This window comes from Amblyomma mixtum, chromosome 1 (genome assembly GCF_055824585.1).
Source record: "Amblyomma mixtum isolate Tamu chromosome 1, ASM5582458v1, whole genome shotgun sequence".
Taxonomy (NCBI): domain Eukaryota; kingdom Metazoa; phylum Arthropoda; class Arachnida; order Ixodida; family Ixodidae; genus Amblyomma; species Amblyomma mixtum.
Genome location: NC_143012.1, coordinates 318,969,254 through 319,211,096, shown reverse-complemented (window position 1 = coordinate 319,211,096; position 241,843 = coordinate 318,969,254). Strand labels below are relative to the sequence as shown.

Sequence of the window (241,843 nt, the reverse complement as noted above, 5' to 3'; positions counted from 1 at the left end):
ATTTGTGCATTCAACTTCCCAAGTACCCAATTTCCCACTTACCCACGCGCAGGAAAAATGAAAGAGGGAAACAAGGCTGCTTCAAAAGAGAACCTGAACTATCCTTACTGAGGAAGCGAATGTTTGCCTCGACACATCACTACGTACTACGGGGCGATAAGCACGAGTGAAAACTTGCAAAGGAGAGGGATAAAAAGCGGGGCCCTAAGTTCCAGAATAAAATTTCCTTCATAAACCCCAGCGGTAAACTGATTTTGTTTCATTTGTTCAATATCGCATTTCGAACTATTTGCTGCCACGTCGTGCGACTCACAAAAACGAATTTTTCGTCGCGATTCATTTCAGAGTACGGTAAAAAAGACAAAACATTCAATGTCCACACATGACTAGCTTTCAAGTAGAACTAACCGCTTTAAACAAAAGTTATTTGAGTGCGCCTACCACAGAAAGTTGTTCAAACGAGAAGAAAAGAATTCTGTTTATGCTGAGGCTATTCAGAAGGCCAGACAAGAGCATCCAACTGGCACTCATTTCGTGGGCCCAGGAAGTCGCCCCCACCTGGGGGCCACACCAAGCCCACCTTCCGTAAATCCCGCCAATCTATGGCAATAAAGTTGTTTCTCTCTCTATATGCTGAGGCTATGTTACGTACACGTTTACATAAAAGTGAAAAATTTTGCTTTGTTATTACATCACGATTTTGACGTCAAAGATCTGATATTTATTGCATACGGACATATCAAAATAGATTTTTATTTAACATTTAGGCAGCGACAAGGCACCCCCAATGCTAAGTTCAAGAGTATGTGCAAAGACCAGCGCTACCTAAATCAGATACCAAATCGCAGAACCCTCAGATGCCAGGCGAACGTTTTAGTGAATAATTCCGACGAATTAAGACCAGCGAGTCTATTATGAAGCTCGAAGCTTTGCAGCGTTCAGCCACGCACTGTTCAGTATGCCGCCACCTGCACTTTGAGCTTGCCAGCAAGGCGACAAAAAAACAAACCAAAACAATAATGTAATCATTTGAAAAATCTAGAATGTCCATAGGATGTCCAGCAAACGTCGAGTGTGCATCGAACATACATCAAATGTCCATAAAATGCGTATACAATCAGGTAGCTTCTTACGTGCCGTTCAGAGTCGATGCTCGAGCTAAATATGGGGAACAGAGTACGCCCTCCTCCTGGTGTAAAGAAAAAAAAAAGCGCACACATAATCCAGCCTAGCGCCTCGGTGTGAGCGCACAGCCAAATTAGATTACTCTCTATACACGCAATGTACACATGATGTCCTGCTTTTCGACGTGCCATTCGGCCGCCGAGATCCAGATAGTGAGACAGAGCGCGACACAGAAAGACACGCACAGCTACGCTAATGTACACTATTTACACCAGAGTGTTCTACGTCCACATATGCTGAGCGTTACACAGAGTCAGGCTAGTGTTTAGGCACGGTCTACATATTCGCGAGTCTCACGTCGGTGCAGTGAAGTGGTACGGGCAGATATCACCTGAAAGTGCAGACGCCACAGGGAGCACGCCTGTTTCATTCATTCGTACGCCAAATACAGCGGCTGGTTTAAAATTAAACAGGAAGAATGAGAAAAGTGTAGCAGAGTGCCCAGAGATCAATTTTTCTCAGCTACTTTTAGGATACTCGGTCGTGAAGAAGAAACTTATCGGCTAGGATTTGAGTGATAAGGTTTTGATCTCACGATCCAAGGCTCTAGCGAGAGACGCGATAACTTCTGTTTTCACAAGTTCGTTCCGCCACTTCACCCTAAGAGCTCAGGCTGAGAAATGCTCTTAGCGTGCCTCTCAGTAGTCGCAAGATCACTGAAGCTTGCAGGGCGTTGAGTTACGAGAGAGAGTGGCAGAGAAATGTGATAATTACACATCAATCCTTTTACCCCTCCTGGTAGAATAGTAACAAGCGCCGTGTTCCACTCACTAACCACAAACTAGGTTCAGTTACAGCAGACCTAATATATAAAAAAAAACCTGGAAAATGCGAAGAATACTGACGAATTACGAGGCAGGCGCTAAATTTCGCACACCAATCTATATGATGGACGTTATGGAACAAAAATGATTTGTCAGCAAAGACAATCACTGCGGCAAGACAGCAAAAAAAAGCAAATAACTGACTCGCAGAGTCTACGCGCGTCGCGTGCAATAGAACATTGAACATTTACATGGAATGACTAACACAAGTAGCTCGTACAGCTAGCAGAATGCAGTTAGCAACGCAACCCGTACGCATAAAATGTCGCGCTATAGTTCTGCCGTTAGCGAGCGGCAGACTTTTCGTGCATGATCAACACCAGAGACCGCTAGGCGTGCAACGGCGCACTTCGCATTTGGAACTTATGCACTATGCTCTACAAAAATGGGACTATGCAAAATAACTTCTTATCTGAATATACAATGTCAAGCACTTCATCAGTTTTGAAAGTGTCCTTTTTTTTTTTAAACAAAGCTATATATGACTCGGAAGCTACACTACGCTTCAATGACTCAAGGAATCACACTTCATGACAAAGACTCGTCACAAGGGTTCTGCGATCACAATCTAGCCACCAGTTAATCGAAACAGCACAACATTGTCGGTATAGACTACACGTAATACATGTCTAATGGAACACCAACTAAGCGGTTCAGCGCACGACTTCACTATGTCTAATGGTATCTCGGTGAGTATTTGTCCCCGCTTAGCGAAAAAAAAAAGGAGCTAACGTGTAAGCACAGGCTCATTTGTTCACGCCAGCAAAACATTGTCTCGGGCAAGAAAATAAACGACACGTACACGACACAGTGCCCTTTTAGTTAAGGAGCGTCACGTAAACTTCTTTAGACTCAACTGTTAAGACCCAACGAGAGCGGCAGCGAACAGATAGGTATAAGTCGGCTAACAATAATATATCATTTTGTACAAGCAGTGCTGTGTTGGGAGAAACGAACTGTCATGTCACTCTTGACGATGCTATATGTTACAACGATCTCCTATGAGTTTTTGGATCACATGCAGACGCCGCTGGCGGCGATAGGCTCGCAGTGGTTGCTGACGTCGCGTTCTCTGGAATGTGCATGCTGTGGTTGAACTCAAACCTAGCGTCGCTTCACCATAGCTTTCTTTAATGCGCCAACCAACAATGTAGCACGCTTTGTCAGTTAGTATGTCTCAGTGTGGCAGCCTGCACGTGCTTGGCAGGCTAAGGGATGTCTCTCGCAGCTCTGGAGCGTTAGGTCAGAGATACGCTGAGTCAGCAAGAAAATGCCCGTTACGGGGTGAGCGCTGCTTCGCCAGGAAACAACGTCACACCAAAGCAGCATGAAAGAAATGAACAAGAAATGCACATATGTACAGGACACAGTCGAGGTATAAAACCATAAAAGGATAAAACCATGTCAATCAACAATCAACAACGAGAAAAGGTGAGGAAATGCCGCGTCTGAAAAAATGCGAACGTACACGTTTCCAATACACGTAACAATTTCGGCTACGTTTGAACCTCAGCCGAGGACGCCACAGCAATAGAAAGCTGAAGTATGAACAACCTCGCTGACCAAAACCCTGGCGTACATAAGTGAAGGAACATACTCCCGGCTCGTTGGCGTTTTGTCGCCTAAAACGCTACAAGGATATCCCGTACCCAGGCCTTCTTTGTGTGCTAATGACTGTTCACATTTCAGCGTTCCCTGCATCAATGAGGGAACGTCATAGAAATACGCCGGAAAAGTTTCACCGCTGCCCGTTCGCCTGTCCCGGGTTGCCTTTCGGATGGCCGCCGTTCGTCACCAGGGGTGGAGCCTTCGCTAACAAAGGCAGAGGGCATCACGTCTTGTGAACGACACGCAGTGAGTTCGTAATCGACGAAGCCGGCAGGCACTCGTCCTCGGGTGACGCCTCCACATTGGCGGCGAACGGGCACGAAGAAGGACTGGTGGACGCCGTCGGCCGAGGTCTCGACGCTCCAGGGTTGAGTGGTGGCAGAGCGTGACGCCGCCCTTCTGCACCTCCGCCGCCGAGTCCCGGGGACTCAGTCGCTGGTCCTGCTGCTGCTCTTGCTGCGCAGGGAGGTGCAGAGGTCCTGCAGTCATCAGATGGTCGTCTCGAACGTGTACGTCACGTTGAAGGATGGGTTGTCGAAGGAGTTCTCGCGTCCGATACCGCCATTGATGCTACCATTCTCGTCCGCGATGTCGGGCCGCAGAGACTGCTGCGTCTGCGCCGGGCCCCAGCCCTCAGTTGGCCGCATGGTGACGGCCACACGCTGCAAAGAATAAAGAAGAGGAGGAAATAAGGGGAAGGATAGGAGCGATAACTTGATACCAATTACAAATCTATTCGACCTTAAGTGGTTAAAGCAGCAACATTGATAGTTGTGCCTCCTGATTCTAATGAGGACGCACTTTCTCAGGGCCACTCAGGGCACTGACATCAGGTGGCACATTCTCGAGAGTAGGCACACTTTACACAGTTAAGACGTATTACCTTTCGTGGGAGTAAACGATCTATAAAGTACTCCCTTCAAGAGGCAGGATATGGTTCGCAAGTCCCGGGGTAAACTTCGTCACCAACTCTTCCGATCATACATGCTCGGTTGGCGGCGAGGCCTCTCTGCTGAAGATGATTTCATCCTTCTCAAACATCATGTCCTCAAGGGCATCCCCCAAAGATGGGGAATCCCCTCCCACGCCATATGTCCCACGAACTCCAGGCTACCCGATGTTGGGCCCGCTTTCACTACCTCCGCAGACAGTACTGTAATGATACGACGGTAGTATATGTCGACATGGCCTCCTACCAACAACCCTCCAAATATGTTTCCAGGCGGTCGACCACGCCTTCTCCCTCTACCTTGCTGCGTAGTTTGAGGCCCCTGATCCTGCAGCGGAGGATACTACTGCCACCGCACTCACCACCCAATGACAGTACAAAGAAATGGGCAGCTCCCACACTATCATCGACTCGCAGGTTGCGTGCTGGACCGTCACCAACGGTGGAGTTCCCAAACTTTCCCTCCGCATCTTGGGTGCCACCCTCTATCGAGATCATGTCATCACCTGGGCCACCGGACACAAAGGCCTAGAAGGAAACCTCAAGGTCGAAACCCTAGCTCGTGATTGCACCAATCGAGCGGGGACACACATCCCAGACATGTACAGGGTCGGCCAAAAGTTCCCAGGCCACATAGTCTGCTTTTATAGTCAGGCAGCTACGACACCCGCAAAGCTCAAAATATATTTAGAAGGTAAAAGAAAAATCGTTCTAACCTCTTACAAACTTTAAAGCTTCATCGGTGTCTGAAGTGCCAAGATACACCGAAGAAGTTCTAGGATATACCTGTGGCCTGGGAACTTCCGACCTACCCGTACCTCCTTTCAATCCACTACTCTGCGCGCATGCGACTCAATCGACACATCTACTGGCCCTGTGAGCAAGCGTACTTCGAGGTACAGCATAGATGATGTTCTTCGCTGAGGGCAAGGAATATAGTCTGGGACTTTTTTGCATGCAGTTAACCGCATAACGCCCGCATATAATATATGCTACATAGTGCACGAAGTTCACAGCTTACTTTAACTTCAGCTAGTTTTGACCTCCTCTGAGCTGCGGATGTAAGCTGAGCTAAAGGGCTGTAGATATCAGAGAAATAAAAAAAAAATGATGACAATCTTTTGAGTGCAGCGCCAGTAGAAAATGCTAAGACTCGCCAGCAGCGTGACAACGGTTGACGAGCTGAGGACAGAAGACTACGACCCGCACCATAGCCGAAAAACTGTTTTGCACCCAAAAATCAGGCACCAAGACTACTCATATGTCAGCCGCTGCCTAGCATTGCAGAATGCCTGACGGGGTGCCAAGAAACCGCCTGCGGGAACGGATGACCGGTTTTGATAGAAGGACTCTTGGCAATGACGAGGGAACAAGGAGCCTATTTATAAACGACGACATGCTGCCAGGAAATTCTGTTTGTTTTATTACAGTCTCAAAGCAGTGCCTTGTTTTCGCAATCAACATTTTTTCTCATTTGTAATGAAGAACCCGCTAAGAAGCAAAAGGTCAAGGCAAACACTTTCGGCCTCTGGTCATAGCGATAACACCACGATCACATCACCCCCAAATCACGGAAATAGTAGTAAGGTAACCATCCAACATGACATCATACTGACGTGAAGGAGTGCGAGTATTTGCTGCATATTACGGTGTGTATTTCATTGACGAGAAATTCTTTTGACTTCTGTGACGTGAAAGGGATCCAGCTGGAAGTGACGGTCTCTTGCCCTGAATGAAATGTAAATAAGAACGTACTCGAGGCTTTGTCTGAGTGCTGGAAGGATAGAAAAGCGAGCCACCTGGAATAAAGTTCATTATCGTGATCGCTTCATGACGATTACGTGTCACCGGCTTTAGGCAGCTACAGTGAATGCGGAACGGCGTTACCGACACAATATTTAGTCAACATCTGAAATAACAATTATTCTATATAATTTTGTTGTGCACGGTTACGGGAAAACAACATTAAGGACGGAGTGTGAACAATTCTGTTAGAGATCAGGCACTGAGTGTGCTAGACGTATGTCACCTGTTTAGAATAGCGAGTCGAAATGCGAGAAGCGCGGTAAGTTTGCAAGGGTTTATGCAACGGATCGACATTGATCTTGTTTCTTGTGTCCTATTTGTTCCTGATTATTCAAACCACAGAAAAATGCGTAGCAGGAATAGAAAATTAGCTATTTCGAGCTAAGCGACAGGACGAGAAAAACCAACGTCTCCAAATACGCGAACTCATTATACTAGTTAACCGCAAGTAGTGCTAATGGTATCATTTCTGTACATAACCTTTGAAAAACACCACCAGGTCGGATGGCTCAGCTGAACAGCGCGGGAGAGTAATCTGCGATTTCCTTTAAAGAATAACTCCTGTGGGTAGGGTATATTAGCTAAAGGACCAATTGCTCAATCACGAAGTTGAGCAGTAGTAACTACTCAGTAGTTGTTCCTTCAGTGCCGTACGCTGTTGTTTGTGGAATCTGTATCGCTTACAATACACGCAAAAAAATGACTTACGTGTCCCAGGCTACCCTTGGGCACTGAGCAGAGCTTGATGATCATAAGAACGAGAATGGTGGCGAGTGGTATGAACACAATAGTCCAGCCGACGCCGATGGCCCATGGTGGGTAGTTGGTGCCTTTCGCTTGAGAGTGCTCCACGATGTTGAAGATGAGAATAAACTGGGAGATAAGACGTTGAAATGAACGATAAGGGATGCAATGACTGATGCTACATAAGTTCAGGGTAGTATACTTATTTAGTAGAAAGACATATTCAGGAATAAATACTTGCGAGATCATTCACGCAGCACAGGAGTAGAAGTTTAATCTTACCCCTCACAGAAAGCTGTTGGTACGACTAAAAAGCTCGGCGACGAAGTTCTGATAGTTTAAGTAATATTCGCCTGCTAGTTCTCTTGTCAGCATCAAGCGATTCCGGGTGCCGCGGCGCACATTCACGCTTCACTCTTCAGGCACACAGTTGCAAACACCGTAAAGAATAGGTGCTAAGAAGATTTAAATCATTGAGGAAGGCTTGAAACACTACCTCACGGAAGTTGCTCAGCACAGTGGATATGCTCAGACTGAGTAATCGGAAACGTGAGAATGTACCGGCAACACGTTGATTAGCTTTAGTATGCTAATTGTGTTTTCCTGATTAGAAACCAACGTTCCACGTAAGGGCTCACACGGCGCATCGTAAGGGCACTTTATTCACAAGGGTAAACTCACCACAAGCGTGGCTGGTGTGAAGTATTTCCACATGATAGTCCAGAACATTGTCCACGAGTAGGAGCGAGATCCGATCATTTTCTCGATGTCGCATAAGAACTTTTCCGCTCCTGAAACATAGATAAAAAAAAAAGAGAAAGATGAAACGCTTAGGACAGAATCTAAATCGCGCGAATGGAAGGAAGGCATGCGCGAACCTGGAATGTGCGCGCATTCGAAACTTCGCTCTTCCTAAAAAAGTTTGGTTTATTGGGGTTTAACGTCCCAAAGCGACTCAGGCTATGAGGCACGCCGTAGCGAAGGGCTCCGGAACTTTCGACCACCTGGGGTTGTTTAACATTCACTGACATCGCACAGTATACGGGCCTCTAGAATTTCGCCTCCATAGAAATTCGACCGCCGCGGCCGGGATCGAACCCACGTCTAAAAAGTATAGATATCAAATTTTTGCTCGCGTGATTTCTTGTTTGAAATCATGCTTTTGACAGTAGTGTGCGACGGAACACCCTCACAACCTTAGATGATCTATAAATGAATTTCTTCTCGATACTTTTTCGGTTTCGTTTTCAGCAACCGAACGATGGTCGTGACGTATACGGTGCTTTTAGGTGACATGAGGCATGGGGAAAAAAAACTCTCAATATGATCGCTAATACGCTGTTTGAATTAACTACAACGCTTAAACCAGCCTACTTTAAGAGCCGGAATAACAACAAACGATGTATCGGTGGTTATATCGCTTCTTTTTTTCATGCCTCATGTGAACGTAAGTCACCTAACATCACAGCCAACGTTCAGTTGATGAAACTGAGACAGCAGGAGGAGGAGAAATTCAGTCAAGTTATTTAGCGGTTGCAGGGCGAATACTGCCTTGTGATTCAGGTATTTTAATGTTTTATGCATTATTACAATGAACAAAACATTCAAGTAAAGCAAGGTGTATGCTCTATTATGTAATTTGCGATTCGGAGCACCCTCGTTTGACTACAGATGTGGAACATAAACACTAAAAAAAGAGCATTAGACACGCACAGTGCAGCTGCGCTGTCCGTTCTTTGCTGCGCTTTTGCAGCATCCGACGCTCAGAGGAAAAAGAAAAGGGGTGCCGAAAACCTTCCGCTGATATATATAACGCAATCCTTTAGCTTATAAAACGCACAGCTATGCTGGACGCTGCGTTTAACTTTAAGCTATTAGAGAGTTTTAGTATTGCGGGAATTTCATGCATAGCGGAATAGCGGGTCCAGAGTGCGCCTGCGCAGAACGCGAACGGTAAAATAGCGTTAGCGGACAAGTTAGCGTTTGCGCTTTTGCGCGCTTAGCGTGACAACATGGCGGCGTCCTTCCAAGCGAGAGCCGCCCGCTTTAGCCGATTCAGCAGTCCTTGCGATTCCAGTCGGCATGTTTATCGGCAACTATTGGTGTTTTTTGCTTTTCGCTTCGAGTTACCTTGCTTCGACAATGCAGTTTAAGCTGCAATTCAGCCCAGTTTTTGAGATACGCTCTCGATTCTGGAGGGCTAAAGCCTAATGGAATCTCAAGCTGCACTACTACCGTCTGCAACTGCCCGGAACGTAACAGAGACGTCCGGAACGAAACAAAAATAGATTTCGAGCTTTGTTGCGGAGTTTTATGTACTTAAATGATGTAACACAACAATTTTTTTTACAAATTTACGTAAGTTTTTCGAACATTAGACGCCATGTGATGGAAAATATTCTTACCCGAACGGTTTGCAGTTAACATTGCCTTGACTAGATGGCGCCATTGTTGTACGTTTGTATTTCATTTTATTTCAATTTCGAGGTCATTTTGCAGACGAAAATAAGCGCTGCTGTAATAATTGGCTTAAAGGACTCTGAAATGTTATATTTTGCCAAGTTAGCGGCAGTGGCGACCATTTTAGAAGGACCTTTCGCCTCCATATCAAGCAGATCGCGTTTAACGTTTTCAGAACGCTATACTAAAACTGTCTTTGGGAATAAGTTGCTTGCGGCACGCTAACGTAACTTCCCTTAGGTCCGCTATCACGCTAATGCTATACTAAAACTCTCTAAATTTTGGTACAGCGCCGCAGACACAGCCGAGGTGAATGCGTGCGTTAAAACATAGCCTAGTTCGCAGTACGCACGCGCTGAAGACTATCTGAGGCAAATATGTTGTGTGCGCTTAGGATTAAAACGCTCCTTTCCGATTTTAGCATATCGTGTCGTTTATGTTCGCAGGGATTGCGTCACTAACAGGGCGACGCTCTTTGAAACAAGGGTCACCCACTCTAGAGCGAATTCACCATTGTCACAAAATTTTTGGTATGGTCACTACCTAAATGGGCGCATCGGGCGTTCACTTTGTCTCATCTCACTTTTAATGAAAAAATGGGCGACACTTTTATTCTGTATCTTTGGCACCTCTTCTGCACCTAATCACAGCCCAGGCATGTGGTTTTCTTGAGAAGAAAGAATTGAAATCATTGACAGCAGTGAAAGAACGACCGACAAGAGTGAAAAAAAAATAGGCTGACATAGGTGGCTGACTCCTCTATATCAGCCATTGTTTAGCGCTAGTTTCGTCGCACCTTCGGCCTCAAAAGTCCTTCCTGGAAGACTAACCACCATTGTCTAAACACTGGTGTCGGGTTGAGACATCAGCACTCTTGTTCATATCTAGTTTCCCTTAGTCTGTTTTTCTGCGTTGTATTCGATGCACTAGCTTGTTTTTCATCAAAAGGGCCCTAAAACAATAGTTTTGACAACTTGCTTACGTCTCTTTCTTTTCCATGGTTTTCTTCATTCTTTTTGTTGTCTCAAAACTGCATCTCAAGTTCAGCTTTCCTGTGTTTCAGCAGCTGGCACCATCTGTTGGCCGCCAGTAGCAAACACCGCACAGCTCAATGGGAATATTTTAAACATAAAATTTATACAAAAGTAGAGAGTCCTCAGAGAATCTGCGCTAACAATTTGATTATCATGGCCGACTCTTCGCTGCAATATCTGACCTGTAAACAGAATCCTGCGCTCACAAACTATTTAACACGGCCATTGAAAATAAATGGGGTATACCGAACATTAAAAATTCCCGTGGTTATTCTGAGTGTTCAACGCCACGCGGCACGGGGTGGCAGCCGTCTTTACCCGAGCAGTCTTTACCCGAACGGGCAACGACTTTACCCGAACGGGCAACGACTTTACCCGAACGGGCAACGACACTACCCGAACGGGCAACGACACTACCCGAACGGGCAACGACACTACCCGAACGGGCAACGACACTACCCGAACGGGCAACGACTTTACCCGAACGGACAACGACTTTACCCGAACGGAGAACGACTTTACCCGAACGGAGAACGACTTTACCCGAACGGGCAACGGCTTTATCCGAGCTGAGCCTTGCCTGCTTCATGCACCTTTCGGCAGGCTAGCTGTGTCAAGTGCAGATAGCAGGCCTCATAGACACTGTATGTAACGCATGCGTCAGGAATAATTGCGTACTTACCATAGTACCAAGATATAATTGTGCATTCTCCTATGGCAATGATTAGCACGGACAAGCTTGCAGCATATTTGTCGAAGAGTTCCAGCCAGTGCACTCCGGCCTGCGAGTAAGAGATGAAAGGCGTCGATACCCTTTTAGTTGAAACAGCAGACAAGAAAATAATTACTGACTATGACGCGCGTAAGCACAGCCATACGGCTAAAAATGAAAACTACACAGCTGAAGAAAAAATTTGTGCTAGCCAGTGGCTCAAACCATGTGAGCTGCCAGCAGGATAACAGAAAACCGTTAGTGAAAACTGTGGTAAGGGCTGAAGCACTGTCGAAGTTGTGGACAGAAAAACGTTACCGTCAGCAACAGCGAATGCGAATAGCGCACTTATTAACATGGCTTACAATCGAACCAATATATGAAAGTAAACACGAACAGTACAACAACCATCAGAAATGTGAAAAGATGTGCCAGGGTGGCTTACCCGTGTTGTGAAAATGAGCCCTCCGAAGTAGCCAAAGACCGATATTGCGAGAACCACGAGGGTCTTCTTTTCTCTGAGGTTCGGAAACCGGTCAAAAATAGCAGTAGAGACGGTCTCCAGGAGGGCGAACTGAAACAGGAAATGGTGAACGTAGTTGTTTCATTGCAGTACAAAAGGATAAAAAAAAAATCAGGCGAAGAAATACGGCGCTGTAGAAAGGTGTCCACAAGCATTGAAATGGTAAATTTTAACTACTGTTTGCAAAATCTGTATGAAGTGAAGGAAATTAAACATAACTACGCGATAAGCTGAAAGTTGCGTATGCCACTCAAAGGCCTTTGCCTATCGACCTTATGCAAAATTGCTGCCATCTATCGGAGAAAAGAAGAACCAGCGGAAAACCGCCATGTTGGAGGATGACTGAAGCTCGTTCCGCCTCTGCTCTCTGGATTTAGGCGTGCCCTGCGTTAGCTTCCTTACTGCTGTGCTGGCTCGAAAATCTTATTTCCTGTCACTTGAGCCTGTAAACATGACTGAATGGTGAGTCGACCTGTTTCTGCTGCCCAAGTTTCCAAGTGACTTCTCAGACGCTTACTACGCGACCAAAACACTTTCCAAACGCCACCGGGTACGACGCTACAAGTTTTTCACTGAGTCCTTCGTCAGTTTGCCGACGCTGAACACCAAGAAATGTACGAAGCAAGTGTAATTTTCGTTTACGGCTAAAAATGTGCGCATTTCGGTCTAGTTTGAGTCAGTTTTTATTTGGTTGGATACTTTGAACGGGCGTGCCGCTTGAATTGCTACTGTTGCGGTAGCGTTCTCTGTGTGTTGCGTCGACACCGAAAGCAAACGATAATAAACTTCACGCTCATGTTGGCAGTGTCGAAAGAAGTGGCCTCTCAACATGCGACCCTTTTCATTTTCCTTCAAATGTTCTACCGCATTTGTTTGTTTGCCCTAGTGCTCTAGTGCCCAGAGCCCCTAGTTTGCCCTAGTGCCCTAGACAGAGAAAGAAAACGTTATTATTATTACCGAGCACATAGACCCCTAGGTCCCCGCACGACCCCACTACACAATTGTTTACCATTCTTGGACTATCGCAGTTAAAAACACGTAGCCCGTGAATGCAGCAGTGTCTATGGTCTTACCACTACGAGCAAGCAGTTGTGCGCTGATATTTTTGGAGGATTCTACACGCGTTATTCATTCCCGCTACTAGTTTAAACTATGGTACCGCTTGAGCGGCTTCCCTTACGGTCCTTTCTTTTTTTTTACACAACACACGGTTTCGTGGAAACCGGTCGGTTAAGTGAAATCGCTACATGCAAACAAGCCGTCGCTCCACAGCATAGGCACCTTTCCCTGGTGAACGATTGACTGACTTGCAGTGCACAAACGTTCCGTGCCACGGGCACTTGACCCTTGCTGGTTTTTCCGTCGAAACAAATATTCGCACCAAAAGCTAATGCGTGTAACCGCTGCGGCGGATAACGCTAGGAGCGACGGTTCTCACAAAGCGCGACCCGTACCACTGAACAGCTGATCACGATTACCCTCTTGCGAGGCCGATAATCGCAGCACTTCACGGGCAATCGCAGGAGAAAAACTACTTTTGTGTGATATTTTCTTCGTGCCTACAAAGCTTATTTCTAATTTCATTTGCTACATGGCGATAACGAAATGCGTTTCGCGACGTCTCGGCATGTAGCGACGGTACTGCAACATTTGTGTCGCGGATGTCGGGGATCGCAGTCCAAAAATAGAAATGCGCTCAAATCAAGCGCTCTTGCCTTTTTTCCCTACGGTGAAACTCGAGCGCGCGCGACTAGCGTGCACCAGTACGTGCTGTGAATCCGGCGGCTATCCTCCAACATGGCGGATCGCGCGCGGCGACCGCTAGATGGCAGTGCATTTCGCATAAGGTCTATATCTTAAGGGTGTAAATAGAATGCAGATAGAATACTGAAATGTCTTGCAATACTCTCCAGTAATGCCCCACTTACTTGCGTTTCCTACTGCGTAATTAATCCGATTTCTATAAGGGGGCGATCAGCTATAAATGCCTGCTGAGTCGGTTCACCTGAACTGTTATCGTGTCTGCTTTTGAACCATGTGTTAGCTGTTGCGCGCTGTTAGCTTTTCATGCCTTCTTGAGAGACACCTGCAGGACTAACAGCATTACCAGGAATTCTGGACACCGCCCGGTCGGTGCTGCTAAGCCTAACGACCGCTTCAACGGCCGCTTTCTTTCTTGCGTCAAGGACAATGTCTACTCGCTACCTTCGAACGTTCAAAGCCATACACCCCGTGATGGCCGCCAATAGAACTAGAAGCGCTTGTCCCAAATTCCACGTAATGGTGTGTATAACATGGCGACGCCTAACTGCCATACTCGAATAGAACGCAAATCCCCGTTCTAATTTACAAACGCTAGCGCTCGGGTGTACAGACTCAGTAACATTCTTAAACTGATTCACTCTGAATGATCGGGCCAGTAAGTCTAGTTTAGAGAAGCAGTTCTGTGTGTGCCAGACGAATTCTCAAGTGTGCAAACTGCGATCTTAGGGAGGGCGCGATTGCGTTCATATTCCCCTGTTCGCCAACAAAAGGTCATTACAAACCTTTAAACATGCATAGGTTCTCGTATTTGAATGAAAAACGGTAGTTGCGTTCCTTCCATAGAAGTATATACAAGCCGCGAAGATTTCCGGCTTTCGTGAAATAGTGAAGACCCGTCATCGGGATAGTGGCGTACAAGCAGAGAAAAACGTTCTAGTTAGAAGCAGGTATTAGGCGTCAGCTACAGAGTTTTGTAATTGGCAACGACGAAGGGATGCTTTGTGTCCAAGGGTTATAACGAGGCTTTGTATTGATGCCCTTACCATGAACGAGGCAGACTTCCCACAAGGTAACAAGGGACGGTTCTGATGTTTATGAACTCTACGCTTTGACAGTAACACGCAGAAGGTATCCCGCGGTCAAATAGGCAGGAAATAAGAACGTGTGAAGTCACACACTAATTGCACTAAAGTGCACCATTTCACAACTGGGCTAACTAGCCCTTGGCTTAAAACCCCTTTTCTGCATTTTGTTAGTTGCGTGCGTAGAAATCTATTCAGAGCTCTGCAAACTGCACAACGGCGTTGTTTCTAGGCTGTGGTCCTGGAGGTGCAGACAGAAGTGGATGTGAGCAGTGATGCATGTTATAGCCCACCTGACTGTCCAGGCCGAGCGTGAGCAGCATGAAGAAGAAGAGGAAAGCCCACAGGGGTGACACCGGCAGCCGAGCCACCACTTCGGGGTAGACGATGAAGGCAAGGCCCGCGCCCTGGTCCACCACGTGCTCCACTTCGACGTTCAACTCATGCGCCAGGTAGCCGATCACCGAGAAGATCACGAAACCGGCGAAGATGCTCGTCAGCGCGTTGCTCACGGACACGATGAGGGAGTCCCTGCGTGAGCGGCGAAAAATGAACGTTGAGCCTTCCTTCACTAGCACAGTTGCACATATACACTGTGGCAATCTGTTTAACAAGCGATTTGTCTTCTCTGGAGTTTCCCCTTTTATAGGGTTGGACACGGCAGGTGGGCGAGAAACGGATCCGTTTCCCGCTATATATATATCCTTTCCCCGTACAGGCCCTAGCGCAGGCAACTTCGAAATTCAGTCAAGACATTAACGTTCTTGGGCTCTCATGAGAAGGTTGCAAAATATTAAACAAGCCTGCATCAGTTATTCTGCCTGTCATCGGCTCATATTATCGATTTTACGTTTCATGAAAGGCAGTTCCAGAGGCAGAGTTCTTTCCATAGTGCGCCGTAATGTTTGCTAAGCAAAACTTGCCGCTACCCTGAGGGACATGCGTGTCATTTTCCACATCCGTGCCCTCTTTTTCCCATAATTTTCCGCTCCAATTCCCAGTTTCCCGTTTAGAATTCCCATTTTCAAAATATCCATTTCTACCGTTATTTCCCGGAAACATTGAGAAGCACCGTTAGCCCTCGGTGTACGTAGCCACCACTGAGGAGAAAAGATGTTCTGTTCATTTTAACTGGTTTCAAAAAGTGCTGTATCGGCGCACAGAGAGACACGAAATCACGCTTGCGCATAGCACTTCCGTGTATATACTAATGGATTTCAAATTCTACGTCGTCCCGAGAGATCTACCGGCCGCCGGATGCTATCAAAGCAGAGTAACAACGAATGAGGAGAACAGCCCATTTTTTTGCACTCCATGGGAAGAGCGAAACTCACTTGTAGCAGTCGTTATGAAACTTGTTGTAAGACGAAAGTGTGATGAGTCCGCCCCAGGCTGGACTCAGAGCGAAAAATATCTGCACCGCTGCATCTCCCCAGACCTGAGAAAAGAGAAGAACCGCGGCGAATTATCATTTTGTTTTCACAAGACACTGAACAGGAAGCAGGCTCTAGTAGTCATTATGTACCCCCGGAAAAAATGTTTAAATAAAACGAACGTTGAGATGTGGTTTAAGGAATATGACGTTTCGCCGAGCAGCTTCTGAGAATATATAGCAAATGGTACAGGAAACACTTATGCTTGCACAAGTAGAGGTTTGGACTACTTTTAACAAGAGAGATTGCATTACTGGTTAGGCAGTGTTAAGATCGGCGTCGACAGGAAGCCGCTAGCGCCCACGTTTCTCCGGGATGGTTCCGAGAAACCCCTGCCTACCCGTCAACGTGTTTGCCTCAAGTCTGAACGCGAGATTTCCAACACTGGGACGCTCCCTGGGATGCCCGTCCAGCCCTGCGTCTCTCCGAGCCTGCGCATCGTCATCGTGGAGCGTGTTGCGCGTTCGGACCGGTCAGCCACCGGGGCGCTCTCAAGGAAGGCGTCCTGGCATGCGTCTCTCGTCGTCGTGGAACGTGTTGTGCGTTCGGGCCGGTCAGCTACACGCCATCTTTGAAACGCCATCTTTTGTTTCCATCGAAATGAAATATTTGGGGAAAATTGGCGAAAATAGCAGTACTGAACTGCCACGATTTATGATGTGAACACTCGAAGGATCACGGATATAGTTTTTATTTCGAAGAGACACATTACGCTTGAAACTACGAAAAAAAAGCTAATACAGATGGCAGAAAAATGTGTGCATATAAATGACGGACGACGTGATACGCAGCTGACTGATCCGCGAAATATAATTTACTGCGTTCGCTATGTGACATAAAAAGCAGCTGATTTGTGAGATGAAGGATGAGAAATTCACTTAAAACAAAGAAATCACTGCTAGGTGCGGTCCACTTTCAGAAAAGCCGAGAGTTAGCTTAGTACACAATTGTGTACAGTCGGTGGCAAAAGTCTTTGGACCGCATGCTCCGTAAAAGAAGCCGATAGCTCTCTTATTAGCCGCCGGCTGGAGACCACACTTGTGGTGGTGAAAGAAAAGAACGTTTGACTTTCACCGCCACAAGCGAAGTCGACAGTCAGGAGCTGTCAGCTTCGTTTAGGGAGCACACGGTCCAGACTTTTAAGGCGAAAGCCTTTAATGCCTCATACTGTCGTTAGCAGACGCGTCGGCAGCCGTGTCGACAGACGCGTCGGCAGGAATGTGGACAGACACGTCGGCAGCCGTGTAGACAGACGCATCGGCAGATTTGTCCGCCTTTCGGCGTCACTGCTTAAAAAGAAACTGCTCCGAGCGTGGGAATCGAACCAGGGCCTTTGGCATTTGAAGAGGAGACGCTACCACTCCGCCACGAAGGCTCAAGGTTCCAGCATGAATAAAGGCGCATCTAGTGAATGCATAGGTTTCATAAATAAAATAAAAGGAATAAAGTAAAGAAAAGGAAAATAAAAATAAGAAAATAAGCAAAAATAACAACAAAATAAAATAGGATACAAAAATAAAAATAAAAAACAATAAAAACAAGATAGGAGCAAAAATAAAAAAAAATATGAAAAATAAAAAAGTAAATAAAAACAAACAGTGCGCCAGGAAACGCTTTCGCCTTGCAGCACTTTAGAGAGCCAAAGTGCCCCCTGAATTTTTATTGTCCCCAACTTTATACACTTTTCGAAGGGTTAATTCGCTCTGGCGATCTTCGAGAACTCATTGACGTCAAAATCATTGTACTCGCCTGCGGGGTGAGCAGTAGCCTCCAATTGGGCGTGACGTAGAACATGATGCCCTCGTAGGCACCGGGTAAGGTGACTCCACGGAAAAATAATATCACCAGCACCACGTAGGGAAACAGGGCAGTGAAGTACACCACCTGCGACAGAGGGCGCAAGGAAGCGGTTTGTCTTCAGTCTGTTGGTGCTAAATACTAGAAGAACGACAGAGTGTGAGAATCATCCAGGTCTGATGCGCACTGTTTCTTTTTTTATTACGAAGAAACTCTTTTTTGCAGAGAGGGTATCTGTAAGTGTATTATTTTCGTTCAGCGAAGATCCTATCATGCCAACACCGTTCCAAGCATGTGAAGTCTTGGCCAAAAGTCCTAAGGCCACAGCGTTCACCTGCAGCGACATGAATGTCCATAGAATGTAATCGAGGGTTTGACGGAATCCCGTCTGGCGAGGGGGGAACATAGCAGCAGAAAATAGGAACACTCGCCAAAAAAGAACAAAGGAAAAAACAAACTGACGGTTCGGGGCCCGTACGGGTCTCTTGTTCACAGTGCAGCGGATGGACGAAGGTACATAAGTCACCATCTTCGTCCATCCGCTGCATTGTGAACAAAGGACCAGTACGGGCTCCGAAACGTCAGTTTGTTTTTTCCTTTGTTCTTTTTTGGCGAGTGTTCCTATTTTCTGCTGCTAATGCTCTGTGTAGTGGATAATTCAAAACAGAAGTCAAGCACGAAGCTTCTCCACATCCAGAAGAAATCTTCTGCTAGCTTTTCAAGGTTCCTCGGTCTTTAATAGTGCCGTAATGGCCTTACTATGGGGGCTGAAGCGAAAAGCCTTAGGCCTTAAGACTTTTGACCAAGACTGTACTTTGTCGATTAGTCGCGTGACACACTGCTTGATGTATTGCAAAGCGGAAAATTATAGGAGGAGAAGGCACGAATGTACACTCACTTTTCCCGAGGACTGGACGCCTTTGCAGAGGCATAGGAAGACAATGATCCAGGCAAGCAGCAAGCACAATGCCAAAGGCCACCGAATTTCTCCCGTCTCTCGTATACTTGGCGACTCGCCTAACACGAAGAACCTGCACAGCACACAAGACAAGCGTTACCACGTTGCTGTAATAACAGTGGGCAGCCCTCCATATGGGAGCTCAGCAGTAGCTTCTTAGGGAAAGAAGTTGGGCGCTTAAGAAATACTGCGGAGTCTTTGAAACCAGGTTTCTTGCTCCTAATAGCGTAAAGATCAAAATAATTCTAAAGTAATATTTACATGAAGGTATTTCGTAGCTCATCTGATACTCTGGAGTTTTTACAACTCGTTCTGGACTCTCCGTAAGGTAAGAACAAAACTGCACAGGTTTTCAGCACTGACCATGAACGCACGAAACACAGTCATCTGAATTAGTTACAATATGAGGAAGTTACCTGAAAAACGAAAATATGCTGTCAGGCTACCTCTTTAATACATACACTGCTCAGTCAAAGCTCTGAGGCAATCAACATCGCATTAAAAAAAAATGTTTACGTTCTGTGCATCAGGCATCAGAATAGAATATCACACGGTTCAACGTGTTCGGCATTACCTGAAGTATTCAGCCGAAGGAGTCCGTTTTGCCATGTTCTTTACAAGGGCTGATATATTCAGCTCTTGCGCCATACTTTGGTTGAAGCATGTCTGGTTGTAGTAGGACCCGTTGGTCCTAAAGCACGCGTCCGCGTCTTCGTACTGATAACAAGCTGGAAAATAAAGATACCCAGAGATAATCGCAATAAGGCAATGTGTCTCCGTATTTGTATATGCAATGTGATGACAGTGGCCGCCGTCATTGTTGCAATCCGCCATCATGTTAAGCCGAGAAAGGCGCCAGAACAGAAAAGTTTAGCCAATGCCTGGCCTCAAAACTTTAGAATCATGACGGGCACTTGAACAATGTAATACCGACCTCGGCATGCAAGCGCTCGATTCTGTCGTGCTAGAATTTCGATCTTGATTGCAATCGGATTAAAAGTGAAGCAACATACGTCAAGTAAATGTAAACCGAAGAGCAAGCGAATTTATGATAGCGAGTCTTGCTGTGCTCTACAAGTTTGGGTCAAATGTTGAAGAAGATGTAAAGGAGAAAAAGCTTTTGAAAAATATAAATTATCTTGAAGTTAGGCTCCTTAGCTACGTGCAACAAGTAAATTTTAGAAATAAGCAACGCTTTCGAAATTAAAGCCGTGTTGACTCAGCCTCAAATGAAGCCTTCTTCGGGGCAATGCGCACTATTTCGTGAGGGCCAAAGATGCAGTTTTTTTTTTCCGGATTGTTGGCTTAAGGCAAAGAAATCTCGGAAGGCAAACGAAAAATACTGGAACGTTGCCTCACCTGGAGTGCACCACTCCGGGTCGCACTTTTCCCACGGCAGCGTCTTCGACCACGAGGCGAACATATAGAACAACGTCCAAGCGATGATCAGGTTGTAGTAGAGCATTACGATGCCGGACACAATCACCATACCGTAGCCTAGACCTGTAGGAAGAATTCAGGAGCAGTCCTGAAAGCTTCTCCTAGAAACCCACAGAGACTGAAAATGACGCAGGTATTTGCTGCGACCGATGCCATATCAGTTCTGTACTTTCAGCAGATATATAAATCGAATTCGTCGCTTTTACAATGGACATCTGTGATGCTACGAAAGGAAGGCGTGCATAGGCACGTATAACCCACCAATCAGGAGCGCGTAATATCCATGTGCAAACCTCACTCCTACTGCCCCCTTGACCTCCCCTTCCTTCCCCTCTTATAAAAATTTGCACCTTTCTTAAGCAAGCCACGCGAGGCCATGCTTCATGCGTTTGCGCGTGAGAGTGAGAATTTAGGAATATTTAAAAAAAAAATGTCTTTCACTTTCCTGAACTTTAATTGAACTTGACCCGCGGTACAGTTTTTGCAGTTGAACTCATTTGTCTATTTCCTATCATTTTTTTTTAATTGACTCATTTATATATATGGCTCGGACCGCGCACATAGAATAATACGCATTAGGCAAGAAGGAAAATTTGCGTTATGAGCATTCCGGAATAAAGTAAACGGAAAGCATATGTAAACTTCAAGTTGGCAATCTAAACCTAACCAAGCCTATTAAGAACCGCCTCTTGTAAGCCGCAAGGCTCGGAAAAGTCGGTTAGTGCTAGTTTTTCTGACCTCTTTCAACCTCTCGTTGCTCTTTCTGCATTCTGATGTGAGATAAAACTGTATGCAATGCTGGGCAGCGTGTTGAGTGTCAAGATTGCTTGCATACGGGCAACACAAGTGGGGAAACACAAGACGCCCCGTCCCCCATAATCCGAAGCCCACAAGGGGACAGGGCTGGCGTCTGCGGGAGGAAGTAAAAGGGAAACACGTACCGTGGAAGAGAGGGCAGAAGCGCTCAAAGATGGCGATGGGCCCCAGACTAGAGTACTGCCCGAAGGACAGCTCCATGAACATGAGCGGAAGTCCCGCAAGGATCATCATCACGAAGAACGGGATCAGGAAGGCTCCTGCGAGGCACAGAAGAGGTGGGGAGTTTGAGAGCAACTCCACCGTTTTATTTTCTCTCGCTTTCTCTGGGGACGCGGGGACGCAGGAAGAAAACGCGTGCATAAACGACCGGATCCGCGCCTGAGCTTCTGGCCCCATCAGAATAACGCGGGCAGGACGAGATAAGTATCTCCACGTGGCACGCGAAGGCAATGAATCCAAGGACGTTGTCGTGAAGGGCGCGCGGAGCAGGGCGGCGCAAGCAGTACTCGAGATATTCTGAGGGATGAAAGACAACAAAAACCGGTATCTGAGTTGAACAATGGTAGAAAAGTTGACACACTTTGTGTTATGCTGAATTTCCTACTGATTTAGGGGGAAACAGACGCGACACTAGCGTGAACGGTCATCAAAAGCCCAAGGCCTATTAAGGGAGGTGTTAGGACAGCATGAGTGCATTCGGGGCGCGAGATGTCCTTCGCAGAGAAACCAGCTGCTGTTTTCGTTGTGCCCTCTGTTGATCGGCCAGCTCATCGACTCAGGCTACCTTTCTTTATTGCGCTGTTTTGGTCATTATTGGGGACGGACAATATGCACTTAACTGCGGCGGTTCTGAAAGATGTGTTTTTCTGTTTTTATGTGATTTCACAAATTCAGGTTCTCTAAAAAATGATACTTAGAGATACCGAACAGTTCATTTTACTGTGTACTTGTGCGTCCAGAGGTAATATTGGGCATTAATAAATATTTTTATAACAGTGAAAGAAGTCTGTTAAGAAATGCCCTAGGAATGCATCTTAAACAAAGCGCCCTTCACTGAGAACCTGGCATTAGAGTGCTAAATCACGCAGGATAGGGACACATTAATTGACAATGTGAACATCAAATTAAATACGAAGCAATACGAGAAAGCCGCCACACAAGTAAAAAAAAAAACAATATTTTTCTGATCTTTATGACATGTGTGGCTGATACGCCAATCATCGAACCATGCACGTTCAATCGGCTAATATGCAAAGCTATATTACAATTTACTGCTTTATATGCATGTTTAACTATACCAGGTGTTTCAAATTATTCAATAGAAGTTTTTCGTTGAAAAGGCATGAGAGATACGACAGTGCAGTTTGTGCTGGTGAATTCTATTTCATGGCGGACATTATTTTTTTGCTAGAGCTCTATACATAACGATTAATCAACTAAACTATTCTAATCAACTTTTTTTAAAAAAGCGTTTATTTGCGAAACTGAAGGCAGGGAACATCGCAGACGAGCCAAGTTTTTATATTCCTCAATCGGCAATGGGCTTCGAAATATCGAGCGTCAAAAATACGCATCTGAAGGCTAGTTCAGTTGGCTTTCTGGTATTGCACATTTATAAACTGGTGTCGCTGCGCGTAGTATCGCTGCGAAAATCATTTTAAATACGTTTACGCCGCAAAATAAACAATCCGTGCTTGTATTTTCTGCAATAGAAATGCGAACGACGCCATTTTATGAATGTGCAACGCTAGAAGGCCTACTCAGCGACCTCTAATATGCCTAATTTCGGCGTTCTGTATTTTGAACCACAATGCCTATTAAGAAAATTGAAAAATTGGGCGCACCTCTGATGTTGACGGCCTTTAATTTGGCAATATAATGCTGCTCCATAGAATAAAAAATACATTACTAGTTAAATTTAGGTAATTCTTTATTTAATAACGGAACTCTATGAGTTACGTAATGTCCGCCATGCTGTAGAACACACCTCCACAAACCGCGTTGTAGCATCTCTCATAGCTTCCCAAAGAAAACTTGTTTTGAATAGTTTGAAACACACGGCAGTTTTTATATTCTCGCTTGTTTTAACAAGTAAACCTCAACTTCATTTCAGTGTTCTCCAAAAGTTTACTATATCTAGAATGTATAGAAGTTTATTTCAAACTCTAGGAGACGCAAGCAGCCTGTAATCCATGTCGTCCTAGCCAATACCAAAACTAATGAGAATCCGAATTTTAACACGCGATCGCACAGACAAGCCCGAGGGCCTGCACGAGTTAGCAGAAAAAGGCAAGAGCTAACTAATCTTTTTACAAGGACAAACTAATGTTTACATGCTATGGCTTCAGTTTGTAAACGCGCCGGTTGCCAATTTTCATTCACCCTAAAGATTCCCTACTGCTTTACCATCGTAATGCTGACAGTTGCGAACGCATTCACGATGCCAATATCTATACGGCTGGCCCTAAATTCCCTCTGATTTAATTTTTACTAAGGCACTAAGACGTTGTCATAACTTTCCTTCCTCCCTTTCTTTTCTTTCTTAGGCTTGCAACTGATATACTATTTTTACTACCACAGTTTTTAAGATTTCAGCTACATAATTTCGGCTACACTTTCTCACTCGGAGACGAACATTCTTCTTCGGCGGGCTTCTGCGCTTACTTGTTCGCAGTCAGCGTGCCCAGGCAACCTATGACCGGATGTCTAAGTCTCAGCTATATCGTAAGCTGGCAACCGCAGGTCCGCTCACTTATTAGTCTTATTCCAATGACAAACTGAGCTGTTACTCCAACTCGCTTTGTTGAGATCACTAGCTCAAACTCTTAAGACTTGCTCAAAGATTTCTTTAATATTTGTCATTCCCAGGTCACGCAATGTGCGCTAAGTAAGAAAAAAATAATGCTTGTTCAATCATTAAATGATATACCTATTTAATTTCCTGCACTTCAAAACAAGCTTGTTGAAATGGAAATCACACGCTTAGAATAATGAACTACAAGTTCAAAAGGGCCATTTGCCGTGCTCTAGCTCGCGCAATAGTTATTAAAAAAAAAATGATATCTACTGTTCTTCGCTGGCGCACCTGAAATCTGTCCAGGTGGAATGGCAGGGTTAGGACGCGCTCGACACCTGTTACGCCTTCATACGCACCGCCCCCGTTGCTGTAGACGAGGTAGGGGAACCGCCAGACGTTCCCCAGTCCCACGGAGTATCCCAGAAGTGAGAGGATGAAGTCGAAGCGGCCGGTCCACGTGCCGCGTTCGACGTACTCGCCGTCCGAGCCCCGCTCCTCGTCCTCGCCTCCCCGAGGGGAGAGCGGCACCTGGGAGCTGACCCGTGGAAACTCCTGCTCCATGTCATTCTGCGAAGGCAGCGAGAGAAAGGGCTCAGGGTCGCCGGCTCGGCAGAAGCGCAGCCGGCCGGCCTAACGCTGGCTCCTCAGATCACTCTCCACGAGGGCCAAAATCGCTGCGCACTGGCCTCATCGATCAATGGAACACAAAGCCAGTTTTTATGCTCTTCTTGAGGCCAGAGGCCAGAGACACCGCTTACACACACTGTTCCCTGTAAGCGCGCACTCTTTTGTGAGCGTGATATATGTCCTCTACTCTCTACTTCCCTCCTTTTGATCTCTTCTCCTTTCCCAAGTGGAGAACAGCAAACGGCACCGCCACAGTCCGGTTAACCTCCTTGCATTCCTTTTATAGGCTGTCGCTCTCTCCCTGCCTGAGAATATGCACCAACACGATCAGCGTCATTTCTTAAGCTCAAACGCCTTGGATTTTAGACGTCGCGCGATGAAAACGGTCCCTTAGGATCACACACTAAAGAGCACAGCAAAGCTGATCCGAGGGCACTAGCAGGAGCAAATATTGGCTTGGATTCTTCGCAGTGTCGTAAAATACAGGCCGTCCTAACGTTGCATAACTTTGAGAAGCGCAAACGCACCAAAGCGTCTCCAGGATAAAAGCTCCGTAATGGCTTTGCTTGATCGAACTAGGCATTCGCTGATGGGGGCACTGCGCGCAGAGTATGGCGGCAAAGATCGTTGCCTCTGATCATCACCATCGGTCATCGAGAGCATTAGCTGAAGGCACCAGCGGCAAAAAGCCGCATCCCGCCTGGTGCCCTTGTAAAAGGCTCTTGCCCCTGGTTTGATAGTTACGATTTGGGCAAGCGATGCAGGATCAATGCGTGACGCTTTGATTTAAATTGGAGAAAACTACAATCAATGTCGGATATGCAACCTATGAATAGATCGAATCGAAACTGCGCATGTCGTTTTTGCCGTCTCTAAAAGCGGCAGAGCGTGATAAGAGGGATTACGGGGGACAATCTAGCCTGGACTGTGTTCGCGCCTGCGGCGCCCCAGAGGCTCAAAAGTGAAGGTTTTAGCAATAAAATCTCGCAGATTTCTCTTCTCGTTTTCAATCAATCCCTCAGTCACAAAACCTGAAGGAGTTGAACGCGGCCACTTGTGGCCCGAAATGGGCCCCACGAAATTCTAAAAAAACGCGACTGGAAACTTTTATAACATTTCCGCACGTTATACGTGACTTCTATACTTCGCTAGGCCGTGTTGCTCAGTCATCTTGAGGATATTTTCTATCAAAGCTTCTCGTGCTAAGGTAGCCAGATCTAGCCTCGAACGTCAGAGTACTGTCCTTTAAGTTTTCTTAAAACCTTGCTCTTTAATATAAGTGCATGGCTTCTTTTGCTTATATATTATTTTTAAAGATTTCTATTGGAAGCTATGCAGCGCCATCCCGCGGAAAGAATTCATCAAGGCAGAGCACGTAACGCTGCAGTGCATTCAGACTGCATACTTCGGCCTCAGACCGGCTGTCTATTTTACCGCACTTTGTATGCACTCCATTCATGCATCTACAGGGAGACGACTGAACCAGCGTCTAGTTAACGACAAACCGTCGCGTTTACGTACTGGGCTTGCTCATCCTTTAGTCTTGCCTTTAGTCTCTGGTTTAGCTATTTTAGCTCCACTCAGTCAGCGTTGATGGTTTAACGCCTGTCATCTTCGCTGTTACACTCGTTTCATAGGTCCATTAGCCGTCGTCTTTAAATAAAGCACAGGCGCGCCTTTGACGCATCTTCGTCCTTTGAGGTTAGCGATGCTGAGAGGTTATCATTCAGGTACCTGCCCACTCCTTGCTTCGTTAAGCGTCAATACTTCCGTGAAGAGAAACAACGGCTTTAGTAGTCCTTAAATGAGACTCTTGTTAAAATGCAAATAAGGGTGAAGAATTCAATGGCTTTCAGAGATGCCAAACGCACTACTGTTCGTGACCTTTCTCCGAATTAAATCTATCTTTAAAGTCAACCTTTGATTAGAGAAAGAAAAAATAAGTATCGGTGAAAAGAAACTATTCTTAGAGGTACATGAAAATGCGTTGTCAGGTACGAGCTTAAGACTCCATTAGCGTAGCGGAAATCTGAAATATTATTTTCTTCGTATTTTTATTAATAAGTGCACTTAGAACTTTGTATTGATTACGCAGAGAAAAAGCTTGCAACACGATCGAGAAAATGTCGGTAGCATATGCAAAAGAAAATGCCGACATGGCGTTTCTCTTTATCTCCATCCTAATTGGATGGAGATAAAGAGAAAAAGAACATCAGCCGAAATCCGAGTAACTTATTACTCTCCAAACCGGGGTACCAGTACGACGACAGCAGTCCTCGAGAATCCAACATCGAATCGTTCGAGAGCAACCCGTCGCCAGCAAGAAAGCCACCGACGAGCTAAATTTCTGCCGCGCATCGTCCCTCCCACGCCTCCTCTAATCGTGACAGATACGTCGCGCGTAGAAACCATTATTCCTACACAGCCGGAGGAGGTGTCGAGGGACGCAACTTCGCGGGACGTCCTGTTTCATGGCAAAAGCAAACCAAGTGAGACCATGAGTGCGGAGGGAGACACGGTACAATGCGTCGTTAAAAGCTTTTTAATGTTAACGCTGTTCAACTCGCGCGACAGCTTTCTCAATCTTTTTTTCCTTTTCTTCTTCCCTGTCCTCGTAGCTCGCCCTCTATAAATCATCAAATCATTGACGTCGAACTCGGCGACGAGGCGTTGCGCGGGCGGCGACGGCCCCTAACCGTGCATACGGACAAGGACACTCTTCCCCATTTTGAGCGTTGCCTACCAGTTCCTCCACTCCCCACGTACTCCTTACGCTCCCTCTACGCCGACGTACATCGTCTGCTTTATTTTGCTTTTTCTTTTCGTCTGAGTATCTAGCTCACCCTTTAACGCTCCGGGCTTTCCTCTTCAGACACACCCCACGGTGTGTCGAAACGGGAAGGAAGAAAAGAAACACAGCTCACTGGGAAGAACAAAACGAAAGGTAAAAAGGGCGGGAGTGTTCTCGGTGACACGAGGAAGAAGCGGGTCACAAAGGAAAACGAGGGTACGGCCGCAGTCACGCTTTTGTGCCCGGGAAGAACTGGGTCAGCCGCCGACGGGGAGAAGCGCCACGATGACGCTCAGGCGGCCTTTAGCCGACTGGGGAGCGGAGTCCCTTTTCTCCCCCGAGCTCTTCGCTTCGTTCGTTCTCTGGCGACCGTTCGCGGCCGTATGGCGACGTTCTCCCTCTCGGACAAGAAGGATTTTAGGGAGAGGCACGAGGCAGAGCTCTTTATCTTTTTTTTTTTTCCAAGAAGGAACGTTAGAAGGATTATCGGTTGTAATGCCGTGAAAACCATCTTTGTTTCGCGCTCTCGATTTTTTTCATGGCTGAAGGACGTCATGCATATTGACGGCTACTTAGCTTCAGTATAGTAGCCTGACCATAGCGTAAGATTCAGTTGACCCGTTTTGTGATAGAGAACAAAGGGCACGTGTGGAATTGCTCTGAGTGACAATCGGTCGATGTCATTAGCTGGAGGGTTTCATTTGAGAGGCATTTACCGCTGCTTTCTTGAGTTTCATTCTACTAGAGTAGTGTATCGGCTCGTAATGAGTTCATCCAGGAATATATACATCTCGACGGCTGAGAAAACTAGGTAAACATAGTTGATTTTTGCCTAATTTACTTACAGTGAAAATGCGAAGAGAAGTCAAGACGCCATTTTGGCCTGCTCTGTTAAACCTGTCGAGCATTTTCGCCTTCTTGTAAAGTTTATTTCTTTTTCAAAAGAAGTAAAGGGGATGAAGTGCGGCCGAAATAGCCCTTATGATAGAATTCACACATTCAATGAAGAGGAGAAGCCGAGAGATAGCCTTGACGAAAACCTCCCCGCGGCAAAAGCTTAAACGTGAAAGAAAAAAAAACGAATTGAAGAAATATTGCCGAAAAGGGATAAAACCGCTCTTAGTCGGTCACGTAGGACGAGAAATACACCTACTCGAAAATATTACAACAAAAAACGGGAGTTCCTCCACAGATGAAAAATAGGTCATTTCTCCTTGCAATCGCATCGAACAGTACGTATAACAAAACAAAAATAAAAAGAAAACCACGCAGCAGCCCGTTTTTCTTGAACTGCGATTGCAGCATTCGATTGCACCGTTGAGAAAGATGGAGTGAAAACGGTCTCAGCGGCAAAATAACGACCAGCAAAAAGGAACATCGTGCCCACGCCGAATCGTCCGTTTTCTCGAAAGTCTACTCGGGCAGGCCCTTAGGAACTAGGAAGGGCGGGTCGGTCGAGAAGGTGGCGACGAGACACGTCGACACCGCTGCTTCGCAATACGAAGATGCGCCGCGAAATAAAAAAAAAAAAAACCGCTTGGCACGGGCACAAGGGACGCGCCTGGCGTTGGAGATCAACGCGGTCACGTATATAGCGAAGCGCGCTGCTACTGCCATTTGCGCAGGCACGCAACGACGTTCGCTCAATATGCAACTCGCGCGGAGAATCGGCTCGCCTGTTCGTTCGTCCGTCCCTCCGCATGCCCGCGGGGCTCGTAAAAGCGATAGCGCTTTATGGCGTCAGCGGTCACCGTGCGCGAACGCTGTATGGGCTTTCGGAGCGGCTCGTTTTTGCTCTTGACGTTCGCCGCGCCTTTTCTTTTTGCCATTGGTGCGTTTCTTTCGCCCCCCCTTTACCACTCTTTGATTTCTTTTCTTGATGCCTGGTGCGGCGCGGACCGGACAAGCGTTTATAGCGTCATCCGCTGGTTAGCGAGTGTCGGGTGTCCATCCACAGGTGGACAGGTTGACTTACGAAACAGAAAGATGGGTGCGCACGTACGACGATTTTGGGACGCTGAAGCTAGATCACGCAGGTTTATGCTTGGCTGGAAGTGTAAATTGCAAGCGAGCATCATAGGCTGGCTATACCGGCGACACTTGGTATGCCATGGTGGATGGCAGGCTGCAGGTAGGCCAATCGAGCGGATCAAATAGAAACTACCACAGCATCCCTGCATATCTGCACTTCATTTCTTGAGCCTCGTGACAGGGTATAAGCCGCTTGAGCGCAAAGAAGCTGAATAGGCGAGCACACATAAGGGGATTTTCTCAGGAAGCGTCATACAGACCTCGGCAATACAAGTCTTTCCCGAATTTCTCACTACCAGAATGTAAAATATTTAGCGCAAACAAAACTACTACGGTCGCGCAGAAAACTTAGGCGTCTAGGAGGACCAGCTTTGGAGGTATACGGAAAACGGAGAAAATGAAGCGGTCACAAAGGATTCTATTTTCGGCGGCTTATAGTAAGGCTCACGAAAGAGGATTATAAAGCTTTTCCGGGCGTAGAGACTTATTTAGCCGCTCGTATTATTTTCTTGCTCTCTAAACAAAGATGGAACCTTTGAAGAAAATGTGGGGGATTTAAGCGACAAAAAAACATTTCTTAGCGCTCCAGCGTACGCTCATGGCTATCACTACTCAGTAGAGCTCTTGTATTATCGAATCATAATGAAAATATGTGCGTACGAGCATCGACGCAGCATTGAAATATTTGAGGCTTCGCCGAGATAAGCGTTTTTGGAAGTATCTTGTTGAAACAGATCGACGTGTTCTCTGTACATTTTTTTTATTTGATTACTCATGCCAATGAAGGGAGAGCAGTATGCCATATGCTAAAATTTGTTCAGCTCTTCGCACCGCAAGTACCGCAATTTCCAGTGCACTGTCCACGTCCGGTGAATTCAAGGCAGAATTCTGGCTGAAAAAAAAAAGTACTCTTTTTTTTTTTTTAAATTGCCCGTACCTGGGACCGGGTGTACTACTAGCGCATTAAAATGCATGCGAACGTGCTAATGAGCGTGATCTGACTTGTGGGAGATGAAGGAAGTCCGTCGTTTTTAAGTCGGAAGACTCGTCATTGTCATCGGAATATTCGCTGCTACTCTCTTCATATGGAGCACACTCAACAGACCAAGTTTAGCGAATCGTTCGAAGATATCATGGAAAGGAATCGCCTTCCAGGATTTCGCCGTCCACTTGCACAGTTCTGCGTAGGTTCATAAGATAGGAACTTATGCAGGCAAGCACTCGTAGAACCATCCAGCTACTAGGTAGTAAAAGAAGCACCAAAACTTGGTAATAGAATCGCTTTGGACATATGATGCTATATTGGATGATACTGAAGAAAATATTCAGTAGAAACTGCACTTACAGATAGTCCGCAAAAAGCATGTATAGCCCGCAGGATTTATACCCGAGGTTACGGTAGTACAAGCCGCAGCACTACTGGATTCTGCGCCGAAAATAACACGCAGAGTATAACTTGAATATTCAAAGGAATTCTCGCCCTTGTGCACAGAAGCCGCTCAGGAGCAGCTCAACACTCACGAGATGTCCCTCAGTAAGTCGTAGCATTTAAGGTGAAGGAGGTCTGGATATATGGTTTCTCCCTAACCTCTTTTTTTTTCCCTAAATAAATTCACTTTCTTAGTCTTGTTCTTCCTGCAACGTTGGAACTCTGTGGTCTGCACCTGAAACAACCCGCTAAACCTGTCCTTCACACCTGAAAAAAGCTTTCAATACATCCGCCAGCTCGTCACCTCTAAAGTAGATATAACCTTTAGAATATTCAGCAGACCAGGATTAACAATAGATTAAAATGTCGGACGACCTAATTTTTCCATTCTGATTAATTTCTAGGTGGATGTGTGAGAAAAGAACCCTTGGTTCTAACAGTACGTAGATTCCACCCTTCTGCCTGTCTCACCTCAAAGCCTCACCTCATGAGAGCCAAATGGAGCGCAGACGCAGCGCTGCGTGGAGCCACTTGCTTGCGTTGTGCCTCTAAAAGCACTTCGTGGCTCTTTGCTGCAACTCAGCACTGCTATGCAGTGAAACACCCGCTCGCACAGGTATGCAAATACGGTTTAGTAACGACACGTAAGTACCGCTGGCTGGGCAACTTAAGGCGAGTTAGAGGCGCAGAATTTAAACGGAGAGTTCGTCGCTCATCGACAGCGTGGAATCGAGCAGGATGATTAAACCGCGCCCGCCCGCCGCCAGCCTCAATCGATACAAACTCGGCGCCTTCCCGCAACGTCGCAGATTCTGCACATATGAGAAGTACAGCGGTGACTCGGGCAACTACAGAATTGCACCTACAAGCAACTCTCATGCGCGCGGGAGCGCGGCATAAAAATATTGGACCAAATGGTTTCGTTGATACAGTGTTGGCACGTTTCAGCATCTTTCACGTACATACTCGTATTTGCTGTCAAGGCGCATTCCCATAATATACGTACAGTCATGCACAAAAGTTTTCGGGATGCGGATGAGCGGGGAAAAAAAAACCCTTTTTGCGTTGCTTCGATAGCCCGTCAGATGGTGTTAGAGAGTAGAGTTAGAGAGTAAGCTTGCATCAAAGAGAGTGCGCTAGGGAACAGTTTGCTCCCTTTTTACTCTTTTCTGTAACTGTAGCAAATAGAGAACGCATGTCTTTTCGCGTTTCTGCGCATTTAATTGACTTGCTGTGCCTAATCGCACCACAATAAATTTATTTTTCCCGAACCCACATCCTGCAAACGTTTGTCTCATACGCATGCATGCGTATACGTTTAAAGGTATGTATACCTACATCGGTATTTGTATACATATGAAAGAAGCCAGCACTCATTGAATGCAAATAAAGCATTGAAATTTTTTTTATTTTATAATTCGTGGTGTTGATTAATGGGAAATTAGTGGTGTAATTCGTTGACACCTGAAAGATGATTGATTAGAAACTTTGTATGTCGAAGTAAGCAGATAGAAGCTTTAATAAGACGTAGAAGCTTTAATGCTTGCACGTAGTTATATTTACACTTCAACTGTCGGCGTATAACCGTGCCTAAGCTGGTAGAAACCGTCCTACTGCAGTGGAGCTGCGGTGGGCTCCATCATTCAGTTGTTAAGTTTAAAATCAAGAGCACCGTCCATGTGTTAAACATCACTCAGACATGAATAAAAAAACAAAGAGCAGCTAAAAGCATAATAGCACAGTGGTCATTACAAGGTTTAAGGGGAGTGATGTTGCTGATATTCAAACCTTTTTCTATTGGCGCAGCGAGTATGCAGCACTGGTGGCTTTTCGGGGCGCTCTACACGAAATAGGCTGTGAGAAAAAAAAAGAAATTACCACACCAGGACGAGAGACGTGCTGTAAAAAGACAGCTATACTTGGAGGAAAGGAACACGGTTTGAAAATCTGAATTCGCGGTTCGACGCTGCAAGCAAGGCACAGGTAGAACTTAGGTGTAAAGACAATGGATAAAGACCATCTACACCACTGAACATATATCCCGATGTTCTATGGCATTGAGGAATCGGAGGTAGCAACAGAACGTCACACATCACAAGTGCGGCGCGCTTTGAGTTTGAAAAAGAGACGTGATCACTGAAGCCAATATCTGACTTTTGTATGAAGGGTAAATACTTAACGTGAGTCTTTCTTACGCCGCTTCTCCTAACTAGCGTACCGGATATTCACGCGCACGCACTCGTTTTCATAGTCCCCAAATAACCTTCATCGCCTAACGTGACAAGGAGGAACTGCTCAATCGACTCATCATCATTCATCATCATCAGCCTGACTGTGCAGGGCAAAGGCCTCTCCCATGTCTCTCCAATTTAACCCTGTCCTTCGCCAGTTGTGGCCCCGTATCCTCGCAACCGATTGAACCGTATCCCGCACTCAATCGACTATGGCACCATTAATTTGTTCCTTTCCTGCATGTATTTACTGCTCAGTTTATTTAGCAAGGTACGCTCCACCCTAACTGATTAAGCATGCGGAAAATGGCAGGCGTTCCGTGCATTCGCAGGGCACTGCTCTGTGGGCCCCGCTCAGCAACGCACAGGAAAGGCTCAGCGACAGGCTAAATGCGGAATATTGACTCGAACCCGTATCGATTGCTCTCGGAAGATGAGATTGTGTACATGGCCCGTTTTTTTCCGCCTTTTTTGCCGGGAGCCCGACAGCCTGGCATTCGTGCAAACGCACTCACGCCCGTTCAAAGGCGCCATCAGGACAGCAAACTTAGTTGACGGCGGGCAGGCACTAACGGGAGATCCAAAGAAATTGCGCGCTTTCGAAAAAAAAAAAAAAGCTGAAGTGGTACCTAACCGAAATAAAGAAAAAGAATACGAATAACGTCTGCAGTCACAAAACAGGGACGTAAGTTGTACAAGGGGTCAGTTTTGTACAATCGTACTGGGAACCGAAGGACAAGCACCGGAGACGAAACACTGTTTGCAGGCGCGAAAAAGAAAACAGCGAAGATAAACCTCTACTAAAGGTTGTTTTATTCTCAGACAGCATCAAAGAAACAGTTGGTCTATAGAGAGGAGTTTATGGCACGGCAGGCAACATATAGAAATAAAAAATCTGGAGCAGCTCGCACGTATATATAAACAGATACACTCGTTCGGTGCGTTTTTTTTTTTTTTTTGAGAGCTGAGTGGAGAGCTTGGCAGACCAATGAAGTGGCGGAGCTCTTTTTGAGAGCGTCAACACACACGCACGAGTCGGCGTCAGCGGGGAGTCCGCGACTCAACAGTGGAGGGCTCTAGGGGGAGGGACGCGAGGAGAGCCGACTCTGCGAAGCGTGAGAAAAAAAAAAAAGTGAAGGCAGGAAGGAAGGCTTCTGCGCCGCGCTTCGGCGCGCGCCCGCGGGCTGCCCGCTGCGAGAGACGCCGCGGAGCCTCGCGTCGCTGCCCGCAGCGGCGCGCCGACCTCCGCAACTAGCTGATGACGTTGCTGGCGTCGCCACCGACGTGGCTTCGTTTCTGCGTGTGTCTGTGTGCTCTGCACTGCCGCTACCACCGGATATGAAACGAGAGACGTGGGAGCGCGGCTTGTCTGTACTGTGTGTACACGGCGCGCGACGCAGTGACCACCTCGTGACGCGGTCTACGGTTTCGCGCGGCGGGCCGCTACCCTTTCCATCCTCCTCCTCTTCGGTGCGAAAACTGAGCGGGTCGTAGTCATCGACGTCTAACAGTTGCGGCCGAAAAAAATAAACGTATAAAAGTTTGGTCCTTCTCAAACGAAACGCCGGCACACAGCGTCGTTGTGCCTACTGACAGGGGCGTGCATGCTAAACCTGACTACCCTATCGACGTTAATGAATCCTCACTGCAGTAGCAGGCCAGGGCCATGTTACCACCGGCCGACCTCTCCTTTTCCTCTCATTAAAATTCCTCTCTCTCTCTCCCATTTGGACTGGGGAAGACGACCTGCACTTTCTTTTGCAGACAGAAGCGAAAAGCTGTGGGGAAACACAGCTGAAGAAAGTAGACAAAGCACACAATTTCTTCCAGCTGATTTAGCTGTCAAAACTAGCCCAGCTCCTCACCATGCGCGTTGGAGATTTACTTGCGAAACCTTTCTTTCGCATGAGCGTGGTAGAGCACGCTTTATAAAATAAAATGGGAGATCTAAGGCATATTGTGGCAAAGAAGGAGGCAGCTTTTAAGCCTTTCATAATAGTAGCAGCGATACTTTAATGAAATACATTAAAAATTCCGAATGTAGCCTTACTAACCGCTAGGTTACGGAGATCAATCGGAGCAGAAATCATACAATAAAGAAATGCATGGAATAAGACCCTAGTATTGGCTGACGAAAGCTCTGCTACATGACTGTGTAGTTCTGCTGGTGCTGTTTTTTCCTTAAAAGATCACCTGCGGTTTAGCAAGAGTGTTTATGTAACTACTTCTGGTTCTGGAAAAACAAACCAGCTACTGTTTACGAGTGCACTTGTGGGGCCGCTGTTTCGAAGGTCTCGAATGTAACGTGAATCTACATATTAAACGAAGTTTCAGCCCCTCTAGTTTTTGTTGTTGTTGGAAAGAAGACAAGAAAGTAAAAATCAGCTGTCTATACCGCGAGGCGGCCATATCAAAAGTTGGGCAATGGTGCAGTCGACTTTCAGCGTCGCTTTGTTAGCCGCTCAGGAGAGCAAAATAAATGCAGCCGAACGCTTTTACATTACATAACGCCTTTTCGCGTTGAAACCCGAAAACATGATGATTCTACTTGGCTCAGTGGTCTGCTCAGAGATGAGGACATCGTTCTTGCGCAAGAGGAATGCCACATCAAGAGAAATGGGGTAAAAAGAAAAAAAAAACATGGACAATGGGCTATGCGCGCGGCCTAAGGTTGGTTGCCTGTAGCGAAAACAAGCAAATTTATGAAAATGGCAATCAAATTACTTCTTATATAGTTATTTCTATTGAGAAATATCAGTCTCTCCGTAAGCCTACTATGATACTGACAGATCTATTCTTCTGTCAATGGTGTCTTACGAAAGACACTAAAGCGATGCAAAACCTTTCACAGACAAACGGCCTTCAGTACCGAAGATCGGTCATATCTTGCAGCTTTTGTGTACCTTTTTTTTTTCACTGCACCGAACTTTTCAGCAGAGGATTCTTTTCTTTATTAGAGTACACGTGGGCATTACGAGAGCCCTATACGGAGATCAGGACGCTTGACTGATTTTAGCTACTCATCATTATCATCGGCAGCAGCATGACTATGCTCACTGCAGGGGCATAGCCATGTTCCCATATCTCACCAATTAGCCTTGTCCTTCCCCGCAAACTTATCAGTCTTATCCTTAAACCTAACTTTCTGCCACCCCTTGCTACGCTTGCCTTTTCTTTAAAACCAGCCCGTTATCCTTAACGACTGTCGGTTATTCTTTTCTTCCATTTGCATGCCCTGTTCAAGGCCATTTCTTCCTTTCCACTTCGACTGGGATGCCATCAACCAGCGTTTGTTCCCTGGCAAACTCTGCCCTCCTCTATCTCTTAACCTTACTCCGATCATTTTTCTTTCCATAGCTCGTTGCGTTGTCCTTAAAGGGCAACTGAAGAGTTTTTAGAATTCGATGATTTTAGCCGAGCCAAATGCTTGAAACTTGCAGGTAAAGCATGCGAAATTTTTTTGGGCTACGATTTGAAATGGTGATGTAATCGCCGATTAAAGGGACATCGGTGTTCAGGCTTCTCTGCAGTGCACAGCGACAGGCAGAGGCTCCAGTGATGACGTCACGTGCGGCGGCGCTAAGTTTCTAGCGAAGAAGCCGTTGCTTCAAGGATGAAAAAGAATGTCGTCGAAGGTGAAGCTCATGAAGCATTGCTTGGCGGCATCGGAAGACGCATGGCAGCATGTAGACGAAGGCAGTGGATATCTAAAATGTAAACAGTTATGACATCACCTCGAGTTTCCCCGCACTCCGCCAAAGCAGTGAGGAGAAGCCTGAAAATCGTCGTGGTTTTAATCGGAGATCGCGTCGCCATTTTAAATGCTAGCGCAAAACTACTCAGCATGCATTGCCAACAAGCTTCATAGATTCGAATTCTCGAATAACCTCGAATTGTCAAAAAACCATTTCACCCTCCCTTTAACATAAGTTGAACCCTTTTCGTTAGCCTCCCCGCTTCCGCCCCAAAGGTGAGTTCCGTTAAGATACAGCTGTTGTGTACTTTTCTCTTGAGGGATATTGGTAAACTGCCATTCATGACCTGAGAGAACCTGCCAAATTCGCTCCGCCCTTTGATTTAATGAAATGCTTTCTTGTAACCTATGAAGGCTACATATAGGCGTTGGTTGTATTCTTAATTAAGGGGTTCATTGATAGCGTGAATTATTTGCTATGGCGGTTTCATTTTTTCACGTGCTAATTGCAGACAAAAATATTTGATATTAGCACGAGCAAGAAATAAAACCATAACATGTTGAACTGATATAAAGCTGCCTACAACCAAACCCAGCCCCGCTGTTCCTTTGGCGTGTTCAGTTGATGAATTTCTTACACACCGTTCAAAAGAAAAACTGTCAGAATTTGAAAGAAAACAAAAACAAATAACAATATATTTCTTTCGCTAATATTGATATTGCAGCCTACTTTCTCTTACATCTGCCTTTCTGTGCACAAGCTCATACTGTGTCAAGGTAAAAAAGATAATTTCTTTAATAAACTGAACATGAAATCTTAGTGGAAATGATCACACCAAATAAATATGTTCGCAGTGGCTATCTTTCCTCAGCCCCAAATTTAATTTTGACCTCAACTACATGATCACTATATAAAATGATTTGCGCCGAAGTCTTAAATGCCTCCTAGCTCTGGACACGACGGTTTCGGAATGGCCTCCAACGAAATTAAACCTCTTCATATCAGACGGAAAACTGCTCGATTAATGTTTCTTCATTCACTCATCCAGGGAAAGTTTGGAATTTCTTCTTCACCTTATGTTACACCTTCGACTACACGAAAAACCCGTCACCAACATTCCCATGCCCTAACACCATATTTTGCAAAAACAAACTCGTTTAAATACTCTTACTTTCCGCGCACAATAAACGATTGGAATGCACTGCCCAAACAGATTGTATCAAGTGATAATTTTGAAAATAATCTTAATGAATTCTTGCGTGCAGATTGATGTGTAATGTATTTCCTTTGAATTGTGTATTTCCTCATTTGTGTCATGTGTAAACCTTTTGCCTATGTAATAACTTATGGCGCTTGTAATTATGTCTTATCTGCCCTTCCTGCTTGGACCACATGAGGTCTGCAGTATTATGTAAATAAATAAAAAAAAAGTGAACGAGGAATAACTTGATGAGCGATTTTATTCGGTGATTTTCTATTCGGGAACTTTTTCCCTTTCTCAGGGAATCTAAGGAGTAAAACAAATATTTACGGAGTTTCTGAATATTTTTAAAGTAAAATTTCCCCTTTTTTCTACATCGTTGGTGGAATTTTCCGGCTGCTGCAGGAAAATGCCCACAATTACGCCATGATTTCTAGGGTTTACCGTCCCAAAGCCACTCAGGCTATGATGGACGCCTTAGTGAAGGGCTGCGGATAGTTTCGACCACCTGGGGTTCCTTAATGTGTACTGCCATCGCTCAGTACAGGGGCCTCTCAGTAGCAGAAATCCGGGAAAGCGCCCAGCAAGTTCCACTAAGCCTAGCCTATAGCGCTTCAGTAGAAGCCACACAGTCCTTCCTTTATTTTTTTTATTTTTTAGATGTATAGATAGATGATTATTAGCCTCCCCTTTGCATCGGGATGGTGACAGGTGTCATTTAGCCATTAGTTCTTAGGGTGCTCAATATCTTCGGATTAATTGCCAATTTTCTTCCTATTACTAAAATACTCTTTTGACTTTCTCCACTAATCCCTTAGTCGTCTTTAATTAAGTAGTCTTAATTAAGCACGGCCTGGCTTCCTAGTGCTTCGCGGATTTCTGGGGCGACATCATGCATTGACGGTTAGAGGGTCTTAAATTGGATAAGAACATGTTCTATCATTTCCCTGTCTCGCATGCAGCCGCAGCAAACGTCATTCGTGGTGTCAAATTTTTGCCGGTAAAACTTCATCCAGATCTGGCCTCGAAAAGTAAACCTTTCCGTTTGGAATTGTCAATAAAGTTTTCACTTTTAATCTTCGATTTAGCCGTCCTACAGGGAACCAACGTCGGTTTATCCAGCATTTTCTTTCGACAGTGTTTCTGTTTCAAGGTTTTCTTACCACCTGTTTCTTCCCTTTGACGTTTGTATTTATTAGCAAGCCATCTAGTTCTTCGCCTGTATGCAGCATCGATAATGCATTGGTATAAGTACCTGAAAATTCTTGCCACCCATCGTGCCTCATTTATATGCCTCAACCGTTTTTCATACTGCACCCTACTTCGTTCAAAGCTAAGCGCCACGTGGTGGAAGTTTAAGGAACTAGGAAAGCTTGTCTCGAATTGCTGGTGAGAGTATTTCGCATCCATCGAAATGCGACCCCCGCGGCTGGGATCGAACCCGCGTCTTTCGGGTTAGCAGCCGAGCACCATAACCACTGAGCCACCGCGGCGGCCCACAAAAGCCGACTGTTTCGGGACTGAGGGAATTCAAGGTTCCAGAATGGGACATCACTCATTTTCTTAAGTTTTTCACAAACAAATGACGTAATACTAAAGAGGCTTAAACAATTCGACAGTTGTCCTAGGAAGGCTGTCTCGCTACAGAAATAATTGTTAGGCTTTTCAATTTCAATTATTTTTAATATCAATTATTCTGTTTGGATATAACACAAAGAAACGAACGTGAAAAAAAATTGAACGGTTTTGCCCTTAAAAAGAAAGAACCCCAAAGCCACCAAGCCCTCCTCCCTGTTGTGAACTCAGAGAAACTTCAGTGTTGCTATATGTACACTTAATTATCACCCCAATTCACGAGCGGCGGTTTAGGGAGTATGTTACGGTGCGTCACATGCAAGCAGGACTCATGAAAGTTTACACTATACTCAGTTTTGTTAGCTGGATTGGCGTGAAACATGTTGAAATACATCAAGTTCGGTGTTGGGCTTCGGAATTACGAAACTAGAATGCTAGCTTCTACTACAGGAAAAAAAAAAAACAAATACTAGGTAATCAGGCTTTGACACAGAGTAAGGAAAACGTTCGACAACTTGCCAGGCTTCGTCGCACATGTAGCAGAACAAGGAAGTCGACAGAGCAAGGAATAGACTGAAGGGATTCAGCGGAGGCGTGCCTTTCGAGACATTCGTTTCAAACACGAAGATGAAAAGCCTCTCGTTTCCGAGAGTGAGTTCACCAAAGAAATGTAGCCGTTAAACATTGCGACAGGAAGCACTTCTCAAAGCTTTTTTACGGCGGGCTGAGGAGGGACGTGCCGTTACTCTGGTCATGGCGTTGCAGTCCCTGTACAGCCTTGCAGTCACCGCTCTACTGGGGCTGCTGAATCGACGAAGCATGGAGTAAAGGCGCAACGAATTTACGTAGCAGAAATATTATCCACGTTGTTGGCATTGCGTAAAAAAACAGAAGAAAAAAACAAACAGCTCCATGGCTTCGAGGCTGTTTAAGCCTGTTGTGCTCCTAGGAGTGGTACAGGCAAGCACTATGTACGTGTACGTCCTTCCTTGTTTCTTGTGTCCCGTCCTTTGCGCTGCTCCACCACGAAGCACTATGGTTTCAATTTCTTTTTATCTTGCCAAATCTAGCCAATGTATACTGCTTGCTCCTTTCCTGGACGTTTTTTTTTTCTTTTGTCCTGCTATAGGGCTGAAACTTTTTTTCTTCTTATGGTAGGCGAACAAAAAGGAACAGCGTGTCACAAGGAACCCGAACGATTCGAGAAAGCCATATGCGTTCAGTGGAGATTTGTAATATGGGCCATAAAGGCGATTGTAAGCAATTCACTTCGGCGCATTTTTACTGTTATACGTTTCTTATCAGCGCTAAAAGCTGTAACTTCGTACCGCTTTCGTACTGCTTACTCGTAGTAATGCAACTGAGAATTTGCTTCCATCCAGTCAGAAAGCCTACCTTTCTTGCCCCTGGTTTTATCTTCTTGGCTTATCCAGTCGCATGGTCCTCTGAATGTTTTTCTACCGGAGACCTCGCACAGACTAAATGACCGAGCTGTATGGTCGGATAGTCGTCTCTTGTGTACAACCCCATGTGCTAAACGAAAGCGGGTGGTAGTGTATGCCAGTGTTCCAGTACATATAGGCAGCAGTAAAAGGCTGTAGCAGCGCTACCTTTATTCAAGTAAATACTCAAAATGGCCACCGCGTTGGCTCAGTGGTTAAGGTGCTCTGCTGCTGACTTGAAAGATGCAGATTCGATCTCGGCCACTGCGGTCGAATTTCGATGGAGGCGAAATTCTGGTTTGGTTTGGTTTATGGGGTTTAACGTCCCAAAGCGACTAAGGCTATGAGAGACGCCGTAGTGGAGGGCTCCGGAAATTTCGACCACCTGGGGTTCTTTAACGTGCACTGACATCGCACAGTACACGGGCCTCTAGAATTTCTCCTCCAAAGAAATTCCAGCCGCCGCGGCCGGGATCGAACCCACGTCTTTCGGGTCAGTAGCCGAGCACCATAGCCACTGAGCCACCGCGGCGGCGGAGGCGAAATTCTAGAGGATCGTGTACTGTGCGATGTCAGTGCACGTTAAAGGACCTCAGGTGGTCGAAATTTCCGGACCCCTTCACTACGGCGCCTCTCATAGCCTGAGTCGCTTTGGGACGTTAAATCCCCATAAACCAAACCAAACCAAACGAAACATATACAAGGCTACAATTTGGGCCATAGTCAACCAGGATTCACATATGCATGCATTCCCTGTGGATGCATTCCTTATAGGGGATGCCAAGGAGCGCTGAAGAAGCTTGGGACGCAAGAAGGCGAAGGCTTCCTCTTCTAAGCGTTATCGAACACAATTGGAGAACCTGCGTTTCTGAATTGCGTTACCACCAGCCATTCCAGCTAAATGAAACGAAAAGGAACGTTGCTCTTCATATAGCTTCGTTGATTTGATCCTGGAGTGAAATTTGGGAAGCAGCATGGGCGTAGCATCTATTTAGAGACTAATTCGTCTTACGCATGTCACTTTTCTTGGCACTGCACCATGCTGCGGCGGCTTAAAAACATCCCATCCGTTGTTGACTTCAGGTTCATCACAACGTTTAGCCCAAACATAAGGAACAGCATTTGGAGAAGCTAATAAACTAAGCTCATTTACTCACTCCTTCTTCAACCTGGCGCCCGCCGGTCACCCTAAAAATGTGTCCGTCTTTAGTCACTCCTCTCGCTCCACCCCCCCGCTCGCTAAATAGTGGCAGTGACAGCTAAATCGAGGCATTAGGCGCAATTTACCACGTATTCACCGCGGTCAGCGAGGAAATTCTGCGAGGTCCATGCGTGGAGAAAGAGCAGCGCGGAGCCGTGTGCAATCGTTACTCCCGTGTGCTGCCTCCAGTCTGGGCTCCGTAAATAACAACCCGCGCACCGATCTGTGTTTGCACTGTGTGTTGGGGCGTGCGCTCGCGTTTGACTGTGTGTGCGCTCGCATTTGGGTGTGCGTGCGTTCGTGTAGGCTACACGTGCGCGTTTCTTCTTTGGGGCTTACAGCGGTCGTTTCGATTTGTGCTCGTTGCCGTGGCTTCTTGCCTGACCAGCAAGATGCCACCTGCGGCCCTCAGTAGCTCGCTGCAGCCAAATTTGTCGCTGCAGCCCCTCACGCAGCAAGTGCGATGGGTGCACCCCTTACAAATATTTCAATAGACTGCATATTAACAATCACCATGAAGAGCCCTGTGAAACAGCGAGAACACTCCCCATCCCCTTTATCTGTGAACGTTCACCATGAGTCGCCCACAATTCGTCCACTAACCGCAATGTTTACGGAGTGCCTGCGAAATTTATTTGTTTGGGTGCTCAACGAGTGCCTCAATGGGGGAATGAAGGCCCAGCATTCGTTATATCCTGAGAGTTGAAGCGAAAGTGCCCTCTTAGAGAAAATTCTTGCCCAGAAAAATAAGGAAAAAATCTGAGGTGGGAAAAATTTACAATTAATTGACCTTCAGAAAGCTCCTGCATACATTCGTAAGTAGAATTGTTGAAAAAAGGATTTTGTGTTTTATATGGAAATAAGTGCAGTTTTGAGGCCCGAATAAACACTCTGGGTGCGTTACCAATGTACTATACGTGCTTAAATAGAACACGAAGTGAAATTTTAGTGGGTAATGCACGCAGATTTGCGATTTCAAGGCTGCCTTTGGAGGTGCGGTGGTTTGAAGGAAATGACTGCAGGTTTCTTGATTAGGGCAGTTCAGAGATTGAAAAATCGTAGAATGAAAGAAAAAATCAAATCGAAATTAAAAAAAAACACATACGCAGATTACAGCGGGTGTTACCCAAGGCATTCTGAAAGGTGTCATCTAAAAAGCAGGAAGACGGGGCGAAATGCAACGAAACGTTGATAAGTGCAAGTGGTGCTCGTGTGACGACGAGGATAAAGAAGAACAAGGGTTTAAGCTGGCTTCAACAGCATTTGAATACAACTTGACCTGGGACTCAAAATTTCTGAATTTGGAAGCCGGATCCTCAGCAGGGGCCACTGGAATCTTGCGCGGAATGTCTGACCACAAGTATTAATAAGTAACGCAGTTTGCCCACGTACAGACGCGCTTATTGTTTCACAAGAAGCCCACAACGCTCCTCAGAGTACATATACACGTCCAACTATTGTGCTCGCCTAGTAAACCACTCCCCTTATATGGATTTCATAATTTGCGCCAACAAACAGTAACACGGCAATGATTTTCGGTCTGCCACTTCCCCGAGCTTCTCTTTCTTCAACTTCATTTGATTCACAGAAGTCTTCGTGTTGCTCCAAGCTTCATAAGAATAAAATCTAACAAAATTTATCTGAGTGGTTGTAGCTGAAACAAATTACGAACGTACCGAAATATGCTTCATGTCAGAGCATTAGTTTGTCAGCCTGTAAGTCAGATGCTTGTATCTGAGTATCGTCCCAACCGTAGGTTTCTGTGAGCTGCTGTAAACTTCGATTACAAGGTGTAACAAGTGTCACCCACACATGATCGACGGTAGTGTAATAAAGATTAAAATAATTTATGCGCTCCAATGCACAAAAAATAATAGCATTGAGCATAAGACATTCTCCTAGGGGCATGACATGGCAGCTGCATATCGAGCGCATGGTCGAAAAGCGAGATTTGTTCAGTTCGCTTTCAAGTGTTTCACAGATGAGCACTGTCAGCTACGTAAATGAGGCCTAGCGTAATCCAGGCGACCCAGTGGGTAACATTTTATGGCAAGTCACACCTTCCTGTCGAAGACAGGGTTGTGATAAAACATGAAAAGCTTTTATGCTTCACCCATCACCGAAGAACAAATAACCCTGTCTGCGCGGACATGCTATGAAGCAATCAGTTATCATCGCTGCATTCCGGGAACTATTTTCTTTATGCGCTAGTTCATTCTTGCCGGGTAAAGAAAAAATATTTACGAAAGCAGGTTTACTGTTATGAACTTTTCCGCTTAAGTACTGTAAGAGAATGCTGGAGCATAAGGGCATGACCTTTACATCCATTAATGGGTGCACTGATCTGAAATGCCTCGTTCCTCTATATCGATTTTCTAGACCGTGCTTACGCTTTATGTCACAGTTCTGCATTTCGTTCAGCAAATGCTTACACTTGTGAACTGAAGGCTCTTAAACACATAGTGATGTTTAACAGCGTGTCATTGTTTTAATTGACATTAAGGTCTCCAAGAGGCGAATACTGGGCTGTTTCAAGTGTTCTTAAGAAGAACCGGGCCATTAGTGGATAGCAAATAGGCCTACCCAGACCGTGTTATGATGATGGCAAAAACATGATGATTCCCAGCGTTTCAAAAGTCGTGCAAGAAAGCAAAAACGCGAAGCAGGCAAGTTGAGCAGAAAGTTAACAGAACTGGACTTAAAGGTGGTACAAAGACAGGACTCAGTATCATTGCGCATGCGAGAATCAGCGATAATTTTATTTTAACTTTGCTAATTTCAAGTAATATACTCGGGACGGACGACCCACGCGTGCAGCCATCGTATCACTCAAGAGGTTAGCAGTTGACACTTCGGTGTAGAACGATAATCCGCACAAAAGAGGCTTGCAGTTTCCCGAGAACAGCTTTTACGCTCTTAATATGTAGGAGCATTCCATGCATTTAAACCGCAACCTCGATGCCTCAAAACTTCAGTCTAAGCACTAAAATGGGAGAAATGTCAAGAAAAAGAAGCGTTCTATACACTCGTTGCTTTGAAAAAAAAAAAAAAATCGTTAAGTTAACGCAACCAAAATTAGGTTCCTGGTCGCACCAGGACCAAGAATATAAGCTGTCACACTTTAATTAAAGGGTTCTCTATTTCTGCGAGGATATAGCGAGAAGAAAGAAAAAAAGGCAGAGCGGAAATGAGGTGAGCATCTTAAGTTCTGACGAAAACGCCGCGACCGCTAAGCCAACACACATCGCCGACCACGTGGAAAAAAGAGCGCCTCATTTCAACTGTCGCCGAAAACAGTGGCCGCAGCCGGCATCAAAACGAAGAAGCAGGCTTGAAGAGCTGAAGGCACTTTGTAATCTAGAGATTAAAAAGTAGAGGAGCAAAAAAAAAAAGCGAAGAAATCGAAAGCATCATCTCACCCTCCAGTCGAGAAAGGGTCGCAGCCTGATCGTCTCGCCAGCCTCTTCCCCAGACAGGCTATCATCGTCGAAGTTTGCGTTCGGGTTGTCCATCGTAGTAAGCTCCTGTCGATCGCCCCGCTTGCTGGGACCGGCCGAGCTCTGACGTGTGCGCGGTGCGATGCAGTGGTGGGGTGGCGAAGAAGCGCACAAGAGGAGGCAAAAAACGCGCTGACCCGACTCACATTAGGCTTAACGGCGGCGACGATAGCGGGCACCCGTACCGCGCGAAGTTTCCACCGCGACTCCTAGGCTTAGTGGCGGCGATGCTGGTGGCGGGACGGACGGCAGCGAAGCCAAGCATCACAGAAAGGAGAGCCCCCCGCTTCTTCACTGGTGTGAGAAGCCGCGTCGCCACCACTGCGGCCGCAGCGTGCACTGTAAACGCACCGCGCACACGGTGGCTCGACCGCGTCACGCGCGATCATTAGAAAGGGAGAATGCAGGCTCTGGTGTCCTTTTTTCTTTCTTCCGTTCTTTCTTCGTCCGTTGCTGCGTCCGCTTTGTTCTCCGCTGGCACACTGTGTCCTCGTGTACAGCGCGCGTCTCAATGCACATGAATTTCGGAGCGTCGTCTCGGGGCGCGCGCGGCGTCGGCGCAGACGCGAAGCGCGACGTTTGCCGTCTCCGCCGTGCGGCGCGCAGCGGCGGCCCAAAACAAACCAGAACCTGAGATCCGCCACGGTCGCTTCCGGTGACACCAGTGCGCATGCGCCGCCCAGAGGGAGGAGGGGCCGCCAACGTCACGGCTGGATCAATGATGCGCAGGGGATACGTACACCAACATATAGGAACCTTCATATTTTTCTTCCCTCCCGCTATCTTTGTTTATTTATTTACTTCCTTCCCAGTCCTCGCAGCAGCGGCGGAGTGTAAATCAATAAGCGGGGAGCCGAAGCAACGCGGCAAAAAACAAAGACGAAACAGAGAAACCATGCTTTCCTTCTTTCCACTAATTGACCACTGAGTGCCGTAGGGATGACAGAGCCGTTGAAAAAGTCGGCGAGAGAAAAATGAGGCGTGACAAAGTCTCCCGCGTTAAGGATGTCGATGGACGGCACCTGAGTGCTGCTCGAATCGCTTCGCACATGTACGGGCTGCAAGCGGGAGGAATGGAGAGACCGAGAGCGTAGGCAAGACATCCGGACGTCCAGCATTGTTACTTACTTTACAGGTTACCAGCGAAGAGACGCAAAAAGAGACGTCTTTGCACATGCTGTTTCCTTCAGGCATGGTGTATTAGTATTGGTAAAAAAAAAATAATGAAGCTCTTTCGTTTTCGCTCCATCGCTGCATCATTTTATCTGCGCAATAGCTTACTGAGCCGGCAATACAGGACTGTTTGCAGACCAACGCTTACGATACTGCTGTCCTAGAATGCGTTACGCTTTTCTTGCAATCGATATCATGGTTACCGTACTCCCGACTGCGAGATAGACATCAATTTTTTTTTTCATGTGTCCAGGAATGCATGGAGGCCTTCCAAGAATAAACAAGAAGAAAAACCATGATACCCCTGCCCGGCTTGGGTTTCAGATATAGATAGCAGGCGCGGCCGCCTACTCCCCCTTAATGTGCATTATTTTACAATCGATCAGATACAGGTATAGACTTCAGAGGCATCTGTCATCTTTTCCTCGGATGACATACACGTTTTGTACATTTCGCAGGTGCGGCTCTGGCGATAACGTTGCAGCACGTGTATTGTCATGACCAGGCTACTGCCTGTGCCGGAATCGAGTGAATTCTATTGTCCCCGCAAACTATGCGTTGATGCACCGCCTTCGTTGTGTTCTTCTGAGCGTTTCACCACGCAACGCTCCATGATACCTTCACTGAAGCAATGTTGACCATGTCGTGCGCAAATGACGGCATGGTTGCATCCCATTCACGCAACTAACATAGGGCATCTTGACCGCTTGAGGTCAGCGGGCTACCCTGACGAAGTCCTCGTTTCTATTGCTGAGACCTTGACTAGTAAGTTTAAGTCAGTATAAAAAAGATGAAACCCCTTGTGAAGAATCCAGACCTGCTGTAATGCCATACCTGCATAAGTCTCACACAACGTTAAGAAGGTAGCCATGATATATGATATTAAGGTTGTCTTTTCTGCGCCCACCAAACTGTCGTCACTTTGTTCCCGTATCTCTAAAATTAGCACAAAAAAGAAATATAATTTCAAGCACCAGAGAATGTTCACCAAATGCACAACCGATGTTGTTTACTCGCTTCCACTGTCCTGTGGCAAGGCCTACATTGGTCAAACAGGTCATGTGTCAGCGAGCGTACGAGGCAGCACCGCACTTCGCTGCAGTCAGACAACACAGCAAATCTGCCAAGACATTGCAACCACTGCAAAGACTGCACCACTCTGTTCCATAATGCCAGAATCATCGGCCACGGTAAAACGCAGATAGAACGAGCCTTCAGAACCAAGCAGTTAGGAACTGAATGCGTCAGCGACAGCTCTGTCAGGTTCACGGCAAAAGAGTACAGTTTCATGAATGGGACATAGGTTGCCACATGCAATCTTCGGTCGCTTAATCATCTTGTTGTTTCGATAACGTTTGTGGTTGCTCTCGCGCATCTGCGCCCTGTTCTGTAGTTGGCAATTCACCAAGTAAAGAATATTTCAGTCGTGTTTCCAGCGTTGTCCTGTGTACTTCTCCTGCTTGTGAACGCGTCTTTTCCGCTGGTTTTCTACTTATCAAGCACCAACTGGCCCAACAAGCTCCGCTTCTACAATCACTTAACTCATTTCCTTTTTTCTTCTCTTTCGCTCCTCGTACATTATCCAAAAGTTAAAAGTATATTAAGAAAGATAATAGCTGAACTGATACACTTCTGAGATCTACTTGATCGCCATCGAACCATTATATTATGCTCTGATGAATCCGTTGATTTAAAAGGTACAGAAAACGCTGAAACTGTTCTGTTCGGTGTGACTGTTGAACCACATGACACATGGTCATGCAAGTATTCCTTTGGTACCCTACGTTTGCACTGAGTTAATGTAAAAAGCTTTCAAGTGAGACCATGTGGCCTGGTTTGCAATCAAAATGACCGCTAGTGCAGTACTGTCATGAACACGCAAGCTTCTGTGTTCTTAGAAGTGAATTCTGGTAGCCCCAATAACCACGAAGTTCTAATTGCATAAACTCGTTCATACACGTGGGGGAAGGTAAAAATCACAGGAGGATGAAAAAAGCTTCCAGTGCTCACGTTAATTAGAACTAAGCGTTGAGTTTTTAGTTTGGTTTCATGGAGTTTAACGTCCCAAAGTGACTCAGGCTGTGAGGGATGCCCTAGTGAAGGGCTCCGGATAATTCCGACCACCAGGGGCTCTTTAACGTGCACCGACACAGCGCAGTATACATGGGTCTCTAGCATTTCGCTTCCATCGAAATGCGACCGCCGAGGCCGGTATCAAACCCGCGTCTTTCGGGCTAGCAGCCGAGCACCACAACCACTCAGCCACCGCGGCGACTCCTTAATAGAATTAGCCGCAGTGAATGCGAAACTTGATTAATGTTCTCACCCCCCCCCCCCCCCCCCCCCCTATCTTAAAATGCGCCCGTTAGTTATCCCTGCCCAGCAATGTTTGCAAGGAAAAGGCGCCTGGTATTAGAACGGGCCCTTCTATTTCGGAAAAATCACTTTTTGAAATGAGCTTGCTCCCTGACAAGAAATGCGCAATCATGGTGCATGCCAGTACAAAATTAATTTTTGCTTCCCAAAGGCAAAGCCTAACTGTCAAAAATTTAAACCACACGGGGTTTCCTTCTATGCCGGGCGCGCGGCTTGTTATATTCGAAATCTCTTGAAGTAAAAAAATGACTCTGTTAAAAAATGACTCTGTTAATTCCTCCTTAGCCGGTTATGAAACTTCCATGGATGCTACGAGACCCACCTTCAAGCTTTAGAAGCCAACCGCCTGGGCTGTTAAACATTACCAGGGATTCAGAACAGAACGCATAGTGCCGCAAAACCCATCGTCCTATTACGTTCTGTTCTGTAGCCATTCAATCATTTTCTATGTCCCTATGTTTCTTACGTCACGGTTGATGCCAAACGCGCTATCTTTGAAAGTTCAGAGTCATGCGCCACGTGGTGGCTGCCAAGGAAACTGACAGTTCTTCTCTCGAATTCCTGGTACCCCTTTTGACAAAGGAACTGCACGAGGATGCTCAATTGGGCGAGTTGGAGTGGATGAGCGCGAGAAAGACAAGGACGAAAAGCAAGATAACTAGTGTGTTATCTTGCTTTTCGTCCTTGCCGTTTTCGCGCTGTTTTTGATATACATGCTTTCGACAAAAGGTGCACATAATGGCTGTCCAGATGCTGTACTGGGAGGCTTCGGGCTGATACTGAGCTCCCAAGACTTTTTGCTAGGTAAGTGGGGTGGGCGATATTCTTTCAAAACTGTAGCGTGAGAAGCTTCCAGTCTCCCCCGGCCCGTCAAGCATCGGCGAGAGAAATTTTCACCCTCCAAATGTGCTGTAGAGCGGCATCTATTTTGTGAAAAGTGCCAATACACTATCGCGCACTGCACAAGAACATATTCAGAGGACTAATCACACACAGGGCAAGTACAGACAGACTCTAGACAAAATTATCATAGTAACATATAGCAATATATAGCAAAACATTAAGCATATACACGTGCGCACTAAGGCCTATGCTCGGTGTGACTGTCAAATAAATACCACGGGCTACATCGCGTCCAAATATTGAAGGTCTTTATCGGCAAGTTTATTGGTTTATTGGGGTTTAACGTCCCGAAGCAACTCAGGCTATGAGGGACGCAGTAGTGAAGGGCTCCGGAAATTTCGACCACCTGGGGTTCTTTAACGTGCACTGACATTGCACAGCAAACGGGCCTCTAGAATTTCGCCTTCATCGAAATTCAGCCGCCGCGGCCGGGATCGAACCCGCGTCTTTCGGGTCAGCAGCCGAGCGCCGTAACCACTGAGCCACCGCGGCGGGGCCGAAATGGAAGGAATACTGACAACACGACCTAAGTTACCTTTTTTGGGAGCCAAACATATTTCACACGGCGATCATGAAACCGGATGCGAGAAAGCTGCTATTTCGTATGTGTGGTTTTGTAAGGCGGCTGCTGAGTGATGCTTCTTCAAGGCAGCTGGCCTTCGCATTGCGTCTTTCAGTTCAATGCCGTCGCTTTTTCGCTCCGTTCCTGTGTGAGCTTGTAGTGGGTCGAGGAGTTGTGGTTGGTGGGTGGCGCTGGGTAGTACTATTGGAGAGTCGAGCTGGCTGTAACTCCTGGAGAGAGCCGCTTGGGTGGAGAGGAGGCGCATGGCAAAGGATGGTGGAAGGTGGGTGGGCATCCTCCTCGCTGGGCTGGATTTGGGTGGGTGACTGGTGGGCGTTGCTCCTGGAGGGCGGAGGCTTCACTACACGTGGCTCCACACAGATAGCACCGGGATTTTCACCAGGTGCCACTGTTACTGCTATATCATCAAGTAATCGCTTATATTATTTCACGTCCTTACTTATTGCTGTGACAAAAGAGTCTTAAGGTTGCAGTAAAAACAAGCTGGCGTCCGCACGAGCTGCACTGGACAGCCACTACATCTCGTGCGGATGTGGAGCCTCAACTGTTCCACGAGAATATCGACAGACTGGCAGTGACCATCTTTATTCTGTTTGGTTGAAGCTCGAGACATGTGCGTCCCTGTCAGATTCATCCACATTAGCTCATTACAAGTGATAATCCTGTCACTGGCGTAAAAATATAACCCCAATGACATACTTTCCATAGCTGTTGATTGTAACCAATTCTATAACCAATTTTGTAACCAAAAGATACCTACCCTTTTGGGCCTTTGCGCCTACCTGGCTATTCTTGAGAGTACCTGTATCCCAGGTCATACAAGATCGCTCTATGGCCTAAACTCCTGGTGAAGAACCTGGTTATGACCTGGTGTGTCACAACGAACACCTCTTTCCAAAATATGGCAGTCTTGATGCTTCAGGTAGCATAACAGGGTTCTCGCGCAGCTTCCACCCTCACCGTTCGACCACGTTCTTGCGTGTCAACCGCGGTAATACAGGACGTACTACTTACGCCGCTATGAACGAGGGTGGCGCTGGTGAACACTCTCAAGGTTCGGTTACACTACAGATAAATACCCCTGAAAGCAGACGATTGGACAGCCGTCACCGTAACTTAGTTGGTAGAGCACCGGACGCGAAATTGGAGGTCGTTGGTTGGATGCCACCGGTGGCTGTATGGTTGATTTTATTCTGTTTTAATTATCCTCTCAAGAATAAAAAACTACAGTATTATAAAAACAATAAAAAAAGACATCCCCCACGCTCCTTGGTTTCGGTAACTGTTGGCTTCCGTCATATGTGTCATAACGAGCAACTCTTTCCATTCTCTTGTCTGCTGATACAAAGGTAATAGGTCTGCTTCTGTGTTTTCGTTGTTTTTTTAGCTGGATGTACAAAGAGGACTCAGTACGAACTTAAGCAATATAATATGGAAAAGACATGGGAGACAAACTGGCAGACTCTGCAACCGCGGCCCCTGGAGTTATGAAGTCAGTTTGTTCTCTCGCCGTGACATCAACCTAACGAAACCCCGTAGCTGGGCCTATACCTCTAGGTCACGTTTGGTGGAGGTGTGGCCCTTCGGGGACAGCCATGAAAGCCCGGCTCCCTGCTCTAAGAAGCACGTGCTCGGCTACTCCCTGTTTTTCCGCGAAACATTTACAGCTCTGTCCACCCAGGCCAGACAAGCTGCGCGCGTGACATCAAGGTTAAACGGAACTCGTAGGCGGAGACGGGACGTACCTGTTTGTTCAACCCAGTATTCATTTTGTATAGCCCACAATATGCTCGAACCAATTATGTTAAAACGCCTCATTTGCACATGCAATCTAATTTCTGAATATAAAGCTGGCGACTTTGTGCCAAGTATATTGCCGGTATACAGGCGGTACAAGGACGAACAAAACTGAATTTCGAAAGCGGTTGCGTTTTGGATAAAAATTTGCATAAATCACTTTTGAGCTTCTAAGGCGTACTCTTCAGCTTTGTGTTCTTTATGCTACTCAGAAGTAAAGAAAACTTCTAGTGGCTCTATTAGCAGTAGCACTAAATACTGTGCGTCACGTAATGATATTGTTCGAGCAATGTTGCCTACGTTGGCTTGACTACCCAAGCCTTACCAGCATCTTTTGCTATCGAATAAGCCAATGCGAATCAGCTCAGTCGTGCTGATGGCGACGAACGCAGTTTACTAATCAAAATCCGCTTATAAAATTTTCAGTTGACGCTCTAAGTTATTTCGCAGCTCAAGAGAGGCAAACTAAAGCACTCGAGGCTCTGAAGGTGCCTCTAAAACCCCATCAAACGTGGTAAGACCTGTATGCCACGAACGTGAGGCAAACACGTTTCACGAGCAGCTCGATGCCCGAAGTGGTTGGCACACAACAAATTCCACAAGCCTTGAGGGTCAGCCAGATGTGACCAAAACCTCACATGCAGCCAATATGTCAAAATATAATATTCCATTGTGCATAAATATTTGTGCGCACTCGGCATTTGGCAACTTGTGTGTTTCATTTTTTATTTCAATTCCTATTCTTAAGCAAAAATACCTCTGCCAGCTTTCTTCGCCGCCCTTTGGGTTGAAGTCCGTAGGTCAGCATCCAGTCGGTTGCACGTCAGTGTCACCGCTGAACATATTTGTAGACTATTCCCAGAAACAAAATTTAAATTGAATTCCTCCTTCTACGCAATTGCGGCTCAGAATTCTGTAGCCGCACAGTGACTATTGCGTCACAAGACAGGCTAAGATGACATGCCGTATGCAAAAACCACAATCGAATGACTGCTTCATCATTTTAATTCACTGGAATTCTTACACCATCCAACACAAACAGTCGAAACGGAGAACTATTATATCGCAAACGCTGATGTCTTGCGCAATCCGCGATATTTTTCCTTCTTTGCTGTAGCACTGAAACCTTTAGATTGCTCCTGGACACAATAAATCCAGGTTAAGTTAATTGATTGGTTAATATCCTTGATGTTCCTGGCAGATCGGGACAACCTTGCAGTAATTTTGGACATCGAAGAAATCGGGAAAGGCGTGAAATTACTATTTATTTCCCCTCAACGGATAACAGCTGAGGGGTTGCAGCGGCACACTACAGTATACCCACACTGCTCCAATGCTATTTTATGAGTCCACTAGCATTTGATTTCATAAAAAGAAACAAGTAATCTCCTGAGAGCATTTTACGCCAGTATTAGATATGATGCTGCCGCGCGGTCTGTGTGGTAATGACATGCGCATGCATTAATCTGTATATATGACTGCATAAAACCTTCCTTTGTGAACAAGTCTAAAGACATATTTTGATAGAACGGGTTGATGAACTAAAAAATTAGAGGACGCTTAAGCTTCGCCTTTAAGAGTGGAACGGGACACCGTGTTGCAGGTGGTGGTGGAACAAATGAATTTTAAATTTTTTGCTGAATTGTTTCAATGAATTAACTGATCAATTACACACTCTGAATTATCTAATTATCATTAGCAGCCATTGGCTTTTCATTATGAGCATTTTAATACCTTTGAACCCCCTTTTTCAAACTTTTCATTTCTTTAATTACTCAGTCAATTACAATGATTTCATTAAATCGTCAGTGCCCATCACACACCAGTCAATCATCAATTACTAGAACCACTAGTTACCATGATACGATTTTTTTTTACGCATCTCGCGATTATTTCCGACACGAGGAGCCCACTACTACTATGCCGATGGCTTTTCGACCGAATGAGCTGCATACGCTGTCGCGTAGAAGCTTTTTTTTCATTCCGTTCAGTGCTGCGCTGAACACTACCCTGGGAGAGGAAGGATGAAGGCCATTCTGTTGCGCTGTGCTTTCATTCCTGCTAACCATTGTATACAGTTTGAACCACAAAGGAGTTCTCGGTAACATAGCTGCACATGTTCTTTGTACACGCAGCGTAATTGAATAACCATGATTACAATGATAAGATTTTAAGCATGACATGCTTTTACCTCGTGTTCTCGGCAAACTGAAGTAATTATAGTGAATATATGAAAAATATCACGAATCAGTAGAGTGGAGAGCTGGGCGAGTCGGTACATGATTGCTGAAAGAAAAACATCGCAAAGGACGGAGACACAGCGTCATCCTGTGTTCCCGTTCTATGTCTCCGTCCTGTGCGCTGCATTTCTTTCTGAGAACACGAAACCGAATTTATCCAAAAATATTCCGAACCTTTCCGTCAAAATGGAAGCGCACATAAAGAAATCTTTTATCACCTGAACGAGGTTTGAACCAGTGCCGGGACAAACAAATGTTTTGATTTCCCATGCCCCAGGCCACTCGGCCATTGCTACAGCTTCTCGAGCAACGTCTTGCAATTGGTTTCCTCTCGGGCTCCGTGTTGTAGGCCGTCGTGTTCGTCATTTTCCTCCGTTCGTTCTGCGTCTCCAAGTGCTGGTTCCTAGCAGCTTTGACGCCGTGCCGTGCAATGCAGCGAAGCCGGTTGAGTCAATTGACACGACGGTTTTATATAGCTTTGTCTACTCTAACTTAGCTGCACAAGAAGATGAGAGGGCTCCCAGGGAGGCGAAACTCGTCGTTAAGGTCGACGAATAGGAAGCGAGAGACGCTGAGCGCGCTGTCCAAAAGGAAGATCAGAAGTGACTGAACACGGCGACCCATGAAGCACAGGAAGCAGCGAAGGAGGTCGAGGGAGCTGTCGAGCTAAGGAAAACGGTTTATCTTGGAGGCTCCTACAACCGCTAAAGCGACCAGGGAGTCAATGCGCTCTGCCTAGTTCGAGGAACAGAAGCCGGCGAAGAAGGGGCCCGTTCAGCAGTCAGAGAACCTGGCTGATACTCGTGTGCGGCTACCGCCATCTATTAGGCGTGCTCAATGCGCGAGGCATTTCCTGCAATATGTACTTTTCCCACCAAGCAAGCACCAAGAAGACATTTAAAATTTTGTCGTCCAGCACCGTTCTTAAGTCTTTAAATTCTCGTTGTCATTTTCAGCGAGCTACAGGCGGCTCGGAAACAGCACAATGGCACCAAACTCCCAGTGTCAACTTTTTCTTGATTGTCAGTATACTAAGCCCTTTCTGATTCCAATAATGTTCGTTTTACAAGTGGAGCTTCAAGTTGATTCTTCAGGCAGCAACTTTAGGTGTGCAGTGGGTTCACTGCTGTGACGAACATACGCAAGTATTTTCGACTTGAATTTCAGGTGAAAGTACTGGCAGACATGAATTTAAAACCTATGATGAGTAAAATAAGAAAACGCGTCCATGCACACAAGCATCATCATCCCATATACACGTGACCTCGAACTGCGCGTTGAGTCCAGAGGCCACTTTAGCTGCTGGATTTTCGTGGTAAACAATCTTGCAGCTGCTCGTTGGTGTGCGTCGTCCAGAAGGGCCATGTTATCACTGCGGTCTTGACTCACATGGTCCTTAGAATCGCTGCTAATAGAATTACTGAAGAGAGCGGGCTTTACAAAGACTTTCACAAATAGTTTTCTGACGGTATATCTGTACAGTTCCATACAGAGGCTAAAGATTATGCATTGGTTGTCTATGCCTTGTCTGTACAGTGTGGGGGGTGGCAGCACGGCTATCTTTGCCACCCCTCCACCCGGGGAACGCTCGAAGTCTCTGAATATCTGTTCCGTACTCAAGCTGGTCAGACTGTGTCCCAGCATATCTTGCGATCAGAAGAGTCTTAATGTGGAAACAAGTAAGCAGAATAGTTGTAAACAGCGCCATCGAAATAATGAGAGATACCGTTAACGGACCTCACTCACTGGGCTTCATGATATGTTTCGCGCAAGCCACTGTTACAGTGTGTACTGAGACCTCTGTCGATAGGAGACCTTTGTCGATAAGACGATAGGACTTTTTTTCTCGAAAAAAAAAAAGCGCCAGATTTCTTCGTGCTTGAGCGCTCTTGAGAACGACTTCTTCTTCATTTCAAAGATGACACGGCATCGTCTTGTCAGTGGCTGCGAATTTGCCATTGCCAACAACCCTCCCTCCTCCCCTCACACACACACTGTCAAGTAGTAATACGTAGTTAACAAGATAGTGAATCAGTAACAGAATCCTTCAATACAGTCCAGTCGCCGTGGTGGCTCAGCGATTATGGTGCTTGCTGACCCGAGATACACGGGTTTGATCCCGGCCGTGGCGGTCACTTTCCATGGAGGCGGTGTCAGTGCGATGTCAGTGCGTGTGAAAAGCCCCCAGGTAAGCGAAATTTTCCGGAGCCCTCCACTGCAGCGTCCCTCATAATCTGAGTCGCGTTGGGACGTTAACTTCATAAAACAAAATAGAACCAAGCCTAACCTTCACTTATCCTGCTTGTCACTAAGCTTCTCCGTAACGCGATGAAGTAACTTCATATGCTGCTCAAAGCTGGTTCGATCCGGTGTTCTTTGTGCAAAAGAGCACCATCCGAGGAGCAGTGCTTTGTCGCGACCCCCGCGGACTATTTGATGGCGCAATTCGTCGTTTTTCGTTCTTTTGTGTGCTTATAACGTAACCTGTGTGCGTTCTAGGCACAGAGGCGTGATCGAGACGGTCTCCTTGTTTCCCTGACTCGGTGGCACAAAGCTGAAAGCGAAAGGAACTGCGGCAAGAAACATGTGCTTCACCTCCGGCTCTAAACGTGCTTGCTTGTGAAAAGCCTTTTCATCCCACGGAAATTATTTGTCCCGATTAATTACTACAAATCACGACTCAATATCGCTGAGTCGGAAGACGATACTGGCGCCAGAAATTATCACAAGAATTTTGAAATGCCTCCTGGCTATTTAACAAAACCACACTCGAGAAGGTGGTCGTCGGAAATAAGACAACCGCTGAGGTGGTGTGCGTTGTGTTCCTGTTAGCCTCGAGGTGCTGTTGAATAATGTTAGAGTGCATCTCGGGCTGCATCCGAAAACGAAGGGTAAGTATTGTATAGCCTGTCCGATAGTGTCAAGCCTTGTTTTTCGTTTACGGATTGCGTCTGCAACTCGCTACCTTCCTATCGCTAGTCAGGATGTAGTTTTAAACAGTGCTTGTAGTCAATGAGCAGCGACGGGACTGAGGAGCAACGCCGGGCCGGACAGAACTTCGGATTCGTTCAGCATGAAAAGCTTGCGATTGCCGCGCATTTTGCATTGTTTGCTTGTTCAGGCTGAAAGGCGCCGGCATGCGACTTTATTATTTTGTTAGTGACGCGAGATGCCAGCGAACTTATTTCGATTGATCGCGGCTACGCGCGACTGCTCCCACATCGTTCCAGATTATTGTAGTTTCATTTGCTGTCGCCGAGTCATTCAGTTCTTTGTGGGCACAAGCCGGCCCAATAAGCAGCTTCTTTTCGAAGGCCTTTTTGGTGTCTTCCTGACTATCGGACTGCCGTCGACAAGACGTGATAGCACAAAGATTCCTGGCACTATTTCAAAAGCCCCATTTTTAAGGAACTCGCGCAGCCCACGCTGAAACAACCATTATATGAAAAGACCGGCACACCTTGGAACGTGACATGCCTTTACTAATTTTTAGGATTTAAGAGCGCTTTTTTTTATTCCTTGTTGCGAATACTGCGCGCATCAGGAAACGTGCCTGTAATCACTGCGTTACGGCCGAATAGCAAGTCGTTCGGCAGTGTCACCCGTCCTTTTTTTTTCTTCCGTGTGCGCAATTACGCGGAACATCGCTTTCTTTCGACCTCAACCAATTAGCCAAGCCACAAGTCTCATTAAGACCCATTGTCTTCCGTCCAACCCTCTAGCATAGTGAACAGACGAGTCACAAACTCTGATTCCTTTTGACTTCACTGGCTTCCCTTGGATTCCACTGCAATGTGGATGCCCCGCTGAAACCCCTCATAATGCAGCCAAGAAGCACCGCACGCTTATCACAGGGCACACCGCCGGCGAGATCGTCGCGACATCAATCGGAGCCGGCGAAAAACAGATTGCTCCTCGCTAACTAAACTCCTTCCTTACGAATCCCACAAAACACCAGTGGCACGCGCAGGGCGCGCAGATCTCCATCGACCTCCCTCCTACAGGGTTAAACAAGCAAATGCGAGGCGCACACCGCCACTGCCGCCGCCGCAGCAGCTTTCGTCGGCTCGCATCGAACGCGAGCGCGCGCCCGACGGCGCCCCTCAAAACACGCCGACCCCTCCGCCCCCTTTCCCCATTACCTCTGTGCCTGTGGCGCAGCGCAACTCTCGTACTCGAGGGGAATGACGTCAAACGTGACGTCAAAAAGGGGGTGTTTCCCTCGTTTCTCTTCTCTCAGGGATCTCCCCTTCCCTCGTTGCCTTCGTGTCCTCTGTTTCCCTCTGGTTTTCTTTTTCCGATCGAAGCATGAAAGAAGGAGGACGGGGAGGAAGTTGTCGGTTGAAGCACGGCGGACCGAAGAGAGGGTCGAGGGAGGATGTCTCTCTGGGGACCCGAGAGGGGAAAAAAAGGCCGGTGAGGAGGAGAGCGGTCACCGCTTCGAGTCGCGCAGCGAAGCAGACCGCGTAGGAGCAGCCAATGAGGTGGCCTGCGTCTGCTAGCGTCGCCGCTGACCTTCCCGTCGGAGGAAAAAGTCGGTCGCGAGGGAGCGCTCCAGACGCTCGCCTTGTGGAGCGACCGCACGCCGCTTACAGTGCGGTGGTGCGGAGTGGCGCTACGTCTTAACCACGTGCTGTTGTTGTCTGGCATAATATATGAAATAATATTAGCGGCCATATTTTATCTCGTTCTCCACATATGACACGTGCAGCACCTCACATCTTTCGCCCGCGAAACGTTCTTACCGCACCAAATGTGTTGCCTGCATGGGCACGCGCAAGCATTGAAAAGAACATTAAAGTGACGACCGCTCCATCCAATTTTTGTTCGTAGTAAAGTCAATTCTACAAATCTTTCTGCATATACTGATGTTTGTTCGGAAGCAAGACAGACATTTGTTGCCCAAAAATTGTATTTAATAAAGTAACATACTTTTTTTTTTCCGCCGCTCGATTCAAACTTGTGGCGTCAAGTCGGAATAGGTATCCATGATCAGCGATTGGAAGTGAATATTGGTTTAGCTTAGCCTCAGTGATCTGCGCGAAAGAAAGTTTTTTGCTGTCATAGCGGCTTACGACGGTGGCAAAATGTTAAATTTCGTTTTTTTTTTATTTTACTGGCTTATACAAGCTCCGTTCTTACTTGGTATAGTGTCTGTAATTAAAATGCGGTAATCAGTCGATATAGGGCAACTTTTGTTTTATCCTGAGTGTCCCTATAACAGATAAGTTTAGGTTTGGTTTGGTTTATGAGGGTTTAACGTCCCAAAGCGACCTAGGGACGCCGTAGTGAAGGGCTCTGAAAATTTCGACCACCTGGAGTTCCTAAACGTTCGCTGACATCGCACAGTACACGGGCCTCTAGAATTTCGCCTCCATCGAAATTCGACCGCCGCGGCCGGGATCGAACTCGCGTCTTTCGGTTCAGCAGCCGAACACCATAACCACTGAGCCACAGCGGCGGCCGTCGACGCGTTTAATCTCCAATTAGTCTGGTTTCCACTTGAAAGAATGTTTTCCCCTTGTTAGCTTCAGGCGCACTTCAAGTTCGGTGGTACTGTGTGGAGTAGCAGGCCAGGGCCTTGTTACCACCGGCCGACCTCTCCACCTTTCCCTCATTAAAATTCCTTTCTCTCTCTCTCTCCGATAGAGCCTGGCTGTAATTAATGTCGGAAACGCAGAAATGCAGCATTCAAAACTATTAACGTCAGAACCGGCTTGTGAGTGGTGTGGTTTAATGATGGGTGTCATCTCAGTGTTAGAAAACTCAAATAAGTCTTCTATGTTAGCCTGAAGCTGAGAGTGTATTTTCGCCATCCAGCAGCAAGTATTATTCTATCTTTTACAGCTTTGATTCCGCAAACAATACTTTAAAAAATTTCATGTTGATCTGTATATTAGTAAAATGGTAAAACGCTCCTAGTAATCCTCGCAAAGGCGGTGTTAGCATTATTTATTTCCATTTTCCATCTGGAACACCATTCTTGGATACTATTTGAAACCCCGTTCGACAAGACCTCGCCTTCATGACTTGAAACTATTAAAAAAATGAGACAATGTTATGAATATACAGGAAACGTAATTTTGTTGTTCAGACTTTCCGCAACGTCTCAAGATCTCTGTGCAGTGAGAAACGAGCATTTTCTATACATTTGATTTTACTTCTGCAGACAATGCATGCCTGTATGAAAACATGATTTTCATTACGCAGTTTTGTTTTGTCACTGCGGATATTGACGCTCTGCATGACCATATCCGAAACCAACTGTACTTTTTATTACCGAAGAAGTAAATCTAAGAGTCTAACGGAACAAAATAAATCTACGAATGAAGCGATAGAAAGCCTCAGACATGCTCTTTGTCTTGGATATGATATTCATTGATAAGAGCTCTTGCAGAGCCTGACAACTATTGTGATAGCATGAAACAAGTATCTCAACGCAAAGAAATGCCAGAGTGTACAGAGACGACCGACGAGTAAGGTATATTACCGGGCTAACATCTGAAGTATTCATTCAATAGCGTCTCCTCTTTCTACGACAGCGAGACGCACGTGTAACCTTGACATTTCCTTGCCCTCAGAAGAGCATGAAACACACAAAAATAAAAGATAGGAGGGAACGAACAGGCATAATGCATTGCTGCCACAATGAATCGTTTCAAGTGCGCTCCAGCGAAACTGTCTATACAGTACGGCATTAAATCAGTTAACAGACGTTGCAGGGCGCTGGACAATGCAGAGCTATTGTGCATAAAAGGAAGAACTTTTAGGCAGAGCGAAAAGTTTTTGTGACTAAATGCACTCGCATACTCTGTGAAACATTAAATGAAACTCGTCCTTTAATGGCCATAGTATATCGAGTTGATTAGTGCCGTAAAAAAAAGGAATAAATCAATATCGTCGATATAAAATGTGAGTATTGTGAAATTAGCGATTTGAGAGAACTTGGTGCTAGAGCAAGGTTGCGCCGAAGATACCCAAGGACACTGTTTGCGGAGTTATGTTGGTTATGTAGTTATACCTAATTCACCTAATTCGTTTAGAATCGGTTTTGTGAGTGTTACAATGAGTAAGTAAAACGGTCTGAAAATTGCAGCACAAATGCTAACTGTCTATTTATTAAACCTTCTTAAAACCGTAAATTCTAGAAAACGTTGCTGGTTTTTATATATAATCGACTTGGTCTGCCAAAAGATAAACTGATGCCAATTACTTCCTGCTTTCAACATTAATCGGTCAGTCATGTTTATGCCATATGTGCGCAAGCACACTTGCAAAGTTATATGGGAACACCTATATTACGTTGTCAAATCAGCACGACTCGCTATCCTAGTGGCAGTACCACAAAACTTCAAAACTCAAACCGGCTGGGGATATCTAAGTAGTCACGACCCCACTGACAAGTTATAAGAAGAGAATATTACATCCCTAATCAATGCTGTCGTACAGCTTGAGGGAATTTTATTCTTAAAGATGTTTAGATATTTATTTGTGACAAATTGCACGCACATTGTTAAAGGTGTGTTTATTAGGGGCAACCCGAGACACGTACCCGCTTTATACAGATATAAGTTTCAAAAATTTGCTTTCAAACAATAGTTCGTACACATGTTTGCTACGCGTTGCAGTGACTTTGCCGCAATCGATTGCAAACAAGTCATCATTTATTGGTTTATCTATGAGCTATATGGAAGACGTGTTTAAGCTTTGCAAAAGCAAGCATATAAGGCAGCAAAAACTACAATGAGTGCTATAAGTGTAAAGTTATTTTTATAGCCAAGATTATGCGCTCTGAATCGTCTTCGGCTTTATGTGCAGGTTTCGATTTGTGTGATTCTTAAATCGTACAAGTTTAGGGGCTAATTGGCCGCCGTATGTGAAACGCGTTCACAGCGGATGACTGCCAGGTAGACTCCTTTCGAAATCAATCACTCGGCCAGGCAGAGCAGGTAATAAGGAGGGGTTGATGTGGGAGGGTGCCGGAGAAACACGCCGAAACAAATATTCTCAAGAATGCTTCCTGACGCAGTATACGCATCGGTTCGTTTGCCGGGAATGAAACCACGCGCTTCTAGGCCCACCGCGATTGCTGGCGAAAAAATCAATGGCGAGGATTTTGAACACGTGGATATAGAAAGTAAGAGATACAGTACTCGCGCCTGAATGCGAACTCACGTATGACGGCGAGATGTCGATCTGGTTGGCGAACGACTTGAGGAGGACAAAGCCGCGTACAGTGGCCGGCGACGACAGGGAGCAACGGGCGACCATGTGCTTCGGCGTTGTCATCGTGCGCGAGCTTTACTGAGCGACTGGCCCCAGCCGGGATACACAGACAGACTCACGTAGGCTTCAAGATGGCGGGCGACAACGTTAACCTAACCCAACCAAACCTCCTCACTCGCGGAGGCCCCCGCAGACGGCGCGAAAGAACCGAGCAGCGCCTTGACGAAATCTCGGCGCCGCCGGCATTGGCGTGCAGGCGCGGGCCCATTGGTATTTACAAACAAAATGAGCGCGTCACTCTTGCGTCACCGCTGATAGTGTACCACGTGACTGTCGGGCGCCGCGAAGAGGGACCAGCCACAGCCGCTGCCGCCAACGCCATCTATGTCGGCGGGAAAGAAAACTGGGGAGCAAAGGGAAAGGGTCCGAAAGGCGGGGGCTGAAGGGATAGCGAAAAAGAAGAGGGGAGAGAGAAGCGGCTGGGAGAACGAAGCTGTGGCGAGTGCGATGTTCGGGGCGAGATGTAGCTGGCGCTGCGGCGACAGCGTGGAGCGTACGTATCGACCTGATTGATCTTGAAGGGAGAAACGAACCGGGCGTGATAAAGAAACAATCCATGGATTCGTTGGGATAGACGGAGAGGGTGGTGGAACGAATGAGAGAAACGAAAGAAGCGCAAAAGGTCGGTGCTTACGCCTACTCAGTTCTCTGAGTGGCCGTGCCGTTAGAATGACGAGCGTGATACGAAGGACTTGGAGGAATGTATACGTATGAGTGCCTTGAAGTCATACGAGACATGGAACCAAATATGTAAAGAAGTAGAAACCTCCGGATAAAGAAAACATGACCAAGACAAGTTATACCCCAGCTCGGAATGAATGAAAAGCGTTGATCGGTGAGGAGAAAGTCCCCAGACATCCTGGCGATCGATGACGTAAATGAAACGGCAAATGTGAGCGTAGCGTCAAGAGTCTGGTGCTTGCGTCTGAGCGGCCCGCTAGTCTCGTTCGAAAGAGCATGAAGAGGAGAAAAACTGCCGAACATCTACCTTCACTGCTCGGCCACTTCCCTGCATTCTCTAAGGCGCTGTTAGGTTGATTAGGTATCAGCAAGGCGCGTCAATGCAGGCCGTAGGAGAAGGAAGGAAAATCAGCTATGTTGTCTATCGATGAACACATGTCTCGGGTGCTCCCTTACACACGCAAAATAAAAATGTTTTTGCTTGGCTTCGTGTTCAGTTTTAGTTGTGAATGATGTGATACGCGAGGACGATGTAGCGAGCGCGTGCGTTTTTACGGTGGCTTTAGCGTTCAGTAGTACCGGGAGCTTTCAGGAAAGTAGAGAACTGAGAGGAACAGCGAGTGTTCAAGAAACAAGAGAATGCAGAAAATTCGAGAATTCTGGAAAGGAAATCTGCGATCATATTTTAATTCTCTAGTTTCGCTTGGTCAAATGTTTAGGGGAAACCCCCAAGGTGGAGTAGATTTGTAATAAGGGAGTAATTACTCATTGACATCCACCCGAGCGCAGCCATATGGCTACAAAGGAAAGCTATACAGCTTTCTCAGAAACTTCGTAGTTAAAGAAAAATTCGTCCTGGTCCGGGGTTCGAACCCCGCTTGAAACGAACAGTTTCGCTTGAAACGAACAGCGTTGATCAGGTTAGAAGTCGTCCGGTAATCAGATGACGTCTTCGTGAAGCCATTCGCACCGGTGACCATTAACGAGCGCCGGATGACAGCCGTTCATGAATCGTTATCGCAGGAAAAGCACTCGGAGAATATAATTATTCTAATTCGCGATTGCACACTTACAACAATCATATTAATGAAAATTTCCAATAACAAACTAAGGAGAGACAGATATAGATTTCTCAACAAATTGCCGCATGCGTCAGGAGATCGACACAATCTCAAGAAGTAAAAGTAGATTTTTTAATCTTCCTGTCGACTCAACAACACAGGCCAGGACAGACAGTTGAAGTAAGTCTCGCCCATCAACTTTGTTGTTGTACACACTACAGTAAACGAGCCGTACGCCGGGATGATGGTAAAAAAGGGCAACACAGTCAAGGTATATTAGAACATTCCAATTGACAGGTACCGTAGTTCAATCCAATACTTCGCCAGCATAAGAAAAACCTCTGCCCTACATCACTGCAGTTGCAACGAACCGATGTTAAATTCTCATAGATGCGGCGTTCTGAGTATGTACTACCATGTGTTCTTACTACAGTATGTACTAAGGTTCTAGAAAGAAAAAAATATTAGTGCAGTCAAGTGTATTAAATAAAGATGTGGCAATAAAGTGTTCATTACGTACTTTGTGGCACATCCCAAAACAAAACACAAGATTTTTTAAAATCTATACAGCATCCAAGGTATATCAAGAGACACTTAAGAACGAACATCTTTCAGTGAAAATAAAACCTCTACTCTCGCGCTATACTTTTGAACACTCTGAAATGTACGCTACTCTACAAAAAGTTCATCGAAACAAACTTGGGTGTGCTTCCAAACTGTACAAGAGAGAAAAATATGTAAAATTTATGGGAAGGAAAGTTATCAGCAATAGTCGATTATGCTATCGTTGATTCGCATATCATGCCGAACTCCCGGCAGTTAAAAATTACTTTAGCCATAGTTGTTTATTATAGATGAACTTAAATATCGAACTCAATTTTTTTTTATTAAGAATTTTCCTGCGAATCTTGTTGAATAAGTAAGCTCTTTTCTCGTTCGGTTTGAGTAATTCTGCAGTTGTAATTGTTTTATTACCACCCATTTCCATTTGCAGGTTCCTATGACGCTGAAGCCCTTTGCGTTTTTGTGCGACACGCGAGGCAGTAACAACGCACACGCTGTGGTCCCTCTCATCAAGCAAGTTATAATTACTGTTTCCTATTGCTACTTTAAATACCTTGCTAAACTGCTATCGATGAAGTTTATTTATTCAAACGCCCTGAAGGCGCGAAACAAGGCCGCACTTGGTGAACACGACTCGTTGTAAACGTTACAAACACTTCTTTCTCTGTAACACAGGGTTCCCTACCTCGATATAAGCATCGCTAGAAGGCGACGTACACAGGAACGCCGTGTAGAGTGAAATATTGCGGTAATCCTGAAAATCAAAGACAGTAAATCCGACGCCATCAAAACATCAAATTATTTGAAATATCGCCGCGGATAGAGCTATTGCAACCTACAATTCCATTAATATGACGCATGCTAAATAGGAAATATACGTGGTATTTCCCATGATTATGGATAAATATTCCTTTCAGACGTTTAAAGGGATCTACAATTTATATTGTATTGGTGCCTTGTCGAGATAACAGCTTCATGCAAATAAACTTACGTATCATGTGGTCTGAAGACTACTTACAGCTTTTGTGTTCTTTTCACTTATCCCCATTGAATTCACTGTCGAACAATTGTTAAATGTTTTGCTCGCGCTTTAACAGCACCAATTTATTCTTGAATATTAAACACAAAAAGACCACACGAATATGTTCACGTTTAATTTCGCCGAAGCGGCAAAATATTCAAACGCTTTAAATGAACTCAACATTGCTTACACTATAATTCTGTTCGCTGCTATAAGGCGCATTCACGACCACCTTTCTAATTATGGCGCCAAGGCCTGCCGTGGCCTCTCTTGTGGATTAATTTCACATTCCACAGATTCTCTAACAGATGTTGACGCTAGCAGAACTATCAGAGGCCATTTCACTTTCGCGTAGTTGCGAGTGTCCTCAGATAGCTTCCGCCGTAGGTTGCTAGAAATATACCGCCTTGGTTAGAAGTCCTCAGACCATAAGTTTGACTTTCCTGTCCTAAATTGGAGTTCTTACAGACCCCAATAGACACAGAAATAGACGACTCCAAGCAATTCATTGTGTTATGACATCACCATACTCCTTTCCCACTCTCGCCCTCCTTTTACTTTCCCTTTCCCCCTTCCCCAGGGGGGGGGGGGGGGGGGGGGTAGCAGGCCAGGGTCACCTTACCGCCGACCAACCTCTCCAGCTTTCATTTCCTTAAATTACTTTCTCGGTCTTGAAGAGTAAATACGAGGCTTTTCTTCTCACGGTACAAAGATTTATAGCTCGAGGCGAGTCATACGTGAAAAGTAACCCATGTGCATGAAGGCTTTTGACCAAGGTTGTACGTGTTTGATATGTCGTAGTGAATATTTGATGCAGCACTGCGCAACGAAATCTGGACCCATCAGCGATAAAAAACAGCGGTGTATTAATCTCACCACAGAGTAGCAGTTGAAATGAAAAAGTTTGGAACGCTCTTTTTGAAACGTGCCCACCCAGCTGAAGAAAAGAACAGAACTGTGTCAAAAATTCGACAGAATGTTTGTTGTTTTGGCGTACCGACATATTTCTCTGTTGCTCTGTAGCATTTTTCTGTAGCGCTCTAGTTTTTCTTTAATACTTTTCAGTAGCAACTACACAATGTCCTGCCGTCATTACAAGATTTCCTACAGTTACTGCAAGTTCATTGGCAAAAAAAGAAAATCTGCTGTGGCGATAAAAACCTTTCTCTCGTGTTTTTCGACCGGGCGTGAAACTGCAGTGTGTGTCATCTTATGAAACAGTTGCCGAATCCTTGCTTAGCAACTAACGCGAAAGACTGCGCGAGCGATGCTTTTTAGGACCTCGGTTAAGTTAAGAAAAGACACTGCTGCGGGAAACCTGTCGGATGATCTGTCTGAAACGCCCGATATCGACTATGCAACAGTATCTGGAAAAGGTCTGAAACAAATTAAAGAAATAAAGAACGCATTGGAATGTGGTAGTGCCCAACAATGCACCATGAAAAGTGCACATGTTTTCATAGCATACGCGATAGCCAATGACATGGCTTCCCTATGCAAAGTCCTCACTTCCTGTACGTAACACATAAATAATCATCTCTCTTTTCTCCTTTCTAAAAGCTTCTATCCCCCCCCCCCCCCCCCCCATCTCCTTTTTTACTTTCCCCCAGGACCGGGCAGCAAACCGGTGCCTTCCGCTGGTTAACCTCTCCACCTGCCCCCTCCCTCTTGACTATCAGCTATTAGCTATGAAGAACGGCCAGAAATGCGTGGCACTTTCTTCATATCTTCTGATGCATTTTATTTGCTCTTTTTTGTTTCAGAACAGGACAAGACGCTTCTTAGGCGGAAGAAGAGCAGAACTCAGCATTTTCAGTGATGACGCCCCACGCAGCAACACGCGCGAAGCAACACTTGCTTCACGGTTTCCCGAACTAAGCCAACGTTCTTGGCTAGAGCTTGGATAGTTTGAGTTTGAGCGATGGAGACACTTTGTGGAGCAAACAACGGCGGCTGCAGCTTGCGAGACTAGGACGGTTTGCGACCTATATGCCATGCAACCAAAACCAGCAAAATCATAATTAACAACAAAAAGTATAAATCAGACGCGCCTCCCCCCCTCCCCCCCCCAAAGGCCTGACGATGACTGAAACGGTGCTGACAAAGGCCTGAGAAAGGAGGAAGGGGAGAGGGAAAGGCGGAGCTCGAAATAACGGATGGAAGCTTCAGCGACCCTACTTATTCGTAGCTCGGGATCTGAATATAGTAACACAGTCTCTACAAGAAAGAGGCACTGGATCCATTAGGGAATGAAAAGTCGCACCGACTGGCTTAATTTTAGAAGTCCATGTTTTCTTTCCAAGTTCGTCATGCGCAGAGTGCCATCGACCAAGCCGATATCGAGCCAGACGGCCTGGAAGCACTGGCCTAAGGCACCACGTCAACCGAATATCCATGCTTGAATCGACCAGCGGCCATGCTAATTTTACCTCTCCGACAGGCAGGCTTTTAGAGAGATGCCGTCAAGGGGGAAAAAAAGGAGCAATAGGCAGGAATGCTCAAAAAAAAAAAAAACTGCACTGTCTAGAATAGGAGAAGCGGTTAAGTTATCTCGGGCTTGGATAAACAGACATTCGTAACACAGGTCTGAAGGCAGGGCGTTTAACCTAGGTCAGCGACTGCAATCGAAGAATGATTGCACAAAGTGGCGCCAGTTACATCTTCCATACTAAATCGGCGCCGGCGGTGGATTAAAAAAAATAAAATAAACTACGCATCACTAAAGACAGTTCGTTTAAGCACGCGCTGAGGAACGTGTATTGGTCGTACGTCAAGAATCGCGCTGTATACCTGCCAAAATATGCAAGCGTTTAACGAACGGCTAGGATACAATGAGCTCCCTACCATCAACATCTACCTTTGTTTTTCTGTCTCTATGTTTCGCGTAAAGGGATGAAACACTTTCTACTGAGTACAAGGACGCATCTTTCTTTTTTTTTTTTTACAGAATATAGAAAATTTGGATGCCTACATTCGTAGCTTGTACGCATTCCAAATATCAGCACTGCGGTGGCAGCATGAGTAAAAGCGCATCCTACGTACTCAAACAGGAGCCGGAACTGCGTTCACAACACACGATGTCAACTCAAGCCGATTTTTCATATTTTCGTGTGTCGGGAGCGGCATGATCAGCTCGTGTAGTAAAGCGCCGCCTAAGCCGCTACGCCTATGTAATCCGCATTTTACCGACCGGCTCGCTTAGGATGAAGTGTAGGAGTTAAGCTCCCTGGCTTGTGTCGCATGAAATGACCAGCACACATGATACACAAGTTTTAGGCTACATCTGCTGGCCGAACTGGCAAAATTTTTGCAATATTCGTTGACGTAGGTTGTCAGACATACATAAAATAGTAGAATGAAGTCGCAGAGACCGATGGTGCTAAACCTGTATTACCCGTTGATTCCTATTCGCCGATTCGATGATGGGCATGAAGCGCACCTCAAGGTGTTTGCAGAACTAGTGTGACGCTGCTCGCAAATGTCATTACCTAAACTATACTTCTGCTGCAAACGTAAGGAATCGACAACTTCGGCAACGCAGCAAGTCAACACCGAACACTTTGTTTTCAGCACTTTCGAGAGAGGGCGCCGCACAAGTGGACGAGTAAGGGGGTGTAATACTTAGGTCTTGGAAATTCCACGTGGTAGCGTCGTTTGTTTGGCTAACAGCATCACATTGTTTAAATGCCTTAGCCTCAGGCGAATGTGTTCCTTGAGAACGGAGAGTTCAGATATTTCACCCAATTTTCCCAAGCAGGTAGAATAATATGCACTTGAAATCAACGTTTAATCGATTATCCATAAAGGCCTCCTTCTCAAAGCATGAAGGGCGTCATACTTCCATTTGTATGATTACCGCTACGAATACGACAGAGTTGACTAATACGATTTTAAGCATGAAATGCTTTTAGCCCCCGTTGTCGGCAGTATGGTGACGTCACGCCGAGACCGAGAGCCATCATCCGGGCACTGAAATCCACTCATCCGGGCATTGAAATCCACTCATCCGGGCATTGAAATCCAGTCATCCGGGCATTGAAATCCAGTCATCCGGGCACTGAATTCCAGTCATCCGGGCACTGAATTCCAGTCATCCGGGCACTGAAATCCACTCATCCGGGCACTGAATTCCAGTCATCCGGGCTCTGAAACGAGAACATCCGGGCACCGTACGAGACTTAACGAGATTTAACGAGACTCTCTAAGCCCTCCTACGCGACCGGCATGCAAGCGCCGGTTGGTCTCCAAACGAGACAAAAAATAACTGCTGCCAGTGCCTTCTCAATGTTTATCACGATATCAGTGGAGCTGTGGGTTTGATAATGCACGGAATTATAATTTCCGATTTCTAATAACGCGTGCAAAAAGCACATAAATGCCACGTTACACTTCGTTCTCATACGTGATCCGGGGGAGAAGCGCTGCGTTCAAAGGGCAAGGCATCGCGCCGAACGGGTGGTGGCGTTCCTCCCTTCCTGTACGGTGCGGTTCGGGTGTCCACCGAGATGACATTAGGCCCGTAAACATTTCATGCTTACTCTACTCTCGTTTACGGGAGAGGCAGAGATATTTTTCGAATAGTTTTACAACCGAAATGATGCGTTTAATCATATTTCTCATTCCGGCTGTCACAGGTTAATAACTGAATGAAAAAAAAAAATATCCTAGAGACGCCAGAGACACGACCCCGGACCTTACGTTCGCCCGAAATACCGGGACGACGGCCACCACGTGGAAAAACACGTCGACCGACCTTGGGAGCGACCACATGATCGTCGAAATATACGTCCAGACGCCAGACAAGGCGCAGGGCAGTAAGCGAAAGTTCCAATGGACCGACTGGGAAGACTTCAGAAAGAAACGAGACCAAAAAGAATCTGCAGGTGATACAATCACGGACATCGAAGCCTGGACCCGCTCGCTGGTTGCAGACGCCAAAGCGTCAACCAAGACCGTCGAAACTGAGGTTGAAACTGACAAGATGGACAGCCGCCTGGCGCATCTCATCGAGGCGAAGAATTCGATCCTGGCCAGGTGGAAGGGCCAGAGACTCAATCGGAGACTTAGAAAGAAAATAGCTGAGATCAACCGCAACATCGAGGAGCACTGCCGAACGCTCAACCGCCAGCAATGGGACGAGTTATGCAATGCAGTCGATGGACAACTGCACAACGGGAAATCGTGGAACCTGCTCAGGTATCTGTTGGACGAAACGAAGACCAAATCCCACCAGACTGACTGCCTCGCACGTCTATTACACAGGGAGCTCGAGAAGTACGGTGAAGATGCAGTGACCGACCAGTTACTAGCCAAGTACTTGCCGCACACGTCGACTGCACAACACGGCCCTTATGATGGGGATCCGAATGTAGAATTGGATAAGGACTTTAGTGCAGAAGAGATCAGGACGGCGCTGCACAACCTACACAGCAGATCGGCGCCAGGCCCTGACGGTGTGTCGAATCGCGCCCTGAAGAATCTTGACGACAAATCCGTGGAACAGTTAACGGCATTTATCAATGACTGCTGGCAGCGCGGCACCCTCCCGCAACAATGGAAAACTGCGAAAATGATACTAATCCCGAAACCCGGAAAAGCACCGAGCCTCGAAAACCTTCGCCCCATATCGCTGACGTCCTGCGTCGGCAAGACCATGGAGCACGCATTGCTTAACCGCTGGCAAGCCCACTTAGAGCACAAAGGGGCATACCCACCATCCATCATAGGATTTCGCCCACAATTGTCCACGCAGGACGCAATGATACAACTGAAGCACCACGTTCTTGATGGCAAGACGAGAGGCACCAAAGCAATTCTCGGCCTCGACCTTGAAAGCGCGTTCGATAGAATCGCGCACTCGGCGATCTTACACCAGATATCGCGGCATAACCTTGGTGTACGCACGTACAACTACGTTAAAGATTTCTTGACAGACAGGCGAGCTGTTTTAGTGGCAGGGGACCTCCAGCTAGAAGAGCAAACGCTGGGGAGCACCGGCACCCCGCAGGGCTCCGTCATCTCGCCCACGCTCTTCAACCTGGTCATGATCGGCCTAGCAGAAAAGCTACAAGAACTGAAAGACGTCCGGCACACAATATACGCCGACGATATAACCCTTTGGGTGCACAAAGGCAGCGACGGTCACATCGAAACGGCACTGCAACTAGCAATCGAGACAATAGAGGAATACCTAGAGGGTACGGGTTTACGATGTTCGCCGAAAAAGTCAGAACTCCTACTCTACCGCCCCACGCAGAGGGGCAGACCACCCGGGAGTGGTCGGAATGCGGCAACGACAAAGCGCGAGTACGAAGAGATCAGACTACGTACGAGAAACGGAGCAACCATCCCGATAGTACACACAATTAGGGTCCTCGGCATGATAATCGAGGCCAACGGCGTCAACGGCGAAACGATCACTAAATTAAAGCACAAGACAGCTAACGCCATGCGAATCCTCAAGAGGGTCACTAGCAGAAGAAACGGAATGAGGGAGGAGAGTCTCACACGACTCATACACTCTTTCGTCATTAGCCATATTGCGTACGTTGCGGCATTCCACAACTGGTACAAGGGAGAAGAAGCCAAGATCAATGTCCTCATTCGCAGGGTGTACAAGATAGCACTGGGTCTACCCGAGTCTACCAGCACGCATCGCTTGCTCCAGCTCGGACTTCACAACACGCTTAGCGAAATCGCCGAGGCGCAGCGCACTTCACAACTGGAAAGATTAACGGGAACGACAGCAGGCCGCCAGATCATGGAAAGTCTCGGCATCCGTTACCACGTACAACAAGGCCAGAAAGTCGCCATTCCAAACGCGATCAGACAAACGCTAAGAGTCGACCCGATTCCACGAAACGTCCACCCGGAACACAACCGGGGAAGAAGAGTGGCCAGGGCCAGAGCTCTCCTGCACAGCCATGGAGACGATACGGGGACAAGGTTTGTTGACGCCGCGGAATACGCAGAACGCTCGCGATTCGCGGTTGCGGTCGTCGATTCGTGCGGCAAAACGCGCATAACGTCAAGTGTAGCGTGCGAACGCGCAGAAGAGGCGGAGGAAGCGGCGGTGGCACTCGCCCTCACGGATCCGACGTGCACCGTGGTTCTCTGCGACTCGCGTCAGACGGTTAGAAACTTCGCCAAAGGATGGATCTCACAGAGAGCGGCCCAAGTCCTGAGGAACCGGCAAGTCCAGCAGGAGGTAGAATTCCAAACCAGAATTCAATGGTTCCCGGCGCACATGGGAGAAGTATCGAGGACGTATCGCAACCGCAACGAGACGGCACACGCCAAGGCGCGCGAGCTCGCGAACCGCGCCGGCAACCGTCGTCCGTGGAATAGCACCAAAGACTGCTTGACCAGCTACAACGAAATTACCAAGGCCCTCTGCCTGGCCCGCCGAACCTTCCCTCCGCCCAGCGACAAGCTGGACAGGGCGCACGCGGTGACCCTCAGACAACTGCAGACGCTCACGTACCCCAACCCGGAACTATACCACAGGCTTTACCCCGGTACATACCCGACAAATATATGCAAGGTCTGCAACGCCAATGTAGCCACTTTAACTCACATGCTCTGGGACTGTACCAAAAACCTTCACGGTGCTAATTCCGGAACCCTCCCGCCGCGGTTGGCCGCTGCCTTGCGCAGCCCCAGCCTCGGGGACCAACTCTGGGCCGTCCAGCAGGCCCGCGAGGCGACGGCGAGGCAGCGCCTCGACGTCCCCACGTGGGAGACCTAAGGCCCCGTCGGCAAAAGCTCTGCAGGACTATGAATAAAGTTGTTACCAACCAAACGCTGAGCACCCGGCCCACCGCATATTCCGATAGTATAGAAAGCACACGAATGAGAATTTAATTTGGTGGTCCATGCGAGCCGCAGATCCTTGATGCTTGACTTGGACGCAGTGGAAGCGTAAAAGGGAGCATGAAAGTATCCCCCTTGTTACCGTCCTCCATTTCTTCTTGCATTCTGTACATATTACAGGATATTCAAATATGGCGGCACAGATATTTTCCGGAACTGTGTTTCGCACACGGCCATTAAAATTTCTGCCTAAAATGCCTAGAGCTTGACTTCGAAATATTCTGTGGATCTACAGTCTGAGGTGGTAGAACACCCAATAGGTGTGGAGAGGACAAAATGTGCACTGCGCAGATATCCTTTGTATATGAACTATTTTGGAGGCACGTTCTATGCATATCACCTGGACGTAATATTGTTTTATATTTTTCATAACTCCGCCTTCTGAGACACTTAGATCTCGCTTCAAACAGTGGGGAACACTCTCTTGAATGATCTTAAATGGATCCTTTCTGGCTTCGCGTTTTCACGCTCTACGCAATTCAATAGTCGGCTTCCTTCTCTTCGAATTTATCCAGTTAACGCCATCCGCCATCTAGGGAAAAGGTTCAACATTACAAATTAAGTAGAAGACTCTGCCCACATTGCACAGGAAACAAACAAAGAAGCAGTATTTAGGCAATTGGAGGTCGACGCCTTTAAACATCCAAGCACGTTGCACAAGATCCACCCAACCACTTATGAAAATTGAGTACCAAAATCCACCTAACCACTTATAAAAATTAACTGACAATACTGCGACGAAATTTCAAATCTACAGGGTGTTTCAGTTATTCAATGCAAATTTTTTTGTCAAAAGACGTGAAACATACATCGGTGTGCTGTTTTTAGTTTACGCGATTAAGTGGTGACGCGATTTTACGCGAATGCGGAAATTATGTGGTAGAGTGCAATAAAAAGTGTAAAAACTGACTAAAATTAACAGACTAAGTTTTATTTCCAGTTTAGGGCCCCAGTCTCTATTGCAACATTGAAGGCCGTCAAAACCGAAGGCTAGCGCAGTTTTGACATTTCTGAATTGGCATCATCCCTCGATATATCGAACGTGATAAAAAAAAAAAAAGTAACGCTTTTGAGGTCTCTTCAGGTTAGCTTTCCCCTAACGCGTATTGATAAAATGGGTATTCCTTGAATCAAATGCAGACACAGTAAACGTTTTTAGGACGTAGATTATGTTGACATAGTTCCCGTGATGATATCACGTGCGCCAACGACATTTTATCTACAGGTAACACGGAAAAGCCAACTTAACCAGCTGCCAAACCCGTTACGCTCTGTATCTCGAAGTACGGTGCTGATTCAGAAACTTTATAAACTGAGTTTGCCTTCTGTGTCGAAGCCCTTCAATTTCTCAAGGTTATCTTGTGTCCTAAAACCAAAAATTATGAAGTCTTTTTCGTTGCATAATTACGTAAATAATGTCCGCCTTGCCGTATAATAAACCTGCACAGACCTCCCAGACGTATATGTAAAGACTTTTTAAAGAAAAATGTGCACTGAATAATTTGAAGCACCTGTATAACATATGGTTTGGGCATGCCAAAAGAACGAACACGTCGTCAGAATAGAAAACCAAACGCTAGAGCTGTGGAAGGGGAAGCTGCCAAGCCCGCAACACGCAAACCATTAATGGCTGGGTCAGTCGGGCACTGCTGTAGCCAAGTCCAATTGGATCGTAGACTGAGGGACTGCATCCACCAATATTTCGTTCTCAATAAATTGTTTTGTCCTCCTTCGCCTACCCTGTGTATTTTATGACCTTTCACCGTGGGCGCCTGTTCAGATTTACCGTTCGATACTTCGTCGATATACTTAGTTCAAGATACTTCGTCGAGATACTTCGTTGGAGTATAAAAATGCAGAAAAAAAAACGAGGTAAATAAAAGACTGACACATGGGGAGCGCGTTCGCGCATGCGCTTTATGCACAAGTGTAGCTGGCGGCAGCAGTATACGTCAGGGGTGTACGATCACATTATGCTAATACTTTCCCACTTGAAGCCGTTCCAAGCTAAGAGCCACTGCATGCTCCCGTGCGAGTAAGCGTCGAAAGTAAAAACGGAGGCGGCCACTGCATTGGAGAGCAACGCCATCTAGGGAGCGCACTAGCAATCGACCAGCTACGTCGCTCATCGCTCGCTATCCCCGCCTACCGAGGTCGCTTTCATGGACTGGAATGGGCCTGGGCGAATGCAGCGCGGAAAAAGGCAAATTCCAGCTAAATGAATTTGCTTGCCAGCATGAAGCATTCAGATCCACCCGACCGTTGTCTATCCCACATATTGCTTCAATGTGGTGGTGTATCTAGCGTGTTTCCAGCTCGACCGTATCGGCACACGTCACGGTGAACAATGCAAACCTATCTCCTCTTCGGCGTCTGGAAAGAAATAATATGGAGTGTAAAGTATTCCAGTTCATCGGAAGCTGCTTAACAATGACAGGAAGGCAAGAAAGCAAGAAACAGGCCTTATGGATGTCCATTGAGTGTCGCGGATGGTCACAAGTTTTTTGCATTATGCTGCGGAAAACAGCACAATGTTGCAATTTTTTAAAACCGATCGCAAAGAACTTGCAAGATGAAAGTACAGCAGGCTTCGGTTTCTTAAGTCGTTGCTGGATGGCGCAGAGCTTCGGAAAAGGAAGTGTTTTCGTTCACCTAAGCACAGTTATATTAATATCTTCAATTCCATAATAATGTGGAACTGTCATCTGCATAAGACAAAATCCCGGCGAATTATGTCAACGTGTTAGAAAAATACAAAAGTGCTACTAATATCCAAGAAGTACGCAGAACATTCTGTGCGGATAATAACTGCTGTGTTTATTTTAGTGTGTGTGTGTGTGTGTGGGGGGGGGGGGGGGGGGGGAGAACTTCTTGTCGCAAAGAAGTCGCGAATTTGCTGCTTCTATAAGCCCTGGCTCAAGAAAAAAAAATCTTCCGTGAACCTTGTTTTCGGGCAGTAGAAGAACCTGCCTGGCGAAGACGAGGAAGGACAATGCGTTCAGCAAGCCCGGAGAAAGCTCACTTGTCCAGCCTCTGAGTACGGCAATGTAAAATGAGTCGCGCCTCTACTGAGCGTACTTTCTACGGGCTGGAAAGATAGCAGGGGTTTTACAGCTACTGTCTGGAACAGAAGCAACTTATCAGAGAAGAGGGAAGCTGTGAAAAAAACGCACCGATGGTGTCCGAAGTAGATGGAAAGGACAACAGTCTGATCACGCATAAGGCTTCTCCATCTCAGACCCCCTTCCTTCCCTTGCGGTGTTCTAATAGATTTATATACATTTGAATATTGTTATAACGTTTAATGTCACGAAGCGAGACATCGGTGACAATTTCTTCGTTATAGCCGTTGCTTCGTTGTAGCGGTACACGATCTAGATGGCAACGGTCGCATGGCAACGGGCTTACCTGCTGCACTGTGTACGGAAGGCACCATAAAGGCCAATTCACACGACGGTCCGTTCACCCGCGGCCCGCGCATCGCGTGCTCATGCGTCACCACACTGAGAGCCGTGCGGTCGGCCCGCGGACTGGTCAAGCAAGGAAGCTCGGGTGCCTCTTCCCTCGCGTGAAGTAGCGGCGGCCCACGAAGAAGAGGGATGGGCTAGCTCTGGCAACTGGGCTAGCAAGACTGCCCAGGCCATTGAGGTACTGGACAAAGGGCTGCACCCGCTTTTCTTTCATTCAATCACAGTCATGGGTCTGGAGGAAAAATCAGTTCGACCAGCGTTGCCAAACAGTTAAAAAAATATGGAAACTGTGGTACACCCAGCGCGTCGACTGCTCTTTTGGTCCAAGATCCCGCTTGACGTCACCGGATCGCAGGCCAGTTTTTAGTGGCGTATGAACACGTGATGCGCAGGCCGCTGGAGAACGGACCGTCGTGTGAATCGGCCTAACTGGTGCTCTGTGTGCCGCCGCTGGGGGCTGCAGGAGCCATCAATAAGCGCAACGAGTGTCCACCGCACGCCTGAATATACGTGCCCAGGCCGAATATGACAGTCTTGTTGACGCTCGGCCATTTTTTCCGTGGCTTTTCACGCGCTTCAGCGTCTTGAAATTGAATAATTTCTGAGAACACAAGGAGAGACCTGTTAAGAGTATATAATTCCGTTTTCTAGCTTCTTAAGCCGGTACAGGCCGCTTTCAAAGAGGGCTAATTCTCTTTACCACTGTGTTTTATGAAGACAGGCCTCTTTAAAGATCCATCTAAAAGTGGGCAACTTACTCGCAAGTACCCGTTTTGGTTGGCTTTTCCGTACAGCTCACGAGTACGCGAGAGACAACAGTTCGCCGCATGACAGAATTGTCTTGTGGCGATCGAATTACACGTCATATTGAAAGCTTTGATGTCGACCGCCTTCTCATCAACGGAAATTGTTTTGCGCTTTTCTTAATTCAGCCGCTTAGCTTTGTGGAACCAGCTGGGCGTCGATATGGTCAAGAACAGGAAGCGCACTGCCAAACGATTCTAACTATGAGACCACAGTGCGAAAACACAAATTAAAATATCTCCACACCCTTCATCCGCCCATGCCTTTATGCTGAGCTGGCCCTGATCTTTTCAGTTTTGCAGATCAACCGGTTAATCCTCTTTAGTAATCTTCACGCCAGGTCGAGAGTTTCCCTTCCCAGAATCACCATCCCTCTTCACGCTCTCCTCCCCTTCAGCGGGCCCTTACTCGGAATGAAGGTCCTATTAAAACTCCGCCAATGATGAACATTTTGCCTAGACAAAGACAAGCCCTCTTGTTGAAACGTTGGCAAGAACCCTGGGGCTTTCCCCTTCCTTGTTGACTTTGTGAGTGTCAAGAAACCATCTGCCAACACATCGTTCGACCATGAAGCCAGAGAAGCAGAGTGCGCTCGAAGGGGCTGTGTGCCGCAAAGAGGTTCGGGAACGGAGAACTCCAGTGACCTTAGAAACTATCCAGGCACCGCGGGCCGGGCGCACGGCGCGGCCTGGCATTGATCTGCGGGCTGCATGAACGTCATTCAACTAAGAAAGTGGGGGTGTGAAGGGGGACATGCATAAACTCGGCGAACTGTCCAGACAAACTCTCCACGCAAGGCCGATTTGAGGTGGCATAAGTTTTCCTAGTGTTTTGTTCAGTGTTCGACAAAGCATGTCATGCACAGGGGTTTTTGGTTTTGCACATCGAAGCGGTACGGAAGTGCTGGGTAGCGTTACAAATCTACATACTGAGAACGAAATGGCCAATGGTGTTCGTCGGAGGGTCGTTATATCCCACTCTAGGAATGTTTTACTTTGTAAAAACCAGGTAATAATACATGACTTTTTAAGAAAACTACCAAGAGGAAAGGCGATTCTCTCGTTATATACAATATTTCGCTATAAAACGTTTGGTTGTAGCGAGGTTCGAGTGCATACAATTCCTTGTGCGAATTAGAAAAAAAAAAGATACGTCCTTGACGGCAGTGTCTTATTTTTTTAATTCCTTCCGCCAGCGAAGCAAGAAAAGAAGTGCCCCGCGTGTTGACAGGAACAAACAGAACAGTAAAGGCAGAGAAGGCTGGCACTGTGCCGAGATTACTTCCGAGATATTTTGGCGCAGAAAGGTAACAAAGAGAGATCGTAGCTGCAGAGAAAAATGTGGAAAAAATTCGCTAATGGAACTATTTTCCATGAAGTTGAAAGGACTGCCCACAGTCAGTAGGCACGGCATAACTCTCGAAGCCAGATTTCATTCATCAAAAAAGAAACAGAAAATTGGGAGGGAGCGAGTGAAGGAGGGGGCGCACTTGATCATCTACGCAGACTCTTCAAGCAGCTTGCTTCGTTCACCTACACGTTATGCTCACGTGCGTCAAAAATGGTGGTGATAAAAATCATCAGCCATAAAGCAAATCAAGTGTCAAATAAATGACCGTAATGAGATGGTTCTCTTGCAAGATGCAAACGGGAAATTTTTTTCTTTTGCTCCTCCTCACAGGGAAGGTTATCAGTCAAGTTGGAACGACGGAGCTTCACCGGGACATTGCCACGTTGTACCACTTCTGCCCGCCGCTAGACATGTATTCCGAACCTAATACTCCCAGTGACTGCGCTCCCCTGTTTTGTTTGGCACACACATTGAATACCGCGTTTCCCCACAAATCGCATCGGCAGTGGTCGTCGTCGGCGTTTCAAGCCTCTCGCAGAGACCAGAGGCAGCATATGCCACGCTGAAATGTCGGACATCACAAGAGAGGCTTATCGCCACGCGCTACCGGTCGCGCAGAGTCAGCCGCCCGTATCAGCTCCCCGCAAACAAGCTCTTGCGCCAGGGGCTGCCTGCCGACACGCAGGCCGGTTCGCTTGAGCACAGGCGTGAGCGACATGTAATGGCCGCGCCATTCACTCTAGATGGAGGCCTAAGCGTCCATAACTACGCAAGGGAGCAAAAAAAAAAAAAAGAAATGAACACTCGCACGCATAGACGCAGAGAAAAAGAATGATGCTCAGATCACGGGTCCACCTTGCTTCCTCTTCGCGTCCTTTGCCTTCGCATTACCGCTCCACTATTATGCGCGGATAAAACGACGCGAGTCGCCCCCCCCCCCCCCTCCCTCCCCCTTCCCTACCCACATCTCTCCCCCATCTTTCGTTTCCACTGCCGGACTTCCAGCGTCACAGGCTTCCTGTTCGTCAGAACCTCCTCCACCTCTCCCCCCCATCTAGAGAGACGAGACCCACAACTAAAGCGAGTTTGAAAATTGTATTTCGCCGGCGTCGGCGCCGCTGCTGCGGCCGCTAGGGCAGCGACAGACGTTAGGGAAGGGCGAAGAGAGAAGCATTGACGGAGCAGTCGTGCCAGGAGGGGGGGAAGGGGGATGAAGAGGGAGAGGGGCAGAAGAGGCGGTCGCCATGGCAACGGTTCTCGCTCCGGAGGAGGGGCGGGATGCGGGACACGTGACACCGTGGAATTTTTCCCTCAAGGCCGGGCCTCGAACGAAGAGCGGGACGCCCGGGGGCTCCGACTCCACCACTGTTCAGGGGAGGATGCGGAGGAAACGGGAAGAGCGAGGCCGCCGTGGTATACTCGCACGCACAGGACGGAAAGAAGAAAATGTGAAAAGAAGAAACAAAAAAGCGGTACAGGGCGGAGAAGCCGAAATCCGAGGAAGGAAAAGGAAGAAAAAAATGGCGGTGGCGGCAGCAGCAGCAGGGAACAAATAGGAAGAAAATGAATTTTATTTTTTTTTATTTCTATCTCCCGTTCACCTCACCGTTCACAAACGCCGCTCTTTCTTTCGGAGTAGCCTTTCTTTCTATCGTTTCGGCTCCATAGCGGAGCCCGCCGGACTCCGCCGCGTCTGGTCGGTTTGATGTCGTTCCTCCCTAGAGCCTGGCTGCTCCTCCCGTTGATGAAAGACACTCGACCCCGAAGCGACGGCGGTGGCGGACACTTACTTCGCGGCGTTTGAGTCTTCTTCTTTCTCTCCTTCTTTCTTTCCTTGCCATTTTTTTCCCATCTTCTCTATGTTTCTACGCGCACGCAAGGGAAAAAGCTGCTCCTTTCATTTAAAGCAGCGTTCATGGCGTCCACATCTCTCTTTCTCTCATCCGTGTCTTTTTAGCGCAGGTAGTGTGTCTCGCCGCATTACAACGGTCATTTTAAACGCGGGCGCCGTTAGAAGTAAGGAAAAAAAAGGGGGGGAAGCGGAAATACCTAGCGGTTTGTCCTTTCCGACACTTATGAAGCCGTGGCCAGGAGGAAATAATTTGCGGTGACTCCCTTCCTCGGCTCATGCCCCATCCATTCCTTTCTTTGCGTATGAAAACGCGGGCTTCTTTAGAAGAGCTCTATGCGAATTATAAAAGCGGACGTGCGGCGATTTTCTACCTAAAGGATGAAATACATAGAACTGGAGTTCCATGCGCTGGTTGAGGACTCGGTTTCTCCCCAGGAAACTCGACACAAAATAGGGCCTCTAAGCTGTAAAAAACTCATCGTCCATACTTCCATAAAACATTTTATCTCTGGCCTCCAAATTCAACCTTTGCAACACTTCTCTCGTTTGTGAAAACATAAGGTGTGCTGAAATGTATGCACCTTGAATACAGACCAGGCTAAAGTAAAGCCTGTTTTATTAAAGATTAAGAATAATTTAACGTTGACAAACAGTGATATTTTATGGTAAGGAAGGAGAGCGTGGGGTTAGCTTCCGCTAATAACGGGTACTGGCTATCATGAATAACCATTCTCGTAGCAGAGTGGAAAAAACAACCTCAGACAATATAAGTGCAGTATAACAGCAAGAAATAACACGTGCACACTTGCTATAGACAGAACAAAAATACAAAAAAAAAATCACGAGCGTCTTTCTTCAGAACCAACAGCTGGGTATACAAATATGGCCTGCCATTGTACTTTCTGTCGCTGTCGCCTCCCATAATTAATTATAGCTTTATCCCTGCGCATTTGTACTAGCGTTTACGTATACTGCAGGAGCCGCGGTTTACTGGGCGTGTGCAGTGGCGGGTCAGCGTCTCCGTCTGGCCTTTCGCGGCAGCTTATCTGTATACGCGGACGGTAATGCTAAAGCTTCCTAATAGCAAACCCTTGCTCGACTTCACTAGGTGCGACAGGTGCAAAACAGGAAACGCCACTCCGTCTCCGACGTGACGAAGCTCTCTTCTCAAGCCAGTCTGAGTTAGGCCCCTTTAAATAGACGCTCGTACTATGATTTGTCTCCCAGCCAAATTCACTGTCAAGGTCACAAGATACAAGAAAAAAAGGAAGCTGTGACGCGGGAGGTAGACAAAGCGTCCTTGCCTCACAAAGCGCGTGTGGTACGTGAGGCAAAGAAAACGTGCTGGACCGGAGTGCTTAACCGCACGGAGATCAGTCAGATCAGAACCGGTTGCCAGAAGCGCAGGTCCGGGGCTTAAGCTCCGAGCGCGAAGAAAAAAAAAACACACAACGAACATTAAAGCGCATTCCTGGAGTAATAAGCGCACAGGTAAAAAAAAGATAAAGCCATGGGCAGAATTTAGAATTAGAAACATGGCCGGGCGCCAGGCGACGAATTGGCGACAGGAGAAGAAGAAGGGGGGCGTGGTTCTAAATTAGGTACGGCCCGGTGCATCACACCGCCGGTGCAAAGATAAGAACAACCGTGGTTGCTGGTTGAATCAAGGTTGCAGCACGCAGAAGAGTGTCGCCTCTGTTGGCAGCGGGGACTGATTTTCCATCTGGCACACATGACGAAGTCGCGTGCTGGACAGAAATGATCGACAAACACAAGTCACGCGCCGGGATCCCCAGCATGAACCGACGTGTGCCCGCTTCGATCGAAGATCCTTGTCAAGGGCGGGTGGAAAAGCCCATTGCGTGGCGGCCATCCTTCACAGGGGAGCTCAATTCTTCGGCTGCGCTGGTAGACACTTTTTACGACCTACGCGAGCTGCGCCCTCTTTTAAATGAGAAGTTTTTCTTTCCGACGTGTTTCCTTGATCTTTAACCTGCGCTACGGGACGCTGTGCCGATCTCTAGAAGCGTTCTTTCACCCACAGAAAGAAGCAGGCTCACGGAAAGGATGCCCGTCTACCTTTATCAAAACTGCCAAAACGATTAATACAGAGCATCAATGAATATTTATATGTTCCGAAGGAGAGGAAAAATATATACGGCGGTCTCTCAGACGACTAACCACCCGCTGTCAGCAGCTGTGAGGTCAAAAGGCTGCACCGGAGTCACTTAGTATTGTGATCACCTTAAAGTAGGTTTCTCTTTGTAGACGCTGGCTTGACCGAGGCCCATCTGTGAATAACATCGCTCGAGCTCTGTCATATAGGCGATCTTTCCAAGCGCAGTCTAGAGAATGAAAATGACAGCGAAGAAGTCCTAAGTGATGTCTACGTTGCCTGGCCAAGTAACGCCGGGGATATCTGCGACGCTAAGAATGAAGCCACGAATTTAAGCGCTTTGGCAGGAAATAAAAATTTGTTAATTCCGCTAAGAGTTTTTCAAGTGGTGAACACTGTTTCACGCCGATCACAGGGAAATGTAACAGTCAGGTACTTAACTACTGAGCTGCAGAAGGGAAGGCGATTGCACGGGGCTTGAGTTCAAAGTTCTTTTACCACAGAACCCTGCATGCATTCGCTGCGCACGGAAAATGGCTGAAAGTGATGAATATACGTGCTTATCGCAGTGAAGTAACAGAAAAGCAAGACCTTGCTCATACCTTTTGGCGCCATGATAGTACCATGGCTGCACGCAGATATGTAGTTTATAATTTTAAGAAATACTGCACCATTTACCCGAGAATTTTCCCCAAAATAGAAGGTTTCAAAGTGGGTGAGACGCGAGTAGTCCAAATATAGAAATAGCCCTCTATGCTCTGTGTATTCTAACCTTAATGCAAAGGTTTGAACTTGAACGAAAAAAAAAAATACGGAACAAGGCTAACGTCCGTAGGTTTCAGCATCACAAATTTGGCAGGTAGCGTGCACAAAAGTATGTGCTACTAGCACTGGACTTAGTTTGAAGCTTACCAGTAACTACCGTGAACCGCATTATGGTGACTGTAACTACGGTTTCTTGAACAGTGACGGGCTAGTTAGTGTTGTTTAGTGACATAGTGGCGATTGAGAAAATATCAGGTAGGCCTGCGAATTTGCTACCATTTCAGAGAATCAGCTCTACGAAAAAAATTGCCTACAGCAGGCAATGAGGTAGAGATAAGAAATCTAACTGAAATGAAAACAATAATGATTATCCTGTCTGCTGCAGACGGCACGGTCAGAAAAGCAAACAGGAATTTAAAAATGCGAGACCAAGCTCGAACATAACTTTTCTTAATGAGGTTTACGAGCTTTTGTGCAGTGGGGGTATCTGTGGCCAAAGAGCGCCATGGCACAAGTGTTTTCGTCTACTCAAGGCCAGGGTCAAAGACCCGTTTTCCAAGCATTTCACCCTTAAGTAACCGCGCACCAGGACAGGGGAAAGCTTGTACCCCTTGCATCACTGGTGGGTAGGTGGTGGCACTCGGTATTTATATCCGAACTTCCCGCATACGAGGCCGACGCAGAAACCACTAGATTACCGATGCGCTCCGTATATAATCTCTTTTAGCAGTTCTGTGCAGTAAGAACAAGTTTTTCTGAAGTTTGCAGTATTTCATGTCACTGTTCGTCGTTATTTATATCGCTTGCAGAATTTTATTTATTTATTTATTTATTTACATATACTGTAAATAAATAAAATTTCATTGCAGTATTATCCCACAGACATTATAAAAAGTGGTCACCATGCAATGAGGTCACCATAAGACCTCTGTCTGTACGATTGTGTCGGCACGATGCATTTAAGCAATGTAGTAAACAAAATGAAAACTACTCGGCCTGGCTCTCGTGCCAGCTTCAAAGAAAGGGTCCGAACCAGGTTTCAGCGCCGCTATTTTCCCGCCCACTGCCAAGCGACGGCTTCCAGACAGCTTTTTTCTGCCGTTTTTTAAGCGGGTGGCAGGTGTTGCGATGTATGACAATTGTGCATGTTGTGTCGTGGTGTTGTCGTTGCTAGATTTGTTGGAGAACCTCCAATAAACATACATAAATTGTTGAGAAAATTACCCAATGGTACGAAGTGACCTAGCATACGGGTTTTCATGAATCGGCCAAGCGATTTCGGGCTCTCTTCGAAGCCATAGTGCACTCGTCGGAAGTGTCAAAGCGACTGCAAGGACATTTTTCTTACCTTGAGTTGTTTCTAATAAAGCCAACAATACTCTCAGAAAAATTAAGCTATTTTCATCTTCTGTTGACTTTACTGACGCTACGCAACTTCCTAAAGAATCCTCTAGCGAGTGTGGTTCAAAGGCAAATTAATCAGTCGTTTTAACTGCAAGCTTTTTCTTTAGAATTATCAGTACCCATAGGCGCAGTTGGCAGCAACTGACAGGGCCGATTTGGTTTCATTCTTAAGAAATATTGCAGTGCCATTTTTTTTTTTTCAATTTCATTTTATAGTACATATGAGACTTGTTATAGCTTGTGGCATGCTTTATTCACAAAGAATGCCGGAAGTAACCGCTGCAGCCCAGGCCACCACCGGTTTTTCCCCTTATTTTCTTTTATACGGCCGTGAACCTTCCTGTCTTCTGAACACTATCCTTCTTTACAACACCGACAGTTCTGAATGCACCTTCTTCTCCGACGCTGCCCGTTATGCCGAGCAGTGCCGCAGACTGGCTCGCTCGTTGACATCCACCCCTCAAGGCCTCCGCAAATATGACATTGATCAAGGCAATGCCACCCATGACTTTCCCACTGACTCGCTCGTCTGGCTGTCTGTGCCGGCTGCATCCAAGTTTGCGGCTAACTCGGTCCCTACCGTGTCATGCAGCGCACTTCACCTGTGAACTACACAGTCGAACCGGTCACGCCCTCCTCTGACCACCGCCGTCGCGGCCGCGAAATTGTTCACGTGAGCCGGCTACAACCGTACTACGACCCTATCGTCATCTGCTCGCCCTGAGTAGCCAGGATGGCTCCCTGTTTTCGCTGGGGCAGTTGCAATGAAGAAGACAGTGCGCCAGTACCAACGACGACGAAGCGATTTGTGCGTCCTCCGATACCGGCAGCCGCGCGCGCGGAGAGCTCGAGCTCGCTCTTGGTTCTGTTCTGGTGCCGCCGCTACTCGATCAGCCTGTGCCACCGTTTGGCTGCCAGCACCTCCAGCTTTCCAATAAACCCCTCTTTACCGCGATGCTTTTCGCGCTTCTGTCTATGGAATCTGCACGTACAGCTTGTGCACATCTTTCGCCCACGTTACTAGACACTCACTGTTTTCGATGGCAATAAGAAAGAGAATGCTGTTATCACATAAATGCAGCTATACCTCAGAAGAACTTCTTTGTTTCGTTTTTCTTTCGTGATATCACTCTGAACAGAGATAGCGTGCGGGCATGGTTACAACTATGATACAAGCAAAGTTCGTTGTCGCGTACGGTAAAAGACACTCTCGAAGGGATCTTGACGCATTTCTTACGGTCCCGATGTAAATGTCTGCTGCTGTTGGGCACCAGACACGAAACTGATGTCCTAAGAAATAAACAAATACTAGACATGAACATGACCAAAAGTTACAAAGTGATGTAACAAGTTGAATCGATTGAGAAAGCTTAAACAAGATGAGCGAAACAAACAAGCTTAGGCAATTATCTTATTCCTTACTGTGAAGTTTCTTAACGCAGAACTAAATTGCTTAAAGCCCATACGAAACATTCCGAAGTGAAATGCGCATTCCAATGCAGCGCGAGCGTATGTAAGCCTAAAAATGTAGAAAAATAAACACTTCGCTGTCACCTGAACAGCTTGGATAGTTGGTGAACTGTGCAGAACGTGCGTACTACATGCTATATGATTCCCCTTGTGCCCATCTTGTGATGTAGTAAGGAGAAGCTCTTTCTTCTGTTGTTGCGGCGGTCTTCAAGTCCTCCTCTTGATGAGTGGCAGTTCCGGTGGGCGGCAGTTACGAAGCGTTGGCCCTGGCTGTCAACATAACACGATGAGAGTGCTGCCGCGACAGCTTTTTCACACTACGACGCAAATGGTTCTCTGTGTCAAAAAACAAACAAACAAAAAACAAATCTTTCTGCTGGCTCTATCTTCTCGGTTGTAGCGTGTGTAGGTAATGGTAAAAATTACAACTGACGAGGCGTAGTTCTCAGAAGCGCTCCAAAGCTTTGATGAAGTGACGCGGACGCTGAAACAGAAGGCACGTCCACGACAACTTGGGAGCCTTCCCATGCTCTTTAATAAACTAAACCCTTTAATATCGCAGCACGAGAAATGAATAAGAACAGCATTTACGATTTGCACGCGTAGGAGCAGTGGTTCCAAAATCATTTTGCTTCTCCGGTCATACCAGAGAGCAGATGAAGAACTGCTCTTTCATGAAACTCAAGAGAGGGTTGATGCAGAAATTCCCAAAACAAATTGAAGATACCTTCAGCTTTCGTTAAGTTTGTAGCTGAGCATGAGTTATACTGAACAGTTCTTTTTTTCTTAAAAAGAGAGGAAATTGAAAAATCGACAAAGATACTGCAGAAATACTACCTTCAAAGAAAGCAGAAGGTCATTCGGATGACTCCGATGCCTAGTTTGGTAACTAGAAGGGCACAGACATCAGTAATCTGGCAGAAATATTAATAATTACGTAGCAGTGCGGCTTCGAAAAGGAGTGCGAAATGTTCAGAGAGTAAGTAGGACAACGAGTTAACGTAAAGAGCCGGCTCGATCGAACACAAATTAAAAGAAACGTGCTCATAGTTGAAACAATGAGTTTAACCACCCTAGAAGTGGCGAAATTGTAACCAATGATGCAATTACATGACAGGTTTTCGTGTATTATTATTTCAGGTTAGTGACACGCCCCAGCGGGTTGCTGACTTTGGCGTTTAGGTGCTCATACCAAAGGCCTGGTGGACGCACTTCGAAGTAGACCAATTGCAAGAAACCCGGGTGCTGTGCGCTATAAGCGCACGCTAGAGAAGCACACATCATCTAAATTCGTCCAAAGCCTGCCAAACTGGCGTCACTCATAGACTATGTGCCTCTTTGGTGCGTTCAACCCCACATTTTGCAACTTTTTTGATTTCCCGCCAATAAAAAAAAAGTTCTAGAGGTACAACTGTTAAGCGTAGAAAGCTGGGCCAGTTGTTCCCGAGGGAACAACTGTTCCCGAGCCGACAACGCAACCTGGAGTGCTTTAACGTCAACGACATATAAAAAAAAGCTTAAAATTTTATGCCCTTTACAGAATCGGTTTTAACGCGGCAGATAATATGCAATATAACAAATAAAAAAACTTCACGCGAATCAAAACTGTATGTGGGATGCATAAACTTCTTTGATGCGAGATAAAATCGGCGACGAGACATTCAGGCAATGTTAGCTGGAAAGATATTTAACTAAATGCCTCCAGGGAACACAGAGCGCCTGAGAGTTTTTTCGTACGAGAAGTTTTTCTCAGTTGTTCATCCTAGGTCTTCGGTCGCCTTAACCAGACTTGCCTAGAAATTCCGAATGATCTACATAAGTGCAGCGTATAGCTACCACTGTCGCTACGAAGCCAGCCACTCACGAGGAGACGTTATCAGACTGCAGGCATTTGTTATTGTGGCCTCTGCTCCATAAAAAGTATGGGCCTTGAATTTATGCTATTTGCGAATGCTCATAGCTTTGATAATTTAGCCGATTCTTTTGAGAAAATGCAGTCACACAAACTATTAACATGCAGTTGTATCGCTTCGTTAGTCTCCAGAGATAACAGAAAAATCAACTTCGATTGCGATTAAGTTTTTTTTTTCCTCGTCTGTTGAAGCAGACATCCGAGGAAATGAGGGCACTTTTGACACGCAGACTTAGCCGCGACAAAAGAGCTACTGATGGCAATGTGGAAGAAGTGGAACGGTTTCCCTATTGTAGCTTGTTGCAACTATAGTGAACTTACAGTACCCACCGCGATACAGCAACCACTATATGCAAAAATAAAGTGGGATTTATATAGAAAAAACAGCACCGGAAACTCCGATATGTTGGACATAATTTTCTGGAAAAAGCGTCCCGCAACAAATACTACAATAAACGCCATAATTTTGATTGAAGACCAATGCGACACATTTAGACAAATCACGAGTGACTGCGCTGTGACCATATATGTACACATTAGGTGCTCCTGATATCAATTGATTTTATTTATTTATTTCAGGAAAGCATTTGATAAGCTCATATTCAATGAAAGAGTACTTATAAAACGTACACATTACGACAGACACCTTATTAAAGCTAGTTTTGAAAGAAATCTGGCATTATTAAGTTTTTTGTGCCTGCATTTATTAGATGTACTGCTGCAACAAAAAAAAAAAAACAGTGACATGGTCCATGCTGCGTTCATTGGTGTAGCAAAGCGAAATAAATAATTGCCCTCGGCAAAGTCCTAAAAGGAGTTCTTTTAGGAAAAAGCGGTGCCAATATCAAAATAAAAGTTTTAGAATACTGTCATCACGGAACCATGTGACAAAATCGACATGAAAATACAAATGCAAGCGAAGAAGAAAGAAAGTGATAGTGGAATCAGCAAACAGATAAGATCAGTAAAGTTGTAGTTACCAGAGTAATTATTAACGATACGAAGGAGCGTTGAGGAAAATTCTGAAGCCAGCAGGGAGTTATAATGCATTTGGTGATAATCATAGTACATCGACATATGTCAGGTACCATAAGAAGTTATATCTGATTTAGTGCAAGCACTAGCACTCACATGTTCTGTCATTCGCAGGCTATCACGCACACACACAAAAAAAAATCACTGAGCACCTCTCAAGTCGACTGCCATCAAGGCTTACAAGGCACTGTTTTATTTTTTGAGAGAGACTGCCTTGATTGACAGATTGTGACTATTCCCCGTTCCTTCTCTCTTCCCTTTTTAATCACCTCATTCCCTTCCCCAGTGCAGAGTAGCCAACCGGAAACCCTTCTGGTTAACATCCCTGCCTTTCCCCTGTCTCTGTATCTATCTACAACATCAAACATTTTTGTTCTACATTCACATTCTAGTGAATATGACTTGCATGGACACAGCAACCTCGACACTTTTGTGAGCAAGGAGAGAGATTGCGTGCGACACGGTTCGCTTTTTTTTCTTTTTGATCCTGGGCTATTTAGCACCGGACAAAAATCTAAGAACTGTAGTCTAATTTCTTAGAACGGGATTGCTTGGCCGCAGCACTGGTGGCATGGACAGAAGGCTTAGTTTCATGAACGAACATGCCATTTTACAATAAAAATCGAGTATTTAATAAACCGGCTGGGAGAAAAGCAATTCTCTTGAAATTGAACTGTCAAAGCAAACAGCGCAGCCTAATTAATTTTTTTTTTGTCTTCTCTGAGAAGGCTTGCTGGTTGAGAGCAGCCAAGGTGCTCGTGGTAAAAATTAAGGTTACCTGCGTTTGATCATCAAAAAGAAAACAGATGGAGTGGAGATAAGCAGAGACGGAATTGTGCTCAGGAAACGGCACAGCAGATCGGGCGACTCACCGTGGGGACGCCAGCGGACAAGATGTAGACGCTGCTGCTGGCAGATACGCTTCTCGGGAATTGTTGCTTGTGCGGCTTGAGCTGTGACGGTAGGGTTACCTTCTTAGCCATGGTGGTTGTTGATGGCCCGGAGCCGTCGGCTCCTCTGACAGAGTTGCGCAGAGTAGTCAAGACTTGAGCAATTTCCTGATGCCTCCGGTAAGTACGCACTTTCGGATGATACCCAGCCGAGAAGAAAGGGCTAAACTCACGCGAAGGAACAGTACAGAGGATTCAAAACAGTCAGCAAGGGCCACAATATCAACAGGACAAGACGACTAGGCAAAGATTAGAGCATCAAGTATTTGCGAACCCGAAGAACGAAGCGCATGCGCTAGCGAATATGCAAATATCCGAGAGTGTACTTCACTGAAATACAAGACTACGGCGACCTCTAGAAATTAATCCAGTGAAACACGCACTGACGACATTGATAAGAAGACGACGACGACGGCGATTAGTTGGTTGTCACTGTACACAATTCTCGTCTACAATACACGTGACTACAGAAACCCGCTGGTAATGAATACGAGCGATTACGAGAAGGTGCGGCTTCTAAGCTAGTGATGTCACGTGATTGGAAGACCCGTTCGAGGGAGAAGGTCCAGCCTTCGGTGGGGAACGCGCCCGACTAGTGACGAGCTTTACGAATGATGAGTGACCATATAACTCTGCCAGCAGACAAAGATGGGGAGATGACGGAGAAGAATACAACGTACCACGCAACACGACTCACACGACAATGTAAAAGATATATCGACCCTGATGACACCGAGCGGGCAAAGGTTAGATGCTAAGACTTATGCAAGAGCGGCGAGCGCTTAGCCGAGCATCAACTTAGATGGGACGCCAGGTGGATTGGCATTAAAGTGACCTCACTCTTGCGTAACATCTCCAGAGTCGGGTTGCGCGCGGGCGTACCTATCACGACGCGCCTGGGGGACCACCCGGGAAATCGGCACGCACTGTCCCAACCGAGGCTGTTGAAGCCGAGGTCGACAACTAGCTGAGGACTCAAACAGGTGGCGCCGGTCTCTGACAGCCAGACGCAGGAGCCATCACTGAGGGACACATTGTCGGCGAGAGACAGCGCGTGCCGGCTCCTTCCCTCGACGGTGCGGCGAAAGTGGCTCGCGCGCGCTGACTGCTCGACACCGGGATGAATGGGATTTAACTCTGGCGCCAGACCACGCCGTAAGAACTACGATGACGACGTCGACAACGACGAACGGGCGGCGATGGAGGCGAGACGCTTTGCGGAACACGGTGAGCGGTTTTTCTTTCGGTGTTTACACGGAGCGGGCTACCGGCGGCACTGAAACCTCCCGCGTGGCGGCGCGGTCGTCGGAGCGCAGCTCTTCGCGCCGGGCAGCCTTGGCGGCGCTTGCGTCGGCCGCCCTCCTCCTTCTTCACCTCCTCTCCTGCTCTTGGTGATCTTTTCCTCTCACGCGTCACATACTTGGCGCCACGCGTCCTCTCCCGCTTACCCCTCCGACCCTCCCGCATCCTCCTACCCCACCACCACTGGATTCTCATCTCTCCATCTCTTTTGCCCTTATGTATTCGAGGATCAGCGGTGAGGCGCAGTTGGCAGAGGGAGAACACCAAGTACACAATAAATAAATGCACACCAAAAAAACACAGCCGACGGGCGAGGGAGAAGCTGGATCCTCATGATTCGGGATGCTGTCTCGGGAAAGTGAGGGTGCACTTAGGAGAGGGAGGGGAGGAAACTGGGGCGCGACTGTGCTGGCTACAGCGAAACGGAGGATGTAGATGGTGGGGCCAGCGAGTGCGGCGTCATCGCAGGTGTGATCTTGGCCCGCTTTCAATTTATGCCGTAGCTCCCGGGACGAGGCGAAGAATAAAATAAGCGATGTGCGTTGCTCCCGCGCAGGAGGAGGAGTGCGAGATAATTTCTGTTGATATTTTCTGAAGACGTTGTCGTGGAGGGAAATCGCAAAAGTGCTCATCAGGCAGCACGCTGTGAGAACAGTACCACTAGGAAGCAATGATTTGCTGCTATCACGTGACAAATGCAACATAGGTGACCGAAACGAAACAACCGACGGGCGAACCAAGAATGAACAGCAGGTAAATAAGTAAACAATGGTGATTCATGACTTACATTCCAGCCCTGCCGTCTCTGAGGGCCATTGATGGTACGCGAAAGCAATGAAGCGACCGTGTGGGGATCTCTCTGTTTGATGCTTCGTATCAAATTGCTGCCTTGTAAGGTATCACAGAATAGAGCAAATTGAAGCGATTCTTGAATGTTTATGTAGCTTCAGGCACGGCCACTCCTGAAGGAAATTGCGACTGAAGATGCCAATCGACGAAACTTAACGGCATGATCCCTAACACAAACAGCAAAGATATTCTATGTGGAGCAAAATCCTAAACTGCTGATGTAATTGCTGGGTGTCGACAAGCGGCAAGTACTAATAGCGAGATTTTTGCGCATGTTTGTTTGTTGCGTACAGGTAAATTCCATTTTTCGAAATGTTAAAACTTGGCACCGACTTGATGGTACTTGTGTTTTGTTTGTTGTGTTCCGCCTTTGTAATCTGTACTACCCTTGTGTCACTCCTATCTTGGTCCAGACCGGACTGATAATATCTCTAATAAATAAATAAATAATAATAATAATAATAATAGGGACGAAATGCCTCCTTATACTCTCGACCATGTCATTATGTTTACAGAGAAATTACAAGGATCTTTCGTTTTGGTACACTGAAAAGAAATACATATGCATGCACGTCTTAACATCGGATTCTAATTGCGCGGTTATTAGATGCACAGGCCAGTGAAAAGGTGAAAACTACCAAATACAGTCATACTTCTTGATATGGACGCTGCTCATGTAAACCGACAGCAGGCCATCTTCCTGTCTTTGTGTTGTATTTCCTGGTCGGTCCAAACTCCACAGTCAAGAAAAAAGAACAACATTGAGACGGTGTGTACCCGAGGCCATTCGAAAGCTGGAAGCATAAAAAAAAAATGATAGGAAGCCAAGATAGCGAGCAGCCAGCTAGCGTTTCGGAGCAATGCAGAGGATGCGAACAGAACGCTGCACCGCACAGCGTCCTGTGGTCTTCGCAGACGTGCTCAGCACGTGAGATTTGTTTACGGATGTTGGAGCCGCACGGACCGCGCTTTGTGCGGCGAGTATGTGCTACCTAGGTATGAAGGACGCCACCAGTAGCTTTATTCGCGTATCCTCCTTATTTTTTTACAAAGAGAGTTACTGAGCAAAGGGCTTTTCACTCTAATATAAAAAGGCAATTAAACAACGAGATCTTTTGATTCTTGCTTACTGATTCGCATCGCGACAGCCTCTTCTCTCGGTATTCTTTCAGCTGCACTGCTCCCGCCTACCTCACCGCCTCGAGGACATGTTGTGCTCTGCGCGCTTCTGTAATCTTCATCGTTTTTGGTCGTGTATTTAATTTAATTAAGTTACTGCCCCAAGACGGCTAGCGAACCAGAAGTCTCCTTCGGGCGAACCACCAAGGTGGCTCCTGTAAAGCTGTGTCTGTTACAAAGATATAACGCGTGTGAGGAAGCCTACGGTAAGAAAAAAAAAAGCAGCCTAAATATGAGTCATTATTCCTGTAAAGCTGTCTCCGTTGCAGACATATGATTCATGTGAGGAAGCCTGGAGTAGGAAAACAGAAGAATGTCCAGAAAACAAGTCGAAAACAAAAGACAAAGCGAGTAGAATCTTCAAAGCTTAAATTTTATATACGCTTACAACAGTGAATATTATCAAGATGATGATAAAAATTTAAACGGAGATAAATAAAATAAAGTATGTGGTTTATTGCACGCATAGCTGGCGCTCACTGTACGTGCCCGATGACGGTCTGAGTGCTTTGTTGACATCTTATAAAGGCGTGCGAAATTCAGGAAGTTGAAATATTTTGAGCTCAAAACCAGGTGATAAGTTAGAAGGAAACATGGCTTTTGCACAACATGTGGCTTGGTGCAGCCGAAATGGGACACCGATAAAACTGCGTCTTTAAAAAGAATGAAAAGGCACTTTTATTTCCTATCAAAATGAGTTGAACAAGAGAACGTTGAAGTAGCGGCTAAAACGCAAGTTGTCCAAAATCATCGAACAGAGAATCAAGGAAGCGGCCGATGAGCCGAACACTGAAGCTTCCAAGGTATTCACTGCTAGTGCAGAGTGCTGTACTGTGTGCTTTACTTGATGACTGCTTTTCCCTACTAAAGAACCGCCGAAACGTCCCCGAGAAATATACGCGTCTTCCAACACACTAATGACGCAGCAAAAACCATACCAAACGCCAAAAGTGTGTAAAGCTAAACATATCAACATGTGACAAAACATGTTTTTTTATAATGTATTCATGTGCACCCTTTGTCAACAATTCAGAGCTCTGGAGGCTTTGCACTGGAGCGTGCCGTGTGGCACGTTATGCATTCCCGGTGTTCATAATGTACAGAAGGTAAAAGGAGTTCTGGTCCTTCCTCGTCTGAATGTTAAGACTTCCGCGAATACTACAGGAGCGCCACTACACGGCTTAGAAGCAAACAACCTCGGCTATAAACTTTGACAAAGGCTGTACATGCTGCCGTGATATCGTTAAGATGGCGCTCACTGTTCACGCGACGATTATGTAATTATATGGCTGGGCAAAGAAAGAAAAGAAACTTAAACGAAACTACAATCAGTGTACCCCAACTTGCAGAGTACAATAGCGCAATGGCCTCGGGGTCTCGTTTCAAATTAGTATTTTGGAGCCATGCCACTTAAATCTTTGCATCACCGTTAGCTGACGTTAGCAAGAAAAAAAAAACTTAACGGGATGATAGTTTAGGTGCGGTGTGTTGATTATTACGCACTTCATAACAGTTACCAAACAGGTTCGGCACAGTCATTAGAAGAAACTGCTGTCATTACATTCTACTTAGCTTGTCCAAAAACATGACGCGATCTCGCAAACGAGCTTCTAGAATACCTTTCTCTCTCAAGAAAGAGAAAGTATGTTCTATAACTGCATCCAATTCCCTGCAGCAGCGGTTCCGGATGTCTCCGCTCCATGCTGAGACAAGCAGAAAGCCTGCGATAGCCCATATGTTCACGACGGCTTTGATGCAGAATCAGTTTCAAGGAGTGCTATTCGCATTACGGTAGTGATAGCGCTAGGGAGAGCAGTTATTCAAAAAATGAAAAAGAAGGAAAATTTGAAATGAACCTAGGGAAGAAGCAGAAAACAAGGGGGCGGGAAAGGAACCAGGGAGGCCCCGAATGACCTCTGGGCCAAGAGCTACCCCGTGACCCAGCACAGGCGACCTAGTTTCGCGGAAATACTCCCTGCTCCTACATGCGACCTGGGCCGCAGACGATGGCTGAGAGGCAGTAGCTCTCCATCTTCTCTCAAAGCGCGGCTCCCCCTCCCCCATCATCTCCCCTTGCTGTTATTTGCCTTTCAATTTTTTTCCCTCAGTCTCTCTCATCCACTTACAGCTCTCGCCCTCTTTCAAGCGTCCTCCCTCTCCCTGCTAGCGCTTGTATTCACTGCGCGTGCGCGGAAGAGGAGTCGAGCGCTGTGAGTGAGAAGGGGTCCAGCTACAGGATCGGCCGGGGAAGGACCCGGTTCGGAGAAAGCGAGCCGCCAACCGATCGATATCCTGGCCGGGGGAGCATAGAGGGGGGTGAGTGCGACATCGCACAGACAGTGGCCGCACCTATCACGGAGTCCGCGCACGTGCCAGACGCCGCGAACCGGTGTTTAGCACGCCGGGATGACATCACGCGGCCATAGACGCGCGTCTCCCTGCACGCGCCTTGCGGAAACAAAACATGTACGACAACCGCCAGAGATCATCACGCAAGAGTCTTCTTTCGTGTAATGCGATCGGATGCGTTGCTTGGAGTTGTTGCGCGTTCGTAACATTACGAGTAGAGCGGTGGGCTGTCCTCGTGTAGCGAAGTTTTTTCGAAGGTTAACACCGTGCGTGGAGGTTCACGAGCCTTGTCACATGTACATTTCGTAATATCCAGCTATTTAACAATCCAGCAGCGAAGTAGCTTCTGTGCAGCTTTTCGCTTCCTTTGTTGTGTAGAGCTGTCAGCCATTGCATTTGAAATGAGAATCAGTCATGCAAGCTCTGTAAGGTTGCACCACTCCGCTGTGATAAGGGCATTGCCGTTCCCTGAAGTGCGGAAAACAATGACCTCTTGTCCATGCTTTAGCCCTTTGTACGAGACAACGATGCAAGGAAAATAATGTCTCTACTAGCAGAGCTACGCTACCCTAAAGCCAGCCGTGGCTGCCTGATGAACTTGTTGGGAATAAACTAGGCTGATTTTGCTTCGCTGCGTCTCAAGATTCGCGCACCCGCACATTCATTGCTCAAGCTCGTCACCGATTTCCCATTCGTGACAGTATCACAGTCATGAATCTACCTTACCTAGAATGCGGGGAGCTCCCTCTGCGGAACCTTCCCCAGCGGGACCCAGAGATTATCAAGACATGAGAGGACTGGGGGATCCTGCTGCGCTAGGAAGACCCGGCTTTGCAGTGCTGCTTGTGTTATGGACTCTAGGAACATAAACACTTGAGTGCAGTGCGGTGGTGCGGAGACCCAGGGGCGTGCCCCCGAATTCCTTTGTAATAATAAAGTTTCTTCTCTCTCTCTTTGAGCATGTGCGTCAACAAGACAATGATCTGCGGAGTCATGTGCAACTGGCATCGACTTGACACGCGACTGGTTTCAGGACCGGACCCCTGGCTTCAATTCGTTGGCGGTGCGAATGAATGGCGGACCTAACCGCTTTGCAATCGGTGCAGAAATAGTAACTTTCGTGGCATTTGTACAAATAAGTGTCCCTCTTGGTGTACTGTCCACGAACACAGCAGTAATCAGACCTGCTTCGTTGATAATATTGCCACACTGCTGACACTCGGCAGGCGCCGCCTGGTGGCCGCACCTTGTCTCCCAGCGCGTAGCCAAGCGTCTTCTTTGTCTTGCGGCTGTGCTTCCCGCTTCCTGCTGCGGTTGTCGGTGACAATATATATAATTCATAAGATTTCAGTTGCCACTGAGTACTTTGTGTCCTGTGATCTAATTAGCGTCAGTAAAGAAATAAACGATCTCGCAAAGTATGTGGAAAATCTGAAATACGAACTCAGAGCTGTCCTAAGGAAAATAAAAGAAAGTATCAAACATTGTTGCGTCATTGCGATTGCGTTAAAGAAGTCCCGAATGAAATGAAAGAGAGCTTCACTTCAATAATTATAGAAGAACGGAACCAATAATTATACATGGCCGCCGCGGTGGCTCAGTGGTTAAGGTGCTCGGCTGCTGACCCAAAAGACGCGGGTTCGATCCCGGCCGCGGCGGCTGGAATTTGTTTGGAGGAGAAATTCTAGAGGCCCGTGTACTGTGCGATGTCAGTGCACGTTAAAGAACCCCAGGTGGTCGAGATTTCCGGAGCCCCTCACTACGGCGTCTCTCATAGCCTTAGTTGCTTTGGGACGTTAAACCCCATAAACAAACCAATAATTATACAAGAACTGAACCTAAACTACCGCCGGCAAAGTGAGAAGGTAGGAAAAATAGAAAAGTAGGAAAATAGTAGGTAGGAAAATAGAAGGTCAAACAATTTCGGGATACGAGGTGTCCTAGAAGAAAGTTACGTAGTTACGTGCTTGACGTTGTTAAAACAATTGGGAGAGTGCTTAACGGGCCAATCGCAGATTCAGACATATGCGTATGCCATCAAGTGCGGATATTAAAGTCAGAGGGGAGGAATATGGTTCTTCGTTTTGTACAACGTACAAAGAAAGACAAAATCCTACAGAGAGCAAAAGTACAACAGAAATTGATCATTGAAGGTTTCGAATACAGTAGAGACAGAAAGCCAGTGCTCGTAAACGACCATCTGACTACATTTATCAAGGAACATACTGAATAGTTCTGTGATTGCTTAAGAGTAGAAATTAAGCTAGAAGTTTCTGTGGTATGTTGTAATGCGGCTGTCCCATTGATATAAAGTGGGCCAAGGGAAAAAACATAATGAAACCGTGATTCACTGGTGATTCGCAAAAGAGAATAGGCCAAAGGAAAAGAAAATTTCAGGAAAATTCTCACGCTGTACAAATTCCAGTATAGTCCAAAAGTACGAGAAGTTTGGCATTTGCTCCGTCTTAAGAAAGACGAAGAAAAATGTTATCATAATATATTCAGAAACGTTCAAAATCATCCTAGGAAATTAAGGGACATCATAAAGGACGAGTAGGAGCCAGGAGCCAAAAAATATTTTTAAAGATGACATTCGTGTTCCTGGAACTGGAGTCTCCGATAAAATGAATACACAGTTTTTTTAAAGATAGGCTAGCATGAAGAGGAGCACGCAGAATATGTAGTTAAACAGTAAAATATTTGAACCATCATGCTTGTTCCACTGCGTCCTGAAATGTACAACGTAATTCAAAGACAACTGAAATTGTCGCTGCCGAAGGGAATGGCATAAAAGTTGTGCTGATAAAGTACGCTGCAAATATAAATAGCACAATATCATGCGGCATAATGCACAGGATGCTTCAGCTAGCAAAATTTCTTGGTGATCTAAAAACTGCTTAAATCTCCCCTGTCGATCCCTCTATCAGACAGATGATAGAGAAATAAAAACATATATAGAATACATAGATTACGAGAACGCATTTGACTCGGTTGAAGCCTCAGCAGTTATTCAGATATTATGGAACCAGGATGTAGAAGAAGCATACAAAAAACTACTGGAAAATATTTGTACTGGATTCACAGTCATTACAGTCCTTCATATTAAAAACTGCGCAAACAAAAACAAGGACCGAGCAAGAACACAGTAACACACACAAGCGCAGACTTCCCACTTTTATTCGAAAAGATTGCCGTAGTCTTTTTATATCCTCTGTGGATACTATCAACATACCCCAAAACCTTCCTAACATTTGAAACACGTGCGCTTATCTCCTCTGAACGTCCCAAACAATTCACGGTAATGGCCAGGCGCCTAGCGGCACACAAGTGACTCAGAAACATGCGCAAATTTTACCTAAAAAAAGACGAAGATCGTGAGTCACGTGCCTTGTCCACGACATGTCGAACACGCCAAGAAGCACAGATAAAACAACGAAATGAAAACATAAACATGGTAAAAGGCAAAGGAGAGATCACTAAAACCTGAGCAAAAAATGCGAAACCAACAGGAACGCGGAAAAACAACTCTGAGGCCACTACATTGGAGCTAAAAAAATAAAAAATAAAAAGGAGCTAAAATTTTGTTTCATTTTTTTTTAATCTCATACCTCAATGAACAAAAGCCATCTAAAACATGAAACAAGTCTAAAGTGAGAACCTAACCATAGAAAGCTAAAAGGGTGACATGAAACAAGTGTAAAGTGAGAACCTAACCATATAAAGCTAAAAGGATGACGCATGAACCTTACAGGACTAAGAGGAAGGCGAACATTTAACCATGACGGTATGCATTGCTCCCTTCTAGAAACTCAATTATCAGACAGGTGAATTGACGGCGTGCTCACACATCGATATGCGCTCTTGGCAATAAAAAAGGCCTCAATTGATTTATTCCCAAATGAAAATTGGGTCATTGACCAAGTCAAAAGATGAAAAATGACGTTTCGGGTCCCATACGGGGCCCTTGTTCACAATAAGGCTGTCACAGAAGAAGGGATGGTTAAATACGCTTCAGAATCTTCTGCAATATTTTCACGTAAATATGATGTAGCGTGCCCTGATTCTTGTTTAGCGTGTTGGCCGTTGTCTGGATGATTAGGGATTCCAGATGCAGTCTTGCAGATAGGTTTATTTCCGTCGCCAAGATTTCCACCTCATCCCAGCCTATCTCGTGACCAGTGGACAGCACGTGCTCTGCAACTGCATTTATTGCTGCGCGCTTGTTTCTGACGTCGCACTGGTGCTCCTTCATGCGCCGCTGGAAGTTCCCGGTTTCCCCAATGTAGACGGAGGGGCAGTCGCTGCAAGGTATCCGATAAACAACGCCAGGGAACTTGGCACGTGGTAGCGGATCCTTCACGTTGACCAGATCGGCTCGCAGCTTGCTGGTTGGCACGTGTGCAATGTGCACTCCGTGTTTACGGAAAATCCTAAAAAGGGCCTCGCTGATCTGACGCACGTAGGGAATCGCAGCACGTTTTATCTTTTTTTGTCAGCTGTTGTGCTCCTCGTGTGTAGGTGGCTTTCTTGGTGACTTTGCTGGTAAAATTTCTAGGGTAGCCGTTTCGCTCAAGATCGTGATGTATAAGCTTCATCTCGTCGCCAAGGCTGACCGGGTCGGAACAGATGTTTTTAGCACGGTTGACAAGTGACGCAACCACTGAACGCTTGTGAGCCGTAGGATGAGCGGAATCAAAATCCAGGTATCTCCCCGTGTGCGTTGCTTTACGGAAGACGCTGAAGGCTAAGCGATGCGCATCACGTTTGACGAGCACATCCAAGAACGAGATCATGCCGTTCGCTTCCTCTTCCAAAGTGAAATTTATGGATGGCTCTACGGTATTCAGGTGTTAAAGGAAGCTGTGAATATGCTGCTTGTTTAAAATGCAAAAGCAGTCATCAACATACCTCAGAAACACCTTTGGACGATGTGTGAACGAGTTCAGGGCTTTCTGTTCAATAGACTCCATTGTCAGGTCGGCAGCCGTGACTGAAATTGACGCTCCCATTGCGGTTCCGAAGATCTGCTTGTACACTGTGCCGTTGTAAGTAAAATACGTATTGGCTAAGCAGAAATTAAGCAATTCGCTGATCTCGCTGACGGTCAACGGCGTGCGATCGGGAAATGAGGGGTCGCTTTTTAGGAGCTCCTTGCAGGTTTCCACAGCAAGATCGACCGGGACACTTGTGAACAGGGAACATACATCAAAGGACACGAGCACATCGCTTTCTTCGATGACGATATCCTTGACTTTTTCAATAAAGTCTTGCGAATTCTTGATGTGCGTCCTGTTTGTCCCACCAACGGAGCCAACACTTTGTGCAGATAACCGGACAGACGGAAAAGAGGCGACCAGGTGAAATCCACGATTGGCCTTAGCGGAGTTCCACTTTTGTGAATTTTCGGCAAGCCATACATTGCCGGAGCGGATCCATTAGTGCAAAGAAGCCTGTAGTACAGCTTTCTTTGAGAAGGCGGAAGACCACTGAATATGTCAGACAGGACCACTTGCAAGCGGGACTGTATTTTCGACGCAGGGTCCTTAATGAGCTTACAGTAGGTTGTCGCGTCCTCGAGCATCTCTGACATTTTTGAGTGGTACGCAGACCGGTCAAGCACAACAGTCACATTTTCTTTGTCTGCGGGCAGAATTGCAATATCTTCCTTCTTTCTCAGCGACTCGAGGGCCTTCCGTTCACCTTCGGAAAGAATGTGCTCACGGTGCTGTTTTCGCATGCCTTTAAGAACACCGACCGCATTCATTCTGACATCTTCTTGTACGTCTTTATCAAGAAGACTAATGGCTCTTTCCACAGCGCAAATCATCTTCCGCGTATCCGGCGGTTTCCCCTGATTGAAATTCAAGCCTCGGCTTAGCACCATTTCTTCGGTGGCACTGATGGTGTACGATGACAAGTTTTTAACCTTGAAGACTGGTCCTCTAGACTCGTTCCTTTTTTCCCCCAGCAAAGTGCATAGTTTGCTTCTTTGCGAAACTTCGTGCTTTTCTGTTATGCGCCTCGCTTCTTGGTTGGCAGCTAGTTGTACCTCCGCGTAGATTTCTGGCATGCGGAACTCTAGTTGCCGCTTCGCAAAGAAAGCCTCCTGGCTCCGTATGGGACCCGAAACGTCATTTTTCATCTTTCGACTTGGTCAGTGACCCTCCCGCTTTCGCAAGGAATTCAGCATCTTCTAAAAACGCTCCACAGTCGCGTTTTGCGCTCTTCGCGCAGTGAATGGCCATATTGCTTCCTGATTTGCTTGACAAATTGCGCTCATGCTCACTCGCCCTTTCATTAAAGCAACGCCCTGTTTGGCCGATGTACAGTCTTTGTCAAACGTTTAGAGCCCAGGGGGTTCACTTTCAAGCTTTATATTGGGACTCCAGGAGCATTCATGGAAGTCCTACCTATTGCAGGAGGCAGTACCAGAAATCTTCTTATGTCTAGGAAATTTGGAGCGCTAGAGATTCATTAAGAACGATACAGTGTGGCTCAAAAGAAACCCCCTGGGCTCCAAACTTTTGACAAAGCCTGTACGTCTGGCCACACGATAAGGGAACTTGGTAAACGACTTCAGAGGCGCATTGTGTGTACATTGTGCTGCGGCTTACTCTGCACTCTTGTCACCTACCTTCACTATTCATCATGGCGCACACCCTAGACAGCTTACACGGTGCCGAAAGCACAAGCCGGACACCATATCTGCCTGCAATTTTCTTTAGATTATGCGACACGCGATGAATGTATGGTATAACGCATACTGGTTTCTGTTCCTCTTCTCTGAGTCTACGGTTCCCTTGTTTAATCCTTTGTAGCAGGTCTTCGCAAACACTAGAAACTAATCGCCGCGGATAACCTGCGGCATACAGTCTCTCTATCTGCATATTAAGGCTGAATTGCTGATTATGCAAGCATGACTTTTCAAGCGCAGAACGGCAAGCTAGGTGAACAATTGCCCTCTTCACTAACTTCTAATGAGCACTGTCATACGGAAGGAACTGCTTTTTCAATCGCGGATTGTAGGATCCACAGATATTTGAGCTTGTGAAGTGCAAGCTTACATCTAGAAACTGAATCCGACGGTCCTTAGGCAATTCATACGTGAAGCTAAGTCCTGTTCATTCTGCTTTGAAAACATTAAGGACGTTGCTAACAGATTCGGAGAGGCCAGACGTGGAAGGGAGGTTAAGGACTAGGAAATCATCGACATGTCTAAACGACATATCTTAAAGGCAAAGTTCTGGCCAAGTAATCAGAAGAAGTGAAGACTGTTATCCGCATTGAGAAGATGTCTGACCTGGATAAGATCTGCTGAGCATGGGCGATCTCGAATTCCTTGCACGTACCACATTTTCCGAAGTAACAAAATTTTTCACAAGTGACGCACAACCTGCTTTTCGCGCGACGCACGTTAATATCCGCAGTATCCGAAAGCACTGGGATGAATTCATGGCACTAACTTCACCTTTTCTTTCTACGTTTGACGTTTTTGTACTAACGGAAATTAATATTTCAGCCGATATTTTCAATCAGTATGCAATACCAGTTTACCAAGCAATTTCTTGTACCCGACCTGCAATAAAAGGGGGTGGCGTCGCAGTTTTTGTGAGAGACAGTTGGACTGTCACAGAGCTAAATTTTGACTTGCAGCAAGCAGAAGTAGTAGCATTGCGTATGAGCACGCCAGACCTATCTCTGATACCCTTTTCAGTATACCGGCCACCCTGCTTCAACGGCAGGCTCTTTTTGGCCGAACTTGACAACGCCCTCTCAGCCCACTCGCATGAAGATTATATCTGTGTTATAGGCGATGTTAACATAGACACCTTTCGCCCTTCTAGGGCTCTGGTCTCAGATTATCTTGATCTGTTATCAAAATGGGGACTGCAACCAACTTTCCAGAAAGCTACGCGAGAAGAATTTCTGTCGGGGCAACTTGTCGTCTCTTGCATCGACCACATAAATATAAGAGCTCCGAATTCTGCCCGACAATCTGCTATCGTCGAAGCAAAACTGTCAGACCACTACTTTGTCTGTTGTTCTTTAGCCCGGAAATCGAACCCTCCAACAGTAGATAGCGGTAAAAAAGAAATATCCATCTGTGATCCGAAAATCTTTTACCGACTGGCATCGGAATACGATTGGGAATTGTTCTTGGAAAACGTGCCCCGGAAAGACATTTATGATAAGCTTGTTGAACTACTACAAGAGTTTAAGAAAGCGGCTACTCGCGTGGTTGAAATCAGGCAGCGCAATAAAGAAAACTCATGGATGACCTTAAAAATACTATCAGCTATAAAAGAAAAAGATTTGCTCTGGGCCCAGTCGAAAAGGGCACCTGCATCTATCCTGCTACGGTCCAATTTTAAGGTTGTAAGAAATAAAGTAAACGCAATGATTCGTCAGGCTAAAATAGTACATTTTCGTAACAAGTTCAAGAATGCAGGCTCTGATACTAGAAAAACGTGGTCTTTGATTAACAATCTACGAGGTGTCAAAAGGCGCGGCAATGATGGTAAAGATTTTGTGTCGTATTTCGGCACTGATGAAGAAGAAATAGCTAATGAATTCAACGGGTTCTTCTCGCAAGTTTCGGGCAGTGCGCAACGGAATCCCTTATTTTGTACTCTGAAGAACAGCACAGTTGAATCTGCACACGTACCTTTGCTAAGTGAGGATGAGCTCTGTTCAATTATTTTTGGTCTTAAACGCAATAGATCTGTGGGAATAGATGGCATTTCAGTTGATGATTTGCGAACCTTGTTCGACATACTTAAAGGCGTGTTGCTGTCGCTATTCAACAGCATTATGTCAAGTGGCGTGATCCCGGTGAACATGAAAGCGGCTATAGTTAGCCCAATTCACAAAGGTGGTGCACGTAATAGGTATGAGAATTATCGTCCTATTTCAGTCTTGCCCTGTTTGACTCAGATATTAGAAAAATATCTGCTGTTTGCAATGACAAGTTTTTTAGATAAGCACAAAATCCTGTCACCGTGTCAGTATGGTTTTGTACAAGGTAAAGGGACGGAAATGCTTTTGGAGGATTTTTCTGACATGTTAAATCGTTCTTTTGAACGTAACCAAGTGGTGTGTGCACTGTTTCTGGATGTCAGCAAGGCTTTTGACAGCGTGTGTCACAGTGTGTTATTGTGTAAACTGTCCAGGTTAGGCTTCCGTGGAGTGTTTCTTTCGCTTTTGGAAATTTTTTTTTTACTGCAGCGAACGCAATACGTTTCCATTGGGCGGGCAGAGAGCGCTCCTTTGTTAATTAAAGCTGGTGTTCCTCAAGGTTCCATAATTAGTCCCCTGTTATTTAACGTCTACGTGAATGACCTTTCAAACTTTGTTCCTGTAGGCCTGTATCAGTACGTTGACGATACTGTACTCGTAACCCAGTCACCGAACTACTCTGACTCAATTTCTTCTCTTCAAGCTGCAGCAACAATTTCTATGGACTGGTTTTCAAACAGCCTAATTAAATTTCTAAGACTCAGCTTATATGCTTTCACAGCCTGATGAAGAAGGTAGATTTAAACCATCACCTGTTCTTGCACGGATCTGATTGTTCCCAATGTCAATGTGTACCCTTGAGCTATACAAATACTGTGAAATACCTAGGATTATACTTTGACAGTGCTCTTTCACGGAATGATCACTTGTCCCACGTTTGTAAAAAGCTCCGAACCGTCTCCTGTGTGCTTTACAACATCAGGTACTACATGCCGCTTTTAATACGCAAAGTTATGGTAAACACCCTTGGTTATAGCGCACTGCGCTATAGCATAACGATTTATGGTCACTGTGCAGTTCGCTGGAAGTGCAGGATTAATTCTATCCTACGATCTTTGTTAAAAAATATCGGCTATGATTTAGGCCTTCCCTCCAATTCTGATCTCTTTAAGGTATTTTATCTACCTAATTTTGATCGCCTTTTGATGGAAACGATCGTCCTGAGACATTTTTGGCTTAGTGACTATAAGATTCCGTATGTTCCCACACGGTCTCTTCGACCGAAGGAACCTTTTTGTATTCCCCAACGGTCTACAAGATATGGAAGGCGTGTAAGAGATTATTACGTTCCCTTTCACTTTAACAGGTTACCTCCAAGTGTTCGCCGGGCAAAAACTAAATATAAAATAAAAAAGATGCTGCGATACATTATTTAGAGGGTTTACGGCATCATACTCATGTGCTCTACCACCTGCCAAGTAAATCCCGTGATTTCATTGGTTACTTCTTTATTTATTGCATTGATCTGAGGTATTGTCTTATCACTTTGCTTTTTCTTCCTTGCAATTTAATCTGATGAGGATTTTTTTTTCTACATGTGACATGAGTCTTGTGTCTATTTTGTTCTCACCACCATACTAATTTGATGTCCGTTATTTTTAATGTGCTTTTTTTTTTGCCTGTGTGTATGTCTGCGCGATTCCGCTGCCTGTCGGGCTCTGCCACTCAAGCCCTATGAGGCTTTGGCAGGCCGGATTTCTGTACATTTTTTTAATATTTGGCGCAATAAAGTATTATTGTTATTATTATTATTATTATTAAACACGCGCACAACATGAAGGTCACCAAGGCGATGTTTCATGCGTCGGTCAAAGCAAGAAAAGAATATACTACACAAAACAGGTGCCACGGAGGATCCTATGCAGATGCCACTTTTCTGCACGTAAAACTGCCCTTGATGGCATATCGCAGTCGAGCTTAGGTAAAAAACATAAGCTCGACTGCGATATGCCATCAAGGGCAGTTTTACGTGCAGAAAAGTGGCATCTGCATAGGATCCTCCGTGGCACCTGTTTTGTGTAGTATATTACTTTCTTGCTTTGACCGAGGCATGGAACATCGCCTTGGTGACCTTCATGTTGTGCGCGTGTTTAGATATGTCGATGATTTCCTAGTAGTCCTTAACCTCCCTTCCACGTCTGGCCTCTCTGAAACTGTTAGCACTGTTAGCAACGCCCTTAATGTTTTCAAAGCAGAAGGAACAGGACTTAACTTCACGTATGAATTGCCTAAGGACCGTCGGGTTGAGTTTCTAGATGTAAGCTTGCACTTCACAAGCTCACATATCTATGGATCCTACAATCCGCGATTGAAAAAGCAGTTCCTTCCGTATGACAGTGCTCATTAGAAGTTAGTGAAGAGGGCAATTGTTCACCTAGCTTGCCGTTCTGCGCTTGAAAAGTCATGCTTGCATAGTCAGCAATTCAGCCTTAATATGCAGATAGAGAGACTGTATGCCGCAGGTTATCCGCGGCGATTAGTTTCTAGTGTTTGCGAAGACCTGCTACAAAGGATTAAACAAGGGAACCGTAGACTCAGAGAAGAGGAACAGAAACAAGTATGCGTTATACCATACATTCATCGCGTGTCGCATAATCTAAAGAAAATTGCAGGCAGATATGGTGTCCGGCTTGTGTTTTCGGCACCGTGTAAGTTGTCTAGGGTGTGCGCCATGATGAATAGTGAAGGTAGGCGACAAGAGTGCAGAGTAAGCCACAGCACCATGTACACACAATGCGCCTCTGAAGTCGTTTATCAAGTTCCCTTATCGTGTGGCCAGACGTACATAGGCCAAACAGGGCGTTGCTTTAATGAAAGGGTGAGTGAGCATGAGCGCAATTTGTCAAGCAAATCAGGAAGCAATATGGCCATTCACTGCGCGAAGTGCGCAAAACGCGACGGTGGAGCGTTTTTAGAAGATGCCGAATTCCTTGCGAAAGCGGGAGGAAAGACAGAACGAGAAATAATTGAGGCCTTTGTTATTGCCAAGAGCGCAGATCGATGTGTGAGCACGCCGTCAATTCACCTGTCTGATAAAGAAATCGAGTCTCTAGAAGGGAGCAATGCATACCGTCATGGTTAGATGTTCGCCCTCCTCTTAGTCCTGTAAGGTTCATGCGTCACCCTTTTAGCTTTATATGGTTAGGTTCTCACTTTACACTTGTTTCATGTTTTAGATGGCTTTTGTTCATGAGGTATGAGATCAAAAAAAAAAGAAAAAAAAAATTTAGCTCCTTTTTATTTTTTAGCTCCAATGTAGTGGCCTCAGAGTTGTTTTTCCGCGTTCCTGTTGGTTTCGCATTTTTTGCTCAGGTTTTAGGGATCTACCATGTTTATGTCTTCATTTTGTTGTTTTATCTGTGCTTCTTGGCGTGTTCGACATGTAGTGGACAAGGCACGTGGCTCACGATCTTCGTCTTTTTGAGGTAAAATTTGCGCGTGTTTCTGAGTCACTTGTGTGCCGCTAGGCGCCTGGTCATTACCGTGGATTGTTTGGGACGTTCAGAGGAGATAAGCGCACGTGTTGCAAATGTTACGGATGGTTTTGGGGCATGTTGATAGTATCCACAGAGGGTATAAAAACACTGCGGCAATCTTTTCGAATAAAAGTTGGAAGTCTGCGCTTGTGTGTGTTACTGTGTTCTTGCTCGGTCCTTGTTTTTGTTCGCGCAGTTTTAAATATGAACGATTCAGACCAACTAGCCCGCCTGAAGATACTTTTGAATTACAGTCCTCCATATAAAAATAAAATCCTAATAAGTAAGGGTATCATGAAGGGAGACGCATTGCTTCGAGTGCTATTCACCGCGTGCATACGAGAGGTATTCAGAGCTCTGTATTGGGAACAGTTGGAGATAACAGTTAGTGGGGACTACCTTAGTATCTGTGATTCGCTTCCAACATTCATGGTGATGACATTTTTGTTTTCATCGTACAAGGTCATCTATGGTCAAAGAGCGCCTTGGCACAAGGAGTTTTCGTCCGCTCAAAATGGTGTCAAAGACCAGTTTCTAATAATTTCATCACAAAGAAGCGGAGCACAAGGCTGGAGAAAAGGATAGGCCTATTGAATCACCGGTGGTTGCCCGGCGGCACTGGGAATCGAACCTCACACCTCCCGCTTACGAGATGGATGCTCAAACCACCAAGCCATCAATACGGTATTCGTTGGTGACAAATTTTGCTAGGTAATTGAAGGGACGATTCGCAAGAATTTCTTAGACAGAGGAAACATAACAGTGAACATAAAAACTGCTACTATAAAAGCTAAAACAATGTTCGACAGTCATTGAAGGAAACAGCAGTTGACGAGAAGCAGCGAAGCATTGAAAGTGGCATGGGAAGAGATCTACTTAGGGCAGCGAGTGACCGCAGGTCCGGAAAACGAGAGTGAAATAAATAGGAGAATAAGAATGTGATCGAGTGCATTTGGCAGGTACTCTTAGGTTACGAACGGCATTTCACCAGCATCCGTCAAGAGAAAACTATATCACAGCTGGATCTCACCGGCGCTCTCCATAGATATGGTGCAGAAGTCTGGAGGCTTAAAAAAAGGCTTGAACTTAAATCGAGAACAACGCAGCGAGCTATCGAAATGAAAATGATAAGTTACGAGCTATTTTCAATTGCGCTACACAGCAGGACATAGAACAAGAAAATGCAAACAAGGCGCTGATTCGTACACGTGGAGGACAGGTGTCATAACGGCAATGCCACGAAGCGGCGCGAGCTCGGCAGACACACATGGCGATTAGCGGAGAGTGTATACAGCTGGGTTTGACAGATCGAGGTTTTGGCAGAAAAAAAAAGTGCAAGAAATAAACTGCAGAATAACGGTAGACTGGGCGAGTTGGTAATTCATGACGAGCTATTTTCAATGGCGGTAGAAAGCAGGACGTAGACCAAGAAGAGGCCGTCAAATAATAGGAGTAACGTTAAGGGACAGGAACAGGGCAGAGTGGGTCAGGAAACAAACGCGGGTTCACGACATACTGGTCGAAATAGTGTAGTAGAAATGGGCGGGGGTAGGTAGGGCATGCCAGAAAGTCTGGTGGGCGAATGAATGAGATTAGGAAGTTTGCGAGGATAAGGTAGCCGCTGATGGCGCAGAAGAGGGTTAGTTGGAGAGATACGGAAGCGGCCTTTGTTCTGCAGGGGGCGTTGTTAAGCTGAAGAAGATGATGAAAGTATCAGCGGCGTTTAATGAATTCGGACTAACTTATTTCAGTAACTATGGGCCCTTTTCGGTCCTACCGGCGTTTTCAAACATATTCGAACGTGTTATGTATGTCAGACTATTAGAGTTCTTTGATAAGCATCGAATGATTAGTAGTTCTCAGATAAAATAATGGAAAATAAGTTCCTCGCAGAGGGTAAAATTATAGATACTAGGAAAGCGTTTGATAAGGTACAGAACGATATACGGTGTAGTAAACTGTAGATATTTTCAATAAGCGGAGTTGCACTACGGATGATAGAAACGCATCTTATGAACTGCCCTGAATGAGTTATTTATCAAGTATATATTTTATAGCAGACTGAGAGGTCTAAAATGCAGTTCCCGGGGCTCTGTCATAAGCCTTTACTATTCCTGGGCTACATCAATGATATTACAATATTATCAGATTCTCCGAAATTAGTAATATACATAGGAGATATATATTCCATTCCAGGGCAAGACAAATGAATCACTAGAAAAGCAGTTGCCGCATACCTTGCGCATGAGTGGGCACTAATTCTAATGAATCTTTTATTATTGAACACTGGTAGAACTAAATATGTAACTTTTAAGGCAATAAAAAAAGAGTCTTACGCCATGAACATTAAACCTGAAAACACCGTACTCAGCCAAATAACTAAGCAAACATTTTTGGGAATTTTGATCACTCCTGATCCTTAATGAAAACGTCATGACAAAAGCTGAGTAGTAATCTGTCCCGAGTGGCTAGCAGCATGTGTAAAATACAGCAGTTACTATCAAACTGTTTATAAATGAGTTTGTACTATTCTTTATTCTAGTCACCGCTATGTTACGGCGTCTTAGAATGGGGAACAACGACAAGCTCAAATTAAAACCATTCTTCATTTTATAAAGAATGTTACGTATTTACAAAACTTATCATGGGTACATCAGGAACTTGCGTATACAACTGCTTTTTGTAAACTATGGCATGCTAAATGCCGACCAAGTTACTACCAAGTTACCAACCAAGTTAGCAAGTTACTACTTTGGGTTCACTAATATAGACTCTGAGCACATCTCCGCACATTTCATGTATACAGGTCTGTTCTGAAAGTAGTAGGACTGGATTTTTCCTGGGCGAACGGGCGGACGAGAGGTGGTCTGCGTGTGCAGGATCGTTGAAGGGGGATATTGGAAATGCTGGGGAAAATCGGCAGTCGGCTCTCGGCCGTTGAAGAGAGCAGGTCGCTTGTACTGTGAACCCCTGTCGAAACGTCTCGTCACGTAGAATCGTCGAGCGTTTACTGGATCAGCGATACGCGATCAAATTTTGAGTAAATCTTGGTAAAACGGGCAAAGAGACTCACAACATGATTAAAGAGGCCTACGGTGACGCTTCCATGGGTAGGTCAGGTGTTTTTTGAGTGGCACAAGCTTTTCCGAGAAGGTAAGGAAAGAGCGGAGGAAGACGACCGCTTCAGACGCCCTTTGGCCAGCAAGACCAACGAAAATGTGTAGCGAGGGAAGCATTTACAGAACAGTGATCGTATAATGAATATCAGAATGATTGCTGATGACTTGAGCGTTCCTGAAACCCAAGTTTTTGAGATCCTGACAGAAAACTTATCCATGAGGAAAGCGTGCGCGAAGTTGGCTCCGGGAGTGTTGTCAGATGAGGAAAAGGCCAACCGGTAGGATCTTCTTCATCATCTGAATGAGGACACCGATTTTTTGCCCAGCACAAGGCGGCAACGCTGCCTCAGCCCCCCTACAGCCTCGACTTGGCCCCGCCAGACTTTTTTCTATTCCCGAGAATAAAATCGCCGCTCGAGGGGAAACATCACGGATCGGCAGAGGTGGTTCAACAGGCCGTGACGAGGGAGCTAAACAGCATTCCGGTTCAGGCGTTCCTGGAGGCGTACGAAAACTGTAAAACACATTGGCAGCAGCGTGTAGGTGCGGAAGGGTGCTACCTTGAAAAATTGTAGTCGTTTGTACTATTGTCTTGCATAAATTTTGTTTAAAAAAATGAGTCCTACTACTTTCAGAACAGACCATGTATATACATGAATTAGGAAGCCATGTATAAGAACCAAGTACGTACATCAAACCTTGCGTCGTAAAATATTTGATATTATACACAGCAGACGCAAGCGTTCATTTTAAACAAGTCTGCTATTTCCCAAAAAGAGGGCAAAAATTGAATAATTTCGTGCAGTATTTAGTTCGCATTGTGATCTGTCATTCTTCTCTACTACTTTCTCAAAGGTAGCTACGTGGCCTACCTGCGCCCTAGGTTGATCCTATGGGAATTTCGCGTGGGTTTTTCGCTCACAGCCGGCGACTCCGACGCCGACGCTGGCTTTTATGCGGCACAGGGCGCTTAACGGTGTCGCGTTAGAAATGGCTGACAATCGGTGGGAAGCCAAACTGTTCAGGTATTTGTAGACTAAAAATGTGGACTCAGGGGGGAGGAAAACCAGTAAAAAGCAAATGACACGGTGCACAGGAAACAACAAGGAAAAGAAAGTTACCGCGAACATCAAAAGAAAAGTGCGTGAAACCGAGACTGCTGACGGACACAAAAAAAAAAAGCAGAACAAATGAATCACTGTGTGAGCGCTGTATCATAATCCAAGGGGCAATGTCCTTCTCTTCGAGGCAAGGTCAGGTTGCCTTAGAACCATGCAATATAGAAGTAAATATGATGCTTGTGTAGCACGCTGGATAGGGGTCAAATCTTTAAATATGCTCGGGCAGACTGTAAAGTTATTTATCTAAATATGAAAGATGACATGGTCAGCTTACCCCAAGCTTTGGGGTAGAATGATAGTGAAAGGAAAATTAACACATCAGCAGTAGAGACGAGCAAAAGGTGACTAAAGTACTGGTGGCCTAAAAGCAGAGTGAAGAAATTGCACGAATCATCCGAGAAATATTAACAGTAAACCTTGGAACCCAGGGTATTGATTAGGAGCAGAAAAGCCGCAATAGACTAAAAAATAAACAAAATAAGAAAAACACCCAATTTCAATTTTCAGGTAAGTTGGCGCTACCCACCACCCCGATTCCAATGAGATATGAATAAGGTCTACTTAAGTACAGCTACATTTTTTGGTAAAGCAATTACACGGCGGAACCAAGGCTCGATCTGGGAAACTCTTTGTATATGCTCTGTAAAGTTAAACCACTCGTCTACGGTGTGACGTACCCGTGTGAGTGGACACATGGGGTTATGGCTATCTAATCAGAGGTTGGGTATTATTAGTTGTGAAGAGGTCAGTACTGGACAGTTTTCCTGTTAGTTTGTTAAGTGTTAGTTTAAAGACCAGTCCCGGCACTATTTGAAGCAGCTAGAAAAAAGCAATCGGAGCAGTAGATGGATCAGAAATCATATTTTTGTCATGAAAAGAGGGCAATAAATTTTCGTAGCTTTCATAAACGTCCATTGTATATAACTTGAATAGACTTCAGCAAATGTCAGCTGCAGCATCGAGAAGTCGCTGCCTCTGACATGTGAGAAATCATCTACATCCTAAACCCTATGGAGAAACACAGTCCGTTATTTGTAAGGATTAGTCGTATATATATATATATATATATATATATATATATATATATATATATATATATATATATATATATATATATAGCGGTAGAGCACCGGACGCGTAATTCGGAGGTCGTGGGTTCGGATCCCACCGGCGGCATGTGGTTGTTTTTCTTCTGCTTTTCTAATCAATTAGCTTTAAGCGATAACTTATTGAGTAATATTCTAAATCGAACAACAGCACAAAATAAATAAAGAAATTAAAAAAAAAAATCCCCTGTGCCCCTTGGTTTCTGTGGCTGTTGGCTTCTCTCATATATATATATATATATATATATATATAAGCACGACTGCTCCCATTCAAAGCTGAGGAAAGCGAAATGCCAACAATGGTTTCAAATTGTAGACTTCATCTATTTACAGTGTTCTTTAACTATTGCTGTTGGTAAACCTTGCCGGCAGTTGTGGAGATTTCCCGAATGCTAACGGACATCAGCGTCGGTGACGACACACGGAGTAAACTGTCGACGGTGTACTATAACTATTTAGCAGCTCTGAGCAGCCATTTCATGCGTCCAACGTAGCGCTATAGTTCACAAATCTCCATATCCAAAATGGACTGGTCGGCGTGTCGGATTTTGAATCGTAGAGCAGATGTGCCGTTTACCGAACTGCTAATGCGTAAAGTAGTCATGAAGAGCGAAGAAAATTGTTTCCCGGCTTCAGAGAAACGATATTATGATGCTGTTTGTGAAACTATTTGAGTGGACTACTTGAGTGGACGGGACTGGAGCCCTTTAAAGAAATTTGAGATAAATGAAATCAATAACATTAAATGTTCTAAGCATATCTCGTCTTACTTTTCATTTGCGCTCTTGCAAGAAACGAGCTTACCTTACTGTGGGAGGAGAGAGAAATTCCGTACGTAGACCTCTAGGAGTTCTACGTACGTCTTGAAGCAAGATATAGACTATTTCGTTCGGTAAGGACGGTCAAAAATTTGTACGTTTTGTGGTACGCACTGTCTATTGCAATATCAAAGGAATTACTCAAATCATTGCATTTTGAGACCACTCTATATATTTCAGATAAGAAATTGATGGTGACAAATGGTGGCCATAAAATGTTTCTTCACAGCTGGAGAAAGCTTCTGTTTCTATTTAATATTATTTCTTATTTAAAAACATATTTTTTATTGCTGTTTTGTTGTGTGTGCAAGTTTTTTGTTCATTGATCTGCAGCACTGTATTTTCAATTATTAATACCTGACACAGAAATGACAGCGAATGTTTACTACATGCCGATCAGTGCGAAAGCACGGATTTGTTCTACGTAGAAGTCGACGATGAGCGTGCAGTGCCGCTGTACGGAGCGCTCGCGTTTCTCGGGCATACATTCTGCAAGAGACGATTTTGCTCGGGTCAGAACCACCGGATTAGTGCTTTCGCACCAAAATGCTTCTGGCTGCGTGTTTTCTTTAGTGCCTAACAGCAAATTACTTCGCGGTAGCGTCTAGTTAATGAACGTGCATACGTTCTCCTCAAGATATGGATAGAAAAGAAACAAATCACGCTGAACTGCAACATGAGGGCGAGTGATGGAACGAGTTTACTCGTTGACATGCACGGACGCTGTTTGTACAAGACGTGTGTATGTACTGTTACAAGTAGACACACAGGGCTCCATGTGAGTCTAAAAAAAGCGCTCGCTATGAGTGTCGCATACAGACCCGTGTCGCCATCTGTCGCTGCCAAACGCAACTGGCACGCTTACCGCTTTTTGTTCCTTCATTTACTGTTCTTAGTAATTCGAACGTGGGGTAGGTGGAGCTCATAACTGCAGAGCAGTAAAGTTCCAGTGACTTTACAGAGCAGTAGAGTGTCTCGATGCAGCATTCCTACTGCTGAATGGAACAAAAAAGCAAGCTCTGGACATGTATATCAAATAGACATGGCAAATAACTAAAGAATCGTTAGATACAAATTCACGAGAAAAATTGCTATAGTGTTTGAAGCGAGATTAAGGTGCCTTAAAACGCGAAGCTATAGAGAGGAATTAAACCAAGATGATGGCACATGTGCGTCGTAATTCTGTCAGAACAAATCAGAATGCTTTCCTAAAATGAGGCAACATCCATCGAGATGTCGATGCAGGCAAGGTCACTATCCCCGATCCTAATGTTCAGAGAAAACGACGCTAATGTGAATGCAACAGTCCGCCGTGGTGGCTCAGTGGTTATGGTGCTCGGCTGCTGACCCGAAAGTCGCGGGTTCGATCCCGGCCGCGGCGGTTGAATTTCTTTGTGGGAGAAATTCTAGAGGCCCGTGTACTGTGTGATGTCAGTGCACGTTAAAGAACCCCAGGTGGTCGAAATTTCCGGAGCCCTCCACTACGGCGTCTCCATAGCCTTAGTCGCTTTGGGACGTTAAACCCCATAAACCAAACCAAACCACCAGTAGTGAAGGTTAATATATATGTACCCAGCATGGTGGGGGCCGTCATGCTTCGCCGTTAAAAAGGGGACGTTCCTAACATCTGTCCTTCCAAGATACCTCCATGGAACGAATGAACGAAAGGGCTGACGAAGATGCAACAAACTAGCGTTTGTACTCCATGGAAGGAGGAAAACAAAAAAAAAAAGCAGTAACTCGTCATAGAACTCCTGTGTCATTGAAGATAACAAGAGAGATCAACTTTATGACGCTGTTACGTTTTGAAATATTCCGAGCTTCGAGACAGTGGGTTTCAGATGCACATCCGCTTGTCTGCGCAAATTCCTTCCGGCTGATCCCACGGGCTCGCGGTGCTCTTACGTTCCGAATTCCTCTGTGCATCGCGACCGCGGTGTGGAGATGGCCGTCCCCTGCCTGGGAAGTTTCATCACGGCCATCTACTTGGGCCACAGCAGCATGGTGTCGTGTGCGTCGGCGGCGACGGCGGTGGTCTGCGTGATTCACGGCGGATGCGACAGAAGCTGTTTACAACGAGCAACGACGCCTGTGTACTCGCGCTTCTGAAGAGACTTCTCCTCTTGCCTTGTGCGGTACCCTGGGCGCGAGGGAAGCTTCGGCAGTCCATCACGGCGGAGGCGGCAGAGGTTTTTACAGCGAGCAACGACGGTTGTATGCTCGCGCTTCCGAAGAGACTTTTCCTCTTGCCTTGTGCGGAACCCCAAGCGCGAGTGAGGCTTCGGCATTCCGTCCACACGGAGAGCTGTGCAGTTCAGGTGTCTGGTCTTGGCCCCCACTTGAATCTCCTTCCGTGCTTGTCCTCACTGCTGCAAGAACGGCCGGGACAACATTTTGCCGGATGTGGTGAGAGTGTGTCGGGGACGTCCTGGTGGGCGGTTCCCGAAGACTGTACACGTGACCTAAACTACAATAATTGGACGCTTTTAATCGAGCTAAATTCCCCAACCAGGGACCTAGGGACAAGGGATCCCTTTAAAAGGAGCCGCAGTGCTCATTTTCAGTACCGAAATATCCTTGATCGCTATGTAAATAAATCTTTGCTAAGTTTCTCTCTTCCTTGACCCGTCTCTGCATCGGCGTCAACCCCGATGCCCTAGTGCATGCAGCCCGACTTCTGACTTGGTTTTTCGCTACCCGTTGAGTCCGCTACCGGAGCAGACACAACGCAACAACGCCAAGTGTGGGTGACATCACAGGCAAACGGTATGCAATGGAGGCCATCTGTCGCTGTATACAAGGCCGGAGAATGGTCAATCGCACTTGAACCGTGCCTAGCTGCGGTGGAAACTCTGAAAGCTGCGGGGTTTAGGAAGCGTGCAGACATGGTTATGTTTTACGGAGTAGAAATATGCAAACATGGGCGTCCGCAGAACTTTTTCCAGGGGGGGGGGGGGGGGGGGGGCGGCCCTTCCGGACGCCCATGTAGGCAAAAAAAAGCAAAGATAGAGAAGTGTCAGTCAGATTAACTGGAGAACGGCTTCTCGGATTAGCGCACATCTCCTACTCAAAACCGGGCAGAGGGAAAGAAAGACAAACTGGGGAAATGACAAACGAGATAGTGGAGTAGTCGCTGACGTAGAGAGAAAAACAAACACAACGATTTCAAAAGTGGAAATCTTATAAATTTTACTGGCTTCCAGGATTGCTACTGTCACCATTACCGCTCAGACATCGACGAGATGCTAGAAAATTTTTGATTGATACATAATTACGGAGTTGCTCATATACACGGTTGGAAAAGTTTAAGGGATAGCGGGTAAAACTGACCAATAAAATTTGGGGGACACTTAATCTCCCCTTTAAAGGCTATATCTGACCCGATGACATTAATGGGTCCCATAGAGGGCTTTTCTTGCGTACGCAGACACGGACACTGTTTCTTCTTTCACAGACACAATCATTATGTGAAAGACCCACGACGCAGACATAAAGCCTCGCTTTAACCACACCGCATGAGCGTGACTGCGCCGCCTGGGGATAGCATGCCTGCCTCGCAACCCAAGGGTCAGGGCTTCGATTCCAGACTAATGACATCAATTTTATTTCAGCGCAAATTACTTCACATACTTGAATGTCCTAATGACGTTTGAGTGATGTTGCAACTCCTTAATCAGCAGTTTTCTAATATTTTAATCACCTTTAAAATTCCGCTGCTCCACCTGTGATGTATCCACCTTTTTGACCAATCCGGAGCATCTCAACACAACGTCGACGGACTACGCTGAGGTTTCCCTTAACAGGAACCTAATTATTATTGCCGGGAGTACTGACGAACATTCCCCTCTAAACGTTGGCAACGTTTAGAAGATGCAAACGACAGGTATTGACGGCAGGTTTGTCTTGGTTCGAAAGGAAAGGAAAGCGTCTCAGAACGGTTTAGTTTAACGTCCCAAAGTGAGGCTATAGGAGGGACGCCGTAGTGGAGGGCTCCGGAAATTTCGATCGCCTGGGGTTATGATGATTGTAGTTGATCTGTCATGGTGGAAGCCACCACATTCTGGAAAACATGCTCTAAACCTGTCTTTATGAAATCCATCTCCGCGATCATAAGATGTATTATTCGCGTTACAACTTTGTAACCGTCCTGTGATTTTTTCTGCATGCCCTTACAGCCTGAAAACAAAAAGATACAAAAATTGGATGAGGCAAAAACCTTTCCCGCAACGCTTTCCAGCCTCCTTACGCTAGACAAGGAGAACTGCCTATGCGTTTGCAGGAAGTCGGCGTAGCTTTTGGTCTTCCAAATTTGAGCCCATGCGGCGTGATAACCTTTTCAGGCCTGTTTGTGCAGGAGGACTGGGCCTAGAGCATCTGTATGTGAGACAGTTGGTTGCCAGTTTCTCTTTTTTTCGTGATTGTTCACATCCGATTATTCGAGCATTCTTGCAGGTCAACTTCATGACTCTACTTCCGAACTTAGTAGTTTCTTCCAATTTTACTGAACGCTCCCGTTTACTAGGCTTTATGCAGGAAGTTTGTGCCTCCGTGCGTTTTTTGACACTTCGGTTTTCAAATGAGTACTTATATCCTGTTTCACGCAAAATTCTGTACAGGGATTTTATATCGACGCTCTTCCCGCCCCCACTGTATCGTTCTGTCTACATTGGGCTCATGGGTCCTGATGTTTTAAAGCGAGTGCGTGAAATGCCAATTTTTCCTTGCACCAAAACATTTTTCTATAAATTACACACCGAAACTCTACCTGTCAACACGTGGCTCGATAGGAAAAACATTTTTTCATCTTCGGTAAACTGCCGCTTGCGCAATGCGACGGAAACAATTGAACATTGTTTTATAGACTGCAAAGAGGCGATTTTGTTTTCAGATGTGTTGCAGAGGACGCTACAGAAAGGTTTTCTCCTAAATTCCTACAGTGTGCGCTACCTTGTTGTTTCCCAACGTGACTCTAAACCCTATGATATGATTCTTCTGATTGGACTTCATAGCTTTTGGAAAACGCGCATGCAAGACCGCAACATTGAACCTGTTGTTTCGCCCAGAATTAATTTTAGCTGAATGTTTCTGCAGGTAACGGACATTTACAAAGAATTTGACTTTTTAACGAATTGGTTTCCTCTCCTGATGCTCTGTATATCCTTGCCGGCCTTTTAGTTCTGTTATGTTTTGCCCCATGTTTGTGCCACGTAGCGCCTACCTAGGTTTTCCACACACACACACACACACACACACACACACACACACACACACACACACACACACACACACACACACACACACACACACACACACACACACACACACACACACACACACACACACACGTTAGCAAGAAGTGGCCGGATTCTTTTCGAATTATGAAAACAGGTTTAATTTAAGACTTAAGGATACAAGAATGAGATAACTGGATTATTGATACGTAGGAGGTTCGGCGGATCTGCAGAGTCGGGAGGGCCTCGCCGACGCGTCTCGTATCGTCGGCGCCTCTCGGTCGTCTCTCTCATGCTGCAGCGGTGGGGCTTTTATAGCCTGAGGAACGGTGGCCGCTCCGAACTGGCCAATCCAAAGGCGGCACTCCGAAAGGACCAACCAGCGACCGCGCGGCCAACCGCTTCAAATCTTGCCGCGCGCGCTGGCGTCCGGGGGAGGAGGAAACGGCGCCTCGCTGTCTGGCCTCTTGTGACAAGTCCAGACGTGTTGGTTGAAGATACTTCTCCTTACGACTCCGCTGCCGTAAGGAGCAGCATCGTGGCTTGTCAAGGGGGACGCTCGTAGGAGAATGTTAGGATGCGGGGCGCCTCGTGGTCGCTGAGCAGGAGCGTTAAATGTCGTGTGCTGGCGTGTTGGGACCGCATGGCTCGTCAGAAATGTGAATGCTGACACGGCCTTTCCAAAATTTGCGCCTGTCCTCAGGCGCACGTTGTCGACAGCAATTCTTGGGCGTGCTGGGCGTTCTTCCCCGCGTATCTTGTGGCTTGCGTCCAGCTCGTTCGAATATTCAAATTCAAATTCAAATTCTTTATTTCTGCCTTGTAAACATACAGACAGCGGAGGCGCAGAAAAAGCTGAGAAACAGCTTGACTAAGCCGCAGCCCCCTTTCGCTTGGCAGCAGCTTGACAGCAAGACTTTTAATACAGAAGGTGATAACAAGTATACAATACAAGAGAAAACGAAAGAACATTATACAATATTGACACAATATTCACATTGGGTAGACACAGGTAATGAAAGCAAAGGAGAGAAAAAAAAAACACAAAACAAAAATTCTACATGCTAGCATACAAAGCACGCAAAGACCTGTTTGACGAACTGAAAAGGTCAAAATTATTATAAATATACGCGTTTAGCAGGGACGGAAGAGTGAACTGCAGGCGTTCTCTACCCGAGTTTAACCGTGGGGTCGGGACTATCCACGTCTCCGCATGCCTTGTTGTGTAGCTTGCATCTCGGGTATGCAGTTCAGCTAGTTTACGTATGTGGTTTACGTTTCTACGTGTTTCGAGTTTAAACCGGACACTCAAGCGATATTTATACAAGTTGTGTATTTTTAGCACACCACTTTGTAGAAAGAGATCTTTGCTTGGCGAGTCCCAGGGGACATTGTAAACATGACGAAGGAACTTTTTCTGAAAAATGTAGATACGCTGAAGACAGCTAACCGTAGCTGTGCCCCACACTAGATGGCAGTAGTTTAAATAGGAGTAGAAAAGTGAATTGTAGAGGAGTAACTTTACTGTTCTTGGAATGACGTATCTGAGCCGACTTATGACTCCGGTTATTTGAGCCAGTTTCGTGACAATATGGTCCGTGTGGTGTTCCCAAGACATGCTGGAAGAAAAAACTACTCCAAGGCATTTAAATTGTTCAACTATGTCTATACGTCGTGAGTTTAGTTTAATCTCGATGGGGGAAGGAAGTACTTTGTTTTTAGGACGAAATATGACAGCTTTTGTTTTCTTCTCATTTATACGCATGTATCTGGATTCGGACCACTTTTGTAATTCACTCAAGGTGTCATTGCATTCCCGAACAAGGAGATCAAGATCATTTCCAGTAAAAAAGATGCTAGTGTCGTCAGCGTAGATAATAAATTTTGCGGCGGAGTTAATGTTGGAGATATCATTTAGGTACATATTAAAAAGTAATGGTCCCAATATACTACCCTGGGGAACGCCAGAAGTAACAAGTTTTAGTTCAGATGTCACATTGTCTATGCTTACAGCCTGTTTTCTATGCGAAAGATATGATTTCAGGATCATTTGAGCCAGTCCACGAATACCACAACGCTCCAAGTTTTTCAGGAGTACACTGTGGTTTACTAAATCGAATGCCTTCGAGAAGTCCACGAAGACACCAATAACAAAGGCCTTATTTTCAAACTGTGTTAGTATATATTCCTTTTGTTCGAGTAGTGCTAACTCGGCGGATTTATTTTTACAAAACCCAAATTGATTAGGTGACAAAAGGTCATGTTTATCAATAAAATCAGACAACCGTGTATAGAGAACTTTTTCAAAAGCTTTCGAGAATATTGGGAGTATCGATACTGGTCTATAATTTCCTAAATCATTGCGGTCTCCTTTCTTATACAAAACCGTTACTTTGGCTATTTGCATTTTTTTAGGAAATGTGCCCGTAGTAAAGCATAAGTTAAATATATCTGCAAGAACAGGGGCAATAACTCTTATAACATGCTTGACAGGCCTCACTTGAATGCCGTCAATGTCACAGCTATGGCTGTTATTTAGGCTTTGTACGACTGATATAACCTCCTCTGTCGTAACTGGGTTCAGAAATATTGTGTCCCTATTGTAAGAGCTAAAATAGGTGTGGAAATCACTTGACGGGGTGTTATGGGCAAGAGTGGTAAAAAAGTTGTTGAAGGCATCTGCCAACTCTCTGCCGGATACATCTTTGTTATCAAGCTTTAAAGCCCGCGGGGCAGCCTGTGGTTGCTCACGCCTCAGTAAGAAATTCAACCTTGACCACAACAGATCGTGGCGACCATTTTTAATTTCAAGAAATGTCGCGAAGTATTCCGCACGAGCGAGACGTAGCTTTTTTGTTAATCTATTTCTGTATTTCTTAAAAATGCTTAGGTCATCTGTTGAACGTGTGTTTAAAAAGATTTTGTACAGTTTGTCTTTCGTTTTAATTTCTTGGCGCAACTCAGAAGATATCCAAGGTTTGCGAGTTTTACGCTTTATTGCACGCACTTTTAGCGGGAAAGAGGAATGGTAGAGCTGTTTAAATACTCGGAGGAACTCATCGTAAGCCTCATTTGCGTCACTGGTAACGTCAATACTATCCCACTCAACTTGTTCTAGTGAACTGTGAAATGAATTGAGGGTAGCATTGGTTATACTTTGGTACTTCGCTTTCTCCTGTCGGTACTTTACCAGTCTAGTCTTATTTATGCATGCAAACACTGGAAGGTGGTCACTGATCGCACATGATATTACGCCCGACTCAACTATCGGTTGGGAAGTGTTCGTAATCAGCAGATCAAGAAGTGACTCACTTTCTTGTGTTACCCTTGTTGGGTCGTTAATAAGATTGATAAATCCGTTCGAGGCCAAGACTGCGTTAAAGTCTCTAGTAGAGGAGTTATCCTTCAACATATCGATATTAAAATCACCTCCAGCTATTAGAGTGTATTTGTTATCTGTTATAAATGAAAGAAAACAGTCGTAAAATTCCAAAAACCTAACCATATTTCCCTTCGGTGGACGATAGCAAACCGAAAACACGAACCTGCCAGTACAGGCTGATAGCACTTCAAAATCTTCAGTAATAAGACTGTACGAGTCCAACTTGTCGCATTCAATGTCATCTGACACCAGTAAAGCCACTCCACCCCCCCGGAGGCCGGAGCGGTTCAAGTAATAAGTTTTGTAATTGGTCATCCTGAAAACGTCGGAATCATCTGTGCTCCAAGTCTCACTGAGCATGATCAAAGAAAAAGGAAATGAAAATTCGCCAAAGAACTCCTCTAAACACAATATCTTGTTTTTTACAGAGCGTGCGTTCAGGTGAATAGCGTTAAGCGTTGTCAGCGCAACACACGAAGCAGTGCGGTTCAAGTCACTCGGCAGATAATACATCTGCTGCATTTCGATTATGTTTCAAGAAGAAACTCGAAAGATACCATGCTGAGTGCTATAGCCGATCCAAATCGCTCTTTCCCTTCACATGAATGGCACTCATTCCCTCACTTCGCCTAACGAAAACCTTTCCATTGACATACCAAGTGAACTTATAGCCTTTTTCTTTGGCACAGACTTTAGTTGCCTGAAGCAGTTCTCTATTTCGGCGTGTTAAATTTTCTTGCATGAAAATGGGCGGGTCGCTATCTTTTAAGTTCTTCTTATTCTTCAACCAGTTTTCTCTTGTAGCTTGCTTCGCAAAACGCACAATGATGCCTGGCGTCTTATCACGTTTAGCGGGAAGTCGATGAACAGTTGCTATCTCCGATTCCATCAAGCGAGGCACTCGAAGTTTATCAGCCACGTTATTCAATATGACTGTTAGATCCTCATCCTGCACTTCTTGTATGCCATGCAGTTCCAAGTTCAGCTGCCTGCTTCGGAATTCAAGATCGTGTATCTCCTTTTCAAACTGATCTTGTGCTGCCTGATTTGAGTCATCCTTTTTCTCAAGCTCCGATATCCTCTTCTTTAGGTCCATGATATCAGCCTCTTGATGGCCGACCTTTTGCTCAAATTCATCAAACTTCGAAGATATGAAGCTAAGAGACTCCTCCATGCTTTCAATTTTTTCTGCCAGGGGCATCAGCCGCTCTAGCTTTTGGTTAATTGAGAAGAGCGCAAGTTTGATATCTGTTTCAGAGCCACTACTCTCTTTACTACATGTATTGCTACTTCCTGCACTTCTGCATGATGGGCACTGCCACGCTTTCTTTGTGGCCTCATACTTCGATTTGAAGGTCTTTTCAGTAAGACCAGCACATTTTCCAAAGTGATAGTTGCTCTCGCATTTGGAACATTCCACAAATGGCTCATCCTCAGAGATGATCACATCACACGTGCTACAGGAATCAGACATTGCTTGAAGTGTACAGAAGTACTCGCAAAAGGAATCTCAGTAATGCAAAAAGCATAGCAAATGTCAACAAATGGCAGCAAATGGCAGCAGCAGCAGCAGCAGCATAAATACTATTAAAATAGATATTATGGAAACATACGCTTACTAACCTGCAAAAGAGCAGTTTTTCAAATGGTGTTCACGGCTTGCTGCCGCTGCTGCCAAGTGACGGGCGGCCGAAGATGCTCCGCTTTTTGTTGGGTCGAGCTGGCTGGGTGCGCATGTGCAGATGACTTCTTGCCAGGAAATCCCTCGTCACTGGGGCGGATCCGTGAAATGTAGAGCCAGAAGTCGACGCAGCGCTTCGAATGCACGTTCGGTGGGGCCTCGAAGTAGACGGCACTGCAAAAGAGCAGTTTTTCAAATGGTGTTCACGGCTTGCTGCCGCTGCTGCCAAGTGACGGGCGGCCGAAGATGCTCCGCTTTTTGTTGGGTCGAGCTGGCTGGGTGCGCATGTGCAGATGACTTCTTGCCAGGAAATCCCTCGTCACTGGGGCGGATCCGTGAAATGTAGAGCCAGAAGTCGACGCAGCGCTTCGAATGCACGTTCGGTGGGGCCTCGAAGTAGACGGCACTGCAAAAGAGCAGTTTTTCAAATGGTGTTCACGGCTTGCTGCCGCTGCTGCCAAGTCGCCTTCGCCTTCGCTACCATACGCCTTCGCTTCCATCTAGGGAGACGATGCGACTTGTGCGAAGTGCCGTGTTTGTCTCGTTCGTTTCGTTTCTTGGTACTGGGAGTCGGGCTTGTACCGTGATGCTCACCGATACCACTGCGTCGTCGTTTCCACCTGGGGACGTGATACGACTTATGCGGACTGCCGTGTTTGTCTCGTTCGTAACGTTTCGTGGTCCAGGGAGTCGGGCTTGTTGGATCATTCTGCATCCTGCCGCGCTTTCGTCGAGGTGCTGGTTTTATGGATGATCCAGCTCGTCTTGGCAATGGCTTCTGCATTGTAGTAACTGCAGCAGATGCGAAAGGTGCGCCGTGTCGTTGGAGGCACGTCTCGTGGCCAACTCGTGTCGGTAGTGGCTGCTGCACCGTAATATCCGTAGCTGGGGCGCGGGGCCCGTCGTGTCGTAGGGAGCCCGTTCCGTGGCTCGATCTCGGTGACACCGGCTGCTGTACCGTAGTGTCCGTGGCAGGGGCGCGGGGTCCGTTGTGTCGTTGGGAGCCCGTTTCGTTATCTGCTTGCGGTGACACCGGCTGCTGCACCGTAGTGTCCGTGGCAGGGGCTCGGGGTCCGTCGTGTCGTTGGGAGCCCGTTTCGTGGCCCGCTTGCGGCGACACCGTGTGCTGCACCGTAGTGTCCGTGGCAGGGGCGCGGGGTCCGTCGTGTCGTTGGGAGCCCTTTTCGTGGCCCGCTTGCGGCGACACCGTGTGCTGCACCGTAGTGCCCGTGGCAGGGGCGCGGGGTCCGTCGTGTCGTTCGGAGCCCTTTTCGTGGCCCGCTGGCGGCGACACCGTGTGCTGCACCGTAGTGTCCGTGGCAGGGGCGCGGGGTCCGTCGTGTCGTTGGGAGCCCTTTTCGTGGCCCGCTTGCGGCGACACCGTGTGCTGCACCGTAGTGTCCGTGGCAGGGGCGCGGGGTCCGTCGTGTCGTAGGGAGCCCGTTTCGTTGCTGACCTGTGTCGACAGTGGCTGCTGGTCCGTGCTGTCACTCGTATCGTGTGACACTTGTCGTTGAGCAAGAAGCCTCCGCAGATGATCTCTCTCGGCCAGCAGTCTTTCGAATTCCGCCCTCTCGGCTTGGCGGCGAGCGTTGTCGTCCATGATCCGCGTCACGAGGTCGTCCTTGCGGCCGCTGCACGAAAGTCCTCGGCATCGGAGCTCTTCCACCAGTTGCCGTTTCTTCAAGGTGGTCAGTGCGTTGCGTGCTGCCGATGCCAGAAGGGACAGAATGAGCGGGGACTCCAAGCTCACCGTCGGCGTTCTGCTGGGCTCCACGTTGTCGGCTCGGTCTTCGTTCACGGGTGACGCCTCTGCAGATCCTGTCGGCTGCGCCATGTTAGCAAGAAGTGGCCGGATTCTTTTCGAATTAAGAAAACAGGTTTAATTTAAAACTTAAGGATACAAGAATGAGATAACTGGATTATTGAAACGTAGGAGGTTCGGCGGATCTGCAGAGTCGGGAGGGCCTCGCCGACGCGTCTCGTATCGTCGGCGCCTCCCGGTCGTCTCTCCCTCATGCTGCAGCGGTGGGGCTTTTATAGCCTGAGGAACGGTGGCCGCTCCGAACTGGCCAATCCAAAGGCGGCACTCCGAAAGGACCAACCAGCGACCGCGCGGCCAACCGCTTCAAATCTTGCCGCGCGCGCTGGCGTCCGGGGGAGGAGGAAACGGCGCCTCGCTGTCTGGCCTCTTGTGACAAGTCCAGACGTGTTGGTTGAAGATACTTCTCCTTACGACTCCGCTGCCGTAAGGAGCAGCATCGTGGCTTGTCAAGGGGGACGCTCGTAGGAGAATGTTAGGATGCGGGGCGCCTCGTGGTCGCTGAGCAGGAGCGTTAAATGTCGTGTGCTGGCGTGTTGGGACCGCATGGCTCGTCAGAAATGTGAATGCTGACACACACACACACACACACACACACACACACACACACACACACACACACACACACACACACACACACACACACACACACACACACACACACACACACACACACACACACACACACACACACACACACACACACACACACACACACACACACACACACACACACACACACACACACACACACACACACACACACACACACACACACACACACACACACACACACACACACACACACACACACACACACACACACACACACACACACACACACACACACACACACACACACACACACACACACACACACACACACACACACACACACACACACACACACACACACACACACACACACACACACACACACACACACACACACACACACACACACACACACACACACACACACACACACACACACACACACACACACACACACACACACACACACACACACACACACACACACACACACACACACACACACACACACACACACACACACACACACACACACACACACACACACACACACACACACACACACACACACACACACACACACACACACACACACACACACACACACACACACACACACACACACACACACACACACACACACACACACACACACACACACACACACACACACACACACACACACACACACACACACACACACACACACACACACACACACACACACACACACACACACACACACACACACACACACACACACACACACACACACACACACACACACACACACACACACACACACACACACACACACACACACACACACACACACACACACACACACACACACACACACACACACACACACACACACACACACACACACACACACACACACACACACACACACACACACACACACACACACACACACACACACACACACACACACACACACACACACACACACACACACACACACACACACACACACACACACACACACACACACACACACACACACACACACACACACACACACACACACACACACACACACACACACACACACACACACACACACACACACACACACACACACACACACACACACACACACACACACACACACACACACACACACACACACACACACACACACACACACACACACACACACACACACACACACACACACACACACACACACACACACACACACACACACACACACACACACACACACACACACACACACACACACACACACACACACACACACACACACACACACACACACACACACACACACACACACACACACACACACACACACACACACACACACACACACACACACACACACACACACACACACACACACACACACACACACACACACACACACACACACACACACACACACACACACACACACACACACACACACACACACACACACACACACACACACACACACACACACACACACACACACACACACACACACACACACACACACACACACACACACACACACACACACACACACACACACACACACACACACACACACACACACACACACACACACACACACACACACACACACACACACACACACACACACACACACACACACACACACACACACACACACACACACACACACACACACACACACACACACACACACACACACACACACACACACACACACACACACACACACACACACACACACACACACACACACACACACACACACACACACACACACACACACACACACACACACACACACACACACACACACACACACACACACACACACACACACACACACACACACACACACACACACACACACACACACACACACACACACACACACACACACACACACACACACACACACACACACACACACACACACACACACACACACACACACACACACACACACACACACACACACACACACACACACACACACACACACACACACACACACACACACACACACACACACACACACACACACACACACACACACACACACACACACACACACACACACACACACACACACACACACACACACACACACACACACACACACACACACACACACACACACACACACACACACACACACACACACACACACACACACACACACACACACACACACACACATAAACACACACACACACGTATATACATCCTTTCTGTACATAACTTTGTAGAATAAATACCATGAAAGAAAGAAGAAAAAGTCGGCATAGCATAGTGGTTAGCACGCTCGGCTATGGAACGGAAGGATGGTCGCTCGGTTCTCGTCGTGCACAAGATTTTAGTATTTTTTCTGGTTAATGACTAGCTAAATTATGACTTGTGACTAGTAATGACTAGTTATGACTTTCACTTCAGATGTAACGGACGGACGGACAGAGCCATGGCCGCAAGTACGAGCCATTAATGTCTTTCGCCTTAAAACGTAGACAGTGGACAACATGAGGTGGTGCGAAAACACAAGGCCGCATTGTGTTGTCCACAGCCCCTTTGCCCGCGTCTTATGCGGTTTCGCGTCCCTATTTACCAATTGGCCTACAACTGTACCGTCCCGAGATGCATGATGCCGTACAAAACGAACTTAGAAGTAAACACAATCGAATTAGAAGAAATGATTTGGTTATTTCAACGCATAAGTGTCCTACAGTGTTCCCACTCAAAATTTCCTCTCACTTCTGCATGCGTACTTTGTCGCGGCAACGCTTCCACGTGCCCAAGACCGAGCTCACTACAATAAGAGGACATACCTCCTATGCCTTTAATACCGTGCACCGCACACACGACAACGTCGAGGGGGAGCATAGGTTATCAGTGTTATCCAAGTAATCTTGGAAGATGAAGAGGATGAAGCGGTAGTAGTAGACAAAGATTTAGGCAGATATCTTTTGGTGCGAGCGCCAAAGGATTTGCATTGGGTTCAATTTGTGGGAATCTCCATGATAACATAATTGAAACTGGTAGGTTGATTTGCTAACTCCTTTAAAAGTCTTGAAGTTTTCTTTTTTTTTCACCAAAATGTTCTTTATTTCACTTCAAATATTCTCCTGTCGTTTTTCATGAATACATTTTTCAAAATTCACGTTTGTCTCCGATATTTTGTCGTAATCCTATGAAAATTTCCTTATACCACTATACCTTGGCGAATTCCCACACGTGGGTATGTGCCATTATAAAGAGGATGAAGAAGAAGAAAAAAATATGTCCTGATAAAACACATGGCTGTGGCGGGGGGGGGGGGGGGCATGTTTGCAGCAGTTGCGCACAGCGCTTCGAGTCTGTAGCTGCGAAGTTTAACACAGAAAAGGAATGAAGGATTTCTTATTCTCTCAGACAGCTTGTCTCAAAGACGTTGTCTCCGAACGGATGAGAAAAGGAAACACTAAATGAGACAGCGCTTACAGAAAATGGGAAGAACGGAGCACGGGAGGTACTCTCCCATCCCTCAATATCCCGAGCTTTGGTTGTAGGCTCGGGGGGGGGGGGGGGGGGGATTTTCCCCTTTCTCGTCCCGAACATACGCCGTGCGATGCCTCGCGACCATGTCTTTTTTTTCTTTTATTTACTCTTTCCTGCGCCGTTATGACCTGTAGCACGCGAGCGCGCCTCCATCCAGTATACGACACCTCTGCTCATGGCGTGAGTAGTAGCCATCGGCTCCTCCCGGCGACATGTCGAGATACTGTGCGGAGCCACTTACACGAGCTGTGCTCATTCCACTCTCGTCCGGCAGCAGCCGCAGCGCTCCGCGAGCGATCTTTCAGGGTAGTGGTCAGAAATCCTAACATGGTTAGTAATCTTAGATTTGGAGCGCTTAAAAATGTATACTTGTCAATCTCTCTGCGACAGAAATGAAAGCTAGCCGGGAGCACACTGCGGTTGCGCTTGGCAGTTTTTTAATGCGCAACTTTATATTGGTTTCTTGCTGCCAAAAATTGGAGGGGACACTTAAGCTCCGCCTTAAGGGCATGACGTCATACATGCAGTGCCCATATATGCAGAATTAATCATTCTCTACCTTCCATATATAGATCCCTAGGAGTCCTCATAGCACTCCTGCTGCAGTGGTGCAGTGGTTAAGCGATGCGCCACTGCTCTGCGATGGCAGGGGCTGCCCCCAGTGGGACTTGCGAAACCCAAGTTGCTCTTCCCGAGCAACCACTCGCGACCAGTCATTAACTGCCACGGTGGTCAGTTTGCTCACAATACGGTGGGCAGCGGAGATGACACAAGAAGGTCCCATGGTCTAGGTGGGCCACCTATGTTGCTTCTCTGGGGATTTCTCGCTTACAACGCCGACTACGCTCACGACGCAGAATTTACTGCATGAAGGGAACCTTAAATGCATCAAGTAAAAATTGTTTGCGTACTCGAGCGTCGTCGTATAAAAACATGGGATGGGATAACAACATAAAAACAATACCACTAATAACTAGAGTGGTAAAAAATTAAGAGCTCCTATATTTGCGAAAGTGCTGCTGAAATTTGGGCTGCCGTTTTTGACATCAAATACAAAAAAAAAAACTATGCAAACATTGTGCGTATGAATCGGACATAACACTGAGTGAAAGGCATTTTGCATTGTGGGACGAGACAGCGGCTGGAATGCCTGCGCCCTTCTTTTTCTTCTTTCCTCGTCTTCACACTCCGCGATCGAACTAGATAGTTCTAGATTCCGGACGCAACGATCATACCCTTAAAACACGCAAGGCCTCCACGCAACCCGTGTTGCAACTTCTCTGCCGCGTATCCTCCCTGCACAAAGGTTTAGACGAAGCGGACAGCATGAAAGTAGTGCATGCTTTTACACTTAGCCGCATTTTATACCCCCCCCCCCCCCTCCCCATATCTTAAGCTGAACCGCATGGAAATAGATCGAGTGAATGCCATGATTCGTCTTGCAACCAAGGCAGCCTTAAACCTACCTCGCAGCACTAGCACAGCCAAACTCCTTGAATTAGGCATGCATAACACCTTTCAGGAACTAGTAGACACGCACCTTCAGACACAGTATCTAAGACTTGCCGCGAGCGCAATTGGCAGGCATATCCTCGCTTCCCTTCGCATCAACATTCCCGTTAATCAGTCGTCCCTTACAGCCATTCCTCGACACATTCATACCCCCCTCGTTGTTAAACCCCTTCCTCGGAATGTTCGTCCCCAGTACCACATAGGTCGCCGCACTGCTCGCGCTAAGGCCCTTCACAAGTATTACGGACAAGCCCAGGACGCCACTTGGGTAGACGCCGCATGCACAACGCATGAAGCTGTAGCAGTTGGTTACCAGCCAGCCCTAGCACAGCCCCTCAAACACCGCCTTCCCTCGGGCTCTACGTCTGAGGAGGCAGAGGAAACCGCCATGAGCCTAGCCCTTGTACATTCCAATGCAAACTACTTCTTTAGCGACTCCAAAACGGCTCTGTTCAACTTCGCGAGAGGCAGGATTCACGCCCCTGCTTGGGAGTTATTGAACACCCCCACCAAAAACTTACCACGCAGGGTAGAGCTCCAGTGGGTGCCGGCTTACCCTGGGAATCCAGGAAACGAGGCTGCCTATAAATTGGCCCGAGGTTTGATTTGCCGGGCCTAGGACGGCCTCGGTCCAGGCTTATCGAGAGAACGGGCGCACACCTTTGCAGAGCTCACGCAAATGCCCCGCTTGGACCGTCGGACTTATCCTCCTCCACACCCCTCCCTTACCCACTCCCAACAGATCATCTGGAGACGCCTCCAGACCCGCTCTCTCTCATCCCCTCAGCTGCTATCTCACTACTGTGGCACCTCCCCTGCATGCTCCTTGTGTGGCGACCCTCACGCCACACTATCCCACATCCTTTTCGGCTGCCCTGCTGATCCTCCCCCTCAGGGACAGCCCGCGCTATCAAGTTGAGAGGACTGGGAGGTCGTGCTCTCGTCTGTGGACCCGCCATCGCAGCTTGCTGCGGTGTTTCGGGGTGCCGACGTCATGAACAAACACCACATGAACGTTCAGACGTAGTGTGGGACCGAGCGATGGTCCAGGGACCCAAGGGGGGTCTAAACACACTTGCCGTAATGAAGTTTTTTTCTCTCTCCCTCAACAGGAAACTGGCGCAAAAGACGTGGACAAAAGAGACAAACACGACAGGACCAGCGCCATTCCTGTCGTGTTTGTCTCTTTTGTCCACGTCTTTTGCGCCATTTTCCTGTTGAATCATGAACCAGCTAGCCCAAACTAGAGTTCTTCTTGAGTTTTTTTTCTCTCTTTCTCTCTCGTTCTACAACGCCTTTCCTTACAACCTTCCTCCCTTTACTTGAGGCGCGGTTCATTGCCTGCCGAGAAATGAGACAGCCACTGCGCCATTTCCTATCCTCAAAAATCACCATAGCTTGCCTAGCCACAACTTGCCTAGCGCGGCAGGTGGCAATTAATGATCGGTCCAGAGAGGTCACCTCACCTTATAACGTCATCCCAACCTGCCCACTGAGTTGTGAGTAACCTAGTTTTTAGACAGCAGCCTAGATAGAGAATCGAAATAAAAAATCAGAAAATAAACTGCGACATATGCAAATGTCGGCACCGTAACGGCATAGCGGATACCTGCTGGTGCAGCTAGCGGTCCGAGTACGGTGTTTGATGGACCGAGAATTGCAAAGAAACTGACGTAAACAGACAGAACTTGCTACAGAGCTGCGACAAATGTGAAATGTAAAACTATCGTTCCACTCTTAAGGTGTTCACCACTTAAGAATGACTCAATCGTCCCCACAATTTTTTCATCGCTGTCAAGTTTATATCGCTCAGTCAAAAGCCCAAGAGCTTTCTCGCCTTTCCACATCTTACACATACACCTCACTCACCGCTAGCCGTCCAACCCGCAGTCTACTCCGTACTCTGTAGCACTGACGGACTCGAGACTCAGTGAAGCACGCGGTCTAGAATAGAGATGATGGCTGTCATGAGCACTGGACATTAGCATTGACAACAGCGAATAGGTGCGCTCACGGAATGAGCTCCAAGTCACTTTGCTCGGGTGCAGCCTCTCGACTGACGGATAAGTTTAATGTGCACTACAGAGATTCAGTGCCTCATTTGCAAAGCGATCTTTGTCTTGTTGGGTCTGCGTCGGGAAAAAGAAAGGTGTCCGAGTCGAGATGGTACTCGACGCCTGCAGTGTCCGGCAGGCGAACCTGTCGCTTCAGTGTCGGCTGGCCACTTCACAGCTCGGCTGACATCCGCTCGGCAAAGACTGACATTCTGCTTGCTTTCATCGGGCTGTTAAAATCCCAAGCATGAAATCCTTTTAGTTTATTTATTTTTTTCTCTGTACTCATCAAGGCCATCTATCTAGGTTCTTGCACACGGGGTAATCATTGGCAAATCGGGAGCATTATATAGGGGACAATTAGCTGTTTTTCACGAAAATCTTACTCGTATATTAAAAACAAAAATCGCCGCAGGGTTTACGCCGACGGCTGAGGAATTCCAAAATTTCAGTAAAATATGCCTTATAGTGAAAAAACAAACAAGAAACCTTTTAGAGCGCACCAAGCCATATTCGAACCACGCTAGAGAGGCGCGGAGCGAGCAGGAGCCTTCTGCCCTAGACAACTGAGTCCTTTTTCTGTTTTTCTTTATTGTGCACTCGGTAATCGACACAACGACCCTTGTATTAGTAGCCCCGACCGTGCTACTCACTGCGCGGACAAGAGATTGTAATGTTAAAAATACGGTAAGTATTTAATGCGTGAATGTCCAGTTGCGGCTGCGGCTTTCCCCATTCACCGAGAAGGGAAACAGCACATATAATCACCATCAGCATGATCATCATCACCACCACCATTACCACTGCTATCATCGCCACCATCATCATCCGCCACTTTTCATGCCGGCTACATTCGTACTGCGGCTAAACGTGCTGATCAGCTGTGGATGGTGAAGCACCTGCGCACAGCAGGTGGACGAGTCTCAATGCGAGGTTCCGGATCTGGAACGTCACCTGCGTGTCTTGTCACAGCAGAGGAACCCTCTAGTAAGCGCTAACCGCTGGCAGCTCTATGCGAGCGCATGTGCCGCTGCGGCCGAACAAGAACAACGCGCGAACTACGGCCTAAGCACGTATGAGACTTTACCGATGTCTGTTCACAGAGTCCAGCTAACAGGCTCTGCGATTCGTCTTATAGTCACGAGGTCCGTGCTTCAAAGCATTCCATGCTAGCGCCTACTATCGGCGACGGACCAAACTGTAAGTTTCTTTGTTCAGGTGTGCAGGCTTAGCCATTCGAACATTTGCAACGGCGGTTGGATGCCTTCGACACGGGAATATGCTAACTTTTAAATAAGCTTTTACAGCGAATGCTGTTATTGATGATTTTCATGAAATCAACGCCACGCTTTGGCGGCGCAGTGAACTAATCCAAGAAGGACTTGCGCGCATTGAACCGCATCGTTTGCTACGTTGTCTGAGTGACTCGCTGGTACTTTCAGAGGTGGTTGCCAGAATTTCGCTGTAAAGATATACCTCAGGAATGCTGTTGTATGAATGTTTGCGTGAAAACGAGACAGAAGAGTAGCTAAGCGCTAATGAGCGAGTTCGTATAATTCTGCTTTCCGTACAGGAATATGTGAGACCGTACATGACCTAACGGCTTTCGCTGCGATATAAAGTTTTAAGCCATAAGGATAACCGGTTTTGTTCGGCGCTTTCTAGGCTCGGTGTGCGGCTGGGCTCTGTCGTCTTGCCGGAAAGAAAACGCAAAGCAGTCGCGTTCGTCTCCGCGGTGGATATACAAATGGCTCACAATACAATGTCCACGCAGACTTCTGGTAACAGGATGCTGCGGGAAATTAATAAGCCCCTTTCACCTTTGTGCACTACTTGATGCCAGTGCTGTTTTTCTCTAGCGCACAGTGCGTACTTATTTGCTGCCTTATCGACAATTCTGAAGCAGTCGACTGATCGCATATATACATACCCCCCCCCCCCCCCCCCCCCTTCCTTCCACCTATGCGCACACACAGAAGCACGCCAATGTTTTCAACCTCCGGTTATTGCTGCTGGACGGCAAAATCAGAGAGAGCAATTAAACAAAAACAACCGCAACATGACCAATCCTACGAAGTAACGGCCACTGGCGTTGCAGCCGAAAGCAATTATGTAAAAGAAAGGACCCCAGAAAAAATGCTACCAAGAGTACCGTCTATACGGAGGACAGCAAACGGTGTTGTGCGGCGCTCAAGTAAACCCACGAGCCCGTTATCACGCATCATTCAGCGCTGCGCCCTCAGCAAGAAGGGATACACGAACCCAGGTAGAAAAGAGAAAACGGGTCAGACCGTCTTCTCCCGCGATGGTTTGGGAAACGAGAGCGCCTGTGTCGAATGGACGCCGATCGTAGGTGGGCCGCCTAAGTTTCGTTCATCGATCTGGACAGGAATAGAGAACACGGAGTCAACGACTCTCTCTCGATACCGTAATGAACCGCGACAACACTGTGAGCACAAAAGACGTGCTCTGTCTGGGAGTGTATGGTTAGGGTCCGACGCCAGTTGAAAAAAAAAATATAATAGAAGGAACGATATAAAGAAACCATACTTTTCGTTGCTGGTGGAAGATGGCCTACTTTGTTACACTTTTCCGCAGTAAAAAAAAAAAAAAGAATCAGCGAAGAGATGTCCGTGTAGGGAAACACAGCAGCGTAAAGCTGACCATTCAGCGGTCGATGGTGCAAAAGTGGACGCTTCAAGAGTCGACAGTGCTCTTATTTTTAGCTGAATATTTTGAGTGTTCTATACATTCAATTATTTTTGTTTGTTTGCAGACTGTGGAGCTGTGAACTTTGCTTCAGGTATAACGCGCTAAGGCAACGAAGGCCAACATGAGCGTCCGATTATTGAGGCGAACACATCTTTTTTCCTTATGAGTGGCGAGGACAGGATTTCTCACCACGGCTTGTGGACAGGAACTGTGGACCAAGCGTGTCCTTATAAACTTTCGATAAGGGTGTCATTACAATTTGTAATGATTAATAATGAATGAATGCAAAGATGAGACGACATAATTACTAAACAAGAGACTTAATTAAATAATAAGGCATATATATCGCTAATCACTTCGAGTAATTCATGAAATTGCTGAATTGCTACGAATTCATCCAGAATTGCACAAACAACAAAATATTAATGTTCATTGATTAATAATTAACAAAAGGCTAATGACTAGATATCGATAGGTATTAATAATTAAAAAATATTGCTTAATTAGCTACTAACTTGGAGCGTAACGGTGTGAAGAAACAGAGGCGGCAACGGAACTTGAAATGCTTTCGCACTTCTGCACGTAAGGAGACGTAAGTGCCGCTTTAATTTTTGAAGCCAGAATTCAGAAACGAGTTTTCATGCATACTGGATGACTTCTTCCCAAACGTGGCATAGATCTAGAAAGATAGTAAATGATACCACAGACAAGAGGCCAGGCAAATAAAAAAAAAACTGCTGCGTTAATCCACAGCGACTTCGTATTCGGGCTTTTCTTGTGGTCATCTCATGTCCGCTTTGGCACCCGCTCCACTTCTGGACAAAAATGAAGAATCGACTGTAAAAAAAGTTCCACTATTCTCGGAACGATGCTCTTTTGGTGAACAGTGTAAAATGAAGCAATCTCGGTAGGAAATACAACGCAACAACTTTAGCTTATTGAATGGGCACTTGATGCCGTAAGATAAAGCGCGTATGCCGCCCGGTTTCCGGTTTTCTTATTAGCTGCGCGTAATCAGAGACTACTGCAGTCTTAATAAACTACACTGAATAATAGAGTGTATATATGCGTGCATATGGGTTATCTTTAGTACGAACCGGTAAAAGAGAAATACAATTTTGCGCACAACGGCTAATTAAAAAAAAGAAAAGAAATGATCGACGCCCTAACTTTCGTATCATCTCTCATTCATAAAGATTTCTGCTTTGCTACATGCGGCTGTATTTTGTATTCAGGAATTCCCTCACGTAACACCTCTCCATGGTTAATCTGCGTTCAAGCGCACGCCATCAGGCTATATGGGGTACAAATGGTTTCGAACTCACAAAAAATAACAAAAAAAACTCAAATCTGTGATAGGTTATCACAGAAATGTTACGAATTCTCTCCCTGGGTTCCTAGTTTTATGCAATGTACTCAGAGCCCGCACGTATTATTAATTCATCCCCGTTTCCTTTGGGCTATTTAAAGACGTGCGAATGAATGCACAACGCGCCCTCTCACTGCGTCCCTGACAATGAACGGCTTCACCCATACTCCTTTAAAGATATTGATATGCTCAGGCGCAAAATTAAGCTACAAATAAGAGAGCCCTCTCTCGCGTACACGTGTGGAAACGCACGCACGCACACGCTTCCGCACGCACTCTTAATGATGTCCGGTCCGAATCGGGACAAGCGCTCTGAAAATGTCCGTGATGTCATGTATCGAGCGGGAAACCTACGACGGCGGCCCCTCGCTGAGGCCCTCCCGTCGTCTAGCCGGCGGCGGCGGCGGCGGTCGGCCCAAATCCCTTCGCGGGGGATTGTTGCAAGCCCCGTCGGCGTTGCCCTTCCACCCCTCCTTGCTTACCACTTTGATCCCGTTCGCGTGCAAGAATAAAAACGGCTAGACAGCGCCGCACGCTCATTTGCCGAGCGGGTCGATCCGGCCACGCAATGACGATGCCGCACACGCACCGAGGAGTCTGCCGACGGTGCGACCGACGCCGATGGGCTTGTGCGTCGCCGCAGAAAGAAGGCCAGAGGGCCCACACGGACGCGCCTGGCCTAAAGCTCCAGGTTTGGACGCCTAGGAGTGGCAAGTGAAAAGTGGCTGCTTGGGGCGCAACTCTCAAAGGCCAACATATTTTTGTTCTCTATGCAAAGCGTCCAAGTTTGTATAGTTATAGACTTAGTAAATGGTTCTCAGCTTCCACCTCCCCCTCTCCACCTTTTGCCATTGTTCGTCTTTTGGAAGGGTTAAGGTCGCAGACCTGGTGAACGCAAAAAGGTGGTGAAGACACCACACCTGGTGCCCTGGTGCCTGTCGACACGAGTAGAAATTTAGATTACATTCTTTAGCGTGAGATACTTGGGTGATGCTCTACGAATTCGTGCAGTTAAATTAAGATTGCAACTTAATGAAAATTGCTAGAGCTGTGCTGCTAGAAACCACTTGCACATTGCTATCAATGGCCCACAGCCAGACGGAGAGGAACGCAATGCAATTAAAAATAGGCACTTTTAAAATCTGAAAAAAAAGGAACCTTCGGAATTTTGCATTGCTAAAAAAGATAATTCGATTTATAAAGATGAAGCGTTTTTATTTCCCATTCACGGCTAACGTCTGACGTCTAACGTGTCGCCGAACCAGAGGCCGAACTTGGGACCAAACAACTTAGAAACATTCCGAAAATTTCCGTGCGTACGTTTTACAGAAGAAAGAATTTGCCCATACGATATATTCATGACTGTAATTCCAACCATTACCAGCAGAAACAGTGTACCTTCGTTTCCGTATGCCTTAGAACCCTAGGTCATCGCCGTTGCCTGCTACTGGTTGTGTTCTAATCGGCAGTTTCTGGCACTGCATATACAAAACCGTCGACGTCATCTATCATTCGTTACTTCCGCATTTCCAAACGCTTTGCGGTCGGGACGCGGAGAGCGCTATTCATCTGGATGAGCAATGGTTGAGGACGGCGCCTGAAACCATGAAAGTGGCCGAGGAGACGATGTGCACTGACTAGGTCGACGAATAGCAGCGGCTGAAGGCTCATCCAGGTGCCAAAAGACTTTTCCAATACCCGAGCGCGGATAGAACGCCTTTCCTACAATGCAACGCATTTATGCTTACATCTGCTCTTGAACACGAGAGAGACTATGTTTATATTTCTATGTATAAATAGGCCGCACGAATCTCGACATAGAAGTTTTAAAGACATCGAAGACATCGAAGACATGATGGACGTGCAGTAACTGCGATTCGTTGACGACTAAGCGTTGTTCGAAGACACATTCAAATTATAATGAATTAGTAACGAAACAAAAGCCTTCTAAAAGAACGGTGAGACAAAAATGTTGTTGAGATGCAGAATCTTCTCCTTACAACGACATTTTCTGCGCTTTAAAAACAATACGATACCAGGTTATGCGTTTCCCATCTGATTTAAAGGCACAGAAAATTATCACAGCTAAGGTTAAATAGAAAATACAGATTTGCGCTTGAATACGCTAAACCGTGAAAGGCGGAAAAAGGCGGCCACTAAGGCTTGAAACTCACAAGCGCATTTCGAAATTTAACTCCATGATCTGCTTATGCCCTATGTAGGCACCCCTCGTAGACTGTTGTGCTCCGAGCGAAAATTTTTTTATTAAGGTAGCTAAGAACCAAGTTAGGCTACAAAAATAAATGTCGATTTATTTCGTGTGTTTTAGAAACGAGATCAGGTAAGAGACACCATGGAATAGGCAGTCTTTCCCAGTGTTCTATGAGGCAATTAATTTAAGCTGTGTGGTCTCAGGTACGTACAGCAATATGCTAGCCCGGACTATTTTGACTGCTTGATAGTTCCGCTAATATACTGACTGCTTGAATAATACGCTAATTGGAGTGAGGTCAAGGGATCAACACTCATTGTTGTCGTTCGGACAACGGTGATTTCTATATCATGCAGCCAGTAAGCGAAGACCGGAAGAGTGTAAACAAGTGCGTGGAACTATCCTGCTAATTCTTTCTGATGGAGACAATGGTACATAATACAAGTAAGCACCATAGAAATGCGAGTTAGTATTTATATTAATAGTACATACTTTCCGTATACTCCCGAAGCGCTTTTAGTGGATCTTGATGCCAGTTTCCGATTCTTGTGTCCTTCCACATTTTCTTCAGTAGTGAGGGCGCTTCAAGTGAGCCGTTTATAATTTACCCTGAAATCCGCTCTTTGCAGCTTTCAGCGAGTGAGGAATCCATTATGTCTTTGTCGTGCTGCAAGACGTCACCTTATCGCCAGAAGCTTTTCGTAAAGACACGACGAGTGCAAGACGCCAGTGTACTGTGTGATGCACGGTGGCATAATTTCACTGACATTAGTAAAGTTATGTTGCTAAAGTACCTAGTCGGCTGGTTTGTTCGAACAGTGTTATGCAGTTCACCTCTCGCGTAACATTAAACCCTCGTATACGCGAATACGAGCTGGTTCGCTAAATTTTCACCACAATAATGGCATAACGAAATCTCTCAGTAAACTCAAATTAAAGCAACTTTTCGTGCTCGTTGCTAAATATCACAGCTTATCGTCCCGTGCCACACCATTATGCAGCACGCTGTTCGTGAATACGAACACGGTTGCAGTGTTTTGTGCCTTTCTTTTTCGTTTTTTACAAAGCTGGCAAAAAATATGATCACTTAGAAGTGAGTTCCTAATTTTGAACAATTTGATAATCTCCGCGGTCGACAGGTCTTCGTGAAAGTAAAGTTTCCATTTTGTTTTTCTTGCAAAAATCAATTATAAATGATTTTACTAAACCCATGATTGTGGTTGCATGTTTTGAAAGGGACATGTCGTATCATTTAATTTGCATTTATTTACAGCAATCTTTTATGACTTGCCCTTAACGATGTGTGAACAGAGAGCACTGAGTCGTCAGTGAGCTGCGACGGAATGAAAGAAAGGAAGAGAGAAAGAATGAAACAATGAAATAACAAGGGATAAAATGAACGAACAAGCTAATGAACAAACGAATGAATTAGTGAATGAAGTAATGGAATTAGGAATGAATGAAAGAAAGAAAGATAGAAAAAAAACAAAAGGTGGTAATAAACAAGTAAATAAAGAAAGAAGGAACGATAGAAAGAACGAATGAACAAACGAAAGGTCCACCTGGAAATATTCCAGTTTTCTTAAAAGAGGTTCTCTTTCGAAAGGGGCAGGCCAGAGTCGATGCTATAAGAAAATGCGATGGTAAATATAGTAACAGTGGTTAGATTGGGCCGAATAAATGAAGTGTCACCTTACGTTAGAGACGACATTCACTACCTGAACTTTGCTTCAAGTGCAGGACAGTGAAGTACTGTGTATTAGCTTCTGCGTAGCGTAGACCTAAATTGTCAAGTAATAAAAACAAATACAATAATATTTTACATTTTAATTTCAACGAGGGTTTACTCAGATGCCTGGGCCAGCCAGAGTCCAGTGCACAACAGTCCATAAAGTACAACTCCTGTGCGATTCACTATGCTCTATTAAGTGAAATTTAACTGAATTGGCAGCTTTGATGAGAACTCCGCCAATAAAGTGTGATTTGCTTCGTAATAGTACATTTAATTTCTTGTTTGCTTGTATTCGCGTATTCATTTTGCTGGCTCAGTGGTTCCATACATCTTATTTGCTTACAGATGTTGCTATTCTTCAGAAGCCTACATTGCGCCTGCACATCCGCTTCAATACCGCCCCTTCAACCTGAAATGCTTGTTCATCGCCACGAGATGTACTTTTATCTCGGTGACCCTCTGTGAAGAACAGAATTTATGTGCGCTATCTGTATAGACTGGCCCACCCTCTTCCACTCCTTATTACCGTTCTCGTAGTACTGGACAAGAAAGCAGTTTCTCACATATGCTTCGTTAACATCGCCTACCTACGCTTGTTCTGCTTCCTAACCCCCCTTTTCTTTTCGTATTTTTTAGACTCAGGACATGAGCGGAACGTTGCATGCATAGTTCTTGAAAAGAATCTCCGTAGAAGACAGAAAACAAAAGAGTTCTGGCGGTCTAGTTCTGAGCTTGCGACACTATTGCGGGGCTAGCAGTGCCAAGTAGCATAATGTAAACAAACGCTAGAAGCGCAATCAGAAGTCGGAAATAGTGACCAGTGTTCCTCCAGTTTTGCGCCTCTGTGTTTGCATCCCTCTCATAAAAAGAACACAGCATCACGCACCCACCTCTTTAAACTTTGAAAAGCTGGAACCGGAGCGCCGCAAACAAACAAAAAAAAAAGCCAGAAAAACCACTTCTCACTCACCACAATTCGGAATTGGACGGCCAGCTCCCTGCCGCTCCGAGTCATCGTGTTGTCAGTGCTGCCTAGATGCCGACAACAACGGTGCTAATCGCCGGTCAGCGCAGCAGAGGAGTCGGAGGCCCGTCTGTCGGGGGAGCGGGAGGGGGGGGGGGGGTAAAGCGCCGAGCAGACCCCGGGGAGTTTTAAGTATTCAGCAGGGGCGCGCGAACGGAGCAGCGTCGCGGCCTGCACACCACCGGCGTCGGAGCGACTGGTACGAGCGCTTGTCTGCCGGAGCGAGGGGGGACACGTGGTCGACGGCGTCGGCCACCCCGTCCACCACCAAACCACCACCGGCGGCAGCGTGGGCACCAAGACGACCCTATTGATTCCACTCAGCAGCAGCGGGCGCCGCTCGACGGGAACCGGAAGCCAGAAACGTACCGCGGGAGAAGGGGCTCGCACGTTGCTCTTTCGACTGCCACATTCTTCCCCGGTGTACGCGCGTTTATAACCTTTCTGGGACGGGCGGGCGCGCGTCGCGTTGTTCGTACGCGTCAGGGTCAGTGGCACAGGACGTACACACTCTTCCCTGGCTGCACAGAGCGTGTTGTGTTTATGCACAGAGCGGCATAAGGAAGTCGCTGCGAAGAGGAGAAAGCGATGTCTTGGTTAGGGACATTTAGCAAAGCGGATGCGTGTTGGATAGACGTATAGACAGTATTAGCGATGCCTGCTACTCGCTTTACTTGGTCGCGCACCTGCCATTACACTTGATCAGCAGGAGCGCTGGCAGGCGTGCAGCCACTGCACCTGACACGCGGCAGATCGGATGCGAATTATTCAGAATGTAACCTTACAATACATTTTATGTAATAATAAAAGGAAGCAATTGAGTCCTTACGTCCTCACTGAATGTGAAAGGTTTTTTTTTCTATATATGTGTGCGCTCGTATGGCCTGTTGTCGGCTGCCCAACCGAGTGCTCCAAGAAGCGTTCAGACACTGTTCGTTGAGAATAATATAATTTTGTCTGTAGCCACAGGCTTATCTGTTTTTTCAGCCAGCGCCCGCTTCGGCGGACGCGGTTGTTGCGCCGCGCGTCTTTTCTCTCTCTCTGTTAGTCTTTCCTCTTATCTTTCAACTCTTCTTCTATCTGCACGTGGCAGCGGTGGTGGCTCAGCTTGAGCCAGTCGGCAGGCCCGTGCACTTTTCTTTTCATCCTTCTCTCAGTCGCAACAACAACAGGCAGAACTGATAAATGAACAGTGCATGACACCAATTTTTCTACTACCGGACACTTTGTAGAGAGAAAACACACTGATCGTGGAAATAAACGGGTTGTCATTGTTACTGTTCGGTAAATTGTTATTGCTTGGGAATGTAACGATGGTCAGTCTTCTCTGCTAATATCTTCAGAGCCATTTGCGGCTGTATTGACAAGATGCGGACTACTTAATCACGCCAATGCCAACGCGCATCTCTCGTGCCTCGAGAGAGCCATTCCTCTGGACTGCGGCTAACGGGAATGTTCCCATAACAACCGAAGCTCACGATGTCGTACCACGCGTCTATATGCAGCCAGCGTTCAGTTAAGTAGATGCTTAGGGAGGAGAAATAAGTATATTCGGACATGGACCCAAGATCCGCAGCGTTATCCGGATCCTCTCTCCGGATAGCTCTGCGGATATTGGGAGCCTTTGCCTCCGCGGCCTGGCTTCAACTATCCACATTGGCAAATGATGCCTTCAAAATACTGTTTCTGAATTAAGAAATACCTTTTTACAAGTTCTTTCTCATTACTCTCCCCTGGGGTCGTCCTGTCCATGTCTGAATATACTTATTCCTCCTCCCTCAGCATCTACTCGCTGGGCATGGATGACCAGTTCTCTCTGGTCATCCATGCCCAGCGAGCAGCCAAGCTCAGCGGTGCCCTGGAATAGGGGCGCCGACCTTTGTCGACCGTAATAACTTGTAAAATAGAGCAAATAAAGTTTATCCTATCCTATCCTATCCTATCCTATCCTATCCTATCCTATCCTATCCTATCCTATCCTATCCTATCCTATCCTATCCTATCCTATCCTATCCTATCCTATCCTATCCTATCCTATCCTATCCTATCCTATCCTATCCTATCCTATCCTATCCTATCCTATCCTATCCTATCCTATCCTATCCTATCCTATCCTGATCCTGACTTGATCACACCCATTTGCCAGAAGCGACGGGTAAATACCAAAAGTGGCCTTTTCGTCGAGCAAGCTTCAGGAATTTCTGACGTCAAAGGCAATTTAACTTTCGGCTATATGTCACTCTCGGCTACTTTCGGCTAACCTCTTAACCTCGTTACAGAGCCGTCACTTAACCGTGAAAGACGGAAAGGGGAACACATCTGTCGAATCTGTTGACTCATACCAGAGATTGCGTCAACTAATGGCGGGACATCTACTGACTCATTATCTAACAACCTTATCCTTCTTTTTCTGCTTTCGTTTTTTACCAGGATGGAAGTCATGAGAAGTACTTTGATCAAAAATTGCTCTAGTATTAATGTAATACTTTATTGAATTCAGGAAAGCTTCTTACGGGTAAAAAAAAAGTCCAAACCTGGCTCTCATAAACAGGGTTGCCAGGTCCTAAATTTTAAAAGTAGCCACAAAAAGCAGAAAAGTAGCCAAAAAGTAGCCAACCAGCTGCCGAAGTGTCAAAAGTAGCCAAAAATAGCGCCAAGGTTACCAGGGTTGCAGAAAAGCGTCACCAGAAACATAAAGGGTGCAAAAAATATATTAATTTTCGTAGGACGCAGGGTAACTGTGAATGCGAATAACTGAAGTACAAAAGTATCGCGAATCAAATGAAAGGAAATAGAATCACGGAAATGCAAGAGGGTGTGGGAAAAGTAATCAGAACAGATTTTCTTTGTTTCAGAGGAGAAATAATTGCTGTTTCTAAGCCACAGCCATGACAATTTTAATTCCTATATACCGGGTGTCCCAGCTAAATGTAACCAAACTTTTAAAAAAGGCGAAGTGTCCTAGTCCAGTGAAACCAACTCAGGGTTGTTCATAGTCGCGTGGCCTAGTCTTGAGTATTTTTTCCGCTCTTCAAACTTCATTAATTAGTTAAGTTTAGTTAGCTAACTTTTTAATTATTGACTTCAAGAAGAAAGTGTCAATGCAAAAGTTTTAGATCACCTCGAAAAACCGCTAGTAGTGCTCTTCGGTCAAGTTACGATTTACGTAGCTTCATTTATTGGCCTTAAAAGAAAGTTGTCACGTGACCAGCTGCTCACTCACTTCTCTGCCCCAATGTGCACCCAAAGTCTCATCGAGGAGAGGACTTCAGAAAAAAAACGAATTTTATTCTTTAAGGCGCATCTTGGGACGTTGAAGTGGCACAGTTGTCATGTGGAAGCTTTTTCTTATTGTGCAGGTTATGGTTAAAAGCCAGTAAAAAACTACTTTACGTAATTATTACTTTGCTGCAAATGTTTCCGTAAGCTGTTTCTCAAAGCGATCTACTACTTTTCCATTGACACTTTGTTCCTCAAGTCAATAATTAAAAAGTTAGTTAATTAAGCTTGACTAATTAGTCAACCTTGAAGAACGAAAAAAATACTGCAGGCTAGGTCGCGGGACTCTAAACAACCCTCATTTGGTTTCAGATGGCTAGGACACGCCGTGTTTTTTAAAAGCTTGGTTACATATTTAGCTGGGACACCTAGTATATGTATACATGTATATATGGCATGTGTGGCGTTGTTTTTTGCATGAAATTTCTTCGCTGCTTATAAACAAGGGTTTGATTTGATGCGCCTGTTTCTTTTTCCGTTTCTCTCATGAGACCTTTTTTCAGCTTTATATTGCAAAAACAGACTGATCGCCACATGCAGTTCACATGTTCTAACCGCATAGAAAGCACAGCCTTGGTCAAGTTTTTTTCAGGTCACATGGCTTCCTTTTCAGCCGTATACTGGGAAACTTATGGCTCTCGGGATATCGCTGTACGATACGAAGAGCCCTCGTCATCGCATTTCAAAACCTTTTGCTCTTCCCCGTTCCCCACTAATCGACTAAAGTTTTAAGTACGACTGCAATTCTCAGCATCATCCAATTGGATGTCGGGCTAGCATGTGCAGCCGATCAACGCGATTTGAACCAGTATCCAACTGAGAAAACAAGGTATATCAGCTAAGCAGCAATTCACATCCTTATTTAGCTGAAGCGCATTGAGTGAATGGAGATGAGACATTGCTTATTGCTGGTTCTAAGGAAACCTACATATCAGCATTGCATAGCGGAGGCGGAATCTCGCCTGGGAGAACAAAGGAGCCAGTGGACACAGGTGCGAGAAAGAGAGAGAAATGGACGGAAAGGCAAAGGGGAAGAAAGGAAAAAGAGCGGCAATGAAATGAGTTTTCTAAGTGTCCAGCGACCACCGTGTCACGGGGACAGAGGGCGCGCACTCGCGCAGGAAGTTTAGGACATGATTACAGGTAAAATTTCTACAAAAGGGCTCGCACCGCAGTATAATGGTGTTCACCTGCGACATTCTGACACACTCATGCAAAGATGCATGGACCACTGGCGGAAAAAGAGGTCCATTATACAGTCCTAACTTCGATTTCAAAAGTAGCCAAAAAGTAGCCAAGTAGCCAAGTTAAAATTTTTGTCGCCACGCTGTCCTAAAAGTAGCCAATTTGGCGCAAAGTAGCCAAACCTGGCAACCCTGCTCATAAACTAATTTTGCTTTCATTTTCCGGTGTGTAGTAGCTTCGCATTTACTTTTATTCAATGGCAGCTTACTCTGACAGCTTTCTAGCTATACGTGTATCATTACTGAACACGCGAACGATAGAATCCATGTGAAATGTACTCTAAGGTTGTCACAGGATAAACATTGTGCTTGTAATGGATATGCAGAAAAAGAAGAAAAAGGGAGTTAAATATTGCGAGCTTGGGATACTTTATGCTTTGTTATTAATCTTCTCAAATTTAATTCACCGCCTCTCTATCGGCGCCTTAACTTGCCTTATTCTGCTGAACCCCTGACCGCGATAGCCTAGACGTGACCAACGTTACTGAAGAATACCTGATTTAGAAGAGGAGGCCCTAGCGCGTCATTTTTTCGCGTGTCCGAATAACGAATAAAGCTGCCCAAAGCAGGCCACGTAGGAGTCGGGGCAGCACCAAACAACCAGGAAGTTTTCATAGCCACTTGCAAATTTACTGCATTTGTATAGTTTTCAGTAATATCACAATCGCTGCAGTTATACATGGGAGTGAAGGCGGCGTCACCTCCGTTCATGCTGCTTGTAGCGTGAATGCATTCCCTGGCTCGTTGCAAGGTAGAAAAAAGCAATTCCCATGGGACTTACTTCATGTGCTTAAGGACTAACCATCGTTTCCTTACATTATAGTAGTTTTGATGGGATACATTTAATCCACTGATTTTGTGCACTTGATCTTTCTGTAATAACGGCAAGCTGTCTGCCACCAAGCATGCGGTTTCTTTTAGGGTTATGAGAACTTTTGCACTCTTCGTGCTCGCTTCTCTTGTGCATAGTTTTGTAAAATCAGGCGTTCTCTGCTGCAAAACTGTTGATGTTGTAAAGAACACCATTCCTTTCTTTTTTTTTTTTGCATCCAAAGAGTATATTGTGCGGTGGTGCGGGTTGTAATGCGACATAAGAGGTCGTTACAGTCACATTGAGATCTTCAGATAAACTGAGCGATTTTAGCCCTATGCGGCGCCGCTGACAATTTGTTTGCAAAAAACAAAAAAATATATTTCAGAAATAATGTATAGACGTCTAAAGAAAGCTGTTAAGCTTGTTTTCGAAGGAGAAACCTCCACTGCTTATCTTTTATGGGTTTATGCACAATTGTCTACAAAGCGTCTTGGTCTTCGCAGACACGTGACAAGAGGAGTGCAATATAACTTCATTTATTGGATTCCATTTTATTCTTATCACGCTCTGAAATAACAGGATAACCTGGGTCATAACGACGGCATAGCGGACTTGTGCCGTTGGATAACCACAAATAGAGTAATTTGAATAAAATCGCTAAATATTCTGGCCACGTTTTTGACGAGGGAAGGGGCGGGAAACAGCTGCTTGTTGTTTCATCGGGCAACCTAACTCATTCCCCCGAAAACGATCAAATTGCCTTTCGGAGATTAAAGGCATCGACAAGTAGCCTACTAAGCATTGAGACATGCGTTAGTTCCAGGCCGTGGCACGTGGTACTTCCCCTGAAGGTGGAGTGGATACTAGCGGCGAGTACAATTCATTCAGCTATCTCTTACTTTCTGGTTTGGCAGCATTGCCTGAACATGCCTCTTCCTTCGTTTCTTCACTTACATGTTGAAAGGCGGCTGAAGAAAAATAGCGGTGTCTTCATCCGGAGTTAACGTGCTGGATGGTTCGCAGTGGGGCATAAAACTGGTTTCGGGCATGCTTTTCTCTCCCAAACATGCATTTCTTCGTTTGCAAAATAATAAACAAGGCACTTTTCGAGAAAATATTCGCAGGTGACCACGCGATGTCATATGCGATGCGACAAATCTGAGTTAAGCGTAATGGTTGTACACTTCGTTTTGCCACGGTGTCTTTGAATTTGATTTCGCCGTCACTTTTTCTTTCCGATTCAGCGTGGGCGTCGAGTGGGTAAAGAAAAAAATCCCAAGGGAAGCAGCCTAGGAGGAAGGTGCGCCACCTAGGTCGCGTAACCTTGTGGCCTCATCACAACCTGCCTACCATGAAAAGTGGCTGTTAGATTAATTATTGGTCATGAGGACTTGTTCGGCAAGGGCAACCTCGGTCGCACAAGCCCCACCGATGGCAGCACCTGCCATCCCAGAACAGGGGCACATCCCTTAACCGCTGCATCACTGCACCAGGAGTGGTATAAAGACTCCCAGGGTTCTACGAATGTTTGATGGAGAATGACCACTTCATATATGGGCATTAACTACTAAAGCTATCGCGTCATACCCTTAAAGGGAAGCTTAAGTGTCGCCTTCAATTCTTTTTTTAATTGAGCGCGGCCGAAGGCGGCGATGATTCTACTGTCCGTCGAACGCCGAGCGCACTTGCGGTGATCGCCGCTGCCTAGTTGATTCGGGTTACGGGTAAAATATCGCCCAATAAACAATGTAAAATTCTGACACAGCTGCCATGCAGCCTCCTTTCTTGACTGCTTGCCGTCGCCTCTGCGTGACAATATAGCAGCTGTATGTTGGCACTGCTCAACTGTGGGGCAGAACGGAAAGACTAACGAAATGGGTTGAAATTAAGTTGAGGAGTGCAGCCTGGTACGAAAGAAAAAGTATAGGTGTCACGTTGCTAGACAGGAAGCCATCATAACTTTTCAGGGTACAAACGGGAGTTCGTGATATTCTCGTGAAATTCAAGAACAAAAGATATGTAGATGGGCAGGGCATGCAATGCAAAGTCAAGATAACAGTTTGTCTGAAAGGGTATGGAAGAGGATTCCTAGAGAAGGCAGGCACAACAGGGGGCGACAGCATGTCAGGCTGGCGGATGTGATTAATAAGTTTGCAATAGTTTGGTTTGGTTTGGTTTTGGGGGGTTTAACGTCCCAAAGCGACTAAGGCTATGAGAGACGCCGTAGTGAAGGGCTCCGGAAATTTCGACCACCTGGGGTTCTTTAACGTGCACTGACATCGCACAGTACACGGACCTCTAGAATTTCTCCTCCAAAGAAATTCCAGCCGCCGCGGCCGGGATCGAACCCGCGTCTTTTGGGTCAGCAGCCGAGCACCTTAGCCACTGAGCCACCGCGGCGGCTTTTGCAATAGTAAGGTGGCTAGTGCTAGCACAGGACGCGATTAATTAGAGGGATATGGGAGAGGCCTCTGAGCTGCAGTGAATCTAGATAGGCTAATGATGACGATTTTCCGAAGCTACACTTAGCGCCATAACCTAAAATGAATGAATGAATGAATGAATGAATGAATGAATGAATGAATGAATGAATGAATGAATGAATGAATGAATGAATGAAGCCTTTATTTCAAGGGAAGGATGCACCTCGGCCGCTGTTGGGGAGGGATGGAGGTGTAGGTACAGAGGCAACTTCTTGCAAGGCATTACTTGCAGCGCACACTCGGCAAAATACTTCGTGAGCACCGCAAAGGCATGCTTGTAGCGAGCGAGTGCACGGGCGCTTTAGACCTCAATAGTGGCCCAGAAAAGCCGTAAGCGCGAAGCTATGCTCAACAGCGTCGATCGAATGGGGAAGGTTTCACATAAGTACCTGGCTGCTTAATCTGATCGATTCAGTTCTACAAGTAAACTGGGGCGATGTGAAAACTTTAAATCAAGTTTTCCCGTGTTTAATTTTTTTCCTGCCAATTTATTTTCTTAAGAAAGCAAACGCTTCCATATTACATAAGAAGCATGTTTACTGGAGCCCTTCTGCGGCAAACTTATATAAGGAATGAGTCTGCGTGCTTGTTTTCTTATATTCGTATTCGCTCTCCCTAAAAATTTGTTTAGAGTTTGTAATGAGCGGTGAGAGGAAAAAGAGGTATTTTCTTCCCCGTGGTTCCGGAGATTATAACAAGGACACAGGAAGGAGCGAGCAAATAGACGTGAGAAGACGTGGACAAAGTCACACTGTCAACTAAATTCTCATTGGAAATCCCGCGAATTTTATTTCGTCACAAGTATATCTTCTTTTTATCTTCCAGGGGCTCAGCGCAAAAAAGCAGCTTCCTATCATGACAAGAAGACTGACGGTGTACTACACTTTGCTTTCCTTTCTGATGAATCGCTCATGTTTCAAGGATCTTCAGAGTTAGCTTATTGCCATTCTTCTTCAGAACTGCCATTTCATGCAATTCAGGGGTGCTTACTTGGCTCCTTTTGCCTTTATGTGCAGTTTAGATCCTTTGTAATGCAATGCTTAATCGCTGCCAGAGTATGCGTGCTATCTTGTGCGCCTATACGTTGCATTCCACACGACAGGGGGATACTACGCGCTACTCCATGAACGCAGTCTCGGTATCTTGTCTGGTGTTGCGGTTTGGCATTGTGGTTTTTTACGCTGATACGAATTTTTAGTGACAACGTGAGGCAGAAAAAATAAAAGTACCTCCACAGTTATGTGGAGTAGGTATGCCTAGTACCATAACAGAAAAAAAAAACCATTTAAAAATATCGGTCCATTTTCAAACGATAGTTTTCCCAAGTAACAATAGTCACTTTCATTTTCACTTTGGAGACCTTCCGATGCAATCAACACAGCAATGATATTTGGTTGAGATGGTCCCAGTTGGACCTCTACTGCACCCTACAACTTCACCCCCTACTCCAGCCTCAGGAAACAGCCACGTTCGGTGAAAACGCGCCCTTCCTCAGCAGTGGCTATCCGAGCTTGGCGCTCGGCCGCTCACTACGAGAGCGCGGATTCGAGTCCCAGTTGTGGCGATCGACCTTATACCGATGAGCGAAATACAAAAACGCACGTCTGCTTAGCGATCTCAGTGGGCGTTAAAGAATTTGCAGGTGTTCGAAATAATCCAGATCCTTCTTGTATGGCGTCTCTCAGTGACACAGTAAAACCTCAGGTAGTTAAGCGTTATTTTAAATATCATTTCTAAATGTGCACTGCAAGTTTCTGGTAGCACGAACAATACTGACCTAAAGATTCGGAAATCTGTCGCGTCGTTCTGCAGATCAACCTACCTCTATACAAAGCACTAGCGATATAACAATGGAAAGAAAATGCAGATAGCGGAGAGGTCGTTCAGCCGAGCATTTTTCTTTTAGCACTCCAGGTGGCGCCACTAAGCTTGTGGCCAATGTTAAAGCGGCGTCAAAGTTGCGTTCCCATTCCGTTTCTCTTGGCTTTGTTCATTCGTCTCAAGAAAAAGTAAAAGGCATATGCCAGCTGAACAGTTTCGTTTCCTTGCGTCCAGGTAGCGCCACTTGTACCGTGCCACGAAATCCAGGCTTCAAGCCACTTGGAAGCAAGCGTTGCTGTCCTCCTTTCTCCGTTTCTCTTTCCCCATATTTTTGCTTTGTCTTCGTCTAGGGCTGCATCGTGTGCTTGTGGGTGCGCTACCCGCGGTGCACACGGAGGCACGCGGGTGCAGGGCGCTGCGAAGCGGGCACCGGCGGCGGCGGCCAAACATAGCTGCTCTATTTTGGCATTCGCCGCCGGTTTACAGCGAGGCGAAAAAGAGGCGGAGGGGTGCCCGAGCCGTAGCGGCGCGGTGGCCCCGCGGTCGAGACCGGGACCTGAACATGCAGTTGCCGCGGTGTCTTCTTGGAGGGAACGTGATAGGCTGGGCGAGAGCAAGGAGAAAGTAACGGTGAACGGCGACGCTGAACTCGCCTCCCCTCCGCGGGAGCCTGGTAGCTGGGCGAGCTCCCCACCACTGCTCTAGTCTTGTTTTTGTTCCTTCTGGTTGTTTGCGTGAGTGTCGGGACGGTGCTGGGGCTGAGGTCTTTGCTTGCTGCGCACCCGGTGCGCACGTCTTGACCCACTAAGCAGAAAGAAGGACGCGCAGTTGCGCACTACCACGTCTGATGCGGTGTTACTGCGAATGGCATGACGAATGGCAAGTGTCTATGTATGATGTCATGAGCAGACAAGACTAAGGAAGATGAGGGGCTTTTCAGGACATGCTTACCAAAGCAACCATCAGTTTTTGTTTGAAACCAAGGAAAGCATACATCAACGTAAATAAAGGACGGAAAGTATAGGGTAATGCTATTTTTGTGTAGTTTTTTGGAAGCACTCTTCTCTGATGTGTTTCAGTGGCCTGGAAAAACCCATCTACATGATGCGCTACGCTTTCTACATGATAGTCTTATGGAAACCATCGTAATGGCTTTCGCAGTGATGGACTGGGCTCAACGGATGAACATGACTAGGTCGGTCTGTAAGTTTGCCACATAGGCACGACCGGGTGGCAGTGAGAGGACTTCGTTGTTCCAAACTGAAAGAATAGAGAACTCATGAAGGAAACGAGCAAACAAAAGACCAATGCATCAACTGTTCAAGTAAAAAGTTTTGTCAGTATGAGCACCAGCCGAATGTGACACTTTTTCAAACCTGCTCAGGTTTTAGGGTTTCAAACAAATTAACGTTAACAGTATGTTTACTGGCATCGAAAATGGATTATAACACTGGGACAAAGGCTCTATGTATGCCTCAGGGGATACGTGCTCTCAGTAAGAAACAACGATAGGCTTCAAGTAATTGTACACAAGAAGATGTGCAGAACGCAGCGAAAAGCAGCTGTCCCGACACATGTAGCCTCAACTCTCATGGATCCCCAGTCATCCTTTTTTTTTATACCAGCTCTTTATCCTTAATGTTTTTCCACTTCTTCCTCCCATACGAACATCTTCTTTAAGAGAAAGCGCTTGTGCCCTCATTCCCCAGCGCCCTTTCCCTCATAACTTAACAAGATCGGCGTAAGTAGGGTAAGGGCTGCGGTGGCCCTTAACCTCATCGGTGACGTGTCAATGGGGCTCTCAAGAAGGCGCAGAACCCAGCAAATGCACGAAATTTTCCACGACTGCCGCTGATGAGGACGTTCGCCACCTGCTATGGAAGCATGTAGGGGGAATGGCCTCAAAGACAATAAATAATATTGCAGGATGTTTGATTTACGGCCGCTAGGGCGGAAAAGATTTCTCTGCATTTTTGACCGACAAAAAGCCGAAACCTGCTGAGGTTCCTGCATGACAGTATATAGCCTCCCCTACTATCCCTAATATGCCACCAGCTCTAGCTTTTGCCATGCGGCAAGTGCTCGACAAAAAACAAAAACAAAAAAAAACAAAGTTCGTTAAAGATTTATTAGAATGGCAAATACGGGTTCCTTGTTTATTAATAATGCAGAAGAAAGACTGAAGAATACTGGGAGAGAGAGAGACGAGATCACCGGTGCTCACTTGCAACAAACCTGTCCGAGTAGCAGCACGCCCTAAAAGTGAAAACCTGGTTGGAAACGCAAACAACACTAAATATAGGCGATCTAGAAAACAAAATTCAGAGCACACAGACGAAGGACACAGTAACAGTAGACACTACAAGAGCTGTCTCGGAAATAAGCTTTTATTGTGGAGGGATGGTAATATAAACACGCAAAGAAAATCGGCGCATATGCGAAAGGCATGCAAGCCGGACAAGGCATGAACAAGCAAACAAAAACAAAAGCCAGCATAGCCACACTCACGCCGCTACCTCCATAAGTGACACATCGTGAATTATCGAAAAAGGCTATCTCTTTTTCGCACAAGATCGACGGTTTATTAACACGTATATAATTTTTTCTTTTCAATAAAATACGTTTCCACCATCTCTCGCCTGCGCTTATCCGATGCCGGTAAAGAACCTTAGTCTTTATGAACAGTGCTTTGCACAATTTTTTACTTTTACTTTTATGCTGAGCAATGTTCAGCAATGCCTGAATGAACGGTATACGATGACAAGTTATTGTGCTCCATGATACGAACTTTCAGGCATCGCTCCGTTTGGCCGATGTACACTTTATTTCATGAAAGAGGTACCTCACAGACGACGCCACACACCCATTCTACGAACGGTGACCTGCGACACACTGTGAACATAAGTGGGCTCTCCTTACGTCTGTAGTCTACTCTAATTTTATCCATTGCACATAGACGTCGCACATTCAACAGTGCTGTGCACACGACATGGGCGTCAAATCTTCAACCAACGGACTTTGGACTGCGCATCGTGCGGTGCACATAAGGAATAGCCACAGTTTTTTATTCTTCCTAATCTCTCACGGATCACCGCCCTTGGCGTTTCCGAAACAATAAGCCCTTACCCAGGAAATAGGCTTCTGACAGGCTCTTGAAATCACTGAGCCCAGAAACCCAGCGGCTGAAAGTTTACGTACTTGAAAGGGAACCCCTTCTGCGATGCGATCTTCACGAGTGCCAAACGCAAACAGCAGAGAGGAACATTATACTTAACCAGTTTTAACAAAAATTTCAAAATAGGCTTTCTTTGGTCTTGGTTTGTTCACCCCACAAACATGCCCTTCCTTGAACCGTAGCCTGATATCCAGAAATTGGAGCTCGCTATTCACATGCACTTAAAATATGACCTCTAGACCCATGGCATTCTCTTTAAACGCTTTCAAGACGTCGACAATGCGTCTTGCCTGTCCGTCATTTTCCCCCTCTACCAATTGTCCACGTGCCTTCGAATTCATAACGCCAGATCATTAAGCTTTCGGGACATAGCCTCATCCACTTTTCCAAAGAAAATGTTGCTGAGAGCCGGAGCTACACGGGATACAATGCACATGACCTGCTTTTGAAGGAAGATTTTTCCACGCCATTCCGCAATGGTTTGATTCTGGTAGAAAGAAAGTACCTCTAAAACTCTGCAACGAAATCCCGTTCCTACCACTGAACAGCACTCTGTTGTTTCTCTTGGGTGATGCCTTCTCTTGCGGTAATCATGGTGATCAGCATCAATGCTAAACCCTAAATACTTCCTGTGCTACAATCTAGAAAGTGCTGCATCACTGTTTCCGAATTCCGAACAATTAAACGGTAGGCAATGGTTAAGAAGTTAAGTGCTTTTTCACATACCCCGGCACTGCGTGTTGCCAAGTGTTACGGTGCCAAATTATGGCGCGAAAAGGAATTTCTGGCGTACGTGCCTTTGCCGCAAGAAATACCTCTAAATGTGACACCTGAGACTTGTTAACATTGGAGGCAAGCGCCACATGTTTAATCTGGTTAACATTTCCACAGCACGCTCCCCTACTTCGTAACATTTGACTGTAACCTGCTTGGAATTTTTATCAGGGGCTACGGGTGCCTTGTCCGAGAGCGCAGCCTTCGGATTACCAAGAAAAAGCACTCTTGATCCGATGCTACTAGGCGTGGGTTAATTTTTTCTAGAAAGTGTGCTGTTGGACTGCGGCCTACCTGCACACCTTCTCAACGCTCCGTTACACTCCGCATTACAATTACATTACAGCGCGTTACAGCGCGTGTTCGTGTCTCTCTTTTTCTGGTCCTTCGTTTTAGTTGCGCTGTTTCGTTCCTTAAAGATGCAATACCAACTCGCCCACTATGCTATGTTATTACAATGGTGCCGGTCTTCCTCAACTACCGGACTCGTAATGCTTTTCACCAGGACTAACTTCTCGGGCGGTGACATTGATGCTCCCAGCAAAACTCTGGACCCAACTACAGCACGTCCCTACGCTACTGTAGAACCTGGGAATATCCTGGCACCGGAAAGTCCTGGCTGCGTTTCACATTTGCCTTCTTCTTTGGTAGGTGCGGACGCACTGAAGACCATAGGAAGTCGGTGGTTTCGTCGGCTGTAGCTGTCTTCTACTTGCAACGACTCGTCTGTTGATGCCTGTCTCCATCCTTGCCACAGGCGACCCGTAGGCGGTCCTTCAGGAAGCGAGCTTGTCACCACCACTCTGAACGAAGCATGCGGCACATCCTCTTTCTTGTACCGTATGCTTTGTATGTAAGGATGTATATAAAGATGCCATATGCAAGGATCCCATGTGCAACGTTAAGAGGGTGGAAGCGGTTCAGAGAGGGTGAGAGAACAAATGCGGATTAATGACACCCTATTCGAAATCAAGAGGAAGAAATGGGCTTGGGCAAGACATGTAATACGAAGGCAGGATAGCAGATTGTCCTTACGAGTAACGGAGTGGGTTCCAAGACAATACGAGCTTAGCAGACGGCGGCAGAAAGTTAGGTGGGTGGATGAGATTAAAAAGTTTGCGGGGATACGGTTGCCGCAGCTAGCAAATGACAGGGTTAATTGGCGAAACACGGGAGAGGCCTATGCCCTGCAGTGGACGTAGTGAGGCTGATGATGATGATGATGTATGTGCAGTATGATTCATTCCAAGAGCTGGCGACATTGCAGGCTGCGTGTTTGTCTTAATTGCCTTGCGTGCCTTGCACATGCGCCGATTCTCATTGTGTGTATGTATATCCATCCCTCCACAATAAAAGCTTAGTTGCGAGACAGCGCTTGTAGTGTCTGCTCTATTGTGTCAGTAAAGTTTCACAGGTTCTTTCGTCTTCCTTATTGCACCAGCGGTGCCCCGCCAGAGACGGTTTGTTCCGACTGTAAGACTGAAGCTCTTCGCACCAGGGGTGCCCGTCAGAGACGGTCTTGTGTTCAGTTGAGACGCAGGGATAAGGCGAACACTTCAAATTTTATGTACAGTATTTACAATAGATACAAGTAAAGGCACTAGACACATTAAGCAGCAAAAAGGACAAACAACAAAAAGGTGGATCTGGCTAATACTAGGGGAGGCCCCTACTCGGCGTTGCCGAAGATGCGTAGCATCTCACCTTAGCGCAGAACCTCGCTTCCAGCTCCGGGGCCCGGTTTTAAAGCCCTAAAGGCCCGGCCCACATTTCGTGGCTTCCAATCATGTTACGATGTTCACATGATTGGTTTATCGAGAGCCTGGCCAGCCCTCCAGCTTCCGTAGGGCAAAACGCCCTTTCCACAAACCCAAACGCACGGTCGTGTCAAATGAAAATAAACACAAATATACATTCGTGCTCGGTACCGCGTGTCGGGTGGACACCCGTACTTCCCGGTGCGTTCGCGAGCGGCCGCGTTCCAAGAAAGGAGACGCTCCGCTTTGAGTGCCCCCAGCCGCGTTCCGATGACCCCCCCGAACGCTACCGATACCTTACACGCCCTTCCCAAGATTCTACAAAGGGCTCAAATGGCACTTATAGAATTACAAACAAAAGGGATCGGTGTCTGACACGAAACCACCCTTCGGGTGACGTAACATAAACAAAACGTACACATTCAAATGCGCGTTTCACACCTTTAAATCCAGCGCATTGACCGAAGTCCAAGCTGTCGCGCTGCGACCAGTTGCACGAACAAAACCAAAAACAACAAAATGCACACGGGCACCAACACAACATCACGCAAAATGCACACTTAAATACACACAGTGGCATGCCTGCCGTGCGCCGTAACACAGCGTCCAAGTTGGTGCGTTGCACCCAGTTCGCCTGCATGCACGCCGTCGTCCTGCTCGCGAATGAGCACACAGACACACACTCGCGACTGGAGCGTTCACAGCACTCGCCCAATGCCCACGTGAGCCTCCTTAGTCGCACCGAGCGTCCCTGTGTACATTCGAGCCACCACGTGTTGTCAGTAACACAATTAACGCCTAAACGGTAACTCACTCATTAGGCTGGCGCCACAACGGGGCGCGAACTGAAAAGATGGTGCCCTCCAGGATCAAAAACGTCCCGGGTTTTGATGGGTCCAAACCCCTCACTACACGACGCACCTGAGGGCCCGCTCTCTCTGGCGCGCCGGTACGAACCGCGTGCTGCGTAAGGAACATCTCTCTTGCCGAGTTCAGCTGTAACAGTGCGGCCGGCTTTGCTGAACATAATTTGGCGTACCGCAGCACGGGACGTACTGTTCCACGCGCCGACATTCACTGTGAAGGCTATGCGCCTGTCCCCTGGTACTTTGGAGCGTTTGGAGCTATTTGCACCGTTCCTGCACGGGCAAACCTTTAAATCACCGCTCCCTGCTTGATAGACGCTGGCCGGCATCGTGGCATCGTCTGCTGCACGAGCTGACACGCCGTCGCTTGACCCGAGCTTGCCTTGCGGCAAGTCGCCACTCATTTCCGGGTACTCAAATGACCTGGCCAGACACACATCGGGTGCGTTCCACAACTGTGTGGCGCTCTGCCCGGTCGGCCTAGCAAGCCCGCCTCCGTTCCCTGGCTCGCATGGAACGCTCTTTCCATCAATGACGCTACGGGGCCCTTCATGCCCTATGACCGACACAGTGTGCGGTTCCAGCAACGCTAGACTTTCTCCTGTCACTAGGTCCGCGATCTGACATCTGTCGTCGCTGGTCGTTCCCTGCTGAGCTAAATGCTCTTTTCCGCAGCTTGCTTGAGACTGCGTTTTTGGAATTGTGAGACTCACTTCCAACAATCCTGAGCACGCGTCCGCGTCCCTGGTGTCATTTGGGATTGAGCTAACCTGGGCGGCCGTGTCGTCGGTGTGCGCGTTCACCGCCTCTGATACCGCGACGCTGCGTTCCGTCAGGCTGCTTTCTTGAACTGCGACTCCAGCTTCGCAGAAATCTGGCTCACCCTTTACCTCTGCCCGGCTGTCCTCTTGACCTGCGCCCGTCAGGCATATGCCGTTGCCTTCCCGCACTGGCGACCTCTCTGCTCGTGACTCGGAGCAGTTCTCCCTGGCTAGTTGGCTAGCTCTCCTAGACTCCTTGATCTTAGAAATCTCGAGCTCTACCTGCTGGCGTCTCGCTTCTAATACCCCCAAGACATACTTAACATCCTGAGGTTCTTCCTCGCGAAGCAGCGCCTTTCCGCCATTTACTTTCGCAAGTTGAGCCTGAAGGTCCGCTAAGCGCGCCTTCGCTAACTCAACTTGGTACCTCACATCGAGTGAGGGCCGGCATGGATAGCCCTCCATACCGCCGTCTGTACTCCTCAACTGTCCTACCAGCTCGAATACATGCACAGGGACGCTAACAATGCGACGAAGGAAACTCACAGTTTCGATGCGTCGATCCGCATTGCCAGCTCCTTGGCGTCGCAGTCCACCGCCACTTTCATCGGACGCTGCGATGAGCTGTCGCACGCCGCTGGTCCTGTGCACGTTGTCACTTGCTGCGACCCGCCGGTGACCGTCGAGTTCTCGACGCTCTGCCTTCCTTGACCGGACGCAGTCCCGCGTCGCTGGTCCGCTGCAGTGGCCCTTGCCGTTGTCTCTCCGCAGGTTCTTTTTCGAACGCTGCTGTTGCCTGATCGTCGCCTTTCTCCCTGCCGTCAGCCTTCTTCCTGCGCCGTCTTCCGATGGCCGCAGGATCCTCGTCGACTGCGCCAGTAAATTTCAGGTTCTTCTTCTTCTTCTTCTTTGCACCACAGGTGCACCGCCAGAGACGGTTGGTAACTCGAACTGAAGCTTCATCTCTGCACCAGCGGTGCCCCGTCAGAGACGGTCTCAAGATGTGTTGACACGCAGGGATAAAGAAAAAACTTATGTACAGTTTATGTACAGCAATTTACAATAGATACAAGTTCAGGCACTCGAGACAAATTAACGGCACAAAGGACAAACAACAAAAAGGTGGATCTGGCTAATACTAGGGGAGGCCCCTACTCGGCGTTGCCGAAGATGCGTAGCATCTCACCTTAGCGCAGAACCTCGCTTCCAGCTCCGGGGCCCGGTTTTAAAGCCCTAAAGGCCCGGCCCACATTTCGTGGCTTCCAATCATGTTACGATGTTCACATGATTGGTTTATCGAGAGCCTGGCCAGCCCTCCAGCTTCCGTAGGGCAAAACGCCCTTTCCACAAACCCAAACGCACGGTCGTGTCAAATGAAAATAAACACAAATATACATTCGTGCTCGGTACCGCGTGTCGGGTGGACACCCGTACTTCCCGGTGCGTTCGCGAGCGGCCGCGTTCCAAGAAAGGAGACGCTCCGCTTTGAGTGCCCCCAGCCGCGTTCCGATGACCCCCCCAAACGCTACCGATACCTTACAGTGTCCTTCATCCGTGTGCTCTAAATTTTGTTTTCAAGATGAACTACATACGACTAGCCAAACTCGCCATGCTTCTGTAAATATAGGTGACAGTTAATTTTAATAGCAGTCTTCAAGTAAAGGTTATCCAGAAAAGAACATGACCGTTTCGATGCTTGCGCTCGACTCCTCTTTTTTAGTTATAGCGATCAGCTGAGCTATGAACGATCGAATCCGGAGCCTAGCTGTACCTCCTCTAAAATTACAAGTACTAATTTTCGATTAGGCTTGTGTGCGACTTTTCCTCAACTGAATGGTGCGGCTAACCGGTATTTTCAATGTATCTCTGGTTGGCCTCTACCCTGAACTTATTTGGGCGCACTCCTCGAATCTGTCGTTCACATACCTTTCTCTGCCAACGCAGCTTCGCCAAACAGAATAAGATACTCTCTTCACCAAAATCGACAAACCGCTTTCTATAGTTTTCCTTCGGCACTTTAGTTTCTTCAGCTCAGAAACCATCGCGCAGGCCAGACTGGCTGGTAGGTGATTCAAAGAATGCAATGACAACATGCACAAGGCGCTTGTAACTAGGGGTCACCTGAGGCGCAATTCCGAGTTTATAGTTATTGTGCGAAATTAAGCGTAGATAAACTTGTACGTCAACAAAACTGGTACAGGAGTTGTCAAGAGGGAGCAGAGAAAATGAGGTTCGAGGATCAATGTTTTAGCGTAACGTCCACCGCAATTTCAGCGAGAGAGAAGAGCGTGTTAGAAGTGGCGAAATACTGATGTTGCATTGCTTCTTGATTTCCATTTTGACAGTTATGCTGAAGTTTGCTTGCGTAATCATCTTTTTGTGCTTTTTGCTTGTTTCACTAATACCTCAACTTATTTGGAGTGTTACTACTCTCACATACTCGAATGTTAGCGCGTGCAAACCCGTGTTTCTGCCGACCGGTCTTCGCCTGTTTTTTATGGTATCTGCACTACCATAGAAATGTAAGTTGAAATAAAGCTATAAGAGCAGCAAGTTAGGACTTACCACTGACACTCAGGCGCCATGTTTCTAAGACTCTTCGAACGCTTAAGGCCTGAAGAGACATAAGCCTACGAGGTACATATATAGCAGAAGAGTACGGAATAATTTCGACCTCATGGCACACACAAATGAAAAAGGGAGGGGATAGCCTAAAGGCGCTTGCTATGCCTGCCATGCCATGACAGGGTGCTTGCCAGGGTGCTTGATCTCATAGGGCAGACATAGATAGGGGAATGAGGGGCTCGTTATGACATAATGACGATGCCAACAGGCACCAAAGCCAAGGAAAGAATGGGGAGAAGGTTTTTTTTTTTTACTTTGTGGTGTTGAATAATTGCAATTATTTGATTACAAGTGCAGTCGTGATTTATGTGAAATATAATTGATTAGAAAGCAGAAGAAAAGACAACCCCGTGTTGGATCCGAACCCGCAAACATCGGGTTATTTAGGAAGCCCGAAATCCTAGCACAAAGGTGATTTCGCAGTTCACCTTCATGGAAGCTCGACGTCCGGACTGCGAAAACTATCCGCCGACAGAGCGTCATAGCCACTGAACAGGCGTCACGTTTGCGCACGGTGCAGCCTCGAACATATCGGAAAGAACGCCCGTTAAGCATAATACACGCGCTTCCAAGGCAGACACACAAATGCCAAAAACTTTCCGCTTAGTTTCAGAGAGCCGACGTGGGCACGGCGCCAAGACGCATTAAACGAAAAAGCGAGCTCGAAAATTTGGAGCCCGGCGCGACGCGCAATGAAACGACGCGCGCGCCAAGTGGGGGGAACGCCCACCTCCGCTCGAGTCTTGCGCGACGTCATTTCCGGCGCCTGCTCTACGTCACAGCCAGCGCCCTGCACTTGGATGGGAAGATCTCGCACAGCGCTTCCCCTCTCCCGGCCGCAGACGTCGTCCTCTCCCTCGGGTGTTGCGTTTCCCGACTTCCGGCGGAGTCGGTGTCGAGACCCAGGGGGCTTGCGGCCAGGATCTCCGTCTCCGTAGTCCCAGGGTTGCGCCGCATCCGAGGAGATCCTTCGCGCCGCATCTCCAGGCTCCCTCAACATCAGGTAAACTACGTGGCTTTCTCGTGCTTCACCGCAGGATCAGGCTTATGGTGTGGTACGGCTGTTTTTCTCGGCACAGTCGAGCACTGTAAATTTCTTTTCACTCCAATAATGTTCTATGCTTTAATGCATGGACTCGGTGGTCCAGATGGTATAGGCAGTCGCTCCTTGCGACCAGCTGATGCTGAACCACTTGCACCTTGTGCGAAGATTAGGCGTATTTAAGCATCATCGGTTTCCCCCCAAAATAATCAGGACAACCTTTATTTCATTAAATAGTGGATATCAATCTCCGTGGGACAATAGATCAGCGTTTGCATGCAGCTTGATGAAGCGTATAGTGTCCCGAAATATTCGTTAAGAAAATTTCACCATTAGAGGTGGAATAAGCTTTAACAAGAGCAACGGGATGCAGCAGAACATGACTGTGAACGTGTTTCCCATTCCATCGGGCACTTAACTCTGCTAACCGATACATTAATTGAGCTGGATTTCATCTTCGCGTCGCCACGTGTGTTCTCGAAAACCCAGGTAGATTATTCGTTGGTGCGGAGAAATTTCACGCAATAATTTAGCTCCTACGCGAAAGAACGATTTTTCTACAACCATGATGCTTTGACCATGTTTTCGCGAGGACATAACCAACGTTGCAGCCGTACCGTTCCTACAAAGGAGTGTTGGGCAACGTTGTTTCCGATTTTTATCAGCTTTTTTTTTGTAGCTTTAAAACGGTTTCGTTAGCGACACTGCAAAGAGGACAGAACTGTTTGTTCACGGCTGTTACATTTAATCTTCATTATGATGATATCACAGGGATATCGTCAGAGTGATGTCATTGACCTTGAGAAATTCAGTAGCTACTCGAGAAAGAAGGAATGACAGTCCCGTCCCGTACGGCAGAAAACGATTGCTGTTTACAGCGGAAAGAAATTTCTGTGAGGGAGACGCCCCTTGCTGAACTTCTAAAAGCACCTACTAGCATTTTATCCTCGTTGAAGATAACATGCGTGATCAAGCGACGCTTCAGAGAAAGCGCGTTTTAAGAATGCAATGCAGCCCAGCAGAACATACACAACTTGGTTAAGATTTCAGTCAAATCATTTGCTCATGATACATTAGTGGTGCAAGCGAGGTGTTTTTCTTTCGACCTCTACCTACGGTCTATGAAATCATTTGGTGCTCGGTTAGCTGCGCTTGCATGTTTACAAAGTTTACAGCTTTGTTTATATGTTTGTTAAAAACGTTTGCTGAAGTATATATGCCTGTTCCTTTTTAAATTCCAGCGCTTTAAATAGTACTCTCTTTAATTAACTGGTATGACACTATTAGGTTGCGCCTGTTAGGTTTGCAACGCCATATTCACCATGGGAAAGAACTAAGCTCGGACAGAAATGCACTGCTGGTACGGAATGCTCTGAAAACCTATAACTATATTCGGTAGTTTGCCCTAATTTTGGCAGACTACTGTGAGACTGAAAAAACAAATTTTCTTGCGTAATGGCTACCGGAATTCTCCAGGGCCATCACGAATTCCAAACTGTCTGCGTTACAGAATCGTTTTTACCACGTGAAAGATTTCCAGTGGAATACACGAACGAATATAGCTTTGCAGCGCAAGCCTAGATTTTCAGACGTGGCACGAGTGTCTCTGGCAATTAGATGCAATAGCTATGCAGGTATGCCCTGAAGCATACTCTACTTTTGTCTTTTAAGCCTAAGCAGACTCCACATTTTTCACGCAAGCCAAAAATTACAATTCTGTTCCAAATGCCGGTCGTCAGGCATATCCAATGCTATTCTAGTCCAAGAGGTAAACATAAAAAAAAAATTATGCCCTATTATGATTCTTTTTCATGTACCGACAATAACACTTAGACGTTTGCCATGAATAATCAACTAACGAGACACACCACCACAATTATAGTTTTTGTAAAGCGAACAAGCAGAAGTGTTATGTGCATTACTGATAATAACTTCCCCTGAGCATCACATATTTTCCAGAGAGGAGGAGTGCTCCTCAGTGGGTCTCACAGCAGAGTGAACATTGTGAAAAGTAGTCGTCGCCTCTTTTGCATAGGCTTGAAGGTCAGTGACGTGACCTCCTACAAAGAGCGGATAGATAAAGCAAACAACTCAAACTTTAGGGTGGACACCTCAGATCAGTTATTTTCTGCGCGCCATGACGTGGAAAGCAGGGCAGATTGCTAGAGTATGAAAGTCGAATTCCCACCTATCGTTCAGTGGCTAGCGCTGTTCTTCCACGAGGAGCTTCCGAAAAGCTCTAATCCAGATGACTTTACTCCTTTCTTTATTTATCATTAACAGTCGCTGCTCCAGTTAGTCCGAAAACAATTTGTGCTAGTGTTAGCAAACCATATTGTGTTTACGATCTGAAGTTAGACGCGTTATGGCTTTAGTTGCTCCATTTCCACTAAAATCCACATATTAGCGTTATTACTAAGATCAAGGGCTGTGGGACGGGATGCTGTGTAAGCAGAGTGGTTCTTACCGCGACGAGTGAAAATAAAAGAAAGAAAGAAAGACAGGAAAAGCAAAGCTTGGCCAACCACCCAACCGCCACGACCAGCGCGTGTTTCCGCAACGCTGACAGATCTGACGCAACACGGCAGGAGCCACGCAACGCGCGCCAGTCGCGTTCGGAGTCCGATGTTCCTCTGAGGGCGAGCACAGGAGGCTCACCATCCGTGTGCCGTCCCCGAAGCACTGGCACCATATTTAGTGCTGCGGCGGTGGGCGCTGCGGGAGCGGCCGTTCGTCGGCCCTCGCCACGGGCGTATTTTTAGACCGGCTGGGCCCGGCTCCGGACTCGCACGTACGCACACGCCTCTGCACTTGGGGACGTAAGAGAATGCACATTCAGGCAGGAATTTAAAACAAGTAACCTTACACACACAATGGACAAACGATCCGGCCGAGGCTAGTATGAAGCAAAAAGAGTGTGAGGAAAGGAAAATGATCCGCGTTACCTGAGAGCGCGTGGATTGCCACAATGCGAAACTGGGGCTTACAAAAGGTTGATTTTCAAGTGAACAATTACGCTTACAAAATAAAAAAAGAATAGTGGTCACAGTTTGGTTAAGAAAATATTTGAAAAAGGAAAAGAAAGAGGCGGAGTTAACTGATCCTTGGACCAACAAGATGCGAATGAACAATACAAAAATGAGCAAAAGGGATTTCTTGGAACAATCTGGCCGATTGTTTCATGCTCTAAGAAGCAGTGTATAGCTAGAGTAATGGCTGAAGCTAACGGGTAACGGATCGAAGCATTCTCTGAGGACTTAGCACTGTTGACTAGAAAGATTAGCGCTCTTTTCAGTCATGGAAGTTGTAAACATTATGTAATTTGAAAGACACGAGAGAATCTGAATTGAATATTTTTCTTTATCCTACTAAAGCACACAGGGCTCAGCTAGGCGTGTGAGTTAACTACACTGAATCGACCAGGTAGCGGGGAGTGGCTTTTATTACGGAAAGGATTAGAAGAAATCAGTTTTTCGATGCATCAAATCGCGATAATAATGTATATGGAAGCATATTTAGGTAGGCTACAGAAATTTCAGGCAAAAAGTTCACTGAACCCGTCCGTACTGAAATGTGCGCCAGCAAAAAATAACGTGCTGTTTACACAATGGCTAATATATTATTCCTCCAGCGCGGAAATACATGCACCTCTTTTCAGAGAGCCAAACATGTGCACATAATGTACTATAGTCAGTAGCGAAACGAAATGCTTATATATGTCATAATTTATATTGCAGAACTAGTCAACACCACTAAGGAAACAAAGCTAGCAACATGGGAGACGTAAGGTGAGTGCTCAGACATGGTTTTTGTGCTGACGTCACGCGAGGAAAAAAAATGATTCTTCAGTTTAAAGCTACGCAAGAAATGACTCGCCCTTGCGTGCATGGCATTAATTTTCAACTGCTGATTTAAACATTGAGGTTTGTCTTTCACTTCGTATTGACATCTGTCTTACTTTCACTAGAATAAATTTGTTAAGGTACACTTTAACTCGTTTCGACCAAACCAAAAACGGTTTTGCACCAAAAGAACAAAGATTACTTGCAACAATAGAGCCTCCGAACAAAAAGAAAAAAAGTTGTAATACGTTGCCGAAATTGTAAAGCTTAAGATACCTCCACGAATGCGTACAGACGATAACAAAAACAAACCTTTGCACAAATAAAACGTTGAAAATTCCCGGCTCCTTTATGCTATCCCTTGCGAGATCACTTGCGGCAGAATGAAGCGCTATCGCTTAATCTTTTCTACATAATCAGAGAAAATCTCAAGTTGCTAATCAACGTCATTTTTTTTCTTGTTTTTCCGTGCTTGCATTTGATCTTGCGTCACGTCTTTACCATGGCAGTATATCAAATCATTGGATAGGAACTACCTGAAATACAAACGTAAAGAGAACCTTTAGAATTAATATTTAAGCAAAACTTAGCATTTACTTTAGCAAGCGAAAGTAAACAAAACATCGCAAGCGCTGCCTATGTCAGCACAAAAAAAAAAGAACAATAGTGAATTCAAATTCAAGAAATATTGGCATAAGCTACTGTTAAAGGTAAGGAAGGACGCAAAACCAAATGGCAGTGGCACTCGGCTATAGAACGAAGCACCGGCGGAGAAGACGTCACCTGGGATGTGCTTTTAAAAGGTAAGAATTAAGCTGCTGACTTCGTTCAACTTCTGCGCATGGCGCTGTAGTAGCCTCGGGTGTTTGAAATTGTCTGATGGAGGTCTAGCAAAGATAATAGTGAAAAGATTTAAGGCTTTCAAAGAGACCAAAAATATTCCTAAGCAAGTGTTTTAGGAAATACGCATTTGGCCACCTATCCTCCTCCTAGATTACCAATCGATTATGTACATTAGAAGAAGTTAGAAGGGTTAGAAGAAGTATGCAGGGTTAGAATCTGCGATGTAAACGAGCGAATTGTTTGCAGTTAGCCATGCCTTATAACAGCAGTTTACATGCGTATTGAGTTGTGACACAAAATGGGAAAGCTTAACGAAATGTCTAACAATGAGTTTTTTTTTTACTTTTCCAGCTAAAATACAACGCCGGTGGAAACCCTAAGAGTAAGTGCATGAATACTTTAAGGCACACTTCAGTCCTGATGGAGGCCTCCGCGTAAGTGACTCTCTGTGAACGTGTCCTACTCGTTGTCTTTTCTCTGAGTAGGGCCGGTCAGTAGCCGTGTTCATTAGAATGTGTCCCTTTGTACGTAACCCCCCGATTCACAAAGTTGGCGTGTTTCACATGACTGGCTTGTAGTTGGCGAGTTTTAAAACATGACTAAAACAAGTTAACATCGCTGTTCAAGGAAAGAAGAAATGCAGGGAGCAAAAATTATGAAGAAACTTCTTTTCACTTCTAAAACATTCGGTTCTTGCATCGTATTTAGTTTGCTCTTCGAGCTATGACTGCAGTTGACGTTCGTTTAGGTACTGAGTGTTTACATATTTTAAAAAATGCGTTTAAAGCGTCGTAAATTGAGTCGCTGTTGACTTTTTGGCGTTAGCATTCAGAAGTCTTCATACACGTTACCTCATAGGGTACATTAAGTTGAAAAAAAAAAGAAGTTATCAAGAAGCGCCATTTCCATTTAAACAGAGCATTTGGCATAACTGTTCGAATGCCCCATGAGGGCTTTCAAGAGCTAACGCTGTACAGTAATTATCTGCTGCTCTCTGCATTACTGAAAGCGTGCTTTATTAAATAAAAAAGAAACTTTAAAGGGTCTATGAACATTTCAGGAGACACTAAATTAATGAATACTTCTGCGCGTCTCTAACTAATATTCGGAATCTCGTATACGTGTTACATGTTAATTTGTCGGTGTGTTTCCTGTGCCTTCTAGGGAAGTTCGAATCCCCCAACCTGTTATCCTTTGTTGTCTTTCACCCTGCACCTCTACTGGAAGTTCGAAGTTTGCAAAGAATTCAGAAGAACGGAAAAAGAACTTTCTCCCTCCCTCCTCGTGCTCCTCCCCCTCTTGTAGTTCGCGTGTGTGAAGTAGATATCCCTAGTTGTGATGTGAATAACCTCTCCGGCCTGGCACTGTGTTACTGCCGGCCGGACACGGGAGTCGGGCGGGCGGAGCTGAGTAGATCCAGTTCCGAGTCCTGCCCGCCCACAGTGTTGACGTGACTAATCCCTTTGTGTTCCATGTCAGACCGACGCCGAGCGCAGGAGGAGGGACGCCGAGGATGCCCACAGGCGGCTCAAGGAAGTACGTTGCGCCTGACAGGCTGTGTACTGCATTGCGTTCTAGCACAGTGTAACTCAAGGGACAGATTAATAATCGCCTTTTTTTAGGTCTGAACACGCTAGAAGACAATTTCTGTATAGGTCTTGTCATCAAGTGTACTCATGGCTGGTCAAATGTATTTAGGGGAATCCCCCAAGATGGAGTAAATTTGTAATAAGGGAGTAATTACTCATTGGCATCCACCCAAGCGCAGCCATAAGGCTACAAAGGAAAGCTATACAGCTTTCTCTGAAACTTTATAGTTAAAGAAAAAATTCGTCCTGGTCCGGGGTTCGAACCTGGGATCACCGCTTCACCGGAGCAGTCGCTCTACCAATTGAGCTAACCGGGACGGTAAGCGTTTGGTAGGGCGAGAGCGAATTGATCAATAACTTGAAGTGGGAACAGTGTTGGTCAAATGTTTTTAGGGGAATCCCCCAAGGTGGAGTAAATTTGTAATAAGGGAGTAATTACTCATTGGCATCCACCCAAGCGCAGCCATACGGCTACAAAGGAAAGCTATACAGCTTTCTCAGAAACTTCATAGTTAAAGAAAAAATTCGTCCTGGTCCAGGGTGTACTCACGGCTAAAATAGAAGGTCATTAATGATTTAGCTTTAGAGTTGTGAGTATAGCCTTTAGTGTGTAGACACCAAGAAAATATATTCATATTACAGAGCTCTGCCTATCGACGAAATGGCTTCAAAAGTTATAAACTCGAAGAAGTAATAGTGTATTTGGCGCGTTGTATAATAGAGATTATTGAAAAGCAAATTAAAATACCTGTTTACTCAGTTCAAATGCTCAATAATATTTGCCTCGCTGATACTATGCAAAAGCTGAATGCGTGTGGATATTTAAAGTTTTTGCAGTTACGCCATATCAGCTGCAACGATTTATTTCTTGTGCGCAGCGATGTTCGTGCTAGTGATGTATAAATTTACGCAAACGTTCTTAAGCTGACACAAAATTTATGGCATTGAACGAAACGAAAGTTGAATGAAGGAAAGGTGTTATATTAAATGCAATGTCTCCACTCCAATCGTGCATTTAGTCGGTGTTGATGAAAAGAGGGCTTAGAAAAAATGTCAAGTTGTCATCGTGCTGCCAGTATGCCGGGAAAATCTGAAAACGAACGCATATTTGATGCGTATAACATGTCGTTTAACATGCTGCACTTTGATGAAGCCGGCTGGAACAAGCAACACGGAGAAGCCGGAATGCTGCCGCCAGACTAGGCTCTGCGTTTGCTGCTCATTGCTAACCCTGCGCCAGTCAAGGTGAACCTTGTCCGCATGCTGAAACGCTGCTTGTTTTGCTATGGAGTAGAGCCATCTGCATGTGAAATTGTTTCGTTACATTTTATCTCATTTTACATTTCATTTTATAATATATGTTATTATATTTTCTGTTCGCACAAAACCAAAAGATAAGGATTTTATTAATCACAAATCGTTCCTGGGGAAATCAAAAGGTTCTCTTTACGTTTCGGTTGCTTTTTTATTTGCTGCTTTGCTGCTTTGCAATTATTTTGTTTGTTTTCATGCTACCTTTTTAAACTTCGCGATTGCTTTAGTGAGGTATCCAGAGAGGTATTCGAGAATTACCTGCAAAGTATTCAAAATAGCAGTTTTTTCATTCTGCAATTTCTTAAAGAGATCTAGATTTCTTGGAAGCTTCGCTTTAAGTGCCAGAAATTATTTCTCTTATTTCCATAACAACAGAGAACTATAGTGCCATAAAATGTGAGACAAAGTAGGTTCGACACAAAATTTTACTGAACAGCATGCAGTAATGCCTGCCGCATTAATTTATAGCTGCCCAGAAAGTCTCGCTGAACAGCTTTTCCATTTGCATACGCGCTCCTACTAAGGACATTTGTCACCATAGTGCATTACACAAGAGTACTAAAAATTGCCATTGCTTGTGCTTTTCTTACTATATTACATTTAAAATCCAGCTTAGAATTATCCCAACAAGGAAGAGGCGCACAAATTGAAGGCGTCGCATTTTAATGCGCTTTTTCTTTCATGAATGGTTTACATATTTATTTATATCAACTTGTTTTAATCAATAGGAGTCTGCTTTGCACGAATCAGTGTGGAGTACATTGACCCTTTTCGCTGAAAGTACTATTGCCTCCATGATGGCCGCAGGAGGAGAGGAGAAAGATGGAGGAGAAGGAGAGGAAAAAGGCCGAGGTGCGCAAGCGCCTGGAGGAGGCCGCAAAGGCGAAGAAGGCTGGAGGAAAGCGCGGCTTCATGACTCCCGAGCGTAAGAAGAAGCTGAGGGTAAGTGGCCCTGTCTCTTTCTCGAGAGGTACCATTGCGTGCTCCATGCCTCAGGGCAACCAGCCCTCATTGTTAATCGAAGATATCTGCAGGATTGATAAATACAAATGTGTGAAATGAATCGGTAGTTTCGAAGACGACCTTATTACGAAGGAGGCCTTGGGTCCAGGTGATGCACTGATGACGTTTTTGATGTTTAAACTCAAACCTCGCCTCCATGGTAAATTAAAAAGATTACGAGAAACGCTCCATTAATGCTCAAGCATTCAAGCAAAAATGCGAAACACGTATGCAGCCTCATATATGTTGCTGTTTTGTTGCCAGAAATGTCAAGTTTATACAGTAACGCACGCAATAATAGTGAACACAATAAAACCAGTACAGAAGAGGACTCTACTGTTTGCGATCAAAGAAACCTGCAGTCTGAAGTCCTTTTTCAGTACCAAACTTGTTCAAATAATCTTTGACATGAAAGCTATGCTTTTAAGACAAGCAAGCACCGCCGCGTTACTGTTAGTGTTTTTTTTTTACTTTCTGTACAGTGCGAATTACAAATAATTAATTTTAAAGAGCAAACATGCCTGCAAACTTGTATGCTGAATTAATTTGGGAATTAACAACTATATTTAAGTATTAAATAGTGCACGTTTCGTTAGAAACAAACATAAAGGAAGAACTCTGGAGACAGACTTCATATGGGTGTTAGTGACGACTATTGAATGAACAATATACTAATCCTTCTTGAGTTACGTGGTTGGCGATTACACAGGAAGTGTTTTGCATCCACAGAACCTTCTGCGAAAGAAGGCCGCCGAGGAACTGAAGAAAGAGCAGGAGCGCAAAGCAGAGGAACGTAGGAAGATCATTGCTGAGCGCATCGGACAGCCCAAGCCACTGGACGGCGCCAACGAAGGTGCGTTGCCCCCCGTCTCGCTCGTAGTTCATCTGTCACTCAAGTGTTGGAGGAGCGAAAGACAACTTAGCAGGCGTCACTCGGTGTGGTCCTCGGGATGCTTCAAAAAGGACTTAGACAAACAGGAACCTGCGCATGAAGTTCTTGAACCTGGCTTGTAACGTTGACGTGGAGTAGTCAAGTTTAAGTCAAGCCGCGGTGTTAGACATGGGGCTACACAAGACTTCAAAGCATGTGTTGGAAGAAAAAAAAGAAAAGTAAGGTTAAACATCCGAAGCGAATGTTGTATCGTTTACAATCTAAATCGGTGTATTTGTTTGTCGCTTTTGTATTTGTTTGCAAAGGGCCAGTTCGGGTTATTGCTCATTATTTAAAGCATAAGAAAGTGTACAAGTCAGTGTTCCGAGGTGCCAAAAATATAACCAAATTTGAAAGCTTCTTATTAAACTAAACCATTTCTCCTAAGAACGCGTAGCTTCGCGGGGGTTTTGATTATTTGACGTTTTTAAATAGAATTTTAGCGTCGTCAAAACGAACGCCCTCTAATGGGTTATCTGAGCGTACTTGCGCCTTTCACTATGACTGCGAAAAAGTTTTTTTGCCTCTGAAAGACATGTCTCAGGGGCGACGAAAGCTTCACACAGCGCGTCATCAGTACCCACGCAAACTGAAAATGGTGTGGAACTCCTGATACCTCTGCAGTTCTTGTTCTCATGCATCGCTCTTTCATGTGTCATGCTTCTCGGAGCAGCCACTCTTCAAGGAATCCTCAAGCAGTACCACGCCCGGATAGAAAAACTAGAGGACATCAAGTACGACCTGGAGTATGAAGTCAGGCAGAAGGACTTCGTGGTACGCCCATCCTTTGAAGCCGGCGACCGATGTGCCTTGGCGCTTCGGCGGCGTCACCTACGCCTGTCTACACAACAACATTCACCGTGCCCGATCCCCCCATCGAGAGTTACCAAATTGCTTATTAGCTACCCAGCGGCAATCAGTCTGCCAGCTAGACACGAGGAAATGTCTTACTGAAGCCCTTAAGGCGCGTACTTAGCAAACTAGTTTTCGATTTCAAGAATACAATTAAATCATTTAAAGCCGTCATTAAATGCTGTAGAAATTATCGGTTTCACAAACAAGCATATGCGACGAACGTAACTTATCCTAATGTTTACTTACACGTGGCTTCAGTAAGGCAAACACTGGATGCTCGCACTCGCAGTTAGCATATATAATTGAAAGCAATATATGGAGTGCTGGAGGGAAATATTTGACAAATAGAGGGCATGGTGTCCAGATAGCACTGAATCAGACAGGAAAATACTTTCACCGAAGGCTACGCTCTAAACTGCTCAATATTAACTGTGTGAAAAGCGAACGAGGATTTGCTGCCCTAACCGACGCCAGTCACTGGAAATCTTTCACGTGACATGGTGTAGCTTACAGGCTGGTATTTATTTATCATTTTTTTCGTGTTGAAAAGCATAACAAGAAATCGCATAACAAGAACGGGCTGTGCAGCGCATACGTTTTGACTCGAAATATTGTGCTAGCCCGAATTTTGACCTGGGTCAAGAGTAATTTGTTTAACGCTTCTCTCACGCCTTTATTTTTTTGACACGCCGCTCCTGCACTCGTTTTGCAACTGACTCACTCGTTGAAACGCTTTCTGACAGCGCGACTTCGAAGTGTTTGGCATAGAGCCACGTCAGCTATTTGCATAAACCAGCTCACCGATGGAGAGGCTTGCTTTTTTTTTTCAGCGGCGCGCACCATTAACCGTACTTTGTTTCAGGTTTCATCACATCTAACTACAACGGCTGATCGTCACTACAAACCGTGCCGCTTAACCAACAGTTCTGTGAACTGTAGTAATAATGTGTATATGGAAGCCCACCGTCATACTCAGTGCTAGAACGTTTCGCTGCTATAAAATCGGCTGTGCTTCATACAATAACTGCGCAAAACTGCCATATGCATGCTTAACGACGCACTGTGTAACGTAAACGTCTCTTAGCAGAGTATTACGGTGGCGTTTAATAACATGCTGTTGGCATTGCATTCTGCTGTGTTTACTTGTACTACCCCGCGACCTAATCAAAAACTGCTTCCCTGCGTTTCTTGCAACTTCAGCCCCTTAGAAAAGCGCCCTTTTATGCTATTCATCAGAGCAGCAAAAAGAAATACGTCTTTATCCTAATGCAAATTTGCTTTACGGAAAGGAAGCGCCATTATTTTGCTCAAAGGTACGAAAGAGAAATTTATAATGGGCACAGCAAGAAGCGCAGAAAAGTTTGAGCGGCTCTTGCTCAACAAACTAACAGGGTACTTATTTCATGCTTCTGCTACTCTCTCGGCTTCGACCGCGCAACAGCCACACTACAGGCCATCTGCAGAGACTACTACGATCGATTGTGCAAGCTGGAAAGTGCAAAGTACGACACTGAGTACTTGGTCAGGCAGAAAGACTACGAGGTCAGTGACCAGAGACTGCCAGTCTCCCCCGTCACCATAAAAAAAAAAAATGCCCCGGACAAACGTCGTGCCCCCTTTCACACAATCAACACTCTTGCTTTTGTTGCATGCTTTGCTATTGTAGCTGAACCTAGACTGGAAACCAGCAAAAGAAAAGATAAATTGCATGTCACCACTACTTGTGAACGCACTCGCTCACGACCAGTAATTGGCTGAGTATGTGTAGAAAATATAATGAAGTGGTTTGATATTAGGCTTACGGACAGCTATTACAGTATTAATCAGGAGATGTAGACAAAAAAGCGGAAAATTTCTCTTGACTTTCTCGGCTGGAGTATACAGAATAATTTTAGGAAAGATGAAGCTAAGAAGGAAAATATTCTGGCATAATTTTACAGAAACTTTTCGAATGGCAGCATGAATAATTAGTCAGAAATTGCTCATACGCGTAGTAAAGGCTCTGTATAGTGTGACTGCCTCATAATAAACAAGAAACTTTAGGTTAAAGTCAAGCAGTGTGCGCAACTTCCGACGGTTTCTTTTGCGTACACATGTATGCATTGTGAGATAGTGTCAGCTGAGTTGACTAGTAGCATTGAAATATGCTTCTATTGACGTGCTCACTAAGCTCTTGCATACAAGGAGGACTTCTGTAATAGAAACATCTGAAGGAACAAGCCTAGGACTGTAGCCTTCACAGGTACAGCCAATGTCCACGCATTAAACGAGTAAATCGAGACACTGGTAATTTACTCTGCTTGGGCAGAGGTTATTTAACTTTCAGCATCGAAACCATTATAAATAATTTGATAGCCTTAAAAAGTATTAACAATGTCAGTCAAGTAGAATTATAAGTAATGTGAGCACGAAGAAAATGGTTTCTTTATTCAGACGATAATGAACAAATTCCGACGGTTGCAGATAATGAAGAAGTGAGCGTCTCAGAGGATTTCATGATAACTTGCAAACGCTATAACGTCAGGAATTTTGGATTAAATTTTGTGGCAGTCACCTCAATTGCATGTTGTCTAGCGTGATTCTCTTGTCGGGCTTTAATTTACGAAATAGCAGAGAACAGAGGCAGAAAGTCACGTCAGCAGTGTGAAGTAAAAAAGCATACGCAGTGGGTGTTTCCTTCGGAAAAGTAATTGGAGTATTTTGATAAAAATGCTTTCAGATCAACGAGCTGACCATCCAGGTCAACGATCTTCGTGGAAAGTTGTGAGTATCGTACTAGCACTTTTCTTCATTCATGGCACGGTCTATTGTACGAGCTGGTCTAGTAAAAAAATATGTTTAACGCCACCTCTTTCATCCCGTTTCAGCGTGAAGCCCGCCCTCAAGAAGGTTTCGAAGTAAGTTTCATCTTTTACTTATATTGCTAGTTGTTCAGGATTGCCCACAAAGCTTTTCTTTTACAGTTAGTCGCTTTATATTCTGTTCCTGGGCGAGAAACAATCAGGTCGTACAGTGCCTCTAAAGGAGACCTTCATTGTCTCATAGACTCCAGGGGCGAATGAGTTGATTAAAATATTGCCTAATATCTTATAATTTGAAATTATTATTTCTCAAAATATATGTACTGCGGAGTGTCACAGGCTAAGGAGAGGAGAGTGAGAAGAGTGCTCGTGGCATTACTGCCGACTTTTTCCCTATATTTATTTTATCGTCAATCTAACACTGAGTTACCCCAATCATAAAAGTAAACAGAAGGGCTGTGCGCCATTTTATTGTTACAAGACTTTTGGCAAATTTCACAGCATTTAATCACTCAAGTTTTGTTGGGTATGTTCAACTAGCTTATAGTATAGTAATCATTCTGAGTGTTTTTTGAGGCTGTCGAGTCATGGAGAATTAGGTATATAAAAGTAGAAATTAATAATACGCTGTCCAAGAAACACAAACAAATATCTGATAATGACATGTACGAACAAAATCCACGAAGTTTATGTAGCCAAATTATTACTTACTTAAGTCAGTAAGACTAATAGAACCGGAGCATAAAGACCCATACAATAGTGACTACACACACATGCTTGCTCGCCATATCTATGTGCGTATGCAAAATGAAATAAATATTCGCGACCATGATGCCAACGTCGAATAACGCTGCTTGATCCTCTCATCAGGTTCGACAAGCTCAAGATGGTGGTCAAGAGTACCTCGGAGGTTGACTTTAGGTCCAACCTCAAGGCAGTCAAGAAGGAAGCCTTCAAGCTGGACGAGGAGAAGCAGGCGGTAAGGAGAAAAAAAAATCACGACGTGTTCTGATGCTTTTTGAGCGGTAATCACCACAATGTAAGCGGGTCTGCATTCTGATGATGAACAGCGTTGACTGCATATAAGAACAGAGTGTGTAAAAGGGAGAAGGCTGTCGTATCAGGTCGCACTACGGTGACGTCAGAGTAGCTGAGCTTTGCTACAATGCTGAGCACAGCAACCAGCCAAAGTCTATGAATTTTGTGACCTATTTTCCGGTTAAGAGATCAGGAGTTTTCAAGTTCCCTAGTAAATATCAGCTCTAAAAATGGGTGTAATAAATATATACCACTGTAGATTTTTTGCCGCCGTCAGCAGACTAATGAACGCTGCAGTTAGATTTGCTGCAGCAAATAAAAAAAAACGAAACGGCTTCACCAGAAACAATAACTAAACAAGAAAAGTAAACTATCAGTTCATCCGCTGCATGTCAGGGGCAATATAAAGATTTAAAAGGTAAAGATTTAGGAAATATTTTGCTAGAAGTCAGTGTGACAAACGTTGAGCAACTGAGGTCCCCTCATGTCATTTGTACTGCATTTTAATCGGGATATAACCCTCGTGAGGACCCCAGAGAGCTGTGCTAGTTAATCTTTGTTTGCGATGAATTTATATTTTAAAGTAACATGCTTCGCACAGTAATAATACTAAGGTCGGAAAGTTAAAATAAGTTAACGTCATTGTTTTGCAAGTGTATATATAACAATATTTATGAGAAAGAGGACCAGGTAACAAATATCGGCAAATGTTTCTTCCTATGCTAAGCCTCATCGGGAGAGACACCACATCAAATACAGTTGATCTCACTGTTCTCTTGATTTAAAGAACAGCAGTCCATAAGTTTGAAGCTACTTTATATGCTTAGTAGCTCAACATCCAGTGCTTCAATGCTCTTCGTAACGAGCCGCAAGTTTTGGAGCTGATAAACTGCATGCCATGAAATCTTAAGTCACTAAAGAAGTTTTCTTTGTGTACCATGTTGTCATGCAGTCACTACAGTGCATGATGTTGTCTTTTTGTCCCCAGGTCAAGAAGGACGTGCCAGAATGGGCCGCAAAATAGAGGTTCTGAAATTTGAACACTGTCCCCCTTTCTCTACTCTGTAGTAAAAAAAAAAACACTATCCCCCAATTATATTATTTTAACACAACTCGATGTTCTTCGTGGGTTGGCCGCTTAGCGTGAATGTTTGGTCTCAACTCAGCTCGGTTTTTCAGAAACTGAGACGCAGAGCCGTAAGGCCTCTAAGGAATGCCTTTGAATCGCAACGAATAGCAATAATAAAGTAATGTGGAGAAAGATGCGCAGTGTTAGCACTAACACGATGTTGCACTGCTGAAAGAACCGGCAGCGTGAGAAGCAAACATGGCAAAATATGGTGTTCTTAGATATCAGTGGACAAATTCAACAGCTTCCTTAATTATCGTTATAATTCCTGGCCCATCACGGGAAGGTTTTTATACAAGTCCATATACAGGTTATGAACAAAGTAAGATGAAAATTGTACTTATTTAAAACTGAACGGTCAACCCACGTAGAGATCGAGGCTGTCAGCTTACACCCTGTCAATTAACGTAGGGACCGAAAGACCTCTTTCCTAAATATTTTTTCTTTTATTTCTTCACAAGTAGTTTGGATTGCACCGCACATGATGAATCCCTCTTTTTTCATGTTGGCTTATTTGGAGTACGTCGAATCAGGCAACAGCCTTTCGACGTCAGTCCAACATTTTTTCAAGGGACAGTGCTTCCTATTCCAGAGCTTTCGAGCTTGTGTTTTGTTTTGCTTCTGTTTTGTCGTTTTTGAGCAATCTCTGCTCTAAACATGCATCGGTCGTTGAAGAATGGGTGCTCTCTTTTTGCTACGTGCGGCCGATGCTGCACTTTCTTTTCAATGCGTGCATTGACTGCACATGATTTTTTTTTGCTGTCCTGGCTGGAGAGACAGGACAGCTTTTTTTATCCATCACAGCTGACACGTTTTGTGGCGTTGCTGTGACAGCTCCCCTGGCTTGATAACACCTTCCAATCTGCCGACTCTCACACATAACTAATCTTATAGTTGCCAAACCTGTTGCTAAAGTCCCGTCGCAAAGATTCTTTCATTTTTCTGACCAATTTTAAGAGTTTTGCATAGGCAAGAGCTGTTTTTCAAATATGCCCTGCAAGTTCATTTTGGAACGAGCAGCTATAATGATTCTAGGTATATTGAGGATTTTATTCAGTCAAACGCCTAGTAAACTACAATTTTTAATAGTTCTACTGATATTAACAAGCGCGGATAGGCGCTCTCTTACCACTTAATGAAATCCATGACCCTGAAAGTACTCCCTACTCTGGAGCGGGAGCATTTCCTTGACTTCGCCTTCAGAAACATCAAAATAGGTGAGATGGTTGAGTATTTCAAGCTATTATGAGAGACACAGTAAACATAAATGTGAATTAAAAAAGAAAAATTATTGTTCAGACCTGTAATTTTTGTTCTCGTGAAAAAAATCTGGTCAGTATTATTATTATTATTATGATTATTATCAGCGTTTTTTGTTATCAATTTCCTTCTTGAAAGCAACCACGGAAATGAAATGAAGCTGACCATTTAAAATTTTTTCTGAAGCCATTTGTCCCACTAAATATGTTAAATAGCACAGAAAAGGGTAGTCAGGTTCATATAGTTACGTTTCTTGTAAACGCCAAAAGTGTTCACAGAGTGGCTATATGTTTGATACGAGGCACAAACTGCTTACGCACACACACCAGGAACGGCTTAAGCGATCGCATCTAAGAGTTAATGAGTTGAATAAATAAAAAAAACCTTGACAGAGACGGCACTTTATATAAAGCTTTGCATAGCTGCCCTGTTCTGCGGCTGCGTACTACATATCTATTGCAAAGCGCCTAAGTCTGTTCTCATTAAACAGTTAAAAAAAATGTTGTATAACATGCTTGTAATGCATCCAGCTACAGTGCGTTATGGAACTGCTATTGTGCTCTTGTTTTCGTAACAACCGAAGATAACCTAAGTTTCGCGCTGATCTTGAATTTCTTTATCGCACATTAACGGGCAACTCTACTTAATAACCAACTCAGGCCACGCGGCTGCAATAAAATTTTTTCTCTTCGCTGCTTTTTCATAGCGAAAAATCTCTGGCAGAATAAAATAGCCAGAAGCTTACGCTTTTGCATACATTGATGAATGCTAATACATGCAAGTGCTATGTGTCGCTTTCTAACGGGCGCTAAATCCGGTCGGGCTCATTTTTGTGCCAAAATAACCTGCCAGAGTGACTAGCTGTCGCACTTTATAACTGTTATGTGTAACAACAGCATCTCAGATGCAACAAACTCTTCAAAGCTTGCAGAAGAGTATCTTTCTTTCGCCACTTAGCGTCAGTACAAGTTAGGTCTCGACAAAAAAAAAAGAAAGAAAATCATAATTTTTCACACCACCGAGTGCGTTCGGTTTCTAACTTTTATGATGTCTTTATTAAAGGAGAAGAAGCCTGAATGGGCCCTCGGAGCCAAGAAGGAGGACGAGGAATAAGCAAAGAAAACGCCAACGCCAAGCAAGACGACTGGGAGGTCATCGACAACACACCTGGTTGCGCGACATAAAAAAAAAAAAACATGAAAGGAACCATTCAAGCAAGAGTATAAACTGTCGCTATAACTTCCTTAAGAGAAGGTTTTTTGTTCTATTCTTTTTCCAGGAAGCACTCACACGTTATTTGCCTTTGATTATTTTGTAAAGAAGACAAAAGTCTTGTCTGAGTGACTACTGAATGAATAAATAATGGTTACAGCTCGTTGCATGCGTTATGTAGTCGGCATTCTTTTTTACGTTGACTTCACTCTCGTGGCAAACATGGCCATAAAGTATAGTTGCTCTTTTTATTGTCCGGTGTTGCCCTGCGACACAACCCCAGTGCAAGTTTTTCATTCATCGCTTTTGATAAGTGTGAGCTGCAGCCTTTTGCGTTATAGCCACGCTGCGGCAGCGCAGGAGTGTTCATCATGTTACAGCGAGCTTTGGAACTGTTTGACGAGCTGATGCTGTTTCAGAAAACATTACTGCGGTTGAAGCCAAACGGCTGATGCCAAGCTTTCTTCATAAATTTGCTACACACTTAGTTATCATGACCAATGAGAGCCTGTTGAGTCGAGATGGGCAGCATGTGACGCAGGAGGCGTGAGCAGCAAGGAATGAAAATAAAAGCAGAAAAATCAAAACCATGCCTCGATTTTATCTTGAAAGAAAACTGCGCGGTGTGGAATACTTCATATAAAGAATAATCCCCTCTTGTCGGGGCAGGTGAATTCCCTGGAGTATTAATGAAGGGATTCTATTGCGGTGCTCTTCTGATTGAATTTCTTTCCCCCTGTTTTCGTTGGCTAGAGCGTCGCAGTGCCGACGACATGGCCGAAATAGGCGAGCACGTGAGAGGCTGATATCAATAGAATAGGACAGAACAAAAGGAATTCCCGTGACAAGCCCGCATAAAAGAGGGAGTTAGAAATTTGAAAGTGAAATGCGCTGTTAGAAAAGTGAGGAGGAAGCAATGCACTTGCGAGTTCAAAGCTCAGTGACGCAATACATCCCCCAACTAGGTCAGCTGCATATATATAGTAAAATATATGAATTTAGCGTCATAGGCTTTTGGCCAAGCAAAAATACATATTTGATGTAGTGAAGTAGTTTCATTTAGGAAACGCAGATGTGCAGGGTATTGAACCCGTAAAATCAACGTAAATGTTTTGTACAAATAACCGACTTCGGGAACTTGATAGCTTTCCGTTCAAGGCTTGCAAGGTGTATCTTGACTGCAAACTCGCCATCATATCTAACCAAGAGGAAAAAAAATCCTATAGGAAAAACCGCCTTTTGTCTCGTGACAGAAGTGAACCGTATATTGTACTACACGGCTAAGAGTGACCGGTGAAAAGACACAGACGGCACATGATGGGATGCGCTCATTTCCTGTCCTATATGTCCGTAATGTGTCAGGTTCACCTCAGTATCATTGTTTTTGGCACAAGATTATACGACAGTTTCTGGTCACGAAATTGCACGACAACAAAGGTGACGCCATTTACTCCGGAAAAAAGTCTTTATGCAGCTATTGCAAAAGTATTTGCCACAATACTTGCACTTTCTTCATGAAGCAATACAAACACACTGAGTACCCAGTTTTACTTGCGGAAATACATGTAAGTGCAATATTATGTATGGTTCTTTCAAGATGTATTTTTCGTAGGTGGGATGCGCATTTTAGAGAGTTCTGTTGAAACACCATGTTGTAGTAGTTACATGTAAGTAAATATGACAGAAAAAAAATAGAGCTACGTGTACACAAAGGAAGAAAAAACAAATGAGAGACAAGGGGTAAATATGAGAGCTGCTTCTTCTAAGTCCCGCTGCTATGCTGTGGAACTGAGAGAAGAGGGACAGGATTTTGCCTCTTTATAACAAGCGGAGGATGGTTATAGACATTTCCAAACAAATAACTGATGTCTAAAGGTCAACATGTTTAGAAAGAATTCGACATACCCCAACATAAACTCGTCGTTTCTGTTGGGCCAATCAGCTACTGGATTTGGTCGAAAACAGGTATATTTTTTCCCTCCAAATTATTCTGCAGAACTGGAGGACCGGCGATAAGCGTGATCAAGGAAGGCCAATGTGCAGCCATGGTGGAAAATTGTACGTTTTCTTGTGAGAAAATACGACTCAGCCAAATCAAATGGTTCTCTTCCTTTTAGGAAACGACTACCACAATTCATTATAAGGTTCTTTTTCAAACTTTTGTCCTCGTCTCCTTTTTTAGCGAATACTCTGCCGCACTCAGAGCGAAGTAAAGGGCCTTGCTTAGATATGCGTTTGCTCTTTGGCGATGTATCTGAAGCAGTCGAGGATGGCTGCGAAATATCTGATGACGGTAAGTTGAAGCTTTCGGATGAGACTGCCGCCAGGATACTTCAGCTCTGATGTTCCTCCGAATCGGCGCTAAAGTACGAACTTTTCGTTTACGCTCATGTGGATCTCAAGGCATCGATAAAACAACATTCAAAGTCGGCATACATTTGATTAAACGCCGTTATTCACATCTCAATAGCTTTTGACAGATTGAAAGCCGTAAGACTTCAGTGCCCTTTTAAGAAACTGCTATAGATGCAGTCTGTCGCCGATAATTAAAAACTAGGTGATTCTCAGTTGTGTTGAATTAAAAAAAATGTAAAATGCTTCACTCAACCCGGCACTCATTTATACTTGCAACACATTATAAACTGCATATTGAAAATAGAGATTTTGGATATTTTGCGCTTATGTTCTTTATTGCGTAATTGATTGATTGATTGACTTATGGGATATTCTTGGGGGGGGGGATACTGGTCCCGACGTATGTTGGCCAGGTGGTGGCATCACTCTTGGGGACCAGGGAGAGGGGATATGGGATGTAGGCAGGGGGAACGGAGGGGGAGTGGTCGTCGCCGCGACGGGAGCGGTCCATGCCCTCGCAGGGAAGGGGGTCTTGTAGTCGCGCCGCCGCCTCAACAGCTCGCTGGGGGGAAGACTCGGTGCACTGGGGTTGTGTGCAAGCACCGGGCTGGGGGGAGGAGCCACGATGCACTGGGAGGGTGTGCAGGCACCGGGCAGGGGGAAGGCAGTCTCCTAGACCAAGTGGCAGGTGGGAGCCAAAGGTCTAGGAGGGTCCAGGGGCTGCAGGTCCAGGTGGCCGCAGGCCTCGAGCTGTTGGTCTAGGCTCCGGGAGGCTAGAGGACGGTGTCAAGGCCGGTCTCCCTGAGGTAGGCCAGCAGGATACGGCAGGCGGCTAGGTGGTTCCGGGCCGGGAACAGCAGCTGGTCCTCCGTGTCTGCTGGCAGGCCGAGGGCAAAGTAGCCTGAAATGAGACGGCTACGGGGAATATCAAAGGTAGGGCATGCTCTCAACAAATGTCCCAGGGTGCCTGTATCCCCGCACGATGGACAGGCAGGGGAAGGGGCCATACCAACTACAAACTTTCGGGTCGGTGTCCATGAACAGCCGATCCGAAGTCGCAGCAGGAGGGCATGCTCCCTGCGGGGGATCTTGTCTGGGAGCCGGTGGAAGGGCCTGCACACAGCGATGCGCCTGTCAGGATGTTTTTCCCTTACCGCATGCCTGAGGAGCTGCCGGGCGAAGTCGTGCGGGCCCACTTTGGTGGTCACTGGCGAGCCATAGTTGTGGGCCGCCTTGGCTAGGGAGTCAGCGTCCTCGTTGCCCTGGATGCCGGTGTGACCAGGGACCCAATGAAGGGACACCTGGTAGCCAGCATCCTCTAGGGCGTGTAGATGGGCGCGCAGGGCACTCGTTGAGGTCTGGGAGTTGTGGGGCCTGCTCAGGAGCTGGAGGGCGGGCCGGGAGTCGCACAAGACCGCTGCGGGACCAGGTGGTGTGGTGGACCCGATGAAGTCTGCTGCCAGGTGGAGACCCGCCAGCTCAGCTGCCGTGGAGCTGCCCGGGAAGTAGAGTCTGCAGGACTGGGTCTGCTGCAGTTGGGGCAGTGCCAGAGCAGCCGCTGCCTGCCCTGTGGCTGGCAGGACCGAGCCATCGGTGAAGAGGAGGGTGGCACGTTTGCACTCTTCCAGGAAGGCAGCAGTGGTCTGGCGGAGTGCTGCGGCAGGGGAGTGACGCTTCGTCACTCCGTCAAGGCCCAGAGTGACCTGCAGAGGAGGTCGGGTTGGGAGGGGGGGGAGAACTGGGAGGCCCTGGGGAGGGCCAAGTGTCTCCACGTAGAGGGTGTGGAGCTTCCCCATCCTGGAGTTGGCGTTGGCCTGCAGGCGAGCACGGAGGGCCCCGCCGTCACGAACGTGGGCGAGCCGGTCCGTGTGGGTCAGGCCCATCTGCAGGAGCAGGAGGTTAAGTGGGTAGACGCCCGCCTCTGCCAGCGTGGCCGGGACCTGCGATCGCAGTGGAACACCCAGGAAACGGCGGATCCATTTCCTGCGAGAAAGTTCCATGCGATTAAGGCGGGTGCTCCGGAGCGTGACTAAGGGGAGGGCGTAAAGGATGGCTGATGTCGCCGCTGCCTCGAAGAGTCGGTTGGCCCAGGTGGGGGTGCAGCCGTTGCCTCGGGCGAGAATGGAAAGGACTGCTCGGCCGACACGGTCCGTGTGGGACAGGAGGGCCTTGTCAGCAGGAATCCAGGAGAGCCGGTGGTCGATGGTGAGACCAAGGTGCTTCACCTGTGAGGTTAGTGGCGTCAATCTTGAGGGTAGCAATCCGAGCCGTGGCTCGTGCTCCCCTCGGATGAAAAAACAAAGCCTCTGATTTCGTGGCTGAGAGAGACAGCCCCTTGGTCGCCAGGAACTGCTGCACCCCGTTGAGGGCACGCTGGAGGGCCTGTCTGGCGGAGGTGATCTGCCTCCTCGGAGCTCGGACCCAGAGGGCGACGTCGTCCGCGTACACAGAGCAAAGGACTCTGTGGCGACGGTCATGCTGGGTGGAGCGAGGGAGGCCTGTCATGACCATGTTGAAGAGGAACATTGCGTAAGAATACCAAAACAGTGCTACTACCACAGCCAAATGCAGCTAAACGTAGACATTCAGGCAATGATGAGAAATGCAGTGAGTAATATGGGTTCAAATATTTCAAATATGATTCCACAGCGGCCGCTTAAGTTATGCGCAGTGACAAGAGAGTTTCGATTATCGTACGGTAATATGCTGAATGGTTAATACCTAGCATGTCTTATTTAATAAAATCAGTGAATTTCCTTACACAAAGTTAACAAACGCGAGCTGTTCGCCGCCTTATCTTGGGCTAAACGTATTTGTACCCGGAACTAGAACAGTCAACAGCATGGTCGTTGTGTTTCCTCTATTTGCTTTAATGAAACAAAGCCTTTTTTGACACCTTGGGAGGCCAAGTATAATTTATTGATTCTACACTGCAGCAAATTTGGTAGGTGCTGTCTACGCATGATGACATTTACACTTAATAGCAGCTGCTTGCAAACGCATACAGCAGAAAACGCCTTCTGGATGCTTTACAATAAAAAAAGCGAGTATGGATGCCGAACCACCCATTTCGAGCTGTATTTCCTGCCGACGAGTTATTAACTTTACAGTTCGTTCAGAACCACGGCTCACTACCCCACATTCCGCAATAACCATTCTTCAAGCCACACAATAAAGCCACCGTCAGTACTTCATGCAGCTATGACTCTAAAAAATAGTAACTCCGAAATCACCCCTCATCGAAATGCGAATCATCTGCGCCATGTCCTTGAAGGAGCGAACGATAGGTAATAGGACACACGTCCCCCCACGAAAGAATAAGCACAGACGCTGAAGAAGAGAAGGCTATCGGCCTGGAGGCTTCTCGATACGTAGCCGCAACGGACAGGTATTGAGCACAAAATTACGGAGTGGTACCCATCACCTTGCGACAGCTCTTTCCAAGGGAGATATTTCGGATGCATGTGAGGTGTGTATGATCGGTTGTGAGAAGGACGCAACAAGTTGGCCAGCCACTACCGACGTGCTCTACATCTGTGCCGACGTTGAAAATCAAGAACTGGGATGCCTTATTGTATTTTCAGTGCTTCTGACTCGAATAGACATGGGTTTCTCGAGTGCTTTCTTAGGTGTGTTTACATTTAGAAATAAGTCATTGCTTGAGAATACCTATGCCCCTCCTTTCTTTGCTATAAGGCGCCAAAATCTCCCACTTGAGCATAGAAGGTCAGCAACGGACCAGTGCTGGGAATTACAATCTACCCTTAGCCAACGCAGAATATAAGCCTGGTAGGCGACGAAGTGTGAGCGTGGACGAGGACTGCTCACCCACGAACACTAAGGAAAAATTCTTACGATCTTATTTCGACGAATTTGTGAACTGGAATACGAGGTGATAACCGACAGAACGACAGCCACCCATTGCGTCCGCGCACGCCCAGAAGGGGTGCATTTGTGCTGGCTTGTTATGCGCTCTAACGCACGTTTCCTCTTTCCGTGTTTACTTTGGCTCCCTCTGTTTTGGTTCAAGCCTGGGGCCAACTCTTTTTCCTGAGGGCGGCAATGCCATGAAGCTTTTCCGAATTTGCTTTTCAACGTTCTCTGCATAATGCCGCCTGCCCGCGCCCTTATCACTATCAGTTAAATTTGAGACGCGACCAAGCTTCTCTGGAAGTGTAATACCGACTAGAAATAGTTGTTATATTCAAAAAAGTCGGTGTCTCAGGCGCCTTACCTCGAAAGTTCTTCGTCACGAGAGTGACGAGCATTCTGTTCCTGACACCCATCCTGTGCACTTCCTGCTGTTGCCTCCGCCTACTTATTTTCTGTTTGGGACATAGGTTTTCCCCATAAATCGTTTGAATTTATCGTCAACCTGATCGTCGTCTGTATGACCGTGCCTGTCGCCAAGACCATCCACGTGAAAGTAGCAGAGCTCGAGCATTGTACAATTCATAAATGCAGAGCTTAACATGCTTAACGTAGCGTTACCGCTTCGTAAGCCAGAACACATCTCGCGTCTCGAAGGGAGCCGGTGAAAGTCCCTTCCTTTCTTTCTTGGCGTAACATTTCATGAAATATCGTAAGTTAAGCCTCACTCTAACTTTGCCAGTGAGGGCAAATTGCAGTCCCGATGTTGAAATTTGGTGAACGAACCACTTAATTGCAATCACAACACTTCCAGCTCATTTCCACTTCCTCTTTTTTTAAGCAAGGGCTAAGTGCGATCAAAATAAATCGCTATGAACGTTGGCGATGATTGGTTCCGTGTCTCATAGTCAATAGGTCTGCGTCAGTGTAGGTGTGGTTAATGTTTGCGATGTGTTATGTTTTTTTTTTTGTACAATATGAGCCATTCTGGTGTTAACCTCCTTTGTCTGACCGGCCCTACTTTTCAAACCTTGATGCTCTGGCTTGCTTATCGCATATTTTGTATTTCACATTTCAGTAGCAATTTATTTATTAATATCTTATTTGACAGGTTGTAGAAGATGACTCTTAAAAATTGGTTTAGTATGCGACACTTATCTGTTATCAAGCCAACCCTTGTGAAATTCTCGAAATTTTTGCACCATTAACATCACCGGCTAGTAAGCATTGGGTCCAGTAAACAAGCCGTTGCTCCTGACACCGTTTCTGTTATTTTCTGAGCAAGAAGGCAATCGGAGTAAGCGATACCACTTTCAGGCAGTAACCTCTTTTGAGTAAGATCAGTGTAAAAGAAAAAGTCAACGAAACAAGATCAACCATCAGGGTTAAATTAATCGCGAGAAGTACAACTAAAACACGAGCACAATAATACAAAAAAAAAGCTGCGAGATAAGGAACACAAGCAGAAGAGTTTATTAAGGCTTCTACAGAGCGATGATCGTGCTGTCAGAGTGAGCATAAGCTTCAATAGTATCGAATCTTCCGCACCAAAGATCGTAACTTGCTGCTCACGTTTCAGTTGTCTTATTCGTGCTTGATTGGACGCGGATAGTACAAAAATCGGTTGACGATGTTCCGTGTATACATAGTTTCATAATGAATATTATGCAGGCTCTTTTTATTTTTAGTTGAAAAGCATGCCGATATGAGCTAACAGTGTTCAGTTTCTGATGCGCAGTGCCTTTTAGGTTATACGTTTTTGCACGTCGAAGGAAGTGTGTGAGATATGAGTCACACAGTATTGGAGAACAACATATTAATTTTGATGACCTTGTGCTTTTAAAGAGCAGCTAAATGCCAGTGCGCGTTAGCTTTGCATTTTTCCTGTAAGATATGGCGATTGTTGCCAATGTCACCGAACACGTCACCGTTCGTTGAGGAGGCCAGTGTCGTAGATATGAGTGTGTCACTGCGACGGATGCTTTGACCTGGCGTCCATCACCTTTCACGGCCTTGCATGCTAATCCCAACGACTTTAAGCTGTCCCTTGAGACTCCCATTCAAAACCTGGTGGGTGAAAGCAACATTGCTTTGTTTACGAAAAAAAAAAGAATGTTTTCGCCAAGAGAGAGAGAGAGAAAAGAAAACATCGACAGGACTTCGACAGAGCTGTTAGCGTCGGCGCTGACGTGTCACCCCGGGAATTCGCCACGGGCTTCTCGGTCGCCTAACACTGGGCGATCAGTACTTTCTCGTAACGCGTGTGTCTCCTTAAGTGCCGTCGTCATCGCTGTTCGGGACCTCCTTAAGGAGGTGCGAGAAAGTAGTCTCCCCTGAGGAAAAGAAAAACGAAAAGGGAAGGAAAAAGTGAGGAGGGAGCCACGGAAACGAGGCGGCGCCGCCTGGTTAAACTTAGAAAGCGGACCGCTCTTGAAGCGAATGTCTGGTGCGGCGGCAGCAGTGGTCGCGCGGTGAGAGGTGGTTGGGCGGGCGGCGGTGTGTGCGTGAGAACGATTTTAAACCGCCGGGGGGACCATGCCAGCAGCGTGGATTCCCGGACCACTCTCGCTGGCTGGCATACTCGCAGACGCGACGGCGCCGTGACTCTGACCCCGTGTCGTATTCCGCTTAGCGCGATGCATTTCGAGATGGGCTGCTGCTGCATCCTGAAATAGAACCGAGAAAACTAAGAGAAACAAATGTTGTCTGAGAGTGAGCACGCGTCACGCAGGCATTAATGTGGGCTGCTCGTCGTTGTGTCAGTGGGCGACGAGCTGGAATGCGAGGTTATTTATGTAGATGCTCTCTGACCGCTTCTTGATATGAACTGGCCAGCTTCGCACTGCGCGTACCGTAAGCCGGCGCAGTAATGCTCGGCTCTTAACCAAGAGAGTTCATTCACCAACCGTGCTCCGCGTGGGATAGTTCTTCCTTTACAAATACGCCAATGCACTCGTACACTTTAGCCTTTTATGTATGCAATTTTAACTAATATTAAATTAACAAATTTTTGCTAGTGAAAGCAAAACTAAGGGCTACGAAGCGCGAGTTATAACGAAGAGCTGCGGATAAGTGTCAATCACAAGGCTGTCTGCAAACATGCACCAAATTTTTATTAGGCACTCGTTTTGCATCTAGGACCCATAAAAATGCCACAGCCGCGACCGAGATCAAACGATAGCCTAGGGCTCAACAGCCGATCGCCTAGCCACCATAACGGGAAGATTTAAGTAAATTTTCGCGTGAGGCCAAATGAAGGGAAGTATAGGCGGTTTGTTTCGCTTTAGAACAGGTGCATCGAAAGGCGGAGGACTAAAGCAGGAACGTGTGGATCCTAAATTACGAATTTGTGAGGACGATTGAAAGCCAGATGGGTTTTTAATAACATGCCAACGTTGTCCGTTTTTTACAAATGGTACATGGAAAAAATTTTCCAGGCTGGTGGTCAAGCTGGAAGTGCAGCTTTATTAAAAAAAAAAAAAATATGCAGAACAGTGGATTTCCTTCTGTAGAACGTTGTGGTGCTGTTGCATCGCTATCGCTTTCCTCCACCTCGTGATGAGGGATAAAGGTGAGGGAAGGTATTTTCCTCACCTTGTGTGCGAGAGAATTCGCGTGTTTGCCCTCCCGAACTTTGCAATGCCATGGTATACAAGATTACTCCTGGAAATGAGGAAGCCGCGCGGCCTGTTTATAGTTGACGAAGGTTGCATTTTACAATTTGAGGAGTCGATAGGGCGGCCTGGTCCTCAACTTTACCATGTACTGCGTCTGGGGCACACTGAGCCAAATTTGTTAGCACTGAAAAAACTTCACAAGCTTTCAGCGGGTTGCAAGGATTCATTCAAGAACCAACACTGTGTCGTCCATCACCGCCCTCCTCCTCCCCCTTCAACCTTTTCTCAGCTCCATCCGCCCTTCTTTCCTTGTCGGTTCTTGCTCGAGAAATCAACAGCGTGGTAAATGTGAAGTGGCAGACCGTGCAAAGTTGAAAATAAATTGAATAAGTTCTTTGCTCCGTGCCCCCCTCTACAGAGGCTGACATATTTCTTTAACAACAAGGTAAACTGTATGCAGAGAATAAGAGACACACGAATCTCATTTCACGAGGAACATTAGTTTTTGTTTTCAAGTATGAAATGTTGCCGCTGCAGTTGAAACATCGTATGTTCGGCGAAGTCCCAGCAGAGTCAACAAAAAGTAGGGAAATCGCAAAGTAGAGTTTAAGAACAAAGGCGTGAGCCTTCACTGCCATTCTTCTCTCAGCGGAAAGAATGTATTGTACCCTCGCCCAACGAATCAGAAGACGCCTTTTTAGGTTCAAAACATGAGCCTGCAGATGACTGCTGTGTAATGACGACACGGTCTCTGGATGAACGAAAGAGCGTCTGCTGAGAAGCTAAGGGAAAGGGAGAAGCTCTGAGGTTACATGCGTTGTCATTCTCCTGCTCGCGAAGGTTTCAAGACTCGGCGATTTGGACGGCGTCCAATGAATGCGTTCCGGCTGACAGCACCTCACCGCCGGGCGGTCACAGGCCTCCCAGGCATCGCGCGTCGGTCCGGGAGACCCAGCACGCTTGGCTGTTGCGACTCGCGCGCCGGTGTCAGAGCTGCGGAGGGATGAGTGTGCAGCGAAGTGCCCCAGAAACCTACCCAGCCCACAACATTCCGCGCGTCACCCTATTTCAAGAGCGAATGAGGGGGCCCCTGGGCGATAGAACGTGACACCAAGGTCAGGCTCGGAGGGAGGTCACCGAAGGTTGTATTTAATTCTTTGTTCCGAGCAATTCAAAATGCAAAGAAACACAACGCAACGCGATAAGCTGGTTTGCATCCAGGAAAAAGATTATCAGTCGAATGTTTTCAGCACATTCTGCGTAAGTGACCGCAATGGCCCAAACGAAATTTAATAGCGCTTGCTTTTGAGCTCGCAGGTTGATATATCTGATTTAAGAACATATGCGAGGAACGACAGCAGACAATAGACGACAAAATACAGGAGAGACAATTCATGCAGTTGTCCTGCCTGTCTGTTGTCGTCTTTGTCGCGCGTTACACATATTCCGAAGCCCATAAGAAGTGCTGCAGAATAGACTTTTGTGTTTGCTGCAAAGATCCGACGCTCTCTCAAAGAAGTATAGCTGTCTGTATGCACTTGAGAGCTAAGTGTCATTGGTGAAAATATATTTCAGTTATTGAGCTCCTGAGGTCATTTGGGATTGCTGATTTTGAGGGATTAGAAATTTAAAGATAGAGAGAATAAACAATGGATAATGCACACATTATCTATTAGGTTCTGTTAACGACAAGTAGCTTATGCAGCAATTCATAGTATACCGAGTTATTTCTCTGGCATACTTTTTAACCTTTCGTTATGCTTATCGCAACATCGATCTCCTGTATTTTCTATGTGAAAGGAACATGAGAAATATTTTCAATACGCTCTTAGCCAAGTCTTGTGAAAGAGTAAAATCTCCAAATGTGTCGATAAGAAAAATATTTGTTTGGCGCATAATCGGCAATACCAAAGTTTACTGCGAGAAAAGCTGGTACGGTCGTCTTCAGGATAAGGGTCTCAATGACAGCCCGTTGTTTCTTTGAAGATGAAAGTGGTCAAAATATTTCACCCTCATAATACGACAGCGAAAATAAACACGTATTTTGACCTGGATGCATTAAAAAACCACCACGCATTAAAGGCCCACCGGCAAGGCTGTTGATACTGGGTGATGTACATTTCAACTGTACATGCTATGTCTCTATGCAAGTATAAGTCCACTAGTAAGTTCTTAGCAGTGGACTGGCATGCTTTTATGTTTGTCCTGTCCATTGCCGCAGGAGAACGGAAGCCAAAATCATAAATAGGCGGGCTAGAACGATTACTGCCTAGTGTGCGCCATCTGCACGAATTCACTCTAGCCTCCACATAATAGTTCCTCAGTCTCCCACAAGATGACGCCGCTACTATTACCACGCTCCCGAGGCGGTCTCCGGCAAGTTTATTTCGAGAACAGACAACAGCGGGGCGAACAACAGGTCTGGAGCTTTGACCCAGATTCGAAATTAAACCCTTGTCCTGTCTTCGCATTGGCACCGCCGCGCATTCTTTGTAGCCAAGGGTATCAAGTCAGAGAATGCCATTATTGCGCTCGTGCAAAACAGCCACGAACGGCCGGAGGAGTGCAGCCAACTTTTGACTAGCACCAGTCGGATGTTAGCCGCATGGTGTAGTTTGTTCCGCGCAAGCGGCTAACGGATAACCGAAGTGCATTCTTCTTAGGCTAACTATAGCAAGCATGATGGTGATTGCGTTGGCTATCAGTTTTTTTGCAGTAATTATTGTGGTACATTTTTTAAATGGCATGTTTAATAACCTTGTTTTATCCGCTGTATAACACCTATTTTATGTTTTCTATGGACACTCAATGCAAATAAACGAATTATGGTGCATCTTTACTTATCGTAAACAATTAGACAACTGTTCCTGCACCGGGGTAACAAAGCGATCTGCGGGAAAGGCATGTAATACCTACAAATGAAATAATTCAACAAGTTTGTCTTTCGTTAAAAAATGAAGAGAGCTGCAACACTGTATTTGAAGGGTATCCTTTTACTTTAATAGAAACGAAGGAGTAGACTGGATGGCAGTTGCGTACAGCTCGGGCTACATCGCTTAGCCTGTAGAAAGAGGGTCGGAGCGCGTGAATAGCGGAGGAAGCGAGAATACAGGCGGGATAAGTCAAACTTCACAGTTCGCTGAAGCCCACTGAGTTCGAGAAACACAGAAACAGTTTCCTGCAGAATGCTTCCGCCTAAACCACACAAGGGATGGCAGGATTGCATTTAAGCAACATTCTACACTGAGAACTTCAAAATTTCACCTGCGCTGCGACTAGGAACAAGAACAGAGAAGGTAGGACAAGGACAAGCGCTTGTTCTTCTCTCTGTTCTTGTTCTTGTTCCTAGTCGCAGCGCTGGTGAAATTTTGAAGATGTACCAACTAGCTCAAACCACGATTTTTCTCTACACTGAGAGTAATAATGATCTGCGCAATCAAATGATTCACGACACTTTTGAGATGCAAAATGCAGAAATAGGCCTGAGTTGGAAATCGTAGAGACACGTGTTGTGCGTAACCTACAACTGCGGCAGAAGCAAGCTGCTATTTTGGGGACTATCTTTCAAAATTTGCTTCAATAATCGGGATTTGCAAAATATTTTCAGCCATGAGAACCACCTACATAGTAAAATGAAAGCATGAGAGACGAACTGCAAGTTACAGAAGCTTCAAAGGCTTGGTGTCCACCGTATGTGTTTCGAATGCAAAGAATTAGATGCATTTTAGGTGGCGAACGTAGCATGCGCAATCAGAAGAGCAGTTAATTCGTCTGCCATGCCCTCCGTCAAAAGTTTCAGGCAGCCTAGCCGACTGTATGTAACGTGACCAAGTACTGCTTATACGTCACAGGCCCTAGAGGCGCGGCTTTTGAAACAAGCACACCAGCACTGCCTCTAGCACAGACTCGCGTTTCTACCTTAGGACACTAGGCCGAACCAACACCGTATTTGCGGGTAATTAATTTCTTCGTTTAAAGTCTACGATAAGTCGTTCTACCGACAGCGTTGGGGAAATAGGCATACTTATAGGGGCCACCCTTGCCGCTTATTGCACAACTGTTGATACTTGATCATTCGACGAAACAGCAGTTACTTATAGGTGCACACACTAAAGGTGCATTCGCTACGCATGGCGCTGAAAAATGAAAAACGTCCAGAGCTAGATCGAAAAAGGAATTCAATTGCCAACTGTTCTTTTTTGTTTTTACAGTCCAATGTCACCCACTGTTAAGCATAACAAATAGCGGCGGATGCTCTGACCAGGTGTTCCGCATGTAATTTATGCAGAACCTCTAAAATATTACCTTTCGACGCTGACTTGCAATGAGTAATTGGCTATTCGGTAGTCGCAATCAACGGGGGTTCGCAGGCTTTTCGTGCACGCCATGTTGTATTCTGCTTGCATTCCAGAAATAAGAGCAATTATTTGGCGCGGAAGACGGAAGAGCTTAGAAGGTAAGCTCTTCCGCCTTCCGTGCCAAATAATTATTTTATTTCTGGAATAACGTGCGACTGAAATGCGCAGTGAAGCAACTAGGCCTTTTGCTTTGCCAAGACGCACTTCGACCAGTCTTTCCTGGTTGCTAGATTTGTACCCGGCTGCGAGAATACTCAGGTTCAAATTTCTCCTCTCTACACTTCCGGGGAGTCAGTTTTGACAGCAAGAGGAAGTGTCCCGCTGTCTTTTATTTCTCGCAGCAGGTTTGAAGCAATCTTGGAGTTAGAGCTGGAGTGCGCGAGCAGAGCGGGACATCGGCCAATTTTCGCGACGTCAGCTTCATTGCCGGCCGACAGCTTGAAGCCTTGCATTTCCGAGATTCCGAGGATCACTTTCGAGCGCGACTTAGCGTCCATAGGTAAGCTCACTGGCTCCCATCTACACGTGTCATAACAGCAGAGAAAGGTAACCACGTGTGAAAGCAAGAAGCTTGTTCGTCTCTGATCCCGTGATTAAAGTTTTGAGGGTTATTCAGTTGCCTTCCTTCCGCCCATTGCAACAACGGTAACTGCTTTATAGAGGGTGTCTTTGAGAAAGCATATGATTGAACTAGTAGGCTGCAAACGTCATGGATGCCTCGAGGGCCAGCATGACATTGCGATTTTTCGTTTTACTCAATCCTATCCTTATCGGCCGCCGTATACGATTGGCACGTCTCAGAGGTAGCGAGGATATTGCGCCACTCGCGCCAGTGGCACTCTTAAAGTAAATATATGAGGAAATTAATCAATTCTCTCCCCTCGTGCATTACATGCAAAGCGTAACTGCAAGAAAAAGCTCCCCGTGAACAGCTTGATGGGCTCGCAGCACCCGATTCGCAGCAGCGGCAGCACAAATTACGAAAGGCAAACAAGAAAAGTCAATATACAGAACACTAAAAAAAGTACCACCGAATAAGGGTTATTAAATTAGTTGAAACACTCCACACGTCAGGAAAAAGTTAATATTACAAACAATAGAAGCAATAAGATGCAAAATATAAGATGTGAAGCTTACAATTTATAAAGCTTAAAAAGCGAGAGCTGGCTGGCGTCAGCTAGTTCTCGCGCGCATCCAGCGAGCTAGCTGATGACGGCGCGGAGGTTGACAGTCGTTTCCTTCTTGTTATCAGTGATTCTGCCTTAATGGCATGGCCGCGAGCTGACTTGGACTTGCTATCTGCCATTAGCCATCTGGAAGCCCACGCTGAAACCGTACCCCGACAGTTTTCTCAGTATCTTTCCTCCTCTTGTATGCGCAACTGATCCTGTACAAGAAAAACTCGACCAACGGTGACCGAGCCTACTCCCAGTCGTGCCTTGACATCTGGTCATTCGTGATTAACACGTACTCTAGCGCGAGCGCTCCACGCCTATTATTGGCCAAAACTTCTTACCATCATCCACCGCTACGTCAGAGGTTGCCGTGAGTGCCAGCGCCACAAGTGACCTCCCCTCTAGCCCGCGGTGTTGCTCCAACCAATTGCACTTGTGGACCCATTCTTTGTATATTCGGCAGGCAATAATTGGATCATAGTCGCAACTGACTATTTGAGACAATATGCGGAAACCAAGGCAGTGTTGCACGGCACATGGTCTTAAATGCTCCGCATCGTTTTAGGACACGCGCCCCGTCCTACGAAATTATTGATGGAGGTATGGCTTTTAGAGCGAGTCTCATGCACAAGGTGATTCATTTGGGCACAAGCCATCACAAGACTACTGCCTACCAAATGCAGTCAAATGGGCTCACCGTACGCCTCAACAAAACCACAGAGGACATGACCGCTATCTACGTAGACGTACAGAAGAAGACTTGGGATGAGATCCTCTCACACGTGACATTTTTATTTATTTATTTATTTATTTATTTATTTATTTATTTATTTATTTATTTATTTATTTATTTATTTATTTATTTATTTATTTATTGATACTGCAGGCCAATAAACTAGCCCTAGCAGGAGGGGCAATACAGTAAAAAGTGTGACAATGCAAAACAACAACAAACACTAACGAAAACAACATTCGCATATAACGCGGCCCTACATGGAATCACTCACCTTACACCGTTTCGCCTCGTTTATGGGTGTTATATGCAAACAACGTTCGATGCCTTGCTTCTGTGCACAATGGTCCACCAGGCGCTCCCGCCGTACGGCGAGGAGGTTTGCCCAGCACGCCGACGAAGCCCGCCAACTCACCCATATGTACAGTCTTTGTCAAAAATATGCAGCCAAAGAAGTTTGCTTCTCAGCATGTAGCGGTGCTCTTAAGCATATTTGACAGTCCTAAGCTTGGCAGGGTTCAAGACTTAAATTCCTCCCCCCTTCGTGATATTAGGGTCCTGAGTATGCAAGAGGAGCCGCACTGCAGGGCTCAGAAGCAGACCCCTTGGACTGTATACTTTTGACAATGACTGTACATTAAACGGCAACAGCGTACGGATGCAGGCCGCTGCAGGAAAGGACACCGACACGTCTAGTACCAGCACAATGACCAAGTGTGGGTGTGGACGCCTATCCGTCGCCAAGGCTTGTCGGTGAAACTCCTATACTGCTATTTTGTACCCTAAAAAGGGATGTGCTCTTATATGTCACTTATAAAGTTTTTATAAAGATGTGCGGATGTCACTTATAAAGTTTTGCCCGACGGTGCTGTGAGTTTGTTCTGTTCTATTACTCCCTCTAGTTAGCTCGCAGCGCTCTAATGTTTTTCAGCTTTTCATTTCGAGAGGGGGTGAATAATGCCACCTGGTATGCCCAGGTGGCACCTAAACACAAGGAAGTTGAGGATTCATGCAGTCTGTTAGCCAGAACGCCACTTGTGAAAGATGCTCGTTCCTTTGTTCCATGAAATTATGCAAGCTCAAGGCATACAGCTGAACGAAAATCCAGTACTGATTTCCTGATTATGTGCAGAGACCGAACGGGGCCTTTCGATAACGTGCATAAGCTACTTAAACCTAACTCAAATGCATTAAGCTAATCGGCAGTTAGTTAAAAAAAGTTCTGCTACTTTTCCCTGTTTTATATTACACTCATATGTGTTTGCGGGGAAAGATGAAAGACCACATATTATTAAGGATAACAAATACAACAGAGTCTGCAAGCATTGTACAGGGCTCGAAAACTAAAAACAACAAATCACAAATAAAAAAAAACACACACACACACACGCACATGTCGCGCAGTTCACTGTCCGCTCAGCACGCACAAGGCTTTCCACGGTTGAACAGCAGCTTTTAAGCGGAGGATTATTAATGGAACGTATGAAAATCATTTCCTGTGGTTTTCGGCAGAACTCGGAGCGGCGTTCGCGGAAAGGATGCTGCCAGAATAGGCCCTTCAGCAGCTGAGGTTCGTCATTCTTGCCGGCGCTGACGAAGCGCAAACGACTTAGAAGGATCGCACGAAAACATTACTCATCCCAATTTTCTGAGAAAAACGAAGGCGAACGCTTAGACGAAGCACCCGAGTCATCAATTCCAGCTACAGCTTGATTGATAGTTCCTGCCTGTAAAGCGTATTTCTGTTTTAACTTGTGTGTAGTGCACCAGAGCCCACTTTCAATAACATGCGAACGAACAATTACTTATTAGCCGAGAGATTGAGCTTAGGTACCAACAGAGAACAGATTTAAGGGCTCAGAAAGTGTCTTGCTAAGCAGATAAGTCACATATGAGTGAAAGAAAAATGTTGCCTTAAGGGATTCGTTCGTAAACCTGAAGGAACTATCTCCTCATCGCTCCAAGTTCACTAATTTCAGAAGATACCTTCCGGATGCGCGCCTTGTGAGGTTGCGCTTAGATTATCCTTAGTTCCTAGTTTCTTTGGTTTTAAAAAAATGTTACCATCTTTAACGCTCGGCGGCACAGTGCTTTAACGTTAGTAACCATCACAGAGGGCTTGAGCTTTACATGCACTTCATATTTGCTTCGACTGCATGCTTGGTTCAGTCCCCTGGTTTTTTTCACATAAAGAGCCAATAAAAATAAATACGCACCACCAATCAATTGCGAGAAAAGGGTAAATATAGTGATAAAGAAGGAGTCGACATGAGGCAGCTAATGTCAACGGGAACTGATATCCGTATTTTGCCACAATGGCTTTAGATAAAGTCTGCCGCTTGGTCAGTTCAGTTCAGTTTCAGTTTATTTCCCACAACAAGTACAGGGCATATACGAGGTGTGGTGAGGGTGACGGGATAAAAGCTGCGTCAAGCGCAGCTTGACTGGCCCCGTCTCCACTAACATGTCAGCAAGCACGCAGTTCGGAAGTACATAAACTATGCATTAATACTACCGTAGAAGAAAGCGACAGCGTTTATTGTATTATCGCCAAGAATGAATGCTTTAGAAAGACAGCGAAGACAGAAAAATATTATATACTTGGTGAAAAAGATTCCGCAAGCCAGTATTCGGCTTCGAGAGCTTCCTGCTAAAAAAGACATTAAGTTCGCGGCAATAGAATTTGTGGAACGTAGGCATTTATGCAATACAGAAGTTTGGTTGGGTACTAAAATGCTAGATTAAATGTTGGCTGCCAAACAAGGTAGCTACTATTAATGCTAAACCTGACGATACTTAAGCGATGATTCGGAATACTCAGGGCACCGTGAGCATTGAGACTATTGAGACTGCTGTTTCTAGACCCCAAGCGCTCATTATATGCACGCGCACACCAAATGATGCACTAAAATTTGATGAATTTTGTTTTCATTTAGTTGCAAAAGTAGACTGAATCGAATAATCTGCAGATGGAACATATTTCATTGGGATCGCAGTAAAGGGCGAGCAAAAATAGGCGAGCTTCCAATACTGTGAGTGACAGCTCGTAAAATAAAGGTATTTACAAAACTGGAAAACGATTCCTGGATACGCTGGCTTTCGTTGGTGTGCGAAGTAACTTAACTATGCCGTTTGCAGCTGCTTCCCTCCCCATGAAGAGAAGAACAAAACAGCATGGCAAACCGTTTTTTTTTCCTGACAGACTTGGTAATAAGCAAATCAATTTACAACTTGTGCCTTTTAGGAATCGAATTATTTACGCCGACTCTGAGGCACGTTTAGCACGTCATGATTTGGTGTACCAATTTTGATGACATTCCTAAAAGGCTCTTTATTTTTGTTATTGCGTTACTTTTTGCGTTTTGCATTTGCAGCACTTGCATACTTAAACGCGGCCACCTTCTTCGTCGCTAAATTGTTGTCGTTTGTAGTGTGGAAAAGTTTACTGGAAGCAGCTAATGGTACTTTAAGTTGGCGCTATTTTTCCTCTTAACGAAGTTTTCTTCCTATTTGTGAAGTCTCCACACCGAACGCTTTCGGAATGTGACCTCGGAATTTAGACTGTTTTTCTATCGGTGTTTACGGCCATATTAAACGATGGTTTGGCATATCTTAGTAAAATAGTTTTAAAAAATGCACTTTGCACTAAGTAACTGCCAGACATACTATCCGGAATGAGGATTAGGACAAATGAGGCTTTTTATGACATTTGTGAAGACATTTCGCAGCTATCTGTTAAAGCGTTTAAATCAGCTCTAAAATTTTCAAAGACTCTATCACTGGTGGCGACATGTAATTAGAAAGCCATGTTTTATACACGTTTAATTTGTATTGGAGAACTTGTTGAGTGCTCTCAAAAAAATTTTCGTAGACAGCACTGCGAAGCACGTTGCATGGGAAACATTATTCTTCTGTGAGCCCGAACCTTTAGCGCAATGCCCTGCAATGGAAAATGAAAATTTTACAGGCTGCTGAGCTGTGCTGCGTCGACTTTTGAATCGCATGCTTGCGATTACTATTTCTAAGGAGTACTTCTCCTGCCCCGTTTCAATTCCCCCCTCCAATTTTTGACGAAGTACGTTGATTATAAACTGAAAGTATTTTTGGCGAAAAACACATTTATTTACTGTAACTTGGGGAAAAGCGTTTTGCTCGTGGTCACGCCATTGGGTAACTCGAATAACACAGAACCACAATTTCAGTAAATTACATTCAACTTTCTTTTTTATGCTCTCGTCTTTCTGGTAATATTACAAGAAGCCGCCATTTCGAGAAAAATTGTTGCAATTTAGATAGTGACATGTTTCTTGAATCTGAACGATAAGAACTTCAGTAAAGTTATAGTGCGATATAAATGTGGATGTGGGCACTCTTATGGGGGTGTGTCTCTGAAAGATGTTTCCATTATTACTTGCACTGCACGAATGCTGACGCTATTCGCTCGATGTTTCCTACAGAAATCCTAAGACACGCAGAAGCTAAATTCTATCTCCTTCACCATCTGACATTTTTCCCATGCACTTCATAATGCACCTCCGCATTGCGTGAAAGCATGTCAGCAATCAACTCAAACCGCGGACTGTGTTTCTTCACGTCAGAATGGCTGCCACAACATAATTTTCATGATTATAAAGCGCCGAGAAAAGAAAACACAGTAAATACATGAGAACAATTTGGACTCGAGTACATCACAGTACGTCGATGTAAGCAAAACACGCGCAGCGAATAAGCAGTATTCGAACAAGCAACCACGTTTACGAAGTCGCGTGCGTTCATATTTTTCCTGTTCGTCAGAAAAAAACCATACATCATATCTTCCGTATTCGTTTGGAGGTAAGTACGGACTGGCGACAAGCAGACCCATTACGCCTGTTAATGATTTTGATAACAAATAAAGAAAGTGAAGGGAGTGATAGAGAAAAAAAACAAGATAAAAACAAAGAAAGGAAAAAAACGGATGAAATGGAAAACTGAAACGAAAATACTAGAAAAAATTTGGGTATGTAAAAAAACACTCCGACAAAGGGAAAAACGAATAAAGGGAGAAATTATGAACAAATCACCAAAGAGGTACAGAGCGGCAAAAAAATAAAGAGCGAAGGAAAGAATTAAAGAAAGGAGGAAAGAAAAATGCAGAAGAAAGCGAAAGAAGGAAGGAAACAAGAGACAAAAGAAAGCAATAGGGCGTTTTTTTTTCTCTTCTTTCTTCCAAAAGACGTCGGCACCAGCTAGCGATCCACAAAGCTCCTCTCGGAGTCAGCGCCATATTAGGGCTCGGGACCCCCTCTCCACCTCTCTTTTTTTCTTTACGCGCGTGCGGCAGCCCTCCTTTCCTCTCGCTGTGCCCCACCCCCGATCCCTTTCCCTTCCGTGCGCTGCGGCAGCTCGGTCCCTCCTCTCCCGTCCGGCGTCTATTCTCGGCCTCGCGAGGCATCCTGCTCGTCGACCCGACAACTGTGGCTGGTGGGAACCGTGTAAGAACGCAGCGGGCTAGAAAGCTGCGCGCGCTTGGCTATTTCGGACGGTTTGAGTACGCGCTGGACTCCGACGACGGGCGCTCGAGGGTTTACTTTTACTGCACCAAGTTTCGCTCCTCCGGACGTTTATGATGACGTCACGACAAGCTCCGCTCCGCCGCCCCCGCGCTGAGGCCGAGCGAGAAGCGGCTCCATGGTTGACGCAAGCTAGCCAGACTAGCGTCACTTAACCACGGACAGCGTCCTTATGCGAATAAAGCTCAAGGTGGACGGTCAACCACGAAGAGTGACGTAACCTCGTAAGTCTAGGGAACTAAAATGTTTACAGCTTTCGCTATCGTAGCTGCGTTCACTGCAATAGCATAGCGTTGCCTTTTCGGCTCTGCAGTCAGCCCCTTCAAAGCGAGGAGGTAGCGGTAAGCACTTATAGTTTTCAAACTGAATTATCATACTACAAATGACTTCTCTCGTTACTGAGTACAAAAGTCAGCTCGGCAGCAGAAGAAACAAGAACAAGGACTGATCGGAGGCAGAGGGGCGACGAAAGATTAAAGAAAAACAGCTGCAAGAAAAGGAAGATTTGCAGAAAAGTAGGGTCAAAATTACTTGAACCACTACGTGAGCATCGACCTAAGGTAATCTAACGAGTTGGTATGTGCTAATGGCACGAAGGGAAAAAAATTCATGTTTGGAAATATATTGATACGTGGCGGCTAGAAGCAGTAATAGAAACAGCAGAGGTAATCTGCTACGCAAGGGACCGACGGCTTGGAGTAGTCTCACAGCACACAAGCTCGCACCTCAGCGTCGTCTTCTTAACAAAACCACTTCGTCGTCCTCCCAGCGTCCGTAGCATGACCCCCCTCGCGGCAAAAGCACCGTCCCGGTGCGCACTACACAGGCCAGCTAGGTGGTCAGTCTCGAAAACAAAGCCGTTTGGGCAAAAACAAAAGACAGCAACTGCAGTAGGTCACACGTAATAAATACTGAACAACAACTCTTCGCACCAAAGCTAAGAACACCCTGCACACTGAAACATGAAATATTGCTCCCAGGCAAAGAAACAGCGTCCACTACATCACTACATTGGACCGTTGCAGAGTACCCCAGTGTGTACCGCGGACATCGGAATGCATGAATGGATGTTACTACATCGTATACGATGTGGAAATCACAATGCATTTATTTCACTTTGGCAAAATCGTCGAGAACAACAGAAAAAAACGACAAATCCTTGTTAGCTGACCTTACTTTAAATAATACGGAAACAAAGTAAAAAGCCTTTTGCTTCAAAGTAACAATGGCTTGAATCGATTGCACAGTTTACTACGAGTGGCACGCGTTGCGTGCCGGCACTTTACAATCACGGATTATCTACTTGTCCCTAAACGAAGCACTTACGAGACTACTATCAGACGGGACAACGTCCTACTCTCAGTGGCATACGGTTTTTGTATTTTTTTCTTGTCACACTTGTTTGGTTCTTCGAAAAGCTCCCCAGCCATTACTTTATTCCCTTCGCATGAGCTTCGACCTAATTCCTTTCCCCCCCCCGGTTGTCTCTTTTCCATTTTTTACGCAGTTGGTCGCAGTGGCGCAGTTTCTAGTCCTGCTTGTATTGTAAGCGAGCACGCAAGTCGGTGCGCAGGGACCGCGTACCAGCACGACGAAAGTAACAAGCGAAACGCGAGAGAAGCAACAGGCTAAGCATGGAGGTCAATCAAAGAACAGCGGGCTTCATCCGTACCCTCGACTCCAGAAAGGGGTTCATCCCACTCGCGCGAACGCTGGCACACGTCCGCAGTCTCGTCCTCAGACGGGGGCCGGTTCCTATTTCTGAGCGAACTTTCGCATTGCCTGCTTCTTTTTCTTCGGCTTGTTTTCTTGGCTGTCGCTCCAAGACGGGAAGGGTGTAGGTATACAGCGCTCATGAAGAGTCACTCTCTCTCTCTCTCTCTCTCTCTCTCTCTCTCTCGCTCGACCGTGTTCGTAGAGGAGCGAAAGGAGAGGAAGCAGGGATGACTTTCGCTTGCTGCTTCTTGGGCGCCGGCATTCGGCTCTTTTTCTTGTTGTTAACGTCTTTTCCTAAGGTCTGGGAGAGCGCGTTAGAGCGAAGGGTCGGCGCAGTCTCGGGAGCCGGGAGCCGAAGCGCTAGGTTCGTGTGGTGGTGTGCTCGCCTGCGCGGCTGCTGCTCTCAGCTCGACGCCACTCGACCAACGGGACACCTCGACCACCGTTCCTCTTCCTTCCAGGTGAGCGGCTCCAGCCGGATTCTACACACCCGCTAACTCGAGCAGGACGGCAACGTGCAGGATTTCTTCGGTTTTCTCGGCCCGTGGTTCGCTTTCGCCGACTGTATGTGTGCTCAGCTGTTGTGAAGATGTTCATGGCTTAAGTTTAACAGACAGCAAATTAGTCTTGCTTGATTAGCCTTGCTTGATACGTGGAAATGCAAGTATTCATTGCAATTGCTAGCTTGCTCGGGTCGCCATTGTTGTGCCCGCGTCGAGTTTATTTCAAGCACGTCACTAACTTTCAGCTCTGGTTGCAAAAGTGCACCAAGACGCAGTGAAAGTAGACGCGCCTCAGTACTCAGCGCTCCCTCTAAAAAAAAAAAAAAGTGCCTGTGAATGGATATGAAGCTTTCGCTAGCATTGGTGAAGATTGTGGCGCCTGCAGTATATTTTCGCGTGCGGTGTGAAAAGCAGGTGTTTACTTGAATAGACTAGGGCAAGTTATCGCGCACTTGTCAGTGTCATGTTAGGCTCAAAGCTTCGAAGTAAAATAAGATGTTTGTTCCAAAAGTGCAGCCTACAGTCCTTAGCAAATGTGAAGACGAATTCAACGTGGAACCGAACTTGCGAGATAAAATAAAAAGGATTCGATCTGGAGCTTCGTATGTAGTTGGCGCAAGAATTTGCTCTTTCGAGAGGTCATGCAACGAACTCAGTTACGAACTCATTAAAATACAGGCATTTAGAACAGGCAGCAGGACCAATATGAAAGCACATAACGTCTATTTTCTGTCTGTTAACTACTCATCAGCCAGAAACAGTAGCCGCCCAATCAGTGTAGTTTGTTGTACGGTGCACTGTCGATGCCTTTAAACATGAATAGACACTCCAAGGCTGATAAAGGTCACGCTTAGTTATGCACTCTATTATACCCGTTTCTTAGTTATGGCGTAAATTTAACATGCACAGGGAGAAAAGGACACCCTGCTGGGCAATGCACACGCTAAATTTTTTCTTGTTTTTTTTTTTCGGAAATGTGATGTTCGAAAGCCTTTTTTAGTTTTTTAGTTGTGTCACTGCTAAGCACAAAGGAATGCCTGGAATCTTAGTGTTTTTCAGAACAGTCCCTCCTCAACTCCAAGCGCATAAATCATAGCTGCTACCTAAATGTTGTAAACTTTTGTAGCTTCAACTTCTTGCATTGTATTCATTAATTTAGTCGCATATTTGACCCAGGGAATCAAAACGTCAGACTATTCGCTATGTTTTCAAACTTACTGACGAATCATTGTCAATTACAGGGAAGATTTCCTAAATTTTAACGCTGATGCTTAGCATCAAATGGGTCAGTGACGCGTTAAAAAACCTAGAAACTTTAGAATTGAAAGAGCAAGTGTTATGTAGCATCATTTAACTTTCTAGGTAACCTGACATACTTTGGTACGATGGTACTAAAGAAATGCTTGAGCTGCGCAACCCATGAATTCAGTTGGCTTTTATATTGCTGTGGATCAAAAATACGATACAAATTATTTTTACCATGCACAGCTAACTCTCTTCTTTGTCAATTGACACTGCTCATCTTTTACATCGTTTTATATACAACGGGCTATCGTTCAAAATATTTCGGGCTTTACTGCATTCACACTGAAGGACGCAAAAAGTGCTTATGCATAATATCGCCTCGAGGTGAGTAACAATTAGAATATGTCAAGTGCAAAGAGTACATTATAATTTTTTGTGAGCATAAAGTGTTGACACCTGAATAGGAAAAAAGCTTGAATACGGGATTTAAAAGTAAGCTGAGCGAAAGTTTTATTAGCCAGCTTTTGGACAAAGCTTTGGTCGCAGGAAACGATATGTATATGTAAATAAGTGTGTTATGGCTTTGTGCATACGACTGCAGAAGACAAGAAAAAGTAAGACCAAAAAAGCTGTTGGCTCATTCTGCATATCAGACCCGTTCTGCATTTCAGACCCGAAGGCAGAAGATGCTATTCATATGCGTCTGTACCAAAATATATCAGTTCTGATTGATGTGTGTTGTGTGATGATGGTACGGTGATTAATAATTCATTTCTGGAATATTTTCATTGTTACCTTAGAGTCCACTAACATCGAGCTCATTTCCCTTCATGATCAAAAAGTTTTCCATTCGGATTATCATTACTGTTCCACTGCGACCTTGTGAGCAGGCAGCTGTTTTCGTGTCTGCAGCTTTTGTGCACTGTTGTTTGGAAAGATGGCGTCTACTAACATTTTACACCCCTTGTCATTCCTCATGATTTTGGAGAAACGTACTGCCCGCTTTTAGTAAATGTTCTAGAAAAAGAAAGGAAAAATAAGATTCTGGAAAGTTTGGTACAGAATTAAGAGTATTTAAATACAGGAAAGTGACGCCGTCTTAAATGTCAGTTTGGGTCAAGCAGTTTTCTAACCTCTCTTTCTTCAAATTATTCGAGAATATTTCAGGGAAACCTTTTTATCCTAAAAGAAATGTGCAGATAAAAGTGCTGACAAGAACATGACGATCACTGAACACATTTTTTACGGAAGTGAATTTCTTGAAAAAAAAAAAGGTTTAGAGTTTCATGGAATAATGACAGAACTTTACTATCCGCTTGCTATCCAGATATATTTTGACGTATTACAATGACACAATATCCCCCACAGAATTCTATCCTCATTAAGCCTTGATCAAGCGACTTCGGTTGCGCTGCAGCAGGATTTCAGCCGCAGCAGCAGTCTTTTTTCGTTGAGGCGTTGAAAACACTTCCTTAATAATTATAGCGGAACGTAGTAAAGATATCCACTGTCCATTTCTTTCTAGACGGTTCTATAAATCTCTATAATTGCTTAAAAGTTTTGGATTGCAAAAATGAGCAGAATGCGGCTCTAGTACAAGATGGGCGATTCGGTTAATGACCTTTTTTATGCGAACACTGCACGAGTTAAACATGATCGAGAGAGAGAATGAGACAAACCTTCGTGCAGTGTTTGATCAAAAACCGGGCTGTAGTAAATCTCGACCAAGAAAACCTTCATGTAGCGTTCGAGAGATACCACGAGCAAAGAGATGTAGAGCTGCTGACATTTATTTCAGGGGGGGGGGGGGGGGGGGAAGAAAATAAAATAGAAGTTACTTTATATGCTTGCATAAACCAATGCTATCGGACAAGCAGTACAATTCATTCATGTTTGCATTCAAATGTCCTGGCAACGCTTGTGACTCTAACAGAATTACGCCCAGGAAAACAACAACATAACAGACGCAGAGCAAGGCGTCAAAAGAGGTGCAAGACAATAAGAATTGGGGTATTAGCCATGGAGCATGCAAAACAAGCTGTGCCTAGTTTACGCCGTCCTGTACCGATGCCAAATGGATGCGGCCCCAGAAGCAGCTACCAGAGAAACTCAACGAAAAAAAAAAAAAACGAAAGCACAGCGATAGAAAACCGAAAAAAAAAGAAAGTTATGGCACTCGTCGACCGCGTCTCCCATAAACCCTCTGACACGGGATCAGGCCAAAGGGATTCGCGCCACGCAACCACCGTTGGCATGGTGTCCGTCTCCATCGACCCACGCGCCGCACCCGAAAGCGCGCCAGTCCGGCGGCGGAGACGGCGGCGCTGAGGCGGGTGGCGCCGAAGCGCGCCCGAGAGGGCACCGAGCCCCGAAATAGCCCGGCCACGGTCGCTACTGGGACGTCCCGGGTGGGGAACACCCTTTATGGACGCGGTGTCCCGTTGCTTCTCCTCCTGCCGCTCGCACTGTTCTCTCCGGTGGCCCGATGATGTTCGCGCCTCTACGCATGCGGCATGGGGCGTTGTACTTGAATCGCTTGCCTTCTATTGTATCGAAACAGGCCTGTTTATGTCAGACATAAAGGCATGCGAGCGACCTGTAGGGCCATTCCACCGGTATGTACTGACCGTTAGAGACACACTTGAGGGTAGTCAGTTTGTTTCAAACAAAAAACGCAAATCCTCATGATAATAAGAGAGGGTCAGAACAAAATGCTTCTGTCTTGCACTAAGAATATATTGGCGCGTGACTTCACGCTGTGAGAAGATAGAAACACGGAGATTAATAATCTGCTCCGGGATTTAATGTCTCTGCAAAGAAGGTAGTGTGCTCGACTGGTGTTATTTTTCTTTAGGATTTCCCTCCACTTCAACTATAAACCACGCGGGTTGTTGAAAAAAGGTACGGAGAGGTTTGCGCGGAGTTTCAGTATCATATGCACATTTGTGAAATAAAGTTTGGATTCAATTAAAAAAAATATTGCAACTCTAGTTGCGTTGTTTTTCTAACGCCCTCATCAGAGTGGTAATTCATATTTTCTGGCTTCGGTTTGGGTCTATGTTCCTGCTATGTTTCAGATCGCGTCAGAATTAAAAAAGAAACAAAGCTTAGCCTTAGAACTTTTACCTGCCATCGTGGTGTTGTCATTATTGAGTGAAGCTTCTCTACCTTAGTATGTGATGAGGACACCAGGACGCCAATACTATTGGGGCTAATTACTGTCACTGTTCTATGAAAGCACCACACTACTAGAAAAACGCGTTTGAAGTTTCAGTAGTTCTTTGCTGATTTAGAAAAAAAGCTTTATGTTCCTCTTCCGTAAAAAAGCCGCCGATGATCTGCCCAGGGATATGAAAATAATTTGGCGCCCAGCTGGTTTCCCGTAAGAGAACCTGTTCTCTTCTTCTCAAGAAAAACAATATGACGCCGTAGTTAGTAACACACACTTGCGGCTGAGGCAGTAGGTGCTGCTCGGTAGAAGCCCGTCAATGACGCAAGTCTTTCTAGCAGCTTTTCTTATGCGCGTCACATTTTTAACCTGACAAGTCATTACTGATACTGCTTATGAAAGAGTTTCGGAAGATTTCATAGGTGCAAACGTTCTCAAGTCTTGCGTATTTGAACAGCTTGCTTGTTTGATTTTGTTTAGTATTTAATGCCACTGATTGGTGCTCATGAAAGATACAGCAAAAATATTGCGTGAGCGAGCATGTATGATATGTGATAACGATCTGTGATGGCGAATGTGCAGACTAATGGCAGACCAGAAAAATACTGGAAACATTTTTAATGAATGACCGCAAAAAATATACCAAAATATACTGCGCGAGCAAGTACATATTGCGCTGATTTAAGAAGGACCAAACGACTTCGGCGATATGCGTAATTAATAATAGCGATGTTATAAGCAGCGTAAAATGAGTTCTTTTTTGTTGATTAGCTTACAACCCTTGGCTACATTAATCCATTCTATAAAAGAGAAACTCAAGCGAAACAGGGAGTAGTTGCCTACGGTGAGCGTACGCAAGAGCAGGTAATATCTTGAACCTTGATGTAGGCACAAAAAAAAGTCTTATAGGAATGCCTATTACTTGGTTCAGGCGGGAAGATGAACTTAAAATTTTTATTTCTTTTCACGGCTGTGATTAGTTTTGCTCTATTTATACAGGAATCTGACAAATGTTTCCATTCGATTTATGTATCTAGTACAAACTCCAGACCAAGAGACACCACAAAATATTTAGAGATAATCTTTATCCACCATAACTGTTGTGGAGGGCTATACTAAAGCTATAACTATTTCAAAGATTACTCTGAAAACGTAAATAACAATGAGTGGAATGTGCCGATATGAGCCAACGACAAACGACATTAACAAAAAGAACGAAAACGAAAAAGCAGATAATGCACAGAAGAGCGTAGGTAGTCTTTTTGGGGAGTCTTAAGGTCTTTCCAGACAAATAAGGGACACAAAATGAGTTCTTGCCATTCAGAGCAATAGCTGTGCCTTAGGCAGACAGGGGAGATTTGCGCGGGTTCAAAGCGAACCACGCCGTTGGTGCTGAGTAAACCGCGAGATAAATCCCCCCTGCGCTTCAATTCAAAATAGAAAACGTTAGAACGGGAGTTCATTTTGCTCTCGCTGTGCTGGTCTCCAGTAACTCGTTTTCGAAAGCTCACGAGGATAGAATTTGAGATGCTTGCAATGTCTTCAAGATCTGAACAAATAATAAACTTTCATACAGGTTAACAATAGTGAAAGCAGAAGGCTTCCATTAAAGCTTGCGGCGCGCTAGGTTCTATTTGTGTAGTGATGCCTGTTTTGTAGGGTACATTTGACCAGTGGGTAGGATATATATATATATATATATATATATATATATATATATATATATATATATATATATATACACACACACCAGGCACTTTTATACTCTGAATGAACCCGATCACTGTTTGTGTCGGCCGAGATTAATTCGTATTTTTGGTTTTCTTCGTTCCCAGGGCTACCAACTAAAGCAGCAAGATGACGGAAGCAGAGATGCTGATGGAGGTAAGTCTCACGTTTCAATCTGCAGGTATTATAAAAGGAATCCAACACTGGCAATACCTTAGCCCCCAGAACAATGTAGGGGTCGAGTTGCAGCAGCTCGCCTTTAAAATGTTGTGGTCTATTTTGATATAGGTGGCCTTTTACACATGGCGGCCTATCTTGAGACAGACACTTGAAGTAATAAGGTAGAAAATTATGAGACTACATCACAGCAGTGAAATGATTTAATGTGATAACGAAGCAAACAATACTTTATTCCGGTGACTAATTTGCGAGTCGTAATGTAGAGACCAACAGAACGCTAAAAAAGGCACGAGATGCTTTCCTAATTTTTGTACATTAAATATAAACATTAAAAAACGCCCTGAGCAAACTATGGTTCCTTCACATATGGACAGTTTTTATTGTATGGAGTATACCTTTCTTTTCTAATCGTTATTTGATGTAATTCTCCCACACCGGATAGAAGGTCTATTTGAATTTCAATTTTAGCATGTAACCATGGTCTCACTTATCCTGAATGAAAAATGAACGTCAGGAGGACTCATAAACCAGCGCTTGGAAACGGTGCTTTGGCCCTTGCGACGGCAGCTCTGCAATGCGTATACACTACTGAAGGGCTTGCGCTATGCAACGCACCGTGCCTCTGTTCTCAGCGTAGCCTCGTCAAAAATTGCCCTTTGTGCATGCGCAGGAGAAGCTCCGCAAGAAAAAAGAGGAAGAGGAGGAGATGTGGGCTGAGTACCTGGAGCAGCGCAAGAAACAACGCGCAAAGGAAGAAGAGGAACTACGGAAACTAAAAGAACGACAGGTACCAAAGCAGCTCATTTTGATGCTTCTTTTTCTCCTCATTTGATATTCTGCGGTCATTCTGCTACAAACCAATTCATCTTTTTTTGGAAAGGGTGTTTAATGATTCAGGAGTCATTTTGCGTTGAACATTAAAAAAATCCATCACCTGTGAAAGCTGTGCGTACTGTTTCTGCCGGATATGGTCGAACAAAACAAGTTAAGGATGGTTGTTTATCCCACCGAGTTGGTGGACGGGAATAATTGAATAGACAACCGGCAAACGACATAGAAAGCAGACGTTAAGCTGCGTCTGATATTCTCTATGTGCATACCGCCTGCGTGTAGTCATCGTAATGCTCATCACTGCGATTCAAGAAAGGGTAATTCTACATTTCTAGCGTTGCAGCGTTATTCACTATCATCAAGTAGATTCTGTGAAGATCAACGGGGGCATCAAAGATGCCTCATGGTTGCGAATAAATAAAGCCAGAAATAGTGAAATGTTAGCGGTAATAATGGTCAAAGAAATGAAAACCAACTATTGCTCATTGTGCAAAAGGAAATAAATGGTTAGTTGAACGTCAGCTTCTACGTACGTAGATGCAGGCACAGGTAAAAAAAGGAGCCCTGATAGCGAACAATATATTTTTCGACTCTTTTATTCTCATTGCTCATAACGGGACTGATTGAGATAGTGCGACGGATCTAGGCCGTCAACTCGGTTCAGTTTGGACTCACCTAATGACTCAGTTCCCGAGAGAAGATTCTTAAGCAAAAAAAAAAAAAAAGATAATAACAGCGAGAGAAACACAAGAAAACGCTCATTTTCCAAGTTTTTAGTGATTTGATCGATATTAAAGAAGACGTCATCGTCTTATCGCTCGAGAATCGGCCGTTTTGCAAAATTGTTTTGGCTACCGCAAGCACCGAGCACACGCAAGGGCTCTGCGCTTGAACGGAATGAGCGAGAGCGGCGTTTAAGGCTTAGCGGGAGAGGAATCTATTACCACACGAGTCGATGCCAATCACTCTTATCGACTCTTCTGCTGCTTTTTCTCGCAGGCGAAAAGGAAAGCCCAGCGAGCCGAGCAAGAGGCCAAGTTGATGGAGTTCAAGAAGAAGCAAGAAGAGCAGAGAATCAAGGAAATGGTACGTCCCCCGTGCCGACGATCTTTTATTTTTCTTTTCTCTCTATTTCCTGAGCTCACTCGCATATATTCGGCTGGCGTGAAATCGAGGACGCCGTGACGCTGATTTGCAACGCCGTTAAATGCGGCCCAAATACCTTCTCTGTGATCTGCTTAGTGCTTATATCGATTTCTATAGCGGGTCGCAGAGGCGAAAAACGATGCCAGAGCGCAGAAGCAGTTATAATCACGCAAGACGCCCAGGAACGCTTGTTGTATAGATGGTGACATACAAAAGAAAAGATATTGACAGAATATGAAAAATTCGTTTCACAACATGCGTTACTTGAAAGCTGCGGCACAGCTGCCAGGGAAAACGACAAGTCTTGAAATAGAATATTCGAAAGAGGTATTATCAGTAAAATTGCGCTTTATTTTCACAAGCAGATACATATACGATTGTTTGTAATAAGATTTCCGTTAGAGAATAAGGCTTGGATTTCAAGAATCTTAGAGGGAGAACTGACGATCACAGACAGAATAGAAAAAACATCATAATGCCTGTTTTTTTTTTTTTATCTGGCAGAAAAAGCGTGCACCAATTTGGGCGCCACACTGCAGTCTACGAGACCAGCACGCCTAACCTTGCGCTGACTTTTCAGAAAGGGCAACTGTTCCCGCTTTCTATATTGAGCTGTAGATATTTTAACCCAGTACTAGTCAGTCATTTTTCTGTCCTTGAAGAAGAAAAAAACAACAAAGCACATAATGATTAGAATCGGCGACTCTATCCAAGAGATATCATTTTCTTCACGTAGCACCGTTTCCCATTTCCATCCTTTTATTCTTGTACCCTATATATTTCCGGCAGCAGCGATGCTCTTCAAAGAAAAGGGAACCCAGGTGTCGCGAAGCCGGATATGTCCTCGACGCGTAATCCTTCAAAGTAATCAATGGAGTCGGAAGAGGAAGAGGAGATGCTGTACGTCGTCGAGATAAAAAATAGCGAAAGAGTCGTAGTGAAAACGACAGACAGACAGAGAGAGGGAGAGAAAAAAAAGCATAACAATATAGAGCAAGGGCAGATTCACCTGTTCAGTCTTGCCATCTTAGGCAGCTAGGCAGCGCTGAACTAATTCCCTTCCTCACGCACTTAATATTCCTTTTTTCTCTCTGACGAAATTTTCACTTCCTGTTCCCGCAAGCACCGGCGGGTGCGAATGGCGGCGCATAATGACGCAACGAGCTCTCTCTCGAAGCCCAGCCAGCACGTGGCTGCTGCAGTGATGATGTGTTCGTTCTTTGTGCATTTTGTCTTAGAGAGGGCACCTGGCTGTTTTTGTACATGTATTTGTGTGTGTGCCGTGCGTGCGCGTCTCTGCATCTCGCAGGAGGAGAAGAAAGCTCGCGAGGCCGAGGCTAAGCGCAAGCGACTGGAGGAAGCAGAGCGCAAGCGCCAGGCCATGCAGGCTGCCAAGGAGAAGCGCGAACAGGAGCCCGTCAAGCCCAACTTCGTGATCACCAAGCGCGAAGGCGAAGAGATGCCTGGCTCGGCGCTCGGCGGCTCCGGCTTTGACAAGGTCAGCCACGCGTGCATGCCACTGTTGCCGCCGCCGCCGCTAGGGGCCGCCTCTCTCTTCTTGCACAGAGGCCGCGCGTGCAGCCCGGCTCGTGCAGTGACACCGTTACTTGAGACCAGTGAACTGTATGGAGAGATTGCCTGAGGTAGAAAGAGATGTACAGAAGGAAGAGAAAAGAAAAGGAGACTGTCTTTTCGCTTTACTGGTGCGGCGGACGTCAGTCTTGAAAGTGGCAGAGAAGAAACTTATTTCCTTCGAGGTGCCGTGGGGGTATCTTGAGTGCAAGCATGGGGCTAGCAATGTAAACAGCTTCAGGTGGCTACACAAAGCGAACGAAAAGTACATGACAAAGGCAGTGGTGAAGGCGGAGAAGGGCAGAAAGAATAGGAAGAATAAATAAACAAAATTTACTGTACACTTTAAGGTATTTTAAGACAAGAGGTGCCCCGATTCCCCGATGAAAACAAGCAGAATATATGGGAAATGTCGTACAAGAAGCAAGCTTCTACTCTAATCAAAGTTAATTCAGCATTCACAGTTCATGCATTCTCCGTACCGGAGCTTGTGTTCTACTCAAAACTCGTAAATGTTGCGCATGATTGCATGATGAAAGCGATAGAAATTTTGTACATTGTAATCATCCCACGTAAGCTCCCCTCTCTTAGTGCTCATTTCCGGTTGCTAAAGGCTCCGTTTTATCACTTCGCCTTCAAAGTTGTTGCATAGCTATTTCACTTCCGCTTCTACATTTTGCTGCAGAGCAACACCAAACCATTATGTATTTGAATTTAAAGTGAGCCTGGTACGCATCAGGGGCTGTTGTAAAGCTCCGAAGTTTTGGTTGAAAGTTGCACAGCTTTGCAGTTACTGTTCATGGAAGCTTTGACACAGCCTTTTTTTCTAATGAAAACAAATCAAATGAAATTAAATGCGTATTACTGCATCGATACTTGTTACATAAATGAAAATACAGAATGGCATCCCTAGCTCATGGCTGCACCAGGACTTCCTGTTAGTGCGAGCGTGAAAAAATGCATTGAAAAAGCATAACAAAAAGCATAAAGTTAATTACTGCTGCGAATTATATTCTCAGTTTTATACAGGAAGAGTAGTTGATGCTTGAAAAGGTATATAGTATTATATGATGATAATGCAGACATACAAGCAAACACACAAAGATAAATATAAAGCATTCAGTCGAGTAATACAATAACAGCAGTTGTAGCAATCACTGCATGTTGTGCAAGACAGGGAAAAATATATATACACAGAGTAATATTGAAGACATTAGACAGCTTTCAAGCCTAAATAATATTGTACTTGTTCGCAGCTTTTTGATATATGTGCAAAGACGAAGAATGTTTAATGATAGCTCGTGAAGTGTTCCAGAGTGACAGAGCAGAAAAAATGGCGATGTGCTCTCCGTAATTTTGTGCGAACATCTGGTAGTAGAAAACTACGTGTGGCGAACCTTGTTAATTTCGGATTAATAACATCACTTCTGTCAAATACGATTGGTGCGATAAAAAAAAAACGTGTCTCGTTGGTGCGTGCAGTTTGCCAACATCATGTACGCTCGTGGCGAGATGGGCAAGACCAAGGAGCAGATGGAAGAGGACAAGAAGGCCATCCTGTCCTTCCGCATCAAGCCCCTCGAGATCGAGGGCCTGACGGTGGAGCAGCTGCGCGAGAAGGCCAAGCAGCTGTGGGAGAAGATCGTCACCCTCGAGTCCGAGAAGTACGATCTTGAGGAGCGCCAGAAGAGGCAGGACTACGATGTGAGCCCCTTGCACGTCTCTACCGTAGAAGTATACCCCCGTACTGCTCCTACGCTTCAGTTGTGAGAAGAGCTGCTTAGTTCTGCCGAAATGGGGCGAACGTGGGACATTAATTTTCTGCTCCCGTGCCTTCCGTGTCCATCATTATCGGGCAAAAATTTTGAAAGTTAGAAAATTGTAAGATATTTTTATGAAAATATGAAGGTAATGGGTTCATTCTTCTGACATGAAGCAAAATCTTTCTTTTAAAGTGTTTGTATTTATCGCATCGAACAGTTAAAACTGCCATAAAAAAACAAGGAACGGTTTTGATGACAGCAAAAAATTAATAGCAAACTTTCTTTTCCTATTCTATATTTTATATTTTCTGTATTTTTCTGTATTTCTATATTCCTTCTATACTTATATTCATGTATGACTGCTGAACACCCCTGTAACATCTCCCACCACCCCCTTGTGTAATGTCCCTAACGGGACCTTTAAGGGTTAATAAATGATGATGATGAAAAAAGTTCAAGTCTGCCATCGGGTGGTCTCCGGATATATTGTCACTATAAAAAAATCTTTCATTATATCAAAAAACTGCTTTCAGAATCGCTTTCCGGCTCAAAAATGCTTTTGTCCAGAATTGTTGGGTACGAAGCCTCTAAAACAATGCTATCTATAATTACACGGCGAGGAAGGGACCAGATGGAGTTTTCGATGTTCGGCAGGCACCAGGAGTGGCAGAGAAAAGCCCACGTGACTTTATCCGCGCGATTATAGACGTGCAGCTCAAACATTATCGCTAAATTAAGTGTTAGTTTCCAGGCAATAATTTCGCTTAAGATGCATGGCATTTAACACACCACTGACGGTACTTCACATAAATTACGTGTAAAAAATATTCGCGATTATGTGTGTCTACAGTTCCATTCTTCGGAATTTCTGTTTTCTTATATTGGAAAACATAATCCATGGATGCCATTGGCTCGCACTACTGACATGCCATTACACCGTTTCGCTAGGGGTAAACTTGTTTAGAAACCCAAATTTTTTAAATTTTAAGCTGAGGAATTCATCATCATTCTTCGCACAAATGAGGCAGAGATAAATAAATTGTGACCTAAAAGCTTTATTCCAACACACAGAGGTGCAGCTGAAGTGCAGAAGTCACAAATGGTATCTGACAGTGCGGCGCACTCATATATATTTATTTCCCGCCGGCTCGCGGTGTCATCGCTAATACTCGAGACTCATCTCGACGGTACGAGTTTATATACAGCACAGAATGCATGGCTGCGAGACAACGTTGTTCGTTTCTAAAACTTGTTCCGGGCAGTTAAAGAATGCAGAATGGGCCACTTTGGTCGGTGTCATTCTTGATATCGATGCTGAGCCATCAGATAAAAGGGACTCAGCCTACAGAGAACAGGTTTCACTTCAGTACTAACCTTCACATGCGCGCCTTTCTCTTCCAGCTGAAAGAACTGGCTGAGCGTCAGCGGCAAATCAACAGGAGCAAGGCTCTGAAGAAGGGTCTCGACCCCGAGTAAGTGTGCAGTCAGCCTTCCAAATATTCTGCTCACTGTTAACGACACTTCTCAGGGCTGCTCAAGCCAGTTTGAGCTTAATCGAAGCAGTTTTCAGCCTGCTAGTGGCACTGCCACCGTGCACCTTGATACCAAAGCCTCCAGACGGCTAAGAGGAGAGTCGTATTCACTTTCTGAATCCCTTGATCGACAGAAGAGTCATGCGAAATTTACCGAACCCCACTAAACAATTTGTACTGAAGCGGTTCCACTATGATGCTGGTCTTAATACAGCGTTAGAAACCAGATCGCAAAAGCGTGTTCTAAGCTGTTCACAAGCATGGGAGTGAGCGAAATCAGTTAAAAGTAGAGAATGACCTGCAGTTTAGGTGCTTTGCTTCTTGACCAGTTTTTGAATCTAAACAAACTTTTCTCACGGTCAAGATGCATGCGAAAAAGCAATAAATAAACATATACAGGAATGTTAACTTAGAAAAATAAACAACTGCCTAAGCAATCGAAGCACTCTCCTCCAAGTGCTAACTTTTGCAAAGCAGAAGTTCCGGCTAGTTCATAAATATTCATGGTAAGAAAACCGCGGAAACTAGATCGAACCTACAGGAGAAGGAAGACACCACACGCGCTGGTATTGTATCTTCCTTCTCTTGTGTGTTCTGTATAGTTTGCGCTATTTTTCATCATACTAGTTGTAACGCACGCGCAAGAGGCGTTGTGATTTACGCGACGAGATTAACAAGATTATGATAATAATATAGATTTCATGGTGTCGTGGAACCAGATGCATTTTTGAAAGGCTTCTGTAGCTAGACATAGTGAACCCGTGGAGCCTCTCTTGTCACTACTTCAATACAGAGGATTCATACTTAAGCACAAATTTATTTTGCATTCCAGGGCTCTGCAGGGCAAGCACCCGGTAAGTTGAACTTTTTACAGCATAGTAAATTTTTTGATTAAACATGGGGTACTAAAATAGTTATTGGAAGACAGGAACACAAAAATTGTAATTGTTAGCGCTAGTGAATATGTGTTAGAAAGTGATGTAAAGACGCCTATTGATTCACTGATTGATTTAGTGGCTGCTTGATTGATTGATTGGTTGAATGATTGATTGATTGACACCTGTAATGGCCTTAAAGTCACCGGCCAGCAATCTTCCGCATGTGCATTAGTGTTTTGTTTTTACTGAAAGCTTGTAGCCGCAGAACAAACGGTTTTGAAAGTTTTCAGTCAGTTAACCACAACAAAGAATGAAATGTATTATATTGCGTCAGAATATAAGCACGAACAGTCAAGCACATGCACAAGAAAAGCTGTTGCCATGTATGTGCGTTTTTTGTTGAGAAAACTCATAAGGCATACGTCCGCAGGCTAAGTAATATACTATTATTGGATGAGATACTCAGGGGCGTACTGTGTGAAAAGATTTTGCGTGCATTACATCATTTTGGTGTTTTTGGTTTTAGCATAAGATGAATAACACATTTCAGCGAAATAAGCAAACTAAGGGAAGCTTCTTTTATTATATAGACATGTTTCTAGTAGTTCATGCATTATAGTACACTTCTATGTTTATCTGTACACCTGTGCACAGCATGGTGAATTAGCACAGAGAATGTGCAGAAACAATGAATTGAGCTCGTTCTCCTGCTGGTATAGTGAGTGCACAAATGTTTGTTCGGTTCGGTGCCCAGTCACATGCTTAGCTGTTGAGTTCGGAATAGCCTTCTCCAAATTCTTCAGCGAAAGATTTGACCTTGCACCGAATCCAAACAGACAGCTCAAGTGATCAACCTGCGAACCAGAAAAAAAAAAAGAAGAGAGCTCTGAGCTCACCCTCAATCGTGGGGAGCGCTCGTCACTTCTCTGTCAGTGACAAGAACGTGACATATGAAAAGAAGAGGATAAGCAATTACGTAACACGTTCTGGGGGTGGATGAATGCTTTCTTTATCAGCCACAAAACACCGCGTTGAGTGTCAGGTCGGGGCTTTCAGGAGGCATGCGCCAAGCATTTGCTAGCACTGTGCGTGACACGGGGCTGGCAAGGGCTTTGCGTAACCCCGCCAAATTAGTGCGACGTGAGTGAGAGAGAGCAATTACTGAGCAACGTCGCTGCTGGTTAGCCCAAGATCCAGGTGTCGAGCAAGTACGAGAGGCGGCTGGACAGGCGGTCCTTCGAGGACAAGCGGGAACTGTACGACGGCGTGAGTAGCGCGAACCCTTGCGTCGCTCACTGTGTCGTGTTTTTCTCTCTTCCTCTCTCTCTCTCTCTCTTTCCTTCTCTCTTTCTCTCTGTCCTTCTCTCCCTCTTGGTGGTGACGTCGTTCTCCCGCGCACTCGTGCGGTGTGTGCTGTTGCTGTGCCCGTCTCCGTGCTCTCCCCGCTGCTGCGTCGGCGCAGCCCAAGATTCAGGTGGCCAGCAAGTACGAGCGCAGGACGGACCGCCGAACCTTCACCGACAAGCGTGATCTCTTCTCCGGCGTACGTTGTGCGAGTGGAGCGAGAGTAGCGCTCTTTTGAAGACAGGGACTAGCCGCCTCGGCCTCCCACCCCCGTTTATAACTGCGTTTGAAGTGGAACATCTAAAACATTCCTTAAGCTGCACTGGCATTTGGCTGCGGCCGCAGAGAGGCGCTGGATGATTACAAAAAATTTATTCCCTCGGCTGCCTCTGTTCAAAAAAAAAAAAGCCATGATATTTGTCAAAGCATCAAAATCTTAACCAAAGTTGCCATCAGTTTTATCAGAAAACTTTGCATTCCAGTGTAAAGGGCAGGTCACCCAGTTGCTTGATTGGTGGTGCAAAAATAAAATTAATATAGTCATTGGTTGCAAAAAAATTAGTATTATTCCCAGCAAGACCTCATGAGATGTGCAGGAGTTTTTTTTTTTTTGTTTCGTTAAAGGCGAAATTTCCTGATGCCCCAGAGAAATGCCTTTGCAGCTCCTCACAATTATTAATCGTAGCTCAAGGAAGAACTCCTAAACAATCGCACATGAACGTTTGGATCTAACTGTCTTGAAAGCTTGCGAGTCCTTCACCAGCCTGCCATCATTAACTTCACGGGTGGCTTTTACTTTCCAGTTTTTTCCAATGACCACATCGAGTTTAACAACTTAATCAGTTTAACATGCGGTTGTAGCTGTAAACTGCGTCTAGATTGGCGAGTAAATGTATAACCTTGTGCCCACAGCAAGTGCCGCGGAATCGATAAAGATAACGAACTACGCGAACCGAAAACTTTTGCTTCCTGACCAAGAATAAACCTAAACTTTTGTCACGCAGCTAAAATGCGCTTGTCGCAATTGCATCGTGCGGTCAAACGGCGCCTGTACTTGCCATGACCTACGAAATTTCGAAAGTGGTTAGGAACTTGCCTACAACATTCAGCTCTCAAAGGAAGCCAAACTTCTTCGCCACGATAGACCGGCTTGCTTTCTTTTTGGAGTGCGTAGGCAAGGCTGCAAATTAAGCTTGGAAGGGGGTTCGGTTCATTCCAGTCTTCGTGAATTCAACGCGTGTGTCTTTCGTCGTACACGACGCTCGATGAGTGAATGCGCAAAGCCTCCTGAGTGTTACTCCTCCATTGCATGCACTTGTTCACTGTTGGTGAAATCTTAACACCCGATTTTTTTTTTGCTTGCACGAGAAATAAAGCACACCCTACTTGACTTTAACACTGCGCAACATCTGTGCCACAGTATATGCTTCTCCTGCTTTACATATCTGTCCAACTGCATGGCATATACTGTATTTCTGATTGCGCATTGTGTGATATTGATGAAAACCGGCCTATTTTCTTGTCAAGGAGAACATGCTGGTGGAATCCTTGCATTGATTAAACTTTCATGCAAATGAAGACTCAAGTATTGCTTGTACCATAATGGGGTCACTGCAAATTATTTTAAATACTTCACCTTCCTACTGAGCACAGGTGGCGGAAGTTAGAACAATAAATCGTGTGCAGGTGAAATGAAAAACTCATCTTGATTTGGCCTCAACTTAGTGGTTTCTTATGTGCACCGCCCTATCCACGTGACATCTTAAGAACAATAATCCATTGATCGGATTTGTCGAAAGTCCACTTGAAGGAGCCAGTAGATACTAAATTACTTACCTTGATTCTAAAAAGACGTCGAATTTTCTTTTCTCTTCTATGTGAGGCGAAATGTGCTCAGCAGTAAGTATTGAGTTCGATAGATCGAGTGATCTACGCGGTCTGTGCACATCATAGAGTTTCTTACTATTACCTAGAGGGAAAGCTGGCGGCGCTGCACTTCAGCCACCATGGACGCCCAAAGCATCATGGGGCGGTGAGCTACTTGTTGCGGAACAGTCGTAATTTTTCGGGAACCCGGAGCGGCACTACTAAGACGTTTCATTTCGAAAACGCTGTTTGTGTGTGCGCAGACGACTTTCGTGCGAACGCAGTGGGCAAAACCCATAGTAGTGAAAACGCGACGACACACGACGCCAATAAAAGGTTTCACTTTTCCGAAATGCCATTAAAAACCTCTTATAGTATTTAAGCAACAACAACTTTTTTGAAAACATATTTACTTTTAAAAACGCGCCTGTTAATTACGAAATATTAGTTTTTATAGTGTTCACTACTTGGCCAATAGGAGAGCGAGTCGTCTCTTATTTTGGGCAAACTTTGCACTTAAATGCTTTTCTGCTCGTTTATTGCAATCATTAGACAAGATATTGAATGTTAGGACGTTTGTAGTTATCAAACAGCCTTATTTTTTTATTATTTTTTGGCCAAAAGTTTCAGTTCCGCAACAAGTAGCTCACCGCCCCATGATGCTTTGAGCGCCCATGATGGCTGAAGTGGTCTCGAGGGGTCGCCATGCAAACTCCCATAGACGGGCTGCCAGCTTTCCCTCTAGGTAATAGTAAGAAACTCTATGGTGCACATGCCTACACTAACAGGTTCGGATCAAATTCTAGTGATTTGTTCCTGTTTGTCACTGGTATGACGTCACAAGAAAGTGATACTGGCAATAATTTGCAGTCGCTCCTATTATAGTAATAATCTGTAAAGCACTAAGCAGCACTGCCAAAGAGGCAAAAGTAATGTTTTTCTGCGCTCAAGCGCTTTGAAGAACCGTATAGCAGCAGCAGAATTATAAAAAGCAAAAGTATAAACTTATCTTTCAAGTTGGATCAACCAATGCTTTATACACTCTAACGGGGGATGAGAGTGTGAAAAAATTGTCAAATGGCCACCGAGTGCCAAACTGCAAAGCGAAGCAATTAAAAATAAAACAAGCAAGATAAAAGAAAACCTGGTATTTCTGCTAGAAAAGCAACAATTCAAAAATAAAAGTATGCAGTTCCGGCTCGTACATTCCAAGTACCTGCCTGGAAACTTCTTTCTGGAAATTTAAAGGCAACGTTGCCCTACACTGCACAACCACATACTGGAGCACCAATTTTGTAACTTTCTAAAAGTGAAAACGTTGCACAACATTGCGAGAGGCTTGACCGGAGCACCAATTTCGTGTCCTCCTAAAGAGCCCTTGTCGGTAACAAACTGCGGGCCGAGTACACGACGCCAAGCTCCTTAAACGTGACTGTGCCCGTTCCTCCTCCAACACAGGGCTTGGAAGCCATGACGGACGCCGAGCTCGAAAAGCAGTGGGAAGAGCGGATGATCAACTTCAAGGAGAGCTCTCGACAGGGGCTGCCTAAGTGGGATCCCGAGAACCCGAAGAACAAGCAGGTACGGCGAAGGTTTTCTTCTCTCCATCACTCCATCAGTGCTTCCCGGTTGAAGGGCTGGAAGAGCAGCGTGCTTTTCCGTGACCCGATTTCATTCACGGGAAGTTAAACAAACGAAAGGGACGCTGGTAGCATAGAAATGATAACACGCACACATAACTTAATCAACAGTTGTTCCAAAAAGTAAAGAAAAGCAACTCAAAGTTGCAACGCAGATAAGCAGTTGGAATTTCTCTTCTGGTTTATAGAAGGAAAATGATGGTGCATCACAGAACGGTTTATTTTCAACAGCTGAAACGCGCAAAGGTCACAAATATTTCTCATATTGAAGTGCACTGCTAAGCAGAAGAGACTCACTCAAGAAGAAAAATGAATGGTCAAGGCAAGACATGTGTTTCAGGACAAGACTGGTGTGCTCATTAATAATGGGCTAATAATACCGACTTAATTTTGAGAGCGTGGGTTTATGCATAATTCGAACAAGCAAGCTATCTCTCACACTGCAGAATGAATGAACTGGAGAAGCCAGAACAATGCGTGGCTAGGAAAGGTGAAATAATATGTAAATGTTAGACGAGTGTTGTAGACGAATACCGAGATACGCGAGGTGAAGAATAAATCAAAACGTAGTTCTGCAAACAGATGGTGGCATAAAAATACTGGACCGGAGGAAAGCCACGAGAACACTTACGTAATTTATGGGTGACGACTGTGTGAGCTAACATATAAGCGACAACTGTCTCGCGTTCACGGGCTCCCCGAAGAAGTCATAAGCAACGCTAGTATGCTAATGAAGGGTGTATTCAACATGGTACACATTCACAAATTAGCTAAGAATTTGTGGCACAGCTGAGATCATTCCGGTAGATTATGAAAAATAAAGACAAACTGACAAATGCGATATGCACTGTCACCTATGTGACTGCCCTAGGAAAGAAGAAACAGCAAAAGAGATGAATATTGTTTTTAGAACTTCAAAAGTGCTTAATGAAACACACAAAGTCTATTCAACATTTCACTATGCAGTTTCCTGTTGTTCGTGAGAACAGCGAGGATATTTGAGTAGCGCTGACTGCCAGAACAGCTCAACGGAAATCCTGTGAGGCGCTCACCTTCTAGTTTGCGGTTAGAATAAATACAGAAGATGGAGGAAAAAACCCTCGTTTTGCAGCTGTCATGGAAAATGATTGCATTTAAGGGACAAAAAATGTTGTAAACACTGTTCATTAAAAAAGGAACGAGACCTGGCGAGTGATCTTCCCCATTTAAAATAAAACTTTACCAATGAATGACACACTGGCAAAAGTTTAGAATGAAGTGACAAGGCAGTCAATAAATAAACGAACTTTTAGCGAATCGCGTGAGCTAACGACGTAAACATCTTAAGACGGCGTGAGATAGAAAGAGCGAACGGCTAAGATTGGTTTAGTTTTATGGGGTTTAACGTCCCAAAGCGACTAAGGCTATGAGAGACGCCGTAGTGGAGGGCTCCGGAAATTTCGACCACCTGGGGTTCTTTAACGTGCACTGACATCGCACAGTACACGGGCCTCGAATTTCTCCTTCAAAGAAATTCAGCCGCCGCGGCCGGGATCGAACCCGCGTCTTTCGGGCCAGCAGCCGAGCACCATAGCCACTGAGCCACCGCGAACGGCTAAGAACTCGCGTGCTGTGAGCCAGCGACCAGGGAGTGGAAGGCGATTGAAAAAAAAAATTGGAGCAGCGGAAAGCGATGCGCCACCGTTCCCTGCGATGATAGGTGCTCCCAGCGGGGATCATTGTGCGGCCTATGTTGCTCTTCCCGAGCGACCAATGATTTATTTAACTGCTACATGTCACGGTGAGCAGTTTGCTCACAATACGGTTATGATGACGTCGGCAGGTTGTGATGACGTCGCAATGTCACATAACCTAGATTGCTCTCTGGGCACCGCCTGCCAGAGTCATGCCCGCGATTTTTCGCTCACAACACCGCCGCCGGACTTTCTCGGTAACGGGGCCCTTAAAGCTATCGCATTGACGACCGAGGCTTCAGATGGACGGACGGAGACATTTTTCCAACATGGGGGTTATAATGCTAACGCAACGGAAATTTTGATCGGTGAAGGATGTCTGTCGCCTGCTCACTACTCCAGTGGCGGGACAAGGTCAATGACAGAGAAAGTTAGGGATCGTGAAGATGGGTGATGCTGATGTCGTCAGGTCGTATGGTGATGATGATGATGATATACGCCATGCGCTCTGCTTTCCCACCGCGCAGGTGAGCCGCGCTCGCCACGTGGACGAAGACGAGGAAGAGGAGATTGAGGCGCCCGTGTTCGAGCCGCCCAAGCCCGAGCCACCCAAGCCAGCGCCACCCAAGCCCGCCCCCGTGCAGCAGCAGGAGGAGGAAGAGGAAGAAGAAGAAGAGGAAGAGGAGGAAGAAGACGAAGAGGAAGAGGAAGAGGAGGAGGAGGAAGAGGAAGAGGAAGAAGAGGAGGAGTAAAGGCTCTCCTCAGAAAGAACGGTGAGCCAAGCCTTGTCCACGCGCCTTATCTGTGGGTGTCTGGAAGAGCTTTCCGAATTTCCTCCTTTTCGATCACAGTACGAGCATGTTCCAGATGCCAGTCAAGCTCAACAGAGCTTTTTCTTTTGGTGTTCTGTATCGGCGGAATAAGCCTCATTAATTGATAGAGGAAGGTAGAGCAAATGAAAACAAGACGCACGGCGTCTATCAGAAGTAAGAAAGTGTCAAACTTTATCGAAAACTGCAAACACGTACCATATCAGACAGATATAGCAGCTTATTTAAGTAACAAGCAATGCGAAAATTTCGTTTTTAAGTACGACATAAAATATGAACTGATTATATGTTTGTTCTCGCCGCGAGTGTGAAAAACGCTTTGAAGACGTGAGAATGCCAATAGATTAAAGAAAACAAAATGAACTGCGCGAATTTTAATTCTTTATTCAAATATCTTTGCCCGCAAAAAAAAAGAGCTTTTTTTTTATAAGATGCAGTACATAAAAAAGAACTTTCTGTGAACGTTTAGAAGAAACAACGTCTTCTTCGAAGGTGCGTGTTCTGAAAATTGATAACCCAGTGCATGAGGTGGTTTGAATTTTTTATTATACTGCGGAAGCTGGGACTTGCAGCCTACCTAATGCTTAAGCTGACAAGCTAAGTGCCGGAGCATTAAGAGGAGCTGGAAGTTTGCGCGCTGGGCGCCGCACAAGAGCCAAGAAAAGAGCGAAAGAGAGAGAGAGCCAGAGAAAATTGTTCAACTCTCCGAGACTCTTAAAGATAGCAAACAGCCCTTACCGACGTCCATCAAGCTTTACGAAACGGACTATCTCCGTACGCTGCTAGGAAAATAAATGCAAACGCGTCTCGCATTTCTGTGCTCGTCTCTATTCTTTATTTATTGGACGGCCAGTTCATTACCACTGAAAACGCAAACTTATTCTCTGAGAAGAAAAAAAAAATCCCTCCTCGCGCTCTGCGAGAGGATTTAATTATGCCGGTCGTACGGGGGCTACTTGACGCTCGCCCACCGGCTTAGGGATATTGTTGGCACACGTGGCTCGCAATAAGGCCTAATGAACGCTAAACAGGTCCTGTCAAAACTTTAAACGCATCACCCACTTGAACATGCCTCGCAGGAGGGCGATAGCGGGCAGTTCCAGCTAATTGAACAACCTTCTCGTCTGACGCGCGAAGGAAAAGAAATTAATAAGAAACTAAATAAAAAAAATAAAATAGAACGGCCGCAAAAGTTGTTCGCACACTCGCGCCTTGGACAGCCTTAGTTATTGGCGTGAATGGTTTTGCGCGATTTCTCTTTTTCTTTTTTTTATGTGTTCTGGTGCCGCCTTTTTCGCGAACACTTTCTTTCCTGAAAAATTATGTCAGCTTGCTAATTTATGTGCTCGAGAGAGTAACTACATGGCCTTTTAAAACATCCCGTCGTGTCGACATCGGTGACCAATCTACGACGTTCTCCGGCATGGCCGGAGATGTAGAATTTTTCCTATTACCACATGACTCATGAAAGCGAAAATATGAAATGTCAACGTTCGGTTACTATTTTTCTAGCTCGGTATAGAGCAAACTTAATTGCAACGTAGCCCATAATCTTCTGGCAATCTTGCATACAGTAAAGGTCTGCAGCGAAAACAGCATTCTTATATGTACAGCGCTTTGCATCACTGATAACACACAGGCGAACATAGAGTGAATAAGAGCAGCTGGTTATGGAGTGTCGCCATCTAGCCTGCGTAGAAGGAAAAAAAATAATATGCACAAGAAACATAGACTTTTACGATAAATTTACGATTAAAATCTTAGCCGCAATGGAACGTTCATCCTAATCGAATTCATGGAAGCAGCAGGAATTGCGAGTTTTACAAACAATTTTGTTAGCATAAAATTTCCTAAACTCGCGAAGAGATGCTGAGTTTATTTATATATTTTTGCTATTAGCTTCTTAGAGAAGGCCAAAAAGGATAGAATAAGTCGAAACTTAATCATTGGGAAGAACGTCTCATTTCGCAATTAACTGTTTACTATTCAGGTTGTTCTTTCTGTCCTACCTTTGGATTCGGGCATATTTAAGGAATGTCTCCACTGCCATGAAAGAAAAATCTTCCAGAATCGAGGATGCCGTCTGACAAAAATCTGAGTGCAATTTGTTTCTTTTTCTTTTTGTCATTCCGACCTGTTTTTACAAACTTTTTTCCTTGGCAATTTACTTTGCTCGAGGTTCATGTTCCTTAATTAATCGCTCATCTTTCTCAACAATTAAGCTTCTAGCTTTACGTGACAACCTCTCGATTTTTGACATTCTTTAATTACATTCCAATCTCTAGACAGTATTATCGAGTGACCATGGGTCATTGCCCTTCGAAGGCCTACAACATGCGCAAAAATTCGCAATTGTCGAACAATATATTAAAGCTGCTTTATCTTCGGTTATTAAAGGCTCTTAAAAACGAAAACCGCTACGAGCCACCTATTTCCATTTCGACGAGTGTCTCATCGCAACATACATTATTCTTTCCAGCTCTCACCTTTCCCAGAACATCGCTCCAAGGCCATCGACGAAACCTCTTGAAGAAGTGCGGCAAGAATGGAATAAACGAACCCAAAGAACTGTCTACAGGGCACCCGAAGGGAGTTTGGCGGCCACCCGAGCGCTTTACCGCCGAACAATAAACATACCGCACATTTGATATTCTAAAGCATATCCCCCTGTCAAGCGACCCATATCGGGCGTAATATACAGGCGAAGGGGACCGCTATGTTAAAGCTGGTCGCTTCTTCCGCTTGTTCTTAGAAGAAAAAATGAGAACCTTTCATTGTGGAGTTTCTTATTTTTTGTTTTTATTCTTATTCTTTCCCGCTTTCTGAATGTTCGAGCTGCCCATCTTTCTCCAGTTAAAGATTGGAGGCATGCTTGGTTGTTTCTGTTTAAGCCTACATATGTTGTTTACTTTTGTTCAATCAGCAATTACAATAAAAAAGAAGAAAGCCAACTGGAGTAAACTGAACTGCAGTTTTTCCTTGCGATTGTTACAGAATTATGCCCCTCATTTCAGGCGAACACATAGTGCCTATGAATCATTGATTTCCTATTGCAAATACATGTTGAGGGGTGTCGATTTGACAGCGCTGAAATTTCTTAGTGGCCGCTTAAAGAGCCCCTAGGAAACTAATGTTGCAACACTGAATTTCTAGCTATCTTGTCGGTGTGTTGCACGCACGAAAGGCAATAAGAATGGTGTCTGCGAACCAGAAGGGGAAATTCTTTTTAACACAATGAAAAGTAAATTCGCTGTGAGACGCGAAAAAATTTGCAAATGACTCTCTCAAGGAATCTCCGGATCGCTTTGTGGTACTTAGACGTTGAATAGAGGTCGAAAACAGACTGGTGACAAAAACGAAACTATTGCTCTGGTAGCCTTAGCAGCTTGTGGCACAATATGCTACTCTTTTCTAAAAACAAGGCGGCTAGAAGCAGAGAATTACCAGGGCCGAAAGATTCATCGCTGGTGGTTAGAGTGCGAAAAAGGCAAAAGGCAAAAGCAGGCGACGAAGAAGACGAATGCTGACTGTGTAGTCGTCTGCTTTTGCCTTTCGTCTGTTTCGAGCTGTACCACCTGCAATGAACTCCCATTACCAACTCGCCCATTTATCCATCCTTTTTCAGGGCAGAACGAGCTGCTCCGTTATCTGCAAGACATATATTAGAAAGGGTTTAAAAAGAAAGAAAAAAAAACAACAGTCCGGCAGAAAACAAGCTAGCACAGGCAGATTTACTTTCTTTGGCATTAGTAACATTACTGCCTTCACTTGCGCAGTCTCGTTTTATGCCGATTGGGCGCAATGCGGCTCTACTTGAAAAAAAAAAAAAAACGAAAAAACATGGTTATGAGTTTTGATGACTCCGTGAAAAAGATTCACCGAGGGTTTCTTAACGATGCAGGTGCCAAATTTTAGTGCACTCGAACGGGCATTTAATTAGTTAAAATGAGTGCCACTAGATGAATTGGGTATGGGCTCTCTGTACCCATTGTTACAGGAATTGTAGCACACAGTGGCCCATAGGTTACAGTAATCTTTCTGTTTATGCGGCACATCGCGAATATCATTACTGTATCGACTTAATTTTAAGGCCTCGATCACCACAATATTGCATTTCCCGCTTGAAATTCACTCAAAATTTCGCGTCAGTAACACCAAACGGGAAAACGCCCACAGTACAATAGGTGTACGTGCAGCATATTTTTTTTCTCGTCGGTAAAACACCTCGAACACGAGAATTACACCCATGTGAAATGAGTGGTCTTGACCGGCGCATTTGGTGGCAGAGGAGTGTGGTCACCGCTGTAAAGGAAGACTGCACGTGATGCGCCTCCCGCACGCTTATGGAGCACGAGAAGTACGTTCCTATTTTTTTTTTTTCCCACCACGTCATGGTCGAGCTGAACAAGCCTCCTCCACTGGGCGTACAAGTCGCCTGTCATCCCCATGCCTCCACTAAACTAATGCTTAGTGGCACACTTGTCGAATAAGAAAAAAAAAGTCGTGCATTATTCAGGCATATGTGTTGAGCATGTAGCTTACGAGAACGTAGCATCCAAAGGACAGAGCCCTGCGAGCTTCCCCGATGATAAACGGCGACCGCCGGTCTGTGCCATCCATGCTCGTGCACAGAAATGCGCTAACGTGCTGCTCACTGCACTTTCCACCAGCACTAGGCGTCGATTTTCAAGGCATGCGCTTTTGACAGCCCGATCCGATAAAAAAGTTTTTTCCGCATTCCGTACGTCCCGTATTTCCTGTAATTTATTTTTAATGTCATTGCTTTTTTGGGTCACCGCGTTATTTCCGCAGGAACAAGAGGAAGGGGTGACATAGAGGCTAGGGAACACTCGTCGCTCTGCGCTCCTGCAAGAAGTAGTGCCTTCAACTGCAGGGACGAGTTAACAGCGCCGCCTCGATCGCTCTAAGCGAATTGCGTAGCCAACGGTGTTCGTTTTTTCTGAGACGCAGTGCCACTACCTTAATACATAATTTGACGGTAGCATTGGGCTCGTTCGTAGTAAGTTTTTGCTTAATGGGAGTTTTAACATCAAAAAGTGACTCAGGCTATGAGGGACGCCGTAGTGAAGGGCCCCGAAAATTTCGACCATCTGGGGTTCTTTAACGACCATTGACATCGCACAGTACACGGGCCCCTAGTATTTTGCCTCCATCGAAATGCGACAGCCGCGACCGGACCGAACCCTCGTCTTTCGGGTCAGCAGGCGAGGACCATAACCCCTGAGCCACCGCGACGGCCGTTCGTAATAAGTAAGCATTCAATAAATTCTCGGCTGTTATAAGTGGGCTGAACTGTATTTTAAAAAAGTCTCGCGCAATTATCGCAATTATAACTGCACAAAAATGAAGGCTACTTATATAGGGATGATACGGTAATGATTATTATGGGCGTGCGTTTGTCTGTCCGATGTCGTGCCAGGAGTTGGCTGCTATAATGTCGCTAAATTTTTGTATCGTCATGAATGAATCGACATTATCAGTGAGCAGATATCCTCATTATTGCGTAAAATGCAGCTCATATCGACCCTGCGTTTATTAACCCCGTACGCGTTTAGTATAAGGAGAAGAACAGGAACAACGGAAGTTAGTGCAACGACATTACTAAAATACAGCTTAATATGAACAGTGCATGTAATGAATGTTCTTGGAAAATTACTACGTCATCGCGTTTTATTTTTCTCCTATGATAGCCTCTGCAGGTATTGCTATGCGTGATATTTTATTTTTTGGAGGGTTTTACTTGGAAAAAGTGATCAGATTATGAGCAAGGGGTATGAATTAAGTTTCTATTTACCGAATGAACATAATCGTATATTATGATTAAGCCAAACGTTGTTTACATTTCTAGGAGCTGTCACTGAGCGCCTCTAGGGACATCGAAGGGGCAGCAAAAAAAGGAGTAAAAGAACTCGTGTGCCCGCTAAGTTGTTTGAGAGTTAGGCTGGGAACTGTAGTGCCCCTTCGGCGAAAGCATCAGTCATGATGGCAACTGCTTCATAGAATGAAAAAATGATTAAAATTTAAAGAATAAAAGACTGTGGAGTTCCAGGCCGACGTCGGGGGTTAGGATCGTTGCACGCGCCACCAAGTGAACAGTGGATTTATTAAGGGGTCACGGCCACCAACGCACGCAGCGGTCGGGTCGTAGCAGGACGGCAGAACCAGCCGAAGGAAGCAGCTCCAGCACGAGACTCGCGCCCGAACCATCAGCGATGACGACAAAGTGCGGCACTGCGGAGTCGTCCTCTTCTTCTTCTTACTGTACGAATTTTTTCGCAGTAAGGAATAAAATTTAAATAAATTAAACTAAATAAAGCGTTTGTCTCGTGTGGTTCTCTTTCTCTTGACCCGTCCTTTTTGCGCAGTTATTATTTGTTCTCATAAAGGATGTCGTACTGCCTTTTGAGTAAGTAGTCCCAAGGAGGCGTTATGACAACCCGCTATGTCGACGTCCCGTGAGGCGCGAAATAAAATAATTCTTTTTTATTTCTGGAAAGGCGGCATGCTTTGCTCTGCGTGCGAATAGGAGGGGTCTGGCTGTACAGACGACGTAGCAGAACGCTGATGCAAACAGTTCCAAGCAAGCATTTGCGAACAAGAGGAGGCTGAAGAGATTGCGAAGGCGATTTGCGAGTCGTCCCCGTACACGCCGTTAACAATACAAGCGCGCCGTTGCTGGTGAGCTAGAAATGCCGCAGCGCGGTTTGATAAAAAAGAGGCTTTGAAAAAGGCTAGAAGGAGGGTGAGGCAGCATGCCGTAGCCGGCAAGCTTGGCGCCCCTGGCGCGAACGTCAGCGAGCTATAGGCTTGTGCGGCGCGACCCAAGGGATTTCATTGCTGCCTTCAAAACTGCCTCGGCGCAAAGACCTTCTACGAAAAGCGCTCGGGACGACAGCGGCCTTTTGTAAGCAAGGTTTTCAAGCACGGCTGGACCCGCTTTAATACACACAGTTGCGCCTATAGCTCGTGCTTGGCAGGCATGAGCGAAGTTTGGGCGCTCAGAGAACGTTCGCTGCTTTATCGAAGTATTTCGATAAACATCGTGTAGAGTAAAGGAGAAAACAAAGTTTCCAAGTGTTTACACTTTGCCGTGCAATGCGCGAAACTCAGGCAAAGCTGAACTCAGCGAAAGATTTCGCAAGTAAAATGGGAGCGTCGACGCTGATTTTTCGGCGCGTATCCTAGAGAGGCTACGCTACATCGCCTTTCACTCAAAACGGTGCTAACCGGTCTCTTTGGGTAAGGACATCACTAGTTTGAATCGACGGCAGAGAAGATACTTAAATTGAATTTTCTTGCCAATAACTGCGTCTTTCGCTGACGCAGAAACGTCAACAGATCCAGAAAAATGAAGTGAATCAGTTTTCGCTGAGCACAGTATTTGGATGGACAAGTATATTATATATATATATATATATATATATATATATATATATATATATATATATATATATATATATATATATATATGTGTGTGTGTGTGCGTGTGTGTGTGTGTGTGTGTTACACACACTATATATATACACAAACCGAAAGAAGCCACCCAAGAGAGAAAAACATAGCAGCGAAAAAGTTAACGCGTTTATTCGACCTTAGTTAGGACAGAACCCGTCTTTTTCACCGAAGACTTTGCACAGTTTTTAAAAATAGGCTTTCTGAGTTAGAAGAGCGCTTTTTTCGGCATCGCATTGTCAGCGACATAGTACCTCGGAATGCAGCTACGACGCGCTAACTAGCAGGATGGTTAACTAATGCTGATAAGTTAACTCTTTAACTATTACTGTTAGGCTCCTTAATTACTGAGAGGCGCGTAGCACACCGTAAGTAACATCTACATGAGTTTTTCGAATTTTGAAAGCGAGATTACCGTCGCCGCTGTGGCCCAACAAATTCTGGCTGCATCGCGCCAATATACATGCGCTTTCGAGAAGCTTGTAAGCAAACCAACCTCTCCAGTGCACGTAACTCGTCGAAATAACCAAATTTTGTGCGGCCACAGCGCCGAGGATAGTCGCATATTCGAAATTATAAGAAAACGAATATGGAGATCAATTACTCTAGGCTAAGCGCTTCTCAATAAATAAGGAGCTTAGAATTAATAGTTGAAAAGTTAGCTGCTGAGTACTAGGTAACCCCCTTGTTAGTTAGCACGTATTAGCTTTATTCCGATGTACTACACCCCTGACAATGCTATTCCGAAAAAAGCGCTCTTTTAAAACAAAAGGCGTATTTTTAAAACTTGTGTAAAGTCTTAGGTGAAATACTCTATATAATTATAAAGAAAACCGACACACACTTAGGAAGATAACAGGGATTTACTGACTTTCCACTGAACTACAGACCAGCAGAGCCCAGTGGGAGGCAGTGCATTTTGTACTCCCGACCGTCGCGTACGCCTACAATACCACCGTCCAGTCTGCCATCGCATTTTCTCCGTTTTTTTCTCCTTTAGGAACGTGAATCTACAAGCCTGTTTGATACAGTTCTTCACAACCAGCCTGGTTCTACTGCGCACTTGCTTCTGAATGGCTGAGTATATACCGAGGAATGCTGCCAACTTGCCCCTTCCTTCACGTCCGATGATCAAGATGAACAAAAGAGCACCAAGGTTTTGGTGAGCCTCATATCACTCTATCTACAGGTTCATTTGTTTGCATATGAATCCCTTCAAGCACTGCTGGTCAGTCGTTAAAAAGCCTCGGAAAATATCATGCATCTTACGATGTTGTTTCTCAAACTTCATCCATGAACTACGCCTCCAAATCCTTGACACCGTTCTCTGATCTCCGTTTTCCTGGCTGTGAAACAGTTCACGCCAGCACTCTGAGCACTCTGAAGTCTTTTCACAACCTCATAATGTGCGCCACACCTTGAGTCGCCAGGATGGCTCTTAATTCGTCGAGGGCCATTGCAACGACAACGACTTCTTTACGTGGCAGGAGCGGCGTTACAGCCGAGCGCGAGCTTCTGGTTGATTTTAGAGCTATCATTCACTGTCAGCGAACGCTGTTTAGTGTTTGGTGCAAAGTGACGGAAAACCACACTACAATATATAACATAGCTGAAGTGCTTGACCAAGTTAATCTCATGTTCTTTTAGTAATTCCTGTCTCAGAAGCAATCAGATGGAAACAAAGACAGGATCATTAGAGTGGTCGTTCGGGCTAGTTCGTAATATACGGATATTGTGTGGAAGCGTGCAAAGACAAATTGCTGTAACCCCACCCCCGTCTGTATTCAGACAGCGCCACTTCTGTCCAACTTAAAGTTTTCCACAGCATCATAAAATAAACCAAGTTCTTCATGCATTGAACGAATCTACTACGATGTTTATGTTTGTGCCAAACACATTTTTCGCAGCCGTGTGCATGCTAAGCTATGGGTGGAAAACGCATTCTTCGCATTCGACTGCTCTCCAGCATTCTTCAGGCTGCATGAGAGTTTACGATGGTACGGCAAGGACACTTTTCTACGTGGCAGAATTAATGCATTTGGTTGAACAAACGAGAAATGATCACCAAAAACAGGCGGGATAATTATCCCACGTAATAGAAGTGATGCAAGAGCCTGTTTAAGCACTCGTGCATTAAACGTCTACAAGTTTTGTTGACAGCAACTTTGAGGTACAAGGTAGCAAAACCTTTTTAAGAGCTTTATGTGTGCAGAGTTGCGCAATACTAGCGGGTTATTGCCTTCAGGATGCAAACCTGATCATGGTGGATGTTCAAGTTCAGCTGAATATCTAATCCTATGTGAAATGGCTACTGAATGATACGTTACCTGAAAGGTGCTAGACACTCTCGAAGTAGTGTAAAAGTGCTAAGACTGGCAGAGTGGCAACAGTAAAATGAAGAATGACTAAGTAGCCGCCGGCACACCAAAAGACGTTTTTGATACAGGTTTCACAAACTCGCCCCTTGAGAAGCTTATTCCGATCGACGAGGAACAATGCGCTAGGAAAGAAGCAGTACATGAGTGCTTACGAACTTCCCGACTTTGCAAGTAGAAGGCGGCCTTTCATTAGATGCATGTGGCCTCGGCAACTTTGGTACCTCAGTAGTCAAGTATAGAACTCAGCTACCAAACTAGGAAAAACTCACTGAAAACAGTAAGTGGCATACTTCTTTCCTGCTTCTGTTGGTATCTGAACATTTTCTAACTGAAATGCCCTCTGACAAGCAGACAAGCATCGTAGATGATACAGGAGAGGACAATAAGAAAGTAGCAGTCATTCTGCACCATCTAAATCAGTCCCACAACGTGAAGGTAAGAAATGGGTCTAAGGTAGACGTTCTGTTTAAAGCCTCATCCCTAGTGTAGTATACAAAGTTTTGAATGGCTCCACTAAAAAATATTGGTTATGCGGCAGTACAGTGTTCTGGTACATCTTTGTGTCCTGACAAATAAGAATAAACCAGTCCCGCCGCCACCGGGTACCCACCAGTAACACAGCGGGTACAAGCTTTCTCCTGACCTAATGGTCGTCTTACATGGGATTAAATGCTTGGTTAATGGGTAGTTGACTCCTCCTTGAGTAAAGAGAAACGCCATGTGTCATGGCGTTCTTGGCCAAATCTACCCTAACATCGCAAAAATTCATCATCATTATCCAGAATGAAAAGAATAAAACCGATCAATCGAAACCTTGTTGACTAAGGAGAAAAGCTCGAAGCAGCGGATTGAGCAGATGGTATTAATTTTACTAGGCATTTTTCACACGCATGAAGAAGAATTGACCCCTCCAATTAACAGTTTTTGTAGTTTGGGTAACATTTGTTTCGACGAGCAGGTAGAGCGGAACTGGCACAAAACTACAGGATTGTTTGTTTAGACAAAGAGCTATCTCGTGTCAACTGGTTACCTTCCCTGGCGATCACCGCGGAATAGTGTGCTCGTGCAGACATTTGGATTGTAAAACGTTTATTGCCAACAGTCTGAAGGGCATATAGGCCCCCCGCCTAAACGACGGCCAGAAGGTCTTGGCTCCTGGCGGCGTCTTCGGCCAGTTGGACGACTTTTGTTTGAGTCTCCGGATCGGAGCTGAGTAGGAGAGCCTCCCATTGTTCAAGTGACTTTATTTTTTGTCCCTCCAGGGGGGCAAAAGGGCATTTCCAGAGAATATGGTTGAGATACGCTTTGACCTTACATTGCTTACACTCGTTTGAATATTGTCCCGGATAATAACGACTACACATAACCGGGTTCGGAAACGTATAAGTTTGGAGACGGCGCCAAGAGGTGGCCTGACTCTTTGTCAATGATTTATCAGCAGCGGGGTACTTTGTTCGATTGAGCCTATAATGTTGTGTGATTTCTCTGTAACCTACAAGACGATCCCTGTCTGCGAAGCCCTCGGTATGGCCACTGGCTCGGAAAGCAAGACCTCGAGCCAGTTCGTGAGCTGCTTCATTTCCAGCCAGGGATGCGTGTGCAGGTGTCCAGACTATGCGAATTTTGCGGTCGTCCCTTGCAGTCCGCAGGATTCCGTTCGTCAGAGGGGAGACCCTCCCCTTGGCAAAGTTCATCACTGCTACCTTTGAGTCACTGACTATCATTGACGCATCCGTGCCCACTATTGCAAGTGCGATGGCGGCTTCTTCTGCAATTTCGGGACTGTCCGTCGTGATCGAAGCGCCGGCTCGGAGATATGTCTCGGCGCTAGCTACCGCTATCACCATTCTCCCCCTCCCGCAATTAGCTGCGTCCACGTAGGCCACGTCTTCTATCGGATAGTTTTTGAAACATTTGCCGAGGGCTTCAGCCCGTTTCTCTCTGCGATCCTTGTGGTGGACGGGATGCATGTTTTTCGGTAGTGGTGGGATCATCAGCCTATCGCGCACGCTCTTAAGCATGTCCACTTTCGGACCTCGCTGACTCTCGTAATTTATTCCTAGTTTCGCGAGGATTTGCCTGCCTGTAACGCTTCCCGACAGCCTTTCGTACTGCGAGACTGTCACGCCTTCCACAATTTCATCCAATGTGTTGTGAAGACCTAGTTCTAAAAGTTTTGCGGTGGGGGTCCGAATTGGTAAACCCAGCGCCTGCTTGACACTTCTGCGAATGATCCCTTCCAGCTTGGACTTCTCCGCTGCCTTGAGATTAAGGAAAGGAGACAGAAGTGAACGGAGCACGCTGTGGTGTTCTGGCGCAATTTACGCTTTGCCTAACAAAAACTGGGTGGCCTGTCATGTGCAGAATGCTAGTTATCTTTGGTGTGGTTCCTCGCAGACACCACCTGTTGCTTAATAGACCGATTTCACAAGCAGTTGCGCTACGCCACCGCCGCCGCGATGCACTCTGGGAGTTGTGGTACTCCGGCCGGCGGCCGCGTCAGCGCGGTGCGTGGCGCACGCGCGAGAAGCAGCCCTGTTTGCGTCTCCACGCGGTGTTTCTCTGCGTGAATGCTGTATTTGCGGGACAAGTGCGTTCACCTGAGGAGTGTCGTGAGCTCCGACAACTGTGCGAAGCAGAGCGTCCCGGATTTTCCGTTTTCTAGAAGAGAAAAAGTAGCCAAGACATTGCATAGAAGCTGTTCACGAGAGACAGCTGAAGAAGTGCTGTTCAGTACATTTAGCCGTACTGTCCCTGTTGATCAGCGGACAATGACAAATAGCAAATTTTCAAGTTCTGAACTGTATTAAATGCCCTTTACGCGGCTCTCAGCTTTAAGGCAGTCCCTTAAATTGTTAAAGAGAAGGCAATCGGATTTGCCTTCGTGCTGCGTCGTCAAGCCTTCTTTGCAGCGATTTCTGCCCGGTGCAAGGTTGTAAGGCAACAAGTGTGCTAAGATTTATTGTTATATTCAGGAATGCACAATGTTAGCTTGATGCACGTATTCACTCCTGATGTCCCGAGCTCCCATACTAGCGATAATGCTTTCTCTATTTCACGGAATGAGAAAGCGGGCTATAAAACTGTCGAAATGTGGAATAATTTCCAACGTTTTGTTGCTCACTGGTCGTTGAGTATACATGGTAGTCCCGTAACAGCCACATGCCATTTATGCCGGGATATCACCCACATTTTGTCCGTTGTTTCGGATAAAAAAGGCCATCTAGTGTTTACCAATCAGTCAACCTGTTCAGACTCGTACTACGAAAATAGTGAAAGTGACTCGTACGGGAGACGCCCTGGCAGAAGATTATATTAACCTAAATAAAAAAGTAATTAGTGTATCAATAATCAAAATAAAACTATACGTCACGAAATTAAAATCCACTAAACCCTAATTAGGCGTACTCAAAAGCTCCCCGATTGGCTTCTCCTTTTCTCATTTTGTACTGAACACAAGCATTTGTCACATCTCCATTAAGAAAAACGGCATAGCTCGCTCGAATCGCTCACCTTTCCTGCTGGTGACCCGCCGAGCACGTCGTGAATACATGTATGTGTTTACGTGAATAAGAAAGAAAACAATCGCATGGCCGGTTTTGATCAAGGGCTATGATGAAAAAAAAGGCACCAAACGCTGTGTGACACGTCTATAGCGAATGCCTAGATGAATACAGCGAATACTGAAACAGCAAAATGAGGTGGCAAGATATGTAAATACTGTCTGAAGACGTTAATTAAATCACGTGCATCGCTATGCGTTCAAATGTTCTGCTGACAAAATTAACGAAAGCGGCCGTCAAGCGTGTTTTTATCGCCACCTGCAGCATTTTCCAAAGCAAGGTTCGAGGAACAAACGCAGCGTCCCCACCGCGGCCACTCCACCTCATGCGGCAACTGACCACCCTCTCTGCGCTGCTCCTACCGGGATTAGCATTGCACCCCTCGAAACTCCGCCGTGGAGCCTCTGTTTCCTTTATAGAG

The 241,843-nt window shown here is 45.8% G+C and overlaps 4 protein-coding genes across 21 annotated transcripts in view; 2 read left to right on the top strand and 2 right to left on the bottom strand.

The window, feature by feature from the left end:
- Positions 1–464: 464 nt before the first annotated feature.
- Positions 465–144,358, bottom strand: LOC149372630 (sodium- and chloride-dependent glycine transporter 1-like). 5 transcript variants are annotated; one of them, XM_089567159.1, is made up of 14 exons: positions 144,222–144,358; positions 24,292–24,502; positions 21,261–21,395; positions 20,239–20,382; positions 19,454–19,607; positions 18,820–18,952; positions 17,874–18,008; positions 16,026–16,129; positions 14,985–15,222; positions 11,768–11,896; positions 11,293–11,392; positions 7,798–7,907; positions 7,081–7,245; positions 465–4,279 (listed from the first exon to the last, which is right to left on the bottom strand). In XM_089567159.1, exons 1-14 carry the CDS (start codon positions 144,264–144,266, stop codon positions 4,106–4,108), a joined length of 1,977 nt encoding a protein of 658 aa, XP_089423285.1. In that variant the 5' UTR covers positions 144,267–144,358; the 3' UTR covers positions 465–4,105. The 5 variants fall into 5 exon arrangements, with proteins under 5 accessions (XP_089423285.1, XP_089423283.1, XP_089423282.1 ...); XM_089567157.1 differs by lacking the exon at positions 144,222–144,358 and adding an exon at positions 91,263–92,609; XM_089567156.1 differs by lacking the exon at positions 144,222–144,358 and adding an exon at positions 62,903–63,467.
- Positions 144,359–164,719: 20,361 nt separating this feature from the next.
- On the top strand, positions 164,720–182,899 carry wupA (troponin wings up A). Of its 4 annotated transcripts, XM_089567154.1 has the most exons (11): positions 164,721–164,877; positions 168,654–168,699; positions 171,081–171,137; positions 173,312–173,446; positions 174,236–174,359; positions 175,111–175,211; positions 178,012–178,055; positions 178,160–178,189; positions 178,964–179,072; positions 180,120–180,157; positions 182,583–182,899. In XM_089567154.1, exons 2-10 carry the CDS (start codon positions 168,691–168,693, stop codon positions 180,153–180,155), a joined length of 645 nt encoding a protein of 214 aa, XP_089423280.1. In that variant the 5' UTR covers positions 164,721–164,877; positions 168,654–168,690; the 3' UTR covers positions 180,156–180,157; positions 182,583–182,899. The 4 variants fall into 4 exon arrangements, with proteins under 4 accessions (XP_089423279.1, XP_089423280.1, XP_089423278.1 ...); XM_089567153.1 differs by lacking the exons at positions 175,111–175,211; positions 180,120–180,157 and adding an exon at positions 176,734–176,834 and having other exon boundaries at positions 164,720–164,877; XM_089567152.1 differs by lacking the exon at positions 180,120–180,157 and having other exon boundaries at positions 164,722–164,877.
- Positions 182,900–184,197: 1,298 nt separating this feature from the next.
- LOC149372623 (uncharacterized) overlaps positions 184,198–241,843 on the bottom strand; it is a 517,038-nt gene continuing 459,392 nt past the window's right edge. For 4 of the 10 annotated variants that reach the window (XM_089567161.1, XM_089567162.1, XM_089567165.1 and 1 more), the window contains one exon: positions 184,198–187,565. In XM_089567161.1, the coding sequence (XP_089423287.1) occupies positions 185,861–187,565 (1,705 nt within the window). In that variant the 3' untranslated portion in view covers positions 184,198–185,860. The remainder of the gene's footprint in view (positions 187,566–241,843) is intronic. The other 6 variants (XM_089567169.1, XM_089567170.1, XM_089567171.1 and 3 more) reach the window with 6 other exon arrangements.
- Positions 206,410–230,974, top strand: up (Troponin T, skeletal muscle). Of its 2 annotated transcripts, none has more exons than XM_089567151.1 (12): positions 206,410–206,569; positions 212,861–212,909; positions 213,604–213,720; positions 214,764–214,850; positions 216,220–216,408; positions 217,965–218,186; positions 219,647–219,717; positions 220,610–220,631; positions 221,841–221,921; positions 225,324–225,446; positions 227,706–227,951; positions 230,488–230,974. In XM_089567151.1, the coding sequence occupies exons 2-11, from the start codon at positions 212,883–212,885 to the stop codon at positions 227,928–227,930; spliced, it is 1,164 nt and encodes a 387-aa protein (XP_089423277.1). In that variant the 5' UTR covers positions 206,410–206,569; positions 212,861–212,882; the 3' UTR covers positions 227,931–227,951; positions 230,488–230,974. The 2 variants fall into 2 exon arrangements, with proteins under 2 accessions (XP_089423277.1, XP_089423276.1); XM_089567150.1 differs by lacking the exon at positions 221,841–221,921 and adding an exon at positions 222,118–222,198 and having other exon boundaries at positions 206,411–206,569.

Coding starts and splice junctions, on each gene's coding strand:
- up (XM_089567151.1), top strand. CDS start 212,883: ATGACGGAAGCAGAGATGCTGATGGAG. Junction 213,721..214,763: donor GGAAACTAAAAGAACGACAG/GTACCAAAGCAG, acceptor TTTTTCTCGCAG/GCGAAAAGGAAAGCCCAGCG. Junction 216,409..217,964: donor GCGGCTCCGGCTTTGACAAG/GTCAGCCACGCG, acceptor TGGTGCGTGCAG/TTTGCCAACATCATGTACGC.
- wupA (XM_089567153.1), top strand. Junction 173,447..174,235: donor AGCGTAAGAAGAAGCTGAGG/GTAAGTGGCCCT, acceptor TTGCATCCACAG/AACCTTCTGCGAAAGAAGGC. Junction 174,360..176,733: donor ACTGGACGGCGCCAACGAAG/GTGCGTTGCCCC, acceptor ACCGCGCAACAG/CCACACTACAGGCCATCTGC.
- LOC149372630 (XM_089567156.1), bottom strand. CDS start 63,016: ATGACAACGCCGAAGCACATGGTCGCCCGTTGCTCCCTGTCGTCGCCG. Junction 24,503..62,902: donor TCGACATCTCGCCGTCATAC/GTGAGTTCGCAT, acceptor CTGCCTTCGCAG/AATGACATGGAGCAGGAGTT. Junction 7,246..7,797: donor TCACACCAGCCACGCTTGTG/GTGAGTTTACCC, acceptor CTTATCTCCCAG/TTTATTCTCATCTTCAACAT.